General features: G+C 36.1%; 1 protein-coding gene across 3 annotated transcripts; it reads left to right on the top strand.

Annotated features, from left to right (window-relative positions):
* Window positions 1-95,080: 95,080 nt before the first annotated feature.
* RPS6KA6 (ribosomal protein S6 kinase A6) lies at window positions 95,081-269,557 on the top strand. Of its 3 annotated transcripts, none has more exons than XM_047765584.1 (22): window positions 95,081-95,477; window positions 129,808-129,867; window positions 153,196-153,312; window positions 167,491-167,572; window positions 168,244-168,324; window positions 171,821-171,900; window positions 209,090-209,196; window positions 209,643-209,680; window positions 229,850-229,992; window positions 232,518-232,588; window positions 232,809-232,897; window positions 233,874-233,932; window positions 236,414-236,516; window positions 237,534-237,664; window positions 238,107-238,229; window positions 238,766-238,855; window positions 240,055-240,213; window positions 245,898-246,059; window positions 251,289-251,365; window positions 253,192-253,309; window positions 267,171-267,311; window positions 269,135-269,557. In XM_047765584.1, the coding sequence occupies exons 1-22, from the start codon at window positions 95,400-95,402 to the stop codon at window positions 269,258-269,260; spliced, it is 2,235 nt and encodes a 744-aa protein (XP_047621540.1). In that variant the 5' UTR covers window positions 95,081-95,399; the 3' UTR covers window positions 269,261-269,557. The 3 variants fall into 3 exon arrangements, with proteins under 3 accessions (XP_047621540.1, XP_047621541.1, XP_047621542.1); XM_047765585.1 differs by having other exon boundaries at window positions 269,187-269,243; XM_047765586.1 differs by lacking the exon at window positions 95,081-95,477 and adding an exon at window positions 97,026-97,172.
* Window positions 269,558-288,358: the final 18,801 nt, after the last annotated feature.

Here is a 288,358-nt window from a genome sequence, read left to right as displayed (position 1 = left end):
ACTTGTGATATGGTAGACACAGAATTTATCCAGGTTTTGTGGAGCCTTAAATGTGTAGGGAATGCCCTATTTAAGAGAAATAATACAAGTAGTTTACTTGCAAATTTTACACAAGCATGTGAACATGTGAACACATTTCTAAGGTGCCCCCCTGAAAGTTCAGCTTTATTAGATTCACAGTAAATCTGCCTCGTGTGGATCCTTAGTATGGACTACAAGAACCACATGATATGAAGTTCTAATAACTTCTCTAGCCACTACAAGTTTGATTGCCATAGTTGTAACTCGATCTAGGATGCTGAAAAGAGACTGTATTGTTTCTGTTGGGATGATAGGGCCACTTGATAGTTTTTGTAAATGCTGACTACCCTCTGAAAGCCACTGCCCCAAAGCAAAGATTTGGTATGCTGCCTGCGGCAAAGGAGTGGTGGAGGAAAAAAGACTGATAAGTCAGTGATGTGGGTGGATCATATTTAAAAATGCACTCATAGGAGTTCCCTGGGGGGTCAGGGGTTTAAGGATCCAGTGTTGTAACTGCTGTGGCTCTGGTTACTGTTGTGGCTTGGGTTAGATCCCTGGCCCCTGAACTTCTGCATGCTATGGATATGGCCTAAATTATATAAATACATACATACATACATACATACATACATACATAAAAGCAATTTTCTTTTTTTAAAAAGTTCACTAACAAACATAATTCTTTGTGGTTTATGAGTTTATGGTATTAGCTTATAGGAAGATTAAACAAAAAAGGATTGCATCTCACAACTTCTGAAACTTAACCCTGCCTAAATCATCTCTCTCTTCATAATCCTGAGGTTTTGTGTTCCTCTGATATACCTGCTATTGCGAATTCATTATAACTTTCAGAGAAAATACTAAAAGTTAGGGTATAAACTCCTTTATTCATTTTAATTACTAGCATTTCACAGTTACTCCACAGCCCTTATAAAATAACAGGAGACAAGATAATTTTATTTTACTTTATTTCAAGGCTGCAAAAAGCTTTGGGAAAAAGAAATGACTAGACCTTCAATAACTTTCTGAGAGAGAATAGGTATTTCTTGTAGAATCAGATTCTCCTTGGCTGGTGGGTACAGGCTGATAAACCATATATTTTCATACATTTAAGTAATTAAGGGTACAGTGTTCCACAATGGGAAGCCTGGCATGTGATATGTCACCAGACTATGTCCAAATACATTCAAGCTACCAAGAAACATGTAGTTTATAGCAGTGGTTCTCAAACTGAGGAATCACTTGCAACGCTTGTGTAAACTACTGATTTATAGGCACCATTGCTGACATTCTGGCATGGGAGGTCTGGAGTGTGGCCCAGGAATTTTTATTTATTTACAAACATGTTGGGCAATTCTCATACAAATGCTCCTCAGACAATAGTATGAGAAACACTAGCTTAAGCTATTGACAGCACTAGAATTGGTCTGTGGAAAGTTTATTTGCTGTTCATATCCTCCTTTCTATAGCTGCTGAACTTCCTTTTCTCACCTTGCTTTATTGTAGTGAGGCAATGTAAAATTGTAGTTGAGTGCTGATACTAGAATCAAAAGGACATGTGTGACCATTTCTGCTGTGTGATCTTGAGCATATTAACTCTCAGAGGCTTACATTCCTCATATGCAAACTGAAAAGAGAATATTGTAATCATACATTACTGGGTACTATTGTGAATATTAAATGAACGTTGAGCAATTAGAATAGTGCCTTGCACAGGAAATCATATGTGTTTATTAGTTGTTATTGTTATAATAATTTAGCTTCAATCTTGCTGGTAGGCTGATAACCAATTAAATGAGTGGGAGATCAAGGAAACTCCTCATATTGTTTCCCAGTGAACCCAGAAAAGGATTTAATAGTTATCTCACAGCATGAAAAGGAGAGAATAGAGTCCACAACACATGGGACATTTGTCTATGTGATTCATGCAGTCAAGATGGAGTCTTTTCACAATCTTATTTCCCTATACTAATCTTTTGGTAAAGTAAACCATTCCTTTCCTTATATTATCAATTGGAGTTTGAAAATAACCTATACCATAAAATTAAAAGTCCAGAAATAGACTGAAACTATGTATATATATAGGACTGCAGATAATGAGGGCCAGGCTTCTCACTTTCAGAAAAAGAAGTTACAAATAGGAAAAGGGGGAGGGCTAAAATGAACCTTGCTGGATTGGAGATGAAATTGGGAGACATCAATATGAATTTATGTTTTGTTTAATATATATACAGATGGATAGATACAGAAATAATTATAGATCTGTGTGCCAAGTAGAGTCTAGAAGCAGTGGACTCCAGCAGCAATGAGCATACGGTGTTTCCAGATCTTGGTTTCTTTCTTTCTTTCTTTTTTCTTTTTTCTTTTTTTTTTTTTTGCTTTCTAGGGTTGCACTTTCTGGGAATTCCCACAGCATATGGGAATTCCCAGGCTAGGGTTGAATCAAAGCTGTAGCTGCCAGCCTATGCCACAGCACAGCAATGTCAGATCCGAGCCATGTCTGTGACCTATACCACATCTCACAGCAATGCCAGATCTTTAACCTACTGAGTGAGGCCAGGAATTGAACCTGCATCCTCGTGGATGTTAGTCAGATTCATTTCCACTGAGCCATGGCAGGAACTCCCAGATCTTGGTTTCTAATTACTGTTCTCTAGTAAAAGGAACCAAGACTCCATGGATAAAATACTGACTTTAGGGCTGGGGCAGGGAATATAAAAGATGAACCTGGAGCATCTTGTTGTCCCAGAAAGTAATGAAGTGCTCAGTAAAGGAAGAGAGCATGTTCAAGGTACAGCCTGAAGGAGATCCCAATGGACAAAACCAGAAAAAATTGAGGAACCAAATAAATGATGATACTATTAGATTATAACCCATAGAATAGAATAAATATCACTATGTCACTATTTATGTGAATAAATAATTGAATAAATAAATGATTGAATAAGTAAATAAATGAGAAAGAATGTTACTCTTTTTAGAATAATTTCAATCAATAATGTAAAAAGAATGAAGAAAATTTAAAAAATCACCTTTAATGTCATTTGTAACATGGATGGACCTAGAAATTATCACAGTAAGTGAAGTCAGACAAAGACATATATCATATGCTATCACTAATATGTAGAATCTAATAAAAATGATAAAATAGCACTTACAAAACAGTTACACACTCAAAGATTTTAAAACCAAATTTATGTCACTAAAGGGGAAATGTGGGGAGGAAAAATTATGGGGTTGGGGTTGATATCTACACACAACTATATATAAAATAGGCAGGTAACAAGGACCTACTGAATAGCAGAGGAAAACCTACTCAATACCATGTAATAACCTATATGGGAAAATAATATGAAAAAGAATGGATATATGTATATGTATAACTGATTTACTTTGCTTTATGCTTGAAATTAATACAACTTTGTAAGTCAACTATATTCCAATAAAGTTAAAAAAATCACCATTAGGCAAACATAGCAGTAATTATTATTGCAAGCAAGAATCGTATATGGATGTTAAAATCAATGGGCAAAAATATAATAAACAGAATAGCTGCATAATTTCAAAGTATCTCTTCCACAAGATATATATATATATATATATATATATATATATATATATATATATATATGTATTAGTTACAGGAGGGGGATAGTAACTATGCAGTGTAGAAATCTGTTAGACATCACCTTACTCAAATGATCAATGTTAACATGACAGTTGTAAGACATATATATGATGAAATAAGAAGGATATGTCACCTCCATGGTGTTCATACAAAAATATATAATCTCAATCTAGTCAAGACCAGGTCAGAAAAGACAAAGAAAGACAGGAGTTGTCACAGACCAGAGAAGACATCCAAGACATGACAACTAAGTGAAATGTGGTATCCTGGAAAAGAAAAAGTATATTCCCATAAAAACTGGTAGAATTCATAATAGGTCCATATATTAATATGTACATATTATACAATAAATAGTATTGTATCAATATTAATTCTTAGTTTTTCTAAACAAGTATCTTCCATTCAGTAAAAATAATAAACTTTTCTTGATTTCTTATGTGAGTATTTTCCATTCAAATTCAGTAAACAAATTTCTCCCCTCATAGGGCATAACAATTTTCCAAAATAGATTAATTCAAAAGGGAATTATTCTGAAGGAATGTTAGTTTAAAACTCTCAAGTGAGAAAAACTTGATCTAATAAATTGATCTGGACCCAATAGTATTTTTATTGGATAGTATATGAGAAATTGACAAGTTTCACTTCACTAAACATTATCACATAAAATACACCTACTATATATCACAGGGAACTATATCCAGTCTCTTGGGATAGACCATGATGGAAGACAATATCAGAAAAAGAATATATATATATATATGACTAGGTCATTGGCACAACATTGTAAATCAACTATAATTTTTAAAAATCCCATAACTAGGATTTTAATCTTATGCTAAATAGCAATAGTATATTACACATAATTTTTTAAATTTTTTTAAATTGTGGTATTTATGGTATAAAGTCTACTAAAGTAGGAATTGCTTAAGATTCAGGGGAAGAAATCTGTTGTCTTCCTAAGTAGAGGGTAGATTTAGAAAGCAAATTTCTTTTTTAAATTTATGTTGGTTTTTTATTACTCAATGAATTTTATTACATTTATAGTTGTACAATGATCATCACAACCCAATTTTATAGCATTTCCATCCCAACCCCCCAGCCCATTCCCCCACCCCTACCCCAAACCGTCTCCTTTGGAAACCATATAGAAAGCAAATTTCTAATCTTCAAATGTCAGCCATCTCAGACTGTGAGATTTCTACTTCAGGGTAGGCCTTATTTACTGATGTGGCCCAGAAATATTATTGGTATCATTGCCTATTGGCCTCAGGAATCACATAAAAAATGCTGGTAAAACCAAAGTTGGTCCCCGTGGGAAACTGTCAATGCCAACAATGTATAATTGGTGATCTCTGAATATACTGGAAGGTAGTTCACACACACACACACAAATACCCTACAATAATGTGTACTCAGGAATCAGAGACAAAACAAACAAACAAACAAAAAACACCTGGAGGGGGAATTCCATGGTGGCAGAGTGGAAATGAATCTGACTAGTATCCATGAGGACATGGGTTTGATTCCTGGACTCACTCAGTGGGTTAGGGACCAGGCATTGCTGTGACCTGTGGTGCAGGTAGCAGATGCAGCTCGGATCCTGTGTTGCTGTGGCTGTGGCATAGGCCGGAAGCTGTAGCTCCAGTTCAACCCCTAGCCTTGGAACCTTCATATTCTGTATATGCTGTGTGTGTGCCCCCCTCCAAAAAAAAAAATTGGAGAAAAACCTTAATAAGCTATACCGAAATATTTACTTGCTCTCTCATGTTCAAAACAAGAGTGCTGATTCAGTCATATGCTAACGACCTGGATGAATATTTCATTATTGAATTATATCTCATTTACCTGAAATTAGTTAAATTAATCATTGCCTACTCAACAGTAATTACAAAACCCCTAAAAAGTAGAGAAAGAAGATTCCAAATCCCCGATCCCACAAGCCTTTTCTCCAAGTCCATGATTTTCTTTTCTGGGGAGATGTTCATTTGTGCTGGATATTACATTCCAGTTATAAGTGATATCATATGGTATTTGTCTTTGTCTTTCTGGCTCATTTCACTCAGTATGAGGTTCTCTAGTTCCATCCACGTTGCTGCAAATGGCATGATGTTGTTCTTTTTTATGGCTGAGTAGTATTCCATTGTGTATATATACCACCTCTTCCGAATCCAATCCTCTGTCGATGGACATTTGGGTTGTTTCCATGTCCTGGCTATTGTGAATAGTGCTGCAATGAACATGCGGGTGCACGTGTCTCTTTTAAGTAGAGTTTTGTCCGGATAGATGCCCAAGAGTGGGATTGCAGGGTCATATGGAAGTTCTATGTATAGATTTCTAAGGTATCTCCAAACTGTTCTCCATAGTGGCTGTACCAGTTTACATTCCCACCAACAGTGCAGGAGGGTTCCCTTTTCTCCACAGCCCCTCCAGCCCTTGTTATTTGTGGATTTATTGATGATGGCCATTCTGACTGGTGTGAGGTGGTGTCTCATAGTAGTTTTGACTAGCATTTCTCTTATAATCAGCGATGTTGAACATTTTTTCATGTGTTTGTTGGCCACCTGTATATCTTCTTTGGAGAAATGTCTATTCAGGTCTTTTGCCCATTTTTCCATTGCTTGATTGGATTTTTTGCTGTTGGGTTGTATAAGTTGTTTATATATTCTAGAGATTAAGCCCTTGTCGGTTGCATCATTTGAAACTGTTTTCTCCCATTCTGTAAGTTGACTTTTTGTTTTCTTTTGGGTTTCCTTTGCTGTGCAAAAGCTTTTCAGTTTGATGAGGTCCCATGGGTTTATTTTTGCTCTAATTTCTATTGCCTTGGGAGACTGACCTGAGAAAATATTCATGATGTTGATGTCAGAGAGTGTTTTGCCTATGTTCTCTTCTAGGAGTTTGATGGTGTCCTGTCGTATATTTAAGTCTTTCAGCCATTTGGAGTTTATTTTTATGCATGGTGTGAGGGTGTGTTCTAGTTTCATTGCTTTGCATGCAGCTGTCCAGGTTTCCCAGCAATGCTTGCTGAATAGACTTTCTTTTTCCCATTTGATGTTCTTGCCTCCCTTATCAAAGATTAATGGACCATAGGTGTCAGGGTTTATGTCCGGGTTCTCTATTCTGTTCCATTGGTCTGCCTGTCTGTTTTGATACCAGTACCTCACTGCTTTGATGATTGTGGCTTTGTAGTATTTCTTGAAGTCTGGGAGAGTTATGCCTCCTGCTTGGTTTTTGTTTCTCAGGATTGCTTTGGCGATTCTGGGTCTTTTGTGGTTCCATATAAATGTTTGGATTGTTTGTTCTAGTTCCGTGAAAAATGTCCTGGGTCATTTGCTAGGGATTGCATTGAATCTGTAGATTGCTTTGGGTAGTATGGCCATTTTTCCAATATTCATTTTTCCAATCCAGGAACATGGAATATCTTTCCATTTCTTTACATCTTCTTTGATTTATTAGACACAACTTAGAATAGTTTTACAAGGAGATCCTCCTGAGTAGCATTGAGAACTTTGTCTAGATACTCATGTTGCAACAGATCAAAGGGTGGGAAAAAAAAGGTAACTGTAATGTATACATGTAAGGATAACTTGGTCCCCTTGCTGTACAGTGGGAAAATAAAAAAATAAAAAATAAAAGAAAATTCCAAAACCCTAAAAAGTAAAGAAAGAAAACCTAAATGTAAAATTTTAATTTTTTTAGGATAATTATCTCCCAAACTAAGAGTACTATTTGATTAAGATCTAACAGCACAAGAGTTCCTGTCATGGCTCAGTGGTTAACGAATCCAACTAAGAACCATAGGGTTGCAGGTTCAATCCCTGGCCCCACTCAGTGGGTTAAGGATCTGACACTGCCTTGAGCTGTGGTGTAGGTTGCAGACTTGGCTGGGATTCATCACTGCTGTGACTCTGGCATAGGCTGGCAGCTGCAGCTCTGATTAGACCCTTAGCCTGGGAACCTCCATATGCCACAGGTGTGGCCCTAGAAAAGACAAAATGAAAAAAAATATAAATAATCTAACAGCACAATTGAACTAGGTAATTAAAGCTGTGAATGAGACATAGTAACACATTGCTATATGGACCACAATTGAAAAATCAGGAAAATCTATCCATCTCTCCTTTCTGAACTTTTTCTTCCCTTGATGATATCCCCTTTTCATTCCCTCTGCTATTACCTACAGGTCAGCTTCCAAATCTTCCAAGTGCTTTTTTACATCTACCTTTCCCCATCTGAAGATTTCCCTGGACTTGAGAATGTGTCTGTACATAGTAGACACTACAAGTGTTTTACTGAATGAATAAACAACAGATATTGGAGCATTAGCAGTGTAATAGAGGAAGATGTTTTTGGGAAATAGTGTTTTTTCACTCTATCCTGAAATCACACCATGAAGGATCCTCCTTCTTCTCACTTATTAGTACAATTCCTTAAATCAGAAGAAACCTAAGTGAATTTAAAGTCCCTTACTTATATTTTGACTTTTCAGTTGTTAGATTCCTCTCACATCACAACCTAGATCAGAGATTGATTTGTGGAAAGAAGAAGTACATTGCTGATTTTGGTTCTTTGGTCTATTGACTGGAAAAAAAAAAGTACAACCTAAAAGTTGAGAATCATGTTTTATTTAGGGCATTACTGAGAACTATGGTCTGGGATACCTGCATTCACTCAGATAGCTCTGAGAAAGTGTTTTAAAGAGGTAATGGAGGACTCAGGATATACAGGAGTTTTTGCTGGAAAAAATATGTAATCGAATATCAAAAGTTTATTGTTAGTCACAAAATAATCTACATAGATTTATTAAGATAGGATGCTTGTGAGTGATATAAGACGGCAGGAAAAGAGGCTCTGTTCCCAGGATCCATTGGGCTACAGTTTTATCAACTAAGGGGAGTGGGGGTCAGAAAAGATCTGCCTCTTCCTCTAGCTCCTCCTTAGTATCAGGTAAGGTGTGTATTCAAATCAGCAGAAGGGTGGTCCTCAAATTCCTGCCCTTGGTCTGGATCTGAATGCAGGTGTCATCCCATCCCCCACCCAACAACTTGAGGCAGTTCTCACACCTCCACTAGTCAAGCAAGCCTGCCTTGTTCTGATGGCTTTCTTGAGCAATTCTTAACTTACAGTGATCTCCCAAAGTCCCTTAGGCTTCCCTCTCTATCTATGGTCCCTTATTGGGACTCCTACAATTACCTGTGCCTACTCCATCCCTATCACTTCCACTTCCACATGCAACCTACTAAATCCCTGGGTAAAGCATATCAATAGGCAGATGCCTGAGTGATATTATATGCAGTTCTAAAGTCTATGCTCTTACCATGATGGCACACTGCCTCTATAGGCATTCAGGACTTGCTTTGCATCTAGGTTTTGCCTCTAAATCACTTTGGTAACATTGCCAAGTCATCTTGTCATCTTTAAAATGAGAGGGTTGGGCTGAATGATCTCTTATAACCTTCCAACTATGGAAGCCTATGAGACAAATCAGCTCATGTCTGTACACAATATATCTTTGCCCTCTGTGTTGAAACAGAGGATAGGTGGTTACTAAACTTCTGTTTACTTCTCATGAACTCAGTGAAGGACATTCTGTTTAGGTATCAGTAAATGTTGAAAACACATCCTTTTTCTGCTAAGTTAACTATAAGGGCTAAGAGGGTTTTACTGACATTACATATTGTCAATGTGTGTGTGTGCGTGTCTGTGTGTGTTTGTGTATTCTATATAAAAAACTATATATATATAGTTTTTTGCGAATGAGGTTACTTATCCTATGATACTACTTTCACATAATGACCAAGACTGAAAATTTGTGAACATTTTCTTTTCTTGACTATCTGCCCAGGGAGAGACATCACTTCTCATCAATCCCACTCTCTGAAAGAAAGTTGAAACTGCAAAAACTCTTTATACTTTCTTTCTAGCTATTAACCCCTGTATGTAGGCATTTGATCTTGTGAGAATGTAGTTTCTTCAATAATACAAAGCCAGTGTGTGATTCATTGGACTTTTACCAGCAGACAGACCATCCAGCAAGATATTATTTTTTTCACTTGTCTCACACTCTCAATCGGAGTGCTTGTTAACAGTAAATACACTGAGAACTTAACTTTACCAGGAACTGAACACTCTAGGTCACTAACCTAGAAATCCCAGAATGTTAGTTCCTGAAATTGTTCTGATATTATGTAGTTCATCCCCCTTACATTAACAAATAAGAAAACTGAGTTCAGAGAAGTCTTACCAAGAGTTTGGTTTTCAGAGATTTTTCCCCTCCATTCAACCTTCCCATCCCAAAATATACCTTTTCCCAAAACATTTCCTCCACCCTAGAATCCAGTCCATGAATACTGGCTTCCCAGGAACTCATCTCATACCTCCTCCTCCAATTTCTCCTGGCCTTCACTACCCCTTCCCAGGTCACCCTAAAATGGAATATCAGAAAAATCCTGTTCTCTGGATTTTACTCAATAACATCCTGCACTCCTGACCACATTCCCACCCCAAAATATCTAAAATTCTGGGGATTTATCTCATCTCCTTAGGCCTTTGCTGCAAGCAGACCTACTAGAGTTAATCTGAGAAAACAAATAAATGTTAATGGTATGACGTGGTTAATGTGTTACCTCTTCTGGGAATGATATTTGTATTAACAGGCTATTGAGACAAAGCTAATGAACTAGAATAACACTTTCCTGGGAATTTCAGGTCAGGCTAGTGAAGAATAAGGTTCTGAGTGGGAACACTTTAACCTTGTATCACAAGATACAGCCTTTCACTGTACCTCAGGCTAACATTGTTACTCATCTCTAAGGATTTGCCTGTTTGGCAAATTAATATGTAACCAACCATGTGCAAAGTGATTTGAATATTTCTCTTAAAAAAAACAGTTCATAAAGATGTTTAAAGGCAGGAAAAACCTTGAAACCAGCTTTTAATTTCAAGGAGAAAGTCATTTGTATGGGGCACAAAGACTTTCACTGGCCCCCATTACAGGTTAGATACGGAATCAAACTATTTTTCCTTTCATGTGACAAATTATAGTTATCCTCAGAAAACCATTTACCTAGTTTTCTTTCTCCTTCCCATCTTTGTTCAATCCCAGTCTCTATTTCTTTCTTATTTTTTATTTCCTTGCTGCAGCTTATAGACCTTGTTCTTTATAAATTGCCACATGAACATGCAATGCAGCAAATGCATACCTAGAGTCTGTGTAAATGTTGACCTTCTTTCCTTTTGTCAGTTTTAGAGCTTGGATTAAGGCCCATAACTCTGCTTGTTGTGCTGACCATCCTGCTGGTAATGCCCCAGAAGAAATTACCTAACTTTCAGTTGTAACAGCAAACCCCAACTTTCTTTGTCCTTCGGTCACAAAGCTGGCCACATCCATGTAATATGTTACCTCTGCATCAGTCAGTTCTTAGTCCTGGAGATCGGGCCGACTGGCATAAATTTCCTCCAAAATTTCTTCACAATCATGGTCAGGTGGGCCTGACCCCACTAGGAGGAAAGTGGCTGGGCTAACAGCCTGGCTAGGTTCCAGCTGAACACGGGGATTTTCACACAATAGTCCCTGGTAGTGGAGGACTCGAGATGTAGACAGCCACTTGGCTCCCGGCCCTGTGAGTAAGGCCAGGACAGAATGTGGGACCTTAACATGAATCGTCTGTCCCAACGTTAGTGTATCAGCTTCTTTTACCATTAATGCCACAGCAGCTATGGCCACATACTGGAGGATCTGGCAATCAGTCTCCTCTGTCAGAAGGGCTTTCAAATCTGCAACTAGTGCTTGTCCAAATAAGGTGGGGGAATTTTTAAATCCATGTGGGAGCCAAGTCCAAGTCAATTGGACTTTTCTCCCTGTGTCTGAAACCTCCCACTCAAAAGCAAACAAGTTCTGGCTCTGAGGTGCTACTCGTAAAGAAAAGAAGACATCCTTTAAATCTAGGCAGGAGAACCAAGCTGCCTTAGCAGGCATTAAACTGAGCAAAGTATACGGCTTAGGGATGGTGGAATGAAGAGTCACAACAGCCTCATTAACAGCCTGCATATCCTGCACCGATTGGTAATATTTCCCTCCCTCCTTGACAGGGAGGATGGGAGGGTTCCATGGAGACTGACATTTGACCAGTGTACCTGCTTCTCTTTTGTCCTCTCTGATACCACGTCCTTGGGATCACAGGAGAGTGAGTGCAGACATGCACTAACAGCAAATATGCCAGCCATCCCAAAGGTATTGCTTAGGGGGCAACTCCCAACTTAGATCAAAAGGAGGAGTGTCACAGCAGAGAGGACACACAAGAGAGTCCCAGAAAACCTTAGTGCATAGTTTCTGAACTGGCAAATTCAAAACTTCCTAGCTTAACTTCCCAAAGAGTGCCCCTCCCAATTTCCACATGCACAACTTTTTCTCATTCTTACATCCCTTTTCCTAAGCGACGCACTTGGAGGTCCAGAAACAGGATCAGATTAGGTGTCTCCAAGCTAAGTACCACCCCATGTGGCCTCCCTGTGTTGGTGTCGCAGATGAAACAAGAGAGGGTGCCCCCTTTTCAGAAGGTGGCCATTCAGATATCCACCTGACTGCCCCCTCTTGGGAGTTTAGGGGCCCATTGGCATATGGCTAGTCCGTATAAACCCCAGACCCAGACTGGACTCACGGGGAGGAAGGAGTCCCTCAGAGCCCGACACAACCTTGAAGCCTTATGAGGTCACCACAGAACTGCAGGTTAGGACCCACTCAGGACTCCATAGCCACTACAGCCTGAAGCACAAGCGAATCAGGTCGCACATTCATCTTCACACACACACTAAGTGGTTATCACAGTCCCTCCCGTTCTCCTGAGAGTTCCAAGCTACTGTTACAGTCAGGCCCAACTTCCAACTGAGAGCAAGTAGTGCTCCGATCAGGCACAGTGTCTGATCAGGAGCCCAGCAGGACTACTACTCTGGTCAGGCACAATTTCCAACAGGGAGAGCCCATCCCTGACTCATGCACCTTTCCCTCGGCACACTCCTCCCTCAAGGGGCTGATCATGCCCCTTCTTCTCCCCTATGGGCAGGACCTGTCCCAGGTTCCTTACCTGACTGATCCAAATTTCTTACTGGGTCTGTCTTGTCAGTCCACCTGGCCCAAGGCTGCAAAGCCCGCCAGTCCCTAGTTCCCTGAAATCAGGGAGGTGTGCCTATACTCAGCAGTGGCTGGCCCCACCACCACAAGCCACTGGCCAATGATGACGGTGGCTCAATGAGCCAGTCTCTCTGAGGGGATTTCACTGGGGCCTTCAGAATATGTTGTAGAATTCCCAGAAATCACCTTAGGGGACACTCGAGGAAGATGGAGAACAGCTTTATTATGCCAGCAGGTCCACAGGGAATCACTTCCCAATCATGGACCCCAAACAGAAAGGAGTAGGTACATTTATAGTGCTTGCTTATGTGTCTAACATGCTACATTAACCTTTAGTTACATGCAGGATACAGAAAGATGTATAACTGTACAGAATGTCCTATATTGTTATTTTAATGATTAACCTCAAGTACAATCTAGCTATTTTTTGAATATCTCAAGAACAATTGGAGCCCAGAGTTTCTCAAGTCCTAATGACTTTGTTTTTCTCAGAGCCCTCATATGGGTCACCTTAAGTTCACCAAGATGGACGGTGGCAGCAAGATGGCTTTGCTCTTTCCAAGATCCCTATGTCTATTTCCACACACCTACACCAGGACCTAAGCCTTACAAAATTGATTATGAAGTGAAGATCAGGAGAATACATTCTTACATTTAAATACTTTAAAACTTGCCCTTCTAATTTAAACAAAGTCTTGGAATGATCAAAGAGCCTCATAAAAAAATATATCCAGATAAGGCAAAATCAATAATTAGTGATATAAAGCATTTAGAGGAAATAATTAACTACTTTCTTATATTACAACTAAATACAAAAAAATGCATCAATAAACAAATCATATAGATCACTTTTTAAACTTAAATAGTGTAGAGCAGTGCTCTAAACCTGAATTTAGTTAGGAAGTGGTGATAGTCTACAGCAAATTTGAACTTCAGCTGCCTAGCCATAAATCTTGCAGAGGCTACAGCAAAAGTAAGGGTAAATAATTGTTCTCTCTCAGGCTTTCATATACCTTCTGGAATCTAAGTTAGATTGATCATGGACTACTTCTCTTAAAGAAGGGCTTTTTGTGTCTTTGTTGTTGTTATTAGAGAATTTTAGCTCCATATAACTCTTGTGAAAATATATTAAATTATAGCAATTCATTTCAATTCAGTCTTAATAAGTGCATATGAGAAAATGCCAATCTCTGCCTATTACTTTAGGGAAAAAGGAAAACTATAAAAGATATCCTTCCTTATACTAGTCTGGCATTTTATCATTTACAATATTCTGTAACATCTACCAATCTACCATCTCATCTGACCCTTTCATCCTCTCACTTCAAATATATAAGCAAGGCAAAACATACATTATTCCCATCTTACAGATGTGAAAAGGGAGATTGTAAGAAGTGATAAAATTAGAGCTAAATAATGTGCATTGTTTGTTACCCAGTAGTAATTGAGTTTTCTTAGGAGTCACAAGGTACTTTAAAGTAAATGCATTTCCAGAGCCTACAGAATGAAGCTCCCGTGTAATGATTTCCAGCTATCAGAAAAGAAAACTTTCTAAGCTGGAGCTGTCTTTGAATCATGATTCTTGGACCCAGAACCTAGTCTGGCACTCCAACTTTCAGTGCCCTTAGGTCTTCAAACTCTAGGCCCAGTGGTAGTCTCCTGCTGCCTTCTATCTGTTCAGGGCTCCCTTGCAATATGTATCCAAGTACCACTTGTTCCTGAACATTGTTTACTCCTTTTTTCTTCCTAATCAATATTGCCCTGTTTTGTTCTTGTAACACAGTCCCTCAAGGCACTTTGCTCCTTGATAATAAATCTCTATCTAAGGTGTTAATAAGTGCTGAAGAACTAATGCATTACCCTCCCAGGGAACATAATTTGCATTTTAATGGAGGATTTTTAGAGAACTGTGCTTCATTCTGTACATATCACTCCTTGGACAAAATCTTCAAAGGCTCCCCCCTGTCAAATTAATTTCTAAGAACTCAACCTGAAGTATAAAGTCCCCAACAATCTGATCCCAATCTAACCATTCTTTCCCAGAAATCTACCTTGTGTGTCCAGCAAAATGGACTTTTGCTTTTGCCCCAAATAATCACATTTCAAAAGTTAAACTCTCTTCTCCAAAAATGCTTCCCTAATCCCTTCCCACTCCACCAACTTCAGCTTTTAAACCATTACTAGCTAGGTTTTATTTTTTAATTTTTAAATTTTTATTTATTTTTTTAAGTTTCTCAATGAATTTTATTACATTTATAGTTGTACAATGGTCATCACAACCTGATTTATAGCATTTTCATCCCAAACCCCCATCCTATCCCCCACCCCCCAACCTGTCTCATTTGGAAACCATAACTTTTTCAAAGTCTGTGAGTCAATATCTATTCTGCAAAGAAGTTCACTGTGTCCTTATTATTAGATTCCACATGTAAGTGATAGCATTTGATGTTGGTGTCTCATTGTCTGACTGACTTCACTTAGCATGATAATTTCTATGTCCATCCACGTTTCTGCAAATGCCCTTATTTCTTTACTTTTAATGCCTTATTAATATTCCATTGTGTATATGTACCACATCTTCCTTATCTATTCTTAGGTTGTTTCCATGTCTTGACTACTGTACATAGTGCTGCAATGAACATTGGAGTACATGTATCTTTTTGAGTCATGGTTTTCTCTGGATAGATGCCCAGGGGTAGGATTGCTGGATCAAATGGTAATTCTATGTTTAGTTTCCTGAGGCTTCTCCATACTGTTTCCCACAGTGTTTGCACCAATTCACAATCCCACCAACAGTGTAGGAGCCCTCCTTTTTCTTCATACCCTCTCCAGCATTTAGTGTTTGTAGACTTTTTGATGATGGCCATTCTGGCTGGTATAATGTGGTACCTCATAGTGGTTTTGATTTTCATTTCTCTAATAATAAGTGATGTTGAACAACTTTTCACGTGTGTGTTGGTCATCTCTATGTCTTCTTTAGAGAATTGTCTGTTCAGATCTTCTGCCCATTTTTTGACGGGGTTGTTTGATTTTTTTGGTATTGAGCTACAGGAGGTGTTTATATATTTTGGAGATTAAGCCCTTGTCAGTCGCTTCATTTGCAGATAGTTTCTCCCATTCTGTGTGTTGTCTTTTTGTATTGTTCAGGGTTTCCTTTGCTGTGCAGAAACTTTTGAGTTTATTAAGTCCTATTTGTTTATTTTTGTATTTATTGTCATTAGAAGGTGGAGGTGAAAAAATATTGTTGTGGTTTGTGTCAGAGAGCATTCAGCCTATGTTTTCCTATAAGAGTTTTATAGTATCTGTTCTTATAATCAGGTCTTTTATCCATTTGGAGTTTATTTTTGTATATGGTGTTCTAATTTCATTCTTTTTCATGTGGCTGTCCACTTTTCCCAGCACCACTTATTGAATGGGCTGTCTTTTTTCCATTGTACATTCTTGCCTCCTTTGTCATAGATTAGTTGGCTGTAGGTGTATGGGTTTAATTCTGGGATTTCTATCCTATTCTGCTGATCTATATTTCTGTCTTTGTGCCAGTACCATGAGGTTTTGATGACTGTTGCTTTGTAGTATCATCTGAAGTCAGGGAACCTGATTCCTCCAGCTCCATTTTTCTTTTTCAGGATGTCTTTGGCTATTCTGGGTCTTTTGTGCCTCCAAACAAACTTTAAAATATTTTGTTTGAGTCCTGTGAAAAATGTCCTTGGTAATTTGATAGGGATTGCATTTAATCTGTAGATTGCCTTGGGTAGTATAGTCATTTTGATAAAACTGATTCTTCCAATTCAAGAGCATGGTATATCGTTCCATGTGTTTGTGTCATCTTTGATTTCATTCATCAATTTCTTATAATGTTCAGAATACCGAATTTTTGTCTCTTTAGGTAGGTTTATATAAGTGTTTTATTCTTTTGATGCAATGGTCAATGGGATTGTTTCCCTAATTTCTCTTTCTGCTCTTTCATTGTTAGCATATGTAAATGCAGTCAATTTCTGTGTGTTAATTTTGTATCCTGTGACTTTGCCAAATTCATTGATGAGCTCTAACAGTTTTCTGGTAGCATCTCTAGGATTTTCTATATATAGTATCATGTCATCTGCAAATAGTGATAGTTTTACTTCTTCCTTTCTAAATTGGATTCATTTTATTTCTTTGCCTTCTCTGATTGCCATGGCTAGGACTTCCAGAACTATGTTGAAGAGTAGTGGCGAGAGCAGACATCCTTGTCTTGTTCCTGATCTCAGTAGGAATTCTTTCAGCTTTTCACCATTGAGAATGATGTTAGCTCTGGGTTTGTTATATATGACCTTTATTATGTTGAGCTAGGTTCCCTCTAAGCCCACTTTCTGAATGTTTTTTTTGTATTTTTATCAGAAATGGGTGTTGGATATTGTCACAGGCTTTTTCTGCATCTATTGAGTGGATAATATGGTTTTTATTCTTCAGTTTTTTAATGTAGTGTATCACACTGATGGATTTGCGGATATTGAAAAATCCTTGCATCCCTGGGATAAATCCCACTTGATCATCAGGTACAAACTTTTTACTGTATTGTCAGATGTTGGATTTGGTTTGGTTCATTTTTTTTTTGAGGATTTTTGCATCTATGTTCATCAGTGAAATTGGCCTTAAGTTTCCTTTTTTTGTAGTATCTTTGTCTGGTTTTGGTATCAGGGTGATGGTGACCTCATAGAATGTGTTTCAGAGTGTTCCTTCCTCTGCAATTTTTTGGAATAGTTTCAGAAGGATAGGGGTTAGCTCTTCTCTAAATGTTTGATAGAATTTTCCTGTGAATCCGTCTGGTCCTGGACTTTTGTTTGTTGGATATTTGTTAATCATAGTTTCAATTACAGGACTTGTGATTGGTCCATTCATCTTTTCTATTTTGTCTTGGTTTAGGCTTAGAAGATTGTGATTTTTTAAGAATTTGTCCATTTCTTCTAGGTTTTCTGTTTTATTGGCATATAGTTGCATATTGTGGTCTCTTATGATCCTTTGTATTTCTCTGATGTCCGTTGTAACTTCTCCCTTTTCATTTCTAATATTATTGATTTGAGTCCTCTCTCTTTTTTCTTGATCAGTCTGGCTAAGGGTTTATCAATTTTGTTGATCTTCTCAAAGAACCAGCTTTTTGTTTCATTGATCTTTTCTATGGCTTTCTTTGTTTCTATTTCATTGATTTCTGCTCTGATCTTTATGATTTCTTTCCTTCTACTAACTTTAGGTCTTGTCTGTTCTCTCTCTAGCTGCTTTAGATGTAAAGTAAGCTTGTTTATTTGAGCTTTTTCTTGTTTCCTGAGGTGGGCTTGTATTGCTATAAACGTTCCTCTTAGAATGGCTTTTGCTGCATCCCATAGGTTTTGGAGTGTCATATCTTCCTTGTCATTTGCTGCTAGGTATTTTTTAATTTCCTCTTTGATTTCTTCAGTGATCCATTGGTTGTTTAGTAGCATGTTGTTGAGTCTCCACGTGTTTGTGTTTTTCGCAGTTTTTTTCCTGTTGTTGATTTTCAGTCATATAACATTGTGGTTGGAAAAGATGCTTGGTATGATTTCAATTTTTTTAAAGTTAGTGAGGTTTGATTTAAAGCCCAGGATGCAATCAATCTAAGAGAATGTTCCATGTGCACTTGAGAAGAATGTGTATTCTGATGCTTTTGGGTGGAATGTCCTATAAAGATCTATTAATTCCACCTGGTCTAATGCATCATTCAGGGCCTGTGTTTCCTTATTGATTTTCTGTCTGGATGATCCATCAATTGCTGTTAGTGGGGTGTTAAATTCCTCCACTATTATTGTGTTATTGTTAATTTCTCCTTTTAAGGTTGGTAGCAGTTTCCTTATATGTGTGGTGATCCTATTGTGGGTGCATATATTTTAAAATTGTTATGTCTTCTTCTTGGATTGATCCTTTGATCATTATGTAATGTCCTTCTTTGTCTCTTAAAATATTCTTGTTTTTTAGGTCTATTTCATCTGATATGAGTATTGCTACTCCAGCTTTCTTTTATTTCTGTTTGCATGGAATATTTTCTTCCATCCTCTCACTTTCAATTTGTATGTGTCCCTAGAAGTGAAGTGGGTCTCTTGAAGACAGCATATTTATGGATCTTGTTTTTGTATTCATTCAGCCAGCCTATGTCTTTTCTTTGGTACATTTAGTCCATTTATATTTGAGGTAATTATTTATATGTATGTTCTTACCGCCATTTTATTAATTGCTTTGGATTTGGTTTTGTTGCTTTTTTTCTTCCCTTCTTCTCTTGTTCTCTCCTCTTGTGTTTTGATGACTATCTTTAGTGTTGTATTTGAGCTTATTTTTCTCATTTTTTTGTGTATCAATTGTAGATTTTTGGTTTGCAGTTGCCCTGAAGTTTTGATATGGGAGCCTATATAAATAGGAGATTCTTTTAAGTCATTGTTCTCTTAATTGCTAGTGCATTTCCAGCCTCCTGCATTTGTATCCTCTCTTCTCATGCTTTCTGATTTTGCATAGTTGTGTGTAGATGATTTCGTATCTTTACTGTGTATATGCCTTTAATTGTGAGCCTTGTCGTTTCTGGTATTTTTGCTTCTAGTTGTGGCCTTTTCTTTTCTGCCTAGAGAAGTTTCTTTAGTATTTGTTGTACAGCTGGTTTAGTGTTGCTGATTTCTCTTAGCTTTTACTTCTCTGTAAACCTTTTCATTTCTTCTTCAAATTTGAATTTCAGCCTTGCTGGGAAAAGTAATCTTGGTTGGAGGTTTTTTTCCTTTCATCATTTTAAGTATATCCTGACACTCCCTTCTAGCCTGAAGATTTTCTGCTAAAAAATCTGCCTATATCCTTATCGGGGTTCCCTTGTAGGTTATTTATTTATTTTCCCTAGCTGCTTTCAGTATTTTCTTCACTTTGTCTTTCGTTTTGTTTAGTTTGATCAATATGTGTCTCAGGGTGTTCCTCCTTGGGTTTATTTTATATGGTGCTCATTGTGCTTCCTGGATTTGAGTAAATGGTTCCTTTCCCATGTTAGGGAAGCTTTAGGATATTATCTTTTTGAATATTTTTTCTGTAACTTTCTCTCTTCTTCCTCAGGCACCCCTATAATACAGATGTTGGTACATTTAATGTTGTCCCAGAGTTCTCTGAGATGCTCTTCATTTTTTTCAATCTTTTTTCTCTTTTCTGTTCTACATCAGTGATTTCCACTAGTCTGTCCTCAAACTCACTTCTTTGTTCTTCTTTCTCCTGTATTCTGCAGTTGGTTGCTTCTAATGAATTTTTATTTCAGTTATTGTATTGTGCATCTCTGCTTGCTTAAGTTTTATATCTTGTATTTCTGTGCTCAATGTTTGCTATAAGTTATCAATATTTGTCTCCAGTTTATTTCCAATGTTTTGTATCATCTTCAGCATCAACAGTCTAAAGTATTTTTCCTGGAGACTGATAACCTCCAAATCACATAGCTGTTTTTCTGGGTTTTTTTCTTTCTCCCTTATCTGAGTTATAGTTGTCTGCCTTTTCATTTTTATAAGTTTTTGGTGTGGTGACCTTTTGGCAGACAGTAGAGTTGTAGCCTCTCTTACTTCTGATGTCTGCCCCTCTTGTGGCTGAAGTTGGTATGGAGGCTTGCTGTAGGCTTCCTGATGGAAGGGACTTGAGCCAGCCCACTGGAAGGTGGGGCTGAATCCTATCCCTCTGGTGAATGGGGCTTTTTCTCTTGTTGAGATTAGAGGTGGTGGTGTGCCTAGTGTGTCTTTAGGCAGCTTGTTTACTGAGGGGCAAGGCTGTGATCCCAACTGGATTATTGTTTGGCCTGGGGCTTCTCAGTGCTGATGGGTGGGGCCAGATTTTCCCAAAATGGCCACCTCCAGAGAAACACATGCTGATGAATATTCCCAAGACCTTTGCCTCCAATGTCCTTCCCATGCAATGAGCCCCAGTCACCACCTGTGTTCCTGGGAGGTTCTCCAAGAACTGCAATCAGGTCTGACCCAGAATCTTATGGAACCTCTGCTTTGCCCTGGGACCTAGTGCACATCAAAGTCTGTGTGCACCCTTGAAGAATGGGGTCTCTGTTTCCCCTAGTTCCATGGAGCTCCTGCACACAAGCCCTACTGACCTTCACTGCCAGATGCTCTGGGGGCCTTTTCTACCAATGCCAGATCCCCAGGCATGAGGACTTGATGTGGGGCTCAGAACTCTCACTCCTGTAGGTCAGTCTCTGTGAATCAGTTACTTTCCAGTCTGTGGACTTCCCACCTGGGGGATATGAGTTTGCTTATATAATAATTTCCTCTCCCACCTCTTGATGTGGCCTATTCTTTGTCTTCTGGAGTAGGATATCATTTTGAAAGTTTCCGGTCCCTTGGGTTGAAGGTTGTCCAAAATTTGGTTGTAATTTTGTTGTTTTTATGAGAGAAGTTGAGTTCTAATCCTTCTATTCTGCAATGTTAATCCCCCAAGACAGACTTCTTTCATTACCAGCTAACCTTTAAATAACTTTAGATTAGCAGTTGGAAAAAGTGGGGGAGGATTTGAACCGAAAAAATTAGAAATGCCCACAGAATTAGAAAGATGGAAGGGTTCCAGAAATAAGCTTTGCCAACTTTATACTTTTGCCATGTATTGTGCCTGGAAATGGATTTCTAGTAGTTACCAATTTGAGAGCTTTGTCCTAGATTCAGTCTAGCTGAAAAAGTGGGCACATGAGTATTAAAAACTCACAAATATCAAGAATATTCCCAGCGACAGAAAAATTGAGGCCTTCAGAGAGGAAGTGACATATACTAGGTCATATAGCTAATTAAGCAACAAACTGGGACTTGTCTCTTACTGCACTGCTCTTGAAACTCCCCGTGGGAAGAAATTTGACCTGAAAAGGAAATCATCAATAACAAAAAAAGGCAGCCAACTGAATGGGATATGTTTGCAAATTATATATCCCATAAATGATTGATAGGTTAATATCTAAAATATATAAAGAAGGCAAATGAACCTTTCCACAGAAAAGAAATAGACTTGTGGATGCCAAGGGGGGGGGGGAGTGGGAGTGGGATGGAACATGATAATGTGAAAAAAAAGAATGTATCCATGTATGTGTAACTGGGTCACCATGTTGTACAGTAGAAAAAAAATGTATTGGAGAAATAAAAAATAAAATATATAAAGAACACAATGCAATTCAATACAAAAAAAAATCCAATAAAAATGGGCAGAGGATCTAATAGACATTTTTCCAAAGAAGAAATACAGATAGCCAATAGGCACATGAAAAGATGCTCAACATCATTAATCAACAGGGAAATGAAAGTCAAAACCACATAAGACATTACCTCACATCAGTCAGAATGACTGTCATCAAAAAGTCTACAAACAATAAATGCTGGAGAGGGTGTGGATAAAAGGGAACCCTCCTTCACTGTTGGAAAGAATGTAAATTGGTACAACCATTATGGAAAACAGTATGGAAGTACCTCAAAAAATTAAAAATGAAACTACTACATGATTCAGTAATTCCACTTCTGAGTATTTATATGAAGAAAACAGACACTAATTCATAAAGATATATGCATCTCTATGTTCACTGCAGCATTACTAACAATAGCCAAGATATGGAAGTAAACTAAGTGTCTATCAGTAAATGAATGGATATATATTTAATAGAATATTAAACATTGATTCAAAAATAATGAAATTTTGCCAACATGGATGGATCTAAAGGGTGTTACACTAAGTGAAATAAATCAGACATAGAAAGACAAATGCTGTATGACTTCAATTCTACGTACAATCTAAAAAACAAACAAAAAAATTAAAAAAACAAATCAGGAGTTCCCATCGTGGCTCAGTGGTTAACGAATCTGACTAGGAATCATGAGGTTGCAGGTTCCATCTCTGGCCTTGCTTAGTGGGTTAAGGGTCTGGTGTTTCCGTGAGCTGTGGTGTAGGTTGCAGACGCAGCTCAGATCCTGCATTGCTGTGGCTGTGGTGTAGGCCTGTGGCTACAGCTCCAATTGGACCCCTAGCCTGGGTGTCTCCATATGCCACAGGAGCAGCCCTAGAAAAGGCAAAAAGACAAAAAAAATCAAATGAACAATATAATAAAACAAAAAAAGACTCATAGATACAGAGAACAAACTGGTAGTTGCCAGAGAGGTGAGTAATAGGGGGATGAGTTAAATAGGTGAATGATGTTAAGAAGTACAAGCTTCCAGTTATAAAATAAATAAGTCACAGAGATGTAATGTACAGCATAGGGAATAGTCAATTAATATTGTAATAACTTTGTATAAATGACAGATAGTAACTAGACATCATATAATCATTTTGTAATGTATAAAGATATTGAATCCCTATGTTGTATATCTGAAACTAATATAATATTGACGCCAATGAAATGTCAGTTAAAAAAAAGAGATATGCTTTATTTGTGTTTCTAGAGCTTTTGCTCATGTTACAACTAACCTCAACCAGTTTTTGCCTCTGCCCCAAGTTTACCCTAAAATCCTATATAAAATGTTCTTTGATCATTCTAAAAGTGGCATGATCTTTCCTCTCTTGCATGCAGTTAGATGTTCTCAGATTACCTCCCTGATTAGGAGGCAGTGCAACTTTTTTTTTTATTTCCCCAATACATTTTTTTCTACTTTTAAAAGACTTTCATTTGTTGCGTTAATGCATCTAAGCCTCTAGTAAGTCAAATTTTTCATTTGTGTTGTTGCTTTCCAGGACCTAGTGAAGCTGTCAATTTCTAGAGAATATCACAGTGATGGTGATGACTAGTCAATAGGTAACCTTGAATTGGAATAACACATATCTTACCTTCATCTTCCAATTCAACTTCTTCCTTTGCTTTTTGGATTGGGGATTGATGACTCTCATAATCATATAACCATCCATTGTAGAAATGGGACTATGCATGAAATGTTTGATGACCAGCCAATATAAGAGAACATATAGAATTAAAAACAGTAAAATTCTGGAGTCATTGATTGTCAAGATTTATGCTTTAAACAAAAATTATTGATTCTGGAGTTCCTGATGTGGTACAGCAGAAACGAATCCAACTAGAAACCATGAGATTGTGGATTTGATCCCTAGCCTCACTTGGTGGGTTAAGGACCCAGCATTGCCATGAGCTGTGGTGTAGGTCGCAGATGTGGCTCAGATCTGGCATTGCTGTGGCTCTGGCGTAGGCTGGTGGCAACAGCTCCAATTAGACCCCTAGCCTGGGAACCTCCATATGCCTCGGGTGCGGCCCTAAAAAGACAAAAGACAAAAAAAAAAATTATTGATTCCTTGCTTTGACAATTGAGGAAAATACGATTCATATTTCCTATACTGTTCTTCACTGCTTCCTGATTTTTTGTGATATATACACATATATGTAATTTATATAAGTATATTATATGCATATATGTATTTAATAATCAGGATATATGACAATTACAACATAATCAGACTGTGATTTTACATTCTATTCTGTAACAATAAACCCTCAGTTTATTCTTAGGTCTATGATTAAAGGGAATAAATATTCACTACTACTCCTTTTTCTACAGCTTCTCCAGTTGGCCAGCCATACATCATTCAGTAGGGTTTTCTTTAACAAAATTATTCATCATTCAGTAGTTCTTCCCTTCTAAAAAATTCTCATTCTAGTTATATATTTGGAGTTCTCTCATGCTTCAGAATGTATGCCTGTTAAATTTATGTTTGATCTAAAAACTTTGCTGGTATTCTGGGATCACACTTTTAGAACATTTTTTTTCCCATTGTCTTTTGGCATTAGCTATATCTCTGAAGAAGTACCATATGAACAAGGTTTTTTTTTCTCATGGTGTACATGAGTTTCATTCTGTGCCTAGTTGCATACATTATCCTTGAACTTTAATAATGTAATCAATATATGACTTCGTTCCAATCAATATCTATCATATTCACCTCTCACACAGAGTATAGCCTTTAGATTTACAAATTTAGTTCTTCCATTATTTCAAGTAATTTTTCTGCTGTTATATCTTCTAATACTATCTCTATTTTATTGTAGAAAAAAGTTATATTTTAGCATTATTCTTAAATAGTTATCTTTGATCTCATCATTCTTATTTTGTAACTAATTAATTTAATTTGTCTTTATCCTTTTATTCACTGTGATTACCCCAGAATTTTCCTGCATTTTATTAATTTGATTTTTAGAAATTCTACTGAGTCCCTTGCTCTTTACATTACTTCTCAAATGATGTTTTGGGGTCTCAATTTTTTTCCTTAACTTTGTACAGATACCTGCTTAACTTTCTGTTTTCAATTCTTTTGGATTTTTTAAGAGGTAATTTTTTTAAATTCTAAAATAAACTTGTTAGAAAACAATAAGGAATCAAACAAACAAATAAAATAATTTGTTAGAAATTTCAACAAAATACAAAATAATTAATGGGTGAGAAAGGAAAGCACTCTGAACAGGTAATATATTTTTTAAAATTAAAATATACATATATGAGTGTAAAATAGACAGATGCCACACATACACATGTACCATAACAAATGTATATAATCCTAGGAGTGGAATTGCTTGGTTATATGTCAACCAAGAATTTTATGCTCAGGAAAACTATCCTTCAAAAATAAAACAGAAATTGACATTATTTGATAAACAAAAACTAAAGGAATTTATTGCTAGCAGACTTCCCTTACAAGAAATGCTAAAGGGAGTTCTTCAGGCTAAAATGTAAGGAAACCATATGGAAACTCAAAGTCATATGAAGAAATAAAGATCTCCAGTAAAGGTAGTTACATAGGCAAAATAAAAGCTAGCATCATTATATTTTTGGTCTGTAAGTACTCTTTTTGTTTCTTATATGATTTGTAAAAACAAATGCATAAAATATAAAATCTATGATAATAAGCCCACAAACAAATTTAATTTGTGGTAATAATAATAAAAAGGGAAGGATGGAGTTGGATGGGGCAGAGTTAATGTACAGTTCTTAAAGCTAATTTGGTTCAATTCAAATTAGATTGTTATAAATTTAAGATGTTAACTTTAGTTTAGTTACCAAGAACGTATCTAAAACATGCAGAAAAGAAACTGAAGAGGCGATCAAAATGGTACACTAAAAAAAAATTAACCAATGTCAAAAAAAAGCAATATTGGAAGAATAGAGGAACAAACAGGATAAGATAAATGAAAATAGCAAAATGGCAGAATTAAGTCCTTCATTATCAGTAATCACTAAGTATGAATTGATTAGATTAGAAGACAGAGACTGGCAGAATGGATTAAAAACCAAGATCCCACTATACGCTGCTTATGCCTTACTCACTTTAGACCCAAAGACACAAGTAGGTTGAATGTGAAAGGCTAGTAAAAGTTATTCCATGAAAATAGGAACCAAAAGATGGCTAAGGTAGTTGTAATGACATAAGAAAAAATGACTTTAAATCTGCAAAGTTACGAGACAAAGAATGCCATTATATATTAATAAAAGATTTGCTTCAGTAGAACTAGAAGATATAACAAGTATAAGTGTAATATAATAAGTATGAAACTAATAAAAGATTCAAAATATATGAAGTAAAATTTGACAAATTGGAAGAGAGAAACAGACAGTTCTATAAGAATAGCTGAAGAATTCTAACACACTTTCTGTAATGGATAGAATATTTAAACAGAAGATCAATAAGGAAATAGAGGACTTGAAAAACTCTATAACCCAACTAAAACCTGTAGATATGCAGAACTGTTCATCCCAAAACAAAAGACTATGTATTCTTCTCAAGTGTAGATTGAGGAGTTCCCGTCATGGCTCAGGGGTTAACAAATCCGACTAGGAACCATGAGGTTGTGGGTTTGATCCCTGGCCTTGCTCAGTGGGTTAAGGATCCAGCATTGCCGTGAGCTGTGGTGTAGTTTGCAGATGCGGCTCAGATCCCGCATTGCTGTGGCTGTGGTGTAGGCCAGTGGCTACAAGTCTGATTCGACCCCTAGCCTGGGAACCTCCATATGCTGCGGTAGCAGCCCAAGAAATGGCAAAAAGACAAAAAAAAAGTGTATATTGAATTTTTTCCCTAGGCCATAGGGTAGGCCACAAAAGAAGTCTTAATAAATTTAAAAATACTGAAATCTTATAAAGTATCTTCTTCAATGGTGAGCTGAAGCTAGAAACAAATAATAAAAGGAAAACTGGAAGATTCACAAATACGTGGAGATTAACAATACATTCTTAAACAATTGCTGGGTAAAAGAAGAAATCCTAGGGAAATTAGAAAATACTTTGAGTTTAATTAAGGGGAAAATACAACACACAAAATGTATGGAATGCAGCAAAAGCTGTGCTCGGAGGGATGTTTGTAACTATAAATGCCTACATAAAGATACCAAATTGGAGTTCCCGTTGTGGCTCAGTGGTTATCAAATCCGATTAGGAACCATGAGGTTGCGGGTTCGATCCCTGACCTTGCTGAGTGGGTTAAGGATCCAGCTTTCCTGTGAACTGTGGTGTAGGCCGGATCCCACGTTGCTGTGGCTCTGGCGTAGGCTGGTGACTACAGCTCTGATTCGACCCCTAGCCTGGGAACCTCCATATGCCATGGGAGCGGCCCTCAAAAGGCAAAAAGAAAAAAAAAGATATCAAATTGACTGCCTAACTTTACACTTTAAGTAACCTGAGGAAGATGAAAATTGTAGGGGTGAAAGGGAATATATTTTTGCAAGGTTACTCTATTATCAGTACTATACATAAAATAATCTCACTTACTCCAGAAAACAACTCCATGACATAGGTAATGTCATCACCATTTCACAGAAGAAGGAACTGAGACTCAAGGAAATTAAATAATTTGCCCAAGATCTCACAGTAAGTTGTCGAGCTAAATTCAGATCTAGGAATGTCTGATTCAGAAGATTAGGCCTGTGCCAATGAGGATATTAAGGAGGGGATATATTGAAAAAAATACCAGAGAAAATTAAAAGATGTTATGAGAAATTACATGTAGGTGCCAAGGGAGGAAAAAATTCAAAGAAAACTCACCCCCTGATTTATGAATTGAGTAAATAGATTATGGTGTCAATAATTGATATTGGGAAGTCAGGGTAATGTGGTTTAGGGAAGGAAGTTCATTCAGTTAAGAATGTTGAGTTTGAGGTGCCAGAGGGACATGTAAGTGGAGAGTGTCTAGTACTTTAAAGTACACCTAACACTGTTTAATCACCACTGTATTCCAGGTGCTTTACTTATTTCTATTCATTTACGTAAGGTGAGAGATAAAGATTTAGAATTTGTCAGTCTAGAAGTGATGATGTCGAAAATGAAAAGGAAGGAACAGCTAAAAATGATGTCACAAGGGAAGAATCTACTAGATTTAGTAAGTGCCAGGATTTGGAAAAGTACTCCAAAATCCCATATGTAAGTGCCGGGGAAAACGATGTTGTACTTTACATTAACTAATGAAAATAATAACACTTTATGTTTGTCTTGTTCTTATAGATGTCAAAGCATTTTCCCCACTTTATTGGAAACTGGCTTGGAACAGAAGATAATAAATCTAACGTTCGATGGGTTTGAAGTGGCATCTAAATGTTGCTGTGGACATTTAGACGCTTAAATGTCCAGGAGGCAGCTGCGATACAGATTTGGAGTTAGCGTGATAGGATAGGACTGCAGATATAGATTTGGGAGTCATCTACATAGATATGGTAGTTGAAGCCATGTTAGTGGGCAAGATCTTAAAGGAAGAGAATGTAGAGGGAGAATAACTCCCAGAATAACTCTTGGACACAACAGTGCTCCACGTCTTTTTTGGTATGTCAACCAAAGGCATGAATTTATCTTCTGGAATATTTCTCTGGTTTTAACTTGTTATTTATGACACTGAAATTAATATACTAAGGCTTTCCACCCTTGAAACCCAGGCCTCTGACTGAATTTTCAGTAGTAGATTCAGAGGCTATTTGCTACACTGTTACTGGTTATCAATTTGTGCAGGGCTTGTTTCCTCCACTCTTGGAAGAGAATATTTATTTCCCTTGCAAATTTACTACATCTGAACTGAAAAGCCACCTTCTCCCAGTTTTTAGATTTCCTGATGGAAAGGCTAGTCTGTTTTCTTACTTGACCTATAACTAACTCAAAACATTGTTGATATGAAACATTCCTCCTTCTTCCCAACATCACTAATTAAGCATTGTCATGCCATGGTCCTTTCATGTGATGTGAGGGAAACAACTGATGTGGGGCTTGGGGGTTTTTATCTGCTATTTTAGCTGACACTGGAGATCTCAATATTCCTTTGATATAAGACTCAACTTCTTAGAGTTAAAAGGGACTTTAGAAATCAATACAGCCCGCTTATTTTTATGAATGTGGAAACTTAGTCTCAATAAATGCTGTAAATTAGTAACATTTCCTACTGATTAAAACTGTGAGTTTAGGAGTCAAATGTACCTGAGTTTGAATTCTGGTTGTGATACTAGATGCTTGAGCTTTAGTTTTGAAGCCCTGCATAGGCTTAGGCTATATGAAACTGGGCAATTTTCTCAACTTCTTTGAGCTTCAGTTTCCTAATTAGCAAAGTGATGGCTGTAAGGGTGTTGTAAAGATTAAACAGAATAGGGCATCTAAAGTGTCTCTTTCATTGCTTGGCAGGTAATAAATATATAATACACATTAACTATTATTATTGTTGCTGTTGTTATACCGGTGATGGAGAGTAACTTGCCCAAAGTTACATGGGAATTAAATCATGCATTCGGGACTAGAATGGAGATCTCAACTCCTAGCTAGTGCTCTTTATACTAGGCTGCTTCTTTATCAAGAGTTTCTTTAAGGAATCTCCAAGTCCTCCCCAATACAACTGAATTATACTATTCAATGTTGTTATTACTTAGAACATTCTTAGTGTTAGACATTTTTATTATATAGTAGATAAAATACAGAAGAAGAAATGCCCTTCAAATCTCTGTAATTCACAATTAGAATAAGAACCGCCACCATTAAGAAACTAGAAAAATACTAAATGAGAAAGTGGAAAAATTTTCTCAACATTTGGATTTGAATTTGATTCTGTCCTGTCTCTCCTGTCAACTTGATATTTATGAGTTTAGAAATAAACTATGGTCCAAGGGCATCCTGAAAGATCCAGGTTTAAAATGACTTTAAAGAAAGTGATTGGTGATAGCTCTGTGAGGCCAGCATGTTCCAGGGAGTCAAGGAAATGGCAAGAAATGAAAGAAAGGACAGAAAGGAGAGAAACAGTAAAACAGTCAGTGGAAGAGGAACTGAAGGACAGAAAAGGCAGAAAAATTGCAGAAATAAAAAGATTGAGCTCAACAAAGAGACAGGCCCCACAGGTTGACACTAAGATGCAGGATAAGACCTTGAAGTGACTACTCTTCTCCCTTCCAGAGAAGGGACCAGGTAAAAAGAGATAGGAGTGTTTCACTATCTTACTCACTGGTTTTCTGGTAAGGGCAGAATTCACCTACAGACTTCTTAATTTCTTCTGGCTAGTATCTACACCTGTACAACCACATTTAGCAAATAAGTTAAAATCAAGTGCAAAAAATATATGCTGCTTTCAGATTAAAGCTAACTGACTTCACACAGCTTTTATCCTCTCGAAAACTTTCAGACCTCTAAGTCTCTGGACTCTGTTTTCCTCCAGAATCAGCCTATGCCTTAACTTAGGCCTGCATATTTGCCCAACATCTTTTACCTTATGTGGCAGGGCATATTAAAGACATAGAATATTTTTGGTTGGGAAATGAGCTTAAATTGAATAAAATCAAGGGAGTTTAGAGAAGTAATTGTTCACTAAAAATCCATGAATATATCCTCCCTCTTTTTTTCTTAGTCATTGCTTTTTTTTCGAGAATAAGCTTGTATAGTCACATTAACAAGGTGAGGGATAGTTCTCTTCTAATCTAAGATGATGGGATTCCTTCCTACCTTTTATTGTTGACCTTCTTCTTTCCTCCATTGCCCACTAATCTAAGTGGGTCTTAGATAGTTTTCCCCATTACTCCTAATGAAATAGTTGTACATAACTGGGGACTTTAAAAAAGTGAGAGGAAAAAAATAAAACTTCTGCTATGTAAAATAAATTTTAAAAGTAGTTTATTGAATATATGAGGACCTGGGAACTTCCATATGCTGCAGGTGCAGCCCTGAAAAGTAATATATATATGCACACACACACACATAACTTAACTACAACTTTACAACCTTTAAACAGCTGAAATTAAAGAACTAGGAAAGTTTTGCTTGGCTGTTTTAGTGTGTAATTTATAATTCTATTCTATCAAAATCATTTATTGGGTGCCTACTATGTGCCAGGCTCTGTGCTAAGTAGGCTCTATGCCAGTTGCTACAAAGAAAACTTCATATGGGTGTTATTTTAAATGAAGCCACTTGAGAACAGATTTATGTTTTTTTTTCCTGTGATTCTCTTTACACAATCTGTTCCAACATCTGGTCACCATTTCACACCTTCAGTCCTTGGCATGGTATTTTGCTACCACCTGGGCCCTACTTCGCCAAATGCTTTCCATTAGTTGTCATTTTCATGGAGAACAGGGATTTGTATAGTTGCTTTTATGAATGAGAAGCATGGTCTACATCAGATATAGTCCTGAGACACTGCTGGAAGGACCAGCTTTACCATGGCAAGTTCTGCCAAGAATTAATAGTATTTCCCCTCCTGTTCTTGTCCTCTATGGCCATTGGCATGTGGTAAGGAATAGACTTACTATAGCATACCTCTTTCCTGACATACTGTCCCAAATCTTGAGTTGCACTCTGTGACAAATTAGCCTGAAATTAGAATATGTATGAAGGTAAATGAGCAAGAATCAGTAGATAGCATCAAGGGAGAGAAAGAGAAGTTTTTTGCCTACAAGCCATTCAGAACTGAATATATGGAGTTCCCATCTTGGCCCAGCAGAAACGAATCCAACTAGGAACCATGAGGTTGCGGGTTTGATCCCTGGCCTCACTCAGTGGGTTAAGGATCTGGCATTGCCGTGTGCTGTGGTGTAGGTTGCAGATGCGTTTCGGACCTGGTGTTGCTGTGGCTCCAGCGTAGGCCAGCAGCAACAGCTCCGATTCGACCCCTAGCCTGGGAACCCCCATATGCCGCAGGTATGGTCCTATAAAGACAAAAGACAAAAAAAAATATGAGTTGGGATACCCTAATCTTCAAAGATGAACTTTATATTATATCTAGGTGGGGCATCTGCCCCAAGATTTAATTAGACCCAGTATAATACCCCAGCACCCTGTGCCCTGCTTGAACTTCAATTCTGAATCCTTACATATTATAGCCCTACTTCCTTCTCTAGGATCCTTGCTTTTCCCTACCAGGTGAGGTACTGAAAATTGGTACTCCCAGCCTAAGAATTTCAGACATATATGGCTTCTGTACTGTGGCGACCTATTTGAGTGTATCAGAGCTTAGGGCACTATTCTTAGGCTCAGTTTGTACCCTATTTTCCCCCGTCTTATCTTTAGACTCCACTTCTGTTCATGCCAGTTAGAATGTTGAGTTACCAAATTCTGCTTGAATGTTAGGACCCTGCTTTGGTATGCGCTTTTGTGCCAAGCCTGTATCTGTAAGCATTAAACCCACTGCCTATTTTAACTTTGTCCATATCCTGTTCCCTCTGTTTTAATATGAGTCCCCCTGATCTCTGACCTTAGTTTTTTCCTTTGGATCCATTATACACTTGAGCCCCTTGTTCTCTAGGACTTAAGTTCTCTCTTATTCTCCTCATGTTGCTTATAAGTAAGACTTGTTCTCAAAAGGAATTGTATTTAGGAATTGGAGAACCCAGGTACAGGGTCTGGACAGCAGGCATGAGACAGCAGCTCCTTGATTTTGAGACCAAGTCCTGCCCCCAGTTAGGAAGCTGACAACACTGATGTAACGTCTATATAAACAGGGTTAAATCAGACATGGCCAAAAATTTGGGAATTCTGGCTTATGATTGGTGAGGACAAAGATTCCTGGAGTCCTGCCCCTCCCAGGAGTATATAAATGGGAAGCACTGAATTAGCATCTTAAAGGTGGTAGAGAAAAGCCAGACAGAGAGGCCAGCACAGGCTCAAGAGCAGAGCACAGCAATCAGGTAAGATTTCTGATTGCTATGGTATATGAACTAGCCTGAGGCTTTCATTAAGATGGTGTGTATGTGTTTGTGCGTGTGAGTGTGTGTGTGTGTGTGTGTGTGTGTGTGTGTGTATGCTGAGCACTGAAAGATTCTCAAGCAGATTTCACTCAAATCATAGATTTCTCCCCAGGAGCTGCAGGGTGCTCCAGTCTTCTCTCTCACCTGCTTCACACTTACCACATGGGTAGGTTGTGCCTGAAGAGTTGTTGGTGTTTATAGAAGGTGGAGTATTTTCCTGAAGAAGACTGGGCCAATCGAGGAGAGATCAAAGGCGATGAAGAATAACTATATTCAGCCAACCTCATTAAGGAGGAAGCTGGCAAAAGAAAGGGGTAGGTGTGAAACTCCTGTTCCCAAGCCAGGTAGAACTTAGAGGTAGCAACCAGGGAGTTGGGGATCCTGTGCCAAAGCTGAGGAAGCCTTGAGAGTCGTACCAGAAGGATTGCCATGACATCTATTTGGATAATAACCCCACATAATTGTACAGTGCTCTTTTGCTTTGCAAAGTGCTTCCACCTCTGTGATCTCACTGGGTTCTTCTAGCACCTCTGTGAGGTGGTTAGATCTGGTTTTTAGAGGTATAGGAATTTGTCAAGGTCAGTGACAGAAGAGAAACTAAAAACCTGGGCTCCTGCTTCCTTATCCTGTGCCTGCCCACTGAAGCAGGATGGCTGCCTCTGGATGCCTGTGAAGGGCCAACTTCTCTGTGGTGACAGTTTTTCAAGAGTATTCTAAGAACAGGCATGGAAACCTCAGAGTGAAGGATTAACTTGTCAGTGGTTATTCCTAGGGAATGGGCTCCTTTTCCTCAGCATGCTTGAAGTGCTTTCCAGAATTCAACTTTGCTTCCTTTAGGAGCCATACTCTCCTTTCTTTGCAAAGAGATAGTTGTTAGTTATTGCTTTCTTTTTTCTTCTATTTTCATTTCTGCTATTCAAGCTGATGACCTTGCCAAACATAAATTTTTCTTCCTGCAGAGCACTGGAAATAAATAGGTGAGTCTTCTACACCCCCTTGTGGGGACCACTAGGCTGTCTTTGATTATAGCCTGCCATTTCAGGTGTGGTTGCTGTTTCTAAAGAAGGACATCAGTATTGTCATTCAGAAACAGAGAGACTCAGATTGAGCAGATACTCTGTCTTTGAATCATTATCTTCAAGCATTGTCTGGTTGTTAAGATGAACTGAAAAATGGGCATTTTCTCTCCCTTAGTCAGTGGGCAGAACTGTTCCTAGAATATGACAGGTGGTGCTGATCTCCCCAGGGCTGTAAATTTAATGTATCCCTGTGGACAGATAGAAAGTAAAGGAGGCATTTTATCAACTGGTATTAAGAGACCTGAAGCATATATATGCAAACATATAAACATCCCATTTCCCTTCTACAGCCCCACCCATCTGCCCCTTCAAGGTGAAGTAGCCAGGGATGGGTTTATTTCCTCATTTTCACACAGGCACCCTCAGGCTGACCTCTAAGTGACTACTCTTTCACTATAAGACTCATTCTTATCTCTAGTCAACACAAAGGTTAAGAGAGAGAGAATAATGTGTTATTTCCCTAGGGTTCTCAATATCCTAGGGATGACCCTACCTTTAGGCAAGTTATTGACAACAGGCATACCTGGGCAGACTACATACCCACTCTTCTTCCCATTTCATAATTGTGATATGGCCCTTCTACCCACAACTAGAGGAATAGCTCAACTTCTTACCAGAATCAAGCAACTCCCTTACTATAGAAGTCAATTTGGTAACTGCCCTAGTTTTGAATCCCTCTAGCTCCTGAGATATGTTACTATTTTTTAAAATTAAATGAGGACACACAGGAATAATATCTGAAAGAATAAGAGAAAAATCTCAAAAGTGCATCATATATATAAACAGGCAGTGACTTTTACTCCAGAGGAATCTGATTTACATTATCCCACATGAGTCTCATGTTTCAGTTATTAAAACACCAAGAGAGCTATTGATTGCTGTTTTAGACATTAGTCTTATCAAAATGAGAATAAATCAATCTTTATTTCACAGATTGTTAAAACTTTTGAAAGGTGTTCCTGGGTACACAATCCCTCCCCACCTCCCAACCCTTGAGGATGGTTTCCTGCCTTCATTTAGATACAGTTTATCAACATCCTTCTTCAAATGTGCCCTCCCTCAAATATTTGCATACTGGATATGATATGATCCGTTCAAAGAACAGCTTGATCTGGACACTCTACTCTTTCAAATGACATTAACCTTATTTTAAATTAATGGTGGTGTTTTCTGTTTCTGATTTTGTTTTTCAGCAGCTACTTTTCACTACTGGCTTAATATACTTATGATCAACAAAAAAACCTTCCAGTAACCACTTTATTTATACTGTTGTTAAGCCAGGTCTTCTTGTATAGATAATTTTATAAACTAGTTTAAGATATTTTACATTAATTTCTTCCATTTCATGTGGGTAGATTTCCAATATTTTTAGATTGGCATCAGACTCATGTGCTCTCCCTTCCAGTTTTGTTATCTGCTGATTTAAAAAGCAATGTAAATAAAAGAGGAGAGCCTTATAACTTCCTACTGCTGTCAACTATGAATTAATTAATATATTTGGTAGAGTGATTGATTACTTAGTTATAAATCCTCCTACTATCTCAGTCCATATTTTGTCTGTCCTAACAACAGGAAGATTATGTTTGTTTATTTCAGATATACTAGCTATAGGGAGTTCCCCTCATGGTTCAGCAGAAATGAACCTGATTAGTATCCATGAGAACAAAAGTTCTATCCCTGGCCTCACTCACTGGGTTAAGAGTCTAATGTTGCCGTGAGCTGCGGTGTAGGTCACAGATGCAGCTGCTATTCAGTCTCTAGACTGGGAACTTCCATATACTGCAGGTGCAGCCCTCCCCCCGCAAAAAAAAAAGAAGATGTGCTAGCTATAAGACATCTATCTGATCTTTCAGACTACTTACACTACCGGAGAAGGAAATGAGGTAGTTTGGCCTGACTCGTTTTTTGTGAACCCAAGCTAACTTACTGAAAATGAAATGATCTCTGTCTTGCCAGTTCAAGTTATCAGGATTTAACAAGGATAAATTATGTGCCCTCAGATTTCAGAGCACTTACTCTGTCCTGGCCAACCCCTGAAGTGGAATTCAAATTCCAATTGACAAAGTTCATGTTTCAGAAGCAGCCATTTTTAACATAAAACTTACCCTGAAGTGAGTGTGATAGACAGAATAAAAACTGGAAAATTGAGAAAATATGACCTTTACCTGTTAAGAAAGAAAAGGAGAGAAATACTAGTCTTTCCGTTTTCTGTCCATTTGAAGATCTTGTTTCTTTCTTCTCTGCAGTTTAGATTAGAAACCAGGTGAACATTTAAAGTATGTGTGTTGGTGGGAGGACTGAAACAGCCTTAAAAATCAAAAGGAAGCAAAAGAGGTTAAGGCAGCTCTAGCATAGTAAAAAGAGAGTAACTTGATGTCAAAACTCGGACTCAAATCTGAGGCTTTGGCATATATTAGCTAAATTAGCTAAGTGACATTGGGTAAGTCATGTAATACTTTTGAGCCCTGGTTTCTGGGTTTTTGATTTTTGTCTTTTCAGATGGATGGTACCCAATGGAGTTGTTGTGAAGATTAAAATCCTTTCTTCACAAAACATACAAGCAAATACAAACTGTGTTCAACAGAGACTTACTTTCCTGTTTTTTGTTTGTTTGTTTGTTTGTTATTTTGTTTGTTTGTTTTTAGGGCTTCACCTGCAGCCTATGGAAGTTCCCAGGCTAGGGATCAAGTCAGAGCTACAGCTGCCAGCCTACGCCACAGCAACATGGGATCCAAGCTGCATCTGTGACCTACACCACAGCTTACTGCAATATTAGACCCCCACCCACTTAGCAAGACCAGGAATCAAACCTGCATCCTCTGGATACTAGTCAGATTAGTTTCCACTGTGCTATAAAAGGAACTCCCCTGCTGTTCTATTTTTGGGGGCTATCTTTTTTAGGGAGTCTTAGTTTGCCATTTTGTGAAACTTCATCTGTTCAAGATACACATGTGAAACTGATAAAGTGTATAGGAATCTCTCTGCCTTTTGGCAAAGTTTGAAATTTATAGAGCATTATTAATGATGATCATTTTATTTTTTTACCTTAGAAATTCAAAGTACATGTTTCTTATAACCTGAATTCCTATCACTAACCTCAGCTAGACAAATCAATTTTTTTTCAGTTTTGCAAGTTCGAAAGAAAAGGTATAGCTAAATTGTTTAGATAAGTGATCTCCATCATGGACTTTGCAAGACAAGCTATTGAGATGTGGTAAGAAAAATAGTATAACGATTTATAGTTACTTTTAAAAAATTGTTACGGGAGTATAGTTGACTTACAAAGTTGTGTTAGTTTCAGGTGTAGAGCAAAGTGAATCAGTTATGCATATATCATTGCTTTTCAGATTTTTTTCCCATATAGGTTATTATAGTTACTTTTATCTCATTCTTTTACATTTTCTACTTCTTGTGTAAGTTTTATATATAATTAGATTGAAACATTAACAAAATTACCCTAAAAACTTGAGAGACACATACTCAAAATTTTCTGATAAGGTGAACAAAGTTTAAATATCACTGATTTGGAGTAGGATAAAAATAAGATCAGGGAACTTTTGCCAAAAATTCATCATATCTAAAATCAAATGCCTCTGTTTGCCCTATGATTCTGTTTCTCCTTTTGACCTACCTAGTTCTATCAGTGTTATAATCATACTTCTAGTCATTCAAACTAGGAACCTGAGTCATTATTTGCCTTCTCTAATTCATCACATAAAGTTAGTTACCATGTTTACTATTTCTGAAACATCTTTCATATCTGCCTCTCCCTTTCTATTCTACTGCCACCACACTAATTCATGCTTTGGGTTTTTGTTGTTTGTTTTTAACATGTGTTACTGCAGTGTTATAACAGTTTCCTAACTGCCTCCTTTATCTTGACCCAATTTAACCTGCCCACTTTTTTGTTAGTATGCATGTCTTATCCCTACTATTTAGAATATGAGCAGGCATGGACAATCTCTTTTATTTCTTCCTATTTGGTCTAAATACTTCATAACATGAAATCAGTTGCCCAGTATTCTTAGTGATTTGTTTTTGGGTTATAAATGTCCTGATAACTTGAAAGAGTATCTGTAAATACTACCTTATTCTTACTGTATAGCACAGGGAATTATTTTCAATCTCCTGGGAAGACCATGATGGAAAATAATATAAAATAATATAAAAAAGAATGTGTGTGTGTATATATATATATATATATATATATATATGGCTGTATAGCGGAGGTCGGCTCAACATTGTAAATCAATTATACTTTAATTAAAAAGAATAAAGTTTAAAAATGCCACCTTTTAAACTGTCACTGGGACATGATCTGTAACCAGGATTGATCAACCCTCTCTAGTTACCAAGGTGATGTTTGGAAATTTCTCTCCATTTACCAAATTACATTCTTATTAGTTTTATGTGAGTTTTAAAAAATACACCTAGTGAGGGAAAACTGTGGAAAAACAGAATGAGAGAAACTTGTAATCTAAAGGTCAGGTTTCCTGTTCTGGCTCTGTTGCCATGACCTTGAACAAGCTACTTAGTCTATGGGAAACCAACCTTAAATGATTGGTTATAATGACTAACAGAGATGAGGTTTGTGAAAGACTTTGTAAACTGAAAGTACTATCTAAAGTTTAGATAGTAGGCATAATAGTTATGTCTGAAATTTTCACTATGTTAGAGGGTTTGCTTAATGGCCAAATACACTGTCTCTTAGACAAACTTTATTGGCTTGTAGTTATAGTTCCTTCCCAACGCATCTCATGTTGATTATCGGAAACAGCCAGAGAAGTCTTTTATCAGCTTTATTTGAGAAATAATTACTGGTGAACCAAACGTGGTGAGGTCTTGCCTCTTGTTTTAAATCAACCCTATATTTTTTCACATTTTAGTCTTTCTTAATTAGTGGTGAATCTTGGGACCATTACTTTTATTTTAACCAAATATAATTTAAGAATTGTCACATGTATTTGTAAGGTAAATATGTGCCTCAATCACTTTTCCTTTTTAAAACAAAATGGTATGTTTCAGTTTTTCAAAAGAAAATATAGTATTTTCTATAAGTTTCTGATGAATATGATCTGTGTTATTTTGAGTAACCATCACACTCCTAAAGCATCAAACCTTTCAGTGTCACTAAGCAAGTTATCTGTTTTTAGCTTTAACATAATTATATGTAGATTTACGGTGAAAATATTGGCTAAACCAACATAACACAGAATAGTAAAATTCAGTTTTCAAGACTGATTTTGCTTTTAGTTTGTGGTAGTACAATTAAGGAACAACACACCATCACCCACTCTTCGTTTTAGTGGTGTAGAGCTAATCTTTAGCAAATATTCTTATATAGGTTATAACCATATTTGCTCTAAAAGTTTTATTTCAAATCTAACAGTTTGGGGGCAATATAATGTTTTTTTAATGATTTTTATTTTTTGCATTATAGTTGGTTAACAGTGTTCTGTCAATTTCTACTGTACAGCAATGTGACCCAATCACACATATATACATATATACATATATATACACATTCTTTTCCCCATGATAGCCTCCATCATAAGTGACTATATATAGCTCCCTGTGCTGTACAGCAGGATCTCATTGCTTGTCCATTCCAAAGGCAATAGTGTGCATATATTAACCCCAAGTTCTCAATCCATCCCACTCCCTTCCCTCCCTCTTGGCAACCACAAGTCTGTTCTCCAAGTCCAAGAGTTTTCTGTGGAAAGGTTCATTTGTGCCATATATTAGATTTCAGATATAAGTGATATATGGTATTTGTCTTTTTCTTTCTGACTTACTTCACTCAGGATGAGAGTCTCTACTTCCATCCATGTTGCGGCAAATGGCATTATTTTGTTCTTTCTTATGGCTGAGTACTATTCCATTGTGTATATATACCACTTCTTCCTATCCATTCATCTGTTTATGGACATTTAGTTTGTTTCCATGTCTTGGCTATTGTGAATAGTGCTGCAGTGAACATGTGGGTACATTTATCTTTTTCAAGGAAAATTTTTTGTCTGGGTATATGCCCAAGAGTGGGATTGCTTGGTCATATCTAGTTCTATGTATAGTTTTCTGAGGCACTTCCATACTGTTTTCCATAGTGGTTGTACCAATTTACATTCCCAACAACAGTGCAGGAGGGTTCCCTTTACTCCACACCCTCTTCAGCACTTGTTATTTGTGGACTTATTAATGATGGCCATTCTGACTAGTGTGAGATGGTACCTCATGGTAGTTTTGATTTGCATTTCTCTAATAATCAATGATCTTGAGCATTTTTACATATGCTTGTTGGCCATCTGCACATCTTCTTTGGAGAAATGTCTATTCAGGTCTTTTGCCAATTTTTCAATTGGGTTGTTGGCTTTTTTGCTGTTGAATTGTATAAGCTGTTTGTATATTTCAGAGATTAAGTCCTTGTCCGTTGGATCATTTGAAACTATTTTCTACCATTCCATAGGTTGTCCTTTTTTTATGTTTTCCTCTGATATGCAAAAGCTTGTCAATTTGATCAGGTCCCATTGGTTTATTTTTTATTTTATTTCTGTTGCCTTGGGAGTCTGACCTAAGAAAGCATTTATACAGTTGATGTGAGAGAATGTTTTGCCTATGTTCTCTTCTGGGAGTTTGGTGGTATCTTGTCTTACGTTTAAGTCTTTAAGCCATTTTGAGTTTATTTTTGTGCGTGGTGTGAGGGTGTATTCCAGTTTCATTGATTTACATGCAGCTGTCCAGTTTTGCCAGCACTGCTTGCTGAAAAGATTGTCTTTTTCCCATTTTGTATTTTTGCCTCCTTTGTCGAAGATGAATTGACCATAGATGTCTGCGTTTCGTTCTGGGTTCTCTATTTTGTTCCACTGGTCTGTATGTCTGTTTTGGTATCAGTACCAGACCATCTTGATGACTGTGGCTTTGTAATATTGCCTGAAGTCTGGGAGAGTTATGCCTCCTGCTTGGTTTTTGTTCCTCAGGATTGCTTTGGCAATTCTGGGTCTTTTGTGGTTCCATATAAATGTTTGGATTGTTTGTTCTATTTCTGTGAAAAATGTCCTGGGTAATTTGATAGGGATTGCATTGAATCTGTAGATTTCTTTGGGTAGTATGGCCATTTTTACGGTGTTAATTTTGCCAGCTTAAGGGCATGGAATATCTTTCCATTCCTTTGAATCCTCTTCAGTTTCCTTGGTAATGTATTATAGTTCTCACCATATAAATCTTTCACCTCCTTGGTCAGATTTATTCCCAGGTATTTGATTTTTTTGGGTGCAATTTTAAATGTGGTGTATTTTTATATTCTTTTCCTAATATTTCATTTTTAGTATACAGAAATGCAACTGATTTCTGAATGTTAATCTTATATCCTGCTACTTTGCTGAATTTTTTGATAAGTTCAAGTAATTTTGGGTTGAGGGTTTTATTTATTTTTTTCAATTGTTTTCTGAATTTATATGTTATTGATTTCCACTCTGATCTGATTTCCTTCCTTCTTCTGATGCTAGGTTTTATTTGTTCTTTTTTGAATTCCTTTAGGTTGAGGGTTAAGTTGTCAATTTGAGATTTTTCTTCTTTTATGAGGAATTCCAGCCTGTATTACTATGAGCTTCCCTCTACACTTTGCTTTTGTGGCATACCATAGATTTTGAATGATTGTCTTCACTATCTTTTGTCTCAAGGTATTTTTTAATTTCCCTTTTTATTTCCTCATTGAAGCATTGTTTTGTTTTGTTTTGTTTTGTTTTGTTTGTTTGTTTAGTAGCATATTGTTTAGTCTCCATGTAGTAGGTTTTTTCTCATTTCTTTTCCTGTGGTTGATTTCTAGTTTCATGCCATTGTAGTCAGAGAAGATAATTGACATAATTTCTCTACTCTTAAATTTCTTGAGTTTAGTTTTGTGCCCCAGTATGTGGTCAATCCTTGAGAATGTTCCATGTGCACATGAAAAGAATGTATATTCTGATTTTTTTGGATGTAATATCCTGAAAGTGTCAATGAAGTCTAACTTTTCTATTTTGTTATTTAGGATCTCTGTTGCCTTATTGATTATCTGTCTAGAGGATCTGTCCATGGATGTGAGTGGGGTGGTAAAATCTCCTGCTATGATTGTATTCCCATCAATTTCTCCTTTTCTCTCTGTTTGAATTTGTTGTAGGTCTCTGGGTGCTCCTATATGTGGGCCATAGATATTGGCTTTTGTAAAACCCTATTCTTGAATGTACCCTTTTACCATTAAGTAGTGTCCTTCTTTGTCTTTCTTTATGGCCTTCATTTTAAAGTCTATTTTTTCTGATATGAATATTGCAATTCCTGCTTTCATGTCTTGTCCATCAGCATGAAATATCTTTTCCCTTTCCCCTCACTTTCAATCTATATGTGTCCTTTACCCTATGGTGAGTCCCTTGTAGACAGCATATTGTAGGCTCTTGCTTTTTTTTATCCAATCTGCCGCTCTATGTTTTTTTTTCTTTTCTTTTCTTTTCTTTTCTTTTTTTTTTTTTTGCTTTTTGCTATTTCTTGGGCCACTCCTGAGGCATATGGAGGTTCCCAGGCTAGGGGTTGAATCGGAGCTGCAGCCACCGGCCTACACCAGAGCCACAGCAATGCGGGATCCGAGCCGAGTCTGCAACCTACACCACAGCTCACGGCAATGCCGGATCGTTAACCCACTGAGCAAGGCCAGGGACCGAACCCACAACCTCATGGTTCCTAGTCGGATTCGTTAACCACTGCGCCACGACGGGAACTCCACTCTATGTCTTTTGATTGGAGTACTCAGTCCATTCACATTTAAGGTAGTTATTGATAAATATGTGTTTATTTACATTTTACACCTTGTTTTCCAGTCAATTCTATGTTTCTCCTTTGTTCCTTTCTTTTTTTGTTGTATGATTTCCTTTTATTTTATGCTTGTGTCCTTTTCTTTTTCATTTTTGTGAATGTAATGTTTGGTTTTGGTTTGTGGTTACCGTGTTTTTCAAGTATGTTAACCCCTTCATATATCTGCCTACTTTAGCCTGATAGTCATAGGCTTAAATACATTCTAAAAAAATAGCCTGGATTAATGGAAGTTCCCGAACATGGGGTCAAGCCACAGCCACTGTAGAAGCAATGCTGAGTAGTTATTTTGTGAGCCACACAGGAAGTCCAAACATTCAATACTAAGTATTCTTCTCCTCAGAGCTCCCATCATAGCTTATCAGTAAAATACCTGACTAGTATCTATGAGCATCCAGGTTTGATCATTGGCCTTGCTCACTGCATTAAGGATGTGGCATTGCTATGAGTTGTGATGTAGGTTGCAGAAGCAGCTTAGATCCTGCATTACTGTGGCTGTGGTTTAGGCTGGCAGCTGCAGGTCTGAATCGACCCCTAGCCTGGGAGCTTCCATAAAGCCCCCAAAGACTATAATAAATAAATAAATCCTCTCCTCTGTTTCATGTGAAAAGCTTATGGCTCAATTGTAGCTTTCAGGTGAGGCATGATATTTTGTCATCAATATTTTGACCTGTCTATTTTGTACACTCCTATAAGCCAGTATTTAAGTGTCACCAGGAGAAGTTGAGATTCTTTATAAATCTCTATCCCATTTCCAAATGATTACTATTAAGTCCCAAACTCCAAGTTCACCCTCATCCCATTCCATTTCAGTGGTCCTTACATTGACATTGCCAGGTAGATGATTGTATAAAAGAGCCTTTTTTTCTTCTCTCTACCTCAAATCTTTATTTTCATTCTCTACCATTTCCACATTCTCTTCTATGGAATAAATGTCTCTCCTTTATTTACATTGCTAATCCCTATACCCATGTCCTTAATTATACTCCTATACCACCTTTATAAGACTTTTCTACACTTATTATCAAGGTCTATAGTCAGTACCAACTTTTGGCCCAATAACAATGTAAGTGAAATTTTCCTCCTCTTTACTTTAATATCCTCTGCTGCAGTCTTGCTTTAAGGGCCCTTTCCATCATAGAGAATAGCTCTCTCAACTAATGGTCACATTTGTGAATTTAACTGATAAAGCATTATGGTGTTAATGACTGATAATTATAAAAAGATCAGCACTTGACCTTTTTCTGGCATAATTTGATATTAATTTGGGGATAAAGGACATACTGAAATCTTGGAAACCCTTTTATTAGTGAATCCCTAAGGACAGAATTTCAACTATTAGTTAAAGAAGTAGTTTGGAGCATACAGTGTTCCCAACACCTCTTAAATCACACCAGGTAATCAAGCACCTACTTGGACTACTTTAAAATCAGCCTTGTTCACCATTCATAATATTATTCTTGTCACAGTTTTAGTGGGTATTCTCTAGAATTGTTTAGTAGATTGTACGTGTCCACATGGTGGAATTTAAAACAGTGCCACCTAGGGCTGGTTTTTCCAATACTATTTTGCAGTAGCTCTGGGTGTTGACATGAGCATATTGTATTAAAAATTATGCAATAGTTCAGAACCCAGTACTTTGATATGGTTAATGGGTGTGAATAATAAATTTTTTTCAGATAGTCTATTGGGTAACATTTGAATAATGATCTGTTAAATAATTTCCCAATTTGTTTAAAGCTTGTTGTTTCACTGCTATGATATTTTATTGTTTCCCAAACATTTTCCTAGAAGTCCAAAATCTTTTTTTTTCTTTTCTTTTTCTTTTTTTTTTTTTGTCTTTTTGCTATTTCTTTGGGTCGCTCCCACGGCACATGGAGGTTCCCAGGCTAGGGGTCAAATCGCAGCTGTAGCCACCAGCCTACACCAGAGCCACAGCAACGCGGGATCTGTGCCACATTTGCAACCCACACCACAGCTCACGGCCGGATTGTTAACCCACTGAGCAAGGGCAGGGACTGAACCCACAACCCCATGGTTCCTAGTCGGGTTTGTTAACCTCTGCGCCACGACGGGAACTCCGAGAAGTCCAAAATCTTATAACTGAGTACCCATCCTCCTAATATTCAACTTGGAGCCATTATAATCAATATAGTTTTTATTTTGCTTCATCTAGAAATTCTTATTGGACTTAGCATATGAATACTTTTCTAAGCCGGTAATTTATCTTTCCCTTCTGCCCAGCTCAGTTTCTGCTCTTTGAGGATGGAGCTTATGTAAAATCCTAATTTTCATCAAAAATTTAGTTAAGGTTGTTAATGTGTTGTTAATGTGTTAAGGTGTTCATTAATACTTGCTGTGGACATTGCTGTGATGTCCATAATCTCTACTGTTATGAGAAAGAGCTTTCCACTTGTGGGCCTTAGGCTAGGCTGCTCTTTCCTCTTTATTGATATAACTTTTAAATAAATACTTAACAGGGAATAACTGGAGTTTAAAATAAATTAACTGTGCTTGTTTTGAAACATTTTTTAATACTTGAAAATTTTGATGATATGTATCTTTTGGAGGAGAGCATTGCTGGAATTCTGTCCAATGGAGATATAGAATTTTTAAATAAGTTTATGATAATATTAATATGATTTTCTATTATGTAAAACCATTATAAATTCTTTCATTTACAGGCACTATTTATTTTTTCTTTGTCTTCTTTTGGCATTCCAAGCAATAGCTTCATCTTCTGATTCATCAGGTACAGGGGCCCTTTCATTTGGTATTTGATTAAGTTTCCATTCTCTGCAATGTTTAAAGACATTGGTTTTAGCTATAGTTAGCATGTTTCTTCCACTATGGCTTGCTGCCAATCTACAACATTTTGTTAATTTTCCTACTTTCCTTTTCCGAATGAAGATGCAAGGAAAGGGATAGAGGGGAACTGTGGGGATCCATTGCTGGCCTCTGCTTTCTTTTGTCAGTTTCCAGTAGAAGTGCTTAGCAAGAATAGCATGATTCCATTCCATTTGAGTATTTAATATCAGTCTTTGGGAATGTGACTGGGCAATTGGTTGACTTGTATTTCAACTAATCTCTCAGTATTTACCAACCCCCTCTGAAACGACTGTATTAGAGCTCTTGAAATCGTTGTAGTGCCTAATCATTGGGTGTTAACAACCATTCCACTCTCCACAATTTGAGACTGACTTTTGGTGAAAGCAATCTTTCACGTTTGCTTTGCCTCTTATTTCTATCATAGTAATAAAGACCTCTATGAATGAGCCATACTAATTTTATTTTCTCTATTTTGAGATTGTAAAATCATCTTAAAAGAAATAAAGTGACAGTCATTTATTGATGAGGAGCCACTTGCATTTAACTGAAGTTTTGTGATTGTTGCAAGCATTCAGGGAAAAACGAGCTGCCAAGTTAAAGGAGTAGTCCCCCTCCGAACCAGATTATTGCATGCAACCTCCCTCCATTGGTCTTCTCTGTAAGTTTTAGAGAGGAACATGTGGTTGGGGAAGCTGACCTACGTGTCAGCCTTTCAACCCCTGATCTACATGGCTTGGATACCATCCAGGTAAGGCTTTGAGGTCTACCAGTAGATAATCTAATTGTTGCGGATAGTTGACCTAGGCTTATTGGACTATAAGATGCAATGTTTTGAGAGGAATATTATTAGTAGTAGTATTAATGAATAAGAATCCCACTAAGAAAGAAAAATCAGAAGGAAAAAGTCACAGGGTTGAAAAAAAAAGGGGTATACTGACTCATTCTGTTCTACCCAAGCTGCTGTTCTTCTCTGTTGTGAATTGTAGATTGCGATTGATGATGCAAAGTGCAATGGTATAATAGCCTCCTGTAAATGATGACGATAATAATATCCCCAGAAACTTTTATCATTCTGTTCCTAACCAGCAGTTCAGTCAAAACTTATTATGAAAAAAGTATTAAAAAGTACTTTAAAAGATCATCTTTACTTTCTTTTTTAAATTTAATTTTCATGTCAACCAAACAATTTTATCTAGATTGAGTGTGTCAGCAAAGGAGTCATGAAACTCCTGAGTGGTAAACTATCAAAGCTTGAAATTACAGATAACAAAATGGATTAAAATTATGGGAGGGTTTCGGGAGTTCCCGTCGTGGCGCAGTGGTTAACGAATCCGACTAGGAACCATGAGGTTGCGGGTTCGGTCCCTGCCCTTGCTCAGTGGGTTAACGATCTGGCGTTGCCGTGAGCTGTGGTGTAGGTTGCAGACTCGGCTCGGATCCTGCATTGCTGTGGCTCTGGCGTAGGCCGGTGGCTACAGCTCCGATTCAACCCCTAGCCTGGGAACCTCCATATGCCGCAGGAGCGGCCCAAGAAATAGCAACAACAACAACAATAACAACAACAACAACAAAAATTATGGGAGGGTTTCAAGAGTTAAAAAAAAACTTAAGAGATAGAAAGGATTGCTACGGAAAATGTAAAGATAATAAGCATTACAAGAACAAAGAAGAAAAAATGATGATCAATAGGAAATATATATAAATATATATTGTTTACTGAAAATAGATAGAAGGAAATAAAATATTGATGCTTTTTCCATATCCACTCCTCCTCCTCCCAAATTTTTTTTTTCTGGAAGGATGGTGAAGAAAAAATTATTATTCAAGGATGGGGGAAAAATAGGAAATGAAGCATCTCAAAGCTGTCAGAATTCAAAGATTACAAACCAGATTGCAAAGGGATTTTGCAGCCATTTATTTAAATGAGAATATATTAAATATGAAAATCAAATAGGGGGAGGGAGATATGAAAACTAAAATACAGAAAATAGGATGGGTGGAAAGCAATGGCAGCTGGCATATCATAGGGTAACACCATTAGAAAGGAGATAGAGCAGGGGAAGAAAAATTAACAGCTTCAAAGTTATTGTTAGAGATTATGGATTTTAAGACATCTGAAATCTTTGGGCTCAACTCAAAACTTTATGCTGTTAAAAAGTTGATAAAAAATAAATTCCTCTGAAGTTTTGAGCTTTTAATTTGGGCTCACTAGAGGAATAAACTCTCAATTGGAACATTATTTAACTGTGATCTACCCACCCTCACAGTATTCACTTCACAGAGCAGAGCAAGCACTGAATATGGATTGAATAGCTAAGGTTTTCTAATGATTCAAGCCACTGTTAATGAAAATATGTCCCATTTTATGACTGCCTTAAGTGATGAATAATGAACTGCTTTATCTACCTCTCTCTATACCTTCATATCTGGTTACATTAAACTGTCCTTTAGGCACATTCAGAAGTGAGAGATTCTGGTTTATTGACTACTTTATCCTTAGGTACTTTTGTTATTGCCATTTCACAAGAATTTGCCATTTGATTTCTCCCTGCAGCTCTAGAGGGTAGACTTCATTTGTAATTTGAGAAGACAAAGCTAGAGGGGCAAATTGGCAGTGTGAGGGTTCGGTTTGTAGCTTGTGATTTCCTTTGAAAGGTGATACTTTTGTCAACAAGTATTTATTAAACACATAATGTAGATTAGACTTTTTTAAAAGTGTATAATTAAGATGTGGAACACTTTCTTCTTTTATCAGTTTATAGAATGTGAAGTAGCAGGCACAATGCAGTTAAGTGATTTGCTTCTGCAAGTAGAGGAAATGAGGTAGGGGTCGTTAGTGAACCAGGTGTCCCTATTTTCAATCTAGTATTTCCTCTAGTGCTTCTACATCTCAATTCAGAGTCCAGTCTTTAAGTCAACCCAGGGACAACAGTCATGGAAACAATAAAAATCTAGAAACAAATAAAGCTAATTTACCCTCCCTAAACAACTTCTCCTTCTAAAACCATAGCAATTTGCCAGGACAAATATCCAAAACTTCCAACTAAAAGGAGAGTCAGACTCTCATGCATTACCCAAATAGAGAAAAATCTTAGAATACATGTTTGTGTATGCACTAAACTTACTAGGATAAAAGTTTGAACCAGGCAATTTGTGATTTGTAAAGTATTTGTCAAATCAGAACTTACACCAGATTTCTAATTTTGATTGCAAATCTAAGAGATTTTACCAATCTGTGGTAATATTTCTTCAAAGAAAACAATAACATGCACCTTTATGGCCATAAACTACCCCAGGAATGATGAACAGGGTTATTAATTTTAAAGACTATTCAGATTTAAATCACTGGATGTACAAGTAAATGATTCCACATAGCCTGAGTTAGTATATACCATTCAGAGAAGAAAAACATTACTCATGTATACATTAGCATTTTCATTTTTACTGCAGTGTTACATCATCCTTTTTATGAATGCTAAGAAATTTTGCAGCAAAATGTACTCCAGATCTGAGGTAAAAGCTCATGATTGGCTTTTGAGAAGCTGCTCATTTAAATACAAAAATCAGCTAAAAGCCAAAGATACTTAATTTTTGCTGGTTTGTTCACCCTCTCCCAAGAGAACTGATACTTTCTGCTTCTCCTGTGTGATTATTAATTGCAATTTCTGATTCATTGCTTGGTCAGTAATTAGGCAGATGGGCCAGAGGGTTATAGCACCACTATCTGATCCAATGACTGAGAAAAAACAAGTGGCATTGGTTTTAGCAGCCACAAAGAATGATTATTTAATCCCTGACAATGTGGAATGTAAATAAATGTGTAGGTATGAGAAAGAAAAGAGACCCAGAGACAGAAAGGGAGATGGAGAGCTAGTAGTGATTCATGGCAAATATAAAAACAGAAGTAATTCTAAAAGCAATGGGTGACAGTCTATTTTAAGCCCTTTTAACTCAATACTGAGGAGAAATTGTGCTTAATGCTAACCATTATTTATCCTTAAAAGACCCTTATTGGATGATTTGTATGACTTTTCATTTTAGAATTTCTATGATAGGTATTATATAAACCAGAGCTTAAGCTAGAAAAATCTGAGGTGAGGCAATTAAACAAACAAACAAAAAAAAAAAACTCTCCCCTCCACCGTTTGAGCTAATAACATCAGAGAGAAAATTGATTTTCTTGACTTGAAATAAAAAAAGAGCTCTCAGAATTGTGTTTATGAGAAATAATTAAACATACTTGAACTTTAGTGCTTTCAATTGAGCATATGAGCAATTCTCAAATGAGTTTGGATTTATCCATGGTATTAACATTTTAAAATACCATCTCTGGCATATAAGTAAGTAAGTCACGGAGGGTAGCCTAATGATATTAGAGTAACTGTGAATGAGTCTCTGCAAGGGCTGTGCAGAATCCTGGCTAGGCACATCCCCATTTGGCCTTTCCTTGAAATGCATAAGCACTTATTTGGTATTGCCAGGAATGTAGGATTGAAAGGGGCACTGAACCAAGAGTGTCCATTTGCCTCTAAGTGCAAACATACATGATCTTTTAATGTTTTTTTTTTAAAAAAACAAATTGTAGAAGCCTCTTTTTTTTCTTTTTTTAATAGTTATTTCCCCAGTACAACTTTTTTTTTCCTACTGTATAGCATGGTGACGCAATTACACATACATGTACACATTCTATTTTTGCACATTATCATGATTCATCATAAGTGCCTAGACATAGTTCCCAGTGCTACACAGCAGGATCTCATTGCTAATCCATTCCAAAGGCAATAGTTTGTATCTATTAACCCCAAACTCCCTAAACACCCCACTCTCTCCCCTCTCCCCCTTAGCAAACACAAGTCTATTCTCCAAGTCCATGATTTTCTTTTTTGTGGAAAGTTTCATTTGTGCCTTATGTTTGATTGCAGATATAAGTGATATCATATGGTATTTGTCTTTCTCTTTCTGACTTACTTCACTCAGGATGAGAGTCTCTAGTTCCATCCATGTGGCTGCAAATGGCATAATTTTGTTCTTTCTTTATGGCTGAGTAGTATTCCACTGTGTATATATACCACTTCTTCCTAATCCAATCATCTGTAGATGGACATTTGGGTTGATTCCAGCTCTTGGCTATTGTGAATAGAGCTTCAATGAACATGTGGGTGCATGTGTCTTTTTTAAGGAAAGTTTTCTCCAGATACATGTGCAAGAGTGGGATTGCTAGGTCATATGGTAGTTCTATGTATAGATTTCTAAGGTACCTCCATACTGTTCTCCATAGGGGTTGTATCAGCTTGCATTTCCACCAACAGTACAGGAGAGTTTGCTTTTCTCCACACCCCCTCCAGCATTTGTTATTTGTGGACTTATTCATGATGGCCATTCTGACTGGTGTGAGGTGGTATCTCATAGTAGTTTTGACTTGCATTTCTCTAATAATCAGGGATGTTGAGCATTTTTTCATGTGCTTGTTGGCCATCTGCATATCTTCCTTGGGGAAATGTCTATTCAGGTCTTCTGCCCATTTTTCCATTGAGTTGTTGGCTTTTTTGCTGTTGAGTTGTATAAGTTGCTTGTATATTCTAAAGATTAATCCCTTGTCAGTTGTATCATTTGAAACTATTTTCTCCCATTCTGTAAGTTGTCTTTTTCTTTTCTTTTTAGTTTCCTTTGCTGTGCCAAAGCTTGTCAGTTTGATTACAAAGCCTCTTGATTATATACATAATTAATAACCCAGGCCTCTTTGTCCAGACACTTAACCACTTGCCAATTAGGAAGAAACACAATATTAAGGAGGCAAAGAAAGGAGGAGATGTCCCCAGGCAATACTAGATAAACTATAGAGGTTCTTTATTGTCACCGACTGTACTTGATAGGGAATGAACTTTGATAGGTAAGAACAAAAAGGAGAGAAAAGAAACTAGGGGCTACTATCATTTTGCAAAGAAACTCAAGGGATTCTGGCTGGCCTCTGCAGGATGATTTAAGGGGTACTGCAAAAGTCCACGAATGTCTCAAAAGCCTTCCATCGTTTCTGAAAGTATCACTCTTTGGAGTTAAGAAGATGTGGAAGGCTCTTATCACAGTCCTAACTTGCCATCTCAAAGCAGAAACTCATTAGGTTTTTATCATCTATTAATATCTTGACATGGATTATTTTCTCAGATCAGTTTTAATCGCCTAGTATTTACTAGGGTGAAGAACACAGTAATAGGTAAGGGTGGCAAGTGAGAAACAAGAGGAGAAATATCCAGAGCATGAATGTCTACTCCAGCCAAACCGGTTTGAGTGGGGAAACTTGAACAGTTGAGGGGATAATATAAAGACAATGGAGACCTAGACATTGTACGGGCAGGTGCTGGAAGAGAAGAGGTGGCCAAAAATCCTCTCTCTCTTCTGGCTCAGCTGAGCATACTAACCTAACTTAACACATTGTCCTCTGTCTATGGCACCTATTTTTTTTTCAGAATTTGTTGAGCAGAGGATGACCACAGTAGTGAAAGAAGATATTTAGTAATCACAATTCACCTCCTCACTTTTCTGCTCCTTTCCTTTCCAGATTTATGGAGAGGGAAGAGAGATATAAACCAGCCTGGCTCACAGGAATCTGGGACATTGTCCTTTCTTGTGGACATAGAATATAAAACTGAAGAGAAAAGTCTTGAGAAAGAGTAGAGTACAATACCAATTATTTGGAAAAAATTCTGCCAATTTGGAGGGGTTAGTTAACAGACTTCTTTGTGAAAAACCACATGTAAGGAAATAATTAGCTCGCAGAAATGCCTTCGTATTAATCTTGCCTTCACATGGACTGTGGCTGTAAAGAAGCATGGCATTGATAAAGAGCTACAAGTTGTATACTATGAGTAATTCGTTAGTGTTTTTAACCCCTGAAGACTCTCATTTTCAGATCTGAATTAATAAGGAAAAAAAGACATTGCCATTGTTTGGTGCTAAATAGAGGACTGGAAAAGACAAAAGCTTTCCTGGAGTTTTAGTAAAATGCAGGTTTTCATTCTCTAAGCTGGATATTTCTTTTATTACTATAAAACAAGCCTTTAGTTTACTTGCTTTTTGGAAATAGCATTCTATTTGTTTTACGACTTGGAAAAACTGGATGAACTCTCCTGAAAATGGACCAAATCAACAAGACAGAGAATAGGCTCTAACACAATTAAGGCTACTCTGTCCAAAGAAGAGAATATAGGATAATGTAATTGCCTTCTACAAGAAAATGTGAGGATTTTATGTAGACAAAAGGGAGATGCTGACCACTTGTCTTGTAAAACCTTGAAATAGTTTGCAGTTGGAAAACAACAACAACAAAAACATAGTTAAAGCAGAATAGATCTTAGTTGGCCCAAAAATGTTTTTGAGTATTAAGAAAATTCATGGGGGGAGTTCCTGTCGTGGAGCAGTGGTTAGCGAATCTTACTAGGAACCATGAGGTTGCAGGTTCGACCCCTGGCCTTGCTCAGTGGGTTAACGATCCAGTGTTGCCATGAGCTGTGGTGTAGGTTGCAGACGAGGCTCAGATCCCGTGTTGCTGTGGCTCTGGCATAGGCCAGTGTCTACAGCTATAGCTCCGATTATACCCCTAGCCTGGGAACCTCCATATGCCACAGGAGCAGCCCTAGAAAATGCAAAAAGACAAAAAAAAGAAAATTCATGGGAATTAAAATTATGTGAGAAAGATTGGAGAATCTCAAGAGTTCTTGAGGAATAATAATCATGAACATACAAGAATTCACTTTAATATTTTTATAATTTTTGTAGTAAAATATTTTAAAATAATCAAATATGACCCAAGCACAGCCTCTAACTTCACATTACTTACAGCCTTATGGGGGATACAAAGAAGTGAATTAAATAACAGGGTAACTATCATAGCAGAGCTGTGAATAGGCTGTTATGGAAACTCAAAGGAGTAAAATCTTGGAGGGGTACTTAACCAAATCTGCAAGAGCCAACATGAGTGAGATAAGTAGGAAATGTCCTAGGTAAAATAAAGAAGGGAGAACATTTCAGGCATAAGAGCACTATTTGCAAGAGCACAGAGTTGCGAGAGTGCTGTCTAGAGAACGCTGACTTCAGTGAAGAAGGACTCAAGTTTGACATCTAGGTTTCTGAGTAAGGATAACAAGGTAGTTGGTGAGGACATTTATTGAGAATAGAAACAAAGCAGGAGGAGCTGCTCCAGCATTTGGGGGTTGGAGATGGAGGTTGATTGACTCCATTTTGGATATGTTGAAGTGGGGTAGCCTGAGAGTTCAAGTGGAAATATCTAATAGTTTAGAAGAAAGATCTGGATTGAGGATAAAATTTGTGATGTATCAGCATTTTTAGAAATAAGATCACAGGGAGAAGAGAGCATAAAACAGAAAAGTCAAGGGCTGAATGTAGAACGCTAAAAAAGACCAATATTTAGGGGGACTTTTGAAAGAAATAGGGTTTTCCCCCTAAAAACCTATGAAGCAGTAGCTACATTGATAGGAGGAAAAGCAGGATTGTACCTTAGAGACTAAAAGGCAAAGAGGCATTTAGGTAAGAGGGAGAGGTCAATATAACCATTGTATTTAGCAATAAATTGGTCATCATAGACTGGAAATTCTGATGGATCCGAAGAGTGGAAACAAGATTATAGTACACTGCAGACTAAATAAGATGTGTGTACATTGAACCAGTGAGTGTAGATAACTCTTCAAAGAAATTTGGCTATTATGAAGAAACAGGAACATCACATTAAAGGATCCATGTTTGTTTGTTAAATAGAGACTTAAGCATGTTTCAGTGCTATTGGGAACTAGTAGGGAGGTAAAGGTTAAAAATTCAGAAGATAGTGAATTTGAGACAGGGAACTTGATAGAGTGGCAACCCTGACATCCCAGGAAGCAGTAAGATCAAGAACATGTGTTATGGAGTTCCTTTGTGGTTCAATGGGTTAAGGATCCTGCATTGTCACTGCAGTGGCTCAGGTCACTGTTGTGGTACCAGTTTGATTCCTGGCCCAGGAAGTTCCACCTGTTGTGGGTACAGCAAAAAAAAAAAAAAAAAAAGAAGGAAAATAAGTTATGAGGTGGTATTAGTCTGGCCAGAAGTGTATCTTCTCTTCCATTGTGAAAGGAGGGAAAGAGAAAAGACTGTGTGTTGAGTAGGTATATTTATAGGCAGCATGGCAGAAAATTTGAGGGGTTCTCATATGATGGTTTTCTCCATGTAGCAGGAAGTGAGATTGTCTAAAGAGACTACAGTCTGAAGGGTGGTGGTGGTAAGAGAGAAGAGAAAATTTGAAATAGTTGCTAAAAGACAGGGAGATAAGATGACTACTGGGTGGTATGAAACCAAGTTGAGTTTAGAAACCAATAAGTTGCTTTAGAACAATTTGTAATTTTCTCCAATAATATTGATGTGTTCATTATAGTTGGGCTAGAGATGTTGACATTTGGATTGATATTTCTTTTTTTAAGTTCTTTTGTTTATTTGTTTGGTTTTTGGTTTTGTTTTTCTTATTTTATTTTCCCACTGTACAGCAAGGGGATCAAGTTATCCTTACATGTATACATTACATTTATATATTTTTTCCCCACCATTTGTTCTGTTGCAACATGAGTATCTAGACAAAGTTCTCAATGCTACTCAGTAGGATCTCCTTATAAATCTATTCTAAATTGTATCTGATAACCCCAAGGTCCCAATCCCTCCCACTCCCTCTCTCTCCCATCAGGCAGCCACAAGACTTTTCTCCAAGTCCATGATTTTCCTTTCTAAGGAGATGTTCATTTGTGCTGGATATTAGATTCCAGTTATAAGTGATATCATATGGTATTTGTCTTTGTCTTTCTGGCTCCTTTCACTCAGGATGAGATTCTCTAGCTCCATCCATGTTGCTGCAAATGGCATTATGTCATTCTTTTTTATGGCTGAGTAGTATTGTGTATATATACCATATTGTGTATATATACCATATCTTCTGAATCCAATCATCTGTTGATGGAATTTACTGTGTGGATGGTTATTGAATATGAAAGGTGAGGATACTGGCAAATTGCAGTGACAGATATTAGACCTAGGCTACATAGAACAGGTAAGACATGCATAGTCTCTTGGTTAGTCTACTTTTCCTGTTTCTAAGGGATTTGTAGTCCAAGAAAGAGATAGGCAGTTGAATTACATAGTTTATGGGTTCTTGAACTATGTAAAATCATTAGTACCCATTATTACCTAGCAGGGTATTGCATATGTTGTATAAACTTATCAGAAGAGCAAAGACAGAAATTGAGTCTTAGAAGGGAATAAATGTTAAATCTAAAATACTAAATCTTTGTAACTAAGATTTTAGTGGGATAGGCTTGGCAGAGAGAGGGGAGTTATTAATATGCAATGATCTGGGATAACAAAGTAAGTAGTATAGTACAAGCATGGGATTAGGATTTTGTGTGATTCTAGAGGCACAATGCAAAATGGTGGTGGTAGATTTGTATGTCACTCCAGCTCTGGCTTGGGCAGGTGTGTTCAATCGACTTAAAAGCGTAATAAAAGTGGGAAAGGAAGAATTTGATAGGAGTTGGTAACTAACCTGATAAAATGGGTAAAGTGATGAATCATAGAAAAATGTTAAGAGAGTGGGGTGGGGAGCAGGAAAGGGACATTTATGAGGAAAATATGCTAAGTTCTGCTTTTGACTTTAAGAATCTATAGTGCTGATTATTATCCATGTAAAATTTTTTAATAAGAAGTATGAGATTGGATATTTCCTGAAGATCTAGTTTTAGCTGTCATCAACACAGATGTGATAGAATCCATGAAAATGAATGAAATTTCTAAGATATAGTGTTCAAAAAGATCAGGAGCATTACATTAAAAGTAAGTCCACAGAAATACACAGAAGGAATAATAACCAATGAAGTAAATAAAGAATAAATATGTGGGGAGAAAAAAAAAGGAATCAATATAGATACTGAGGTCAAAGATAGAAAGTTTCAAGATAGAAGTCATGGGTGACAATGTGTTGTAAAAAGAGAGTGTGGATATCTTTTCAAATTTATTGGAGTATAGTTGGCTTACAATATTGTATTACTTTCAGATTTATAGCAAAATGAATCAGTTATACATATACATATATCCATTCTTTTTTCTATATATGTTATTATAGAATATTGAGTAGCTTCCCTGTGCTATACAGTAAGTCCTTGATAGTTATCTATTTTATATTTAGTAGTGTAAATGTGTTAATTCCACCCTCCCAGTTTATCTCTCCCCCCACAGTTTCCGCTTTGGTAACCATAAGATCAATGTAAAAATCTTTGACTTTGTTTCTGTTTTATAAATAAGTTCTTTTGTAACATTTTATTAGATTCCACAAATAAGCGATATAATATGGTATGTGTTTTGTCTGACTTCTTTCACTTAGTATGATAATCTCTAGGTCTATCCATGTTGCTGCAAATGGAATTATTATTATTTTTTTTGTCTTTTTGCCATTTCTTGAGCTGCTCCCACGGCATATGGAGGTTCCCAGGCTAGGGGTCTAATCGGAGCCATAGCTGCCAGCCTACGCCAGAGCCACAGCAAATCAGGATCCGAGCCACGTCTGCGACCTACACCACAGCTCACGGCAACGCTGGATCCTTAACCCACTGAGCAAGGGCAGGGATCGAACCTGCAACCTCATGGTTCCTAGTCATTATTATTAGTTAACCACTGCGCCATGACGGGAACTCCTGCAAATGGAATTATTTCATTATTTTTTATGGCTGAGTATACATGTACCATATCTACATATTATTTATCCATTCCTCTGTCCATAGACATTTGGGTTTCTTCCATATCCCGGCTATTGTAAATAGTGCTGCAATGGGGCATGCATGTACCTTTTTGAATTATGTTTCTCTCCAGATATATGCCCAGGAGTGGGATTGCTGGATCATGTGGTAGTTCTATATTTAGATATTTTAAGGAACCTCCATACTGTTCTCCTTAGTGGTTGAACTAATTTACATTCCCACCAATGGTGTAGGAGGGTTACCTTTCTTCCTTACCCTCTCCAGCATTTATTGTTTGTAGAGAATGTGGATTTTTTTAACAAAGAGGTTGTTGGTGAACTCTGAAAAAGCAGTTGTTCTAGTGAAGTAAAGTAAAAATTGAAGTGCTGTGTATAGGGAGGTTATAGAAAGAGAAAGCTTATTTAGACTATTTAAGAAGTTTGACCATAAAAGAGAAAAAACAGTGGTCGGTAGAAGGAGAAATATTATACCTAATAGTTATTTTCAAGGTTGGGTATACCTATGCTTCCATAAAGATGTTAAATATTAAAATATTTAATTATTACATGGATGTTCTGGATACAAAATCTTCTAGTTATTCACCAGATCCTTCAAGCTGTCAACCAATATTCAGAGCCAATAAAGACCTTAGTTGATTGTGCATTGGTGCTAGAATATTAAAGCTACAGCCATGTCAGCTCACGTTTAATCATGTATAATATACCCTGACAATGTTTTTAATTTGATTTTTGTAATAGAGTCTCAAGAGTTTATGTAGCAGTAAAAATGATGAGATTATAAACACAGTATAAATTTGGGAGCTTGGAATACTAATGGCATTTAATGCTTAGAAATAACAGTTCTAAGGCTTAATCTTTAGAATTCATTTTTGTGCTCCTTATTTCCAAATCCAGGAAAGCAAAAATCTGCATCCATTTTTATAAACATAGTTTATTTAGAAATAGTTCAACTCTGTAAATATATTTTGGAACTGAATAGAGAAGCTATGTGATTTTGTTTTATTGTCTGGTCAGAATAGAAGAATAGTGGGGAAAGGAATTAGTATCATCTCTATTGGAAATTAGCTTCTGTTTTTGTGCCTCATTCTAATTTTTCTCCCTTTACCTGTGTGGTGAAAGATAAAAAAGTCATGGTCTTTCAGATCAGATTTCAATTCCAATGTAAACTATGCCATTAATTACCTGTGGGCATTTAGCTTCTCCAAACTTTAGTTTTTCTTAAGTGCAAAATGGGTCTGGTATTATCTACCTTAGAATTTTGAGAATTTTTGCTGAGAGATAGAGTTAAGGAAACTGACATTTATTAAGTGCTTAATCAAGTGCCAAATTACCTGTTAGTAAATTAGCTCTGCAAAATGTATCAGGGGAAATGTGATATTTCCATCTTAAACATGAGGAAATCAAGTTTGAGGGAGTTTATGACTGGCTAAAGTTTGTACAGAGCTGGACATAGAACAGAATTAATATTTGCAATAAAATATTAAAAAATACATAGATTACAGTGTTTCATGACAATGTTTTATAGCTTGTATTTCATATTTGAATGTACTGAACAAGTTCAAAACACTTTTGACCCAACTGTTTGGATTCTGTCATTTGATCCTGAGGATTTTAAAAAAATTTTAATTAAAAAAATTAATTGAAGGATACTTGATTTACAATGTCATGTTAGTTTCAGGTGTATAGCACAGTGATTCAAAATATATATATTCTTTTTCTGATTATTTTCCTATATATTATTTTTCTGATTCTTTTCCCTTATAGGTTACTATAAAATATTGAGTATAGTTCTCTGTGCTATACAGTAGGCCCTTATTGTTTATCTTTTTTATATTTAGTAGTGTGTATATATTAATCCCAAACTCCTAATTAACCCCTCCCCCTACCTTTCCCACCTTTCCCCCTTGGTAACTATAAGTTTGTTTTCTACGTCTGTGAGTCTATTTCTGTTTTATAAATAATTTCATTTGTATCTTTTTGTTTTAAATTCCAGATGTAAGTGATATCATATGATGTTTGTCTTTTTCTGTCTGGCTTACTACACTTAGTGTGATAATCTCCAAGTCCATACATGTTGCTCTAAATGGCATTACTTCCTTCTTTTATATGGTTGACTAATATTCCAGTGTGTGTGTGTGTGTGTGTGTATCACATATGTATATATATACCATCTTCTTTATCCATTCTTCTGTTGATGGACATTTAAGATGCTTCCATGTCTTGGCTACAATAAACAGTGCTGCAATGAATATTGGGGTGCATTTGTATTTTTGAATTACGGTTTTCTCCAGATGCCCAGAAGTGGGGTTGTAGGATCATATGGTAACTCTATTTTTATTTTTATAAGGAACCTCTATACTGTTCTCCATAGTGGTGTTACCAATTTACATTCCCACCAACAGTGTAGGAGGGTTCCTTTATTGCCATGTTCTCTCCAGCATTCATTATTTGCAGATTTCTCATTTAGTTTTGATTTGCACTTCTCCAGTAATTAGCAATGTTGAGTATTTTATCATGTGCCAATTGACCATCTCTATATCTTATTAGAAATGTCCATTTAGATCTCCTGTTCATTTTTTAAATTGGGCTGTTTCTTTGTTATTGTTGATTTGTATAAGATTTCAGAATATTTTGGAAATTAATCCTTTGTCAGTTGCATCACTTGAAATTATTTTGTCCCATTCTATAGGTCACCTCTTCCTTTTGTTTATGGATTCATTTGCTGTGCAAAAGCTTTTACATTTAATTATATATAATTTGTTTGTTTATATTTTTATTTCCATTACTCAAAAAGACAGATCCAAAAAATATTACTGCAATTTATGTCAAGGAATTTTTCTCTAGGAGTTTTAGAGTATCCAGTCTTACATTTAGGCCTTTTATCCATTTTGAGTTTATTTTTGTATATTGTGTTAGAGAATGTTCTAATTTCATTCTTTTACATATAGCTGTCTAGTTTCCCCAGCACTACTTGTTAAAGAAACTATCCTTTCTCCATTGTATATTCTTGCCTCCTTTGTTGTAGATTAATTTAGTATAAGTGCACAGATTTATTTCTGCACTCTTTTCTGTTCCATTTATCTATATGTCTATTTGTGTGTCAGAACCGTACTGTTTGAATGATGGTAGATTTTTAATATATCCCAAAGTCAGGGAGACTGATTCTTCCAGCTCCATTTTTATTTCTCAGGATTTCTTTGGCTCTTCGGGGTCTCTTGTGTTTCCATACAAATTTTAAAATTATTTGTTCTAGTTCTGTGAAAAAGGGTGATTTCATAAGGGTTGCATTGAATCTGCAGATTATGTGGGTAGCATGGTCATTTAAAAAATATTGGATTTCCCATTGTGGTTCAGCAGGTTAAGAACCCAATGTAGTGTTGGCCTTAGGAAAAAAGAGAAAAAAAAAACCCAAGTTAGTAGAAGGAAAGAAATCTTAAAGATCATAGTGGAAATAAGCAAAATAAAGGTAAAGAAAAAATAGAAAGATAAATGAAACTAAAAGCTGGTTCTTGGAAAAGATAAAAGTGATAAACCTTTAGGCAGACTTATCAAGAAAAAAGCTGGAGGGAGCCCAAATGAACAAAATTAGAAATGAAAAAGTAGAAGTTATAACAGACACCACAGAAATACAAAGGATCATATGACTATAATCAACTATATGCCAATAAAATGTATAACATAAAAGAAATGGTTAAATTCTTTGAAAGGTACAACCTTCTAAGACTGACCATAGAAGAAATAGAAAATATGAACAGGAGTTCTCTTGTGGTGCAGTGGATTAAGAATCCAGTGTTGTCACTACAGTGGTTCAGGTTCAATCCCTGGCCCAGGGAATTTTGTATGCTACAGGCACAGCCAATAAATAAACAAACAAATAAATCAATCAATAAGTAACAGACTAATTACAAATGCAGAAATTGAATCAGTAATTTATAAACTCCCCACAAAGAAAAGTCCAGAACCAGATGGAGTCACAGTCAAATTCTACCAAACATTTAGAAAAGGGTTAACACCTAGAATTATGAAACTATTCCAAAAAATTGCTGAGAAAGGAATATTTCCAAACTCATTCTATGAAGCCATCATTACCCTGATACCAAAACCAGAGAAAGGTACCACAAAAGAAGAAAATTATAGGCCAATATCACTTAGTGAACATATGCAATATTCCTTAATAAAATACTAGCAAATTAAATCCAACAATTCTTTAAAAGGATAATATACTGTGATCAAGTGGAATTTTTTCCCAGGGATACAAGGAGTTTTCAATATCCACAAATCAGTGTGATACACCACATTAACAAGCTGAAGAATAAAAACCATGTGATCATTTCAATAGATGTAGATTTATGATATGAAAATTCTCAATAAAGTGGACATAGAAGGAACATACCTCAAAATAATAAAGGCTATATGTGACAGACACACAGCTAGCATCATACTCAAAGGTGAAAAGTTGAAAGAATTTCCTCTGAGATCAGGAACAAGACAAAAATGTCCACTTTTCTACCACATAGTTTCAGAAGTCCTAGCCACAGCAATCAGAAAAGAAAAAGAAATGAAAGAAATTCAAATTGGAAGAGAAGAATTTTGAGGATTTAATGAGTTAATATATGTAAAGCATCCAGTTCATTGCCTAGCTTAGATATTTTTTTCTTTTCTTCCGGCATTTTCTTCTTCTTCAAACCTAACCACTCTTGTCTATAAAACTGGATATATTTTCATTGTTTTTATTCATATCAGCTACAATGTTTATAGCCAACTATAATTTCAGTCTAGAGTCATTAACTATCATAAATTTGGAGGTCTTGATTGTTGATTTTTAAATAGCTAATATGAAGAAATATTTTCAAAGACTTCCTTTGATGAATGAGAAAAAAACAATATCACGAATCCAACAACATATCAAAAAAATTATACACCATGACCAGGTGGGGTTCATCCCAGGTTCACAAGGATGGTTCAACATACGCAAATCAATCAGCATCATACACCACATTCAAAAATCAAAAGTCAAAAAAGTCAAAAATCATATGGTCATCTCAATAGACGCAGAAAAAGCATTTGACAAAGTCCAACATCCATTCATGATCAAGACCCTCGCCAAAGTGGGTATAGAGGGAACATTCCTGAATATAATCAAAGCCATTTATGATAAACCCACAGCAAATATAATCCTCAATGGGGAAAAACTGAAAGCCTTCTCACTCCAATCTGGAGCAAGACAGGGATGCCCACGCTCACCACTGCTCTTCAACATAGATTTGGAAGTCCTAGCCACAGCAATTAGACAAACAAAAGAAATAAAAGGCATCCATATAGGAAGAGAAGAGATCAAACTGTCACTGTATGCAGATGACATGATACTATACATAGAAAACCCTAAGGACTCAACCCCAAAACTACTTGAACTGATTCATCAATTCAGCAAAGTAGCAGGATATAAGATTAACATTCAGAAGTCAGTCACATTTCTGTATACCAGCAATGAAATATTAGAAAAGGAATACAAAGATATAATACCTTTTAAAATTGCACCTCACAAAATCAAATACCTCGGAATACACCTGACCAAGGAGGTAAAGGACCTATATGCTGTGAACTATAAAACTTTCATCAAAGAAATCAAAGAGGATATAAAGAAATGGAAAGATATTCCATGTTCCTGGATTGGGAAAATCAATATTGTAAAAATGGCCATCCTACCCAAAGCAATCTACAGATTCAATGCAATCCCGAGCAAATGACCCAGGACATTTTTCACAGAACTAGAAGAAACAATCCAAACATTTAGATGGAACCACAAAAGACCCAGAATCGCCAAAGCAATCCTGAGAAACAAAAACCAAGCAGGAGGCATAACTCTCCCAGACTTCAAGAAATACTACAAAGCCACAGTCATCAAAACAGTGTGGTACTGGTATCAAAACAGACAGACAGACCAATGGAACAGAATAGAGAACCCGGACATAAACCCTGGCACCTAGGGTCAATTAATCTTTGACAAGGGAGGCAAGACCATAAAATGGGAAAAAGAAAGTCTATTCAGCAAGCATTGCTGGGAAACCTGGACAGCCGCATGCAAAGCAATGAAACTAGAACACACCCTCACACCATGCACAAAAATAAACTCCAAATGGCTGAAAGACTTAAATATACGACAGGACACCATCAAACTCCTAGAAGAAAACATAGGCAAAACACTCTCTGACATCAACATCATGAATATTTTCTCAGGTCAGTCTCCCAAAGCAATAGAAATTAGAGCAAAAATAAACCCATGGGACCTCATCAAACTGAAAAGCTTTTGCACAGCAAAGGAAACCAAAAAGAAAACAAAAAGACAACTTTCAGAATGGGAGAAAATAGTTTCAAATGATGAAATGGCCACGGGCTTAATCTCTACAATATATAAACAACTTATACAACCCAACAGCAAAAAATCCAATCAAGCAATGGAAAAATGGGCAAAAGACCTGAATAGACATTTCTCCAAAGAAGATATACAGGTGGCCAACAAACACATGAAAAAATGCTCAACATCGCTGATTATAAGAGAAATGCAAATCAAAACAACCATGAGATACCACCTCATACCAGTCAGAATGGCCATCATCAATAAATCCACAAATAACAAGTGCTGGAGGGGCTGTGGAGAAAAGGGAACCCTCCTGCACTGTTGGTGGGAATGTAAACTGGTACAGCCACTATAGAGAACAGTTTGGAGATACCTTAGACATCTATACATAGAACTTCCATATGACCCCACAATCCCACTCTTGGGCATCTATCCGGACAAAACTCTACTTAAAAGAGACACGTGCACCCGCATGTTCATTGCAGCACTATTCACAATAGCCAAGACATGGAAACAACTTAAATGTCCTTCGACAGAGGATTGGATTCGGAAGAGGTGGTATATATACACAATGGAATACTACTCAGCCATAAAAAAGAATGACATAATGCCATTTGCAGCAACATGGATGGAGCTAGAGAACCTCATACTGAGTGAAATGAGCCAGAAAGACAAAGACAAATACCATATGATATCACTTATAACTGAAATCGAATATCCAGCACAAATGAACATCTCCTCAGAAAAGAAAATCATGGGCTTGGAGAAAAGTCTTGTGGCTGCCTGATGGGAGGGGGAGGGAGTGGGAGGGATCAGGAACTTGGGCTTATCAGACACAACTTAGAATAGATTTACAAGGAGATCCCGCTGAATAGCATTGAGAACTTTGTCTAGATACTCATGTTGCAACAGAAGAAAGGCTGGGGGAAAAATGTAATTGTAATGTATACATGTAAGGATAACCTGACCCCCTTGCTGTACAGTGGGAAAAAAATAATAATAAATAATTTTAAAAAAATAAATTAAAAAAAAACAATATCATATAGCAGCCTCTAATGGGAGAACTCTACTTTTTTTTAAATCACATTGCCCTATTGGAAAGAGTTCAAAAGGAAGGAGTTAAGGACACATTAGTTTAATGGAGAAAAATCTTCTGTCACCCATCCATTCCTTAGAATAAAGATATTCCCTTTTCGGCAGTACACTTTACAATCCTCATCATCACTGAATATTCCTATAAAAAGGATAAAAGCATTTTTCAACCTAGTTTTTTTGGGAATATTTAAGTAAAAATAGGAATAGTGCAAATATACAGAATCTTTTAACAAATATTTGAATGAAATACTTCAATAATAATTGATAACATGTCTGCAATTCAGTGTCTGCTGCCTCAAATCCTTTTTTGAAATAGGTATAATATAAATTTTAAATAAATAAAATAAAATTTCAGTGTCAGATTCCAGCTATCCTCTGTCATGCATAAATCCAAGTACTAAAAACTGCAAATTTACCTACATCTATTAGGGAAACTGAAATGTTATAACTTTTCAATTGGTAAATACCGTAATCTCCCCAAAGCCTTAAAAATGTTGTGTGATCTATTTTGTTTCAGCACAAACTTACATTGACATAATAATACACCAGTTTATTATAACAATATATATTGAATGTTAGTGACATAGTAGATGCTGTTTATCAGGTTCACTGTCCAAATTAATTACTCATGTTGATATTTGTAACATCTAAATGTTGTATAATTAGGGATAATATAACATTTAATGTTATAGAAGAGACCTTGCCAGTTGGCTGGTGACCCACAAATTTTGTCCTAGGGATAGGGACAGTTCTGAGATGGAAATGCCAGGAGTTTGAGAAAGAGGAAGTGAAGATCCCAGGAGAAAATACATGAACAGGGAATAATTTATCTTATTTTCTCCTTCCAAGCCTAATGAATATGTAAAGCCTGGGCTTTGAGGGTGAAATCCCATTCAACTTTTCCTCTGCATTCTCTTCCTCTTGTCCAAGAGAAAGAGTTAGCCCAAAGTATTGCATTATTTTATCATTATTATTATTACAGCAACAATAAAATTCTTTCTGCATCCCCAGAGAGTAAGGATTAAGGTAAGATATACTCAGGAAACTACTTTCCCCACTCCATCCTCTCTCCCCTCCCATTTTTTATCTTTTAATTTTGTCTTTTTAGGGCTGTACCTGTTGCATGTGGAGGTTCCCTAGGGGTCCAACTGGAGCCGTAGCCACCAGCCTACACCACAGCCCATTTTTTAAATTGTCATGTTTTACAGATATGCCTTTGTTCCACCTGTTACATGTTTTTTTTTTTCAGGCTGTACTCCCAGAGCAACATACTTATAGACAGTATCCACTTTGAGGCACAATGAGTTCTAGAAGGACACATCATAGGAGCATCTGGCAGTAGGTCTAACTCCAATTTAATCCTGTGCTGTTGCCTTCCATTCTTTGAACATCATTGGAGACCTGAGAACCAGGTAAGAACATCTAAAAACAAGGCTCTGGGTTTGATTAAGCTGTGACTATGGGGCATGAGTTTGGGAAATGCTGAATAAGTCTTAGTGACATGCTGTGCAGATCTACTAAGTAGGTGTGTCATGTTTGAGACTTTCTCTAAGAAACTCATACAGATCCAAAGAATTCTGTCTTTGTTGATATGGGGGACTGAGGAGATGGGATAAGATTCCAAACAATTGTTTGGAATTCCAAAAAATTTTGACATGAAAGTGAATAAATATAAACAAGACAAAGTCTATTAGAGGCAAACTCACTTACCAGATTACAGAAATGAGTACAAGATGGTTCTGGTTTGTTTGTGTAAGTATTGGAAAATAATTGCCTGGGGACTGTGGGAGTCATAGGTCAAAAAAGTCTGTATTAAAATACCATATGATTGAAAATGGTGAACATTATCGCTTATATAGATAGAGATATAGATATAGCAATATATTAATAGCATAAAGGGCTGAAATGTAATATTCTGGTATCCTGCATTAGTTAGGTTTTTATCATTTATTTTATATGGAATAATATATTGTTTAAGTATTTATGGTTTCAATGAGATGTGGCACATTTAGAGAAGGATCAGGGTAAGCTAGTCAAACTGATTCCTTTGAAATATTTAGAAAATTGCCCATATAGTAGAAGCCTAAAAGAACTGAAGAGTTAGCTTAACCACAAATCTCCAAGTAGTTGGAAAGATATTATATGAGTAGTGGAAGGAGTGGATCAGGCAGCTGTTCAACCATGCACTCAAGTCAAACCAGAGGAGATAAGCTCTAGGTATAATGGGGAAAATCAGAAGTTTGTTTGTATGTAATAATACTTTTTACTTTACAATACAGAAAAAGTAGGTGTCTAAAAGTAAAGATTTAAAAATTTCCCTTTTGAGTTTTCTCTGAATAGAGGAAACAACAAGCTTTATGAAATGACTTTATTGCAGATTAGAAGTATGGGAGAGTGGATCTCTTAGTTTTTTAGAAAAAAATTAAGTAATAGAAGTCTGTGAAATAGGGTTCATTTGTCCTGGTATCAACAGTTCAAAGGAGAAAATTAGATTCCTAAACATTCATTTTGTTTCTCATTATAATTTTGATAGCATTTGGCCTCAAGGTTGTTTTTAAACAGTTTCATAGACTTTAAAATTTCCCAGACCTCTTTTGCATTTGTAAATATTTAACATCAATGTTTTATTTTCAGTTCTTAATGTGCCTACATAGTTGTCATTTGTTTATCCTAGGTTGTGTTCTAACAACATAAAAATGATATATGGGAAATATTTCTATTTAATCATCACATTTCTGGTTTATCAGATATTCTAGTTCTCACTTAGTTTTCTATCTCTAGAATTTCCCCATATTCAAAGTAGATATTTCTGCAATTGCTGAAATAAAGTGAGCTCCCAAGCTGCCCCTCAACTCATGTTTTTTGACTGCACCAGTGGCATATGGAAGTTTCCAGGGGAGGCATTAAACCCATGCCACAGCAGCAACTAGGGCTTTTGTAGTGATAATACCAGATCCTTAACTTGCTGTACCACAGGAGGACTCCTTTCAACTCATTTTTTATTCTTTATTGACATAAATTTATTTTAAGAGATAAAAAGAGCAATTGAAGAAAAGAAAGAATTTTTAATATTCTAACTCACTGAGTATATATGATTAAATGCTGTGTTAGTCATGCTAAAGGGATGCTTATTTTTCTTTATTCTAGTTTCACCATGGCTATATCTAAAAGCACTAAGTCTGGATAAGCAAACAACTGGTCATTTCAAGTAATTAGCAACTTGTTTGAGCTTAAAGATACTCAGCACCATTTTTTGGCTATTTTTTCACTGAAATTTTTAGTGAAAGTTTCACTAAATTAGTAGTTTCACTCAAAGTGAAGAATTGGAACAATTATCTACATGATTTAAACAAAAAGATGACCTGTTTGACCTCAATTATAGTGCTTGAATATTTTAAGCAAGATGTGAGTTTTGTTTGAAAACTGGAAAGAATATTGGTGTTAAACATTTGCAAATGTAAAATTTGTTGAGAAACTACCCAAATCCTCAACTTCTTTCTATGTTGGTGTATGTGTCTGAACATTAACTGCAATTATGCTAATTAGTGTACTGAATAGTATACTGATTCCCAATGAGAAAGGCATTGTTTGGAAACAAATAGCAATTCTAAATTATCCTTGTGAAAACAAACTTATTAAAAAAGGAGAAAAAATGAAAGGGATTCTAAGGTGTATCTTATAGTTACTGGTGTGGTATTATACCAAAAACATGTAATAAGGAAAAAAAGAGTCTCTAAAATTAACCTTTAAAATGGCAGCAAGTCAAATAATACAGAGGGTACTAACAAGTGGTTACAAACATTGGTAGCAGAATAATTAGAGAGTCTTTTCTCCCCTACAAACATGCATCATTACTCCAAAATTAGTTAATTGAAACTATGAGCTGAAACAAGGCAACAATAGTAAATTATTGAGGAACAGTCCTTTAAAACAATAGAAAATGCAATATAATTAATGTATAATCATTTCTTAGCAAATCGAGAAAACAAGAAAGCAAATCAACCCAGATAACATGACTGTGGAGTAAGTTATATATTCAGTGAATTTAGAATTTTGAAATTGGGAATGTCTGTATAATCACAAGAAACGGGCTGCACAATTATTTGAACTTTGGCTCAGTGTGATTAATATAAATTAGTGACGAAATGGGCATACATTTGCAATAATTACCCATTAATATGGCACCTTCCATCTTTACCACCCTCTCCCTCCAAATGCTAGTAGGAATTTTCATATATTATTTCTTACAACCCTCAAAAGTAATTTATAAGATATTTTAAATTACATAAATAGAAGAATTGAGGAATTTGAAGTTAAGAGAGCTTAAGGAACTTTTCCAAGGTCACATAACCAACTTGCAGTACAACTCATAATTTAAATCCAGGTCTGTCAGAAGCTACATTACACTGTTACATGTTGATGACAGAAAGGATGTATAAATAGAGAAGTAGACACTAAAACAATTGTTAATGAATACACGCCAGCCTTTACAAAAACATTTATTATGTTATGAAACTTTATTTGGAACCCAATTTGTAATGTTTACTAGCTCTGTAATTTTGGAGAAATCATTTAGTCTGGGCCCAATTCTTCCATTTATAGAAAAAATATGCAATGTATAAAGCCTTTTCTTGGCACTTCCATCTATGTCAGTTATGTCATTTCATCAAAGCCTTTCTCTTCCTTCAAAGTCCAACTTCAATTCTAAAAAGCCTTTTTTGATTTTCTCATTTAGTAAGACTAACCATTTCTTTTTCCATACTGTTATCATAACAGTCTTCTTTCTATCAATATTATGACACATGAGTCTGTCTCTTACATTAGATTGTGAACTTTTGAAAGTTGGGATTGATCTCCTACCATATCTTCAGGGGGAAGTTGTATCTAAGAAGCTAGAGAGATGAAAAGCGAAGTCTCAGAGGCTTTACAAGTTAGACTCCCAGTGTAGCTCCATAAAGCAAAGGAGACTATTTGGGGACTCTTGAAATAGTCCAGATGAAAAATGATGAATGGCGTGCCAGGGAACCAGTAAAAGAAGTGGAGAGGAGAGAACAGATCTAAGAGATTCATTTATATATGCATTATTTTTTTATAAATATTTATTGAACACCTTCTATGTGCTAGGAAATAACTTAGCTGTTGAAGATACAGCATTGAACAAGACAAATATTGCTCCTGTCCCAGTGAAGTTGGATACAGTACGCATGGCGGTTTTGAACACTGGCTTTGAAATTGCTGGGATTTGAACCTAGGTTCTATTAATTAGTTGTGTGACCTAGGGCAAATTACATAACCTTTCAAAGCCTCCTCATCTACTAAATAGAGATACAAATATCACCTGTCCCATAGTAACTTCTCAATAGATATTAGTAAAAATTACTAATAATAAGTGATACAAAAGTAAAACAGTGTGCCTTGAAAGTGTTTGGCAGGAGATTCTAATCCAGTGGGAGGGGTGGAGACAGAAAAAGCTTCACTAAGGAAAGGAAGGAGGTAGTTACATTGGGCACCTATGGACAAGTAGGAAATAGCCAAGCAAAATCTGAGGCATGGGGAAGAAGGTAGGAAGAGGGTCAGTGTGACTAGAATTTCGTAGTAAAATTAGGCTGGAGAGATATGCAGAGTTTGGATTTTATATTAGGTATATTGATGATCTGGTGAATATTTTCAAGAAAGGAAACAGGATGGTCTCATTTGCACAGAACTGACTGAACTTGTAAACTGGATGTGGGAAATGAGTAAGATAGCGTAGTTAAAGATAATTACAATGTTTCTAACATAAATGCTGTGTGTAAGATAATGGGAAGAAATAATGAATTTGGTTGGATACACATTGAATTTGAAGTGACTGAGAGATTTCATGTAAAGATGTTTAGCAGGTGTTCAGAGATTATATTCAGAGCTCGAGAGAGTGGTTTGACTGAAGATACTGATTTAGGAGTTATCAGTATATAATGGAATGGTTGAAACTATATAGGAGTAGATGATTGAATAAGAGAGAGAAAGAGAGTGAGAAATAAGAGTATCTATACTTTAGAGATGCTCAGAGAAAGAGAAGTTATCATAGAAGACTGAGGAAAGTTCACAGAGTTAAGAGGGAAACTAAAAAGTACATTGGGATAGAAGCTAAAATGAAATATAGTAAAGCCCAAGCTTATTTTGTAGTCTTTCAGACAAAATCTGAAATGGATTATCCTATTGAGCATTTGGTGTGAGCACTCTGGCGTAAACATTTCCTTGATGAAATCTATAAGCCACAGTTGTCTAGAACTTTAAAAAGTCAGTCCATCTTTAATCTCACCTTTCATTAGTTCTATTCTGGGAAATGGCCATTCATCTTCTTTTATTTTTTATTTTTATTACTCAATGAATTTATTACATTTATAGTTGTACAATGATCATCACAATACGATTTTATAGGATTTCCATCCCACACTCCCAGTGCATATTCCCAGCCCCCAAACTGTCTCCTTTGGAAACCATAAGTTTTTCAAAGTCCGTGAGTCAGTATCTGTTCTGCAAAGAAGTTCATTGTGTCCTTTTTTCAGATTCCACATGTCATTGATAGCATTTGATGTTGGTGTTTCATTGTCTAACTGACCTCACTTAGCATGATAATTTCTAAGGCATTCATCTCTGAGCAAATAATGTGTCTCATATGAGAACTAAATGTTGCTAATTTCCGGAGTTCCCATTGTGGCGCAGAGGAAACAAACCCTACTAGGAACCATGAGGTTGCCATTTGATCCCTGGTATTATTCAGTGAATCGTGGTGTAGGTCGCAGATGCTGTTCAGATCTGATGTGGCTGCAGCTGTGGCATAGGCCAGCAGTTACAGCTCTGATTAGACCCCTAGCCTGGGAACCTCCATGTGAAGGGGATGCAGCCCTAAAAAGAGAAATAAATAAATGTTGTTAATTTTCATCATTTAATCATTTGGATAACTAAGTGTAGATGAAAGAATATATTATTTCCTATATAAGTGTAGAACAAGTAATCTACCAAAAGAAAATGGTCACATTGGCAAAGTCAAGGGACATGAACAGAAGAGACCACATTGTAAATCCATACTTTCAGAAACATTATTTATCTTACAAGCAAAAGCACACATATACACAAAAACTCACCTTTTGCTCCAACACAAAGGAATTATATTCAATTTCCCCAAAGTAACAGGTTTTCTCATGCCTCAAGACTTTTCCATGTGCCCGTTCCTTTGCATACAATAAATTTATCTTCCTCTTTCCTTGCTTTCTTTCCCTCCATCCATGCTCAGGACACACACAAATTCTCATTTTCTCTCAAAGACTTATCTCTCAGAAAAATCTCCAAACATTTCTTTGTCTCAGCCCATCTACTAATTACCACAACACTGAGTATTGTCACTTTTCCTTTACTTAAATCATGTTATACCTACTGTAAAATTTATCACACAGATATGCTTTCATTTATCCATTCTCCAGTATTATTCTCCTATTAGATGGTTTCACTTTTAAAAACTCTTTATTCTTGGAGTTCCCATCGTGGCACAATGGAAACAAATTTGACTAGGAACCATGAGGTTGCAGGTTTGATCCATGGCCTCGCTCAGTGGGTTAAGGATCCGGCATTGCCATGAGCTGTGGTGTAGTTTGCAGACGTGGCTCGGATCTGGTGTTGCTGTGGCTCTGGTGTAGGCTGGCAGCTACAGCACCGATTGGACCCCAAGCCTGGGGACCTCCAGGGAGTGGCCCAAGAAAAGGCAAAAAGACAAAAAAAAAGAAACTTTTTATTCTAAAACAGTTTTAGATTTACATAAAAGTTGTGAAGACAGTAAGATAGTAGAGTCTCCATAAACTTCACACCAATTCCCTCTATTGTTAACACTTTACATTAATAGGTACATTTGTCTCAACTGATATGGATACATAATTACTAACTGAAGTCCATACTTTACTCAGATTTCATAAGTTTTTATATAATGTTTTGTTGTTGTTGTTCTGGGTTCCCATCCAGGATATGGCATTACATTTTCTAGACTGTTTATTGACATAAACTACTGTGTTTTGTTTGTTCTACTATCACCACTACCTAGTAGAGTGCCTGTAAATGCTTAAGAAGTATTTGTTGGATTGATAGAACAAATGAATACATAACTAGGTGAAAATACTATATAAAATAACACCAGGTATAGAGTGATATTTTCTCTCTACAGAAAGATAGATAGATAAAATTAGAGAAGAAAGTCAAAAGGTAATATACTTCCCAGCAAGGACAACATTTATCTCTCCTGATAGAGATATGATTAGAGAATAGATTTGCAAATTTACACCAAAATAAAAAAAAGTATATACTGCAGATTTCATACTACACTACATGTTGTTAAATCTCAGTTACAAAATCAGATATTGCAAATAACTGTGAAAGTCAACTGGAAAAATGATCCATCAAAACAGAAAATTAAGTAGTTAAATGGTGTACTAATTATTTGTATTTACCTAATACTTTATTCTATTCAGAACTTTTACCCATGTATTATTTTACTTGAGCTTCATAACAACCTTGTGAGATATCTTAGTATTAAACATTTTAAACGCCATTACCAAGAATAGTGATGTGGTGAAATTTACAACTGTCAGATTAGCACGCCACCACCCAGCAGGAGCTAATGCCTATCAATTATGCTGGCAAGGCTCAGGTGAACAGAGCAGAATTGAGGTGAAACTCTTGAGGATTCCTCTACCTATGTTCACTTAGGACATTGTGAAAGGAAGATCTCATAAATTATGTGGGCAAAACAAGGCTGTTGGCAGCTGATTTCTATTTCTACATAGAATAATTGTGGATGAGACAATTTTGCACCCAGGATGAAGTCTAGGATCCTCCCTATGGAGTTGGTCCCAGGCTGGGTCAAGAAAGAGGATAACATAAATGAATAATCAAAATTAGTACGTTAAACAGAGATTAGGTCTGATAGATTAGGTCTGGAGGGAACAAACTGTAAAGGAATCTTCTGTGGCAATATGATTTTATCTGGAGAAACAAAAAGGAAGATTTTATCTGGAGAAATGAAAAGTAAAAGAATGGAGTGTGGCGTTTGGCAGAGATATCTTTGTTCGACTGAAATTTTTAAAGAAAGAGCAGCTGATCCTGTACCAAATGGTACAGTGGGGGGGGGGGATTTCCCAAATGCATTAATTGTGCTAACTGAAGTTTGTAGCCAAATATTTCTGGCAACAGGGTAGTTAAAGTCTTTTCTTGAAACACTTTGCACAGAGTGAGCTAGTCTAGTTTTAAATACTCCCTTTGGGTATAAGAATATATGCATTCTTTAGTCTAGGAGTTCCTACCTCCCCACAAAAAAATCTGTTTTAGAGAAAAAGCATTCTAGACTGGAAAAGAGCTGTAGGACTTGGAAATTGTCACTCTGATTTGTCCTTTGGGGTCATGCCAGCCTCCTTGCAACATTGCATTTGACCATAATACAGACAATTCAGGTTTAATGGGGAAAAGTACTGGCAATGTAAAACAAGTTTATATTAACATATTTTACTTATGATTTTATTTATATAAATATCCTTATTTATTTTATTCATTTAGAATAGACTAAGGGAACAATCATAAATATTTTAGCTATGAACAAGTTCTTCTTCCAATGATTAAAAAAGAAGACCTGCCAGAACATGTGTCAGTGATGACACACAGTTCTTTTCTATAATGGTTATAAGGTCGGTTGATTAAATATTTTCTGGCAGCTGGATTTTTTATCTCTGAAAACAGGATTGGATTATTTATTATAATGAATGAATATTTCTAAGTCAGGATCATTATTCAAATAAATGGGACCCACCATATAAAATTGATCAAACTCTAACTTATCCATTAGGCATGTAAATCAAAATACAGATTATCTTTAGAAGTACAAGCAGAAAAGTAAAAGTAATTTGCTTTTAAAATTGCATATTATCTTCTATGCTAGATAGAGATGATCTGATCTAAGCAGAGCCCTTTGCTTTTGATTAAGATTTTAATGCTGGTTCTAATCAAGCTGAGATCAATTGTGTGTTCTCTTTCTGTAATTCATATGAAACAAATGGATGACATTAATTCAGGCCTGAGTAGATGGATAGTTATATCAGAGTAAGACAAGTATAACTGAGAAGTATCTTTAACTGAAGAGTTAACATTGATGCAAAGACTGGGTAAATAAATTCTACAGACCCTACTCACTTACCTAGTCATTTGTGTGGAGTTTACCAAAGTGGAACTTGCCCGAAATTTCTGTAGTGGGAGAGAGATTCAGTACGCAAGGAAGAAAAATATACCATGTGTGGGTGAAAGGACTGAGCATGTCCTTTGCCAATAGCAGATGGTAGCTATGAGTGCAATTGCGAAGGCCTAATAGACTGATGAACTCTGCATATTTGCTGATGTCAGGCTGAAATTTTTTATTGACTACATGTACTGTACTGACTCTTTCAAGTTACTGGAAGTTACTATTGCAAGACAAGTGATTTAATAGAGATTTTATGATAGCCGCTACATTTTCAGGGATTTGAAGAGAGTGTGGCCCTAAGTTGAACTTTCCTTTAAGATAATTTTTAAGAGCAGTTTTAGGCTTGCAGCAATACTGGGAGGGAGGTATAGATACCCATATATCCTCTGCCCCTACACATGCATAGCATCCCCCATTATCAGTATTATCACCAGAATGGTAATTTTTTTTAACCAAGGATAAACCTGCATTGATACATAATAATTATCCAAAGGTAATTGTTTACTTTAGAGTTCACTCTTAGTGCTGTATATTCTACATATTTGAAAATATGTATAATAGCATGTATCTGTCATTATAATACCATATAGAGTATTTTCCCTGTCTGAAAAACCCTCTGGTCCAAAGTTCTTTCTCTTTTTTTTTTTTTTTTTTGGCCGCCCTCACAGCATGCAGAAGTTCCCCAGCTAGGGATTGAACCTGTTCCACAGCTGTAATCAGAGCCACAGCAGTGATAATGCCAGATCCTTAATCTTTTGAGCCATGAGGCAACTCCTCCTTTTACATAAATTTTTGATGATCTCTATCCTTTCATAGCTTAGCTACCACTTCTCTACCCCCAATGACTAAAGGAGATTTCACAATGCTATCTTATCTAGGCGATGTAAATTATTATCATAGAACATGAGTAGAATTGGAAGATTTCCATATGTAACTTGATGTAACATGAATCTCTTCTTTATTTGGATCAAGCATCTTATTGGGAGATGTAGCACATTTTTTTCAAATTCTTTATATTAAAAACATGCTTGTTGGTCAGCAAGGAAATATTATTTCTACCATCTTAATAAAATTAGCATACAATATTTTCTAAATAATCCATCATCCTTTCTATTAAACATACTCAGATATTCTAGCATCTTCTTGTGTTGTATGGAGAAGAGCAATCAGAACATATGATTAACATTGTTTATGTAAGGATGGGAACTCAGAAGAAAGCATGATAGGCCATATGCCATTTGAGGTGAGTAACTGGAGCCTAATATGCCCAATGGGATGGCCACTTTTTTTTTAGGACCGCATATGCAGCATAGGGAAGTTCCCAGGCTAGGGGTTGAATCAGAGCTACAGTTGCTGGTCTACACCACAGCTGCAGCAACACCAGATCTGAGCAGTATCTGCAACCTGCACCACAGCTTGCAGCAACACTGGATCCTCAACCCACTGAGCCAGGCCAGGAATCAAACCCATATGCTCATGGATCCTAGTCAAGTTCGTTTCCACTGAGCCACAATGGGAAACTCCAGGGATGGCCACTTTGGAATAAGTTTAGTTGCAGATAATAAAAGGACACACTGAGAGGCAGGTGGAAGTGTTTTGAAGGCATAGTGACAGCTAGTAGTTGGTAATCAAAGCAGTAATAGGGAGGTAGTAAATAAGTGTTCCCTAAATAAGATGAGGGCATAAGAAGGGAAAGACTGGCATTCAGGAAATCAAGCAAGACAAGGAATGAGTGAGAAAGTGTCAAAAAGTTAGGGGGCCCTGCCTGGTGAGAAAGGAATGAAGTAGTAAAGAGAGAATGCAAAGAGAAAGGGTGGGTTCTTGAGGGAGGAATAGTGGAATAAGGATGTGGAGAGAGTGCCAAGGGGCTCAGGAAACCTGAACATAGGGAGAAAAGGAAATGGGAAGGCAGAGGCAGGAGGGTGTTGGGAAAGAAGGGAAGGGATATTGAAGGAGATGGGGTGTTGTGGATGCAACCAGCTGGTTATTACAAATTTTATGTATTTCATGGAAAAAGGTGGATGGTACCTGTGAATAATTTAACTTCTGTTGAGACATTTATTTAATTCCTATTTTTTTTATCCAGTGAGTATAAACAATGTTACTCCTCAAATTGGGGGCATAAGCAGGGTAAATAAATTATATATGTAAATAATATATTAATAAATAACTACAAGTCTTTCACTACTGATCTATCTTCCAAAAAAGAAGATTAATTAAGATTAAGCAATGGAATAATTAGTAATGCCATGTAGCCACCTGGTTGGGAGGGATTTCAGTTACTGAGCAGACTGGTGTTAAGGCTATCTTTTCTCTTCAAAGAAGTTTAAAGAGTTGCTTCTTTTTCTGAAATATTTCCATCTTGAATTAATGATAATGTGAAAATGTGCTAATATGATAATCAGAGTTAGTAACCCAGGCCTAAATGGTCATAAGAAACTACAAAAGGCGGTATGTAAGAAATAGCATTAGCTCTCACTTTAACTATTTCCAACATCAGTATTTATGAAATCTATACATACAGCATATTTATTTCTGTGAAATTGATATGAATATTACATTTTGAAGACGTATCTTTCCCAAACATACATTCTTAACCATATATATTTCAAACACTTTCCAAAGGAAATGAATCTAAGAGCATTCAAATAATGATTTTTATTCCTCTTATACTGAATATATTAACTGAATGTGAGTAAAACATATTTTAAAGAGGTAAATAATTTATCTGCCATTTAATAAAACAGTTTAAGCTCTATAGTGATCACATTTTAAAAATACAAATAAAGGTTAAAATACCTAAATTTGAATGTGCTCCTTTCTGAAGGTATCCATAAAAATCTGTTTAGATGGAATAGTTGATCCTAGTGTGTAACATATCAGAGCTATTCCTCCAGGCCTTCTAATTTAGGATGCTATGCACTCTTGTAGGGAATATGTTGCTCTCACTACACAGATACACAGGACAGTCACTCAGTATGTTAGTGGGAGGGAAAAATTAGGTGACAAAACAAGCTATTGCTGAAAAGGATTTGAGGTGTTTTTATGTAATCAGTGCATAAACACCCACATGCATAACCCAGGTAACAAGGCTAGTTTGGTCATAAGATTTCCTGTCCTTTAAATACTCTCCTTGGACCTCAAAATGCCCTTTGCGAAATCCACTCTTTGTACTTCTTTACATATTCCTCAATGTCCTTTACTTTATCCTCTATTTTTCATATTTTGGTGTCTGTGTGTGTTTTTCCTTTTTATTGGCCTGTTTGATGGCCTTTTAAAAAGCCAAGTTTATTTGAAAAATAGTTTTTATACAATAAAATACTATTTTTAGGGTACAGTTCTATGTTTTGATAAACACATATAGTCATATTACCATAAATTCAGAACTTTTCCATCACTTACCAAAACATCTAGCCCTTTGAACAAAACCCTTCCCTTCACTTCCAGTCTCTGGTAACCACTAATTTGTTTTCTTCCCCTACAGTTTGCCTTCCCTAAGTTGTCACAAAAATGGTATAATAGAGTATGAAGCTTGTTAAGATTTTTTTCACTTGAAGTAACATATTTGCAATTCATTCAAGTTGTTGCTGGTACCAGTGGTTCCATCATTTTTATTTCTGTGTAATATTCCTTTTAATGGATGTACCACTGTCTGTTTATCCATTTTTCAGTCGAAGGGCATTTTGGTGATTTCCAGTTTTTGGAGATTATAATTAAAGCTCCTAGAGTTCCGTCGTGGCTCAGCAGGTTAAGGATCTGGTATTGCCACTGCTGTGACCCTGGTTTCAGCTATGGCGCAGGTCCAATTCTTGGCCTGGGAACTTCCCCATGACGTAGGTATGACTGAAAAAAAAAAAGTTACAAAGCTGCTATAAACGTTCACATATGGGGTTCCCATCGTGGCTCAGTGGTTAACGAATCTGACTAGGAACCATGAGCTTGAGGGTTCTATTCCTGGCCTTGCTCAGTGGGTTAAGGATCTGGCATTGTGGTGAGATGTGGTGTAGGTCACAGACATGGCTCGGATCCAGCATTGCTGTGGCTCTGGCATAGGCAGGTGGCTATAGCTCCGATTAGACCCCTAGCCTGGGAACCTCCATATGCTGCAGGTGCAGACCTAGAAAAGACAAAACAAACAAACAAAAATTCACATACAACATTATGTGAACATATATTTTCATTTCCTTGGGTAAATCTGAGAGTAGGGTGCTAGGTTATTTGATAATTGTGTGTTTATAGAAAACAGCTGAAATGTTTTCCAAAGTGTCTGTAAAATTTGCATTCCAATGAGAAACCTAAGAGAGTTCCAGTTGTTGCATGTTCCCTTTAATATTTCATATTAAATTGGGAGTTTTTCCTTGTTTTTTTCAGTCATTCTAATTGGTACTGTCTTTGTCCATTTGGGCTGCTACAATGAAATACCATAGATTGAGAGACTTAAACAACAAAAATTTATTTTTCACTGTTCTCAAGGCTGGGAAGTCCAAAACCAAGGTGCTGGCAGATCTGATGTTTGCTGAGGGCTCACTTCCTGGTTCTTAGATGACCATCTTCTCATTATATCCTCACATGGCAGAAAAATGACGAGAGAATCTTGTGGAATCCCTTTTATAAGGGCACTAATCCCATTCATGATGGGTCTACCCTCATGACCTAATTACCTCTCAAAGTTTCCATCTCCTAACAGCATCACATTGGGTGTTACGGTTTCAAAATTTGAATTTGGGGGGGTAAACAAACATTCAGTCCCTAACAGGTGTTCAGTGGTATCAGGTTTCAGTTTTCATGTGGATTTCTCTAATGACTAAAGGTGTTTAGCATTTTCTTTTTGCATTTTTTTTTTTTGCTTTTTTAGGGCCGCACCTGTGGCATATGGAGGTTTCCAGGCTAGGGGTCCAATTGGTTCTACAGTTGCAGACCTAACCACAGCCACAGCAACATCAGATCCCAGCCATTTCTTCGAGCTACACCACAGCTCACAGCAATGCTGGATCCTTAACCCACTGAGGGAGGCCAAGGATTGAACCTGCAACCTCATGATTCCTATTCAGATTTGTTTCTTCTGCACCATGACAGGAACTCCAGCATTTTCTCGTATGCTTTTTTTTTTCATCAGTATATTTCTCAGATGCTTTTTTTTTTTTCAACTGTATATCTTTTTGGTATATGTTCAAAACATTGGAACTTTTAAAAATTACTTTTCTTTTTATTATTGGGTTTTGAGAGTTATTACTCTGGATACAAATCTTCTGTCAGATATGTAATTTACAAATATTTTCTCCCACCCTTTGCCATATCTCTTCATTCTCTTAATAGTTTACTAAAGAGCAGATATTTTAAATTTTGATGAAGTCCAATTTTTTCCTTTAAGGATCATGATTTTAGTGTCAAATCTAAGAAATACTTGCCTTAAAAAGGTCACAAAATTTTTCTTTTTACATTCTTTCTTCTAGAAATTTTATAGTTTTAAATTTTACACTCATGTTTATGATCTATCTTGAATTACTCTTTGTATATGCTACAAGGAATGGATCAAAGTTCATTTTATTCTACATGGCACCCAATTTTTACCCCACCTGTTGTTGAAGTCTATTCTTTCTCCACCAAATTGTTTTTCCAAATTTGAAAAAAATCACTTGATCATGTATATATGGTTCTATTTCTGAATCTACACTGTGTTCCATTGATCTATCTCTAATAAAACACTCTTGATTAGTATATTGTTATGTCTCGAAATCTGATAACTGCACATCCATTACCTCTATTTTTTTAAGAGTTGTTTTGGCTATTCTAGGTCCTTTGCCTTTCTGTATCCATTGTAGAATCAGCCTGCAAATTTCTACAAAATTGTGCTGGGATTCTTATTTGAATTGCAGTCAATCAATAGATAACATTAGAGACGATTAACATATTAATAATATTGAGTCTTTAACTTTAAATCCAAATGCAGTGCATTTCTGCATTTATATAGGTTTTCTTTGATTTCTTTCACCAGTGCTTTGTAGTTTCATCATACAAAACCTGAAAATATTTTGTTAGGTTTATATCTATGTATTTTACATTATTTTATAAATGATAGTTTATTTAGTATTAATTTCCAATCAGTTGTTGCTATTATATAGACATAAAAACTTTTTTACATATTGATTTCATAGTCTGTGATATTGTTAAATTCACTTACTAGTTCTGGTAGATTTTTAATGTACATATTTGGTTTTTCTATGTAGACACTCATGTTTTCTATGAATAGTTTATTTTTTCCTGTCCAATCTATATGCCTTTTAATTATTTTTCATTTCATAATGCACTGCCTGGAAGTGTCAAATAGCAGTGGTGAGAATAGACATTCCTATCTTTCTTATTCCTAATCTTTTTTAAAAATTGGGTTAACACTGGTTTATAAAACGATATGTTTCATGTGTACAACATTATATTTTTACATATGTATACAAGGCAGTGTGCTCACCACCAAAAATTTAGTTTCCATCCATCGCTGTATGGTTGGCCACCTTTGCCTGTTTCACCTTCCTCCAAAGTCCTTCCCCTCTGGTAACCACCACTCTATATTCAGCATCTTACATGTTCATTTTTGTTTGTTCACTTGTTTTTGTTTTTATTTTTTTTTATATTCCACATACAAGTGAAATCATAGGATATTTCTTTCTCTGTGACTTATTTCATTAAAGTAATACCCTCAAGAGCCATCAATATTGTCACAAATGGCAAGATTTCATCTTATGGCTGAGTAGTATTCCACTGTGTGTGTGTGTGTGTGTGTGTGTGTGTGTGTGTGTGTGTGTGTGTGTATCTCACACCCTTTTTATCTATACATTGGTTGGTGGGCCTTTAGGTTGTTTCCGTGTCTTGGCTATTGTAAATAACACTGATGAACTTGATCCTGATCTTAGAGGGGAAAGCATTTAGTATTTTATGATTGAGTATGATGTTACCTGTATGATTTTCATAGATGTCCTTATTCAGGTTGAAGAAGTTTCTTAATGTTCTTAATTTGCTGGGGTTTTCTTTTTATCATGAATGGATTTCAGATTTTGTCAAATACTTTTTGTGCATCATTGAAACAGTAATATGGTGTTTTTTTTTTCATTTTTAGTCTCTTAATTTGTTGAATTACATTGTTTTTTCCAATGTTGGACTAACCTTTTATTCTCATGAGAAATTTCTCTTGGTCATAATGCATTTTTAAAAATTTATTTATGGACTTATACTTTGGAGAAGATATTTGCATCAATGTTTTTGAAGTATACTGGTCTTTATTTTTATTTTCTTGTAATTTGTCTTTTTTCAGTATCAGGTTAATACTGGAATTAAAAATAACTTGGAAAGTATTTATTTTATTTTATTTTATTTTCTGGAAGAGCTTATACAGAATTGGTATTATTTATTAATTAAATATGTGTTAGAATTCACCAGTCAAGCTATCTGGGCTTAAACTTTCTTTGTTGGAAAGTTTTTAACTATGAATTCAATTAGTATAATAGATACAGGAGTATTCATGGTATCAATTTATTTTTATTGATATATACTTCACATACTATAAAATTCAAGTGTAGAATTTGGTGAATATACAAGATTATGATGCCAACACCGGTGTATAATTCCAGCACATTTTCATCACCTCCATAAGAAACCTAGTATCCATTAGGAGTCACCCACACAACTCCCTGGAAACTACTAATCTACTTTCTATCTTTATGAATTTGCCTATTTTGGATATTTACATAATTGGAATAATATAATATGTGGTACTTTGTGTCTGTTCTTTCACTTAGCCTAATGTTTTCAAGATTCATCAATGTTGTATTATGTATTAGTACTCAATTTATTTGTATTATTGAATTATATTCCATGAGTCTTGAGTGAGTCTATGTTATTTGTTTCTTTCAAGAAACTGGTCACTTTTGGGAGTTCCTATTGTGACTCAACAGGTTAAGAACCCAACATAGTCTCCATGAGGATGAGGGTTCAATCCCTGGCCTTGCTCAGTGAGTTAAAGATCCTTCATTGCCACAAGCTACAGCATAGGTCTCAGATGCAGCTTGGATCTGGTGTTGCCATGGCTGTGGTGTAGGTCCCAGCTACAGCTCCAATTCAGCCCCTAGCCCAAGAACTTCTATGTGCCACAGGAGCATCCATTAAAAAAAGAAAGAAAGAAGCTTGTCACTCTTATCTATTGGATTTATGGATACAAAGTAGTTTTTAATATCCTTTATTGTAATTTTCATATCTGTAGGATTCATAGTGTTAGCGCTTCAGTTTTGATATCTGTAATTTGTGCCTTCTATCTTTTGTTCTGGATTGGTGAAATTATTCATAGTGGCTTGTAAATTTGATTCATCTTTTCGAGAACTATCAGATTTTCATTTTGTTGACTTTATTTCTTGTTTTTTGTCTTCAATTTCATTGATATTTGTCTTACATTTTATTATTTCCTTCCTTCTGCTTTCTTTGAGTTCAATTTTCTCTCCTTTTACTACTTTAATAAGGTAGAACTATAGGTAATTGATTTGAGAAGTTTCCTCTTTTCTAATATAAGCTTTTAATGCTATCAATTTCTTTTGAAGTATTAGTCTAATTTTGAAGGACAAAAACATTCGTACAATGGCAATGTTGGATATCTTATTGTTTTTACAAATAGGCATTTTAAAAGCAATTTTAGGTTCACTTAAAATTGTGAGGAAAATGCAGACATTACCTATATACCCCTGCCTGTGTATATGCACAGCTTTCCTATCAGCATCTCATAACAGCTGCATTTGTTACAATTGATGGACCTATGTTGAAACATCATTATCACTAAAGTACACTGTTTACATTAGGGTTCACTCTTGGTGTTGTACATTCTATGTGTTTTGATAAATATATAATGGCCTGTTATCACACAGAATAATTTAACTGCCCTAAAAATCCTCTGTGCTCCATCTATTTATCCTTTCCTCCTCACTAACTCCAAATAACCATTGCTCTTTTTACTGTTTCCATAGATTTGCCTTTTCCAGAATATCATATAATTGGAATCATATACTATATAACCTTTTCAGATTGACTTCTTTCATTTAGTAATATGCATTCAAGTTTCCTCCATATATTTTAATGGCTTCATAACTGATTTCTTTTAGCACTAAATAATGTATTATAAGAATATATCACATTTGATGTATTTATTCACCTACTGAATGAGTCTTGGTTGCTTCAAAGTTTAGACAATTGTTAATAAAGCTGCGGTAAACATCCATGTGTAGGTTTTTCTGTAGACATAAGTTCTCAATTCTTTTGTGTAAATAGAAAGGAGCACAATTTTTGGATCATATGTTAAGAGTATGTTATGTTTTTAACATACATGGCAAACTGCCTTTCAAAATTGTACCATTTTGCATTTCCAACAACAGTGAATGAGACTTTCTGTTGTTATACATCCTTGCCAACATTTGACATTGTAAGCATTGAGTATCTTTTCATGTGCTTATTGGCACATGTTTCCTATTTGATGGAGTGTATGTTCCAGTAAATTTCCTGTTGTTAAGTTAGATTCTTTGTTTTTTCCTCTTATTGAGTTCACAGAATTTTTTAATATATTTTGGATCAAGGCCTTTGTCAGATATGTAATTTGCATATATTTCCCCAAGTTTGTGGCTTATGTTTTCATACTTTTTTATGGCCACATCTGTAGCATATGGAAGTTCCAGGGCCAGAGATTGAATCCAAGCCACACCTGTGACCTATGCTGCAGTCAGAATCTTAACCCACTGTGCCACAGTGGGAACTCCTGTTTTCATACTCTTAATTTGGTCTTTTGCAGAAAAAGAAAATTTTAATTTTGATGAGGTCCAATTTATCAATTTGTTCTGTAAATAATAGATTTGTGTCAGATTTAAGAACTCTTCATCTAGGACTTGTGACCCTAAGTCACAAATATTTTTCTTATATTTTCTTCTAAGAGATTTATAGTTTTTTTAATGTTATTTCCCAGATACAATTTTTTTTCTACTGTACAGCCTGGTGACCCAGTTACACATATAGGTATACATTCTTTTTTCTCACATTATCATGCTCCATCATAAGTGTCTAAACATATTTCTCAGTGCTACACAGCAGGATCTCATTGCTAATCCATTCCAAAAGCAATAGCTTGCATCCACTAAGCCCAAGCTCCCAATCTATCCCACTCCCTTCCCCTCCCCCTAGACAGCCACAAGTCTATTCTCCAAGTCCATGACTTTCTTTTCTGTAGAAAGGTTTTTTGTGTTGTATATTAGATTGCAGATATAAGTGATATCGTGTGGTATTTGTCTTTCTCTTTCTGACTTACTTCACTCAGTGCACTGTTGGTGGGAACGTAAGCTGGTACAAGCACTATGGAGAACAGTATGGAGGTACCTTAGATAGCTATACATAGAACTACTATAGGACCCAGCAATCCCACTCTTGGGCATATATCCGGACAAACTTTCCATATAAAAGACACATGCACTGCATGTTCATTGCAGCACTATTCACAAAAGCCAAGACATGGAAACAACCCAAATGTCCATTGACAGACAATTGGATTAGGAAGATGTGGTATATATACACAATGGACTACTACTCAGCCATAAAAAACAACAAAATAATGCCATTTACAGCAACATGGATGGAACTAAAGTTTTATAGTTTTAAATTTTATAATAGTTTCCACATTCAATTAATTTGCTGTTTCTTTTTATTTGGTACAGGCAAGCATGGTGGAGGGACAAGGGGATTTCTCTGTTGTCCTGGTGTAGCCTCCATTTTAGACAAGCCTTGTGTCCCTAGCTTACCAGGGTGGCATTTTGTCAGCAATACTGCCTCTCTTCTGCATGGCAGCTAAATTTTGCCTCATATCTTTAGTGGGCCTTTGAAGGGAAATAATTGTCTGCCCTTTCTCATTGGTAGGAAGCCTCTAATTGCCTGGATCTAAGACAGCTTTCTGTCCCTCTCCTAAGGATTAGAGGGATTTTTGTTTATTACCCTTCCTCAGAAGCAGTGGGAGTTCACAAGTTTTCTGAGAAGCAACAGTGTGTGCTGCCTTACCTTCCTCCACCACCCAGTAGCATTTTTGCAGAATTTTTGTCTTTTCTGTAGCAATGGCTTCCCCCCTTCTAGGCTTGCAATGTTCAGAGAGGCTTTATCTGCTGTTCTGCCCTGCTGCCCATCCTTCTCATGAAAGAGCAGTAAGTCTGTGGAGAGTGGATGCCAACTTCCCTGGTCTTTGCAGTTCCAAAAAGTTTTATGATCATACAGCTCCACATTGGGACTTCAGAAAAATCATTACAAAATTTATTCAATTCTTCTTACTGTTGTTATGTATGTCTTCTACCCCAGTGTTTTCTTATAGGTGAACCAGTGCTAGCATTCTTTCTCTCTTTCAAAGTCTTGTCTTTGATTTTTAGGCTACTCTATTGCCCATGATTTCAGATTTCTGATGGGATCAAGAAAAGTTATGATTTTGTTGTTTATTTGCCTATTTTCTTGTTGTTAGTATGGAAATACTAGCAACGCTTTTTCCACATCTTAGGCTAAAGTGAAATTCTGCACAATATCTTTTTAAAATTCAATTTGTTTAAAGAATGTTTAGGAAGAGGTCATATAGGAATTTCCTTTGGTGTCATATCTCCTTGACTATAGGCCTAGTTATCCATTTTAGTTCTAACATGTTAATATTTTGTTATTTCTATTAAGTAAGGCTTTAACTCAAATTCTTTTCTTGAAATAGATTAAAATCCTGAAGATAAGAAATGCCATTGTAGGAGTTCCCTTATGGCACAGCAGAGTGATAATCTGGAGTTATCACTGCAGTGGCTTGGACTGCTGCTGAGGCATGGGTTCAAACCCTGGTCTGGGAACTTCCACATACCATGGGCAAGTCCTAAAAAAGGAAATGCCATTGTAAGAACTCTTAATAATGGTTGATTTTACTAATAATAGAACTTCCATATAAACCAGTAATCCCTCTAAAGGGTATATACCCAAAGGAACTGAAATCAGTACTTTAAAGATATATTTGCCCTTCCACGTTCTAGTAACCTAAATGTCTATTAATTGATGAGTGGTTAAAGTGACAGTTGGAATATTATTCAATCATAAAAAGAAGGGAATCCTTCCATTTGTAACAAGGTGGATGAATCTGAAGGACATTATGCTAAGTGAAATAAGCCAGACACAGAAAGAAAAATACTGCATGCTCTCACTTATATGTGGAATTGAAAAAGCCAAATACATAGAAACTGAGAGGAGAATGGTAGTTACCAAGGGCAAAGCAGTGAAGGGAATTGGGAGATCTTGGTCAAATGGTACGAAGCTGAAATTTTTTAGGATGAATAAATCCAGAGATTATCTACAACATGATGACTCTGGATTGAATACTGGAAATTTGCTAAGAGAATATATTTCAAGTGCTCTCATCACACACCAAAATGGTAACTGTGAGGATATGTTAATTAGTTTTATTGTAGTAGTCCTTTCATTCACCGTGTGTATCAAATCATCATATTGTACACCTACACCTTAAGCATATGCAATTTTTATTTTAAAATAGGTTTTAATCTTACTTTAAATTTACACTTCAATATACTAGATCATGCTCAAAGATGTAGAAAGCAAAAAAGTTAGGCAGAAATTGTGTTGCCTTTAAGAATTTTTCATATTTGTACAGGTTGTATTTTCTAAGAGTATGCTAAGGAATTACAAGATTATTTTGTACAACATTCACTTTGAAAACCTCTTGACACTAGAATTTAGGTCAATTCAATAAATAATTTAGGAGCTAAATGAATTCTGAATCATTAAATGCAGAAAGAAAATAATGAAAACAATCCTCAGCTTTAGGACAGAAAATCAATTCTTGGCTTTAAAAGTCCTGTTTTGTTTAGAAATATCAGGCCCTGACATAGGCTTACTTGGGATTATAGATGTCTCTCATAGGAGTTCTGAATGTTATTTGGAACATTTAAATAATCCTCCACCGCCTAGTATTCAGGGACTCAACTTTACATAAATGTGTGGGCTTCCTGAACATTCAGAATTCTAACAGGGAGTGATACTCTAAATGGGACAAAAAAATTGGCCAGCTTAGTTGAGGCCAGACAAACTCAAGGCAAATTCTCTTCCAGGGAGCTATCCAGGGTACTACACCACATCTACCTGAATTTGTTCTGATGCATTGGACAAGAAACCTCTGCCCATATCAATTTCTACCTATCTTCCTAATTTCAATTTGCTTATTTATGATTTGTTGACCACAAGTAATCTAGATGCCTATGGCCTGCCTCTATTTGTGCGCAGTCTGGATCTGAATAAATATAGATATTCTTTTCTTCCATAGCCACCTCCAAATTTGCCTATTTTCCCATTTGAACTTCAAAAAAAAAAAAAAAAAGACAAGCACTTTTATTACCTTAACTATGTATACTGATAATATGTTGTTATTAGCATGTCAACAGTTTTTATATAATGAGGTCTTAAAGTGCTTCAGTGGGGTTTGTACCTTACATAAGATTTCCTTTGTTGATTCCTTTGCAGTTTAGATTTGCATTTACTTTCCAATTCTCTATTCTTTTTTTTTCTTTCTTTTCTTTTTTTTAGGGCCACACCCATGGCATATGGAAATTCCCAGGCTAGAGGTTGAATCAGAGCTACAGCTGCTGGCCTACACCACAGCCACAGCAACACCAGATCTGAGATGCATCCGCAACCTACATCACAGCTCATGGCAATGCTGGATCCTTAACCCACTGAGCAAGGCCAGGGATTGAACCTGCATCCTCATGGATCCTAGTCAGGTTTGTTATCCACTAAGCAATGAAGGGAACTGCTCCAATTCTCTATTCATTTTTGACATGAGTTTCAAAAATCTGAAATTCAAATGAATCATACTGGCTTGTTAAATAAAATTACTCTCTAAAGTATCTGTCTCTTATTTTGGCTAATTATAACTTAAAAGAGTGGTTCTCAAAGTGTAGTCTCAAGACCAGCAGCATCAGTATTACCTGGGAACTTGGTAGAAATGCAAACACTCATTTTTCAGTACAGATTTAATGGATCAGGGCTTTGTTTTGACAAAGTCCTGCAGTTGATTCTGATGCATACTTACTAGAGACTTAGAGTGCAATGTTAATAAGACCATGCTCATAAGTCTGAAATTATCTGGTTCAGTTTACCCTAATTCCTATTTAGAAAATTTTAATACCAGGGGAACCTAGCAAATAGGTATGGATGGGCCCAGGGAAATTTTTTATCATTATTTCAGTCATGGGAATTCTAATCACAGGTTTTAATGCAGATGACAACAGTTTTGCAAATTATATGCAAAAAAAACCAGTCTGAAACTAGGTAAACTGGTAGATGCACAAATTTACATCTTTACTGCCTTACAGATTTATGAGTTATATTTGAAGTCTGAGTAAGGTAACATGGCTACTCTCATATCCTTAATCAAAGAATGAGCCAAGAATGAAAATGAATTTTATCTGAAGGAACTCTCCTCAATGAAGTTCTAAGATTTGCAAGGGACCCAAATGAAAAACTGTGAATTAGGGGAGAGACGTCAAATAACGAGTCAAATTAGTTGTCTCTACCATTGGTGAACAATGATGTGAAGAATGCGGGCAGCAAGATTACCTTCACATCTGGTGTTACTGCTTTGCTTATAAAACTGTATGTGTTTTGTCAACTACGGCTGGTTATTATTATGGCATCCTTGGAATTCATTTCTTGTTTACTATATACATTATTCTAACATTTTGGAAAACCCACAACAGTTTTTTTCCCCCAGAAAATATCATTATAACCAAACAGTTTGGCCAGATTTAAAGAGATTTAGAAATAAAAAGAAAATTAAAATTTTACTTTTTGATATTTTTCTTATATATATATATATATATATATATATATATATATATATATAATACAGCAGAGCTCCTTTGTAATATGTACCATTGTAAAAATTAAATCAGTTGGAGTTTTAACTAAACTATGACATGTAAGTATATTTCATAAACATCTTAGGTGTTAGACTAATAACAATGGTTACTATTCTTCCTCCTCTAGAGTATTATTAAGGGATTTCATTCTATGTGTACTATAAACTTTAGTTACTATCGAGAAAGGAATAACTACTAAAATATGATTATATTTATCATTTTTTACTGTTTAATCTCGTTCAACAAAAAGACAATAATGAACTTACATTTTGCAACTATGTGTGAATTACTCCTCCTTTTAAAATTGATTTATAGGGAGTTTCTTAGTATTTTCAAAGAACAAAAGTTATATGACACTCCTAAGGAATGATTTAAAGATAATGAGTATTTGTTAAAGCTTAAAATTTCTTGTTTCTGTAATCAGATCCATTTTTATAATTTTAAATCAGAATATCTCCAAAACAAAAATGTTTGAATATTTTTCTAATTGTGCTTTTACGCTCTGTGTTGGGTTATTATTTCCCTACTATTTGGGTTATAAACTTTGGGGAAATAGAGAATACTGAGAGATATATGTTTCTTTGCATAATTAATTATCCCCAATATTCATTACTTTGTATATGTCACAGTTTAGGAATCAGAACCACAGTGTGGAATCTGTGGGTGGTCTTTGATCAGCAGATCAAAGACCATTGGTTCCTATTTCACACCCCCTTAGTGGGCCAAGAGGGTCAGTTAACTTTTTTCAGCTAAATTGCATGACCACCCACTTTCACACCTGACCCTGGTCATCCAATGTGTGCCATTTGTCACCAGGTAAAGAAATCTGTAGAGGTTTAAGTGTACCCTTTCCATAGTCCTGGAAATACTCAGAAAAGATGCACTAATAGTGGTCGGATCCATCTCATCACCTTTCATGATGAACAATATACAAATTAGAAACCATATCCCAGTTCCAGAACCACAAATATGGCCTAATACTGTGTAAACTTTTAATGCTAAAGTAATTGGAAATCCAGAGATACATAGGCATATAGAAATTTTGAGGTTAAAAATGCCTTAAACTGAAGGGAAAGCAAAAATTTCTGTTCTGTATACTTTGTAGAAGATTGAGTTCACGTCTTCCTTAGTGCACGCCTTTGTATTGAAGTAAAGTCATTGTGTTTTCCACCAACAATTCAAGGGTCTTTTGGGCTAGTAGAAATTAGATCTAAAAGGCCCTGATTACTAATAACTTAAGATCAGATAATATGATTTTGTTACAGGGAGTCAACACAGAACAAATAAGCCTTAAACTCCACAGACTTAAGTACTATCAGCTTTAACACAGTGTCTGGCTAAAGTAGAGAAGTCTTATTTGTCCAGACAACATATTTATTGAGCACCAGCCATATACTGTGAATGCAGAGCTTTACTGGTTAATTCACTAACATCAAAAACCTCAAAGTTCACTGGTAAAGAAAGATAAAGAAGTGCTGAAATTAGTATATGGAAAAGACATTATGGAAATACAGAGGAATGAGTGACTAATTTGTCCCATGGATGAATGCAAGGAAGGTATGAATAGGGGAGGTTAAAATCAGAGAGGCTTCACAGAACATGAGACAGACATGGTTTTAATTCTAGAGCTTTCATTTAGTTATCTGTTAGGTCTTGGGGAAATCACTGAACTTTTTCCAGGCTCAGGTTCCTCATTTATAAAATACAGAAAATATAAATTTTTATAAGGTGTTTTGAGAGCTAAATGAACTCATTAAGAGGATACAACTGGAGCATAGTCGGCTTTCAGTACATAGTAGTTAATATTTACTATTAATATTGACTACTAAGAGAAAGTTGTCTAGGAAGACTAAGGTAGGGAAGAGACAAAAACATGTGCATACATTTGACTGGAATATGAAGTGGTAGATGAAGCTAGGAAGATAGAGGCCAAATGGTGAAAACATTTAAACATTTGCACACAGAGCTAAGGAATTTGGATATTTTGCTGGAGATGGTGGAAGAATCATTGAAGAATTTTGATCACTGGGCTGCCAATGAGGAGGATGGATTGGAGAGAGAGTATAAATTTAGTCAGAGAGACCAGTTAAGAGGAATCGTTGCTATCATTACCTCAAGGAAATGTTTCACAAGGTGAACTGAGGCAACTGGAATGGGAATGGAGCAGATATTTAGAAAAATATTTGAGATAGACGAAAAAACAATTGTTAACTGATTGAAAGATTTGATAAATGGGAGTCTATTAAAACCATTGAGTCGAGGAAGGAGTTTTAATTATTTTTTAATGATAGAGATGTGTATAAGCTTATATGCTAAGGGGAATGTTGAATGAATGAACATATATACAGGTTAAATTTTATATAGAAGCAAAGTAATACATTCATTGTGAGGAAGCTTCTTAACATAGGTGGTGTGTATTTATCAAATGTGTAAAACAAGAGAAAAGGACAACTTCATTCATACAAAAAATATTTACTGATACCCATTATGTTCCAGGCATTATGCTAGGTGCTGGAGGGAATACATAAATATATCATATACCACATGCTGATTGGTGTTATTAAGAAAAAGAGGGATGAGGCTAGATAGTTATGGGGATGGTGTTTTAGAAAGGATGGTTTTAGATTCTGAAGTGACATTTGAGCAACAAACTCGGAGGGAGGTGGAGGTTATTCATTATTCTGGAGAAGACTAGGCAAGGAGCAGGTTGGTTAGGGTCAAATCAATAATTCAGTTTGAATGGGTTAAACTTCCCTTCCCTGTTAGGTATCCAAGTAGAATAAACAGTTGCATGTAGCAGTCTTGATTTCAAGAAAGAGTTTATGGTTGGAGATAAAATATGAGAGTCCTCAGCATATTGATGAGATTTAAAGCTGTGTAATGGGATGGGATAAGGGAATAGCTAGAATGTTGGTAAAGGCAGGTTAAGGACTGAATCCTGAAGTTCCAACTTTTAGAGATTAAGAAGATGAAGGATGATCCAGCAAGGGACATTGAGAAGAAATGGTCAATGACATAGAAAAATGTGCATCATTTTGTTCTGAAGTGCAAGTGAAGAAAATATTTAAAGAGAGAGCCACGAACTGCATCAAATGCTAATGAGTGGTTCAGCAAGTTGAAGTCAGTAATAGCATGCTTTTTGCTGATAGGAAAGGTCTGGCAGAAGGAGGAAAATAGATGATGCAAAAGGGACAGGGTGGGGTGGGTTGAGGGTAGAAGATATGAGATCCAGTGCTCAAAAATGTTGGCCTAAGAACCCTATCAGTTCAGCCAAATGGGAGTTTATGTGGCTGTGCGTACACACTCACATATTTAAACTGTTTATAGTCCCATGTTCCCCCTACTCTCAAAGCTTTCAGTTTTACAGAATCATATTTATAAAGCTCACTTTCTCCCTGGGGTATAAGCAGAGTAGTGATCTATTGGTGATTTTTGTTTGCAATTCGTTGACAATCTTTGCGGCCCCCTCTACTTTGCTAGCACTAGATGCTAGATGGTGAAATAAGTGGAGGGCACAGTTCAGTGTTTTCAGTGAGTACAGCACCACAGCTCTAGGTGTAGTAGGTGGAAGAGGGTGCTGTTTTATGTCTACCATTAGAAACCTCTCCAAGGTGCTGAGCCAGCTTAGTCACTGTTGTTTTTTGTTTTGTTTTGTTTTTGTTTTTTTAGAGCCACACCCCTGGCATATGAAAGTTGCCAGGCTAGGGGCCCAATTGGAGCTGTAGCCGCCAGCCTATGCCACAGCCACAGCAATGCCAGATCTAAGCCATGTCTGCAAACTACACCACATCATGGCAACGCTGGATCCTTAACTCACTGAGCGAGGCCAGGAATTGAACCTGCATCCTCATGGTTACTAGTCAGATTCATTTCCGCTGAGCCATACTGGGAAATCCCCAACTTAGTCACTGTTACAGTTGCTCTTTTAAGTTCTTCAAAGTGTCAAATGCGGAAAAAATTTTAAAGTATTTTTAATGTATTTTCTTAAGTGTTTCCATGAAAAGGATCTTTCTTGATTGTTTCCGTGTATGAGACTATACTTTGTTAAATCGCTAGTGCTCGGTGGTAGTGTGTGGCTTAGAGTAGCAAAGCAGTAAAGGTTTCATTTGGAGAAGACAGAAAAATGGTAATTACTGTCACTGCAGGTCCAATAGCCTCAAAGCAGGGTAGAGGTGAAGTTAGCTTTGTACGTTCTGCCTTCGCTGCCACAAGAAGAGTTCAGTAAGTGGCATAGGTTTGTGTATGTGAACATTGGAAACACTGGGTCAACAATGGTATGAAGACAACCGTGAGCGGGACAAATGGGCGTGGAGAGTTAGGGACGGCAGCTGTACTAATTTATTTTAAACGGGATTTTCTTCCATACTCCAGCTTCTAGGCGGCTAATGTGCAATGGAGTAAAATCCCCGTCCTAGTATTTTTCACTAAGTACTAAAAGAGGAGTGGTTCGGTGTTTAGGGCACCCGCTTTTGCGAACCAACAAGAAGATATTCCTGGAGTCCTCTCGTGACACGGACTCCTCCAATGCTCAGGAGGGTCCTCAGTTCCCACATCCTTTTTGGGAATCCTCCCGCCTGAGAGGCTGATCAGTAGACTTGAGAAGGCCTGCTGAGCATGTGTGAACAGTGCTGCGCATGCTCCGTGGAGTGGGCGGGTTTACCAGAGCACTAGCAGAGGGTTTTACTACTCCTCTCCCGCCTCCCCCGCCCAGCACGCCCCCTTCCCTTCCTTCCCAACCCCCCACCACGCTGTCTCCCGCATCCACCCCCGCCTCTCTTTCCCCACTCCCCCTTCATCCCAGGCTGGGGAATCTCCATTGACGTTCCGGTGACGCGGCCGTGCAGCCACCGTGGGGTGGGGGTGGGGGTGGGGGTGGGGGTTTCCAGGCGCCGCACAGGTAACTCCGCCGCAGCCGCCATATTGACCGAGCTGGGATCGGGGAGGGGGCCCGAGGAAGCGGGGTTGGCGGGGGAGGGGCAGTCACCGCCGAGCGACAGTCACGGCGGCGGCAGCGGCAGTGCTGAGCACGAGTCAAGCGGCAGCTCTCAGAGAGGCAGCACAGAGTTGTCTTCTCTATGCGGAGCAGCAGCCTGCGGTGGCGGCGACCCCTCGCTCCCAGTCTCTGAGGGACCCCGCGGCGAGGTCAGCTGTCGCTGAAGGCGAGGCTGGGGATCTCGGCGGTGGCGGCGGCGGCACTGGCAGGAAAGCTCCAAAGACGGGATGTAGGGCCGCGCGGGCGGTTGGCAGCTCCTCTTCGAGTGCTCCTGAAGGGGCAATGCTACCCTTCGCTCCTCTAGACGAGCCCTGGGAGGCAGAAATGGAGGTGTTCCGTGGCAGCGCAAGCAGTGGCGAGGTTAGTGTGGTGGCCAAGAGGGATTGGAACCGTCCACCTCCTTTCTGAACAGTTGCGGGGGTGGGGGAGGCCCGAGAGAGAAGGGGCGTGGGGCTGGGGAGCGCGGTGCCCAGGCCAGCCCCCTTGAGGCTGCCGGGCGTCGGAGCACGCTCTGTCCAAACTGCGCTTTCGCTTGGGTGCTGGCGGGGACCCGGTGGCGGGCTCAGGAGTTAGGAGTGAGTGTAGTCCCGGCTCAGGCTCGGATTTGGGAGAAGCAACTGCTTCTCGGGCCACGCAGGAGTTGTGACTAAGTTTCTTCACTTTGCGACCTGAAGTGGAACAGGGGGATGCACCAGGTGCCATGCCCAGGTCTCCTCTGCTCCCATTTTACTCGTTGGGAACACTTTGGGGGACAGCTGCTCTCTACTGAACCCAGCACAACAGAAACACGGCAAGGTGGCCATCTCTGGGGACATTTGCACATAGGAATGAGTGCTTCTTATTTACTTAGCTTTCTCATTTCTTTGTGGCATGTTGTGGCTCTTTGTAACAACCCAAGAGGAGATTAATTGGAGGCCAGGTTTATCTATATTCAGGTGATTTTCTGTCCCCTGAATTCTACAGCCCTCTTCCTCCCGCCCTTTCTCCCTTGCCCAGCTGCTGTGCCCCGTCCCCCCATTGGTGTGTAAAAGAACCTGCAAAGTTAATTCCGACCCATAAAAGAGGAGTCTTCGGTAAGACAGCGAGGTTCAACCAGAATATTTTGGTTTGACTCTCTTCCCGCTCTTACTTGAAACTTTTCTGGTTGGGCTTTGGTCAGTTGCGCAATGAGAACTTAGATGTGCTCAAATACTTGTTTTTTATTATTGTTGCCTTGTTGTTGTTGTTGTTAATATTAAAAGCAGGCAGCATTTAAATGCAAAAACGAGCCTTTGGGGATAGAAAGTTGGACCCTTTTCTGACAGCCTAGTAGTACAGGAGAGACCATCACTGACTTCCTAAAAATACTGAATACCAAATTCTTTCACACTAGGATGTTTTGAGGTAGTATTGGAAATCCGCCATATCTCTAGGTGCAAATTTGTCTTTAAGTACTTGCTTCATCCTTAAAAATACACTTTGGAATGCTGTCTAACTTGTTCTTTTTTCTTTTCTAATTTCCGAACTAAACTGGGGTTAAATTATGTGTTAGAATAACATTTAACAAGAAATGTAATAGAAATACTGAAAGAATCAAAAGTTGAACCCGCTCTTATAAGAAATACTTTATTGGAAACTAAGGAATTCTGAAATACGTTTTAATATTCTACATCTCTTAAGAACAGGATAAATGAAGAAGAGTTTATTCTTGGAATGTTTTATACTTGCAAGAATTTTCTAGAAGACTATTCAAGGGGAGAGGAATTTGGTTTTATTCATGTGTGTAATCTATTGACTTATAGTTCCAGGCATCTGGTTAATAAAAAAAAGTTAAGTGCTTGGATATAAGGTTGGGATGGGAGGAGGGAGCCGTTCGCATGCCTACTATTTATTATTTTTGTTAACTTTGAATGTAGAAATGTTTTAAATTGTAATTATTGCATATGGTTTTTTTTATTGTTTGCAGTATGTTTTAGGTATTATAGAGATTTAACAATGGGTCTCTCTACCTCAGCAATTTGGAAAAATACTGGAGTGGAAATTGTTAATCCCTATGAAGTAAAACGAAAGGTGAAGGTAATGTGGTAAAGATAGTATTTCTGACTTCTTTGTCTAAAACAGTTTTGATTGGTTGGATTTAACTCTGCAAGTGACTTAATTAAAATATTCTAGGTGAAAACTAAATTCTACATCTGAATCTGCTTAGATCTGATTAGTACTTAGAAGAGGTGTTTTTGTTGTTGTTGTTGATGTTTCTTTATAATGGTATTCTTTTGATAAGAAGGAAACATTTATTTCCCGGAATTTATATTTATTTTAATTACATGTTTGTCGATGTTGGCTTTAGAAATGTTAACCTTTGAACAAGAGCTTTTCAGCCCTCATTCTCGATAGATTTTAGGACTAAGGGTACTTTCACTGTAGAATATATTTTTTGAAAATGTGATGGAATCCTTAAAATGTAAGTAAGAATCTGTTAACTTTAATGTCACAGGAAATATTTTTTGTCTATTTCTGTGTGTGTTAAATCCTGGTAAAATTAAAGAGACTATTTACACTATCATATATTGTGGAGTCTTTTTGAATATCTTTTTACTTGTCTTGTGTCATGGGCAATTGTTAACCTTTGAATTATAATTCGAAAGTGTGATAATTGGTTGTTTAGACTCTTAACATGTTCTTGCAGAGGAAAAAATTATTAAGGATAGTTACCAATGCATGACAACGAGGAATAATGATGAAGAGCCTAGTCACTGTTTGTAGAATTGTCCTATGAGAAGATGTGTCAGTGGTTTCAAACATGAATTAACTTGGTTTTACTGAGAGGTGGAGAATAAGCCTGAAAAAGGGAAATATGGGCTCTATTGGCTCCTGTGAAGAGGGTTTTTGGGAGAGGGAAATAGGATAAGCAAGGAACTTTGGTTGTGAGAGCACTTGCAGGAACCTTCTCAATTAGGTCTACTGGGAATAGGAACTTCAAAGGGTATCACCGCTCAGGCAGCCATAATTTTTAAGAATTGCCTGAATACTGTCATGATCAGGGAAGAAATGTTGTCTGAGGCATGATAAATATTGGTCACTCCTGGACAAGGGTCCTTAAGAATAGCCTATTTTAGTAAAGTGGACAAAAAGTAAAAAATAAAAAGATGAGGTAGTGCCATGTACATTATAGTTTGTGCATTTTGTGTTTTGGTGAGAGAGTGCTTGTTTCCTACTGGGATTTACTATAGAGTTTTCACATTGCATATTATATTATCATATTGTACTAAATTATAATTGGTACTTTTATTTCTTTAGTAATACTGCTTTTGTAATTTAAGGAAATTAGTTTTGAAAGTCGTACAGTTCACTGTTAGAAACAGTTGGGGTTAAAGCCACAGTCTCTAAAAATTTAACCAGGATGGGAAATATAGGGCAGATTGGGAAAAAAATGCTAGTTTTAATTAATTTCATGAGACTCTTTAGAAACAGAGGAAAGTTTAACATCACTGAGCTTCAATTTCTTAATCTGTAAATGGGAGAAAAACTATCTTCAAGAGTTGTTATGTAAAAAACAAATACTGTACTGGGTTTAATTCACTTGGCAAGGTGCTTTGCACATGGTGGGTCTCTGGTTCCTTTTCCCACAATTGTCATCATGCCTGCTTCTTTGTCCCTAAACTGAATTATTGTCAACTATATTAAAACTTTGGATTTAGATAGCCATGGTCATAGCTCCAGCTTTCTCTATTAAGACCAATTTTTCTTAAGGCCTCCTCCCTAGATCTGATCATTTCCTCTAAGTATGGTAATCACATTTGTAATCAGAGGGTGATTAAGGATGAAATATTAAGTCATATTTAGGAACACTCTGGAGGATAAGGTGAGACAAATAATTTGTTATAACTTGCTAATGAGATATCTAATTGACATTTATTTTTTCCTATTTTAACTTTTATCATGGTAGGAATTGGTTCAGTTTATCAAGTGTATAGTTCGTGCAAGAAAGTGCAGTACATAGTACTTTTAGACCAAGGTACTGCATTGGTGAAATGTCTAAATATATACCATCCTGAGTCCTATCCCACCCCCATGGGTTTACATTCAGGTGGGCAAGATAGGCAGAAACTGCTATTATATAAGTCACAAGACCATCAACAATGAGGTGGTTGTGGTGGTGGTTTAGGGATGGATCTAGTAAGTCCTGTGAAAGAAGTGGAATTTGAGCAGAGCATTAGAGAGTTGATAATATTTTCACAGGCAAATGAAAGGAGCATATTTCTGTTGGATGGGGAAAAATCTAAGGTATGGAAGTGTTCTTGGAGGAAGGAGGAATCTGATATTGCTAGCATATGTCTGTGATGTGAGAATGGGAATAGAGTGTGAGATGAGGTACTCATCTAAAGGTAGGGAGAGGCCCAGATTGTATGGGGCTTTAAAAAAGCTAGTTCAGGGGTCTTCAGTGTTGTTCTGTAAATGGAAGATACTGAAGGTTATTAAATTAATGAGTGATATGATCTGTGCTTTGAAAAGTAACTGATGGTAGTATATAAGATGGATTGGAGTTGAGAGACTGAGGTGGGGAATATTAGTCAGTGGAAGTAGTAGTGAGTTTTTTTTTTAACTGGGACAGAAGGGGTAGAAAGGAGAGAACTGATGGGCAAGACCTTGCAGAGTTAAAATAGAATTTGGCAACTGATTAAATGTGAGAGAGTAAGAGAAACTAGGAGTGGTGTGGTAGGACCTAATTCAATATAACAGATATTGAATGCATGACTGTCAATAGAAGTGTCTATGCTAGCCTTTGGACTTAATATAAAGATAAATGGCTATTTGCAGTATAGGGAGATAGAAAGCCAAAATGAACCTCCCCCTCTCTCATGTTGTCTTGAACAAGAGCAAACCACTCTAAAGAGTTCTGGTTATGCTTGGCATGCTTAAAATCTTTACTATCAAAAGTGCACTTATTACTAGCTAAAAAATTTTTGAATGCTTTTAAAATGGTGCTCAGGCCTGTAGTTTTTACTTTATCAATGTTCATCTTAAGTAGCAGCCCTCGGTTTAGAGGGTTGTGCTGAAAACAGTGACTGGTGCTTCTTTCTGGAATATGGAAAAGAGAAAAGGGACATCTGTTTTTATATGATTTCACCAGGATTATTTGGAGTAGAGGGCGTGGCCAACTGGGTACTGACCCCTCCCACCACTGGTGCTTCCCAGTTTCTCTATCTTCCTTTAAACCGGTCTGGTCTAGAAATATTCAAGTCAATTCCTACAGGGCAGGGCCTCTATATTTCCCTACCTTGATTATTCCATCAAGAGGGCTAATCATTCCTCACCATTCCAAAATAATGCCTGACTTGGTACTGTTGCTTTCTTAGGCTACATTGTCGTTTCAGTACCACACCTATCATAGTCTCTCTCATTTGTAATTTTGAGAGGGAAATATAAGATTTTTTTCCCTTCTTGTAATTTCTCTCTTGGTGGGTACTGTCATTATCTTTAGCAGCAGTTCTTAAGATTTGTTAATCACTTGGAATCTTGAAGTTTTATCTTTTAGTACTTTGTCAGAATTTGCTGTATAATGTTTACACATTTATGTTATTTCCGAAGATTATTTACTGTTCTTGATTATAGTAGTTTTTTTCTTTGTCTATATTGTTTTCTTTTGGTTTGATTTTGGGTGGGAAGAGAATTGGATGGGGGAAAGATCTAGAGTTAATTTTAAAGTAGCTTTTATTGATAATAGAGATGATTTCTGAATTGCCCTGGAGGCATTCTATATAACTGATTTTGCTGCTATATTTTAACCTATATCTGTACATTTGAAGTAAGGCCTGTTGTGTGTGTGTTGGGGGGGTATGTTTTACTTATTCCTTGCTTCATTTCACCAAGTATTTGAGGTGGTGTATGGGAAATAAAATCCAGTAATATGTTGATATTCAGGATATGAGAAAACATAAAGTAGAAAGTGTATGGAAAGGATGGAGGATGTCATTGCAGGGTGAATTAGAACACAGGTAAGCGTCTACTATACATTTAAGATATAGTTGAATTACAAATTTGGCCTTGGATTTCCTTGGGTTCTCAATTCTTACTATAGTTCAGATATACCTGGAAATTAATTAAAAAATTTCCATGCTAGTGCCTCACTCACATAAATTCATATTTAACTAATCTGTTGTTTGCCTAGGCATCATTCCCCAAATTCTTATGATGTATAGCCAAGGATAAAGAACTACAGCTCTAGGCCAAAGTAAAAAGAGAAATAGTTATATAGTTCTCATTAGCCAACCAACAAGAAAAAGGCATATCAGTTCCTAAGCTAGCAATTTGCTCTAAAATAAGTTTTCTGGGAGTTGTAATGTTTTTCTGTATTTTTTTTTTTTCGGTTACTGTTTGAAGATATGACTGGGGCAAAGGAAGTTTTTGAGCTCTCTTATATGCTCTTGCTGTGTAGTTTTGAGGAATTTGCTTTTCCATAAGAGAAAAAAAAATAGTGTCCTTGCTGATTTTGATATAGTTTAGCCTTATAATTTTGAAGGTAAGTAATCTGCATACTTTATCACTAGCTGAGTAAGGGGACAGTGACTCTGTTGTAAATAAAGCATCCAGTCACCTCTCCACCAGAAATTTCAAAGGCTACGGATAATTATTATTGCTTTAGACCTATCTGCTTCTCCTGTAAAGTGGTTAGGGACAGACTTTAAAAGGAAATACAGTAATTTTAATACCCAGGGTAAATTTTTTATCCCAAAAGACATTGGAATCCATTCCATCTTAAATGTACTTCCAAACTTAAGGGAGAAAGAAATGACAATTATTGAGCCTGTATAATCTCTTCATTTTTATTCAGCCTTCAAAACAGTTTAATAAGAAAAGGTGTATCTATTTTTTTGGCTGCTTCCGTGATATGTGGAAGTTCCCAGGCTAGGGATCAAATTCGAGCCACAGCAGCCATCCAAGTCACAGTAGTGACACGCAGGATCCTTAACCTTCCACACCACCACGGAAACTCCAAAATGGTGTATCTTTTTGACAGATGAGAAAGAGACATATAAACCAGTAGAGGAACAGCTGCAATTTGAACCTAGATAATTTTAAATTCATGTTTTTCCCTCTATACATCCTATCTCCCTTATAAGGACAATATTGAAGATAAGGAGAAGATATAGACAAATTGACAGCCATATCAGCTCACTGAATCAGATCTGCTGATCCACTAGCTAAGTTTACTCAAAGGTCAAAAAAATCCAACAAGATTTTTTTTTTGCACATAAAAAGGTTTATTGTAAAATTCATATGTAAAAGTACAGGACCTAGGGTATCTTAAGCAATTTTGAAAAAGAAGACTTAAATGCAAGAAATCACTCTATATGGGATGTTAAGGTTATTATAGTAATTAAGGCAATGTGGTATTGGGAGAATAGACACATAGATCAGTGGAACAGAATAGGGAACCCTGAAATCCATACAAATAGGCTTGACTGATTTCTGAGAAAAGTGCAGAAGCAAAATAATGGTCTTTAGTTTCTTCATATATAAAATTAAAATGAATATGTTTATCTCTGATTTTTTGAGAAAATAATTGTTCTTTACATATAATATTTGACAAGAATAATAGAGTTCTTGTTTTTGACAAAATAACTCTATAACATTTAGTTGTCCTAGACAAAGTATTTCTTTTACCCTGATAAATAACTCAATGGACAATTTAAACTTATTTTACATTCCCCAGGGTTGTATTTTAATGAAATTATATGGACTTCTTATCTCTAAGAGATTACTACGGTGAGAAGAATTGCTGCTAAAGAATGCTGTGTATGTACTCATGTCACATATATACGTGCATTCATCTGTACTACAGATAATACATGTATCCTTTGAAAGTAAAATTTCCAAAACATATGTTCTGATTTATATGAGACTGGCCAGATGGCCAGTACCTTGGCATGGGGAACACTTTGGAGCTATTCAGAACCATTAAAGTCATTAGCACTGACTTCAACCAAGCAGAGTAAACAAAATACTACCTGAACAGTAACCAGGGGAGCTGCTTCTCTGGCATTGGACCAAAGTTTTAAAATGTTTCAAAGATGCATTCTAATGTACATATAACACTGCTATACTTAATTCAACACATAGTAACCTATCATTTGCATAACTCCCAGTCTTCTTTAAAGCACGATGATACTTAGATTGGTTTTAATTGGTTCTAAATTATTGTGGACGTATTCATTCAGCAAATGATCATTAAATGCTTATTTAATGTAAGTTGTTGTGTTAGTCACTAGATAAGATTTATTTGATTATTGTTCCAGGTTTCTACCTTGTTAGGAAATCTGATAGGAAACATTCAAGTAAATGTCTGAAAGGACAGTATAAAGACCAACAAATTTAGAGTGATAGAAAGCTTTTTAAAATTTTGATTTTTCTGGGACATTAATGTTTTAGTTCCATATTCCTATGAAATTACACACAGGTTCACTGATAGCTCCATAACAATCTTTTGCTTATTTAAAATTTTAAAATATTGATAGTTTAAAAATATTAATAGATTTCCTCCTATTCATATCAGCTATAAAAAGTAGAGCTTCTAAATGTATGGACTTTTTTTTTTTTTGCTTTACATACTTACTCTTGGCATTATTATTATTTAGTTTTAGGGATTGAAGAGGATTATTATGTTTGGGCATATATCCCCTTTGCTTTTATTTAGTGCTCATCTACAGTCTTTTTTGCTCCATAGGAAAGGAAACTTACTTTTACTAATGAGTTATCTTTGAATTTGGGTACCTTAGTTCTTGATGGTGAAATAATGAAGAGTCTAGAGGCAGAAGATCAAGATGGCAGAGCAGTAAGCACTAACCTTCTCCCACAACACATCAAAAAAAAAAACCCATCTACGTATCATACAGAACATCTACTGAACAATGGCAGAAGAGCTTTAACCTCCAAAAAGGGAAAGAAACCCTCCAAATAACTGGATAGAATAAAAAAGAAAAAAACAGAGAAGAAAAAAGAAGCAGAATGGGACCAGGATTCCTGAGAGGGAACTGCGAAAGAGGAAAGGAACCCTCAGTCTGGGAAGCCACCTGACTGATGGGAAGATCAGCCAAGATGGAGGGACCTCAAATCCTCAGAGAAAAGCACAGCAGCTGGACTGAGGAGGGCAGAGCAGAGAGATGCTGCACAGATCATCAGTACAATGGTCCCAAAACACCATAGCCTGAGATGCTCAGGCAGGGGCTGGGTGCTGAGACTGAGACTCCAGAGGTCAGTTCTAGGGAGAGGACTAGATTTGACTGTGTGGAGACAGCCTGAGGGGCTATGGATTGGTTCGTCATGGGTGGGGAAGCAGAGCACCACATCCAGGGGAACCCAGAAGAAGGCCTGTGCCCGCAGGAGAAGCAAGGTGCCATTGTCGAGGAGGGAAAGAGGAGTAGGGGTGTATTGCCGTAGGAATATCTTTCTCTGTGCATTCATGGGCTCTTGGGCAGCAGGATGCCTCTTGTGCTGGCTTTGGGTGCTAGATGCCTCTTGTGCAGGCTAAGGGTGTCCAGGTACCTCTTGTGTGAGCTAAGGGCAGTGGGGCATCTGCTGTGTGGGACACAGGCAGCAGGGACAAACCACCTCAGCCATCTCAGACTGCAGAAGTGGGTATGGCTTGCCAACACTGGGGATCCATGAACAGGTACCACCTGCAGCCCCAGTCACCTCAGAGTTTGTCACAGAGGAGGGCATTGTAACTGAGCACCACCTTTTGCTATTCTCAGTCCCTGGGAACACACACACCATGCCACTGCTACCAACAAGTGCTCTGGGCACTGCCTACACCTGCCTGAGGATCACTGCCACTTCCCAGGACCCTGCAACCTGGAGCAGCCTGTGCCATCTCCCCATGGGTCCTTGCCAATGTCAAGGGCCCAGCAACCAGGCATTGTCTACTAGCCCTGCCCATTGCCTCCATCTCCCTGGAAGCAAGAACAGGCTATATGCCAGCATGGGGATAACAGCCTACACACACTGAAGAAAGAGAAAGCAAGCATCCAAACCCAAAGCAGCCCTCATGCCAAATAATAATCATAATAATCATAATAGCCATAATAATAATAATAAGCCCTCAAACTACCAAGGGGTGATCTGGAACATAAATAACCCTCCAAGACTACAGTAGTAGTTTCCCTTAAACTTACAAAATAAGAAAAATATAAGCAAGATGAAGAAGCCCAGGAAACATTCCCAGTTAAAAAAGAACAGGATAATTCACCTGAAGGAGCAGTGAAATAAACCTCTGCAGTATAATAGACACTGAGTTCAAAAAGGAGCTAGTGAAAATACTGAAAGAAATGAGTGACTATGAAGAAATTAAGAGCAGATATGAATGGTAGTGCAGATTACTTTATAATGGAACTAGAGAATATAAAGAGGAGCCAAGAAAAATTAGAAAATTCATTTGCAGAGATGCAAGCTAAGCTAAGGACACTGAAGAAGAATGAATAATGCAGAAGAATGAATAAGTTAATTGGAAGATAGAATAGTGGAAATCACACAATCAGGACAGCAGGCAGAAAATCAGATGAAAAAAAACCTGAAAGCAATATAATAGATCTATGGGATGATGTAAAGTGGGCCAATCTATGCATAATAGGAATTCCATCAGAAGTGAAAGAAAAGGGGATTGAAAATAAATTTGAAGAAATTATGGCTGAAAACTTTCCAAATCTAAAGGAAGCAGATATCAAGATACAGGAAGCACAGAGGGCCCCAAACAAGTTGAACCCAAACAGGCCCATACCAAGACATATTATAATAAAAATGGCAAAAGTTAAGGAGAGGTTTCTAAAGGCAGCAGGAGAAAAACAGACTTAATTATAAGGGGAACCCCCATAAGGATTTTAACTGATTTCTTTATAGAAACACTACAGGCCAGAAAAGAGTGACAAGATATATTCAAAGTTCTAAAAGGGAAAAATTTGCAGCCTAGAATGCTCTACCCAGCTAGAACACCATTTAAAATAGAGAAATAAAGAATTTCTCCAACCAACAACAACTAAAAGAATACAGCAATACTAAACCTGTCCTAGAAGAAATACTGGAGTTCCTGTCATGGCTCAGTGGTTAATGAATCTGACGAGGAACCACAAGATTGTGGGTTCAATCCCTGGTCTCACTCGGTTAAGAATCTGGTGTTGCCATGAGCTGTGGTGTAGGTAGCAGACATGGCTCAGATCCTGTGTTGCTGTGACTGTGGTGCAGGCCAGTGGCTACAGCTCCGATTGGACTCCTAGCCTGGAAACTTCCATATGCTGCAGGTGCAGCCCTAGGAAAAGGCAAAAAGACAAAAAAAAAAAATAAATAAAAAAACCTTGAAAAGTCTCTTCTAAATAAAAAAGTAAGGAGAAATAGGATGGATGGAATTTCAGTTGGTAAGTAATCACTTAAATAATCCAGCACACAGATCTAAAAGAAAAAAAAAGCTTATTGTAAAAGCGACGATAAACAGAAGAAAAAGCAAAAGGATAATCATGGAGATGTTAAAAAAGGGCTTCGTAGAATGTGGGGAAGGAAAGCAAGAAAATCTAGACTTTTTTTTTCTTTTAGAATGTGTTTGAGCTTATATGACTATTAGGCTAAAGCAAGCAGATAGACGAAGGAGATAACATACTGGAAAAGCGAGGCAACCGCATATCAAAACCAAACAATACATTCAAAAAACTACAAAGAGGACACAAGCATAAAATCAAAGGAAATCATCCAACCAAGAAAAGATTGGAACAAAGGGGAAACATAGAATCAACTGGAAAACAAGGTTTAAAATGGCAATAGATACATATTTATCAATAATTAACCTCAATGTCAATGGACTGAATGCTCCAATCAAAAGATATAGAGTGGCAGACTGAATAAAAAAAAAAGAGCCTACAACATGCTGCCTACAAGAGGCTCACCTTAGGGCAGAGGACACATGTAAATTGATCGGGAGGGGATGGAAAAAGATATTTCATGCGAATGGAAAAAAAAAAGAAAGCAGGGGTTGAAATACTCGTATCAGACAAAATAGACTATAAAATGAAGGCCATAAAGAAAGACAAAGTAGGACAATACTTAATGATAAAAGGATCCATTCAGGAAGAGGATATTACACTCATTAATATATATGCCACTAATATAGGAGCACCCAGATACATACAACAAACACTAATAGATATAAAAGGAGAAATTGATGGGAATACAGTAATAGTAAGAGACTTTACCACCCCACTCACATCAATGGACAGATCCTCTAGACAGAAAATCAATAAAGCAACAGAGATTCTAAAGGACACAATACAACAAGTAGACTTAATTGATATTTTCAGGACATTGAAACAACCTAAATGTCCATTGATAGATGAATGGATTAGAAGATGTGATACACATACACAATGGAATACTACTCAACCATAAAAAGAACAAAATAATGCCATTTGCAGTAACATGGATGGAACTAGAGACTCTCATAAGAAAGAAAGTGACACATTTCATATGATATCACTTATATCTGGAATCTAATATATGGCACAAATGAACCTATCTGCAAAGAAGAAATAAACTCATGAACATCGAGAGCAGATCTGTGGTTTCCAAGGGTGAGGGAGTGGTATAGACTGGGAGTTTGGGTTTAGTAGATGCACCTATTGCATTTGGAGTGGATAAGCAATGAGATCCTGCTGTAAAGCACACGAAACTATATCTAATCATTGTATTGTAACATGATGGAGGATAGTGTGAGAAAAAGAATGTCTATATTTGTATGACCAGATCAGTTTGTTGTACAGCAGAAGTTGACAGAATATTGTAAACCAACTACAATAAAAAATTAAAAAACAGAAATGTTGAGTTGGTTTTCTGGGTCAGCAAATTACCCTTCAAATTGCTAGTGATGGTTGTGTTCAATTGTGTATATTCCACCTCTGACTTACTGAGGTGTATGCCAAAATATGGCAGAGAACATAAATAGCTATTGTTGCTATAGTGGTAAATTTTAAAATTAAGTTTATCCTCATTATTTCCATGAGATTATTCAGAAGCTGGATAGCAAGATGAATAATAGTTTGTTATAAATTTTAAGAGATACATATAAGAAGTCCTTGGGAAACAAGGCCTTGGATAGATAACAGAGCTGACTTGAGCCATTTTATTTAAACTATAGGGGTCTATGTTACAGAGAGATTATTAAGAGGGCCATGGGATGGCTCTTTTGTCTGTAAATACCAACATCTCTGAAGATGAGTAATCTTGAATTAGGGTACTGTTTTGAACACTCATCCCAATTGAATAAATTTAGTAACTTCAGAGTCATTATCTCTTTTTAATTTGAGAGAAACAAATAGATCATTATTTCAGTATTTACATTTTTAGATTCTATTTATTTATTTATTTTTTTTGGTTTCATCTGTGATATACAGAAGTTCTTGGACCCTGTGTCCATCCTGAGCCATAGCAGTGACAACACTGAATTCTTAACAGCTAGGCCATCAGGGAACTCCTAGATTCTGTGTTTTTAAAAAGCAGTATATTTGGCTTTCTTTCTTGTAAATCCTTGTAATACTTAGTGTGGTACAAGTAAATTATTGAAAAAGATTTGTCTGAATTATGTCAATTCCAAAAAATGAACCAAATATTCTTACCCATTAGTCTCTTACTGGGAATAACAGCTTCTAAAAATCTAACTTAACTCTTTTTTTGCCTTCAGGGAGGTGATTATCATAAGTTCCTGTCAATAAAGTTATTGGTTTCTAAAAGCATGGAAAATAAGAATTCATGCTTCCCCCATTTTGTAATTTACAAGGGTACAGGAGACATTGGAGTAAAAAATTGAAAATATAGGTGGAATGTTACAAAATTATGAATATAATCTGTGTACTGTAGCAGTTATAATCCTATAGAGTAGATAATTTTAGTTTGTTATTTCATTGCTGGGCCAGCTTGGTACTCTTTTGTGCACTTTTAATATTTATGCTTACAATTACTAAAACATTTTTATAACATATACTAAGAGGTGGTAAACTTTTCTGTTAAAAGCCAGATAAATATTATGTAGTTTGTTTGCCTTTTGTAACCTCCACTGTATATTTTTTTAAGAATCCCAAGTTTAGGAAAAAATGGCTTCAATGAGGTTTGCAAAGTTGTTTGTACTAATTTGACAAAATTTAGAGTTTTAACTAATTTAGGGTTTTAAGTAAGTGAAAAATATTTTGAACCTTTGCAGTGTATGAAATATCAAGAATTTATATATACTTTTTTGAAAAAAAATCTTATGAATAACCTAAGCTATATATATATATATATATTTTCTGTTTTATTTATTATTATTTTTTATTTTACTTTTTTCATTACTCAAATGAATTTATCACATCTGTAGTTGTATAATGATCATAACAATCCAATTTCACAGGATTTCGATCCAAACAGCCCAAGTACATCCCCCCACCCCCAAACTGTCTCCTCCAGAACCATAAATTTTTCAATGTCTGTGAGTCAGCATCTGTTCTGCAAAGAAGGTCAGTCTACTTTTTTCAGATTCCACATGTCAGTGAAAGCATTGGATGTTGGTGTCTCATTGTATGGCTGACTTCACTTAGCATGATAGTTTCTAGGTCCATCCATGTTGCTAAGAATGCCAGTATTTTGTTCCTTTTAATGGCTGAGTAATATTCCATTGTGTATATGTACCACCTCTTCTGGATACACTCCTCTGTCAATGGACATTTAGGTCGTTTCCATGTCTTGGCTATTGTAAATAGAGCTGCAGTGAACATCGGAGTACATGTGTCTTTGCGAGTCATGGTTTTCTGTGGGTAGATGCCCAGGAGTGGGATTGCTGGATCAAATGGTAGTCCTATGTTTAGTTTTCTGAGGAATCTCCATACTGCTTTCACAGTGGTTGCACCAATTTACAACCCCACCAACAGTGTACTAGGGTTCCTTTTTCTCCATACCCTTTCTAGCACTTCTTGTTTGTAGACTTTTGGATGATGGCCATTCTGGCTGGTGTAAGGTGGTACCTCATCGTGGTTTTGATTTGCATTTCTCTAATAATGAGTGATGTTGAACATCTTTTCATGTGTTTTTTGGCCATCTGCATGTCTTCTTTGGAGAACTGTCTGTTTAGATCTTCTGCCCATTTTTTTGATGGGGTTGTTTGTTTTTTTGGTTTGGATCTGCAGAAGGTGTTTGTAAATTTTGGAGATGAATCCCTTTTCCGGCGATTCACTTGCAAAGATTTTCTCCCGTTCTGTGGGTTGTCTTTTCATGTTGTTTAGGGTTTCCTTTGCTGTGCAGAAACTTTGAAGTTTGATTAGGTCCAATTTGTTTATTTTTGTTTTTGTTGTCAGTGCTCTGAGAGGTGGATCTGAGAAGATGTTGCTGTCGTTTATGAGTGTGTTTGGCCTATGTTTTCCTCTAAGAGTTTTATAAGTGTCTGGTCTTATATCTAGGACTTTCATCCATTTGGAGTTTATTTTTGTGTATGGTGTTAGGGAGTGTTCTCATTTCACTATTTTCCATGTGGCTGTCCAGTTTTCCCAGCACCACTTCTTGAACAAGCTGTCCTTTCTCCCTTGTATACTCTTGCCTCCTTTGTCATAGATGAGTTGGCAGTAGGTGTGTGAGTTTAATTCTGGGCTTTCTATCCTGTTCCACTGATCTGTATTTCTGTCTTTGTGCCAGTACCATATGGTTTTGAGGATTGTTGCTTTGTGGTGTAGTCTGAGGTCTGGGAACCTGATTCCTCCAGCTCCATTTTTCTTTTTCAGGATGTCTTTGGCTATTCTGGATCTTTTGTGCTTACAAACAAACTTTAAAATATTTTGTTTGAGTTCTGTGAAAAATGTCCTTGGTGATTTGATAGGGATTGCATTGAATCTGTAGATTGCCTCGGGTAGTATAGTCATTTTGATTGTATTAACTCTTCTGATCCACGAGCATGGTATGTCTTTCCATCTATTTGTGTCATCTTTGATTTCTTTCATCAGTGGCTTAGAGTTTTCAGAGTACAGGTCTTTTGTCTCTTTAGGTAGGTTTACTCCTAGGTATTTTATTCTTTTGGATGCAATGATGAACGGGATTGCTTCCCTGATTTCTTTTTCTGCTCTTTCATTGTTAGTGTATAGAAATGCCGTCGATTTCTGTGTATTAATTTTGTATCCTGCGACTTTGCCAAATTTGTGGATGAGCTCTAACAGTTTTCTGGTAGAGTCTTTAGGATTTTCTAGGTATAGGATCATGTCATCTGCAAATAGGGATCGTTTTACTTCTTCCTTTCCAATTTGGATTCTTGTTATTTCTTTTACTTCTCTGATTGCTGTGGCTAGGAAGGACTTCCAGAACTATGTTGAGGAGTAGTGGCAATAGTGGATGTCCTTGTCTTGTTCCTGATCTCAGTGGGAATTCTTTCAGCTTTTCACCATTGAGAATGATGTTCGCTGTGCGTTTGTTGTATATGGCCTTTATCATGTTGAGGTAGATTCCCATTATGCCCACTTTCTGAAGGGTTTTTATCAGAAATGGGTGTTGGATTTTGTCAAAGGCTTTTTTCTGCATCTATTGAGAGGATCAAATGGTTTTTATTCTTCAGTTTGTTAATGCCATGTATCCCACTGATGGATTTGTGGATATTGAAGAACCCTTGCATCCCTGGGATAAATCCCACTTGATCATGATGTCCAATCCTTTTAATGTATTGTTGGATGTGGTTTGCTAGTATTTTGTTGAGGATTTTTCCATCGATGTTCATCATTGAAATTGGACTGTAGTTTTCTTTTTTTGCGGTATCTTTGTCTGGTTTTGGTAACAGGGTGATGGTGGCCTCATAGAATGAGTTTGGTGGCATCCCTTCCTCTGCAATTTTTTGAAATAGTTTCAGGAGGAGAGGTGATAGCTCTTCTCTAAATGTTTGTTAGAATTTGCCTGTGAAGCCATCTGGTCCTGGACTTTTGTGTTTTGGAAGTTTTTTAATCACAGTTTCAATTTCAGTTCTTGTGATTGGTCCATTCGTCTTTTCTATTTCATCTTGGTTTAGTCTTGGAAGATTGTACTTTTCTCAGAATTTGTCCATTTCTTCTAGGTTTTCCATTTTATTGGCATATAGTTGCATATAGTAGTCTCTTATGATCTTTTATATTTCTGTGTATCCATTGTTACTTCTCCTTTTTCATTTCTAATTTTATTGATTTGAGTCCTCTCTTTTTTTTGCTTGACAAGTCTGGCTAGGGGTTTATCAATTTTGTTGATCTTCTCAAAGAACCAGCTTTTCATTTCATTGATCTTTTCTATGGTTTTCTTTATTTCTATTTCATTGCTTTCTGCTCTGATCTTTATGATTTCTTTCCTTCTACTAACTTTAGGTCTTGTCTGTTTTTCTTTCTAGAGCTGCTTTAGGTGTAAAGTTAGCTTATTTATTTGAGCTTTTTCTTGTTTCCTGAGGTGGGCTTGTATTGCTATAAACGTTCCTCTTAGAATGGCTTTTGCTGCATCATTTAGGTTTTGGAGTGTCATATCTTCGTTGTCATTTGCTGCTAGGTATTTTTTAATTTCCTCAATGATCCACTGGTTGTTTAGTAGCATGTTGTTGAGTCTCCACGTGTTTGTGTTTTTTGCAGTTTTTTTCTTGTTGTTAATTTCCAGTCATATAGTGTTCTGGTCGGAAAAGATGCTGGATGTGATTTCAGTTTTCTTAAAGTTACTGTGGATCGATTTGTAGCCCAGGATGTGATCAGTCTTAGAGAACATTCCATGTGCACTTGAGAAGAATGTGTATTCTGTTGCTTTGGATGGAATATCCTATAAATATCTATTAAGTCCATCTGGTCTAATGCTTCATTCAGGGCCTGTGTCTTCTTATTGATTTTCTGTCTGGTTGATCTGTCCATTGCAGTAAGTGGGGTGTTAAAGTCCCCACTATGATTGTGTTATTGTCGATTTGTCCATTTAAGGTGGTTAGCAGTTGCCTTATATATTGTGGTGAACCTGTGTTGGCTGCGTAGATATCTAAAATTGTTATATCATCTTGGATTGATCCTTTGATCATTATGTAGTGGCCTTCCTTGTCCTTCAAATATTCTTCATTTAAAGTCTATTTTGTCTGGTATGAGTATTGCTACTCCAGCTTTCTTTTGATCCCCGTTTGCATGAAAGATTTTCTTCCATCCTCTCATTTTCAATTTGTATGTGCCCCTGGAAGTGAAGTGGGTCTTTTGAAGACAGCATATATATGAATCTTGTTTTCGTATCCATTCAGTGAGTTTGTGTCTTTTGTTTGGGGCGTTTAGTCCATTAACATTTAAGGTAATTATTGATATGTATGTTTTTATTGCAATTTTATTCATTGCTTTGGATTTGTTTTTGCTGCTCTTTTTTCTTTCCTTCTCTTGTTCTTTTCTGCCTAGAGAAGTTCCTTGAGTATTTGTTGTAAGGCTGGTTTAGTGTTGTTGAATTCTCTCAACTTTTATTTATCTGTGAACGTTTTGATTTCTCCTTCAAATCTGAATGAGAACCTTGCTGGGTAGAGTAATCTTGGTTGGAGGTTTTTTCCTTTCATCATGTTAAGTATATCATGCCACTCCATTCTGGCTTGCAGAGTTTCTGTTGAAAAATCTGCCGATAATCTTATAGGGGTTCCCTTGTATGTTATTTGTTTCTTTTCCCTAGCTGCTTTCAAGATGTTCTCTTTGTCTTTAATATTGGTCAGTTTGATTACTATGTGTTTCGGGTTGTTCCTCCTTGGGTTTATTTTATATGGTACTCATTGTGCTTCCTGGATTTGAGTGAGTGGTTCCTTCCCCATGTTAGGGAAGTTTTCAGCTGTTATCTCTTGGAATATTTTTCTGTCCACTCTCTCTCTTCTCCTTCTGGCACCCCTATAATACGGATGTTGGTGCATTTAACGTTGTCCCAGATTTCTCTGAGACTCTCTTCATTTGTTTTCAATCTATTTTCTCTTTTATGTTCTGCATCCGTGATTTCCACTAATCTGTCTTCCACCTCACTTATTCATTCTTCTGCCTCCTGTATTCTGCTGTTAGCTGCTTCTAGTGAATTTTTTATTTCAGTTATTGTATTTTGCATCTCTTCTTGTTTAAGTTTTATATCTTGTATCTCTTTGTTCAGTATTTCCTGTAAGTTATCCATCTTTGCCTCCAGTTTATTTCCAATGTCTTGCATAATCTTCAGCATCAACAGTCTAAAGTCTTTTTTCTGGAGGCTAAGAATCTCCTCTTCGCTTAGCTGATTATCTGGGTTTTTTCCTTTCTCCCTCATCTGAGTTATAGTTCTCTGTCTTTTCATTTTTACAGGTTTTTGGTGTGGTGACCTTTTTACAGATAATAGAGTTGTAGCCTCTTGTACTTCTGATGTCTGCCCCCCTGTGGCTTAAGTTGGTATGGGGTCTTGCTCTAGGATTCCTAATGGGAGGGGCTAATGCCTGCCCACTGTTAGGTGGAGCCAATTCTAATCCCTCTGGTGGGTGGGGCTTAGTCTCTGGATGGGATTAGAGGCAGCTGTTTGCCTGAGGGGTCTTTAGGTAGCCTGTTTACTGAGGGGTGGGGCTGTGATCCCACCTGGGTTGTTTGCCCTGGGGCTTCTCAGCAGCTGACCAATAGGCGGGGCCAGATTTTCCCAAAATGTCCACCTCCAGAGAAAGGTACTTTGGCTGCTGAATATTCCCAAGAGTTTTGCTTCCAATGACCTTCTCTCACAACAAGCCGCATTCACCCATGTTTACCCAGGAGGTCCTCCAAGTTCTGCAGTCAGGTTTGACCCAGATTCCTATGGAGACGTTGCTTTGCCCTGGGACCCAGTGCACGTGAAAGTCTGTGTGCACCTTTTAAGAATGGGGTCTCCATTTCCCCCAGTCCCGTGGAGTTCCTGTGCACAAGCCCAACTGGCTTTCAATGCAGATGCTCCAGGGCTCTTTCTCCCCATGCCAGATCCCAGCATGTGAGGGTTTGATGTGTGGCTCAGAACTCTCACTCCTGTAGGTGAGTCTCTGTGAACCAGTTAGTTTCCAGTCTGTGGAGCTTCCCACCCAGGAGGTATGGGGTTGTTTATATATCGTGAAATTGCCCACCCCCCCACCTGTTGATGTGCCCTCCTCTTTTTCTTTTGGAGTAGGATATCTTTTTTAAGGTTTCCGGTTCATTTGGGTGAAGTGTGCTCAGTCTTTAGTTGTGAATTTTGTTGATTTTAGGAGAGAAGTTGAGCTCCAGTCCTTCTATTCCACCATCTTAAGAGTTCCATTTTACGCAGCAGCATTTCTCAGCTAAACAGAGTAAAGGAAATGTTTTCATTGATCCTCTCTTCTAATTGCTCTTGTGCTAAATGGAGTCCCAGGATAATTGACTTCAAATCTTTATGCAGGGGGAGGCAATATATAGTAATTAAGAGAATGGCTGTGGCATTGGATTGGATTTGAGGCTTCCTTCCAGAGCTTCCTAAGTGTTTGATCTAAGCTATATATTTTTAAAATGATTTTGAAGGTGTTGAATGTTGAATTTCTGTTGGCTGATAGAATTTGAAATTAAGTCAGAAGAGATAAGCAAAATTACTACTGGAAACATTTTATGAAATTAAGTTTCAAATTTTCTTTGAAGTATTTCAACTAACAAAATTAATGAAAACTAAGGAAAACCTAAAGCAGTTACTTATTACTGAAGTTATCTTTGATATTTAATTCATTCAGATGACAGATTCAACCATTATATTCCACAAATATTTTTCCAGGATCAATTATTCTGTAGATAATGTGCTAGATACTGGGGTTACAAAGGTCTAAGACATGATTTTTTTGTCAGAAATTATAGCATAATAGAGGGATGGAACAAATACTTAATAAGTAAGAGTGTTTATGGATAGAAGTATGTGTGTGGTAAGGTGGAGGGAAAAAGGGAAGAGGCAACATTGAGTCTTTTTTGCCTTTTTTTTTAGGGCTGTTCCTGTGGTATATGGAAGTTCTTTTCAGGATAGAGGTTGAACTGGAGCTACAGCTGCAGGCCTACCTCACAGCCACAGCAATGTAGGATCTGAGCCGGGTCTGCAGCCTACACCACAACTCATGGCAACACTGGATCCTTAACCCACTGAGTGAGGCCAGGGAACAAACCCACAAACCCACATCATTATGATTACTTGTCAGATTCATTTCCTCTGCACCACAACAGGAAATCTGACATTGAGTCTTGATAAGGATGAGTTGGTTTCAAAAGCTCAGGTAACCCCAAATGGCAAATACTTCAAATCCATATTTAAACTTGTACTCTGTTTCTATGCTTTGATTTGAACATGGATATTTTATCAGCTAATTTATTTTATAGCAGAACCTCATAATTGTTTTTAAATACCTGACTAATGGAACAGCTTACAGGTGATATACTCTTATCTATCATGAGACTCTCACTGAAAGACACTTCTTTCAGATCAGTTTGAAACAGAATTACTCTTTATTAAATCTTCCTTGAAGCAGTGACAGTGATTAGGTGGGTGTTTATCAAAGGATTAACCTACTGGGATAAAAGCAACAGGAATATTGTATAATTAGAAAAGCAGAAAAATTAAAGCATTCATTTTAAATGAATATTGCCAGTGCTATCAGATTTTTCTATAAGCAGTGTGTGGACTATAGATTTCAATTTAAAAGATTAGAAAGATAAGACTACTGGGGAAATGGACATAACTATAAAAAACTCTTTGAAAATATTTAGTAGTGTAAAACTCGGAAAACAGATTAAACCTTCTATGTGAAAAGCAAAACATAAAAGTTTTGGAAACTTATTTTTGGAAATGTCCAACTAAAAGACTATTAGTGAAATTGATAAACTGTGTTATAGTTAAAATATACAAAGACACTTTTCACTTCTCTCCAATTTGTGATTCTTAAAGCATCTATGCATGAAAATGTATATACTTTATGGGTTGATTTGGAAGATTGTTTTCTTTTTTTAAATTACTCAATGAATTTTACTACATTATAGTTTTACAGTGATCATCACAACCCAATTTTATAGCATTCCACCCCACAACCATCACTAGCAACTTGAAGGGTAACTCGCTGACCCAGAAAACCAACTCAACATTTCTGTTTTTTAATTTTTTATTGTAGTTGGTTTACAATATTCTGTCAACTTCTGCTGTACAACAAACTGATCTGGTCATACAAATATAGACATTCTTTTTCTCACACTATCCTCCATCATGTTACAATACAATGATTAGATATAGTTTCGTGTGCTTTACAGCAGGATCTCATTGCTTATCCACTCCAAATGCAATAGGTGCATCTACTAAACCCAAACTCCCAGTCTGTACCACTCCCTCACCCTTGGAAACCACAGATCTGCTCTCGATGTTCATGAGTTTATTTCTTCTTTGCAGATAGGTTCATTTGTGCCATATATTAGATTCCAGATATAAGTGATATCATATGAAATGTCTTTCTCTTTCTGACTTACTTTATGAGAGTCTCTAGTTCCATACCTCTTCTCCCAGTACAGCATGTTCATTTACTCTAATCCACAGCTCCCTTTCCTTGTTTGGTCAACAGAACTAGATAAAATGCCAAACAATTCCTGGAAACATCAGATCTAGCTTCCAAACAACCACCTTTACCTCACTGTGAAATAACAAAACATATTCTCATGATTACCCCCATGGTGGAGGAATACCAGTAGGATTAGAGATAGCCATCGTAAGGGGATCCGGATATTCACTGAGTGTATAAATTAATATATATGTGATTCAAAACTTATTGCTACATCATCATATGCTACTGATTTAATAGATTTAGTTTCCACATACTCTTAAATAATGATAAAATAATTTTTAGTCAACTGGAAAACAACCATTTGATCCAGCAATCTCACTCCTGGGCGTCTATCCAGAGAAAACCATGACTCAAAAAGATACATGTACTCCAGTGTTCATTGCAGTACTATATACAGTAGCCAAGACGTGGAAACAACTATTAGGGTTGTCTAAAGATGTCTCTTGTAAATCTGGACTTGGACTAGTCAAAAGATCTGTTGTGATTGTGCAATCATGATGGTTGTGTTTGATTGTATATATTCCACCTCTGATTTACTGAGGTGTATGCCAAAATATGGCAGAGAACATAAATAGCTATTGTCACAATAGCAGTAAAATTTTAAAATTAATGTTTCCTCATTATTTTCATGAGATTATTCAGAAGCTGGATAGCAAGATGAATAATAGTTTATGTTATAAATTTTAAGATGTCCATCATCATCATTTCCTAGGTAGGAGTTATCAATAAACTAAGAAGCATTGGTGAGTCAGTATCTGTTCTGCAAAGAAGTTCATTGTGTCCTTTTTTTAGATTCCACATGTTAAGTGATAGCATATGATGTTGGTGTCTCACTGTATGACTAACTTCACTTAGCATGATAATTTCTAGGTCCATCCATGTTGCTGCAAATGCTGTTATTTCTTTCCTTTTAATGGCTGAATAATATTCCATTGTGTGTATATATCACATCTTTATCCACTCCAAATGTCACTGTCTCATTATAAATCAGCTAGTTGTCTAAGTGTTGTGTATGGTCTGAGTTCAAGAGTGAGGGACAAACCCTTGTAAAGAAAGCCCTATAACTATCTCTTCTGTGGCGTGCAGAATGGCAGCAATGGCTGCTATTGCTCAAAGGCAAGGTGAAAGTCTTCGAGTTGCAGGGTCCATGTAACTTCATAGTAGAAATAATTACAGTTTCCAGAAGCAGGGGCTGTGGCCAACTGGGTTTTTGATTCATCCTCATTATTTTAAACAATAGGATTGAGCCTCTTGTCCTTTAAAAGGGAATGAAAGGGTTGTGCATACAAGGATAAATTGGGAACCCAACTCCTTCAATAGTCTTCTAGCCTGAGAAAGCCTCTCAAGTCGCCCTTGGTGGCAGGAAGGAAAAACTGTGGCATGTCTTGGATGTGTGTAGGATCCAGCATTAGCCCTTGGGTGGTAAACAGATAACTCAGGTATCTTACCTGGATTTTGTTAACTTGAAGAAAAACACGCAACATATGTGTTATGAATTAAAGTTTTATTCAAGGACTTTATTGAGTACTTTGTATATGCCTAGGAGAAAACCTCTCAGTATGAGGGAACTGCTCCAGAGTTAGGGGAGAAGCTAGTGCAGATATGATTTTTTAGCTGGAGCATATATGTGCAGGCAAGCATACATCTTCCTAAAAGAGTACTGCTAGTCACAAGAACAGATACCTTAAGTTAATGCTTTTAGTACTTTCCTATGTATGGGAAGATACAAGAATATGTGTTCATTAAAATTCTTCCTGAGATATATATCTTTCTAAGAGGCCTGCTTGTCCAAAGCACAGAGTATCCTGTTACCATCTTAATTTCCTCTCAGATTGCACTGTTGGTTGGCAACTGCAGTGGGTTGTGACCTCATCCTTTATAGAAACGGTGGTGAGCAGAAATACTCCTTGTTCTTCTTTGTTTGTATTTCAAACAAATTGGACTTTATCTCTTGAGACCTTATGTTCTTTGTGTGCTAGCTAGGTGAGGAGGTGTAGGCTCTCCTTGAGGCTTACTTTATCAGTGGGGGAGCATAACAAAAGATAATCACCATAGTGGAGTAAACTAGAAATGTGAGCAAAAATATAAATCAGCCAAGTCTTGTCTCAATATCTGTGAAAAATAGGGCTTTTGGGGTAGCTCGGAGGCATAATGGTCCAAATAAATTGATGTCCTTTCCATGTCAAGGCAAACAGGTGCTGGCTATTGGATGGGCAGGAGTGCCGAAGAAAGCAGTAAGTAAATCTCTGACTGTAAAGAACTGTGTGATTGGGAGTTCCTTTCATGGCTCAGTGGTTAATGAACCCGACTAGGATCCATGAGGATGCAGGCCTTATTCAGTGGGTTAAGGATCCAGCATTGCCATGAGCTGTGGTGTATGTAGGTTGCAGATGCAGCTCAGATCCTGCATTGCTGTGGCTGTGGTGTAGGCCAATTCGACCCCTAGCCTGGGAACTTCCATATACCATGGGTGTGGCCCTAAAAAACAGACAAACAAACAAACAAAAAAACAAAGAAATGTGTGTGTTTGGAGGTTTGGAGGGATTCACTTGAGAATGCTAAGAAGATTGGGCACCACAGGGTGATTATGATATGTTGTTTATAGCTTGAAGATCTTGAACACAATGCCATCCTCAACCATGAGGCTTACATTTGGAAAGAAATGGTGTGTTACAAGGACTGGTACATGGGATTATTAGGCCCTTATGGAGGTGTGCCTTGAAAGTGAGACAAACTCCTTTTAGGGCTTCAAGCCTGAGGAAGTATTGTCTGAGGTGGGGCAAAGGTTTATTATGTCTACCTGGTTCTTATTTGGTGGTGCTGAATAATTACATCCTTTGTTATTTGAAGAGGTGGAACATAGATAAGAGGAATAGTATTTAGCAAATCCTTGTGATTGGGGGTTAGCAAAACAGGAGCAAGGAGGGGAATCCCAATATCAGGACTATAGTTAGAAGTAGACCTTGAGGAGTCAAGGATATATAAGTGGGGGAAAAGGAAATATTTGAGGGAAAAGGAAATATTAGGTTGTAAAATTTCCAGGAGGTCTCGGCCCAAAGGTTGTACATGAACAGAAGGAACAAGAGAGAACTAGTGAGTTCCCTTAAAAGAGTCTATCTTGAAAGACAAGGAGGTCGATTTGCTTACCTTTACAACTGTGTTCAAAACTCCCACCATTTGTACCTTTTCTGTACTCTATGGAAGAATAGCCTTGAGGCTGGTGGGGTTCAAGACAGGCAAAGTTGCTCTTGTGTCCATAAGAGCAAGACAGTCTCTGCTCCTACAAAAAAGATCCAGTTCTTCTAACATGAATACTGGGAAGATTCTGGCTCTTTCTCTGGAACATCCCTATTCATGAGTGTACAAAACAGAGACACTTCTTGAATTTCCCAGAAAGTTCATGAAAAGAGTCAAAGCAAGGAGCCTTGGGCTGCTAATAGGACCCTTTTTTTTTTTTAACTTTTAGGCAGTGGCCAGGCTCCTGGAAGGGTCCCTTATAGAAACTCTTTCTGGTCTTTCCATTGAGGTGGCCACTGAGCAGTAGCAGCCAGTTGCTGTAGTTGCACATGTGTTATTTTAGTGGTCTTGCATTTTTATGTACATTTGATTGTTTTAGATTAGACAAATTGACTAGATCAGGAGTGGCCATTGTTTCCCACTTGATTGTGTCCATTTCATCAGATCTGTATTTCTCTTCTAGTCCCCAACAAAGATTGATTTAAAGAGGGTTGACTATTGTTTATTCCAGCAGGTAGTCTGGAGTGTTCCTAGAACTGTTTTTAGGTGCCTCTACTGTCTTTAGGTGTGGATATTAATCTGAACAGTTTTATCAGTCTTCGTGAAGTAGACCGAATTTTTCCCCAGTCAGGGGGTAGGGAAATGCCTAAAGAATTGCTTCATGAAGATTTTGAGCTACCTGAGGAGCTGATGACACAGTGCTGATGTCCTTTCTGTGAACATCATTTAAAAAGATGAAGCATTTAGCAGTAGTTTGCCAGTGTCTGCTTTGATTTTCTCTAGCTAAGATTCAGGTTAGCTGATAAAAGCCAGAAAATGCTGGATCATAGGTTTATATCACAAGGTTAAATTCTTCTGCAAAGTGGAAGGGGTCCTCGGTGACGTGGGGAATTCCTTGGCTGTGGTCCATAATTCTGCAGGGGACCAAAGCCTATAGTCTACCAGATAGCAAGTGTCATCAGGGTTCAGTTCAGGGTAAGCAGGAGCCAAAGGAGGGGAGGAAGAGGCCTCTTGAGCCTTTTTGGAGTATTTAAATGAGAGAATAGATCTTTATTTGCAGCAATGAGGTTGGAAATAGTATCCTGAAGTGAAGCACTTTTAGATTTACAGACCTTTTGGCTTTTGTGAGCTCATTTGGAGGCTTCACTGTACCAATTGAATAGGATTTCTACTCAATTTAGTTTTAGACCCGTTAGCATATACTTGTGCACATAAAAAGACAAATTTTGAAATTTCAAAAGTTCCTTATTGTGGCCAGATCAATTTTATGTCATCTCTGGTATACTGTTGCCATTATCCTAGGTAAGCACAAGAGGCAGCTCCATATTTTTTGTCCAGGTACCCAGCAGCAGTCCCAAATGAGCAAGAATTCTCCCCCGTTAACAGTCTAGACTATGAATGACCCATTATAGTGCCCTCACCAAAATGGAGTAAGCCCTTAAATGATTGAACAAAAGACAGGGCTTGATCCTCAACTAAAGAGGGAGGTTTGGGACCAAGAGGGCTTACCACTGAGACCCAAGGCCGCTGGGGAGGTGGCAGAGCATACAGAGCTCACTCAGGTTTCTTGGCTTAAATCCATGACAGCTTTGGAGATGGGAGGAAGACCCTTTTGGATCCCATTTCTTAAACCAAAAATGTCAACTGAAAGACCATGAACTGTAAAGAAGCAAAAAGGCAGTTTATTTTAGAGTTTTAGAATAGCAATTCAGGTATCACAGATTCAGAAGGAACACAGAATAATGCTCCATCAGAAGAAAATAACAGGGATTTTATAGGAAAAAGAAGGAAGTTAATGTAGGCTTGCACAAGTTGTTTAGCAAGAATTTGAATTGGAGGGTAAATTGTTCTTTATATACAATTGGATTATAGAACACATCTCATTCAATACTAGGGAGAGGTATATTTTCTTTAGTCTAGAAAAAGTCCAGTTCTCATCATTATTCTTTCCTTTTATCAACATAGAAACTATTTAGCAGTTTTAATTTAGAGTGTTCAGTGAAAGTCAAGCATGGAGAGCAAACATGCAGGTCCTCAGGTCATGTTTCATTCACTCCTGGCGTAGTTCTTTTCACATCTCATACCAACTTTCTCAGAGTAAAAGTTGATCTTGTGTTAACCCTGGCCTCATGGGTGCTTCTGGTGTTTGCCAGTACAGTTGTGGCCATGGCTCATGTGCTCCGTAAGCTTTTGGATCTTCCTTAGTCTGGATGGCTTGTCAGCAGCCAAGACCTGTGATCAGTGATCTTTTACATTACTGCTACAATTCACTGAATGCTCAGATGATAGCGTTTTTCAGCAATCAAGTATTTTTAAATTGAGGTATGCACATTGTTTTTAAAGACATAATGCTATCGCACATTTAATAGACTATGGTATAGTGTAAACGTAACTTTTATGTGTATTGGGAGACTAAAACATTTGTGTGACTTGTTTCATCTCAATAATCCCTTTATGGTGGTGTCTGGAACTAAACTTGTAATGTATCTGAGGTATGCCTATATACAGACATAGACCTTTATTTTAGGCAAATGTGGACCCACTTCTAAATTTAGATACACATTGCTGTAGTTATCTAAATGTAGTGAAAAAAATTAAAGAACTCTTCTTTCTAAATCTGTCAGCAACTGACCTATAGACATGAAGCTTATTTGAGAGAAAATTTCCTCTATATGTGAACTTCTTAAGTATTTTTAATGTTAGGTACTATATAGAGTGCTTTTGTTTATTTGGTGGAATTTGGGGATCCTGGAGACTACTTGAAAGTTTATAATACTATCATTTTTTTTTTTGTGAAGACTGGTGTCCTATGTATGTTTTGTTAATGATTTATATCACCCATACTTCTCTCTTACCTTTTACCTTGTTTTTCCTTGCTTATCTCTATACTTCTTTCTTCAGTATATCTTTCAACACCAAGTCATGAGCCTTGAGTTTAACATTGAGAAACTAATGTATGCTTAATAGTGTCAGCATGGCCAGATTCCAGTCCTTTTACAAAACTCTACACTCTTATATATTCATTTTCCCACACCACCTCCGATTATTTTCTGAGAAGATGAAAATAATTTGAAAGAATTCTTCACTAGGATCTGCTATGAGAAAGTGTTCACTTGGGTTTGAGTATATGGGTAAATTATTACTACCTTTATAATTCTTGGTAAGCTTTTCAGAATCTTCTTTAGGAAATTTTTTCTTCTCTATTTGGCCCTTAACTGAAGAAGACAACATGTGTAATTATCCTTTCACATAATACATTTTATTTTTGAAATAAAGGTTTATTGTTGCAGAGAATTTTGAAAATATTTTTGTTTTCTTAATGGTGAAAATGACTTATATTTTAGTAAGTATCACTGAATACTGAGCTCCTCTATAGGAATGAATATTCTTATATTGAAAACCTGGTACCTTGTTGAAAGTATATGAGGTGGGAGTAATTGAATATTCTCTTTTTAAAGACCATTTCTGTAGACTGCACTGATTTTTAAAATATAGTGATTGCTTTGACTTATTCTGGTTCATGTTATTTCTGGTTACTTCAGATACACAGCTTCATGATAAATTAATTATAAGATGGTATGAATAAGAAGTAATCAGTAATTGGGATAACAGAAGAAAGCAGTATTATGTTTTCTGTGGATAATCCTATGAGTCACTTTGCAGTAAAATTTCAATTACCAGGATTCTGTCTTAATATTGGTTTTTGGACCTTTTGCTGAATGTACCTCTTCCTATATGTTAGTGATGAATTCATTACAGTTTTTTTTTTTCATTCCGCATAGTCTGTATGGACCTTTGAGTTAAGATAATAAATAGTGGTGCTATTTCTTAAAATTGGAAACACTGGGGGAAAGCAAATTTATGTGTGAATATGTGGGGAAGATCGCTAATTATTTCTTTTTGTGTGTGTGTGTGTGTGTCTTTTGTCTTTTTTTTTTGTTGTTGTTGTTGTTGCTATTTCTTGGGCCGCTCCCGTGGCATATGGAGGTTCCCAGGCCAGGGGTTGAATCAGAGCTGTAGCCACCGGCCTACGCCAGAGCCACAGCAACGCGGGATCCAAGCCGTGTCTGCAACCTACACCACAGCTCACGGCAACGCCGGATCGTTAACCCACTGAGCAAGGTCAGGGATCGAACCCGCAACCTCATGGTTCCTAGTCGGATTCGTTAACCACTGCGCCATGACGGGAACTCCTAATTATTTCTTATATTGATTATTTTTGAGAGACATGTGAGTTGAGCAAGCAGAAGTGTCAAGTAGGCAGTTGGTTATATGGATCCAGGAGCTCAGAAGAGTCATGTTTGTGTAAATGTGCGTTATGTCAGCAGATTAACTATCTGGGGAAAGAATGTGGAGTGAGATGAGAAGGTGACCCAGGCCCATTTCCTAAGGATTTATAGTGTTCCAAGGCTACTTTAAAAGGCAAATAGGAGTTCCTGTCATGTCACAGCAGAAACAAATCCAACTATGAACCGTGAGGTTGCAGGTTTGATCCCTGGCCTCACTCAGTGGGTCAAGGATCCAGCGTTGCCGTGAGCTGTGGTGTAGGTCGCCAACGTGGCTCAGATCTGGTGTTGCTGTGGCTGTGGTGTAGGCCAGCGGCTACAGCTCCGATTGGACCCCTAGCCTGGAAACCTCCATGTATCATGGGTGTGGCCCTAAAAGGACAAAAAGACAAAAAAAAAAATTAAAAGCAACCAAATTTTAGTAAAAGAAAATGAAAGTCATTTTTTCCTTTCTTTAATTTTGTGCCTATGTGAGATGATGTTCACTAAACTTGTAGTAATCATTTCATGATGTATGCAAGTAAAATCATTATGTCTATTATATCTCAATAAAACTAGAAGATAAAAGGAAATGAATGTATGGTATCACAAAGACTCAAATAGTAGAGAGTAGTTGGTCCATTGCAACACACTGCAGCAACATCAAATAAGATAAAGACATCATTTGTGACATTATTCAGTTCTTGTTGAGTTTTTTAGAATAAAGATGCTAGTCAAGTAAATAATGCTGGGTAAATTTCTCTTTCATAAGTTTATTTAAAACTTTACAAACTTAGGAAGTTCTTACTGTGGCATAGTGGTTTAAGAATTTGACTGCAGTGGCTCAGATTGCTGTGGAGGTGCGGATTTGATCCCCAGCCTAGCACATTCAGTGTTGCCTCAGCTGTAGCTTAGGTTGCAGCTGCAGCTCAGATTCAGTCTCTGGTCTGGGAACTTCCATATGCTGTGGGTGTGGCCCTTAAAAAAATAATTAAAATTTTAATATTGTAAAATTCACTTTTTTCAAGGTTCTGAGGTTAGACAAATGCATAGATTTGTGTAACCACCATCACAATCAAGGTACAGATTAGTCCCATTGCCCCCCAAAAAAATTCCCATTGCTCCCTACACCTAGGCCTAACGTCTAAAAACTGCTAATCCCTTCTCCATATCATATAGTTTTATCTTTTACAGATTGTCCTGTAAATGGAATCATATAATATATATTCTTTTGAGGTTATTTTTTCCCATTTACTATAAAATCTATTTGAGATTCATCCATATTGTTGAATATATCCATACATCATTCCTTTTTACTGCTAGATAGTATTCACCTTGTTCTATCCCTTTCCCCTGGAAACCAATGATGTGTCCCTGTAGGTTTGCATTTTTCAGTATCATATACATGTAGTCATAAAATATTTAGCCTCTTGGGTTTAGATTCTTTTAGCCAGAAAAATGCATTTAAAAATTTATGCATGTTGTTACAAGTGTCAATAATCTTTTCCTTTTTATTGATGAGTGGTATTCTATTCTTTCTCCACATTGAAGGACAACTGGAATGTTTCCAAAAAACAGTTATGAACAAAGTTGCTATATACATTCTAAATGATTTTTGTGGTAATATGTTTCCATTTATCTCAGGTAAATATTCTTCTGTTGTTTTCTGACCTCCATGATTTCTCATAAGAAATCTGCAATTACTGGAGTTCCTGTCGTGGTGCAGCGGAAACAAATCTGACTAGGAACCATGAGGTTGCGGGTTCAATCCCTGACCTCGCTCAGTGGGTTAAGGATCTGGTGTTGCCATGAGCTGTGGTGTAGGTTGCAGACGCGGCTCGGATCTGGTGTTGCTGTGGCTCTGGTGTAGGCCGGTAGCAACAGCTCCAATTAGACCCCTAGCCTTCAGAACCTCTGTATGCTGTGGGTGTGGCCCTAAAAGGACAAATGATAAAAAAAGAAAGAAATCTGCAATTACTGAATTTTGTCTATGTAATGTGTTTTTCTTTCACTGATTTCAAGATTTCTTCCCCATTTCTTTTTGATTTAAAGTAATTAAGATATGTCTTAAAGTGGCTTTTTTTAATTTTATCCTTTTTGGGTTTCATGGAGCTTCTTGAAAGTGTAAATTATTAACTTTCTCCAAATTTGGGAAATTCTCAGCCATGTTTTAAAAACAGCTTTGCTGAAACATAATTCACATACCACATGATTCACCCATTTTAAGTGTACTACCAAGTGTTTTTTAGTATACAGTATTTACAGATATGTACAACTGTCACCACAGCCAAATTTATAACTTTTTTTGTCACATCAAAAAGAAATTTTTTACTCGTTAGCTATCACCCCAGTTTCCCCATTCCACAACCCTAAGAAACCACTATTTTACTTTGTCTCTACAGACTTTCCTCTTAACACTTTATATGAATGGAATTGTCATTATTCATTTAATTTTTTCTGTACTTCTCTTTTTTCTATGATGTTAATAATATAGATTTTAGATCTTCTGATACTGTCCCACATGTCTCTGAGGCTCTATTCATTTGCTTTTAATCATTTTCATTCTCTTCTTCATATGGTTAATTTCTCTTGATCTCTCAAAGTTTTCTATTTCTTCTGCCATCTCCATTCGTTCACTGAGCCCATCCAATATTTTTTTCATATAGTTTTTAGTTCTAAGGTTATTTACATTTGATTATTTTTATAGTTTCTTTTTCTCTACCATTCAAGTGTATTTATTTTTACCCAAAAGAACATAGCTATAATAGCTGCTTAAAGTCCTTGTCAGATATTTCAATATTGGAGTAATCCTGGACTTGATACTTGTTGATTTTGATTGTTTCAGCAGTCTATGTGGTTAGGTTCAGACTCCCAAGTTTTATCTTACCATCTCTGGATGATAGTTCCAATGTTAATTATGTTTTTAGAGTGTTTTGGTCAGCACCTCAGTGCTTAGTCTGAGATTTGAGCAGTGATTGATATTGCAGTTCAGTTTTCAAAGCCTCTGTTAGACTTCTTTTATTCTTTCCACACACGTGGTGTTTGTTGTTGAGACCAGGACTGGTGTCTGTTCTATATAGAATTAGGGGATCTCCTTTACCCTTTTTGTCTTCTCTATGGTATCTTCTGTGAATTATTCAGTTCCTAGGGTCTTTTATTCTTATACCTCAGACCAGAAATTTGAGTTTCTCTCAGAGTCTTAGCCTTTCATGCTGTTCTGTAGCTTTGCACTAGGGGATGCCTGTTGGGGTGGAGTGAAGGAGAGAGTAAAAAAAGAAACAAAAAACAAAACACAGATATTCCCCCACACTATTCTTATATGGCCTCTTTTTCTGTTTCCTTCCACCAGAGAGAGAGGTTTTCTTTTAAATGGGGGTTGCCTGGGAGTAGGAGTGGCAGTTAAAAAAAAAAAAAGGAAAAAAGTGAGGAAAAAGGAAAAACTGGGCTTCTCTTTATGCTCTTTTTTTTCTGGTCCTCTGTTTGGAAAGTGGGACTTCTTTTGGAAATTTTGTTTGTGTAGGAGCTCCATGACAGTATCTCCCTGAGTCAAAATCAAGGGATAAAGGTGGAAAATATACCCAAGAAACTCACTGCAGTACTAGATATTACTAAAATTTTGTTCTCCTTTCCTAATTTTCTTGTTGTTATTTAATTTTCAGAGTCCTTAGTTGGTTGTTTTTTGTATTTTGTCCAGAGTTTTTAGTTAATATTCAGAGGAAATATTGTTTTATTCAATCTTGGCCATCAACAGAAGCTCTATTTTTTTATTTTACTTTTTTCTTCTCTCTTTCCTTTTAAAAATTAAAAAAAATAAATAGAAGTGGTGAATTTATTTTTTAAGACTACCTTGTAATTTTCAAACATCTAAGGTCAATGGTTGGGAGATTTTTTTTTTCTGTAAAGGACCAAATAGTCTATATTTTGGGCTTTTTTTCCTGCTGTTGAAGTTACAAAGTAGCCATAGATAATATGGAAACAAATGGATGTGTCTGTGTTCCAGTAAATTTTTTATTTACAGAAGCAGTGGGCCAGATTTGGCCTGTGGGCCACGGTTGCAGAACGTGAGATCTAAGTTCTCTACACTTACTCTTTCCTAAAGTATTGCTTGAAGAGTATTATTACCCACTAAGCTTTGTGTGCTGAAGTAATTTTGTTTCCATGGTCACTTACATTTTCCTCACATAGTTTACTATTTCTTCTGTAGAATAACTCAAAATTTGATTGAACTTAATGAGAGGAAAGGAATCATAACAGTGCAGTTATATAAAACTCTTTACATCATAATTTGCTTTGACTATATCCCCAAAATAAATTTCTTCTGTGGCATTTTTCCTGTTTCATAAATATTTGGTTGGGAGTGGTTCTAATGAAAGTATGCAGGTCATATGTTTAGTATACACTCATTAATCATACCATAGCTCTAAACAATATGAAACCCACAGCTTTGAAATTCAAGGATTCTCAAAGACAACCTGAGAACCATATTAATAATGTTCCTTTTCTAAGTACCTTCTATGTGTCCTCTGTCCTTTTGTGTTTCAGTAAGTGTGGATCTTGTTAAATTGTGAAAGGCAGTACCTAGGGTTATATTTTTCTTAGTTATTGCTTTTGTTTTAGTATTCTTGGACTTCAGCTTTTGAACAATATTTTTCAGGTGAATGGTCTTAAAATGGTTGATGAGCCAATGGAAGAGGGAGAAGCAGATTCTTGCCAAGTAAGTTCTCACGTTAACTTATTAACCTACATTTTTGGAATATAAGGAAGGAGAATAATAGGAAAGGAGGAAATCTTCTATCAGCTAAAGAAATGTATACAGGTAAGTTAATAAGCAAAGCCAATTATTAAAAAATGGCAACAGTTCAAACTATGGGACAGATTTTCCTGCCATAAATTCTTATACATATAGTTTTTTACTTAAAAAGAAGAAACCAATTTTATTGTGGTATAATTTGCATGCCATGAAATTAACCCATTTTAAGTGTAATGGATGAAATTTTTATTGTCAGTGTATGAGTAACTGGATCATTTAAATACAGAATCCTCTGAATTAAATAAGATTGCTTTCAACTTTAGAGGAGAAAGAAAATCTAACGAGAAAATATTTAACTAAAAAGAAACCTGAGGTCATTTTAATCTATTTCCTGGCTTTCAAAAAGGATTGCATGTAAATTATTTCAGGAATTTCTAGCTAGTTTTAAAGATTGCTTTGCTATTGTAATCCTAGTCTCTCATTTTATAAAATCTAGTTATACAGAAGAGTGTTTTTGAGATTTTAGGGAGAGTCTGACTGAAGTAGACATCCCTGCTGATGATGTTACTTTGATTGTCATTTCTGTAGATATTTTCATAGAATTATATTTTTTTAAAGATTGAAGGAACTTCAGTGATAGTATTCTGTAATATCCTCATTGTATAGATAAATTGCTGAGACCTGTAGAGGTTATGATTTATATACTAGGCCATAAGACTAACAAGTAGCAGAATCAAGGCTTAATGACCCAATGTGCCTCATCTTAGGGCAGCTGTGTATTGTGTAGACTCAAGAAAGTGGAAAATAAGGAAGGCACTATTCTTGTATTTTTCTTTGGATAAAATCAACTTTCATGTCTTTTTTCCTCCGAAACTGGTTTATAAATGAATTTTTCTCAGATAAGAACCAGCAGAAAGCTTTAAATTGAGTTTGTCTAAGACTCTGCTTTGAAATGCTGCATGTAAAAATCAACTTTCTGTCAGATACTGATGATGTAATAATAATCTGTTTTGATTTAAAAGATGGGAGGTAAAATGTCATTTTACTTTTGTAATTTACTTAATAATTTTTATGTTAATTTTGAGTGTAGTTAAATGTAAACTGTCAAAGTCATCTAGACCTTTATCCATAGATCATATGAACTAAGGCATAGTAAAGAGTGTAAGGAAATACAGGAAGTTCCCATTGTGTCTCAGCAAGTTAAGAATTTGACTTGTATCTATGAGGATGCGGGTTCAATCCTGGCCTCACTCAGTGGGTTAAATAATCTGGCGTTGCCTCAAGCTGTGACATAGGTTGTGGATGTGGCTTGGATCCAGTGTTGCCATGGCAGTGGTGTAGGCTGGCAACTGTAGCTTGGATTCAACCCCTAGCCTGGGAACTTCCATATGCCACAGGTGCAGCCTTGGAAAAAAAAAAAAATGAAAAGAGTGTAAGGAAATACAGAGGCATTGGGGAAGGATGTGTTTTAGTGTTAATAAATTAACCAAGGAAATACCATGCCCTGCACACAGGAGGAAGAGAAAAATGTGTGTGTATATATGTATATATGTGTTCATGTGTAGACAATAAAAATACTTTGACATGTATGCAGAGTTATTGTCAAATATTTTCCTTTCTAATTTTAATGTAAAATATTCAAGAAATCCAGTTTTAATAGAAAGACAGTAAAAATGTACAGTGCTATATGTGATTTACACTAGGCAGTCAACTTCAGTGGCTAGAAAGGAGCATCTAAAATTTTAGAGAATAAAGAACCTAGAAACCATGTCCAAGGATTTGATTTAAGATGTGACCTGGGTTTAAATCATTATGTACTTTTGTTGTGTGATAGTTCAGATATTTGTTTTGTGTCAATTAAATGATATGTGTGATAGGAAACACCGTATAAATTTATTATTAAATTATTAAAATTTTTAATATTTTCATAAATAGAATTATTTTTTTGTTGTGGCTGCCTATTCCAATGTGATGGATGCTGGCAGCTGTGTGTGGATTTTTAAAATTTTTTTGGTTGGCTGCTTTTTAAAAAATAATAGTGGACTGTAGAGACTGCCCATAGAGTGTAGATTCTTTAAACAGTTTTATTTAAATTTGAATTTAGGTATTGCCTATATAGCTTGATGCTGTTCTATGATTGATTTTTTAATTTTTATTTTATATTGGAGTATGGTTGATTTACAATGTTGTGTTTGTTTCAGGTGTACAACAAAGTGATTGAGTTATATATATACATATATATATATATATATATATATATATATATATATATACATTTTTTTCATTCTTTCCCACATAGGTTATTATGGAATATTTAGTAGAGTTCCCTGTGCTATACAGTAGGTCCTCACTGATATCTATTTTATGTATAGTAGTGTGTATATATTAATCTCAAACTCCTAATTTATTCCTTCCACCATTCATTCCCCTTTAGTAACCATAGGTTTATTTTTGAAGTCTGTGAGTCTCTTTTGTAAATAAATTCATTTCTATCATTTTTTAGATTCCACATATATATATATAACTGATATCTTTCTCTGTATGACTTCACTTAGTTTGATAATCTCTAGGTCCATCTATGTTGCTGCAAATGGCATTATATTGTTATTTTTTATGGCTAAGTAATATTTTATTGTATATATGTACCACATCTTCTTCATCTATTCCTCTGTTGATGGACATTTAGGTTGCTTCTGTGTCTTGGCTATTGTAAAAAGTGCTGCAGTGGACATTGGACTGCAAGTATCTTTTCAAACTATGGTTTTCTTTAGATACATGCCCAGGATCGGGATTTCTAGGTCATATGGTAATTCCATTTTTAGTTTTTTTAAATAGGTTTTATTATTTTTTAAATTTATTAAATTTTTTTCTTATTTTTTTTTTGCCATGCCTGCAGCATACAAAAGTTCACAGGCCAGGTATCAAACCCACACCACAGTAGTAACCAGAGCCATAGCAGTGACAGTGTCAGATGCTTAACTTGCTGAGCCACCAGAGAACTCCTATTTGTAATTTTTATTTTTTTTATTTTTTATTTTCCCACTGTACAGCAAGGGGATCAAGTTATCCTTACATGTATACATTACAATTACATTTTTCCCCCAGCCTTTCTTCTGTTGCAACATGAGTATCTAGACAAAGTTCTCAATGCTATTCAGCAGGATCTCCTTGTAAATCTATTCTAAGTTGTGTCTGATAAGCCCAAGTTCCTGATCCCTCCCACTCCCTCCCCCTCCCATCAGGCAGCCACAAGTCTTTTCTCCAAGTCCATGATTTTCTTTTCTGAGGAGATGTTCATTTGTGCTGGATATTCGATTTCAGTTATAAGTGATATCATATGGTATTTGTCTTTGTCTTTCTGGCTCCTTTCACTCAGGTTGAGATTCTCTAGTTCCATCCATGTTGCTGCAAATGGCATGATGTCATTCTTTTTTATGGCTGAGTAGTATTCCATTGTGTATATATACCACCTCTTCCGAATCCAATCATCTGTTGATGGACATTTGGGTTGTTTCCATGTCCAGGCATAACTCTCCCAGACTTCAAGAAATACTACAAAGCCACAGTCATCAAAACAGTGTGGTACTGGTATCAAAACATACAGACAGACCAATGGAACAGAATAGAGAACCCGGAAATAAACCCTGACACCTATGGTCAATTAATCTTTGACAAGGGAGGCAAGAACATAAAATGGGAAAAAGAAAAGTCTATTCAGCAAGCATTGCTGGGAAACCTGGACAGCTGCCTGCAAAGCAATGAAAGTAGAACACACCCTCACACCATGCACCAAAATAAACTCAAAATGGCTGAAAGACTTAAATATACGACAGGACACCATCAAACTCCTATTTGTAGTTTTTTTAAGGAACCTCCATATTCTTCTCCATATTAGTTGTACCAATCTACATTCCCACCAATACTGTAGGTGGGTTCCCATTTCTCCATGCCCTCTCCAGCATTTATTTGCAGACTTTTGGATGATGGACATTTTGACTGGAGTGGTCGATATCTCACTGTAGTTTTGACTTTCATTTCTCTAATAACTATAAATGTTGAACATCTTTTTAGGTGCTCTTTGGCCATCTGTCTGTCTTCTTTGAAGAAGTGTTTATATCCTTTGCCCATTTTTTCATTGGTTTGTATGGATTTTTATATTGAACTGCATGAGCTGTTTGTATATTTTGGAAATTAATCCTTTGTCACTTTGTTTGGAACTATAGTCTCCCCTCTGTAGGTTGTCTTTTCATTTTGTTTATGGTCTCCTTTGTTGTGCAAAAAACTTTTAAGTTTAATTAAGGTCCCATTTGTTGATTTTTGTTTTTATTTTCATTGCTCTAGGAAGTGAGTCCAAAATATTTTTGCTGTGATTTATGTCAAACAGTGTTCTGCATGTTTTCCTCTAAGAGTTTTATAGTATTCAGTCTTACATTTAAGTCTTTAATCCATTTTGAGAGTTTTTTATATGGTGTTAGAGAATATTCTAATTTCATGCTATTAAATATAGCTTTCCATATTCCCCATCACCAGTTATTGAACAGACTGTCTTTTCTGCATTGTATATTCTTGCATCCTTTGTCATAGATTAATTGACCATAGTGCAAAGGTTTATTTCTGGGCTTTCTCTCCTGTTCCATTAATCTTCATTTTTGTTTTTGTGTCAGTTCAATGCTGGTTTTTTGTTTTCATTTTTGTTTTTTGGTGTTTTTGTTTTGTTTTGTTTTTGTTTGTTCGTTTTTTTTGTTTTGTTTGTTTGTTTGTTTTTTGGCTGCCCCACGGCATACAGAGCTCCTGGCCTGGGATCAGATCTGAGCCAAGCTGTGAACTAAGTTGCAGCTGAGGCAGCACCAGATCCTTAACTCACTGTGCCAGGCTGGGGATCAAACCTGTGTCCCAGTGCTCCTAATATGCTGCTAGTCCCATTGCACCACAGCGGGAGCTCCAGTACAATGCTGCTTGGTTTTTTTTATTTGTTTGTTTGTTTTTTAGGGCTGCACCCATGGCCTGTGGTAGATCTCAGGCTAGGGGTCAAATTGGAGCTGTAGCCACCAGCCTATGCCACAGCCACAGCAACCTGTGATCCAAGCTGCATCTGTGACCTACATCATGTCTCAAGGCAGTGGTCAATTGCTGACCCCCTGAACAAGGCCAGAGATCAAATCTGCATCCTTGTGGATACTAGTTGGATTCATTTCCGCTGTGCCACAACAGGAACTCCCGAGTACAATGCTGTTTTGACTATAGCTTTTCAGTATAGTCTGAAGTCAGGGAGCCTGATTCCTCCAGCTCCATTTTTCTTTCTCAGAATTGCTTTGTGTGTTTGGTGTCTTTTGTGTTTCCATACAAATTTTAAAATTGTTCCAGTCTGTGAAAAATGCCATTGGTAATTTGATAGGAATTGCATTGAATCTGTAGATTGCCTTGGGTAGTATAGTCATTTTGACAGTATTGATTCTTCCAATCCAAGAACCAGGTATGTATTTTCATTCGTTTGTGGCATCATTGATGTCTTTCATCAGCATCTTATAGTGTTCAGAATATAGCTGTTTTGCCTCCATAGTTAGGTTTATTCCTAGGTATTTTATTTTATTTTTTTTTGATGTGTTGGTAAATGTGATTATTTCCTTAATTTTACTCTTTGATCTTTTGTTGTTAGTATATAGAAATGCAAGAGATTTCTGTACATTAGTTTTGTATCCTGCAACTTTATTGAATTCATTGATGAGTTGTAATAGTTTTCTTGTAGTGTTTTCAGGATTTTCTATGTATAGTATCATGCTGTCTGCAAACAGTGATAGTTTACTACTTTTCCAATTTGGATTCCTTTTATTTCATTTTCTTCTCTGATTGCTGTGGTGAGGACTTCCAAAACTATGTTGAATAAAAATGACAAGAATGAATTGTATTGTTCCTGATCTTAGAGTAAGTACTTTCATCTTTTCACTATGTTGTATTGTATTGTTCCTGAACTTAGAGTAAATACTTTCAGCTTTTCACTATTGAGAATGATATTAGCTGTGGGTCTGTCATATATTGTCTTTATTGAGGTAGGTTCCCTCTATGTCCACTTTCTGGAGAGTTTTTTTTTTTTTTAAATCATAAATGGGTGTTGAAAATTGTCAGAAGCTTTCTATGAGTCTATTGAGATGATCATATGATTTTTACCCTTTGGTTTATTAATGTAGTGTATCACACTGATTGATTTATGGATATTGAGAAATCCTTGTATCATTATCCCTGGGATAAATCCCACTTGTTCATGGTGTATGCATCTTTTAATGTATTGTTGCATTTGGTTTGCTAGTATTTTATTGAGGAATTTTGTCTTGTTTTCACCATTGACATTGGCTTGTAATTTTCTTCTTTTGTGGTATCTTTGTATGGTTTTGGTATCAAGATGATGATGGCCTCATAGAATAAGTTCAGATTTGGTTATTCCTCTGCAAATTTTTGGAATAGTTTCAGAAAGGTGGTTGTCAGCTCTTCTCTAAATTTTTGGTAAAATTTGCCTGTGAAGCCATCTGGTGCTGGACATTTTAAATGTTTGTTGTTGTTTGGTGGACATTTTAAAATCACAGTTTCGATTTCATTACTTGTGATTAGTCTGTCATATTTTCTATTTCTTCCTGGATCAGTCTTGGAAGATGGTACCTTTCCAAGAATTTGTCCATTTCTTCTAGGTTGTCCATTTTATTGTCATATATACGCTCATTGTAGTCTCTTATGATCCTTTGTATTTTTGTGGATTCAGATGTTTTATCAATTTTGTTTATATTTTTAAAAACCAGCTTCTAGTTTCATTGATTTTCTCTATTATTATCTTCATCTCTGTCTCATTTATTTCTGCTCTGTCTTTATGATTTCTTTCCTTTTGCTAGCTTGGGGCTTTGTTTGTTCTTTTTTCTCTAGTTGCTTTAGGTTTAAGTTTAGGTTGTTTATTTGGGATTTTTCTTGTTTCCTGAGGTGACATTGTATTGCTATAAACTTCCCTCTGAGAATTGCTGTGTCCCATAGGTTGTGGATCATCATATTTTCATTTTCATTTGTCTCTAGGTATTTTTTGATTCCTCTCTCATTTCTTGAGTAATCCATTGGTTGTTTAGTGGCGTATCATTTAGCCTCCACATGTTTGCATTTTTTTACTGTTTTTTTTTTTCTCTTATATTTGATTTCTATCCTCGTAGCATTGTGGTTGGAAAAGATGTTTGGTATAATTTAAATTTGCTAGAATTTACTGAGGATTGCTCTGTAGCCCAGCATGTGCTCTGTTCTGGAGATTGTTCCAGGTGCACCTGAGACAAATATGTATTTTGCTGCTTTTGGATGGAATATTCTATAAATATCAATTAAGTACATCTGGTCTAATGTGTCATTTAAGGCCTGTATTTCTTCATTGATTTTCTTTTGGGATGATCTGTCAGTTGATCTAAGTGGGGATGTTAAAGTCCCCACTATTATTGTGTTGCTGTCAATTTCTTTTTTTATGGCTGTTAGCAATTTCCTTATTTGTTGAGGTGCTCCTATATTGGGTACATATGTATTTAAAATTGCTATAGCTTCTTGTTTGGATTCCTTGATCATTATGTAGTGTCCTTTGTCTCTTGTAACAGACATTATTTTAAAGTCAGTTTTCTCTAATGTAAGTATTGCTACTCCAGCTTTCTTTCAATTTCCATTTTCATGGAATACCTTTTTCTGTATGTGTCTCTAGATCTGAAGTGGGTCTTTTAGCATATATACAGGTCTTGTTTTTTTAATCCATTCAGCCAGTTTGTGTCTTTTGATTGGAGCATTTAATCCATTACATTGATTTTTCAATATATGTTCTTATTGACATTTTGTTAACTGATTAGGATATGTTTTTATAGTTTTTTTTCTTCCTGTCCTCTTTTGTTTTCTTCTCTTGTGATTTGATAATCTTTCATAATGCATTTGAATTACTCTCTCTTTTTTGTGAGTGTCTCTATAGTAGTTTTTTGGTTTGCAGTTCCCATTACATTTTAATATAGCAGTCTATATATATAAACAAGATTGTGTCAGGTAACTGTTCTCTTAATAGCAAATGAACATTCAGTATCCTGCATTTGTATTTTCCTCTCCTAATGATTGCTTATTTTGATAACCATGTTTTTGTATGGATGATTTCATACCTTTACTGAATATTTACATTCACTGGTGAGCTTTCTCATTTGTTTTCTTATTTCTAGTTGTGTTGTTTTTCTTTTCCACATAGAGAAGTTCCATTACCATTTGTTATAAAGCTGGTTTGGTGCTGCTGAGTTCTCTTACCTTTGCTGTCTGTAAAGCTTTGCTTTCTCCATCCAGTCTTAATGAGAGCCTTGATGGATAGAGTGTTATTGGCTGTAGATTTTTACCTTTCATCACTTTAAGTATATCAGGCCACTCCCTTCTGGCCTGCATAATTTCTGCTGAAAAATCACCTGATAACTGTTTTGGGGGTTCCTTTGTATGTTATTTGTTACTTTTCCCTAGTTGCTTTAAATATTTTCTCTTTGTCTTTAATTTTTATCAATTTGATCAATATGTGTCTCATTGTGTTCCTCCTTGGATTTATCCTGTATAGGACTCACTGCACTATCTGGACTTCAGTATTTCCTTTCTCATGTTAGGGAATTGTTCAGCTATTATCTCTTAAAATATTTTTGCATGGAATTCCTGTCAAGGTACAGCAGAAATGAATCCAACTCAGAACCATGAGGTTGTGGGTTCGATCCCTGGCTTTGCTCAGTGGGTTAAGGATCTGGTGTTGCCATGAGTTGTAGTGTAGGTGGCAGATACAGCCTCAGATCTGGCATTGCTGTGGCTGTGGTGTAGGCCGGCGGCTATAGGTCCAATTAGACCCCTAGCCTGGGATCCTCCATATGCCGTGGGTGCGGCCCTAAAAAGACAAAAGACAAAAAAAATTTTTTTCAGGCCACCTCCCTCTCTCTTCTCCTCCTGGGACCCCTAAAGTGTGAATGTTGTTGGTGTGTTTAATGTTGTTCCAGAGGTCTCTAAGACTGTCCTCATTTCTTTTCATTTTTTTAAAAAATTTTGTTCCACAGTACTGATTTCCACTAGTCTGTCTTCCAGCTTACTCATTATTCCCTCTGTCTCATTTATTCTGATATTAATCCCTTCTATTCTTTTTTTAAATTTCAATTATCATATTGTTCATCTCTGTTCTTTAAATCCTCTAATTCTTCATTAAACATTTCTTCTGTCTTTTCGGTCTTGGCCTCCATTATTTTTCTGAGCTGTTTGATTATCTTTACTATCATTACTCCAAATTCTTTTTCAGATAAATTGCCTGTTTCCACCTACTTTGTTGTTCTTCTGAGGTTTTATCTTGTTCCTTTTCTGGAACATATTTCTTTGCTGTCTTATTTTATCTAACTTTCTGTGTCTGTGGTCTCTGTTCTGTAGGCTGCAGGATCATAATTCCTCTTGCTTCAGGTATCTGCCCTCTGTTTGAGGTTGGTTCAGGGGCTTGTGCATGATTCCTGGTGGGAGGATCTGGTGCCTGCCCACTTGTGGGGGGAGCTGGATATTTTTTACTTCTGGTAGGCAGGGCTATGTCAAGTGATATTTTTAGAGGTGGCTAAGTATGGACTGGGTATAACTTTAGGAAGCCTATCTGCTGATGGATGGGGCTGTGTTCTACCCTGTTAGTTTTTTGGCCTTTGGCTTCCCAGCACCAAAATCCTCGAGTTTTTGGATAGGATGAGGTTTCAATGATAACCTACAAGGAGAGCTCATGCCAAAAAATATTCCTTAGGTCTTTGCCCCCACAGTGAGCTACAGCCAACCCTTGCCTCCTCCAAGATTTGCAGATAGGTAGTATGGCCCAGGCTTATGTGGAGTCCCTGCTTTTTTCCTGCATTCTGGTGTGCTTGAGACCTTGTACAGGACTCTGTTTTCCCGAGTCTTGTGGAGCTCCTTCAGTAAAGCCCCAGTGGTCTTCAAAGCCAAATGCTCTGACGGCTCCCCTTTTGTTCCTACTCCCCCAGGTTGGGGAGCCTGATGTCAGGCTCAGATCTCTCACTCCTCTAGGAGAACCTCTGCAATATAATTATTTTCCAGTTTGTGGGTCGCCCACCTAGCAAGTACAGCATTTCATTATATTGCTAAAGTGCCCCTCCTACAATTTTATTGTGGCTTTTTCCTTGTCTTAAGATGTTGAATGTATTTTTTGGTAGTTTCCAGTCTTTTTTATTGATAGTTGTTCAGTAGGTAGTTGTGATTTTGGTGTTTTCCTCAGAGGAGGTGAGCTCAAGTCCTTCTACTTCACTATCTTGTCTCCTCCTCTGTTTTGGACTGATTTAGGTTACTAGTTTAGTCCATCTCAGTTATTGTAGGTTTAGGCTTTCACAGTCATTTGATTGCTTTTCTTAAATTAAAACAAAAAATTAAAATACTCCCCACATTCTATGTATATCTAGCATATGATTTAGAAAAGTTGAATATAATTAATACAATATTAGTATGTCTAGATTTGTTATGAGGAATTGATTCATTTCTCAAGACAGCCTTGACATTTGGTAAGTATTAAGCAACAAGTCACTGATAAAAGATACCTGAAATCATATTTCACTGCCTAGTCCTATGCTTCTCCCAGCATTGTCCAGATGAGAAGAAAATATGTTATGATTCTTCTTTAGTAGATGTCCAGTGTGAGTTAATTTTTTGTGTTGTCAAAATAAGCATAGATGTCTTATATTTGGCAGCTTATGGCCCATTTATATTTATATTTAAAGTTTGTATGGATGATTATTATTCCCTGAAATAATATACATATTTTTAGTGCTACCAGTATTTTAGTAATTTTAAAAAAGATTGACTAATTATTAGATTTTTGTTGATTTCATTAGTATATGTTCAGCCATAAGTTTAGCGTCTAAATTTAAATATGTGTGTGTATGTGTGTGTGTGCATTTTATGGTCACACCCACAGCATATGGAGGCTCCCAGGCCAGAGACTGAATCCAAACTGCAACTGTGACCTCGGCCTCAGCAGAGGCAATGCTTGATCCTTTAACTCACTGCACTGGGCTGGGGATGGTATCCATACCTCCATGCAACCCAAGCCACTGCAGTCAGATTCTTAACCCATGGTATCAGAGTAGGGACTTATGACTTATATTTTTATTACTCAGAAATATAAATGTTACATTTAACTGAAAATGTATGTTCAAAAAACAAAACTGATTTCATAACTTTTTTTAAATTTTTTTTATTATTATTTTTTTATTTTCCCACTGTACAGCAAGGGGGTCAGGTTATCCTTACATGTATACATTACAATTACATTTTTCCCCCACCCTTTCTTCTGTTGCAACATGAGTATCTAGACAAAGTTCTCAATGCTATTCAGCGGGATCTCCTTGTAAATCTATTCTAAGTTGGGTCTGATAAGCCCAAGCTCCCGATCCCTCCCACTCCCCCCTAAATTTCTAATTTTGAAACAATTCTTGACATGTATCTCTCAGAATCCTTTAGAAAATTACTTTCACAAGTATGTTTTACTTAAATTTATGTGTGGACATAAGTAGAAAGTATTTTAATTTGGAAAGCCTGCTTCCTATATGGTGAATGCTTTTCCTTCCTCTCTTTGTCTTTCCAGTTTGATAGATGTTTAGCTTTGCTGTGCTTCAGATATTTTTCTTCCCTTTCAAAGCTGATACTTGCTTTTGCTTTTTATTCACTTACCTCTGGGTAAAAACAGGCCCTTGTACTATTGATACGCAAAACTCTTAGATAAACAATTATCGTTCAACTAAATGTTCATGGACAGTCTCTATAAGGGGAGGTTGTATGCTGCACCATATTGGCTACAAAGACTTACAGTGCAATTAAATTTAATAACTTTAGTTTTTTATAGGTGTTTCATGGTTTTCAAAATTTTCAGTTGACTCTCATAACCTAGAAATGGATTTGGCAGGTTTTATTCCCGTTTTATATATGAGGCAACTAATGTCTAATAAGTATAATAAACTGACCCAAGTGGGAACTAGTTTGTCACTCTTCTTGTTTTTTCAGTCATCAATACAAATTGATGCAGTTTTGAAAACTTAAGTATTATGCAGTTACTTTGCTAGGTATATATCATTTGATGTGTTTAGTTCACCCTAGTGGTGTTTTGATATTTGCAGTGTTATTACTGTTATGTTAGCCTTCTGTCTTTTTTTTTTTGTATTTTTGCCTTTTTGCCTTTACTTGAGCCGCTCATGTGGCATATGGAAATTCCCAGGCTATGGGTTGAATTGGAGCTCTAGCCACTGGCATGCGCCAGAACCACAGCAACGCAGGATCCGAGCCGCATCTGCAACCTACACCACAGCTCACGGCAATGCTGGATCCGTAACCCACTGAGCAAGGCCAGCGATCGAACCTGCAACCTCATGGTTCCCAGTCGGATTTGTTAACCACTGCGCCACGACAGGAACTCCTGTTAGCCTTCTTTCAAAGTGTGCTGATATTTGGCTTGGTTTTCAGTGATTCTGGATTACACTGCATGAGAAGGGTACCTCAAGATGCTTTTCCAGATATCTGCATGTATGTATTAACAAATTTGTAATTTAAGTGCTCCATGGAATTTCAGAGTGATTAAACTCGCCTACATACCCACAAATAAAGTAAATGTTTTGAACAGATGAATTATTACATAAAAAAACAAAAATTTAGCTTTATAAATCCCTCTTCTTTTGTTTCGACATGTTTTCTGGTGGTATCTATGCTCCCTCTGTTCCACAGTCCTGTGAAACTTTTGTAATAGAGTTATATAGCACGTCTTCCTAATAGATTGTTATTAGCTTATTCTCCTTCTGATTAACAGGTGATTTCTTCCTCCTAGTCAATTCACTTGTCAAAAAATGGAGCAGTGGTGTATTTGGTAATTCATCTTGTACTTTATCAGTATGTTTTTCCAGTGTTACACCATTGTTGGCTCCCTAAATTGAAAAGATGATCATAGATTGTTGAGGTCAGAGCATATGAGTTTCATTGTGGTTGAGCCCACGTATTTTTTTTTTTTTGTTTTTTGATAATTAATATGAAGTCTCCCCCCAAGCTAAAATAAAACTAACTCATAATTCTTCTTGCCTCAACTTTGTCATTTGATGTTGGAAAGAATAGTAGTCCCTATTTCAAAGTTATTGAATCTTAATTTTACAGTAGCAACACAGATTGACTATGATTAGGTACTGTGTTTAAGTTTGCTGGGGCTGCCATAACTAACTGCCATATCCTAGGTAACTTAAATAACAGATTTGTTTTCTCACAATTCTAGAGGCTAGAAGTCCAAGGTAAAGGTGTTGGCAGGGTTGGTTTCTTCTGAGGCCTCTCTGCTTGACTTGTAGATGGCTGTCTTTTCCCTGTGCCTTCACATTGTTTTTCCTCTGCATGCGTCTGTGCCTTGATCTCTTCTTCTTATAAAAACACCAGTCATATTAGATTAGGGCCCACCCTATTGACCTAATGTTACCTCAATTACCTCTTTAAAGGTCCTATTTCCAAATACAGTCCCATTCTGAAGTACTATGGGTTAGGACTGCAGCATATGAATTTGAGAGGACACATTTCAGTCCATAATTTATCATATTCCTTCTTACTTTATTAAGGGATGTGGTATTTCTGACAAGGTTTGCTATCCTCAAGTCTACATTTCATCTCTCTATCCCCAGTGTGTAGTATAGTGCCTAATAAATAGCATGTGCTTCATGAATGTTGTTGATTTTTTTTGAATGAGTGGTTAAGTACAGAGAAAAGGGTATATTATGAGAAGATAATGTGATATATCACAATTTTATTATACCAGGATAGGAAAAATTCTTAGAAGATGATTCACTCTTAGGAAAACATTACCACCTTATCGTGAGCTAGATTTCTACTGCTGTCAAGCTTACAGAATCGTGTAGAACCAGAAGAAAGCAAGGTGGAGGAAGCAAAGAGCAGTGCAGATGAGGAAAAAAGGAACACTTTAATAGTAAGCATCAGTAAGTACAGACTTGGAGAAGCTGAGAAATATTAGGCAGTAGATAAGAATGGAGTGGGTGGGGAGCAGATGAAATAAGACCAATATTAGAAGTGATAGCATGGAAGTGTATTGGATAATTGGACACTACAAAATAGTGGCATACAAATAATAAAGCACTTCTGTAATATTTAGCCATTTATGGGTGTGTATGTATGTATTCGTATGCATATCTATGTAAATAAATCTGTATATCTTAGAAACACCTAAACAATGTTTTCCACTTCTTACTATGAATGAGAATCATTTGGGAATGTTTTAAAAAATACATATATGCCTATACCCCATCCTAGTTCTAATGACCATAATCTTGAGGGTGGAACTCAAACATCTATATTAAATGAATATTTATTCATAAGTAATTTTTATTTGGAACTAGGGCATTGTAAACTAATGTATACTTAAAGACAAACTAGCCATAATTTAGTAATATGGTACAATATATTTGTTTGCCTAGGAATATATGTCTATAAAAGGCAGATGGACAACCAGTAGGTTAATATCAGCATTTTTTTAAAACTACAGATTCTGGGGTCATTATGCCCTTCATTTGTGTTGAGTACAACACAGTGTAATAAAAATATCAATCAAATAATCTGGTAACATGTTTATATTCTTCACACTCTAAGGGAAAATGCTTATATTATCAAATTTAGATATATTGTCATCACGAAGTCAGTTCTATTCAAAATTGAGGTAATTCTATTATTTAGAATGAATCTCCCATTTCCATATTTCCGTTTTATGTTTAAATAAATTATGCAATTTTATTTTCTCTTTTTTAAAAAAAGTAATTTTAATTTTGAGGGTTTCTTTGCCTTATTTTCAAAACACCCTTTTATTTAATTATTTATTTATTTTTTATTTATTTATTTTGATTTCCCCTGTACAGCATGCGGACCAAGTTACACAGACATGTATACATATTTTTTCCTCCCATTGTTGTGTTTTGATGTAAGTATCTAGACATAGTTCTCAAGGAAACACAGCAGGATCTCATTGTAAATCCACTCAAGAGCAATAGTTTGCATCCCTTAACCCCAAGCTCCCGATCCCTCCCACTCCCTCCCTCTCCCCTTGGGCAGCCACAAGTCTGTTCTCCCAGTCTATGATTTTCTTTTCTGTGGAAACGTTCATTTGTGCTGTATATTAGATTCCATTTATAAGTGATATCATATAGTCTTTATCTTTTTCTTTCTCACTTATGTCACTCCGGATGAGGGTCTCTTGTTCCATCCATATAGCAACAAATGGCATTATGTCGTTCTTCTTTATGGCTGAGTAGTATTCCATTGTTTATATATACCACATCTTCCTAATCCAATCATCTGTTGATGGACATTTGGGTAGTTTCCAGCTCTTGGCTATTGTGATTAGAGCTGCAATGAACATGTGGGGACATGTGTCTTTTTTAAGGCAAGTTTTGTCCCGATTTATGCCCAAGAGTAGGATTCCTGGGTCATATGGTAGTTCTATGTATACATTTCTAGGGTGCCTCCATACTGTTCTCCATAGGGGTTGTATCAGCTTGCATTCCCACCAACAGTGCAGGAGAGTTTGCTTTTCTCCACACCCCCTCCAGCATTTGTTATTTGTGGACTTATTCATGATGGCCATTCTGACTGGTGTGAGGTGGTATCTCATGGTAGTTTTGATTTGCATTTCTCTAATAATCAGGGATGTTGAGCATTTTCTCATGTGCTTGTTGGCCATCTGTATATCTTCCTTGGGGAAATGTCTATTCAGATCTTTTGCCCATTTTTCTGTTGGGTAGTTGGCTTTTTGCTGTTGAGTTGTATAAGTTGCATGTATATCCTAGAAATTAAGCCCTTGTCATTAGCATCCTTTGAAACTATTTTCTCCCATTCTGTAAGTTGTCTTTTTCTTTTCTTTTTGGATTCCTTTGCTGTGCCAAAGCTTGTCAGTTTGATTAGGTCCCATTGGTTTATTTTTGCTCAAATTTTTGTTACCTTGGGAGAATGACCTGAGAAAATATTCATGAAGTTGATGTCAGAGAATGTTTTGCCAATGTTCTCTTCCAGGAGTTTAATGGTGTCTTGTCTTATATTTAAGTCTTTCAGCCATTTTGAGTTTATTTTGGTGCATGGTGTGAGGGTGTGTTCTAGTTTCATTGCTTTGCATGCAGCTGTCCAGTTTTCCCAGCAATTCCTGCTGAATAGACTTTCTTTTTCCCATTTTATGCTCTTGCCTCATTTGTCAAAGATTAATTGGCCATAGGCATCAGGGTTTATTTTGGCGTTCTCTATTCTGTTCCACTGGTCTGTCTGTCTGTTTTGATACCAGTACCACACTGTCTTGATAACTGTGGCTTTGGAATGTTCCCTGAAATCTGGGAGAGTTATGCCTCCTGCTTGGTTTTTGTTTCTCAGGATTGCTTTGGCGATTCTGGGGCTTTTGTTGTTCCATACAAATTTTTGGATAGTTTGTTCTCATTCTGTGGAAAATTTCATGGGTCATTTGATAGGTATTGCATTGAATCTGTAGATTGCTTTGGGTAGGATGGCCATTTTTACAATATTGATTTTTCCAATCCAGGAACATGGAATATCTTGCCATTTCTTTACATCTTCTTTGATTTCTTTTATTAAAGTTTCATAGTTCTCAGCATATAGGTCCTTTACATCCTTGGCCAGATGTATTCTCAGGTATTTGGTTTTTTGAGGTGCAATATTAGAAGTAATTGTATTTTGTATTACTTTTCTAATATTTCATTGTTAGTATACAGAAACACGATTGGTTTCTGGAGGTTAATCGTATATCTTGCTACTTTGCTGAATTTGTGGAACAGTTCAAGTAGTTTTTGGGTTGAGTCCTTAGGGTTTTCTATATATAGTATCATGTCATCTGCATACAGTGACAGTGTTACCTCTTCTATTACTATGTGGATTCCTTTTTTTTTTAATTTGTTTGTCTAATTGCTAGGACTTCCAAAACTATCTTGAATAACAGTGGTGAGAGTGGACATCCTTTTCTCGTTCCTGATTTTAGTGGAAAGTTTTTCAGCTTTTCCCCATTGAGTATTATATTTGCTGTGGGTTAGTCATAAATGGCTTTGATTATGTTCCCTCTATACCACTTTGGCGAGATTTTTTTCATCACAAATGGATGTTGGACCTTGTCAAATGCTTTTTTTTTTGAAATCTATTGAGATGATCATGGAGTTTTTGACTTTTCTTTTTTGAATGTGGTGTATAATGTTGATGGATTTATGTATGTTGAACCATCCTTGTGAACCTTGGATGAACCCCACCTGGTCGTGGTGTATGATCTTTTTTGATATTTTGTTGGATTCAGATGGCTAAAAGTTTGTTGAGAATTTTTGCGTCTATATTCATCAAAGATATTGGCCTATAGTTTTCTTTCTTGGTGATATCTTCATGTGGTTTTGCAAGTGGGGTGATGGTGGTGTCATAAAATGTCTTTCGGAGTGTTCCTTCTTCCTCAACCTTTTGAAAAAGTTTAAGGAGGATGGGTACCAGATCCTCTTTGTATGTTTGGTAGAATTTTCCTGTGAAGCCATCTGGTCGTGGACTTTTGTTTGTAGGGAGTGTTTTTATGACATATTCCATTTCATTCCTACTGATTGGTCTGTTCAGTTGATCTATTTCTTCTTGATTCAGTTTTCGCAGGCTGTAAGACTCTAGAAAGTTGTCCATTTCTTCCAGCTTGTCAAATTTTTTGGCATATAGTTGTTCATAGTATTATATTATTTTTTTTTGTATTTCTGCAGTATCCATTATGATTTCTCCTTTTTCACTTCTGATTTTGTTTATTTGGTTTCATTCTCTCCTCTTCCTAGTGAGTCTAGCCAGCGGTTTGTCAATTTTGTTTATCTTTTCAAAGAACCAGTTCTTGGTTTTATGAATTTTCTCTCTTTTGTTTTGAATCTATATTTTATTGATTTCCTCATCGATCTTTATGATTTCCTTCCTTCTGTTGACTTTAGGTTTTTTGTGTTCTTTTTCTGATTTGTTTATGTGAAGGGTTATCTTGTCAATTTGAGATGTTTCTTCTTTTTTGAGGAAGGCCTCTATCGCTATGAATTTCCCTGTGTGCACTGCTTTTGCGGCATCCCATAGATTTTGAGCGGTTGTGCCTTCATTTTCATTTGTCTTGAAGTATTTTTTAATTTCCTCCTTGATTTCCTCATTGACCCATTGATTTTTTTAGTAGCATGTTGTTTAGTCTCCATGTAGTAGGTTTTTTCTCATTTCTTTTCCTGTGGTTGATTTCTAGTTTCATGGCATTGTGGATAGAGAAGATACTTGAAATAATTTCTATGCTCCTAAATTTGTTGAGGTTAGCTTTGTGCCCCAATATGTAATCCATTCTTGAGAATGTTCCATGCACACTTGAGAAGAATATGTATTCTGATATTTTGTGACGTAGTGTCCTGAAGATGTCAATTAAGTCTAATTTTTCTATTGTTTCCTTTAGGATTTCTGTTGCTTTATTGGTTTTCTGTCTAGGTGGTCTGTCCATTGATGTGAGTGGGGTGTTAGAGTTTCCTACTATGATTGTTATTTCCATCAATTTCTCCTTTTATGTCTGTTAGTATTTGTTGTATGTATCTGGGTGCTTCTGTATTTGGGGCATATGTTTTGACAATAGTGATATCGTCTTTGTGAATGGATCCCTTAATCATTAAATAGTGTCCTTCTTTGTCTTTCTTTATGCCTTTTGTTTTAAAGTCTGCTTCTTCTGATATGAGTATTGCAACTCTTCCTTTCCTGTCCTGTCCATTGGCAGGAAATATCTTTTCCCACCCTCTCACTTTCAATCTACATGTGTCCTTTGCTCTAAGGTGAGTTTCTTGTAGGCAGCATATTGAAGTTTTTTGCATTTTTATGCAGTCAGCCACTCTGTGTCTTTTGATTGGAGCATTCAGTCCATTGACATGTAAGGTGATGATTGATAGATGTTTATTTATTGCCATTTTACACCTTGTTTTCCCATTGATTCTATGATTCTCCATTCTTTCTTTCTTTTTCTTGGTTGGATGGTCTCTAATTATTTTCTGCTTGAGTGTTTTTCCTTTTTTTGCGAAGGTAATGTTTGATTTCGACTTGTGCTTGCCCTGTTTTTTAAGTATGTTAAACCCTTCCTATAACTGTGTGTTTTAGCCTGATACTCCTGTAGGTTCATACACTTCATTACTAAAATTTAAAAAAAGAAAAGAAAATTAAAATAAGAATCTATTTATTTCCTTACTTTCCTTCCCCACATTTTATGATTTTGATGCCTCTTTTTTTCTTTTTAATTTTATTTTGTTTTAAACGTGCTCATGATTAGATCTGTATGCTGGCTTATTTGAGTGACTGCTGTCTTATTGCGGTTTCCTCCATCCTAGATCTTCCTCTCTCTCTCTCTCTCTCTCTTTTTTTTTTTTTTTTTTTGATTTAGAGAAGCCCTTTCAGCATTTCTTTTAGAATGAGTTTTGTATTGCTGTATTCTTTTAGCTTTTGTTTGTTGGAAAAAATTTTTATTTCCCCTTCTGTTTTAAATGATACTCTTACATTCTAGGTTGCATATTTTTTTCCTTTCAGCGCTTTAAATATCTCTTGCCATTCCCTCCTGGCCTGTAGAGTTTTTGTAGAGAAATCAGCTGATAGCCTTATGGGGGTTCCCTTAAGGGAACATTTTGCCTTTCTCTTGCTGCCTTTAGGATCCTCTCTTTATTATTAACTTTTGCCATTTTTATGATAATGTGTCTTGGTGTGGGTCTATTTGTATTCCTGTATCTTGAACTCAGTATCCTTTAGATTTGGGAAGTTTCCAGCGATAATTTCTTCAAATATATTTTCCATCCCCTTTTCTTTTTCTACTCCTTCTGGAATTCCTATTATGCGTAGATTGACCCACTTTATATTATTCCATAGGTCTCTTATATTGCTTTCCTGTTTTTTGATTTGGTTTTCTGTCTGCTGTCCTGTTTGTGTGATTTCCAGAGGCGGGGCAGGCCAGGGTGGGGAAAGCCCCTGAGGTGGTTGGCTTCCTGTGAGTGGTGAGGCTAGCCCCCTGGGATGGCAGGCGGCCTCAGGTCAGGTGTGCTTGGGGCAGGGGAGGGGGGGATGCACTAGGCAGCACTGCTCTCTGCTAGCTGATGGGCAAGTGTGCTTGCTGGGTGCAGGGAGTATTCTATGGCAGCCCACCCCTTCTCTCCCCTCCCCAACACTGGCACCTTGTCTCTCCTGCAGGTCCAGCTCTTCTCCCTGGTTCCCTCTGTGTGGCTTTCCACCCCTCAGCCCTTACCGTATTGCTCCCTCCACCCACAACACACTGCTTCCTAGTCCCTGAGGCTGTCTCTGCGCTATCAACCCCAACCCGCTCCCCGGGACCAACTTCTGGAGCCAGGGTATCGGTACCCAGCCCCCACCCAAGCATCTCAGATTTTTGTGACTGTGCCAGTAGTTCAGATGATCTGTTCAGTTCTCACTCAGCTTTTCAGATCTCAGACCTACTGCTGCACTCTTCTTGGTGCCTGGATATGCCTCTGACTCAGTTGTTCTTTACATCAATTAGGTGACTTTCCAGGGTGTGGGTTCCCTTTCTCCTTCACAGTTCCCTTTCAGGAGTGCCAGTCCAGTCCTGATTCCCCTTCTCTCACTCTCCTCTTTTCTCTTGTTTTATCCGGTTATGTCACGAGATTCTTGCTGTTATTGGAGGTTTAAGTTCTTATGCCAGAGTTTAGTTGCTGTTCTGTGCAAGTGATTTAACATGTAGATGTGTTTTTATTGTTGTGTTTGTGGGAGAGGGCTAGCACGTCCCCCTAATCTTCTGCCATTTTGCCTTCTCTCTAATTTTGAGGGTTTTTTATTGATGAATTTTACTTTTAAATATATCTTTCTTTTTAAAAATAAATGTTTTGTTCTTTTTTTATGAAATTGGTTTGTTCTTTTTGGCTGTCTGCTTCTGTAAGATGGCACAAGTAGTTTGCTAAGCATTAGGAATGCAGAGACGAATGCGATAGTACCTGAATACATGAAACTCATGTCTAGAGGGAGAGAAAAATGAAGTAATGGCTGCTGGCAAACATTATCTTTTCTAATATAGTAGCATTTTCATGTTCAAAATTTTATAGGTCCATACTGCTGAAAATCAAAAGACATATTGCATATTTAAAGGATGGGCATATGTAATTAGGAGAAGGGGCATTGGGAAGACATTTCCATTTGAAGACTTGCTTAGGTTTGTTGAAATTGAGTAGAATAGAGTATAGTTGTTTCCTAGCTCTAAATTTTTTCAAAAACTGGTATCATTGTGATCCATGTTTATAATGATAATCTTAAACATGACAGAAACTGAAGTGCCTTCTTAAACATAAAAACACTGTGTTGTGTTCAATATAATATAACAGACTTGGAGGGAACATTAAAGAACCATGTAACATGATAGTTTTGTCATGTGAGAACACCGAGGTAGAATGGTTTTAATTTGGCCAAGGCTGCTTACCTTATGCATGGCAGAGCTAGAGTGTATGACTTTCACCACCTTCTCTTTTTTTTGATTACCAAAGCTTCCAATAAGTAAGTTTTTGTAATATTCTGTGATTTGAAGACCATTACTTCATTCAAAATCTGTAGCGTAAAATCAGTTAACCATAATATTAATGAATATACAATTTAATGTCGCTTCTGATATACATATACTATGTTGCAAAGGTGCATGAAGATATGCCATACTTTAATATAATCCCAAAATATCAGCCACAAAGCATATGTATTTGCATTAGAAAAGGTTCTTGACTGAAAAAAAAGACCCCTTGAAAAGGGTAAACTCACTCTCATAGATACTTAAAATTGAGTCTGGTGAAATAATATTTTGACATGTAAGAAACATCCACAGACAGTTTAAGGACTGATTCTTCATTTCTGACTGATGAGTGGTTCCTTAAAGCTAAAATCCCTCTTCTGGATACCCCTCTTGAAGGAGTGAATGTCTGACTGCCTATGTAACGTGGAAGTTATTGTAGCTGCCGTGAAGCCTAGCTTATGTGGGACCATGCTGTTTTCCCACTTTGGCCACAGTCACCATTGATTTTAATCATTTAATTAATGGGTGAATTTATTGAGAACATTCTTGCAATCCAGACCAGAATTAATATGATATAATAGAAAGCTACCAAGACTTCTAGATATTGTGATTAACTAGCTATGCGAACTTAAACTCTGTCTCGGTTTTTTCTCCATACAGTCAGAAGGTTGGATAGTATATCCCAACTCTTGTCATTTTGCGATATGTGATACATCTGAGGTTTTTCTCCCCATCCTAGCTACTGTCCTAGGGACTAGAATTACAGTTCACTTGAGTGTATTCTTGATATAGGCTCCTATATCAAGGAGCAGAAACACCCCTTGGGTAGCTTCCTTTCTGCCTGACTCAGGTCGTAGGAAATCTGGCATATAATAATTTTTATTTTTTAACAATGGCATCAGTAGCATATTTAAGTTCCACGGCTAGGGGTCAAATTGGAGCTGCAGCTGCAGGCCTACACCACAGCCACAACAACCAGATCCAAGCAGCATCTGTGACCTATGCCACAGCTTGTCGCAGCGCTGAATCTTTAACCCACTGCAAAGCTAGGGATTGAACCCACATCCTCACAGAGACAATGTCAGGTCCTTAAGCCACTGAGCCACAACAGAAACTCCCAGCATATAATTTATATATAAAGTTTCAATAAAAGTAGGGTCATGACCTCAAACATATGTTTGGGCTTTGCAGATTTTATTTGTCTTTGCCAGTTTCTTTTTAAATGACATGGCTAGTTGGATATTTAAATATTTAAATATCGTTGACTACTTAAAGTGATATAGTGAAATACTATTTAAAAGAACTCTCGAGGTTCACATGTTTTGTCATGTCCCACAATTTACAAGGTTTAATCTATCTCTTGACTTTCTCCGCATCCACCTAATAAGTTACACTCCAACGAGGCTCTTAAGACTCTTTTAGTTGTTGATATTTTTCTTTTCTCTCTACCTAGTTGGAACAAAAGCTGAAGCATAGATTGTATATGCTTCTCTTTACATGAAATTACATAATAGGGTTGTGGTGGTATATCTCTCTATATATGTTAGAAAACACAGGAAATGGGGATATTAGTAGCCCTTAAAACTCTGTGCTGAATTGAAAGAGTTAGGTACTAAATTACTCCTGATGTGATTTCTGGTTCTAAATGGAGCTGCTTATAAGATGTTGCAACTATATTTGAGTATTGATTGTATTTCTTTTTACAGGATGAAGGAGTTGTTAAAGAAATCCCTATTACTCATCATGTTAAGGAAGGATATGAAAAAGCAGATCCTGCACAATTTGAATTGCTCAAGGTTCTTGGTCAGGGATCCTTTGGAAAGGTAATGGATGCTATTTTCTCCATTTGCTTTTCTTCTAAACATTTAGTGGGGACGTGTACACATAGGCAGAAATCTGATAAATGTGCCATTTCTAAACTTATCAAAAGATATATACAAGGGCAGCTCTAATCTTTCTCCTTTTTAATTTCTGTTCCATTTTAGTTCCATTTCTTTTTTCTTCAACTTATTAAAATTAAAGTATAGTTGATTTATAATGTGCCAATTTCTGCTCTAGAGCAAAGTGACACAGTTTATGTGTGTGTGTGTGTGTGTGTATAAAAACATTCACACATTCCATTTTTTATATTATCCTTCATCATAGTATCACAAGAGACTGGATATAGTTCCCTGTTCTATACAGCAGAACCTCATTGTTTATCCATTCTAAATGTAATAGTTTACATCTACTAACCACAAACTCCCAGTCCATCCCATTCCCTCCCCTTCCCCTTTTGGCAACCACAAGTCTGTTCTCTATGTCTGTGAGTCTGTTTCTGTATTGTAGATAGGTTCATTTGTGCCATATTTTAGATTTTACATATAAGTGATATCATGGTATTTGTCTTTTCTTTCTGACTTACTTCACTTAGTATGATAATTTCTAGTTGCATCCATATTGCTGCACATGGAATTATTTCATTCTTTTTTATGGCTGAGTAATATACCATTGTATATATGTACCACCTCTTCTTAATCCATTCATCTGTTGATGGTTAGTCCCATTTCTTTATATTTCTCTATAATAAAGTTTTCTAATCCTCTGGGATCACTGATTTCTCTAGGACAAAATATAACATGCTATTTATTAGCTGCCTAAATCAAGATAGTTTGAGTTTTGTAAAAAAGGTCTTGTTTCTCTGTTCACATGCTGATATAATCTCAGCTTGCTTTATCAGTGATTTCATCTCTGTTCCTTATCTCTATCATAGAAGTTAGAATGTGTATGTCAATTCATATAGGAATGCATGAATTAATCTATTATCTGTTAAAGCAAGTATGTGTATGAAGTACAGTAATGGTAAGTACTGGGTAGTATATGGATTGTATAAAATTCCTGCCTTCAAAGAGGTTAAATTTCAAGGGAAAAAGCCAAATTGAGGATGATAAACTCTGACGCTCATTATTAGAATTGTTTTATTAAGTGCTTAATGTCATATGATTCTTGGAAAAGAAGTATGTAGGTCCTATTCCTGACTTTTGTACATCTAACATCTAAGACATGAAAAAAATATATACACACATTAATGGCCTTTAGGAAGCAGCAACAGCAGTTTAGGGGAAGAAGATAATGAGAAACTATTCTTTTCAGAGTGAATGAGATTTACTTTCAAGGGGGAAAGTAAAGCAGTTGATATTATTATGCACTGAAATATTTTAAAAGAAAGACATTTATTGAACACCTAGGGTGTGCATAACATGAATATAACATTGGCGAATATAGTAGACATTAATTGCCTCAAAGTAATGTGATATATATGTGGTATAGGATACAACATGTAAAATATAGAGAAACATTTTAGGACACGGAAAGACAAACTAAGGTGGATTATGGTTTGGCAGTGAATTGGTGTATAAAGACAAGGAGGTAGGACTTTAATAGTTGTACTGGGAAGAGTAGAACTAGAGGGAGCTTTTTAACAGATTTTGTGTATGCGTAGGGGGGTTGTATTTATAGAACTGACCTGAACAGTAGGTATGTGCATTCTGAACACCTTTATTTTTTGAAGTTATTAAAAGTACAATATTCTTTTAAATATTTTACATTATATTTTTATGATGTTAATTTTAGAACAGAGGTGAAGTTCTTTTATATCCCTTATATATAAATGCTTAAATATCTGCTTAAATAAAATCTTACTAGGAAAACATTGCAAGCCATTAAAAGTATTTGTTCTGTTACTGTGTGTGTGTGTGTGTGTGTGTGTGTATGTATTCATATGTGTATTTATATCCTCTTTTCTCCAGAAAGGATTTAAGGCTGTCATAGATGAGTACCAAATAAGATTAAATTAGAAATAAGTTGGGGGATGTTCCTGTTCTAGCTCAGCAGATTAAGAACCCAGCTAGTATCCATGAGGGTATGGGCTCAGTCCCTGGCCTCGCTCAGTGGGTTAAGGATCTGGCATTGCTACAAGCTGTGGCATAGGTCACGGATGTGGCTCGGATCTGACAGTGGCTGTGGCTGTGGTGTAGGCTGCAGCCTACAGCTGCAATTCAACCCCTAGCCTTGGAACTTCCATATGCATGTGTGCGGCCCTAAAAAGATAAAAAAATAAAAAAATAATAAGTTGGGAAGATGATATAAGCAGGAAAATTAGAGCAGGAAAGATGAGATGAAGCCAGGAATAAACTCTACTGTTCACAAATGCATGGTATAAGGGCTTAGAAATGGGACACAAGTGAAGACAAATTTTTTTGGCAGCCATTATAAAGAAGCTGAAATTTTTTATTTTTTATGGCTGCACATGCAGCATATGGAAGTTCTCAGGCCAGGGACTGAATCTGAGGCACCTATGCAACCTATGCAACAGCTGCAGCAACTCCAGATAATTAAACCCACTGTGCTGGGTCAGGGATCAAACTCATTCCTCTATGGTGACCTGAGCCACTGCAGTTGGAGTCATAACCCACAGTGCCATAATAAGAACTCCAAGAAGCTGATACATTTAATTGTATGATTATTGACTGTATCTTCTTTAAGAAACAGATCAAACAGACCAGATAAATTTTTCTCTTGGGGCTTCATAAAGGGAATGCAGTATAACATAATGAAATGTCCTTAGTAACATCTGCACAATAAATATAGCAACATGTTAACAAGTTGTCAATGCAGTCCTTAAAAAATTCAGGGAACACTCAGCTTTGTACAGGAACTTTGGTTTGACAAGGGTATCACAGAAGTCTTTTTATTTATAATACTAAAATACAGAATAGTGATCTTTGTGCGATTCATCAACCAAAGAAATATTGAGGAGGTGGCTTATTTTTCTTTTCTCCTAGGATGTGAACATACTTGCTTGTCAGTATTACATCATTTACGTAGGCATTGTGTGGGTGAGACTTGCTATTTACTGAACCTATTCAGGAATTTTGCCAAGGCTATGAATCAGTTTAGTGTAGAAGCAATTCCAGGAAACTTTGGACTACAATCTTATTTATAATTTTTCTGTAAAAGTTCCATTGTTAAAATGTAATAAATGGAATTTTAGCCTATATAAAGCTTTGTCTTTATAGTGTCTTTAATGGGGAAAAACTACAAAAATCACTTGTAAAATTGTACTTTAAAGAAGCATGCATTGTCATCATAAAATATGCATATAAACTTCTGTGCAAAGCACACCAAGTATGGTGCTATTAATGACCGTTAATGTGTCGATTGAAATGTGTATACCAAACAACTTACATTAAATGATTTTAAGCACAATAAAATGCAGCACATGAATACATGTTTGAAATTATCGGACAAGCCTTTCTTATATTTCACATGCCAAGTCATATTTACACAAAGCATACATTTTAAAATTCATAGATCATAATAATTTTGTATTTTGGTAGTAAAGCCTTTAAATATAGAACTTGAAAATGAATTTTGAAAATATCAAACCCTTGTCCTGTTATGTTTAATTATTTAAATATCAAAAATTAGTTTTAAAATATATGTGTATAATTTCAGATTTCTTGGAATTAGTCCATTCTTTTCAATCAGTGTTAAAGCTATGCGATTTTTTGGTTCATTTAATCAAACATTTTATTTCTTCCTGGAAAATATAGAAGTCCATATGACAGAGAAAAAAGTATATTGGAGTAATTAACTCATTTATTTTTCTTCTGAATAAATTCCAAGAAAAGGATTAGGGTGACTGAAAAGAAACATCTCAGACAGGGATAGATAAGTTCTTATTGTTTTATTTATTATTATTATTTTTTAGTAGTTATTTCCCTAATACATTTTTTTTCCTACTCTACAGCATGGAGACCCAGTTACACATACATGTACACATTCTATTTTCACACATTATCATGCTTCATCATAAGTGCCTAGACATAGTTCCCAGTGCTACACAGCAGGATCACGTTGCTAATCCAGTCCAAAGGCAATAGTTTGTATCTATTAACCCAAAGCTCCCCAATCACCCCACGCACTCCCTCTCCCCCTTGGCAACACAAGTCTGTTCTCGTGGTCCATGATTTTCGTTTCTGTGGAAAGATTCACTTGTGTCTTAGATTGCAGATATAAGTGACATCATATGGTGTTTGTCTTTCTCTTTCTGACTTACTTCACTCAGGATGAGAGTCTGTAGTTCCAAACATGTTACTGCACTATGGCATTATTTCATTCTTTTTTATGGCTGAGTAGTATTCCATTGTGTGTGTGTGTGTGTGTGTGTGTGTATCACATCTTCCTAATCCAATCATCGGTCGATGTCTTGGCTATTGTGAATAGAGCTGCAATGAACATGTGGGTGCATGTGTCTTTTTTTAAGGAAAGTTTTTTTTCAAAAGATATGCCCAAGAGTGGGATTGCTGGGTCATATGGTACTTATGATTTCTAAGGTATAGATTTCTAAGGTATCTCCATACTGATTTCCATAGTGGATGTACCAGCTTACATTCCCACCAACAGTGCAGGAGGGTTCCCTTTTCTCCACATGCCATCCAGCATTTGTTATTTCTGGACTTGTTAATGATGGCCATTCTGACTGGTGTGAGGTGATATCTCATGGTAGTTTTGATTTGCATTTCTCTTATCTATTCAGGTCTTTTGCCCATTTTTCAATTGGGTGGTTTGCATTTTTTGCTGTTGAGTTGTATAAGTTGCATGTATATCCTAGAGATTAAGCCCTTATCAGTGGCATCCTTTGAAACTATTTTCTCCCATTCTGTAATGTCTCTTTTTTTTTTCTTTATGGATTCCTTTGCTGCGCAAAAGCTTCTCAGTTTGATGAGGTCCCATTGGTTTATTTTTGCTCTTATTTCTGTTGCTTTGGGAAAGTGACTTGAGAAAATACTCATAAGGTTGATGTCAGAGAATGTTTTGCCAATGTTCTCTTCCAAGAATTTGATGGTATCTTGTCTTAGATTTAAGTCTTTCAGCCATTTTGAGTTTATTTTTGTGCATGGTGTGAGGGTGTGTTCTAGTTTCATTGCTTTGCATGCAGCTGTCCGGGCTTCTCAGCAATTCTTGCTGAAAAGACTGTCATTTTCCCATTCTATGCTCTTGCCTCCTTTGTCAAAGATTAATTGACCATAGGTGTCTGGGTTTATTTCTGTGTTCTCTATTATGTTCCATTGGTCTGTCTGTCTGTTTTGATACCAGTACCACACTGTCTTGATAACTGTGGCTTTGGAATGTTCCCTGAAATCTGGGAGAGTTATGCCTCCTGCTTGGTTTTTGTTTCTCAGGATTGCTTTGGCAATTCTGGGGCTTTTGTTGTTTCATACAAATTTTTGGATAGTTTGTTCTCATTCTGTGGAAAATTTCATGGGTAAATTGATAGGTATTGCATTGAATCTGTAGATTGCTTTGTGTGGTATGGCCATTTTTACAATATTGATTTTTCCAATCCAGGAACATGGAATATCTTGCCATTTCTTTACATCTTCTTTAATTTCCTTGATTAAAGTTTTATAGTTCTCGGCATATAAGTCCTTTACCTCCTTGGCCAGATGTATTCCCAGGTATTTGATTTTTTTGGGGTACAATTTTAAAAGATATTGTATTTTTGTATTCCTTTTCTAATATTTCATTGTTAGTATACAGAAACACGATTGGTTTCTGGATGTTAATCGTATGTCTTGCTACTTTGCTGAATTTGTGGAACAGTTCAAGTAGTTTTTGGGTTGAGTCCTTAGGGTTTTCTATATATAATATCATGTCATCTGCATACAGTGATAGTGTTACCTCTTTTATTTCTATTTGGATGCCTTTTATTTCTTTTTGTGTGATTGCTGTGCCTAGGACTTCCAAAACTATCTTGAATAACAGTGGTGAGAGTGCACATCCTTTTCTTGTTCCTGATTTTAGTTGAAATTCTTTCAGCTTTTCTCTATTGAGTATTATATTTGCTGTGGGTTTGTCATCAATGGCTTTGATTATGTTAAGGTATGTTCCCTCTATACCCACTTTGGTGAGAGTTTTGATCATGAATGGATGTTGGATTTTGTCAAATGCTTTTTTGGAATCTATTGAGATGATCATGGGGTTTTTGACTTTTCTTTCTTGAATGTGGTGTGTGACATTGATTGGTTTGTATGTTGAACCATCCCTTTGTACCTGGGATGAATCCCACCTGGTCGTGGTGTATGATCTTTTTTGATATGTTTTTGGATTCAGATGGCTAAAATTTTGTTGAGAGTGTTTGTGCCTATATTTCTCAAAGATATTGGCCTATAATTTTCTTTTTTTGGTGGTATATTTGTCTGGTTTTGGAAGTAGGGTGATGGTGGCATCATAGAATATCTTTGGCAGTGTTCTTTCTGCTTCAATCTTTTGAGAAACGTTAAGGAGGTTGGGCACCAGTTCCTGTTTGTATGTTTGTTATAATTCTCCTGTGAATCCATCTGGCCCTGCACTTTTATTTGTAAGGAGTGTTTTTATGACATATTCAATTTGACTTCTAGTGAATGGTCTGTTCATTTGATGTGTTTCTTCTTGAATCATTTTTGGCAGGCTGTAAATCTCTAGAAAGTTGACCATTTATTCTAGGTTGTCAAATTTGTTAGCATATAATTGCTCATAGTGTTCTCTTTTGGTTTTCTGTATTTCTGTAGTATCTGTTGTGACTTCTCCTTTTTCATTTCTGATTTTGTTTATTTGGGTTTTTTCTCTCTTCTCCTCTTGGTGAGTCTAGCCAGAGGTTTGTTTACCTTTTCAAAGAACCAGCTCTTGGTTTTATTAATTTTGTCTATTGTTTTTTGAATCTCTATTTTATTGATTTCCTCTTTGATCTTTATGATTTCCTTCCTTCTGCTAATTTTTGGTTTTGTTTGTTCTTCTTTTACTAATTCATTTAGGTAATGGGTTAAGTTGTCGATTTGATATTTTTCTTCTTTTTTTGAGGAAGGCCTGTACTGCTATGAATTTCGCTCTGAGCACTGCTTTTGTGGCATCCCACAGATTTTGAGAGGTTGTGTCTTCATTATCATTTGTCTCCAGGTATTTTTTAATTTGCTTCTTGACTTCCTCATTGACCCATTGGTTTTTTAGTAGCATGTTGTTTAGTCTCCATGTAGTAGGTTTTTTCTCATTTCTTTTCCTGTGTTTGATTTCCAGTTTCATACCATTGTGGTCAGAGAAGATACTTGAAATAATTTCTGCATTCTTAAATTTGTTGAGGTTAGCTTTGTGATCAATTCTTGAGAATGTTCCATGTGCACTTTAGAAGAATGCATTTTCTGATTTTTTTGGATGTAATGTCCTGAAGATGTCAATTCAATCTAACTTTTCCATTGTTCCCTTTAGGATCTCTGTCGCCTTATTGATTTTCTGTCTAGAAGATTTGTCCATTGTTCTGAGTGGGGTGTTAAAGTCTCCTAGTATGATTTTATTCCCATCCATTTTTCCTTTTATGTCAGTTAATATTTGTTGGACGTATCTGGGTGCTCCTATATTAGGGGCACATATATGTTGATGATAGTAATATCCTCTTCTTGAATGGGTCCTTTAACCATTAAACAGTGTCCTTTGTCTTTCTTTGTGGCCTTCGTTTTAAAGACTATTTTTTCTGAGTATTGCAACTCCTGCTTTTGTATCTTGTCCATTGGCGTGAAAGATCTTTTCCCATCCTCTCATGTTCAATCTATATGCATCCTTTGCTCTAAGGTGAGTTTCTTGTCGGCAGCAGATTGAAAGCTTTTGCTTTTTTATCCAATCTGACACTCTGCGTCTTTTGATTGGAGCATTTAGTTCATTGACATTTAAGGTGATTATTGATAGACACGTATTTATTGCCATTTTAAACCGTTTTCCGGTTGATTCTATGTTTCTCTTTTCTTATTTTCTTCTTTGTGTTGGAAGGTTTCCATTTATTTTATGCTTGAGTACTTTTCTTTTCCCTTTTTGTGAATGCAATGTTTGGTTTTGATTTGTGGTTGCCCTGTTTTTTAAGCACGTTAAGCCCTTACTATATCTGCTTGCTTTTTCCTGATAGTCATATAGGCTCAGATGCATCATTAAAATAAAAGAAAGAATCTGTATTTTCTTACTTTCCTTCCCCACATTGTATGATTTAGATGTCTGTTTTTTTTTTTTTAACATCTTCATGTTTAGATCTGCATGCTGGCTTATTTAAGTGACTGCTTTCCAATTGTGGTTTCCTCCATCCTAATTCTTCTTTTACTGTTTTTTTTTCTCTCTCTCTTTTTTTTAATTTAGAGAAGCCCTTTCAGTATTTCTTTTAGAATTGTTTCATATTGCTCTACTCTTTTAGCTTTTGTTTGTTGGAGAAATTCTTCATTTCCCCTTCTAATTTAAATGCTATTCTTGCTGGATAGAGGATTCTAGGTTGCAAATTTTTTCCTTTCTTCACTTTAAATATATCTTGCCACTCCTTGCTGGCCTGTAGTGTTGCTGTAGAGAAAGCAGCTGATAGCCTTATGGGGGTTTCCTTATAATTAATGCTTTGCTTTTCGCTTGCTGCCTTTAGAATCCTCTCTTTATCTAACTTTTGCCATTTTTATTATACTGTGTCTTGGTGTGGGCCTGTTTGGGTTCAGCGTGTTTGGGGCCCTCTGTGCTTCCCGTACCTTGATATCAGTATGCTTTAGATTTGGAAAGTTGTGAGCCATAATTTCTTCAAATATATTTTCAATCTGCCTTTCTTCCTCTTTTCCTTATGGAATTCCTATTTTGCATAGACTGGCCTGCTTTATATTATCCTGTAGGTCTCTCATATTGCTGTCATGTTTTTTCATTTGGTTTTCTGTCTGCTGTCCTGATTGGGTGGTTTCCATTATTCTATCTTCCACATCACTAATTCATTCCTCTGCATTATTCGTTCTGTTCTTTATTGCATTAAGCTAGGTTTGTATCTCGGCAAATGAATTTTCTAGTTTTTCTTGGCTCCTCCTTATATTTTCTAGTTCCTTTCTAAAGGAATCTGCATTACTCTTCATATCCTCTCTTAATTCCTTCAGTATTTTCAATACCTCCCTTTTGAACTCAATGTCTGTCCGACTGCAGAGGTCTGTTTCATTCTTGTCTGCTTTAGGTGAATTCTCCTGTTCCTTTAACTGGGAATGGTTTCTGTGCTTCTTCATCTTGCTTGTGTTTTTCTTTTTTCTGTGTTGTTTGAGGAAGCCAAACCGTAGTCTTGTAGGGCTGCTTCTATGCAAGAATACTCCTTTGTATTTTTTGGGGGGGTACTATTTATTTTTGGTGTGGGAGTTTGAATCTTTGCTGTCTCTTTCTTTGGTGTGAGCAGGCCTTTGTTTCCAGGATGCTCAGTGTGTTTTCAGGGAGAAGGAGGCAATGGGTAGGGCCAGCAGTCAGTCCCTGGTCACTGGGTTCTCAACAGCAGCATGGATCCGCAGGAAGGTGGCACAGGCTACTCCTAGTTGCAGGGCCCTGGGAGATGGTAATGAGCTCCAGGCAGATCTACAAGGTTACCAGAGCATTTGGCAGAAGCAGAAGCAGGGTGTGTGAGTTCCCAGGGGAGTGAGAGCAACAACAGCTAGTGTTCGATTGCAATGCCCTCCTTTGAGGTGTTTGGAACCGAAGGCAGTGACTGCTCAGGGACCCCTAGTGGTAGCAGGCCATGACCACCTCTGGAGTCAGTGATAACTGTGGTGGTTTGCCTCCATCACCTGTAGAACTTGCATGAAGAAATCCACCTCACTTAGCCCACATAGGAGGTGCTGTATAGGTTGCTGCTAGTTTCAGGATGCTGGGAAGTGACAGAGATCAGGTGTGTGGGTACTGCCTGGAACATTTGGCAGTGGCGACAGCAGGGCAGGTGTGTTCCCAGGGGTGCAAGAGCACCAACAGGTGGTGTTTGGTCACAGTGCCCTCCTCTGTGGTACCCTTTAGGTGAATGGGGCTGTAAGTGATTTTTATTCAGATATCTCCAATGGCAGTGGGCCACACCCACTCTTGTATTAGGGATAACTTTCCCCTAACTCCTACAGACCACACAAGAAGCACCCTGTCCCACTTAGCCCACGCAGGAGGTGCTGCACCAGTTGCTCCTAGTTGTAGGGTCTTGGGAATGGACAGTGATGAGGTATCTGGGGGTCACCCAGAGCATTTGGCAGTGGTAGCTGCAGGATGGGTGTGTTCCCAGGGGAGTGAGAGCAACAGTGTATGGTGCTTGGTTGCAATGCCCTCTTTTTTTTTTCTTTTTTGGAAACCCCTGAGGTGACTGGGGTCGCTGGTGGAGCCCACTCTCAGGCCCCCAGTGGTGGCAAGTCGTGCCTCCCTCTGGCCTCTGAGATGACCGCCACAGTCTGCCACTGCCACCTGTAGATCATACAAGAGGCACCACATTGCACATAGCTCCCTTATGCCCTTAGCCCACACAACAGGTGTCTGGCCACTGGTAGCCTGTACAAGGAGTGCCTCATGTCCCTTAAAGGAGCAAGAGGCTTCTTGCAGCCCCGTAGCCTCCACAGCGCTGCCCCACCCTCTAAGCCTGAGGGCATGCACATGCTCCAGGGCAGGGAGTTTCCCATGGTGGCCCACTCCTCCTCCTCTCCCCTCCCCAACAATGGCGCCTTGCCTCGCCTGTGGGTCTGGACCTTCTCCTGGGTTCCCTCTGCCATGGTGTTCCCCTCCTTAGGCTGTTGCACTCTGTTCCTTAGCCCATCATGCCATCCCCTGTTCTCTCCCAGGGACTGACCTCTAGAGTTTGAGCCTCAACTCCCTGTACCCCCCACCCCGCCAAGCATCTCAGGCTGTGGTGTCCCGGCTAGCGGTTCAGATGATCTGTGTGGCTGTCACTCTGCTTTGCTGTTCTCAGTCTAGCTGCTGCATTTTCCTCGGCAACTTTGAGGTCCCACAGCTCTCACTCTGCTTTGCTGTTCTCAGTCCAGCTTCTGTTCTTTTCTTGGCGACTTTGAGGTCCTGCCAACTCAGGCGATCTTTCGTCAGTTCGGTGGCTCTCCAGGATGTGGGTTCCTTTTCTCCTTCACTGCTCTCTCTTGGGAGTGCTAGTCCCATCCTGATTCCTTTTCTCTCTCTCTTTTTTTTTTTTTTGTTCTACCCAGTTATGTCACGAGTTTCTTGCCCTTTTTGGCAGTTTAAGTTCTTTTGCCAGCATTCAGTTGATGTTCTGTGTGAGTAGTTTTACATGTAGATATGTTTTTTGATGTGTTTGTGGGAGAAGCTGTGCATAATCTCTTACTCCTATGGCATCTTGCTCCACCTGGGATAGATATGTTTTTAGATTGCAGCCGTGCAATTTCCTCTGTAGTTGGTTATGAAAAGAGCAGAGGGAGATGATATTTTCTTATGCTAGGAAAGTTTACCCATTAGACCTGAAAAGAACAAATTAGGTGATTAACAATTACCTCTCTAGACTGTGAATAATGGCTTCTATTAGATACCATATTGATCTACTGGTGAGTATTTTAAGAGCTAGGGGGAAAGTGGCTGCATTGTGTGTCTTTCTGAAAGCCTAAACTATCTCTTTCTTCCATAATTGTCTCTTTTTATCTCCATACTCCATTCTTTTCAACCCCACTAGGGCTGTGTCCTAGAACAGTGGTTCTTAAAACATGGTCTCACTACCCCTGGACATCCACATTATGCTTTCAGTGGGTTCTCAAGGTCAGGACTACTAGATACTATTACTAAGATATTATTGGTAAAACCTTTGGACAATCAAGGAAGTGATTTTAAACTATATCAATAATCATTATCTTCTTCAATGCTGCACACTTACAGTTGAGAAAATGCAAGTTTTACTTAAGAATGTCCTTGATGAAGTGTTAACAATGATTAAATGTATCACATGTCACACTTCTTTTTAATATTGTGTGATGAAATGAGGAATACACATAAAACACATAAAGTTTATTAGCTGCATACCAAAAGAGGATGATTGTCTCAAGATAGAGCACTTGTGCAGTTTTTTTGAGTTGTGAGTGAAACTAGCCACTTTTCTTCATGGAACACCATTTTTACTTGAAAGAATGATCGGCAAACTATGGTTACTTAAACTTGGGTATTTGGAAGATTGTTTTCTCAAAAATGAATGGAGTGAACCTATTATTTCATGGAAAACAACTCGCAATGTTTTTGTCAATGATAAGATTTGAGCTTTGAAGCAAAACGTTAGAATTTTGGAAAATTTTTATTTGACACTGTATGCTTGACATCTTCTTGATACTTAAAAAACTTTCCTGATGAAATTGCTGCTTGTCAACATTTGGAATATCTGCATAACTCAGTGGATCAGTGCTTTTGAGATCTACTTTGTGTGTGTATTCTGTCTAACCCAGTTTGAATGATATTCTGTGATAATAAAACCTGATTTAACACTTCATTATTAAGATATCCATTTTATTTTCTAATGAATCTTTGTCATAAGGGAGACTGAAGGTAGACTGTAGTTATGTTAAATTTGACACTGTACTTGATTGAATTCCTACTATTTTCATCAGTGAAAAATCATGGGTTTTTTTGAAATATCCATTCCAAGTTTAAATCCACTAAAAACATCTCCAAGGAATAAAGTTAGTGCAATTTCAGTGGCATGATTTACATTTCATTGGAGTTCTACATTTTTTTTGGGAAATCCTTGTTGGATTTCAAGTAGATCTTAGACAAGAAAGTAAAATAGAGTAACAGTTTTTTGTTAGCTCTTTCAGTATAGAAATGTTTATGGTGATATGCAAAATTTATGATTTGTTTCAATTCCTGAACTTTTCTTTTGTGCAAAGATAGTTTTATGTTGCAAAATCAACCATTTGTTAATATGTGAATTCTCTTGATTACTCCCAAGTGTGGTATGAATTGTTATGGCTCTCTGTAAGACATGTTCAAAAACTGAGAGTAAGCATTTACAAATCTCTGTGGAAATTTGACAAAGTAATTTTATATGTAGAATCCATTAGTATAAGAAGAATTTGTATTTTATATGGCATTTAAATTTAATTTTTCTAGATAATTCATTTTGATAATATTTTATAAAAGTTTGGTCTGCATTGGATTTGGAGGAAAGGAAAAAAAAGACTGGTTGGTCTACACAGAAAGTGTGATAAGCACTACCCTAGATGAGTGTGGAAACTAAACATCAAATGGTTCTTGAGTTTAGGTCTGATTAAAAAGGATAGCAGAAGCAGAAATTTGTTGAAGTATACACTCCACCCCCTACCCGCCCGGTTGGCTGATATGTAATTATCACATAAAATATTTGGAATAAAGGGTTTTGAGCTTAGGAAAGAGGCAAGGCAAAAATTACTCAAAAGTTCTCCCATCTGCAGTTTTTTGTGAATAAGTTAGTTACTTGATCATACTGTAAATTTAAGGAACACTTGAATAGAAGTTGTTTGAGTTAAGGATGGCAGGTTGAAGCAGTGAACACGTTTTACTAAATAATTAAAAAATAAAACAACCCTTTACCAATAAATGACTCATAAAACTGTAATATATTCATATTTATCTTCATTGTTGAAGCATTTTAAAGCTTAGCTTTTAATGAGTGAGAATCTTTGAAAGTATGAGATATTATTACTTCCGCTTACTTGTTACCTTTAAACAGTTTAACTTTCATTTGTTTATTGACATATTTGCCTTCTTGATCCTTTTACCTGGCAGACAGATAAGAAGTTCCTCTAATTTCTTATTATAAAATAAAATCCCTGGTGACTTCTAAAAAGGAATGATAGGGAAATAGAAATGAAGGTATCAAATTAATAGTCATCGTATTTTTTGCTCCTTATTAATAAGGTAACAAAAAGGAGGTTAGGTCTTATAAGGATCTCCCTTAGCTCAAATTGTCTTCTGTTATAATTTTTATCTTTTACATCACAAACTTCTCAAATTTTCTTTTTTGTAATAGTATGCATGGGAGTGTGATTTACTAAATGAATGAAAGTGAGAAAATTTTAACTAAGAGTATAATTTAGGGAAAGGTATATCTTTATAAAATTAGAAAAAATGCAAGGCCATGTATGTGTTGTATAGCAGGAATGACGTGGAATGGAAATTTCACTTTCTAAATTTTAATTCCCTGTTAGGTTTTTCTTGTTAGAAAGAAGACCGGTCCTGATGCTGGGCAGCTCTATGCAATGAAGGTGTTAAAAAAAGCTTCTTTAAAAGGTAGAAAATTTGAAAGCTTATTAAAATAGAATTTGGTGGAGCTTGTTTTAAGAAGTATGGTGTGTATTCCTTGTATGAGTAGATTTAGTTTCCTTTTAATGTTAGTAATTTTTACAGGTTTCTAGAGGCAAGTGATATTTTTAGATTTGATATTGGCATATACCCTAATTTAGTGAGAGTGTATCCTGTTAAAAAATTTAATGGGATAAAAGTGACATGTTTTATTAATTTAAAGTGAACTTATTTTATTCAACTATGTATTTTTATTTCAAGATTCTTATTTTTTTTTGTTCTATTTGTGTTGGTATAGCATATTGAGAAAGCACAGCCACCTTGCATATATTTATATACATACACTTTCTTCTAGGCTGTGATAACAATAACACTAGCTCAATTTTAATAAATAAACTGATTTGAACAGTTGAAAATTAATATATAATAAATGCTTATTTGCCAAATGCCTATTTATCACTTTAACCCATCTCTCTATCTAAGCTGATTTTGTTGGCTTTCTGAGAATGTGGTAATTACTGTATAGGAATATATAGACTGAAAATTTAGGCACTCATAAATTTATTTTTTTATTTTTAAGTTTGATGAATTATTGATGGGATCACTACTGAAATTATATATAAGAGTAATATAATATTCTACTCTTCTATAATTTTTAGTTCGAGACAGAGTTCGGACAAAGATGGAAAGGGATATACTGGTGGAAGTAAATCATCCATTTATTGTCAAATTGCACTATGGTATGTAATATTTTTTAAAGAATTTGTGGAATTAGAGAACTAAGATTTCCTTTCAGATAGTAATATAACAGGAGATAAATACTTTAAACAGAAAATGAATACTGAATGATTTAATATATTTGACTCTGAGAATATATTTATCTGAAATAAATATTAATATCCAGCTTAGTTGCACTTTCTGTATTTGTTGGTTAACTTGTCTATGGTAACAAGGTAGTGTCTTCTAATTACTTGCCTGGTAGTACTTCTGTACTCTACTAGGCTTTACTTCCAGGGATCTTAAGCTATAAACTACTGTGATATTTTATTTAAAACATTCTTATGTTTGGATGGGTTCTTTTTACATTTTCATGATGAGCATATCAACTTTATTTCCTCATTCAATTGAAGAGGACTGTATATTAGTCTATTTGAGTTATTTTTTCTTATATTTGGCAAGAGAGGTTACTATTAAGAAGTGATAGTATAATGGAAAGAACATCAATTTGGAGTCAGTTCTGAGATTGTGTAAAAATTTGAGATACAGTTGATTTATAGTATTATATAAGTTTAAGGTGTGTCACATTGTGATTCACAATTTTTAAAGTTATATTTCATTTATACTTATTATAAAATATTGGCTATATTCCCTGTGTTATACTGCATAGCCTTGTGGCTTATGTATTTTATATGTAACAGTTTGTACCTCTTAATCCCCTACCCATCTCTTGCCCCTCTTCAATTTCCTCTCTCTAGTAACCACTAGTTTGTTCTCTGTATCTGTGAGACTGTTTCTATTTTGTCATAGCCCTATTTGGTTGTAATTTTTAGATTCCATGTATAAGTGATATCATACAATATTTGTCTTTGACTTATTTTGCTAAGCATAATATCCTCCAAGTCCATGCATGCTGTTGCAAATGGAAATATTTCTATTTATAGCTGAGTAATATTCCATTGTGTGTGTGCATGTGTGTGTGTATATATACACACACATATATATGTGTATATATACATGTGTATATATACATATATGTGTATATATGTATGTATGACTTCTTTATCCATCCCTCTGTTGATAGATAGGTTGTTAGGTTGCTCCCATATCTTGGCTATTGTAAATAATGCTGCTGTGAATATTGGGGTGCACCTGTCTTTTTGAGTTAATCTTTTCATTTTCTTTGATTATATACCCAGGAGAAGAATTGCTGGATCATATGAGAATTTTATTTTAAATTTTTTAGGAACCTCCGTACTAGTTTATACAATGGCTGCAGCAATTTACATTTCCTTTGACAATGTGCAAGGGTTCTCTTTTCTTCCCATCCTTGCCAGATTTGTTATTTGTAGGTGTTTTTTTTCTTAGGGCTGCACCCATGGCATATGACAGTCCCCAGGCTAGGGGTCAAATTGGAGCTACAGACACAGCCACAGCAATGCAGGATCTGAGCTGTGTCTGCGACTTACACTGCAGCTCATGACAACGCTAGATCCCCAACCCACTGAGCCCAGCCAGGGATGAAACCTGCATCCTCATGGATACTAGTCAGATTCATTTCCGCCGTGCCACAATAGGAATTCCTATTTGTAGTTTTTTTAATGACAGCCATTTTGACAGGTGTGAGGGGCTACCTTGTTGGAGTTTTGATACACAATTTTTCTGACAATTAGCGATGTTGAGCATATTTTCATGTGCTAGTTGGCCATCTGTATGTCTTCTTTGGAGAAATGTCTATTCAGATCTTCTGCCCATTTTTCCATTTTTTTTTTTCTGATGTGAAGATATATGAACTGTTTATTTATTTTGGATATTAACCCCTTATCAGTTATATCATTTGAAAATGATATAACTCCCATGAAGTAGATTGCCTTTTCATTTTGTTGATAGTTCCTTTGCTGTGCAAAAGCTGTAATAGAGCCCATTTGTCTGCTTTTGCTTTCTTCCTTTGCCTTAGAAGATACATCCCAAAAAATATTGCTCTGATTTATGTCTAAGAGTATTCTGCCTATATTCTCTTTTAGGAGTTTTATGGTTTATGGTGTACATTTAGATCTTTAATCCATTTTGAGTTTATTTTTGTGTATGTTGTCAGAGAATGTTCTAATTTCATTCTTTTTCATGTAGCCATCAAGTTTTCCTAGTACCACTTACTGAAGAGACTGTATTTTCTCCATTGAATGTTCTTGCCTCCTTTGTCATAGACTTATTAACCATAGGTCCATGGGTTTATTTCAGTGCTCTCTATTCCTTTCTATTAATCTGTGTGTCTGTTTTTGTGCCAATGTGATGCTCTTTTGATTACTATAGCTTTTAGCATGGTCTGAGTGTAGTACCTCTAGCTCTGTTCTTCTTTCTCATGATTGTTTTTCCTATTCAGGATCTTTTATATTTCCATACAAATTTTAAAATTATTTGTTCTAGTTCTGTGGAAAATGCTATTGGTATTTTGATATGGATTGTATTCAATCTGTAGATTGCCTTGGGTAATATCGCCATTTTAACAATATTAAGTTTTTCAGTCTCTGCAGTACTGAGTTTTAATCATAACTCCATTGCTGATTTAATGTAAGCTTGAGATTGTGACATTTTACTTCCTTGGGGAATTCAAAAGCATAAACATTAAAGCATCAATGCACTCTACTGTGTCACTCTCAAGTTTTGAGATTTAAAAGGGTAGCAGGTATTGATTTTATTCTTAGGTAATTTTGACAAATAATGCATTATAATATGTACCTAACTCTCTATAAAAAACCTTGTAGAGTTTCCACCAATTATTCTTTCATTTGCCATTACCCTAATGGAATGAAATTAGTAATAGTATCTAAAGTTCTCCTTCCTTGAATCTCCAGGATATCATTAATCACCAAACACCAATATTATGTAAAGCACTATTAAATTCATTGGGCTCTAGAGGTGAAATAATCCCTGATATCAAGAAATTTATAATCTATAGAGAACACAGATCTGTAAGAAAAATTGTGTAAATCAAAATGGGTTAAGTATTATAAGAGGAAAAAAAATACATAAGACATAAATACATAAGTACAATGGGATCTCAAAAGTAGTAGCAAGTAATTCTGATGGGGAAGAAGTTAGGATGCTGTAGGGAAATGTGAAAAGGGGGAAATCTTTAATTGAAGTGGTGGCATTATTATTATTATTATTTTTTTTTTTGAGCTTGACAGAATTGGTAATTTTCAGCAGGTGGGAGTTCAGGCAATTTTAGTAGAACACAGTGCTCCATACATATATCAGGAAAACAATGATGTTGTGTACAAGTTTCTTTGTAAAGTTGATTATGTCCTGGGAAGGGGTTTATAGCTTTTTCAGCATTAGATTTAGTTTTGAGATAATTTAATCTAATAATGGACCATATGAGTAAATGCTTAATTTCTTTATAGTGTTTAGTGATAAAATTCTAAACTTCTATGTTAATTAAAAAGTATACTATGCTTTTTTAAGCCTTAAAAATGTTGTTATAAAAATTGTTGTTACTACATTCTAATTTCTAATTAGCCTTTCAGACTGAAGGAAAGCTATATTTAATATTGGATTTTCTCAGGGGAGGAGATGTCTTCACAAGATTATCCAAAGAGGTGGGTATTTGTAAATTTTGCTGTATTTTATTGAAACAAAAGTAGGAAAAACATGTTTTTTTTTGCTAATTACTTTTTTCCTATGGAAATTTTAAATAATTATTCTGTTTGTTTTGTTGCATAGTATTTAGTGGATGTGCCAGTTAATGACATTTATTGTATACTTGTCATTTAGATCATCTCAGTGTGTTACTCATTATTTTCTTAGGCACACAATCAGTGTAAATAACTGGATGAAGTAGATATGGGCAATTCTAGGACTTTGGAGACTCAAGCTACCAAAATGCCAAAATGCCCCTGGGAGTAGTGTTTAATTTATTCATGTTCATTTATTTATGTCTCCTTTTTTTTTAAGAGCTTCACCCATGGCATATGGAAATTCCAAGGCTAGGGGTCAAATCAGAGCTAAAGCTGCTGGTCTACACCACAGCCACAGCAATGCCAGGTCCGAGCCACGTCTGCAACCTACTCCACAGTTCATGTCAATGCCAGATCCTTAACCCACTAAATGAGGCCAGGGATTGAACCTGCATCCTCATGGATATTAGTCAGATTCGTAACCCACTGAGCCACAATGGGAGTTCCTAATTTATCCATGTTTAAAACAGTTTTCTGGAGGTGCTATTGACACACAATAAACTGCACATAAATTACATGCTCTGATAAATTTTGACATTTGTATAAACTTGTGTAACTGTCAGACCAATCACAATATTTAGCCTATCCATCATCTCCAACAGTTTTCTTGTGCCCTTTTGTAATGCTTCCTTCTTGCCCCATCCCTGCTCAGTCTGCTTTCACTCAGTGATTTGCGTCTAGGACTTTATATAAATGGAATCATATAGTATGTGTTCTTTTTCTGTCTGGCTTTCTTAGCTTAATTATTTTTAGATTCATCCAAATTGTTGAATGTCTCAATAGTTCACTTTTATTGCTGAGTAGTGTTCCACTGTATGGATACACAGAATTTGTTTATTCATTTACCTGTTGATGGATATAAGGGTTGTTTGTAATTTTGGGATATTACTAATAAAGCTGTTGCAGACATTCATGTACAAGTGATTGTGTGGACATATGTTTTTGTTTTTCATGGTTAAATACTTAATGAGTATAATGACTGGGTTATATAGGTCTGTATTTTAACTTATTCTAAAGACACTGTCAAACTCTTTTCCAAAATGGTTATATAATTTTTAAATTTCCACCACCAGTATATGAGAGTTTCAGTTGTTCCACATCCTTACCAGCACCTGGTATGGTCAGTCTTGTTATGATTTTCAATATTGAATAAATATGTAGTGGTACCTTATCATGGTTTGAATTTTTTTATTGCCCTAACAGCTAACTGAATGTTGAGCTCTCTTCATGTGCTTATTTGACATCCTTCTATCTTCTGTGATAAAATGTCTGTTTAAATATTTGAAAATATTTTTTTCTGGTCTATGGTTTGTCTTCATATTCTCTTTAACAGTGTCTTTCAAAATGCAGGCATTCTTAATTTTGATGAAGTCTGATTTATAATTTTTTTTTCCTTTTACGAAATGTGTTTTTTTGATGTCTTGTGTAAGTAATATTTGCCTAATCCCAGCTCACCAAAAGTTTCTCTCCTGTTTCCAGAGGTTTTGTAGCTTTTGGTTTTATATTTGATTTAAGTTTATAGTAACTTTTGAGTTCATTTTCATATATAGTGATAGTGTGCAATGAAGTCCTTTTTTAAAAAATATAGATATCTCATGGTTCTAGCACCTTCATTGGAGAAGACTCTGCTTTCTTCATTGAATTACTTTTTTTTTTTAATTGAAAATCAATTGACCGTGTATGTGAAGATCCGTTTCTATGCAGTCTATTCTGTTCCACTGATCTATTTGTCTATTTAGTTTTTATTTTTTAATTTTTTTTATTAGAGTCGATTTACAATGTTAACCAATTTATGCTGTACATGGTACAGCAAAATGACATAAAATGACAATATACATACACACACACATATATACATATGTATATACACACACATGTACATACACATTCTTTTTTTTATGTTATTTTCCATCATGGTCTAGTTCAAGAGACTGGATATAGTTCCCTGTACTATACAGTAGGACCTTGCTGTTTATCCATCTTAAATGTAATAGTTGCATCTACTAACCGCAGACTCCCAATCCATCCCACTCCCTTGCCCCTCATGTTTGGCAACCACAGATCTGTTCTGTATGTCTATGAGTCTGTTTCTGTTTTGTAGATAGATTCATTTGTGCCATATTTTGGATTCTACATATAAATGATATCATACGGTATTTGTCCTTCTCTGACTTACTTCACTTAGTACGATAATCTCTAGTTTCATCTCTGTTGCTGTGAATGGCATTATTTTGTTATTTTTTTATGACTGAAAAATATTCCATTGTATATATGTACCACATCCTCTTTATCCATTCCTTTGTTCATGGACATTTTGGTGGCTTCCATGTCTTAGCTATTGTGAATAGTGATTCAGTGAACATAGGGGTTCATGTATCTTTATGAATTATAGTTTTGTTAAGATATATGCTGAAGACGGAGTTCCCGTCGTGGCTCAGTGGTTAACGAATCTGACTTAGAACCATGAGGTTGCAGGTTCGATCCCTGGCCTTGCTCAGTGGGTTAAAGATCTGGCGTTGCCGTGAGCTGTGGTGTAGGTCGCAGACGCGGCTTGGATCCCATGCTACTGTGGCTCTGGTGTAGGCCCAGCCGCTACAGCTCCGATTCGACCCCCAGCCTGGGAACCTCCATATGCCAAGAGAGTGGCCCAAGAAATGGCAAAATAGACACACACACACAAAAAGATATATGCTGAAAAGTAAGATTGCTAGATCATATCATAATTCTATTTTTAGATTACTGAGGAACCCCCATATTGTTTTCTATAGTGGTTTTACCAATTTACATTCCCAACAGTATAGGAAGATTTCCTTTTCTCCATTACCTTCTCCAGAATTTGCTATTTGTAGTCTTATTTATGATTGCCATTCTGATGAGTGTGAGGTGGTACCTCATTGTAGTTTTGATTTTCATTTCTCTAATAATTAGCTATGTTGAGCATCTTTTCATGTGATAACTGGCTATCAATATATCTTTGGAGAAATGCCTATTTAGGTCTTCTAACCATTTTTCAATTTGCTTCTTTTTTTGTTGTTGTTGAGTTTTATGAGTTGTTTGTATACTTTGAAGATTAAGCCCTTGTCAGTTGCATTATTGACAACAATTTTTTCCTATTCTATAAGTGATCATTTTAGTTTTTTAATGGTTTGCTTTGCTGTGCAAAAGCTTGTAAGTTTGATTAAGTCCTATTTGTTTTTTTCTGTTTTTATTTCTATTTCCTTGGGAGACTCAGAAAACATGTGTACAGTTTATGTCAGAGAATGTTTTCCCTATGCACTCTTCTAAGAGTTTTATGGAGTCATGTCTTGTGTTTAAGTGTTTAAGCCATTTTGTGTTTATTTTGTGCATGGTGTGAAGGTGTGTTCTAGTTTCATTTATTTACATACAGCTGTCCAGTTTTCCCAGCACCACGCGCTGAAGAAACTGTCTTTTTCCCATTTTATATTCTTGTCTCCTTTGTTGAAGATTAATTGATCATTGGTTTCTAGGTTTATTTCTTGGTTCTCTATTCTGTTCCATTGTTCCGTATATCTGTTTAGGACAAATACCACCGTGTCTTGATTGCTGTAGCTTTTAATATTATCTGAAGTCTGAGAGAGTTATGCCTCCTGCTTTGGTTATTTTCTTCAGGATTGCTTTGGCAGTTCTGTGTCTTTTATGGTTCCATATAAATTTTTGGATTATTTGTTCTCGTTCTTTGGAAAATGTCATGGGTAAATTTATAGGGATCCCGTTACATCTGTAGACTGCTTTGGGTAGTATGGCCATTTATATGATATTAATTCTTCCAACCCAGGATCATGGAATATCTTTCCACTTTGAATCCTCTCTTATTTCCTTAATTAATGTTTTAGAGTTCTCAGTGTGTAAGTGTTTTACCTCCTTCGTCAGATTTATTCCTAGGTATTTTTTTGGTGTAATTTTAAAAGTTATTGTTTGTTAGTATAAAAAAACTGCAAACAATTTCTGAATGTTAATCTTGTACCCTGCTACTGTTCCGAATTCATTTATGAGATTGAATAATTTTTGTGTGGAGTCATTAGGGTTTTCTATGTATAATATCATGTCATTTCCATATAGGGACAGTTTTACCTCTTCTCTCACAATTTGGATACTTTCATTTCTTTTTTTTTCTTTTTTCTTTTCTTTTTTTTGTCTGATTGCTGTGGCTAGGATTTCCAATACCATGTTGAATAAAAGTGGTGTGAGTGTGCATCCTTGTCTTGTTACAGATTTTAGTGGGAAGGCTTTCTGCTTTTCTCCATTCCATATTATGTTGTCTGGGGGTTTGTCATAAATGGCTTTTAGCATGTTGAGATATGTTCCCTCTGAACTCACTTTGGTTAAACTTTTTATCATGAATGCATATTAAATTTTGTCAAATGCTTTTTCTACATCTATTGAGATGATCATTTTTTTTTTACTTCTATTAATGTGGTATATTATATCAATTGTTTTGCGTATGTTGAACATCCTTGTGGTGTTGCTATGAGTCCCACTTGGTCATGGCATATGATCTTTTCTGCGTTGTTGAATTTTGTTTGCTAAAATTTTGTTGAAAAATTTTACATCTATATCATCAATGATATTGGCCTATAATTTTCTTTTTTGGTAGTATCTGTATATAGATTTAGTATTAGTGTGTTGGTGGCTTCATGAAATGTCTTTGGGAGTATTCCTTCTTCTTCAGTGTTTTGAAAGAGTTTAAGAAGAATTGGTGTAAGTTCTATGTATTTTTGGTAGGATTTGGCTGAGAAGCCATCTGGTGCTAGATTTTTATTTGCAGGGAGTTTTTTTTAAATTATATATTAAATTTTACTTCTAGTGATTGACCTGTTCAAATTATCTATTTCTTCTTGATTCAGTTTTAGTGGGCTATGTGTTTCTAGAAAATTATCTGTTTCTTCTAGTTTGTCCAATTTGTTGGCATATAATTGTTCATAGTTCTCTTAAGTTTGTTTTTCTATTTCTGCAGTATCATTTCAGATTTCTCCTTTTTTGTTTCTTATTTTGTTTATCTCTCTTTGTGAGCCTGGCCAGAAAGTTTATCAATTCTGTTTACCTTTTCAAGGAACCAGATCTTGGTTTTATTGATTTTTTTCTATCTTGTTAATCTCCATTTTATTGATTTCCTCTCGGATCGTTATTTTTCCCATCCTCCTGCTGACTTTTGGTTTTGTTTGTTCTTTTTCTCATTCTTTTAGGTTGTAGGTTAGGTTAATTCTTTATTTGAGATAGTCTCTCTCTCTCTCTCTCTCTCTCTCTCTCTTTTTTTTTTGAGGAAGGCCTTTATCACTATGAGCTGCCTCTTAAGATCTGCTTTTGCAGCATCCCATGGATTTTTGTAGGCTATGTTTCATTTGTCATTTGTTTTAAGGTATTCTTCAGTTTCCTTTTTTCATTGATCCATTTTTTGTGTGTGTCTTTTTAGTGCTGAACGTGTGGCATATGGAAGTTCCTATAGGCTTGGGGTCGAATTGGAGCTACAGTGGCCAGCCACAGCCACAGCTGTGTCTGCAACCTATACGACAGCTCACAGCAGTGCTCTCTCCTTAACCCACTGAGCAAGGCCAGGAATCAAACCCACATCCACATAGATACTAGTTGGATTCGTTTCCACTGAGTCACGATAGGAACTCTTATCCATTGGTTTTTTAGTAGCATGTATAATCTCCATGTAGTCAGTTTTTTTTTTTTTTTCTTACTTCTTTTCCTGTGTTTGGTTTCTAGAGGTTTCATGCACTTGTGGTCAGAGAGGATGCTTTTTCTTTTTTTATGGCCACACCCACAGCATATGGAAGTTCCTGGGCCAGGGACTGAATCTGAGCTGTGGCTGCAACCTACACCACAGCTGTAGCAACACAGGATCCTTGAATTCACTGTGCTGGGCCAGGGATTGAATTCACATTTCTGCAGCAACTTGAGCCACTGCAATTGAATTCTTAACCCACTTTGCCACAGCCAGAATTCCAAAAGATGCTTGAAATGATTTCAATACTCTTAAATTTGTTGAGGTTATTTTTGTGCACCAGTATATCTTTCATGCCAGAGAATGTTCTATGTTTACTTAAAAAGAATGTATATTCTGGTATTTTTGAATGTAATATCCTGAAAATAGCAATTATGTCTAACTGTTCTATTGTGTCATCTAGGATCTTTGTTGCCTTATTGATTTTCTGTCTAGAAGATCTGTCCATTGATGTGAGTGCAGTGTTAAAGTCTTCTATTATTATTGTATTCCCATTAATTTTTCCTTTTATGTTTGTTAGTATTTGTTTTATATATTTGAGTGCTTCTACATTAGGCGCATGTATGTTGATGAGTGTAGTATTCTCTTCTGGAATTGATCCTCTTATCATTAAATAGTGTCATTCTTTATCTTTCTTTATGGCCTTTGTTTTAAAGTCTGTTTTGTCTGAAAGGAATATTGTGAGTCCTGCATTCTTGTTTCCATTTGCATGAAATATCTTTTTCTATCCCCTCACATAAAATCTATGTGTGTCCTTTGTCCTCAGGTGGGTCTCTTGTAGGCAGTATGTTGCATGCTCTTGTTTTTTTTTTTTTTTTTTTTTACTCAGTCTGCTATTCTATATCTTTTGATTGGACTATTTATTCCATTGACATTTAAGGTATTTATGTATATATAAGTATCTATTGTCAATTAAACATTGTTTTCAGTTGATTCTGTTTATTTTTTTTGTTCCTTTCTTTTTCATTTTGTGGTTTGATGATTTCCTTTTATTTTATGCTTGTGCCTCTTTTTGTTTTTTGTGAATCTATTGTTTGCTTTTGGTTTGTGGTGACCCTCTTTTTTATGTATGTTAACCACCTCCTATACAGCTGCTTGCTTTATACTCATATAGACTCAAAACCATTCTTTAAAAAAAGGGTCTACACTTTTTTACTCTTCTTCCCCACATTTTATGATATTGATTTTTTTTTTACATCTTCATGTTTATCCTTTTGCTTTGTGCTTATTATTGTTTTCAAAAGTAGTTTTTTTTCATTTTTGATTTGTGTATTGGTTTATTTAAGTGATTACTTTCCAATTATGATGCCCTCCTTCTTACATATTCTAACTTCTTTCATTTTTAGAGGAGAGTTTTCAATATTTCTTTTAGGATGAGTTTAGTATTGCTATATTCTTTTAGTTTTTGCTTGTCTGAGAAAATTTTATTTCTCCTTCTAAGTAAGTCAGAAAGAGAAAGACAAATTCTATATGGTATCACTTATAGCTGGAATCTAATATACAGCACAAATGAACCTTTCTACAGAAATGAAAATCATGTACTGGGAGAATAGACTTGTGGTTTCCAAGGGGAGGGGGGAGGGAGTGGAATGGATGGGGTGCTTGGGGTTAATAGATGCAAACTATTGCCTTTGGAATGGATTAGCAATGAGATCCTGCTGTGTAGCACTGAGAACTATTTCTGGTCACTTATGATGGAGCACGATAATGTGAGAAAAAAGAATGACCTTCCCCAGCATCATTGGTCCCTGGGGTGCTTGGGGTGACAGGCACTGGTACTCCATGCCCACCTCTGGAGTCTGAGATGACTGCAGTGGCTTGCACGCATCCCTGTAACCCACACAAGAGGTACCCTGCCACCTGAGAGCACATGCATATGCAGAGAAAGAATTTCCTATGACAGTACTGCCCCCCACCCCTACCCCTGCCCAACACTCTGCAACAATGGTGCCTTGTTCTCTGGTGGTCCCAGGCCTCCTCTTTGCTGGCTGTCATACACCACTCTCTAGCCCACTTAGACTCTTTCCACACAGCCAGTCCTAGTCCTTTCTCTGAGACTGACCTCCACATTTCAATCCTCAGCACCCGCCCCACCCACGTGTTTTAGTCTGGGGTGCACTGGGTGGTGGTATCAATTGTCTCTGTTGCTCTCTCTCTGCTTTCCCTTCCTCTGACAGCTGTGCTTTTTTCCAAGGCTTTGAGGCTTCCCCTCTCTTTGGACTGATCTCCTTTCTAGTCATAGGGCCTACCAGGGTGCAGATTCCTTTCTTCTTTCACAGCTCCCTCCCAGGAGTGCTAGTCCTGTCCTGATTCCTTTTCTTCTCTCTCTTCTTTTGTCTCACCCAGTTATGTGAAGATATTCTTACCTTTTTCGTTAGTCTGAGTGAGGTCTTCTGCCATCATTCAGTAGATGTTCTATGAGAATCATTCTACATGCAGATTTTTTTGATGTATTTGTGGGAGAAGGTCTGCCATCTTAATCCACTTTATCTGTCTGTTTTTATGCCAACATAACACTTTCTTGATTAATGTACCTTTCTAATATTTCTTAAAGTCAGGGAGTGTAAATTCTTGAGCTTAGCTCTTTTTTTTCAGTCATCTTACCTCTTTTTTTTACATCCTTTGCATTTCCATATCAATTTAAAAATCACCTTTTCACTTTACAAATAAGCCTGCTGGGATTTTGATTGGGGTGGCATTGAATCTTTAGGTCAGTTTGCAGATAATTGACATTTTCACAATACTGAATCTTCCTATCCATGAAGAAGATTTCACCTTCTCCCACAATACATCAAAAAATAAAAAAAATCTGCATGTACCATGAATATGGTATCTCTCCATTTATTTAAGTCTTTAATTTCTCTCAGCAATGTGTTATCCTTTTCAGTAACAAAATATCTTAGACATCTTTTGTCAGATGCATTTCATTTTAAAAAAATGCCATTGTACATGGAGTTACGTTCTTAATTCATTTTCAAATTGGATGGAAATATGATTACTCTTTTCTTATATTAGACTTGTATCCTGTAGTCTAAATAAACTTATTTTATCTAGCAGCTCTTGGTAAAATATAAATAAATTTTCTATTTTTAATCTGCAGAAAAAGTTTTACTTCTTGTTTTCTGTTACAGACATGATTTATTCGTCTTTATTACACTGGCTTTACGTAATTCCAGGGCAGTGTTAAAAAGTATTGGTAGACATTCTTACCTTATTTCTGATCTCAGGGGGAAAAGCATAATTTCACCATAAATTACAAAGTTAAGTATAGGTATTTTTACATGCTCTTCTGTTACTAGTTTATTGAGAGTTTTTAAAATCAGGAATGTATGTTAGATTTTGACAAAGGCCCTTTTTTTTGCAGTTAGTGATATGTTCATTTGCTTTTTTCTTTAATCTTTTAATATGGTGAATTACATTGATTCATTGTCAAATGTTGAAGCATCCTTGCATCTGCGGATAAACCCTGTGGAGTCATAATTTATGATCCTTTATGCATATATTTGGATGATATTTACTAAAAGTTTGTTAAGAACTTTTGTATCTATTTTCATGAGTGATATTGGACTATAGTTTTCTTTATTGTTTATGTCTAGTTTTGGCACCAAGGCAATTCTGGTTTAATAGAACGAGTTGAGTAAAATTTTCTCCTTTTTAGTTTTCTGGAATAGTTCAATGTTAAATTGTTATTAAATGATTGGTAGGATTCACTAGTGAAGCCATCTGAGCCAGAGGTGTTTAGTGAGCCTGAGGTGTTTTTATAATGATACAATGTTTAACTATAAATTCAATATATTTAATATACTTGAGGCTATTTGGTTCATCTTTCTTTTTCAATGAGCTTCAATTTATTGTCTTTTAATAAATTTACCTATTTAATCAGTGTTATAAAATTCATTACATAAAGTTTTCATAATATCCCTTTATTATCATTTTTATAGCTGTAGAATGATTAGTAATGTTGGTATGATCATTCCTGATGTTGGTTTTTATGTGTTCTCCTTTCTTGTCCCACTTACCAATTTTATTGTTCTTCTCAAGAACCAACCAGTTTTGGTCTCACTGATTTTCTCCATTATACTAGTTGTCTATTTCATTGTTTTCCACTTTTCTTTATTCTTTTTTTTTTCTGCTTAATTTATGTTTCATTAGCTGTTCTGATTTTTAAGATGGAAGCAGAAGTTATTGATTTGAGGCCCTTTATCCTTGTCTAGTATGTGTGTAGTGTTCTAAATTTCCCCCTAAACACTGCTTTAGTATCATTTCAGAAATTTTGATATGTGGTGTTTTAATGATTTTTTTTTTAGTTCAACATATTTTCTAATTTCCTTTTATTTCGTTTTTGACTCAAAGGGTATTTAGAAGTATGGTAATCAATGTACAAATAATAGGCATTTACAAGATAACTTTCTATGTTTGATTTCTAATTTAATTTTATTGTGGTCATAAAGTACAATTTGTGTGATCTGAATTCTTTAAAATCACTTAAATTGCTTTATGCCTTAGAATATGGTATATCTTGGTGAAGGTTCCAAGTGTACTTGAGCAGAACATGTGTTCTGCTTTGGGATTGTCAAAGTTTTATACATGTTGATTAGATTAAGTGGGTTGTTAGTGGTATTAAATCCACTATATTCTTCATAATTTTTTGTCTATAATTTTATACATTTTTGAAAGACAGAGATGGAAACCTTTGACTATGATTGAATTTCTGTCAGATTTTGCTTTATATATTTCAAATTTCTGTTATTCAGTACATAAATCTTTAGGTGAATTTGCCCTTTATCATGATGAAATAATTTATTTTATCCCTTATGTAATTTTTTGTTTTGAAATCTACATTGATATTAATATTAATTTGGTCACTCCAGCTTTTTAAAAAATAGTGTTAACTTAGTATATTTTTCCTATTTTTACTTTTCTTTATATTTATTGTGTATTACTTAAGGCAGAATATCATTGTTTCTGTTTTTATACAGCCTGAAAATCTGTGCTTTTTAATTGGAATGGTAGACTTGTTACATTTAATATGATATGGTAGACTTTAAATCTCTCATCTTTCTATTTCTTGGGATGTTTATGTCTCATCTCAGGTAAAACAAGGCCTGTAGTTTATTTTTGTAAATAAAGTTTTATTGGGACATAACCATACCCATTCATTTAAGTATTATCTATAGTTGCTTTTGTGCTTTGATGGCAGCATAATTGCTTGGTCATTTTTTATCAGAATGTAGTCATGAATTTAATTTTCTTGTACTCTTGATACTTTGGATTTCTTATAAGTAGTATTTAGCTTTGTTCTGGGATGTGGTTAACCTTTTGAGTCCTGCTTTTAAGTTTTGTTATGTGGGACCAGAGCAGAAATTAGGATTAATTTTCCCCAGTTGAAATATGACCCTTCTTAGTACTCTAACACCCTGTCAGTTACGAAATTTTCAATCTAACTGTTGGGAACAGGACTTATCCTGGTTCTTTGTGAACTCTGTGGATTCATTTTTAGTCCTATAGGACTGTTCTCTCCTGGGCTCAGGTAGTTTCCTCAGTCCATGATTGGCAGTTTTTCATCGGATAGCCAACATCCTGAAATTTACCTTGTTAAGTGATGAATATTTTTGTATTCCTTATCAATATTATTGAGCTTTATTATGGAACTGTGTGGAACTAGTTTGATTATTTCAGGTTGTTAAAGTGGACCAGAGCAACATTTAATCAGGTGTTGATTTTACTCCACCCTAAAGCAAAACCCTTCTGATTTCTCTACAAGATGCCCTCTAAATTATGAGTTTTTTTTTGCTTGTTTGAAGGTAACAGAACTCTTCCTGGCCCTGTGTGAGTTCCATGGATTAGTCCTTCTAATCCTTCCATTGGTTATTTTTCTGGCTCAGGATGGTTTCCTCACTTACATGTGCTGAGAATTTCTCTGCTGTATATTTGAAGTAGACTATCTATATAGCTCCGTTGTGTGTGTTCTCTAGACTTTATTTTTTCTGCCCATTTTTAAATTTTATACAATGTTCTGTCAATTTCTGCTGTATGGAAAAGTGACCCAGTTAAAAATATATATACATTACTTTTCTCATATTATCCTCCATCATGTTCCATCACAAGTGATTAGATATAGTTCCCCGTGATATACAGCAGGATCCCATTGCCCATCTACTCCAAATGCAAAAGTTTTGATCTAATATCTCCAGGCTCCCAATCCATTCAACTCCCTCCCCCTCCCCCCAACAAAAACAAGTCTGTCTTCCATGTCCATGATCTGTTATTATTTTGTAGACAGATAATTTGTGCCATATTTTAGATTTCACATATAAGTGATGTCATAGGGTATTTGTCTTTCTCATTCCAACTTACTTCATTCAATATGAGAGTCTATAGGTCCATCCATGTTGCTGCAAATGGCATTGTTTTCCTTTTTTATGGCTGAGTAGTATTCTGTTATATATGTGTATCACGTCTTCTTAATCCGTTCATCTGTCAATGGGTATTAAGGTTGTTTGCATGTCTTGGCTATTATGAATAGTGCTAGGATGAACATATGGGTGCATATATCTCTTTCTTGTTTTTGTGCTTTGAGATTAGCCTTTTTTAAAATTTTTGTTATTTATCTGCCTGTTCACTTTTTTCTTTTTTTTTATTATTACCATTTTTTAAAATAGTTATTTCCCCTACACCGGTTTTTTTCTACTGTACAGCATGGTGACCCAGTTATACATACATGTACACATTCTATTTTCACACATTATCATGTTCCATCATAAGTGACTGGACATAGTTCCAAGTGCTACACAACAGGATCTCCTTGGTAATCCATTCCAAAGCCAATAGTTTGTATCTATTAACCCCAAGCACCCTACTCCCTCACCCTCCCCCTTGGCAACCAAAAGCCTTTTTCAGTGAAAGTTTTGTCTGGATATATGCCCAGGAGTGGGATCACTGGGTCATATGGTAGTTCTATATTTAGTTTCCTGATGTATCTCCATACAGTTTTCCACCAACAGTGAAGGAGGTTACCAATTCACATTCCCACCATAACAGAAGGAGGGTACCCTTTTCTCCATACCCTCTCCAGCACTTGTTAATGATGGCCACTGTAACTTGTGTGAGGTGGTTGTTTGTGGATTTGTTAATGATGGCCACTCTAACTTGTGTGAGGTGATACCTCATGGTAGTGGACTTGTTAATGATGGCCACTCTAACATGGTACCTCATGGTAGTTTTGATTTGCATTTCTCTAGTAATTAGTGATGTTGAGCATTTTTTCATGTGCCTCCTCGCCATCTGCATGTCTTTTTTGGAGAAATATTTATTTGGGTCTTCAGCCAAATAAATTTCAGTTGGGTTGTTTGTATTTTTTGTTGTTGAGTTGTATGAGTTGTTTGCATATTTTGGAGGTTAAAATTTGTTGGTTGATTAATTTGCAAGTATTTTCTCCCATTCTATGGGTTGTCTTTTAGTTTTTTTTTTAATGGTTTCCCTTGCTGTGCAAAAGCTTTTGAGTTTAATTAGGTCCTGTTAGTTTATTTGTGTCTTTATTGTCTTTATTCTAGGAGATGGATCAAACCAGATGTTACTATGATTTGTGTCAAAGACCATTTTGCCTGTGTTTTCCTCTAGGGGTTTTATAGTGTTTGGCCTTACATTTAGGTTTTTAATACATTTTAAATTTATTTTTGTATATGGGATTAGAAAGTGTTCTACTTTCATTCTTTTACAAGTAGCTTTCCAGTTTTCCTAGCACCTTTTATTTCCGTTTTATGTATACATTTGCTTATACTATATTTTAGAGTTCATGTTTAAGTTATATACACACTTTGTCTTTCTCTTTCTGACTTATTTCACTAAGGTTAATATTCTGTTCTTGCTAATGGCAAGATATAATAGTTATTAATGGCTGAGTAATATTTAATTGTGTGTGTGTGTGTGTTTGTGCATGTTATCTTTTTTATCCACTCATCTGTTGATAGGCACTTGGGTTGCCTCCATATCCTGGTGACTGTAAATAATGCTGCTATGAATATTGAGGTACACATATCTTTTAAATGTTGGCCATCTGTATGTCTTCTTTGAAGAAATGTCTATTAAGGTCTTCTACCCATTTTAAAATTGGGTTGTTGTTTCTCTTTTTGCTGTTGAGTTGTATGAATTGTTTGCATATTTTGGATATTAAACCCATGTTGATTGCATTGTTTGAAACTATTTTCACCCATCCCTAAAGTTGTCTTTTTTTAATGGTTTTCTTTGCTGTGCAAAAGCTTATTATAAGTTAGACTAGGTCCCATTGGTTTATTTTTATTTTTATTTCTATTGCCTTGGGAGACTGACCTAAGAACAGTTTGTAAGGCTGATGTCAGAGAATGATTTGCCTATGTTGTCTTTCTAGTCCTGCACCTGTGGCATGTGGAAGTTCTCAGGTTAGGGGTTGAATCAGAGCTGCAGCTGCTGGCCTATGCCATAGCCACAGAAGTGCCAGCTCTGTGCTGTATCTGCAACCTGCACCACAGTTTGTGGCAATGCTGGATCCTTAACCCTCTGAGCGAGGCCAGGAATGGACCCCACATCCTTAAGCACCCTGTATTGGCTTCTTAACCCATTGAGCCACAAAGGGAACTCCTATACATTTTTAATATCTCTTTTATTCTCTTATTTCTCTGATCTTTATTATTTCCTTCCTACTGGGAACTTTGGGCTTCATTTGTTCTCCTTTTCTAATTCCTTTAAATGGTAGCTTAAGTTAGGTATTTGAGGGTTTTTTTTGTTTTTTTTTTGTTTTTTTTTGTTTTTTCTCTTTTATCTTGAGGAAGGCTTTTATCACTATGGCCTTCCCTCTTAGAATATCTTTTGCTGTAGCCCATATATTTTGGAATGTTATTTGTCCATGTGTATTTGTCCTGAGGTATTCTGATTTCCTCTGATTTCTTCTTTGAGACATTGTTTTTAAAGTAGCATTTTTGTTAGCATCCACATGTATTTTCACTTCACATTTTTCTTTCTGAAGTTGATTTCTAGTTTAATAACACTAGTTGAAAAAAATACTTGACAAAATTTGATTCCTCTTAAATTTTTCACATCTGGTTTTGTTGCATATTATGTAATCTATTCTGGAAAATGTTCCAAATGTAGTTGGAAATAATGTGTATTATACTGTTTTGAATGCAGTATCCTATAGGTATACTAAGTCCAACTAGTCTAGGTGGTCATTTAATACAATTTTTGCCGTCCTGATTTTCTGATTGGATAATCCGTTCATTGATAGAGTGGGGTGTTAAAGTCCCCTCCTATTTTTATATTATTGTCAATTTCTCCTTTTTTATCTGTTAGTATTTGCTTTATATATTTAGGTACTCATGGATTGGGCACATATATGGTAATAAGTACAAATTTATCTTTTGGTATTGGTCCCTTTAATCAATATATAATATCCTTTATTTTCATTTATTATATCCTTCATTTTAATGTGTATTTTGTCTGACATGATATGAATATTGATATCCCTGCTTTCTTGTCATTTCCATTTATATGAAATGACTGTTTACTTCCCTTCACTTTCAGTTTGTGTATTTATTTAGCCCTGTAGGCAGCATATTAAAGAGTCTTGTTTCTTTTTTTTACTTCAGTTACACACTCTCTGTCTTTTGATCTGAACATTTAGTCCACTGACATTTAAATAATTATTGGCATGTGTGTACTTACTAATCATGCTTTTATTACTTGGTTTCTAGTTGTTTTGTAATTCTTCTCTGTTCATATTTCTTTTGTGTCTACTCTTGATGTTTGATGATTTTCTTTAGTATTATGCTTATGTTCTTTTCTTTTTTGTGTGTGTGTATCGTAAGTTTTTGAATTTCGGATGCCTTTGGGTTCATATGTGTTGAATTATTATTATATTTTCTTGTAAGCTGGTAATCCTTTAAGTACAAATACATTCTAAAAGATTGGCAATTTTCCCTCCCCTCCCTGATATTTTGTGTTTTTGATGTTATAGTTTACACCTTCATGCTTTCCTCTGAATTGTTTATTGTAGTTACACTTGCTTTGACAATATTTTATCTTTTTTTTTTGTCTTTTTGCCTTTTCTAGGGCTGCTCCTGTGGCACATGGAGGTTCCCAGGCTAAGGGTCAAATTGGAGCTGTAGCCGCTGGCCTACCCCAGAGCCACAGCAACTCAGGATCCGAGCTGCGTCTGCGACCTACACCACAGCTCATGGCAATGCCAAGTCCTTAACCCACTGAGCAAGGACAGGGATCGAACCCACAACCTCATGGTTCCTAGTCGAATTCGTTAACCACTGAGCCACGACAGGAACTCCAACAATATTTTATCTTTTAATTTATGAACAAGTTTATTTAAGTGGCTGATCCTCAGCCCTTTCTATATATTTTCCTTTCATAGCAGGATTTATCCTTTCACATAGATTTTTACTTTACTTAAATTTGGAGAATATACTTCAAAAATTTCTTTCAGAGCACATTTAGTATCTTTGAATTCTATTAGTTTTTGCTTATCTGAGATGTTGTTTGTCTCTCTTTCTATTCTAAATGATAATATTTCTGGGTAGAGTACTCTAGGTTGCAGGTTTTTCCCTTTCAGCACCTTGAACATAGCATCCAATCCCTTCTGCCCTGCAAAGTTTCTGCAGAAAAATCAGCTGATAGTTCTATGAGGGTTCCCTTGTATATATATATATATTTTTTATTCTCTTGTTGCCTTTAGAATTCTCTCTTTAATTTTTGCAATTTTAATTATGATATGTCTTCGTGTGGACATGTTTAGATTCATCTTGTTTGGGACCCGCTTAGTTTGCTGTACCTGAATATTTGTATCCTTCCTTGGGGTTGTGAATTCTAAAGCCATAATTACCTCAAATACATTTTTGATTGCCTTCTGTCTCTCTTCTCCTTCTGGGAGCTCTATGATATGAATTTTGGAGTACTTAGTTATTCCATAAATGTTTTAAATTGCTTTTATTTTTTTATTTTTTTGCTTTTAGGGCTGCACCTGCAGCATATGGAAGTTCCCAGGCTAGGGGTTGAATTAGAGTTATAGCCACTGGCCTACACCATAGCCACAGCAATGCTGGATCCAAGCTGTGTCTGTGACCTACACCACAGCTCACACTAATGCTGAATTCCAAACCCACTGAGCGAGGCCAGGGACTGAACCCACATTCTCATGGATCCTAGTCAGGTTCGTCTGCTGAGCCATGATGGGAACTCCCTGATTTTATTTTTAAATTTACTTTTTCTTTCTGTTGTTATGATTGTGTAGTTACTATTACTCTGCTTCCAGATAATTTATGTATTTTTCTGTATCTCCTAGTCTACCATATATACCTTCTTGGGTGTTTTTATTTCAGCTCTGAACTCTTCATTTATTTTTTTTTTCAGCTCCCTGCTTTTTATTTTATTTTATTTTATTATTATTTTTTTTTTGCTACAGTTGATTCACTACATTCTGTCAATTTCTGATATAGAGCAATGTGACCCAGTTTTATAGATATATACACACACACATTCTTTTACTCACATTATCCTCCATCATGTTCCATCACAAGTGATTGGATATAGTTCCCTGTGCTACAGAGCAGGATCTCATTATATGTCCACTCAAAATGCAATAGTATGCATATACTAACCCCAGACCCCCAATCTGTCTCTCTCCTTCCTCCTCCCCTCTGGCAAACACAAGTCTGTCCTCCATGTCCATGATTTGTTTCTGTTGTATAGATAGATCATTTTTAACATATTTTAGACTCCACATATAAGTGATATCATATGGTACCTGCCTTTTTCTCTTTCTTACTTAAGTTTTTATGAGAGTCTCTATTTCCATCCATGTTGCTACAAATGGCGTTATTTTGTCTTTTTTATGGCTGAGTAGTATTCAATTGTATATATGTACCACATCTTCTTAATCCATTCATCTGTCGATGGACATTTAGGTAGTTTCCATGTCTTGGCTATTGTGAATAGTACTGAGGTGAACATACTGGGACATGTATCTTTTTGTGTGAAAGTTTTGACAGATATATGCCCAGGAGTTGGATTGCTGGATCATAAGTTAGTTCTATATTTAGTTTAATGAAGAACCTCCATAGTGGTTGTACCAATTTACATTCTTACCAGCAGAGGAGGGTTCCCTTTTTCCCACATCCTCTCCAGCCTTTGTTGTTTGTTTACTTGTTAATTATGGTCACTCTGACCAGCATGAATTGGTACCTCATTGTTGTTTATATTTGCATGTATCTAATAATTAATGATGAGCATATTTTCATGTGCCTTTGGTCCGTCTGTATGTCTTCTTTGGAGAAATGTCTATTTAGATCTTCTGCCCATTTTTCAATTGGGTTGCTTTTTTTTTGTTGAGCTGCATGTGTTGTTCCTACATTTTGGAGATTAAACCTTTGTCGCTTGAATCATTTGCAAAGATTTTTACCCAGTCCTTAGGCTGTCTCTTCGTTTTCTTGGTGGGATCCTTTGCTGTATAGAGCCTTTTGAGTTTAATTAGGCCCCATTGGTTTATTTGTGTCTTTATTGTCTTTATTCTAGGAGGTGGGTCAAACAAGTGCTGTGATTTAACAGAGTGTTCTTCCTGTGTTTTCCTATAGGAGTTTTATAGTATCTTGCCTTACATTTAGTTCTTTAATCCATTTTGAGTTTATTTTTGTGTGTGGTGTTAGAAAATGTTCAAACTTCATTTTCTTACATGCAGCTGTCCAGTTTTCCCAGCACCATTTATTAAAGACACTATCTATCCTCCACTGTATGTTCTTGCCTCCTTTGTCATAGATTAGTTGACCACAGGTGCTTGGGGTTATATTCTGGGCTTTTATTCTGTTCCATTGATCTATAATTTTGTTTTTGTGCCAATACCATACTGTTTTACTTAGCATAGCTTTGTAGTCATCTGAATTTAGGGAGCCTAATTCCTCCAGTTCTGTTTTTTTTCTTTTCAATGTTGCTTTAGTTCTAATAGTTTTCTGGTAGTGTCCTTAGGATTTTCTAGGTATAGTATGATATCATCTGCTAACAGTGATAGTTTTACTTCTGCTTTTCCAATTGGGATTCCTTTTTTTTTCTTTTTCTTTTCTGATTGCCATGGCTAGGACTTCTAAGACTATGTGGAATGACATTGGTAAACGAGGACATCCTTGTTTTGGTCCTGATCTTAGTGGAAATGCTTTCAGTTTTTCACTGTAGGGAATGATGGTAGCTGTGGGTTTGTCATTAATGGCTTTTATTATATTGAGGTAGCTCCCCCTCTGCCACCCATGAGGAGTGGGTGTTGAATTTTTTCAAAACCTTTTACTGCACTGAATGTGATGTCATATGTTCTTTCTTTTTCAGTTTGTTGATGTGTTGTATCACATTGTTAGATTTGCAGATGTCAAAGCATCTTTGCATCTCTTGGTATAAATCCTACTTGATAATGGTGTATGATCTTTTTTTTATTACTCAATTAATTTAGCACACCTGTAGTTGTACAATGATCATCACAATCCAGTTTCACAGGATTTCCATCCCACAACGCAAGCATATCCCCCCACTCCCCAAACTGTCTCCTTCAGAGACCAAAAGTTTTTCAAAGCCTGTGAGTCAGCATCTGTTCTGCAGAGAAGTTCAGTCTGTCCTTTTTTCAGATTCCGCATGTCAGTGAAAGCATTTGATATTATTGGTGTCTCATTGTATGGCTGACTTTACTTAGCATAAGAATTTCTAGGTCCATCCATGTTGTTAAGAATGCCAGTATGACATTCCTTTTAATGGCTGAGTAATATTCCACTGTGTATATGTACCACATCTTCCAGATCCACTCCTCTGTTGATGGGCATTTAGGTTGTTTCCATGTCTTGGCTATTGCAAATAGTGCTGCAGTGAACATCGGAGTACATATGTCTTTGCAAGTCATGGTTTTCTCTGGGTAGATGCCCAGGAGTGGGATTGCTGGATCAAATGGTAGTTTTATTTTTAGTTTTCTGAGGATTCTCCATACTGCTTTCCACAGCAGTTGCACCAATTTACAATCCCACCAACAGTGTACGAGGGTTCCTTTTTCTCCACACCCTCTCCAGCACTTCTTGTTTGTAGACTTTTGGATGATGGCCATTTTGGCTGGTGGAAGGTGGTACTTCATAGTGGTTTTGATTTGCATTTCTCTAATAATGAGTGATGTTGAACATCTTTTCATGTATTTTTTGGCCATCTGCATGTCTTCTTTGGACAACTGTCTGTTTAGATCTTATACCCATTTTTTGATAGGGTTGCTTGTTTTTTTGGTATGGAGCTGCATAAGGTGTTTATAAATTTTGGAGATTAATCCCTTGTCAGTTGATTCATTTGCAGAGATTTTTTTCCCATTCTGAGGGTTGTCTTTTCATTTTGTTTAGGGTTTCCTTTGCTATGCGGAAACTTTTAAGTTTGATTAGGTCCCATTTGTTTATTTTTGTTTTGACCGTCATGACTCTTAAGAGGTGGATTTGAGAAGATATTGCTGTCGTTTATGTCAGAGAGTGTTTGGCCTATGTTTTCCTCTAAGAGTTTTATAGTGTCTGGTCTTATATCTAGGTCTTTAATGGTATGTGATCTTTTTAATGTATGTTTGTATGTAATTCGCTAATATTTGGTTGAGGATTTTTGCATCTATGCTAATTGGTGATACTTGCCTGTGATTTTCTTTTTTTGTGGTATCCCTGTCTGATTTTAGTATCAGGATAATGGCGGCTTCATAGAATGAACTTGAGAGTGGCCCTTCCTCTGCAGTTTTCTGGAAAAGTTTGAGAAGAAGAGGTATTAAGTCTTCTCTAAATGTTAGGTAGAACTCAGCTGTAAAGCCGTCAGGTCCTGGACTTTTGTTTTTTCTACTTTTTAAAAATCACATTTTCAATTTCAACACTTGTGATTGGTCTAGTCATATTTTCCATTTCTTCCTGTTTCAGTCTTGTTAGGCTGTACCAAGACTGAAGAATCTGTTCATTTCTTCTAGGTTGTCCATTATATTGGCATACATTTGCTCATAGTAGTCTCTCATGATCCTTTGTATTTCTGCAGTGTCAGTTGTAACTTCTCCTTTTTTCATTTCTAATTTTATTGATTTGCACCCTCTTCTTTTTTTTCCTGAAGAGTCTGGCTAAAAGTTTATCAGTTTTGTTGATATTTTCCGAGAACCAATTTTGGTTTCATTGGCCTTCACAATGTTTTTTTTTTTGTCTCTATGTCATTAGTTTCTGCTCTATCTTTATGATTTTTTTCCTTCCTCTAATTTTGGGCTTTGCCTGTTCTTCCTTCTCTAGATATTTAAGATGTAAGGTTAGGCTTTTTTATTTGAGTTTTTTCTTCTTTCCTGTGATAAGATTGTATTGCTATAAACTTTTCCCTCAGAACTGCTTTTGCCCTTTCCCATAGGTTTTGCATTGTTGTATCTTCATTGTCATTTGCCTCTGTGTATCTTTAATTTTCTCTTTGATTTCTTCAATGATCCTTTGGTTTTTTTAGTAGCAAATTGTTTAATTTCAAGGTATTTGTGTTCTTTGCTGTTTTTTTTTTCCTTGTAGTTGATATCATAGCATTGTGATCAGAGAAAATGCTTGAAATAATTTCATTTTTTTGGAAATAATTTCAGTTTTTAAAAAATTTACCAAGGCTTGATCTGTGGCCCAAGATTTGAACTATCATGGAGAATGTTCCATGTGCATTTGAGAAGAAAATATATTCTTCTGCTTTGGGGCAAAAAGTTCTATACATATCAGTTAAGTCTGTTTGGTATAGTGTATCATTTAATGCCTATGTTTCCTTGTTGGTTTTCTGTCTGGATGATCTGTTCATTGCTCTAAGTGGGGTGTTAAATTCTCCCACTATTATTGTGTTACTGTCAATTTATTCTTTTATGGCTGTTAGTAGTTGCCTTATATACTTCGCTGCTCCCATGTTTGGTGCATATATATTCACAATTTTTATTTCTTCTTGTATTGATACTTAAACCATTATGTATTGTCCTTCTTTGTGTCTTTTCACCTTCTTTATTTTAAAATCTATTTTGTCTGATATGAGCATTTATATTCCTGCTTTTCTATAATTTCCACTTGCATGTAATATTTTCCTTCATACCCTCGCTTGAAGTCTGTATGTGTCCTTAGATATAAAGTGGGTCTCCTGTAGATGGCATATAAATGGGTCTTGTTTTTGAGCCCATTAAGCCATTCTTTGTCTTTTAGTTGGAGTGTTTAATCCCTTTACATTCAATATAATTATGAATAAGTATGTGCTTATTGTCCTTTACTTAATTTTTTTGGATTGTTATTTTGGGTCTTTTTTCCTTCCCTTCCTCTTTTCATTGTCTTCTCTTGTGGTTTGCTGACCATCTTTAGTGTTACATTTGGCTTGTTTTTTCTTCTTTATGTTTGTGACCATTATAGTTATTTGATGTGTGGTTCCCATTATATATTGTTATATCCATCTATATGTGTGCAGAATTGTTTCTGCTGGTTGGTCTCTTAATTTCAAATGCACTTTCAGTGTTATGCATTTGTCCTCTCCTCCTCTCATTCTTGCTAGTTTAGATATCCTATTTGTCAATGGGTGATTTCCTACTTTTATATTATCTTTGCCTTTACCAATGAGCTTTTCATTTGTAATATTCTTTTTTCTATATGTGGCTTTTCCTTTTTTGCTTTAGTATTTCCTTTAGTAGTTGATGTAGAGCTGGTTTGGAGGTGCTTAATTCTCTTAGCTTTTGCTTGTCTGTAAAGCTTTTGATCTCTCCATCAAATCTGAATGAGAGCTTTGCTGGGTAGAGTATTCTTGGTTCTAGGTTCCTTCTCTTTGTCACCTCAAATATATTTTGACACTCCCTTCTGGCTCATAGAATTTCTGCTGAAAGATTAGCTGTTATCCTCATGTGGTTTCCCTTATAAGTGATTTGTTGCTTTTCCCTTTTGGCTCTTAATATTTTTTCTTTGAACTTAATTTTTGTCAGTTTGATTCATATGTATCTTGCTGTATTTCTTCTTGGGTTTATTTTGAATGGAATTCTCTGTGCTTTTTCCCCTTGAGTGAGTGTCTCCTTTCCCTTATTTGGGAAATTTTTGGTTATGATCACTTCAAATATTTTCTCTGACACTTTTTCTCTCTCTTCTCCTTCTGGAACCCCCAACGATGCGAATGTTTGTACATTTAATGTTGTCCCAGAGATCTCTGATTCTCCTCAGTTTTTTTTTTGTTGTTCTTTTTTCTTTATTCTTTTCTGTAGCAGTGCTTTCCACCACTCTGTCTTCCACCTCACTTATTTGTTATTCTGCCTCCATTAATCTGTCATTGGTTCCTTCCAGATTATTTTCCATTTCAGCTATTGTGCTCTTCATCTTGCTGTTCAAATCCTCTAGCTCTCTGTTAAACATTTCATTCAATTCTCCATCTGTGTCTCCATTATTTTTCCAAGATCTTGGATCATTACAATCATCATTCTGAATTCTTTTTCAGGTAAATTGCCTATCTCCTCATAATTTAGTGGGTTTTGTGTGCTTTTGTCTTGTTTCTTTGTCTGAAAGCTGCTTCTTTATCATCTCATAGTGTCTGTCTTTCTGTTTATTGTCCCTTCGACAGTGGGTATGTAGATGTTGAAACAGTTGCCCAGTCCTGGAGTCCTCATGGGTAATAGTGGTTCGCATGTACACAGAGCATGTGTTGGAAGCAGCGGTCTTACACTTTTTCTCCTTTAGCAGGGTGGCTGCTAGAGGTAGGGTCTGTGAGTCAGGTTGCATTGTTTCATTGTTCAAAGGATTGCTTTTGTAGCTTGCAGGGGTAGCAGTGTCTCCTACAGCCCGTCCTATTAGTAGGTAGCTTTGAAGGCTATTTTTCATAGCTTGAAATATCAGCAGGTTCTCCTGCCATGCGACCCCACCCCTGCCTTTGCTGGGAAGGCTCTAGGGACTGCTCTCTGTAGGTATAGGAGCAGGTACCACTGTTTTGCCAGCACTCCCCTTGCTTGCCCACTCTAGGGATCTCTCTCTAAAGCCCCAGGGGTAGGGGGCTTCTCCCTAATTGTCACTAAAAGGCTCTCTCTGTAGCTGCAGTATTTGTGCTTCTGGTGATACCTCCCCCTGCATTGCTGTTGGTCTGAGTACTCTCTGTAGCTCTGCAGATGGCAATGTGGGTGAATGGGACTCCCCCAATCCCTTGGTATGGAATGAGTGCCACTGACATGGGCTTTTTCAGGGCCACTGACAGGTGCCCTGTATTTTGTGCTTTTCTCTACTTTGGAAGCCCACAGCTCCCTCAGGGAGTGGGCACTGGCAGCCCTCTCTTGGGTACAGGTGCTGCTATCCACAGATCTTCTGGTGCTGCCCCACTGGTGTGATCCTCTGCAGATTCTCTAGGTGGAGCTGAGATGCCTGTGTTTTCCCTGCTCCAGCACATTACCGCTCTCGCAGGGAATGGCTGCTGCTTCTAGCAGCTCTTCTGGCACTAATCGGCCACTGCTGATGTGAGCCTCTGCAGATTCTCTGGGCAGAGCCGAGATGCCTGTGTTTTCCCTGATTGACAGGGAGCAGGCCCTGGCCGCCCTTTTGCAGGAATAGGTGCTGCCACACACAGCTCTTCTGATGCTGATTGGGCACTGCTGGCATGAGCCTCTCCAAATTCTCTCAGTGGAGCCAGGGCACCTCTGTTTTCCCTGATTTCAAGGGGGATGGATACCACCACAGGCAGCTCTTCTGGTGCAGGTTTGGCTCCACTAGTGGGGGGGGGTCACAGGCAGGAACTGGGAACTTGTGTTATTCCCCCAGGTTACCCCACCTGCTCCAAGATGTCTGTAGCCCTACAGGTGGGGCTTCTTCCCAGCCATTGCTAGGCAGCTGCTACTGTCCAATGGTTCCCTGAGCTGAAACAGGCAGTGTCCTGCAGCTTGAGGTAGCAGTGGCAGGGAATAAGGTTATGTTTGTGGATTACACCCGCACCCCCAAACAATGGCACCTAATTTCTAAGCCCAACTGGGTTGCCTCCACTTAGATGCTCTCCATTGTAGTCTCCCTATACTCTAGTCCCTCCAGGCTGTTTCCAACCCCGTTTTTTCCCCCCCATGTAGCCAGCCCCAGCTCCCTTTTTGGGTCTGATCTCTAAGGCCAAAGTTCTAGTTTCCAACACCTGCTGGCACCCACCTACAGTTGCCCGTTGCCCAAAGCACTGAGCATTTTGGAGGACTATCTCCTTTCTAACTGCTTCACACCATTTGTCTGGAGTTCCTCCTCCATTTTTGGCTGATATCCTCACTGGTGGGGGACTTCCCAGGGTGCAGGAGCTATTCCTCTTTTCAGCTCCCTCCTGGGAGAGTAGGTCCGGTCCTGGTCTTGTTTCCTTTCAATTCGTTTTCTCTTGTTCTTTCTTCTTTCTATGTCCTATCTGGTTTTGTAATGTTTTTTCCTGTTCTATCAACATCTTGATGTCTTTTTTCAGTTTTTTACTGTCTTTCTGTGCAAATATTTCCGCATGTAATTGTATTTTCAATGTATTTGTGGGAATAAGTGAGCCTTGCATCCTGCTACTCTGCCATCTTAGATCCTGATTCTTATATAAATTCTTATGGTTCACTTTCTGTGTACTTCTCCCTTCTGTGCTCTGTCTTATGAATTCGATCCTTCTTATCTCCATTCTTTCAGCTCCTCATCACTTTAGGAGTCTTCCAGGCTCTGCTTGACTTAGCTCTCCCTGCATTGTTCCTTAGGGACTCTTTCTAGGTAGTAAGCTAGGACAGTTGAAGGGATGTTTAAGTCTTTCAGTGTTCACTGTCATTTGTTGCCTGATGTCAAATGTCTTGAAAAATAGCATTTCATACATTTTGTCCCATGTCTTAGTTTTTCAGTTGGGAGATTAAATCCTGTCTTCATCGACCCCGTTTTATCTTGAAGTAGTGATCTGGGAGCAGCATTTTCATTGGGTGATAGTGGTTCAACATCTCACTTCCAGAATTAAAACGTTGAGTGTGGGAGAGCTACTGTTGATTCCCAGATCTCTGGAACTTGCTGTGAGAAAGGAATGGTGTTCTTCTGGGATGCTAGTTAGTGCTTCAGTTGCTAAGGTCTCTGGCTTATATCTGTTTACTTCCAGTGCAGAACATTCCATGCATGAACATAGACTGTTACCTTGGCATATTGTTTAATATCAAACATAATTCAGTATGTGATAGAGTCCGTCTAGGACCCCCTTCCAAAGAGGGTCTTTAAAGGACCTTATTAAAAGATGATTCCAAGACACAGAGGGACAATATTATAACAATTATTTATGATTTCTTGTGCTAGATTATATAAGTATCAAAAATATGTTTGAGAAAGTGTTACTTGTAGTCATTTCCAGTTTTCTTTTAAACTCTTCAGACCTCCATTCTTAGGTGGGGCTATCTAAACCCATACTGGCACAGAGGTGCAGTCAGTAAGTTTTGATTCCTAAGTCTGGAATATTAGGTAAGAATAAGCACTTTATTTTATTTTTGATGTAGACTCTTATTTTATTTATTTTTAAAATATTTTTAAATTTATTATTTAATTGTTATTTCCCCCAAAACACATTTTTTTTCCAATGTACAGCACTGGGACCCAATCACACATACATGTATACATAATTTTTTCTTGCATTGCCATGCTGCGTTGTAAGTATCTAGACATACTTCTCAGTGCTACACAGCAGGATCTCATTGTAAATCCATTCCATGAGAAATAGTTTGCATCCGTTGACCACAAGCTCCCAATCTCTCCCACTGCTGCTCCCTCCCCCTGGGTAACCACAAGTCTGTTCTGCAAGCCCATGATTTTCTTTTCTGTGGAAAGGTTCATTTGTGCTGGATATTAGATACCAGATATGAGTGATATCATATGGTATTTGTCTTTCTTTCTCTGACTTACCTCACTCAGTGTGAGAGTCTTCTAGTTCCATCCATGTTGCTGCAAATGGCATTATGTCGTTCTGTTTACAGCTAAGTAGTATTCCATTGTGTATATATACCACATCTTCCTATTCCAATTGTCTGTCAATGGACATTGGGTTGTTTCCAGCTATTGGCTATTGTGAATAGAGCTGAAATGAACATGTGAGTTCATGTGTATTTTTAAAGGAAAGTTTTGTCTGGATATATGCTCAAGAGTGGGATTGCTGGGTCATATGGTAGTTCTGTGTATAGCTATCTAAGGTACATGGTTGTACCAACTTACATTCCCACCAACAGTACAGGAGGGTTTGCTTTTCTCCACACCCCCTCCAGCACTTGTTATTTGTGGACTTCTTAATGATGGCCATTCTGACTGGTGGGAGGTGGTAACTCATGGTAGTGTTGATTTGCATTTCTCTAATAACCAAGGATGGTGAGCATTGTTTCAAGTGTTTGTTGGCCATATGTATATCTTCCTTGGAGAAATGTCTATTCAGGCCTATGCCCATTTTTCCATTGGGTGGTTGACTTTTTTGCTGTTGAGTTGTATAAGTTGCTTGTATATTCTAGAGATTAAGCCCTTGTCCATCTCGTCATTCAAACCTATTTTCTCCCATTCTGTAAGTTGTCTTTTTGTTTCCTTTTTAGTTTCCTTTGCTGTGCAGAAGCTTGTCAGTTTGATGAGATCCCATTGGTTTATTTTTGCTCTTATTTCTGTTACTTTGGGAGACTGACCTGAGAAAATATTCATAAGGTTCACATCAGAGAAAGCTTTGCCTGTGTTCTTTTCCAGGAGTTTGATGGTGTCTTGTCTTATATTAAGTCTGTCAGCCATTTTGAGTTTATTTTGGTGCATGGTGTGAGGGTGTGTTCTAGTTTCATTGCTTTGCATGCAGCTGTCCAGGTTTCCCAGCAATACTTGCTTAAAAGACTTTCTTTTTCCCATTCTATGCTCTTGCCTCCTTTGTCAATGATTAATTGACCGTAGGTGTCTGGGTTCTCTATTCTGTTCCATTGGTCTCTTTGTCTGTTTGGGTACCAGTACCACATTGTCATGATGACAGGGGTATTATAATATTGCTTGAAATCTGGGAGAGATATGCCCCCTGCTTGGTTTTTGTTCCTCAGAATTGCTTTGGCAATTCTGGCTTTTTTGTGGTTCCATATAAATTTTCGGATTGTTTGTTCTAATTCTGTGAATAATGTCATGGGTGATTTGATAGGGATTGCACTGAATCTGTAGATTGCTTTGGGTAGTATGGCCATTTTTACAATATTAATTTTTCCAATCCAGGAACATGGAATATCTTTACATTTATTTACATCTTCCTTAATTTCCTTGATTAAGGTTTTATAGTTCTTGGCATATAAGTCCTTTACCTCCTTGATCAGATGTATTCCCAGTTATTTGATTTTCTGGGGTGCAATTTTAAAGGGTATTGTATTTAGTATTCCTTTTCTAATATTTCATTGATAGTATACAAGAATGCGACTGATATTGGAATATTACTCGTATATCCTGCTACTCTGCTGAATTTTGTGATCAGTTCAGGTAGTGTTGGGGTTGAGTCCTTAGGATTTTCTATGTATAGTATCATGTCATCTGCATACAGTGACAGTTTTATCTCTTCTCTTCCTATTTGGATGCCTTTAATTTCTTTTGTTTGTAGGATTGCTGTTGCTAGGACTTCCAATACTGTGATGAATAAGTGGTGAGAGTGCGCATCCCTGTCTTATTCCAGATTTTAGTGGGATGTCTTTTATCTTTTCTCCACTGTGTATTATATTTGCTGTGGGTTTGTCATAAATGCCTTTATTTTCAGGAATGTTCCCTCTATACCCACTTTGGCAAGGGTCTTGATCATGAATGGATGTTGGGCTTTGTCAAACACTTTTTCTTCATCTATTGAGATGATCAGATGGTTTTTGACTTTTCTTTTGTGAATGTGGCGTATAATTTTGATTGATTTGTGTATGTTGAACCATCCTTGTGCACCTTGGATGAACCCTACCTGGTCATGGTGTATGATCTTTTTTATATGTTGTTGGATTTGGTTGGCTAAAAATTTTTTGAGAATATTTGCATCTGTATCCATCAAAGATATTGGTCAATAGTTTTCTTTTTTGGTGGTATCTTTGTCTGGTTTTGGAATTAGGGTGATGGTGGTGTCATAGAATGTCTTTGGAAGTGTTCCTTCTTCTTTAAACTTTGGAAAAAGTTTAAGGAGGATGGGTATAAGCTCCTCTTTGTATGTTTTGTAGAATTCACCTCTGAAGCCATCTGGTCCTGGACTTTTATTTGTAGGGAGTGTTTTTATGACGTATTCAATTTCATTTCTAGTGACCAGTCTGTTCAGTTGATCTGTTTCTTCTTTATTCAGTATTGGCATGCTGTAAGACTCTAGAAAATTGTCCATTTCTTCCATATTGTCAAATTTGTTGGCATATAATTGTTTATGGTATTCTCTTATGGTTTTTTGTATTTCTGCAGTATCCATTGTGATTTCTCCTTTTTCATTTCTAATTTTGTTTATTTGGGTTCTTTCTCTCCTTTTCTTGGTGAGCCTAGCCAGAGTTTGTCAATTTTGTTTACCTTTTCAAAGAACCAGCTCTTGGTTTTACTGATTTTTTTCTATTGTTTTTTGAATCTTTGTTTTATTGATTTCCTCATTGATCTTTATGATTTCTTTCCTTCTGCTGACTTTAGGGTTTTTTTGTTCTTCATTTTCTAATTCATTTTGGTGGTGAGTTAAGTTGTTGATGTGAGATTTTTCTTCTTTTTTAAGGAAGGCCTCTATTGCTATGAATTTCCCTCTGAGCACTACTTTTTGTGGTGTCCCATAGATTTTGAGAGGTTGTCTCTTCATTATCACTTGTCTTGAGTTATTTTTAATTTCCTTCTTGATTTCCTCATTGACCCATTTTTTTTTGTAGCATGTTGATTAGTCTCAATGTAGTGTGATTTTTCTCATTTTTTTCCTGTGTTTGGTTTCTAGTTTCATGCCATTGTGATCAGAGAAGATACTTGATATAATTTCTATACTCTTAAATTTGTTGAGGTCAGCTTTGTGCTCCAGTATGTGGTCTGTTCTTGAGAATATTCCATGTGCACCTGAGAAGAATGTATATTCTGATTTTTTTGGATGTAATGTCTTAAAAATATTGATTAAGTCTAACTTTTCTATTGTTTCCTTTAGGATCTCTGTGGCCTTATTGGTTTTCTGTTTAGAGGATCTGTCCTTGGATGAGTGGGGTGTTAATGTCTCCTTTTCTGATTGTATTCCCATCAATTTCTCCCTTTATGTCTGTTAGTATTTGTTGTAGGTATCTGGGTGCTCCTATATTTGGGGCATATATGTTGATGATAGTAATATCCTCTTCTAGAATGGATCCTTTAACCATTAAATAGTGTCCTTCTTTGTCTTTCTTTATGGCCATCGTTTTAAAGTCTATTTTGTCTGATATAAGTATTGCTACTCCTGCTTTCCTGTCCATAGGCATGAAATATCTTTTCCCACCCTCTCACTTTCAATCTACATGTGACCTTTGCCTTAAGGTGAGTTTCTTGTAGGAGCAGATTTAAGGTTTTTGCTTTTTTTATCCAATCTGCCACTCTGTGTCTTTTGATTGGAGCATTCAATCCATTGATATTTAAGGTGATAATTCATAGATGATTATTTATTGCCATTTTAAACCTCATTTTCCAATTGATTCTATGATTCTCCATTCTTCATTTCCTTTTTTGGTTGAATGATCTCCAGTTATTTTCTTCTGAAGTTCTTTTCTTTTCATTGTTTGTGAATGTAATGTTCGGTTTGATTTGTTCTTGCCCTTTTTAAAAGTATGTTAATCCCTTCCTATTATTGTGTGTTTTAGCTTGCTAGTCCTGTAGGTTCAAACACATCATTACCATAATAAAATTTAAAAAAAGAAAAAAGAAAAAAAAGAATCTATTCATTTCCTTACTTCCCTTGCCCTCATTTTATGATTTTGATGTCTTTTTTAAAATATTATTTTAATTTAAACATCTTCATGATTAGACCTGTATGCTGGCTTATTTAAGTGACTGCTCTCTGATTGTGATTTCCTCCATCCTAGTTCTTCCTCTCTCTCTCTCTCTTTTTTTTTTTTTTTTAGAGAATCCCTTTCAGCTTTTCTTTTGGAATGGATGTTGTATTGCTGTATTCTTTTAGCTTTTATTTGTTGGAAAAAAATTTATTTCCCCTATGTTTTAAATGATACTCTTGCTGGATAGGGTATACTAGTTTCCATATTTTTTCCTTTCAGTGCTTTAAATATCTCTTGCCGTTCCCTCCTGGCCTGTAGGGTTTCTGTATAGAAATCAGTGGATAGTCTTATGGGGGTTCCCTTATAAGTGACACTTTGCTTTTCTCTTGCTGCCTTTAGGATCCTCTCTTTATTGGTAACTTCTGCCATTTTTATCATAATATGTCCTGGTGTGGGTGTATTTGGGTTCAAGTTTTTTGGGGCCCTCTGTGCTTGCTGTATCTGAAATCAGTATCCTTTAGATTTAGAAAGTTTCCAGCGATAATTTCTTCAAATATATTTTCAATCGCCTCATTTTTTTCTTCTCCTCCTGGAATTCATATTATGCATAGATTGACCTGCTTTATATTATAGGTCTCTTACATTGCTTTCTTTTTTTTCATTTGGTTTTCTGTCTGCTGTCCTGTTTGGGTGATTTCCATTATTCTATTTTTCACGTCACTAATTCGTTCCTCTGCATTATTCATTCTGTTTTTTACTGACTTTAGCTCAGTTTGTATCTCGGCAAATGAATTTTCTAGTTTTTCTTGGCTTCTTCTTATATTTTATAGTTCCATTCTGAGGGAGTCTGCATTACTGTTTATATCTTCTCTTAATTCCTTCAGTATTTTCACTGTTTCCCTTTTGAACTTCAAGTCTTTCAGACTGCAGAGGTCTGTTTTATTGTTGACTGCTTTAGGTGAGTTCTCCTGTTGGTTTAACTGGGAATGGTTTCTGAGCTTCTTCATCTTGCTTGTGTTTTCCTTTTTTGTCTTGGAGGTGCACTCCCTGTGGCTGGGCAGGGCTTGCCCTGGTGCTCATGGGCTGCAGAGCTCTTCCTGAGCACGGACAGTGCTGGGAGGCTTTCTTGGCAGAAGGGCAGCGCTTCCCGATGGCGGGTTTGCACTCAGAAGTGCGCACCGTGGTGTAGGTGCACTTCCCGTGGCTGGGCAGAGCTTGCCCTAGAGCTCCTGGGCCGCAGAGCTCTTCCCCCGGGTGGACGGTTCTCGGAGGCTTGCTCCATGGGAGTGCAGTGCTCCCTGAGGATGTATGGGGCTATATCTGGCTCTGAGGCAAAGGAGCCCTTCCTAAGGGCGGGCAGGACTGGCAGGTGCGCACTGTGATATAGGCACAATTTCCATTGCTGGGCAGGGATTGCCCTGGTGCTCCTGGGACACAGAGCTCTTCTCAAAGTTGGATGGTTCTGGGAGTCTTGCTCTGCAGGAGTGCAGAACTTCCTGAAGGCAGGTGGGGCTAACCAGCTGTCTCCGAGTCAAAGGACTGCTTCCCAAGGGTAGGTGCCATTGGCAGGTGTGCACCACGGTGTAGGCGTACTTCCCGTGGCCGGGCAGGGCTTGCTCTGGCACTCCTAGGCTGTGGAGCTCTTCCCAAGAGTGGACGGTGCTGAGAAGCTTGCTCCACACAGGAGTGCAGCAGTTCCTGAGTTGGGTGGGGCTAACCAGCTGTCTCCAAGGCAAAGGAGCACTTTCCCAGGGCGGGCGGGATTGGCAGGTGCACACCACAATGTAGGAGCACTTTCTGTGGCCTGGCAGGGCTTGCCCTGGTGCTTCTGGGCCATGGACCTCTTCCCGAGGGTAAGCGGTGCTGGGTGGCTTCCTCCGCAGGAGTGAGGCACTTGCTGTGTGCAGGCAGGGTGGGCCCGGGAAGGCCACAGTGGTGGATGGCTTCCTGAGGGTGGTGAGGCCAGTCTGCAGGGATGGCAGCTGGGCCAGGCGTGCATGGGATGGGGGAGGAGGGATGCACTAGGAAGCTCTGCTCTCTGCTAGCTTGTGGGCAAGCGTGAACGCTGGGGCACAAGGAGTATACTATGGTGGCCTGCCCCTCTTCCTCTCCCCTCCCCAATACTGGCACCTTGTCTCTCCTGTGGGTCTAGACCTTCTCCCGGGTTCCCTCTGTTGTGGCTTTCCACTTCCCAGCCCTTAGTGTATTGCTCCCTCCTTCCATGTCGTACTGCTTCCTAATCCCTCAGGCTGTCTCCACACTGCCAACCCAGCCCACTCCCAGGGACTAACCTCCAGGGCCTAGGTCTTGGTGCCCAGCCCCCACCAGAGCATCTTGGTTTTTGGTGTCTGTGCCAGTGGTTCAGATGATCTGTGTGGCTCTCACTCTCCTTTTTAGATCTCAGACCTGCTGCTGCGCTTCTCTTGGTGTCTGGAGATCCCTCCAACTTTGTTGATCTTTACGTAGGTTAGGTGACTTTCCAGGCTGTGGATTCCCTTTCTCCTTCACAATTCCCTCTCGTGAGTGCCAGTCCGGTCCTGAGTCCCCTTCTCTCTGTCTCCTCTTTTTTCTGGTTTTACACAGTTATGTCAGCAGATTCTTGCTGTTTTTGGAGGTTTATATTCTTCTGCCAGCATTCAGTTGTTGTTCTCTGTGAGTCGTTTTACGTGTAGACGTGTTTTGTTGTTGTGTTTGTGGGCAAGGGTGAGCACATCCCCCTACTCTTCCGCCGTCTTGCCTCATTCCCCAGAACAAGCATTTTAAATGCCTTTTCCAAAGGACAATAAATTAGTATATTCATTGAACAAACTTATAAGAAATGATTTAATGGTTACTTCTATAGACAGCTTATTAATAAGACATTTTTTTCTTGGTTATACCTCATATGTATGTACAAAAACTTCTATATAATTCAAAAGGAGAACATATACTTTATGTCTAAGGAAAATACTTTTAAAATAAATTTTTGTACTTGTAAAAAAATGTATCATGTATGTCATATATATTTTAAAAATAAATTTCTCTCTTGCAAATACACACTCTCAGAGAGACAGACACACACACACACACACACACAAAACACTTAAGCTGTGCCATATTTTGCCAATCTCAAGAAAATATAATGGGATGAATGACTGATAATCATAAAATTACCAGTTCTTCCAGAATTAATTTATATATTTAACAAAATTGGAAACAAAATTCTGATAAGAATTCTTATTTGAAATTGACAGATGATTTTATCAACATACCTGGAAAAGTAAACAAATGAAAAGAACTATGGCTTTTTGAAAATAGAGAATACTCTTTCTTTGCCCTACCTCTTTTCAGAACTTTATAAAGCTACTGCTATAAGCAAAACATAGTATCAACACAAGATTAGACACATACCATTTAGTCAAGAAATATTCTGGTGTAAATGACTTACCATATATTAGTATAATAGAGAAAGAATCCCAAGTTAATGGCAAAGAAATTGATTTTTCTGTAAGTAGTATGTGAAAAAATTGATTAGATTTTTCAAAAAAATTTAAATTGCCATCACTATTACATACAAAGATAAATCTTACATTACAGAGCTAAATCTGGGGGAAAAAACTATCCTTAAAGAAAATGCAGCTGAATATGTAGTTGACTATTGAATGGAGGGCTCCTTAGTCATTAAAGTAATGAAGGAAAATCATACAGAAATTATATATAAATTTGACTACATTAAATTAAGAATAATTGAACACAAAAGCCAAGCAGAAAGTGGGGAAAATATGTACCAGTAGTAATATGATGGAGAACTGACATTTTTTAATATTTAAAGGGCTTGTACCAATTGAAAACACAGTAAGTAAGTACTGGAAAATGGACAAAAATATTACTAATAATTCAGTAAAAAATAGACTACTAGACATGGAGAAATGTATAGCCTAAGAATCAAAATTTAAATAAAACAATTGATGCCATCTTTGTATATCAAATTAGAAGAGGTTTTTTAAAGTGTAATATTCAGTGCTATTGTGGATGTGGTTAAGACAAATGCTTTCATAAGCTGCTGATGAGAGTGGAAATCATTGTAACCCTCTTGGCAAATAGTTTTATTTTGTGTGTCAAGAATCTTGGACTATTTATTCTCCTTTATTGCTTAGTATTTGCTTTTTTATTTCTCAGAAATCTATTTTGGGAAATAATCATAAATACCAAAAATATATGCATATTACAGAGTTATTTATAAGAGTGAAAAACTGGAAATAGCCTAGTGAACATTTAGGTAAATTATAGTAAATTAGTATGTTGATATTGCAGAGCTATTGAAAATTCTTTATAAAAAAGTTTTAAAGATGTAGAAGAATGCCGATGATGTTGTATTAAGTGGGGGGGAGGGGAGAAGCCATTAAATAGTACATATAGTGTGATCTCAAATATGTTGAAACACATAAACTCATACATGCGTATAGACATGCATGAATGATTTGACAAGTAGACAACAAGAGACCAGTAATGTTCACTTCAGGGTGCTGAGGTTTTAGATGATTTTTATTTTCTGGGAGATTCAGGATGATTAGTGAATGGGAAAGCATTAATGGTACTAAGCCAAAACTTAAGAAAAAAAGTTGTAACATAGCATATGGCAGAAATTGTCGCTAAGAACTACCTCTTCTCCTGGTTCTTAAGGACAGTTATTTCTGAGTTCAAATCCTAGGCCTGCCTCTTACTAGATAATACCTACCTCATTGTTTGAAACATTGTAATAACATAATGAATGAGAAGTGACTGGGCACATAATAGTTACTTAATAAGTTTCATATTTGTTTTCAACATGAGGCTTTCCACAGAGACAGTTTCACTACAAGATAATAAATGTGCTTGCCATAAAGTATAAACTAGGCTGTTTCTTCTTTAGAGTTTATAAGATTTTTATTTAGGGTTTTCTTATGAGTTAGATTTCAGTAAACATTTTGATTAGCCTTCCTCAGAAGTGAAATAGCTAACAAGTATTTTTCTTCTTAAAATATGTGAAAATGATGTTCTTGTAAAAATGTTACCATTATAGTATTAAAATGAATTCTCCCGAAATGTAATGAACAAGCTTTGTTTTTCTATAGGTCATTTTTAAAAAGCAGGTAGAGTATCAAACTGCTCATTCTCAGCAATTTTACTAGTAATCTGATTCTGCATAATGTAATTCACTGGACTTATTTCTAAGTGGGCAAACTTGTTATAAGATTTTATGATAATTTCATTCAAATTTTGGGCTTTCCTATTAATAATACATATTTCTTTCATGAAAATAACCAATTTCAAAACATTTGTTTTACCATTTGAAAACCTTTCATAAATCTTATCAATTACTTCTAATGGTTGAATAGTGCCAAAGTTTGTGTGTAAGTTATTCACTTATGAATGGATGTAGACATAAAGCTATAATAATAATTATACCTAATGGTTGCACACAAAGAATTTTACAATTTACAAAGCTTTTGTTTTCCCATATAAACTTAGTTAACTCTTAAAACAACCTTGTTAAGTAGATGTAGCAGATACTGTTATCCTTACTTTACAGGTTTAGAAACTGAAGCCCAGAGGGCTAAGTAACATGTTAAATGTTACACTGCTAATCTAACTCCAAGTCCAATACTCTTTTCATTTCATCATAGCAGCTCTATTCCCAAGCACAAAAAGATGGAGGAATTCAGTGCCATTAAACCTATGTATTCTAGTAGCAGAAGAGTCCTGGAGCTACCCCTTAGATTAGAGATTGGTTTTAGAACTGTTTTATGTAAGAGTTACTAACTTAACTTGTGTTGGTATAGTAGAAGCTTTGGGTTAGTAGATCTGCTAAAAACAAAATTCTTGAGAAGTGATAGTAGACACTGAAAGAGGAAATAGGAGAAATAGTGAAATTACCAATGCTAAAACAAAATATCCTATAAACCGTGAAGTTCTTGAGAGCATCCATATATAATAGTGTACTAAAATTAGTAATTGAATAATAGTAAAAATATAAAATTAAAATGTTTTATCATAAAATTATCCATTTAAATTTTTCTATTACAAGTGTATACTTTATAATACGCATAGTATTTTATAACTGTAGTACATACGTATATAATCAGTAAAATATTAGAATAAAATTGACTTATGACACTTTCATTTCAAAAAAGGTAAATCCTGTGCAGTAATTCAGTGTAATATATGCAGACTACATTATATGCTTTAGGAAGATTTATATTAAAATATTTAATATTGAAGGAAAGGATTCTTAAAGGGCTTAATTTCATCTATTTTCTTGTTTGCCTAGATTTGTCTGTTTACTGATTTTTAAAGAAGAAAATTTAAATAAATTTAACATTGAAGAAAATATCAAATGGCAAATTATTATTTTATTCTAGGTTCTGTTTACAGAGGAAGACGTTAAATTCTACCTTGCAGAACTGGCCCTTGCTTTGGATCATCTGCACCGATTAGGAATTGTATATAGAGATCTGAAGCCAGAAAAGTAAAGCTATATTCTCCTTATGTATCCCAGTTACCAGTATTTCTATAACTTTTTCTCTCCATTAGGTCTTTTATTTTAAAGATCATATAAAATACACATGAATTATACAGTTATATGAAACTTACTTTAGAAAGTAATTTAAAAATTTTTATTAAAGTAGTGTTGATTTACAGTGTTGTGCCAATTTCTGATGTACTGTAGTGACCCAGTCATACACATAAATGCATTCCTTTTCTTATATTATCTTCTGTCATGGTCTATCCTGAGATTGGATATAGTTTTCTGCGTTATACAATAGGACCTCATTGCTTATCCATTGATTTTTAAATTAGTCATTTCAAAATTTGCCAGTATACAAGATAGATATTAATCTATTTTATTTTATATAAATGTTGTATATAGAAATATTTTATCCCATGTTCTTGAATGTGAATTTTGATTTACAGCATTTTGCTTGATGAAATAGGACATATCAAGTTAACAGGTATGCAAATTTTCTCATTCTACCCTAAGCCTGTTTTATATGTTTTTGTTATTTTAAAATGTGTATATATATTTGTGTAAGCCTGTTTGCCCTCTTTCTTGATTTACTTTGTATTTTATTTGTACCTTTAGTGGACTAAAGTTCATTTAAAGGGTGGATAAGCTCTCTCTTAATATGTTCTAATTATAATACCAAAACTTATACAATAGACTTGCTATCTTCATTAAGAAATGACATTTGGTTTTCTAGGTAAAAAATCTTTGTTTCAGTCTAGACTGAAAGAAAAAGTAGAACTATACAGTAGTCACACACATGGACATTTATCCTAGAGAAATAATAACTTACATGCACACAAAAAACCTATACATGAATTTTCATAGCAGCTCTATTTGTGCTAGCCTGAGAATGGAAATGTTCCAGATGTCCTTCAAAGAGTGAATAGATAAACAAACTGTGATATATCTGTACAATGGAATACTATGCAGCAATAAAAAGGAAAGACCACTTGATTTATATAACAACTTGGATGGACTGAAGGACATTATGTTGAGTGAGCCAATCTCAAAAGGTTACTTATGTTTTAAATAGATAGTAAATTCTGTATTTAATTATCAGAATGTTAAAACAGAGATAAAATGAAAATGTGGTGTTTACAGAGAATTTTAGATCAGTACAGTTTAAAGGTAAATTGCTTTGAATTCCTCCAAGTATAATGCTCCAATGTAAAAATAAAGAATGAAAAATAAATAAAAATAAAAATAAAAATAAATATAAATAAAGAAAGAATGAAGTCAACTTGAAAGCTCAAGCAAATGTGACAAAGTTCAATAAATCTTACTGATTCATAGCCGGATTCTATTTCACATATATGAAAGAAGCAAAACATTTAAAAGGACTAAAAGAGGACAAGGAAGAAAATACGAGTAAACGAGTGGAGTTTTGAAATTTTATATAATATAAATTTTTATTTTATAGCAATCAATCTTTAGTTGCAGTGCCAATGAGAATTTATTTTCATTTTTAAATAAATTATGCCTATTTTTCCATGAGTGAGGAAGGAGGATGAGAAAAGAGTATAATAGATTCTACCCATATCTCCCTTTTACATTAGGGTTAATTGGGTGAATAGTCATGTCAACTTGCTTTATATATAGTTTTTATAATGTCAGTTTTGCTTTTTACACCTTTTGGATTTAAACAGGCTTACAAAGTGAAGAGTAGTTTTAGAATTAATGTAATTTGTAAGCAAGGGACACAAGATTTGTAACAGGAAGAAACTGTGATATATATATATATTTTTTTTTTTTTTGCTTTAGGGATGAACATGTAGCATTTGGAGGTTCCCAGGCTAGGGGTCGAGTCGGAACTATAGCCACTGGCCTATGCCACAGCCACAGCAACACAGCATCCAAGCCGTGTCTGCAACGTACACCAAGCTCATGGCAACGCTGGATCCTTAACCCGCTGAGTGAGGCCAGGGATCAAACCTGAAACCTCATGGTTACTAATTGGATTCATTTCTGTTGTGCCACAAAGGGAACTCCTATATATATATATATATATTAAACAACCCATTTTCCTTAAAGTGGCACCAAGTTTTCTTTAAAGAAAGTACACAGTGATAAATATTAGGTAATTTACACTGTTTTATGATTATAATCTAATTCAGAGTTTTTAAATGAATAATAAGTTTATGAATTTAACCTCACAACATTCCAGTAAGGTTAGTTGAAAAGCACCATTTTAAAACTTTTCATTATTTCCTTTAATTTCCTTTTCTTTTTATTTTTCCTTTCTTTCTCTTTCTTTTTTCTTCTTTCTTGCTTTCTTATGTTCTATGTGTCTTTCTTCCTTCCTTACCTTCCTTTTTCTCCTCCTTGTCTTCCTTTCTTTTTTTCTTCTATTTCAAAATACTATAGTCAAAAGTATCATTTGCTATTTGTCATTGATAGCAGTAAGCCTATAGTGATTTAGGAATGTCTTATCTCGACAGGGCCTTCCCCAGCATTCTAAGTTTCCCCAGAATAATATTAGAAGAGGGATAGTACCTTTCTTTTTATCCTCCACTTTAAAAATCCTTCAGATATAAAGAATAAACTTAATATTTAACACATTACTCTGATGTAACAATGGAGTTTAGCAAAGTTACTTGATATGGCTGTGCTTTGAGCCTGACTAACCTCATATTGAGATTATGATTGTATAGCACAAAATCAGTAGATCAAGAATGGATATCCCCAAAAGATCTGTGTACTTGCTAATATATTATTTCTATTGTTTTTATATCTTAGGTTTTCTTTTTCTGGAACACGCCCACTAGTCTGTATAAAAACAAACTATGTAATATGACTTGCTTGATTTAGAAAAAAATATACTTATAATATCCCATTAAAATTTATGAATTGAACACAATTAATTTGAATTGTCTGTAGTTGCTATAATGTGTTTTCTTAGAGACATAATTTAGAAATAATTTCTACAAAGAGAAAAGAAAAATATAGTGTCAAATTAAATCATACTATTTGAGCTGAATATTTAAGAAAAAATATATACATTAAGAACATAATTTTAAGTAATTTTTATGGCTATCTGAAAATTAGTCACCGAGATTACTTTTACACATAGTACATAAAATTATTGTTGTGGGCAGGCTTTTAAAATTTAAAGTCTTATAAAAGAGTCACTTAAGGATATAAAGATACATTGCCCTACCCTACCCCCAACACTTGCCAAGAAAAGCCCTTTATATATCTGATATCTACATTTTCTTTTCAAATTAGTAGTTTGGAAAAAACACTGGTTAACATGCATCATATTTAATTAGTAGCTAACTCTTATTATTGTAAAAATTTTTGACAGTTGATTGCCAAGCAAATTCTAGTGTTAAATGTCAATTTGGTCAGAAATAGTATAGCAGAACTTTATGGACTGGTATAAATTTCTGAAAAGTAAGAGAGGATAAGAAAATTCTCTTCCCTTTTTCTTTTCTCTGGAATGGCCAAAGAAACCAATGTTCTTCTCTAAAAGGTATGTTGTTAACATTCAGCTGAACTGACCTCAAAGACTAGGTGTTATTACAATTACTTTTGAAATGGAATTGCAGAATTTAAAAACCTTAAAATTCAGAGAAAGAACATAGTGGTACATTGAAAAGATTTTAAAAATTATGATGAAAATCATAGTGCATTCAGGTATTATACAAGGATAAGTGATATTTAAATGAAAATATTAAGCATGTTTAGAATAAATCAGTTTCAAGGGAATGAAAATTAAGAATTAGTGTATTTTTTAAGAGATATATAAGGCTTATAACTTTTTTCATTTGTAGAATTAAGGTATAATTTACATAAAGTAAGTCTCGTTTAAATTCTTTATTTTTTATTCTTTATTTTTTCAATTATTTCCCCAATACAATTTTTTTTCCTACTGTAAAGCATGGTGACCCAGTTACACATACATGTACACATTCTATTTTTGTACATTATCATGCTCCATCATAAGTGCCTAGACATAGTTCCCAGTGCTACACAGCAGGCCTCATTGCAATAGTCTTCATCTATTAACTCCAGATTGCTAGTCCAACCCACTCCCTCCCCCTCCCTGTTGGCAACCACAAGTCTATTCTCCAAGTCCATGATTTTCTTTTCTGTGGAAAGGTTCATTTGTGCTGGATATTATATTCCAGTTATAAGTGATATCATATGGTATTTGTCTTTGTCTTTCTGGCTCATTTCACTCAGGTTGAGGTTCTCTAGTTCCATCCATGTTGCTGCAAATGGCATTATGTCATTTTTCTTTATGGCTGAGTAGTACTCCATTGTGTATATATACCACATCTTCCTAATCCAATCATCTGTCGTTGGACATTTGGGTTGTTTCCATGGCTTGGCTCTTGTGAATAGTGCTGCAATGAACATGTGGGTGCATGTGTCTCTTTTAAGTAGAGTTTTGTCCAGATGTATGCCCAAGAGTGGGATTGTGGGGTCATATGGAAGTTCTATGTATAGATTTCTAAGGTATCTCCAAACTGTTCTCCATAGTGGCTGTACCAGTTTACATTCCCACCAACAGTACAGGAGGGTTCCCTTTTCTCCACACCCCCTCTAGCACTTGTTATTTGTGGACTTGATAATGATGGCCATTCTGACTGGTGTGAGGTGGTATCTCATGGTAGTTTTGACTTGCATGTCTCTTATAATCAGCGATGTTGAACATTTTTTCATGTGCTTGTTGGCCATCTGTATGACTTCCTTGGAGAATGGTCTATTCAGGTCTTTTGCCCATTTTTCCATTGGTTGATTGGCTTTTTTGCTATTGAGTTATATAAGTTGCTTATATCCTAGAGATTAATCTCTTGTCCATTGCATCATTTGAAACTATTTTTACCCATTCTGTCAGTTGTCTTTTTCCATTCATTTTGGTTTCCTTTGCTGTGCAAAAGCTTTTCAGTTTCATTAGGTCCAATTCGGTTATTTTTGCTCTTATTTCTGTTGCTTTGGGAGAATGACCTGAGAAAATGTTCATGAGGTTGATGTCAGAGAGTGTTTTGCCTATGTTCTCTTCCAGGAGTTTGATGGTGTCCTGTCATATATTTAAATCTTTCAGCCATTTGGAGTTTATTTTTGTGCATGGTGTGAGGGTGTGTTCTAGTTTCATTGTTTTGCATGCAGCTGTCCAGGTTTCCCAGCAATGCTTGCTGAATAGACTTTTCTTTTTCCCATTTTATGTTCTTGCCTCCCTTGTCAAAGATTAATTGACCCTAGGGGTCAGGGTTTATTTCCGGGTTCTCTATTCTGTTCCATTGGTCTGTCTGTCTGTTTTGATACCAGTACCTCACTGCTTTGATGATTGTGGCTTTGTAGTATTTCTTGAAGTCTGGGAGAGTTATGCCTCCTGCTTGATTTTTGTTTCTCAGGGTTGCTTTGGCAATTCTGGGTCTTTAGTGGTTCCATCTAAATGTTTGGATTGTTTGTTCTAGTTCTGTGAAAAATGTCCTGGGGAATTGGATAGGGATTGCATTGAATCTGTAGATTGCTTTGGGTAGGATGGCCATTTTTACAATATTGATTTTCCCAATCCAGGAACATGGAATATCTTTCCATTTCTTTACATCTTCTTTGATTTCTTTGATTAAAGTTTTATAGTTCACAACATATAGGTCCTTTCCCTCCTTGGTCAGGTGTATTCTGAGGTATTTGATTTTGTGAAGTGCAATTTTAAAGGTATTGTCTTTCTGTATTCCTTTTCTAATATTTCATTGCTGGTATACAGAAATGCAACTGTCTTCTGGATGTTAATTGTATATCCTGCTACTTTGCTGAATTGATTAATCAGTTGAAGTACTTTTGGGGTTGAGTCCTTAGGGTTTTCTATGTATAGTATCATGTCATCTGCATACAGTGATAGTTTTATCTCTTTTCCTATATGGATGCCTTTTATTTCTTTTGTTTGTCTAATTGCTGTGGCTAGGACTTCCAAAACGATGTTGAAGAGCAGTGGTGAGAGTGGGCATCCCTGTCTTGTTCCATATTGGAGTGAGAAGGCTTTAAGTTTTTCCCCATGGAGTATTATATTTGCTGTGGGTTTATCATAAATGGCTTGGATTATGTTCAGGAATGTTCCCTCTATACCCACTTTGGCGAGGGTCTTGGTCATGAATGGATGTTGGACTTTGTCAAATGCTTTTTCTGCGTCTATTGAGATGATCATATGATTTTTGACTTTTCTTTTGTTAATGTGGTGTATGACGTTGATTGATTTGCGTATGTTGAACCATCCTTGTGAACTTGGGATGAACCCTACCTGGTCGTGGTGTATGATCTTTTTGATATGTTGTTGGATTCGGTTGGCTAAGATTTTGTTGAGAATTTTTGCATCTATATCCATCAAAGATATTGGGCGATAGTTTTATTTTTTGGTGGTATCTCTGTCTGGTTTTGGAATGAGGGTGATGGTGGCATCATATAATGTCTTTGGGAATATTCCTTCTTTTTCAACCTTTTGAAAGAGGTTAAGGAGGATGGGCACCAATTCCTCTTTATATGTTTGATAGAATTCGCCTGTGAGGCCATCTGGTCCTGGACTTTTATTTGTAGGGAGTGATTTTATGACCTCTTCAATTTCATTTCTAGTGATCGGTCTGTTCAGTTGGTGAGTTTCTTCTTGATTCAGTTTTGGAAGGCTGTAAAATTCTAGAAAATTGTCCATTTCTTCCAGATTGTCAAATTTGTTGCCATATAGTTGTTCGTAATATTCTCTAATTTTTTTTTTTTTGTATTTCTGCTGTATCCGTTGTGATTTCTCCTTTTTCCTTTCTAATTTTGTTTATTTGGGTTCTTTCTCTCCTCTTCTTAGTGAGTCTAACCAGGGGTTTGTCAATTTGGTTTACCTTTTCAAAGAACCAACTCTTGGTTTTATTGATTTTCTCTATTGTTTTTTGAATCTTTGTTTTATTGATTTCCTCATTGATCTTTATTAATTTCCTTCCTTCTGCTAACTTTAGGTCTTTTTTGATCTTCTTTTTCTAATTTGTTTATGTGAAGGGTTAAGTTGTCAATTTGAGATGTTTCTTCTTTTTTGAGGAAGGCCTCTATCGCTATGAATTTCCCACTGAGCACTGCTTTTGCTGTGTCCTATAGATTTTGAGAGGTTGTGTCTTCAGTATCATTTGTCTCCAGGTATTTTTTAATTTCCTTCTTGATTTCCTCATTGACCCATTGGTTTTTTTAGTAGCATCTTGCTTAGTCTCCATGTATTAGATTTTTTTCTCATTTTTTTTTTCTTATGGTTGATTTCTAGTTTCACACCATTGTGGTCAGAAAAGATACTTGAAATAACTTCTATGCTCCTAAATTTGTTGAGGTTAGCTTTGTGTCCCAATATGTAGTCGATTCTTGAGAATGTTCCATGTGCACTTATGAAGAATATGTATTCTGATGTTTTGGATGTAGTGTCCGAAGATATCAATTAAGTCTAACTTTTCTATTGTTTCCTTTAGGCTCTCTGTTGATTTATTGGTTTTCTGTCTAGAGGATCTGTCCATTGATGTGAGTGGTGTATTAAAGTCTCCTTCTTTGATTGTATTCCCATCAATTTCTCCGTTTATGTCTGTTAGTATTTGTTGTATGTATTTGGGTGCTCCTGTATTTGGGGCATATATGTTGATAATAGTGATATCCACTTCTTGTATGGATCCTTTAATCATTAAATAGTGTCCTTCTTTGTCTTTCTTTATGTCTTTTGTGTTAAAGTCAATTTTGTCTGAGTATTGTAGCTCCTGCTTTCCTGTCATGTCTATTGGTGTGAAGTATTTTTTCCCAGCCTTTCACTTTCCATCTATATGTGTCCTTTGTCCTAAGGTGAGTTTCTTGTAGGCAGCAGATTGAATGTTTTTGCCTTTTTATCCACTCAGCCACTCTGTGTCTTTTGATTGGAGCATCAGTCCCTTGACATTTAAGGTGATAATTGATAGATGATTATTTATTGCCATTTTAAACCTCATGTTCCAGTTGAATCTATGATTCTCCATTCTTGCTTTCTTTGTTGTTGGATAATTTCCAATTATTTTCTGCTTGAGTGTTTTTCCTTTCATTTTTTGCAAATGCCACTTTTGGTTTTGGCTTGTGGTTGCCCTGTTTTTAAAGTATGCTATCCCCTACCTATAATTGTGTGTTTTGGCCTCATGGTCCTGTAGGTGCAAACACTTCATTACTATACTAAAATTAAGGCAAAAAACAGACAAAAAGAGATAAATATTTAAAAAAGAGATTTTATTTCCTCACATTCCTTACCCACATTTTATGATTTTGATGACTCTTTCTTTTTTTTTTAATTTCATTTTGTTCATGATTAAATCTGTTTGCTGGCTTATCTGAGTGAGTGCTCCCTGATTGTGGTTTCCTCAATCATCCTTTCTTTCTGGTTTAGAGAAGTCCTTTCAATATTTCTTTCAGCCTTGGTTTTGTTTTGCTGTATTCTTTTAGCTTTTGTTGGTTGGAAAAAAATTTTATTTCCCCTTCTATTTTAAATGATATTATTGCTGGATAGAATATTCTAGGTTGCATATTTTTTCCTTTTAGCACTTTAAATATCTCTTGCCATTCCCTCCTGGCCTGTAGAGTTTCAGTAATCAGCTGATACCCTTATGGGGGTTCCCTTATAGTTAACATTTTGCTTTTCTCTTGCTACCTTTAGAATCCTCTCTTTATCATTATTTTTTGCCATTTTTATTACAATGTGTCTTGGTGTGGGTCTATTTGGGTTCAACTTGTTTGGGGCCCTCTGTGCTTACTGTATCTTGAACTCAGCATCCTTTAGATTTGGGAAGTTTCCATGGATAATTTCTTCAAATATATTTTCCTTCCCCTTATATTTTTCTGCTCCTTCTGGAATTCCTTTTATGTGTAGATTGGCCCACTTTATATTATCCCATAGGTCTCTTATATTGCTTTCATGTTTTTTCATTTGGTTTTCTGTCTGCTGTCCTGGGTGATTTCCATTATTCTATCTTCCACATCACTAATTCATTCTGCATTATTCATTCTGGTTTTTACTGCCCTTAGCTCAGTTTGTATCTCTGCAGATGAATTTTCTAGTTTTTCTTAGCTCCTCCTTATATTTTCTAGCTCTTTCTGAGGCCATCTGCATCACTGTTCATATCCTCTCTTAATTCCTTCAGTATTTTCACTATTTCCCTTTTGAACTCCAAGTCTTTCAGACTGCAGAGGTCTGTTTCATTGTTGACTCTTTTAGGTGAGTTCTCCTGTTGGTTTAACTGGGGGTGGTTTCTCAGCTTCTTCATCTTGCTTGTTGTTTTCTTTTTCTTGGTGGAGTTGTACTCCCCATGGCTGGGCAGGGTTTGCCTTGGCACTGCTGTGGAATGTTTCCAAGGGGCTGGCTTTGTTGGTCATTGTCTTTAAGGCAGCATGGTTTTATTGGGGGTGGGCAGGGCTGACAGGTCTCTCTGAAGCTAAGAGGACTTCCTGAGGGCAGACAAGCCTGGGAGGTCTGCTCTGCGATGGAAGCAGATTTCACGCAGCTGGGCAGAGCTTGCTCTGGTGTTGCTGGGCTTCAGACTCTTCTAGGGGGCTGGTGGTGCTGGTCAGCTGTTCCACAGGAGTGCAGCACTCCCTAAGGGTGGGAGCAGCCAGCTGGGCTGCTGAGAACCCAAAGGGCTCTTCCCAGGGCAGCAGGGATTGGCAGGAATAGAGGCAGATTTGCATGGCCAGGCCGAGCTTGTACTAGCTTTTCTGGGCTGCAGGCCTTTTCCCAGGGGCTGACGCTGCTGGGTGCTGCTCTGAGGGGTTGTAGCCCCTCCAGAAGGCAGGCATGCCAGGGCAGAGAAAGCCGCTGCAGTGGTCAGCTTACTGCAAATGGTGAGGCCAGCCCTCTGGGATTGCAGGCAGCCTCAGGTCTGGGCTCACGCCCACAGCGTGCGGGGGTGGGGGGGATGCACTGGGAAGCACAGCTTTGTGATAGCTGGCAGGCAAGTGAGCTCACTGTGGTGTGGGGAGTATTCTACGGTGGCCCACCTCTCCTCCTCTCCCCTGCCCAACACTGGCATCTTGTCTCCTGCAGATCCAGCTCTTCTCCCGGGTTCCCTCTGATGTGGCTTTCTACCCTCCAGCCCTTAGTGTATTGCTCCCTGCACCACAACACTCAGCTTCCTAGTCTCCCAGGCAGTCTCTGCCCCAAGAACTAGACAGACCAGTTCCTGGTCCCCCAAGCAGTCTCAGCACCACCCACCCCAGCCCGTTCCCAGGGACTAACCTCTGGAGCCGAGGTCTCGGTGCCGAGTCCCCACCCAAGCGTCTCGGGTTTTGGTGACTGTGCCAGTAGTTCAGATGATCTGTCAGTTCTCACTCTGCTCTTCAGAACTCAGACTTACTGCTGCACTCTTCTCTGCATCTGGAGATCCCTCCGATTCGGTTGATCTTTCCGTCGGGTAGGTGACTTTCCAGGGTGTGGGATCCCTTTCTCCTCCACAGTTCCCTTTTGGGAGATCCTGTCCAGCCCCAATTCCCCTTCTCTCACTCTCCTCTTTTCTCTTGTTTTACCCAGTTATGTCACGAGATTCTTGCCGTTATTGGAGTTTAGGTCCTTCTGCCAGCGATTAATTGCTGTTCTGTGCGAGTCGTTTAACCTTTGGATGGTTTTTTCTTGCTGTGTTTGTGAGAGAGGGCGGGCGTGTCCCCCTAATCCTCTGCCATCTTGCCTTTTCTATGTATAGATTTCTATGATACTTCCATACTGATTTCCATAGTGGTTGTACCAGCTTACATTCCCACAGCATTGCAGGACGGTTCCCTTTTCTCCACACCCCCTCTAGCATTTGTCATTTGTGGACTTATTAATGATGGTCATTCTGACTGGTGTGACTTAGTATCTCGTGGTAGTTTTGACTTGCATTTCTCTAATAATTAGAGATGTTGAGCATTTTTTCATGTGCTTGTTGGCCATCTGTATATCTTCTTTGGAGAAATGTCTATTCAGGTCTTTTGCCCATTTTTCAATTAGGTTTTTGGCTTTTTTGCTGTTGAGTTTAAATTCTTATGATAATGGAACTATTTTGTATTTTGACTGCATTATCATTATTATGATAGTCATATTGTAATATAGTTTTATAATATTTCCATGGAGGGAAATGGAAGGAGGGTAGCAAGATGGCAAAATAATAGGCATGGAGTTCACCTCTTCCCACTAATGTATCAGAAATACATTAGCAAGTGGAGAAATCCTCACAGGACATCTTTTGAATACTGTCAGAATAATTCAAACACCTGAAAGGACAATAGGGACCCCCACATTCCTGGGTAGGGCTTAAGAGAAAAGAAAAAAAAAATGGCAGCAAGTTGGGACCTGTGCCTCCGGGAGGAAACTGAAGGAAATGAGGGGTTGCAGCAACTGGGAGAGTCCCCTCACAATTAGGGACACTAGATGAGACAGGAAAGGAGCTTTAGCTGCTCTGAGGGAAGCACAATAGAAGTTCTGTGGCACACAGGACAGAATGATACATACAACCCTGCAACCACCCTGTGCCCCTAGGCCTAAGACATGAGTTCGAAGGTACAGGCAGGAGCTAAGCACTGGAGCATGAGGTTTAGAAAACAATCCTGGGGATAGGACAGCTGCTGGCTGTGTGAGAAAGCCTGGAGAAGTGGGAGGGTGGAGTGCCACAACCAGGAATATTCAGAGAGTTGGCCTTGGGCCACCATGGTATCTAAAAGCCCTTGTTTGATGGCATGCAAAGGGTGGGACCACGATTATAGCCTCCTTCCACAGGCACTTGCCCCTGCAAGCTCTGGGGAAGGCTCCACCTGAGCTGGGCTGCCCCCACCCCCATTGCAGCCCAAACCCCTCTTGCCTGGAGCAGGCCATTGTGTGACCCAACCTCAATCCTGCCTGTCTCCCCATACACATCAGTCACGACTCTGCACCCATACACTTGCTGTGTCTGAAGTAATTTCCAGTGGCCTGGGCCCCAGCACACCTCCTGTGTCCAAAACAGTGACTAGCTGCCTGGCCCTCTGTTCACCTGCTGCCTCTAAAGCCATTTTCATCTGCCTCAGTACCCTGCATACCTGCTGCCTTGAGAGCATTCACTGGTGGTTTGCTCACAAATAGAGGTAGAGCTGAAACCGCAGATGAGCCCCCGAGTCCCTCCTACTAAGGAGGAAGAGCTGAAACCTCTCTTCCCAGCTATACAAACCACAGATTTACACCTCCTCGGGTAACTGTATAAAGTTAGCACTGGGGGAACCTCCAAATGTACAAGTGGTCCTGCATCAGAAAGGGGTCTGGCTTTAGTAATTATGGGCTTTGTGGGTGCCTACACACAAGGGTTAAACCAGGCCAGAGTCTGAGCTGACTCTATAGCTGCAACAGTGGGCCCAGGCGCATAAAACTACAGCCCTGACTCCTGACCTCAGTGGATTAGCACTAGTGGCCAGGTGAAAATGCCTGAAGATATGAGGGCCAAAAACTGATACACCCATGGTTAAAGTGGGGTCAAGACCAGTACTAACAAATTTACATTGTGAGCCTGCACAACGAGTGAAAGGTAACACAACAGAGCACACTCAAAGGTGAACATCCCCAGCAGAAGAATACTCAGTGGCTCTCTCCCAGTGGGATTTCTCAGTCCCTCTTACCTCACACTGCAGATCAGAAACACAGCTCAGAAACAGATCTGGAGGCTTCTAGAACAGCTAGGGAGCAGAGCCTACTCCTTACAGGGCTGTGACAACCACAGAGCAAACAGGAGGCCCTGCCCAATATCCAGTGCAGGCTCTAGTCACCACATTAGTCACATCTCCTATCAAAGTGATAATAGCCAGTGTACACTGAGGAAAGTGATGGTAGGCATCCAAACTAAAACAACCCTCACACCAAATAAATAAATAAATAAATAAACCCAAAAAGCTGCCTAAGTCATACCAAGCCAACAGCCACCTCCAAACACACACCTTGACAAGGCCCTGATCACCAGAGGGACAAGACCCAGCTCCCTCCACCAGCAGGAAGACTGCAGTCCTTCCAACCAGTGGTGAAACATGCATAAGCCCCTGAACCAACATTACCCACCAGAGGGCAGATAACAAAAGCAAAAGGAAGTAAAACTTTCCAGCCTGCAGAAAGGGGATCACAACTATAGAAAGATAGACAAAATGAGATGACAGAGAAATATGTTTTGGACAAAGGAACAAAGTACCCATAAAAACAACTAAATGAAGAGGAGATTGGGCCAGCTACCTATAAAAGAATTCAGAGTAATGGCAGTAAGGATGAACCAAGATCTCAGAAAATGAATGGATGCACAGATTGAAAACTATAAGAAATGTTCAATAAAGAGCTGAAAGAATTAACAAGCAAACAAAGATGAACAACACAATATCCAAAAGGGAAAATACACTTGAAGGAATCAATAGCAGAATAACTGAGGCAGATCCAGTAAGTGAGGTGGAGGGCAGAGTAGTGGAAATCACTACCATGGAAAAGAATAAAGAAAAAAGAATGAAAAGAAACAAGAATGGTCTCAGAGACCTCTGGGACAACATCAAACATACCAACATTCATATCACAGGGTTCCCAGAAACAGAAGAGAGAGAAAAAGGGCCTGAGAAAATATTTGAAGAGATGATAGCTGAAAACTTCCCTAATAGGGAAAGGAAACAATCAAGTAGAAGATTCACAGAGAGTACCATACAGGATAAACCCAAGGAGAAACAGATAAAGACACATATTAATCAATCTGACAAATGTAAAATCGAAGAAAAAATATTAAATGTCACATGGGAAATGCAGTCCCCATAGGTTTATCAGCTGATTTTTCAGCAGAGACTCTAAAGACCAGAAGGGAGTGGCAAGATATATTTAAAGTAATAAAAGAGAAAAACCTTCAACCAAGCATACTCTACCCAGCAAGGCTCTCATTCAGATTTGATGGAAAATTCAAAAGCTTTATAGACAGCAAAAGCTAAAAGAATTCAACAGCACCAAGCCAACTCTTCAACAAATGCTAAAGGGATTTTTCTAGTTTGGAAAAGAAGGAAAAAGGCCACTACTAGAAACAAGAAAACTACAAATGAGAAAGCTTACCAGTAAAGGCAAACAAGAAATAAAAGTAGGAAATCATCCACAGACAACTATGATATCAACATCAGTAATTGTGAGGAATGGACGAGGGAATAATACTGAAAATACACTTGACGTTAAGAGGCAAACAACTTAAAACAACACTATGTGTAGAATTCTATATCCAAAGGGAAATGACAGAACATTGTAAATCAACTGTACTTCAATATGAAATTTTTAAAAATTGAAAAAACCTCGTGAGAACCACAAACCAAAAAACGACACTCATAAAAATGAAAAAGCAATACTAATGATAGTCATCAAATCACAAGAGTACAAAAAACGAAAAGTCCAACAATAATAAATCTATAACATTGAAGAAAATGGCAATAAGTATATAAATGTTGATAATTACCTTGAATGTAAATGGATTAATGCTCCAACCAAAAGATGTAGACTGGCTGAATGGATACAAAAATAAGACCTATCTGTCTATCTATCTATATATGTGTGTGTGTGTGTATGTATATATATATATATCCTATCTACAGGAGACCCACTTCAGATCTAGGGACACATACAGACTGAGATGGAAGAAGATAACCCATGCAAATGGAAGTCAAAAGAAAGCTGAAGTAGCAATACTCATATCAGATAAAAGATGATATTAAAATAAAGAATGTTACAAGGGTAAAGAATGACCAAAGGGTAAACCCAAAAAGAAACTATGTAACATGTAAATATACATGCACCCAACACAGGAACAACACAATATATAAGGTAACTGCAAATAGCTATAAAAGGGAAAATTGACAGTAACAAGTTAATAGTGGGGCTTTAACAAGCCATTTATATCAATAGACAGGTTATCCAAACCAAAAATCAGTAAGGAAACACAGGCCTTAAACCATACATTAAATCCAATAGACAATTGATATCTCTAGAATATTCCATCTGAAAGCAGTAGAATATATATAATTTTCAAGTGCACATGGAACATTGTACAGGATAGATCCTATCTTGGGCCACAAAAAAATCATTAAATTTAAGGAAATTAAAATATTCTTAGAATTTTTTTTTCTAACCACAATGCTATGAGGCTAGAAATCAACTACAAGAAAAAAATGCAAAAACCAGAACATATAGAGGCTAAACAATACTCTACTAAGCAACCAATGGATCACTAAAGAAATAAAAGAGGACATGCAAAAATTCCTAGAGGTACATGACAATGAAAACACAGGAATCCAAAACCTATGGGACACTGCAAAACCGATTGTAAGAGGGAAGTTTATAGCAATACAATCTCACTTCAGAAAACAGGAAACATCCCAATTAAACAACTTAATATTTTAACTAAATCAACTAGAGAAAGAGAACAAACAAAACCCAAAGTTAGTAGAAGGAAAGAAATAATAAGGATCAGAGCAGAAATGAATGAGATAGAGAAAAAGGAAACAATATAGAAGATTATTGAAATTAAAAGCTTGTTCTTTAAAAAACATCAACAAAATATATAACCCTTTAGCCAGGCTCTTCAAAAAAAAAAAAAAAAAAGAATGTTCACATCAACAAAATTAGAAATGAAAAAGGAGAAATTACAACTGACAGCACAGAAATATAAAATATCAAAAGACATTACTATAAGCAATAATATGCCAATAAAATGGACAATGTAGAAGAAATGGATAAATTTTTAGAAAAGTACGACTGCCTAAGACTCAACCAGGAAGAAATAGAAACTATGAACAGACCAATCACAAGTAATTAAACTGTTATTGTAAAATGTCTAAACAAAAGTCCAGGTCCAGATGGCTTCACAGGTGAATTCTATCGAATATTTAGAGAAGAGATGACATCTATACTCCTGAAACTCTTCAAAAAATTGCAGAGGAAAAAACACTCCCAAGCTCATTCTATGAGGCCATCATCACCCTAACACCAAAACCAGACAAAGTTACCTCAAAAAAAAATTACAGGCCAGTATCATTGATGAATATAGGTGCAAATGTCCTCAACAAACTATGTGCAAACCTAATCCAACAATATATAAAAAGGCTCACACACCATGATCAAGTGGGATTTACCCCAGGGATGCAAGGATTCTTTAGTATTTAAGATTAATCAATGTAGCACACCACATTAGCAAACTGAAGAAAGAAAGAAAAACATATCATCATCTCATTAGATGTACAAAAAGCTTTTGACAAAATGAAATCACCCATTTATGATAAAAACTCTCCAGAAACTGGGCATAGAGGGAACATACTTCAACATAATAAAGTCCATGTATGACAAACCCACAGCTAACCTCATTCTCAGTGGTGAAAAGCAGAAAACATTTCCGCTAAGATCGGAAATAAGATGAGGATGTCCACTCTTGTCACTTTTATTCAAAATAATTTTGGAAGTCCTAGCTACAGCAATCAGAGAAGAAAAAGAAATAAGAGGAATCCAAATTGAAAAATGAGTAAAACTGTCACTGTTTGCAGATGACACGACACTGTATATAGAAAATCCTAAAGATACAACCAGAAAACTACTAGAGCTCATCAATGAATTTGGTAAAACTGCAGGATACAAAATTAATACACAAAACCTCTTTCATTTATATACACCAACAATGAAAATCAGGAAGAGGAATTAAGAAACAGTTCCAGGAGTTCCCATTGTGATTCAGCAGAAACGCATCTGACTAGCATCCATGAGGATGCAGGTTCGATCCCTGGCCTCGCTCAGTGGGTTAAGGATCCGGTGTTGCCATGAGCTGTGGTGTAGGTCACAGACACAGCTGGCATCTGATATTGCTGTGGCTGTGGTGTAGGCCAGTGGCTACGGCTCCAAATTGTCCCCTAGCCTGGGAACCTCCATATGCTGCAAGTGAGGCCCTAAAAAGAAAAAAAAAAAAGAGAAAAATGATTCCATTTACCATTGCTTCAAAGAGAATAAAATACTTAAAGATAAACCTACCTAAAAAGGCAAAAGAACTCTTCTCTGAAAACTATAAGAACAGATGAAGGAAATCAAAGATGACACAAACAGATGGAAAGATATACCATGCTCTTATATTGGAAGAATCAATATTGTCAAAATGACTCTACTGCTTAAGCCAATATATGGTTTCAGTGCAATCCCCATCAAATTGCCAATGGCATTTTTCGCAAAACTAGAGCAAACTTTTTTTAAAGTTGTATGGAAACAAAAAATACCCCCAATAGCCAAAGTAGTCTTGCAAAAGAAAAACAGAGCTAGAAGAATCAGGCTTCCTGTCTTCAGGCTATCGTACAAAGCTAGAGTCATCAAGACAGTATGGTACCAGCAGAAAAACATAAATGTAGATCAGTGGAATAGGATAGAATGTCCAGAAATAAACCCATACACGTATGGTCAATTAATATATGATAAGGATGTAAGAATATAAAATGGAGAAAAGACAGCCTCTTCAATAAGTGATGCTGGGAAAACTAGATAGCTACATGTAAAAGGATAAACTTAGAATGTTCTCTTTTACTATAGACAAAAATAAACTCAAAATGTATTAAAAACCTGAATGTGGGGCTAGACACCATAAAATTATTTCATGAAAATATAGGCAGATCTTTCGACATATATCACAGCAATATTTTTGGGGGATCCATCTCATAAGTTAATGAAAAGAAAAACAAAAGTAAACAAATGAGACCCAATAAACTTAAAAGCTTTGCACAGCAAAGGAAACCATAAAACGAAAAGACAATGCACAGAATAGGAAAAAATGTTTGCAAATTAAGCAATTGACAGAATTAGTCCCCCAAATATACAAACATCTCATACAACTTTATATATATATATAAAACCAATAAACAATGGTCATGAGATCTAAATAGTCATTTCTCTAAAGAAGCCAAAAAGTTGGCCAAAAAGCACATGAAAAGATCTCAACATCACTAATTATTAGAGAAAGTCAAATGAAAGCTGTAATGAGGTATCACCTCACAGTAGTCAGAATGGCTATCATCAAAAAGTCTACAAACAATAAAATCTGAAGAGAGTGCAGAGAAAAGGGAATGAACCCTGCTACATCATTGGTGGGAATGCAAATTGATACATCCACTATGGAGAACCATATGGAGTTGCCTCAAAAAACTAAAAATAGAACTACCATATGATCCAGCAATCCCACTCCTGGGCATCTATCTGGATACCATAATTCAGAAAGATACATGCACCCCAGTGTTCATTGGAGCACTGTTTACAATAGTGAAGACATGGAAGCAACCTAAGTGTCCATCAACAAAGGAATGGGTAAAGATGTGGTATATATATACAATGGAATATTATTGTCATAAAAAGTATTGAGATAATTCCATTCTTAGCAACATGGATGGACCTAGAAATTATCATCCTAAGTGAAGTAGGCCAGAGAAAGAAAACTATATCAGGTCATTAATTTTTGGTATCTACCAAAGAATTATACAGGGGAACATTTTACCTAAGCAGAATTAGACTGAAAGATCTCAGAACCAAACTTAGGGATACCAAAGGGAAAATGTTGGGGGGAGCAATAAAATAGGAGGTTGGGATTAACGTATATACACTACTGTATATAAATAACAAAGACTTAATGTATAGCACAGCCAAATCTACTCAGTACCTTGTAGTGACCTATATGGGAAAAGGATCTGAATAGGAATGGATATATGTATATGTATAACTGATTCACATTGCTGTATACCTGAAATTAACACAACATTGTAAATCAACTACACCCCAATAAAACTTAATTTAAAAAAGATATTACCCTGAAGAAAACTGACTAAATGGTAAATAGGATCTCTGTAGTATTTCATATAAATTCATGTGAATCTGCAGTTGTCTCAAAATACAAAGTTTATTTTTTAAAAAATTACTTTTTTGTGTATAGTTTTGCAAGCTTAGACAAATGCATACATTTTTATAACCACCACCACCAAGTTCCATCACCCCCCCCCAATAATTTCCCCTTTATAAGTCAGTGCTGTCTTTATACCGTGACAGATTCCAATTTGTTTTCTGGCCCTATAGTTTTACCTTTTCCACAAAATAATATAGAGGAAAACAATATATAGTCTTTTGAATTGGGCTTTATTTACTTAGTATAGTACATTTGTGATTCATCCATGATGTTGTAGATATCAATAATTTGGTTTATTTGGTTGCTGAGTAGTGTTCCAGTTTATCCTTGCACCATGGTTTGTTTATCCAGTCCCAATTCAGGGGTATTTGGATTGTTTCCTGTTTTTGGTAGTGACAACTAAAGCCATTATAAATATTTCTGTACAGGTTTTATGTGAACCTAAAACTTTATTTCACTTCAGTAAATACCAAAGTAATGGTATTGTTTGGTCATATGGTAAGTACGTGTTTAACTTAATAGGAAACCTCCAAGCTGTTTTCCAAAGTAGTTATCCCATTTTGCATGCCCATATATATATTTAGCTTTTTTCTAATACCACGCTCTCATGATTACTGGAGCTTTATAGTAAGTATTGAAGTCAGGTAGTGACTTAGTAGTCCTTGAAATTTTGTTTTCAAAATTGTTGAGTTCCAGTCGTGGCGCAGTGCTTAACGAATCCGACTAGGAACCATGAGGTTGCAGGTTCGATCCCTGCCCTTGCTCAGTGGGTTAACGATCCAGCATTGCCGAGAGCTGTGGTGTAGGTCGCAGACGCAGCTCGGATCCTGCGTTGCTGTGGCTCTGTCTTAGGCTGGCAGCTACAGCTCTGATTAGACCCCTAGCCTGGGAACCTCCATATGCCACAGGAGCGGCCCAAGAAATGGCAAAAAGACAAAGAAAAAAAATTGTTTTGGCTATTGTCTTTCCTTTATCTTTTTATATAAATTTTAAATTCAGCTTGTTGATTTTTACAAAATAAATCTTGCTGAGGTTCTTATTAATGTTTCATTGATCCTGTAGGTCAGTTTTGAGAGAACTGACATCCTTAACAACCTTGAATCTTCCAAACCATGATCAGTACCTCTCTTTATTTATTTAGATCTACTCTGATTCCTTTCATTGGTGTTTCTAGTTTTCAGCATCCAGGTCTTGCAAATATATACTTTTTATATTTATACCTGTAGATTTCATGAATTTTTTTTGGTGTAATAAATGGTAGTTTTAAAAATTCAGCTTTCAGTTTTTCATTGTTAGTATATAGAAATATGATTGACTTTTATATATAGATATTTTAGCTCTTTGAAGACCTTAAACAAAAAGTTCCCCAAAGCCCAAAGCAAAATTTGCTTTTCTAATATTTTAGAAAGTGCAAGTTACTATCTCTATTTTGTCTGTCTATTTTTATTGATTTAATTTTTGTCGTTTCAAATTTGTTGAATGATATTTTGGTGTAGAAATGAAAATATGTGTTTTGAGGATGAGATTTAACTGAGCAATTTTAAATGTTCTAAAAGGTATTACTATAAAATACAGGCTACTTTCCATTACTGGTCTCACAGGAGCTTTCTTAATGTAATTGTAGGCTATCCATGAATAGATTTAATTCATAGCATTGTTTCTTTTGGTATTTTCTATTTTCTGAAGATCTTCAGATAGATTTTTGTGTAATATTGTCATTATAGATTTTGGACTCAGCAAGGAAGCAGTAGATCAAGAAAAGAAGGCCTACTCATTTTGTGGTACAGTGGAATATATGGCTCCTGAAGTAGTGAATAGGAGAGGTCATTCCCAAAGTGCGGATTGGTGGTCATATGGTGTTCTTATGGTAAGTAGTGTTTTTTTTTTTTAATTTATGCCAATATAAAATTAATATTTTTTAGAATTTTAATCTGAGTTTTAGGATGTGTTATGTGAGAGTAGATTTCTGAAAGTTCTTAACTATCGGTTAAAAAAAAACTTGTGATTGGCTTGCTGTTATACAATAGCAATTAGGGCTTTGGTGTTCTGATTTATCTTAAAAATGCTAGAGTGAAAAGTAAATGTCAGCATTCTTTTATAAATTATTCAAATATAAAACTTAGAAAAAGGCCTGCCAGATTTTAGATTTCAGAATACCGTGTTTAACAGTTACGTGGTAATTTAATTAAGTATCACAGAATTTAGGGCCTTACCATATACTATCTTATTGTCACATTGTTTCAAGCATGTCCATAGAAAGACGGTAAACTTCTTAAGGAGAGCAGTCCTGTCTTCTACTACATTTAATCTCCTACAGTATCTGGTATAGTGAGCGTATGGACTAATTTGGTATAAAATTAAGCATAGAATTTGTAGTATTAACTAGGGTGATAAATGAATAACTGTTGAGTCAGATACAATTTGCTTTTAAGACCTTATAATCCATTCTTGCCTATTTATCACTTAGTAGCTATATGATATATTGACATATTAAGTAGCTATTATAAATCTGGCATTTGGGGAGGGCAGTGGGATGGGAATCGACTAGAAGTATGATATTTGGCATTTTCCATAACTTAAGAAGTCATATTATATGGTTTGGGAAAAAATGAAATAGTTAAATAAAGTCTTTGAAAGTACCTTAGGAATTCAGGCAAGAAATAAGTTGATATTGGAAAAGCAGATGAAGTAGAACTCAAATTAAGCCCTGAAGAATAGATAAAATTAAAATAGCTATATCAAGAAGGATAGTATTGCAATATTAGGAAAGACCTAGAGAACCAGTTTGACTAGAATAGTAATGGAGAATGAGGGTGAAGGTGGAGGAAAGGAGGATATAAACCTATAAGCATTTGCATGCAATTCTCTGAGTGGTAGGAAACTTTTGTAGATTCTTAGGATGGCAATTAGAGAAAAAAAAATGTATTTTAGGATGGTTATATATGTAATTTGGTAGCATTATATAAATGAATTGCAAATGAAGGAAACTAGAAGTAGGGAGACCAAAAAGTTCTTACAAAATACTTGCAAGATTATAGGAAAAAAAGACGAAACCTTAAAGGCATTTCAAAGGAAAAAGTGGCTGACCTAGTAGCAGGTTAAATATCACATGAAGCAGAGGGGAATGGTCAAAGATATCAGATACCTGTAAAATTTATGAACTTCAGTGAATTGAAAGGATAGTAGTTCAGTAGAAAAGAGATAGCTGAGAAGGACTTCTTGTTTTGGAAGTGGGGAAAGAATTTATTTTTAACATGTTGCGTAGGTTACTGTAGGTTAGGGTTTAACCCCTTGGTAGTAACGAATTAGGAAAGGGCAGTGGGGAGAGCATCAGAATCATCTGGGGACCTTAAAAAACAAACAAATAACAAACAAAAAACAACAAAAACTATTCTTCCAAAAAGCATATGGTTTATTTGAAAGGAAGCTGTGAGTCCAGTATACGATCCTCCCTTCCTTTTTGTTATTGCCTTTTTCACCCCTTACTCCTCCAGTCAGGAGAGAACTGTTAGTTTAGGTTCAGTGGCAGGGGAGTGGAACTTGAGAGAAATGATCCCCATACACCATACTTCTATCTTCTTCAATCCCTTTCTATGACTCCTACCCCTATTCAGTCGCCAGTTGAAAACCATTACTGTAGATTTGGAAAAGAAAACTGGGGATTGAGAGATATTGAAGCTGGAACTGATTTGAGAGTCATCAGTCATTAAGAGAGAGTTGAATGGATAAGCTAACTAGGGTTGTGAGTTCATTTAAATGAACAGAGGATGAAGCCAAAGCCATTATTGAATCTAATATTAAGATTTAAATATTAGGGATATAAAAATTTTCTCTTTAATGAACTATAATGGTCTTCATTTTCAGGCCTGCTTTTTAAAATATCATTATTTAATGTCCTAGTTATCTGCATTACAATTAAATCTCTTAGGGAAAATGTTTTCATTATACTTATGTACAACTGTCTCAAATTCATCAAAAGTATATTGGTGTGTGTTGTATGTATGTAAGCGTAGCTTCTTGTTTAGTTCCTTTTTTTAAGGGAGTGAAGGAAATTAGAATGATTATCTTTCTTGAGCATGTTCGAATTTGAAACGGCCTGGTGTTTATTTTTACTTTTCTTTCATTATTAAATGCTTGCTTTAAAAGCACATCTTTGTTTTAAAAGAATGACTTGTGACTATTTGCAAATTGCATTAATTTGGGGAACTTAGCCAAATTAGGACTGAAAAAAATTGGTTTCATTTGCTACAAGTCACCTCTCATTTGGGCTAGGTATAGTGGGGTACCTGCATGATTTGATGATCATGTATTACAAATGTCAATTTTTTTCTAAAGAATTTCATTTTATATTCTACATTATGCTAAGTTGACATGTGCTATTTTTTGTTTTAGTTTGAAATGCTTACTGGTACTCTGCCATTTCAAGGTAAAGACAGAAATGAGACCATGAATATGATATTAAAGTAAGTGTAAAGACTGATTTTTTTCTTTTGGCAAAAACTCCTTGTTGTCCATTTTGAGAAACTTGTTACCGTTTTCAGTTGACACAAAAGAACATTTTTCACACTGTCTCATTTCCTCCTACCATATAGGAAAAACATTCTTTAAAATTCTTTTTTTGGATTTGTCATTTTAGAAATGTAGCTACATTTAAATGAAATTTTCTGAAATCCTTTTTTCCAGAGCAAAACTTGGAATGCCTCAGTTTCTTAGCGCTGAAGCCCAAAGTCTTCTAAGGATGTTATTCAAAAGGAATCCAGCAAATAGATTGGGTATTATATATTTTCTCAGCTTTTATAACAGTATTTTACATGCTTTTAACTTATTTCTGGCTTACATTCATTTACTGCTGCTATATATTTATACCTAAAATTTTGCATTTTATGTATGCAAATATTCCATCAGACCCTCTTATGTCCATGATTTTAAAATGTAGTGGTCTAGTTATTCGGAACTTCTGTTTAGTATATATTATATAAATATCTCTTTTGACATAATTCACAGAATTCTAATGCTTTTAGATTTTGAGGATAATTATTTTGTCCCTCCCAGTATTCATCAAGGTAGACATTATGTTTCCATAACTGCTCATTTACTTTCAATGTTACTTTATTTATTGCATTTTAAAATTTGGCCTATAAATATGGGGTCATAAATTGAATTATGAAGAAAAAAGTACTTACATTTTAATGTTATATTAGATATGATTTTTATATGATTCAGAAGGCATTTCAGTATTTCATGATACCCTATGTGGTTCAATATGAACATCAGCTATTTTTTTAATCATATTAAATTCAAAGGACCAATTAATAAAACAACAGATAAGAAATCATAAACTTCGTAGTTCCCATTGTGACACAGCAGAAACAAATCCAACTAGTATCCATGAGGATGTGGGTTCAATCCTTGGCCTCGCTCAGTGGGACAGGGTCCAGCATTGCCTTGAATTGTGATCTAGGTCCTAGAAGCAGCTCGGATCCTACATTGCTGTGGTATAGGCCGGCAGCTGTAGCTCCAATTCGACCCCTAGCCTGGTAACCTCCATATGCTGTGGGCAAGGCCCTAAAAAGCAAAAAAAAAAAAAAAAAAAGAAAGAAAAGAAAAGAAATCATAAAGTCATAAAGTTTTCACTGCAGTTAATCTCTGAAATGTTTGTACTCCTGTTTACAGATAATAGCCTAGAAACCAGGTAGACAGACTTTTAAAAAAAATCATGCCAGTAAAAAATTCTTTCCATTTTTGTAGGTTCAGAAGGAGTTGATGAAATCAAAAGACATCTTTTTTTTGCAAATATTGACTGGAATGTAAGTTCAGTAGAACATTTGTTACCAAATGCTTTTAATAAGAGCAGAAACTGGATGGTAGATGGTAATATGTGGACTTTACTGATAAAGTCTGGATTTGTTTTATATTTAGTATGAGATTTTTATTTACAGGTGTAGCATATCACAGCAATTACCTTGAACTAGAAGCTATGTGGATGATATTTAGTAAATATTGTTTTTCATTTATCTTACCTGTTAAGTATGGTTAATATTCTCCCTTATTCTAGGTTGGGAATGGAGGGGGAGGAAGCGAAAAGAGACAGGGATGAGTGATAGGGCAGATTCTTATAGAAAAAAATTAATTCTGTGGAATCTAAGATGTTATTTTACTTCAAATGGTTCTTTGTCATGTGTTAAAACAAATTAAATTCGTTAAGAAGTGAATATCTTTGTATAGGTATTTCACTAAATTTTGAGAGGAAATGACAACAAAAACACTGTGAAATTCTGCTGTCATATATTGAATTGCAACTCCCAGACTAAAGAGCTTTTCTTAGAAAAGCTCACTTAAAAAAACACAGCTTTATGTATTTTATGTACTATTAATCATCATAGGTAAGCATTTTTGATTATTTAGTTCCGTATTGGTATTGAAAATGTTTCTAAAAGAAAAATTGTCTCTTTTGATGTCTAAGGAAGGGGTAAAGAGCCATTATCCATTGACCTAATTATTATTTCATCTGGCTTGTAGAACAAGTTTCAGATCTTGATTTATTTTTTATAGTTGTAAAACTGCAACATAACATAAACCATTAGTATTAATAACCTAAAAGGGCACGCAATAGACATACTGCATAGGAGTCTGTCCTTTGTCATATCTATGTGCATCCCTCTTTTGGTATCCTTTCTTTCCCTTGTCTTTTTTTTTTTTTTCTAATGCATCTCTTCCTCTTCCCTAAACTGAAACAACTGGAAATTATTTTTTCCATCATTTTTATATCTAAGCAGTTTATATTTATTGCTCTTTTTTAATGTATAATGATTTTTTTTCCATCATGGCTAGTTTAGAGTGTTCTGTCAATACAGCATGATGACCCAGTTACACATACATGTACACATTCTATTTTCATAAATTATCATGCTCCATCATAAGTGACTAGACATAGTTCCCAGTGCTACACAGCAGGATCTCATTGCTAATCCATTCCAAAGGCAGTATCTGTATCTATTAACCCCAAGCTCCCTAAACACTCCACTCCCTCCCCCTCCCCCTCCTCCTTGGCAACCACAAGTCTATTCTCCAAGTCCATGATTTTCTTTTCCGTGGAAAGGTTCACTTTTGCCATATATTAGATTCCAGATATAAGTGCTATCATATGGTATTTGTCTTTCTCTTTCTGACTACTTCACTCAGGATGAGAGTCTCTAATTCCATCCATGTTGCTGCAAATGTCATTATTTTGTTCTTATGGATGAGTAGTATTGCATTGTGTATATATACCACATCTTCTTAATCCAATCACCTGTTGATGGACATTTGGGTTGTTTCCATGTCTTTGGCTATTGTGAATGGAGCTTCAATGAACATGCGGGGACATGTGTCTTTTTTAAGGCAAGTTTTGTCCAGATTTATGCCCAAGAGTGGGATTGCTGGGTCATATGGTAGTTCTATGTGTAGTTTTGTAAGGTACCTCTATACTGATCTTCATAGTGATTGTACCAGCTGACATTCCCACTAGCAGTGCAGGATGCTTCCCTTTTCTCCACACCTCCTCCAGCATTTGTTATTTGTGCACTTATTAATGATGGCCATTCTGACTGGTGTGAGGTGGTATCTTAATTTAAATATCAAAAGTGGAATATTTACATATTTAAATAAATTAAAATTAGAGTAATCCTTTATTCATTTTCCTCCACTGTCGGACTGTGAGCTTTTTAAAAAAGTTGATTTCCCCCAAAAAGAAGATTTTTGTAAGATAGTTTATGTCTTTCAAAAAGATAAATTTTTGGAAGTTAGATTTTTTTAAGACAAATTTAAATTTTTGAATTCTATAAAAAGAATTTATAGAAAATGCATGTTTTTATGTGAAAAAACATAGGTATATAATACATACTTCTTGGAGATAGACTATTAATTTTGAAATTCTTTAATGTTATTAGCTATTTATGCATGGTAACATTGTGGTATAATCTGTATAGTTATTTTACCACTGAGAATTCAAGTCAGTTTTTGATATCTGAAACTGAACAGTATTATTACTTGTGAATGCAGCTTGTGGCATTGATGCTGTGTTTCTTGTTCTCATTTGATTCTGTTTATTATCCCTCAAATTTAGAGAGATACTGGGTTAGAATTTAAGAATTTGGTTAACAGATTCCTGATGCCTGTTGAAATTTCACTTAATGAAATTATGAGTATTCTGTTAAGGACTGTGAATATCATGTTCTGCTTTCACTTACAAAGTATAATAATTTTAAAAGTATTAATATGTTTTTGCATTATTCTGTTATTTCTTCCAGAAATTATATAAAAGAGAAGTTCATCCTCCTTTCAAACCTGCTTCTGGAAAACCAGATGATACTTTTTGTTTTGATCCTGAATTTACTGCAAAAACACCTAAAGGTAATTCACGTTTATGTGTAGCATTGGGGCTTTTATTCAGTTAGATGATTAAAAAAATTAACTTCTTAGGTAAAAACTGAAAGAATTATAATTTTGCAGAAGGTGGTTTGCCTTATATGGAAGTTTGGATTGTATATGCAGCATTGCTTGGACAACTTTCAAGTAAAGGCTCTACATGGGAAATATTTATTAGGGAACCAAGGGCTAGAGCAAAGGGTGCATTTTCTTTTTTTCTTATTTTAAAAGTTTTTTTTGACATGTTAGAGAATGAAAGTAGGTAAGATATGAGATATATCAATTTGACTCTTATAGTTTAGTATTTAATGAGGTTTACTTTTATTGGTATCTGTTTGATGCATTTGTTCAACAAATATTGAATACCTACTATGTACTAAGCAGTGAGGATGCGGCAGTGAACAGACAAAAAATTACAGAATTAGGAAGATGTGGTATATGTACACAATGGAATACTACTCAGCCATAACAAAGAATGACATAATGTCTTTTGCAGCAACATGGATGGAACTAGAGTATCTCATACTGAGTGAAATGAGTCAGAAAGACAAAGACAAATACCATATGATATCACTTATAACTGGAATCTAATATCTAGCACAAATGAACATCTCCACAGAAAAGAAAATCATGGACTTGGAAAATAGACTTGTGGCCACCTGGAGGGGTGGGAGGGATCGGGAGCTTGGGCTTATCAGACACAACTTAGAATAGATTTGCAAGGAGATACTGCTGAGTAGCATTGAGAACTATGTCTAGATACTCATATTGCAACAGAACAAGGGTGGGGGGAAAAATGTATACATGTAAGGATAACTTGATCCCCTTGCTGTACAGTGGGAAAAAAAATAAATTCAAAAAAATTAAAGTCCATGTGGAGCTTGCATACTAGTATATCTGATGGTAACATTTATTGTTTTCCTTTATATTCAAAGAGATGCTGACATTTCATATCATAGAATTCTATATAGGTCTAATTAAATGTAACTATTTGGACATTAGATTCTCCTGGTTTGCCAGCCAGTGCTAATGCTCATCAGCTCTTCAAAGGATTCAGCTTTGTTGCAACTTCTATTGCAGAAGAATATAAAATCACTCCTATCACAAGTACAAATGTATTACCAATTGTTCAGGTAAATCCCACTTAATCAGATTATTCAGATTAGGGATAATTATTTCCTTCAGTTATTGCTAATGGATTTATAGAGATTTTAAAGTGATTTTTAATTTCATTTATCTCTGTGTATAATAATGAATTAAAGGTGTTTCTATATGTTTTGGGGAAAAGGGACAGTAGTAACCTTTAATTATATTTATGTATTTATGTAATCTCTTTTTGCAAGAAAATGTAATGGGTGATATATTAGCTAGCTGATTTATTGTATTGGCTTCTGGAGATCTAGAAAGACTACAGTTTAGGATTAGCTCAAAATCTGTGTAAGCCATTTATAAATGCTGTGAAAACTTGTCTAGAATTATTCTTCATTTTTAAAAGAAGAATGTATACTTAGGAGAGCAAATAAAAATGTGAAAATATGTCATTCTCTTTCGTATTTTACTTTTTAACAAAAACAGATAAATGGAAATGCTGCACAATTTGGTGAAATGTATGAATTGAAAGAGGATATTGGTGTTGGCTCATATTCTGTTTGCAAGCGATGCATACATAGTGCTACCAGCATGGAATTTGCAGTGAAGGTATTGTCTCTGAGCCTGACTTTTTGTTAGTTTGTTTTATATATGTAAGTTAAATTGCAGGTTAACTGACAGACATTTTTCAATGGAAAAGTGGAGAAAGCAAAGATAAAATGATGAAGAAAATCTCTTCAGACAATATTTTCATCTTGAATTTCTTCCCATGAGTTTATTTTGTTCCATAAAAAAGACTTTATTTTGGAGGAACAGTGTGTTTCATGAATGCCTTACTTTTGAATAATTTTATGTTAATGCAGTATGTTAAGTTTGAATAATGCAATTGCGCCAGTTACTATCTCATTTGGATCATAGTATCAGTATGGTTTCAGGTAAATGGAATATAATGTTAAAGAAAGTGTTCTGTGTTTTTTATTTAGTTTCACTTATAAGAAATTTTTAAGTGTTTAAATAACATGGGACAAGCATCACTCTTGAGTTTTATCATTTGCTTGAAAATATAACCAAGTTGAAAATATGTCATTACTATTTAGATAAAGAAAATAATTTTCCTCTGAGATTTTTCTTATCTTATTTCTTAGATCATTGACAAAAGTAAGAGAGACCCCTCAGAAGAAATTGAAATTTTGATGCACTATGGACAACACCCCAACATTATCACTTTAAAGGATGTAGGTATTTAAAAATCTATGTATCAGCTAAGTTAATTAAGTTATTAATTGGCACATTATTTCCTTATTGAAACTTTTCATGTCCATAGAATATTTACTTTCATGCCGCAAAATCTTAAGACTCTTAAATTTGCCACTTCAATTCTTTTTTTCCCCTGTGATACTATACTCCTGCCTTTGTTATAAAACATCAAAAAGGAACTATGATGTTTGGTAAATGAGAGTGTTCTGATTACTTGAATATATTCTAATGGTTAATTAGTTAACATTACCACCAGCACTGTTTATTATTCTCTAGTACTGTAAATATGTAAGATATAAGAGACTGGGAATCTGCCAAATTCTGGGAGATTTTACTTTCTTGATTGTGTAGCACTTGGCTGTAGAATTATGAATTGTAGCTTGGGTTAAATAGTATTAGTCTGTAGTTTTGTAAAATGAGCATATAACTCAAATTAATAAATGTTACTGAATGCTGACTTTTCATATTAAGAAAATAATGCTCTTTTCTTTTTAGAGATGGCAGACAAATCAACCATCACCTTGATCAGTTTGTTTTAGATAGTATGATATGCATTTTGAGTAATCCTTAAACAATAGTTTATATATTATGTAAATATGTGTATATATATATGATATACATATACATAGATATATGTATACACATATATGTTTATATGTGTAGATATAGGTATCATTTGCCCTGAAAAAAGTGTATATATTTTTAATTTATTCTCCTTGATATAGTATTTTAATTCAACAAATTTAAGACACTATGTCAAATAATGGACCACAGGAAGAATATTAAAAAAACAAATATGTATTTACTGCTAGAAGGAAGCTTACTATTATTTATTAAGGAAGGAAAGTGGCTATAATACAGTAAAAAATGATATAGACGCCATTTGAGAGACAGAGTTCTCTTTTTCCATTTATATTCTTTAATGAAGTATAATAGAAAACTTCTAAAGTTAATAAAATTATGTTTTTAACATGGTCTCACAGGATGGTGTAGGAGTCTGTTTAGCCAGTTTAATCTTTAGCAGGGCCTGTACTATATTAAGGAATATAGTCTTTTTAAAAGGAATAATGTCTTTTTTAACACTCAAGTTTCATTAGAAAAGCAAAGTAAATATAATTTAAACATTTCAGAATTGTAATGATAAACAATAACATTTTAAAAATATGTTCTTTTTTAGGTTTATGATGATGGTAGATATGTTTACCTTGTTACGGATTTGATGAAAGGAGGGGAACTACTTGACCGTATTCTCAAACAAAAGTGTTTCTCAGAACGAGAAGCTAGTGATGTACTGTTTATAATAACTAAGACAGTTGACTATCTTCATTGTCAAGGAGTAAGTTGTAATTATATTCTTCCTTTAAATTATGAGATATATATCTTCATAAATTTATATATAGGGCTTTTTATATCATATTTTTATATAGTATATCCTAATAAAAATCTGATATGGTGTAGGTTAAAGGTTTTAGGAAATTGAGTAATACCTTAATAATTATATTTACTCTGCCTATTTGCCCTAATTTAATAGCATATTAGTTTTAAAGGTGGTTTGAATTATACAAATGTATCTAACCTTGACTTTGAAATTATTAAACCTAATAAAACTTAAAGGTGAAATGTAAAAGAATTATTTAGGGACATGTTCTGAATGTTATTCAAGTTACATTATACATAACAAATGAAGTTCTGGTGGTAAGAGGACTGTATATCTTGACTCCTTCCAACACCTCTCCCAAATATAGTGTACAATATGGATTCTAAACATTTGAAGTATTAATATATTAAAATTTCCAGTGGGGGAACAGTCCTGTTATTTTGCTTCCTGTCTCTTCATAAGGAAAGCAAATGAATTGAGTTACCAAAAAAAGATCATTTTTATTATATATTAATAAAATGTATAGTTAAAAAAGGAAACCAGTCACGAATAATTTTAAAATTTAAGTTTGAATCAGTTGTAATAGTGGATATGTATCCACTTAAGTATAAACAATAAAAAAATTGACAACCCAGATTTGGGATGGTGAAAATTTACATGAGCCCATTTTATAATTAAGAAAAGTAGGCCAGGACTCACGTTTGAGTGTGGCTTAAGAGAGTACAATTTCACCATTTTGAAATATAAACTGTATAATGCTAAAGGAGTAGTTTTATAATAATCTAATCCCTTGATTGTCTTTATCAGTACTCTAAAATAAAGGACAACCAGAATTTTTGAGATGAAAATGATAAAGATCTTTTCTTTATTTATAAGTAAAATAATACATCAATTAAGTAAATTAAAAATAGACATGTAATGAGCATTTCTACATACCAGACATTTTAAAATGTGTTGTATATTCAACTATGAATTTAAACTTGATCCATGTCTTTAAAGAGCTTTCAATGTAGGAAGATGCTGATTAAAGATAGAATTAGATTAAATGAAGTGGTTATTATCAGTAGGAAAATCATTACATACAGAATTTTAGAATATTTTCCATTTCTGGCATTTAACTTGGTTCTTATTTATTGTTTCTGTTTTTCTGCCAAGAGTTTCATGCATTGAATGTATGTTTTGTTTTACCTCATTGACAACGGTTGTAATAGCCACTTCATTTTTAAAATTTTTTTCAGTAAAATTTATTTACTTATTTCTTTATTTAATTTTATGTTTTTAATTGTTATTTCTCCAATACAATTTTTCTTTCTACTATACAGCATGGTGACCCAGTTACACACACATGTACACATTCTATTTCTCACATTACCATGCTCCAGCAAAAGTGACTAGACATTGCTACACAGCAGGATCTCATCGCTAATCCATTCCTAAGGCAATAGTCTGCATCTATTAACCCCAAGCTCCCAATCCACCACACTCCCACCCCATCCCCCTTGGCAACCACAAGTCTGTTCTCCATGTCCATGATTTTCTTTTCTGTGGAAAGACTCACTTGTGCCATGTATTAGATTCCAGATATAAGCGATATCATATGGTATTTGTCTCTTTCTGACTTACTTCACTCAGGATGAGAATCTCTAGTTCCATCCATGTGGCTGCAAATGGCATTATTTCATTCTTTCTATGGATGAATAGTATTCCATTGTGTATATATACCACATCTTCCTAATCCAGTCATCTGTTAATGGACATTTGGGTTGTTTCCATGTCTTGGTTATTGTGAATAGTGCTGCAATGAACATGCAGGTGCATGTGTTTTTTTTAAGGAAAGTTTTGTCCCGATTTATGCCCAAGAGTGGGATTTCTGGGTCATATGGTATTTCTATGCATAGTTTTCTAAGGTAGCTCCATACTGATCTCTGTAATGGTTGTACCAGCTTACATTCCCACTAAGAGTGCAGGAGGGTTCCCTTTTCTCCACACCCCCTCCAGCATTTGTTAATTGTGGACTTGATAATGATGGCCATTCTGACTGGCGTGAGGTGGTATCTTGTGGTAGTTTTGATTTGCATGTCTCTAATAATCAGTGATGTTGAGCGTTTTTTCAGGTGTTTTCTGGCCATCTGTATATCTTCCTTGGAGAAATGTCTATTCAGGTCTTTTGCCCATTTTTCCATTGGGTGATTGGTTTTTTTGCTGTTGAGTTGTATAAGTTGCTTGTATATTTTAGAGATTAAGCCCTTGTGAGTTGTATCTTTTGAAATTATTTTCTCCCATACTATAAGTTGTCTTTTTGTTTTCCTTTGCTGTGCAAAACTTGTCAGTTTGATGAGGTCCCATTGGTTTATTTTTGCTTTTATTTCTGTTATTTTTGGAGACTGACCTGAGAAAACATTTGTAAGGTTGATGTCAGAGAATATTTTTGCCTATATTCTCTTCCAGGGGTTTGATGGTGTCTTGTCTTATATTTAAGTCTTTCAGCCATTTTGAGTTTATTTTGGTGCATGGCATGAAGATGTGTTCTAGTTTCATTGATTTGCATGCAGTTGTCCAGGTTTTCCAGCAATGCTTGCTGAAAAGATTGTCTTTTCCTCATTTTATGTTCTCGCCTCCTTTGTCAAAGATTAATTGACCATGGTTGTCTGGGTTTATTTCTGGGTTCTCTACTCTGTTCCACTTGTCTGTATGTCTGTTTTGGTACCAGTACCACATTGTCTTGATGACTGTGGCTTTGGAATATTGCCTGAATTCTGGGAGAGTTATGCCTTCTGCTTGGTTTTTGTTCCTCAGAAGTGCTTTGGCAATTTTGGGTCTTTTGTGGTTCCATATAAGTTTTTGGATAGTTTGTTCTAATTCTGTGAAAAATGCAATTGGTAATTTGATAGGTATTGCATTGAATCTGTATATTGCTTTGGGTGGTATGGTGATTTTTACAATATTAATTTTTCCAACCCAGGAGCATGGTATATCTTTCCACTTCTTTACATCTTCTTTAATTTCCTTGATTAAAGTTTTATAGTTCTCGGCATATAAGTCCTTTGCCTCCTTTTTCAGGTGTATTCCCAGGTATTTGATTTTTGGGGGTGTAATTTTAAAAGGTATTGTATTTTTGTATTCCTTTTCTAAGATTTCATTGTTTAGTCTTATTACTTTAGAACAATACATTTTTGTTGAGATATAATTGACATATAACATTGTGTATGTTAAAGTTATACAATGTGTTGGCTCAAGACTTTTATATACACAATATGATTATTACCTTAACATTAGTTAGCATATCTATCATGTTACATATAATAATAGCCATTTTTAAATCTTTGGCGTTAGGTCCAATATGGTTTTCTTGGAGTTGGAATTAATTTTCTTTTTTCTTAAAACTGTTATCCATTTTTTTTCTTTTTATGACTGTGCTTCCAACATATGAAAGTTACCAGGTCATGGGTTGATTTGGAGCTGCAACTGCAGGTTACGCCACAGCCATGTCTGCACCAGATCCAAGCCACATCTGTGGCCTATGCCTCAGCTTGTGGCAACCCAGTATTCTTAATCCACTGATCCAAGCCAGGAATCAAACCAACATCTTCACAGAGACAACATTGGGTCCTTAACCCTCTGAGCCACAAAGAAAACACCTGTGTTCCATTTTTATTTTGGTTCTTTGTATATCAGATAATTTTGGATTGTGTACTGCACCTTTGAATATAAACTTGTGGGGATTTGTTTTATTCTGTTATTTTTCTCCAATGACTATTTTTGTTCTGTTTTAGTGTGTAATTTCCTTTGCAGGGTTTGTACTGAAAACTGCTTTTGGGGCAACAGTTACAGTGTCTATTTATATCTTTTGGCTTTATGAACTGCTTTGAGCCTTCTCTACACATTTTTTTAAAATAAATGTTATTGGAGTATGGTTGACTGCAATGTTGTGTTAGTTTCAGCTGCACAGCAAAGTGAATCAGTTATACATACACACACACACATGCACATATACATATCCATCCATGTATATGTATACATATGTGTGTCCATTCTTTTTCAGATTCTTTCCCTGTGTAGTCTATCAGAGTATAGAATAGAATTCCCTGTGCTAAACAGTAGTTCCTTGTTACCGCTTTTGACTATAGTAGTGTGTATATGTTAATCCTAACCTCCAACAGTGTTTCCCCTTTGTAACCATAAGTTTGTTTTAAAAATCTTTGAATCTCTTTATATTTTGTGAATAAGTTCCTTTGCATCTTTTTTATTGGATTCCACATGTTAGTAATCTCGTATGTCTTTCTCTGACTTACTTCACTTAGTCTAAGGTTGCTTCAAATGGCATTACTTTGTTCTTTTTTATTGCTGAATAATATTCCATTGTATATATGTACCACTTCCTTTTTATCCATTCTTCTGTCAATGGACATTTAGGTTGCTTCCATGTTTTGGCTATTGTAATAGTGCTGCAGTGGGATACATGTGTCTTTTCAAATTAAGATTTTCTCCAGGTCTATGCCCAGGAGTGGGATTGCTGGATCATGTGGTAGTTCTATATTTAGTCTTTTCAAGGAAGCTCCATACTGTTTTCCATAGTGGTTGCACCAACTTACATTCCCACCAATGGTATAGAAGTGTTCCCTTTTCTCCACATTTATTTTTTGTAGACTTTTTTGAGGCTGTGCCCATGGCATGTAGAAGTTCCTGGGACAGGGATTGAACCTGAGACACAACAATGACAATGCTAGATCCTTAACCCTCTAAGCCACCAGGGAAGTCCTGTTCATAGACATTTGTATGATGGCCATTCTGACTGGTATGAGGTGATATCTCATTGCAGTTTTGATTTGCATTTCTCTAATAATTAGTGATGTTGAGCATCTTTTCATGTGTTTTTTGGCTATCTGTATGTCTTCTTTAGATAAATTTCTATTCAGATCTTCTGGCCATTTATTGATTGGGTTTATTTTTTGATATAAAGCTGTATGAGATGTTTGCATACTTTGTAGATTAATCCCTTTTTGATTCATAGATCAGTTCTGGCTCTTTCTCTTACAGTATTCCTACTCTCAGCATTCATGATTTCCCAGAATTTCATTTCTAGTCCTCCATACTAGTTAGACAGAGGGCTTTTCATGGAAAAGCCTGTCCTCACCACTGCTGTGTGCCATAGGGACTGCACTTAGTTCAAGGCTAAAACCCACAGGTAGGGGAACCTATTCATATATAGCTCCCTCCTTCAGCCAAGTATGTACTCCCCACCAGGGTCTTGTTTCCTTTTGTTCATTCTGCAGTACTTTCAAGGTAGTTGATTTTTATACTCAGGTTTTAGAACTGTTTACCATAGGGAAGGGGTTGTTGGGTAGAGTCTTAGCATATTATATCTACAAATTAAACTGGAAATTGAGATTTTATACTTTGAGATTGGGAATGGTTAACAAAAGTGGTGGCTTGAATAAAAACTAGCATATCTATCTGATAGAGGTAATTGCCTCTGTAAACTTCAGGTTTTCAAGGCTATCAAGGTTGAAGAAACTATCATTTTCAAAATTTTATGATTGATACATTTCCTTTTCCTGGAAACATATTAATTTGTCATGTATTTAACAGATATTTAGTTAGGTATAGAAATGTAATGCTTTTTTTTCCCTTTTATGTTCAAGGTTGTTCATCGTGATCTTAAACCTAGTAATATTTTATACATGGATGAATCAGCCAATGCAGACTCCATTAAGATCTGTGATTTTGGGTTTGCAAAACAACTTCGAGGAGAAAATGGACTTCTCCTAACTCCATGCTACACTGCAAACTTTGTAGCACCTGAGGTATTCTTTAAAACTTCAGTATTTGCCTTTCATTATTTTCCTTTATTTGAATATATGTCATGTCATTTATATGTTGCAGGAGGCAGATAAAGCTCTTTAAATTGTTTTTGAATTCTGATAACTCCCGATATAAATATTCAGACTAGTAACTAGCATCTGAAACCAACCTGCATGTAATAATCAGACTATTCTATTCTTTGGGGTTATATACTCGTTTCCGAATCATACCTTTTTTCCTTTTTCTTTTTTTTTTTTTCTTTTTAGGGGTGCACCCACTATATATGGAAGTTCCCAGGCTAGGGGTCAAATCAGAGCTGCAGCTGCTAGCCTAATCACAGCTTATGGTAACACTGGATCCTTTAACCCACTGAGCAAGGCTGGGGATTGAACCCACATTCTCATGGATACTAGTCAGATTTTAGTCTGCTGAGCCACAATGGGAACTCCAGAATCATACCTTTTTAGAACTGGGAAGAGAGTAGAGATAACCCCACCTTCAACATATTAAATATTCCAAATGAGGAAACTGAGATTTAAAGTACTTAAATAAACTTTTTAATACCCAGCATTCACTGAATGTAGGTTTTCAGATATTTTCACTTGTGCTGAACATCAGGTGATTTATATATTATTTGGCATTATACGTAACATGGGTAATGCCATTCCCAATTGTCTTTAAGATCTATTTCCTGGAGAATAGTTTCACAGGGGTTTTTATAATCAAGTGGGGTTTTTCTTGGCAAATAACTGTCATATGTAGATCTTAGAGAAAAGTCAGGAAAGATGAGGCTGAGGAAGTCAAGGGACGCACATTTCACACTTGGCCAGCTCTAGCAATCTGTCAGTTCTGATAATGGGGATGGGAGCTTTGACATTAGCAACTCCCACAGCAGTGAAAGTGTGGTTGGTAAAAAAAAATAAATCAGGAATGACATTTGACCATATAGATTCTTTATAAGTTTTGTTTTTAAGTCAAGAACTGTTCTTACATCTTATAACACTAACTCATATGTTATATGTTTGACAGAAGTGAAAATACTCAAAATTCTCAGGTTTGAAAAATTGAATTGGCCAAGTCAGAAGAATAAAATAATTTGAGGATGAATTCCTATCTCAAGTGCATGATTTTTATAATTTTTTATATTAAATACTAGCCCTTTCTGGATAATATTGCATATCAGATATAAGATACAACATATTTCCTATATTTAAATATAAATAAATATGTATTGTAATGTAGCCGTTAGAAAATAATTTCTAATTATGAAACTAGACACATAAGAAATAGGAAAATAACATTCTAATAATGAGAAATTCCAGTGTTAAAAGTTATTAAATCTTCCCTTAAGATGTTAATATTGAGGAAGAAGCATAACACCTCCTTTACAAGGTTTTTGTGATAAAATTTGCTCTATGAGAAATGATATACATATCCAGAGAATGTACTTAAGCTATATTGTAATTATATTCATAGAACAGTGAATGTACAATTTTTTATCACATTAAAATATGTAGAAACTGTATTTCCCAAAACAGAATTTGGGATGCATGCATGATCCAAGAAGAGGTAATTATACTGCCCCCAGGTGTAAAATAACTTAGACATTAAAAAATTAACTTTCTTAGGTCATTTCAATGGTTTTATAGGATAAGAAGATAGAATATTTGAGATTAAGGCTCTTCCATTAAATGTAGGATACATAGTCATAAATATTCTAATATATTTATGCAATAGACATAACAGAAGAGTATAGAATAACTATTTTAATGGCTGATATCTTAATATTGACTCAATCTTGTGGACCTGGACCCCTTGGTATGATGAAAACTTCTCACTGGAAAAGGTTAAGAGTGAATGTGTCTCAGATGAACATCTTAAAAACAGGTATTAAGATGAAAAATATAGACTATGTCTGTGTTTAGGTTAGGTAAACACTTTTAGATTAATGTCTATGTCAGCATTTTCAAATGAGTGTAAATCTGCAGCATAGAATACAGCCCACTGATACTTTTTATCTTAACAGACTTCCATTGTAGTAAGACACTCTCACCATTGTAATAGCGAAGGTTTTCAGGTGGGCATGGGGAGACCACTTCTTCGTAACAAATGCCTCTAGTGTCTGAACTACCTTTGGCTAGGCTAGTATTTATATTCTCAAAATACTTTGAAAAGTTTTATTATCAAGTTCTAAAACCTCTGTTAGCAATCAGTGAATATTTGTAAATTGTTATGAATGAAATACAGTGGTGTTTGGGTTAAGTTTTGTTTCAACCATCTTAGACCCTTTCAAAAATTATTAATGAAGTGTGTGAAATGCATTATCTTTTAAACTAGAATCAGAAAGGTTCAAGAATCCATCAGATATTTGAATAAATAATAGCATTTATGAGGGTATAAATTCATTATTTCATCACAGTGCATAAAGAACCCTTATTTGCCAATAGAGAAACTAATTAGCAATGCAACTTTAGCTGAAGAGTAAGTAAGGAATATTCATTCGTTTTTTTGGTATGCATCAATTTGGTCACCTTCTTAAGGCTTGTTTACTTAATAGATGTGTTTTCCTACTATACCTATGTCACAAAATTAATATATCTCCAAAAATATTTTGTTCTTTTATAAAAGAAAATCTGTCATATTATTCAACTGACATTTAATGCCTGCTAAGGTCCAAGAATGATCTTGAATTAAGGGAATTTACAATATATTGGATGGATGCTGTGCCTGCAACTCCTTGAAAAAGTAAATGTAAAATAACCTTGCTTTGCTCTGGCTTGGGCTGTCATAGATTTTGCTCCAAATAGGGTATGAGAATCTCCATCTATGTTACATTTTGATGATTTGGAAAGCCAAATGAGACAGAAGATAATGTCATTAACTACTTTAATTCTGACTTCTGTCTTCTTTGTATTTAACTTGGTACAAGTAAGAAGGTATGAAACACACCTTCTACACTGTACTCTTTCATTCGTCCTGCCACCATGCTGTTTCTTTTATGGCTATATATAGGATATTGAGACCCGCACTAGAACAAAAGTAGACTGCCTCTTCTTAACTCATACAAAATGGGTGTGAGTGTGTGGTAGATCTAAAACAAGTTGTTCATGGTTGGCCCTAAGTAGATTAAGCAATATGATACTTCCAGTGCCTTTCTTCTCATTAACTCTGAAGAATACAGAAATATGAAATACCCATAGCTGACTCACTGATTAACCCTTCCCTGTCCAACTGGTTCCTAGGTAGTCCCTTAACCTTGGCTGTGTATTGGATCATCTGGGAAGCTTTAAAAATACTGTCCTAAAAGAACCCGGGAAAACATGCCGATGCCTAGAACTGTAAAGAAGTGATGAGAAAAGAAAAGAGATGGGGTAAAAAATCAGGAGAGGTTTATGTTTTACTAGAGGATGCCAAGTTAGGTTTACTGTGATGTGAATTGTTTAGTTCTATGTCTTTACTTATTAGGGCCTTTGTAGTCTCCACTTGCATTAATTACATAAGCCAGTTATATAAGTATAATACAGCCTCTTCACCTTCTCAAGTTTACAGATAAATGTGTGTTCTTATAAATATACTTACCTATGAAAAATATATATATCTTGAATTTTAAGTTAGATACTTATTTTTGTGTCTGGTCATTGTCAAAGCCAAACATTAATACTTTCAGCCTTTTATAGATGAAATGTCCACGCTGATATTTATGCAATCAACAGTATTAATTCATTAATAATGTTTCTGTATTGTTCCTATCTAAAGGCTTTAGCAGTGGGCTTGTTTTTTGAAGTAAAAAAAGGCCTTATTTCATCTCTTTATTTTTCTAACAAACTATTAACTTCACAGAGAAAGCTCATATGAATATATAATAAATATATTATTTGATTTTTATTAATACTATCCCCAAGAGAAAAAAAACTACAGAAGTTATTGTATGAAAATTAATGAGACCATTCAGAATTTATCAAATGTGTTCGTGATCCAAACATATACTAGTCTTTTAAATACATGAGCCTCATATGTAAAATATAAATTCATCTTGCTTTCATAGGATTGTATACTATCTTACCATCTTGTGTAATAGGGAGGCAACTATCATAGATATTAAAAGTGTGAATGCCTGCTTCACCACTCTCTAGTTTTGTGTTATTGGGCAAATTATTTAACATTTGCCTCAGTTGCCTCATCTTCAAGATGGAAATAATATCTCATAGAGTCAGTGTCAGGGTTAAAAGACAATACTGTTGTAAAATATATTAAGTACTCTGTACATATTATTTTAATATTTTATTTTTATTTTTATGGCTGCACCTGCAGCATATGTAAATTCTCAGGCTAGGGTTCCAATCAGAGCTGCAGTTATGCCACAGCCTGTACTGTTGTGGAAACCGCAAAACTGTGGCAGCGGAAGGAGACAAACGGCACTTAGAGATATGGAAAAGCAGGGTTTATTCAGCACTGGTACGAGCTCAGAGGAGTCACCTCCAGAGTCTGAGCATCAGGTCTTTGTTCTCAGCAACTTTTTCATACGTTACAAGGTCTTGATTTTCCCATGTAAGCATCCCTGATCTCCCCCCTTCCCCAAGCAGACAGTGTTCCTCCCTAAGAAATTGAGCAAGCAAGGCTACAGAAACGGAATTGATAAGCAATGCTGGGAACACGATTAGCAGGGCTGCTGGCTTGGGCATAGGGTGTAGTTGCTACATTATTACAAGAAGGGTGGTATGAGGTTTAGCCAAGGCAGGGTTGTTCCTTAGTTAAAACTCTTATTTCAGTAAAACACTGGATCCAAGCCATCTGCAACCCACACTGCAGCTTGTGGCAACACCCCTTAACCCACTGAGTAGGGACAGGGATGGAACCTACATCCTCATGGAGAATACATCGGGTTCTTAACCCACTGAGCCTCAACAGAAACTCTTTCTTTTAAATTTTGATGTCTGTGTCTGATTTTCCTAAGAGCAGTGAAAGCTCATTGAGGTCAGGGATCATATCTTAAGATTGTTTCCTGTATCACCTATGTTGCTTAATCACATTATTATTATTTGCCACTTACTGAATGTTTGTTTGTTGCAGAAGACTTTGCCTTTGATATTAAGTGAATCTGTTTTTTAAAGATTAAAATTAATTTTTAAAATTCTGAATATTTGTGAGATTACTAGAATAACGACTTTCTTTTAGATAAGAAAACATAGTTTATACTGAGTAGTACCAGATAATGAGTATTTCTTTCTCAGGTTCTTATGCAGCAAGGCTATGATGCTGCTTGTGATATTTGGAGTCTTGGAGTCCTTTTTTATACAATGTTGGCTGGGTAAGAAATTTATGCACTGCAATTAATTCACATCATTATTTGAATTTCATCTGTATATTTTCATCTAGAAAGAGGACAAATAAAAATAACCTTAAGGAAAATGTTAGCAACATTTCAAAATATTATATATTGTTTACTTATACAATTATAAAAACATATAGTAGGTGTTTAATGAGGCATTATTCAGATATATAATTTAAAGATTGTTCAACTGGAACTAAAACTTTTTCAAATAAAGCATATATTTTTATTTTGATATTTTACATTTGAGTTCATTACTTTTTGAAAATGTTTACTTGAGCGTAAAATAATTTCATGGTTCAACAGGTGCTTACCCACTGAGTTTGCTAATGATGTTATTTTTTTTAAGTACTTGAATTTTGGTTCTCTTGGCAATAGAGATTTAATACGCTTGAGCTTTATAACTAATCTAAATAAAATAGTTACAGAATACTAAACTACAGGAGTGTATTGCCTTCTCTTAAAAGGATAAGAAATACTAAAAACAGTAATCATTGGGTTATGTTAATATTGTTAATTTATAAATAATACAAGTGCTATTGTACTCCTGATGGTGGATGGTACTTTTATTTGGGAGTCAAAATTTATGGTTGTGGAAAAAGGCTTGGTTTAGCAAAATCTAATATATAGAATGGAATTTGAAGAATTGTAATGTACTTAGTTGTGACTTGGAAGAAGGCATTTGGTATAATTAAATATGCTTGACATAGCAGGAGCTTTATAAATATGTTATGAAAATGGTGACCCTAAATTATTTGTTTGGTTGGTAATAATCACATATGGTCACATATTTCACGTACTTTTAGATTTATGCAAAATATTTAGTTATGGACCACAGCAAGTGCTGAAGAATAGCTAAAGTTTGCATATGAACAGCAATAAGAAGTACTAGTTTTAATGAGATACTATTTCTAGATTGCTGCTTTCAAATATTTATTTCATGATGAAACAAGACATTGTGTGTGTGTATGTATATTAAATGTTATCTCAACTTAATTGTTATATGAGAGAATTAACATCATATTATCATATTAAGATCTCTTCCTTATAAGTCTTTTTTTTTTTTTTTGGTCTTTTGCCTTTTGAGGGCCACACCCATGGCATATGGATGTTCCCAGGCTAGGGGTCTAATCGGAGCTGTAGCTGCCGGCCTACACCACAGCCACAGCAACACTAGATCTGAGCCGCGTCTGCAGTCTACATCACAGCTCACGGCAACGCTGGATCCTTAACCCACTGAGCAAGGCCAGGGATTGAATGTGCAACCTCGTGGTTCCTAGTCAGATTCATTTCCACTGTGCCACAATGGGAACTCCAGTACTGATATAAATATTTAACCAATTTTTCATAGACATTAAAATATTAACTTATTTTCATTGATAATATTGATAAGGTGTCAATGCAGTAAATATATTATGAATATGTAAAATTAACACTTTCTTTATACTATACATATTTGGTTTGCTAACTTATGCTTGTGAGAGTACAAAATTTGCATGTTTTATTCTGGTCTGATTTTCAGACTTAGCTTTATATAAAAATCTAACCTTATTTTATTTTCCATTGATTAACTGATTAAAGGCCAAAAAAGCTATTGATGTAGGCAAGATTCTCTATTTAGTTTAATGATTCATTGGAATTAAGTTTATTGAGAAGTGAAATTTGATATGAAGAGTAAAGGAAAATTTTAGGCAATATTCTAAATTTGCTATAGTAAATATATGCATGTAATTCTATATGCACCACTTTCATTTAGATTTAATAGATATGTTATGCCTTCCTATTAAAATATTTTTTATTAATAGTTACACTCCATTTGCTAATGGCCCTAATGATACTCCTGAAGAGATACTGCTGCGTATAGGCAATGGAAAGTTTTCTTTGAGTGGTGGAAACTGGGACAGTATTTCAGATGGAGCAAAGGTATAAATTATAAATTTGTTTTGTTATATTTGTACTAATTGAGGAAATATTTAAGTTATAGCCTAGTCTGCATTTGCAGAGTATCTGATGGTGTTTTATGTCAGTATTCATTTTCAAATCACAGTGTTTGTTCTTAAGTCAACTCACGTGTATGCATGGATTGAAGAAGACAAAGGTGTTTTTTTCCTGCCATGCTTCTGGGAAACATTCCTCTCTCATCAGTTCATATGTGATCAGGGAATATAAACTAGTTTCAATATTAACCAAAACTAAAAATGTAAACATACTGAGGAAAAATACACAAAGCCAACTGAAGTTGATTACTGCATTTAGTGTGTTCTTACACATCATTTCTTCTTTAGCACAGACGTTAACTAGTGATTAAGTAGGCAATTTTTATAATGTTAACGTATTTTTTTTCTTTTTTTGTCTTTTTAGGGTTGCACCTGTGGCATGTGGAAGTTCCCAGGCTAGGTGTCGAATCAGAGTTGTAGCTGCCGCCCTACAACAGAGAAACAGCAACACGGGATCCTAGCCACGTCTATGACATACACCACAGCTCACGGCAATGCAGGATCCTTAACCTACTGAGCAAGGCCAGAGTTCAAACCCATGTCCTTATGGCTTCTTCCCTTGCCTCCTTTAAAAAGATCAGCTTGTACTTTTCCTCAACTGTGTTCCTATTACTGCATTGTATATACTTTCTTAGAGTATGAGTATTTAATCATGTTATCCCTGGTTATATATTCCTTTGTATACTTTTTTTTTTTTTTTTTTGCCTTTTAGGGCTGCACCTGAGGCATATGGAAGTTCCCAGGCTAAGGGTCGAATCACAGCTGCAGCTGCCAGACTACACCACAGCCACAATAATGCAGGATCTGACTGCATCTGTGACCTACACCACAGCTCATGGCAACGCCAGATCCTTAACCCACTGAGCGAGGCCAGAGATCAAACCTGCATCCTCATGGATCCTAGTTGGGTTCGTAACTTCTGAGCCATGAAGGGAACTCCTATGTTCATTTGTATACATTTTTATTTTGCCCACTCAGAAAGCTTTAAATGTCATATTCATTTTTGCATTTCTTATCACACCTACCATAATAAATACTTATTTTATTATTAATATCTTTTCACAAGCTGTTTACTCTTCTCTTCAAATATACCTTGCATTGTTAATTTATCATAAGCTCTTTTTGTCCAATATATAAAAGTAAATCTTTTCCTATTATTAATGGCTATAAATTTAAAATAAGTGATTAGGTTTTATGTAAATAGTTCTTTTCCATTTTAGCTTAAAGTTGCTTTTAAATGAAGTCTTTTGCTCATGTATTTACAAGTCATATATTTCTAGAGCTAGATGGGCTCTGGTCCATCATTTTGCAGATAGATAAACCAAGGTGTGTAAAATTTATATTGTCCATGGTCACTAACTGAGTGACATCGCTGGAATTGATTTTCAGTCCAGTACTCTTTTCAGTCTACCACATATTAGAGAAGACTTTCCAGAGGAGGAAAGGCTTTATTAGCTTGGCTTATGTGGATGGAATGGAGAATAAAGAGATCTATAACCCTTTAATAATAGAAGGATGAAAGAAAATGTGTTCTTGTTCAACCACTTCTTTTCTACAATATGGAATTTAGATAAACTGAAGCTTCTTACCCATTACATAATCTATATCACAAAGCAGCTTTACAGTTAAAATACTATATTGGAATCCTTCTAGAAGTTCTAGTACTATAAATTTCATATGTCTTGTGTCAAATTATACTAGAGAAAGACTACAATGTATAAACAAAGCTAGAAAGGTTCCCCAGCAAATTTAGCAATTAGAATTATACTCTTAGTTTTATTGTGGGGGATGATTATTTGTTGTTACCTGTAATGAATGCAGAAAGTGTTACTTAAGTATGTATGGAACTCAGTCTTTTATACTGAGGAAGTAAGAATTCTAACACATTTGACCAAATTAAACTGCTTGCAGTATAGTTAGTAATAACTGCAATGAAAAACATGATTTTCTCAGTCACATGATTAAAATTGAAATAGAAGTGATGAATTATCAATCAATAGTTTTTAAACTTAATGAATTTGCCACCTGAGTACTGTGAGAATAGGGAAGTTGCTTTTCTCCTTTATTAGTGTTTGTTCAAAGAATTTGGAGTTTTACTGAGTTTTACTGGAAATGTGTATAAAAAATAAGAAATCTTTGAGTCTAGGTTATAAGTTAATCATTTAATTTGTAATGGCTCTCTACCAATTAGATTATATAAATATCCAGCTGATTATATATAAGGGGTCATTCTTTTTTAAAAAACTGGCCAGCACTACTATGTCTACTTTGAAATAAATGGAAAATTATTCATATGGAAGCGACAGATTTCTGGGAACCGTGGGTGAACTCATTTTCCTCTTAGCTATCAAGAAAGTTCAGTGAATGTTACCTAAGATAATAACACTTTTGCTCTTTCATTTGTCACCCATTTTCTTGTCATTCTGTCAAAGATACCTTGCTGCTTATTTTTGAAGGAGGTTAAAAAGAAATAAAATAAATTAAGTCCTATTAAAACTACTTCAAGTTCCTTAAAAGAAAGTAGCAAAATGTTGATACTTCTTCTATGAAGCCATTTGATATCATAAACTAATCAACATTCTTTTCACGTCTTTGCAAAAACAATAATTATACTGTTTTATAAGCATTTAGGATATAGTCACATTTACTGCATTTTCATTTTCGTTTAAGGAGAATACACTTTGCTTTTGAAAATCAATCTTTGTCTCCAAATATGAATTGACAACCTCAATCTTATATAACTTAGCTGAATTTTACCACAGAAATTATTATATCCTTTTTGCTTTTTAACAAGGTTGACCATACATCACAGTTTTCTTGGCACAACCCTGGTTTATGCCTTTGTCTCTCAGGTGTCCCAGTTTGGATAACAAATTACATGGCCATCATAACTTTAACTGCCTTTAATTTCAGTTAAATTTTTTCAATAAATATATAATAAAATTTAATACTCTTATACAGATGTCATATGTTATCACTTTTATGTGGAATCTAATAAAAATGATATAAAGGAACTCATTTACAAAACAGAAACAGACTCACATTGGAGAACAGACTTGTGGTTGCCAAGGGGGGGGGAGGGAGTGGAATGGACCAGAAGTTTGGGGTTAATAGATGCAAACTATTACATTGGGGGTCGATAAGCAATGAGATCCTACTGTATAGCACAGGGAACTTTATCTGGTCACTTGGAACATGATGGAGGATAATGTGACAAAAAGAATGTGTATGTGTATATATATATATATGACTGGGTCACTTTGCTGTACAGCAGAAATTGTCAGAATATTGTAAATCAACTATAGTAGAAAAAAATAAATATTGTTTTTGAAAAACAACCAACAAACGATGAATTCAGAATGCAAAAAAAAATCCAAAAAACAAACAAATGAAAAAATCAAACTTATGGTTACCAAAGGGGAAATGTGGAGGAGAGGGATAAATTAGCAGGTTGGGATTAACATATACACACTACTATATATGAAATAGATAACTAATAAGGACCTACTATATAGCACAGGGAAATATACTCAATATTCTTTAATAACCTAGATGGGAAAAAAATCTGGAAAAGAATGGATATATGTATATGTATAACTGATTCACTTTGCTGTACACCTGCAACTAACACATTTAAATCAACTATACTCCAATAAAATTTTTAAAAATACTGTTATACTTTGTTATGAAAAACTGGTATTTACTGATACAGGGATTTTGATATTTTCCATGAAAGCTTTTAGTACTGTGAACATTGAGCAATTATTGTGTATAAACAATAGTTACTATTTTAAAAATAAAGCAGCAAGTAATTATATAAGGTTCATAATTAATATTGAGTTTAATAGGGAAGATCGAGAAGCATTATTGCTTAGTACTTATGAGCCAGATTCTGAGTTATTGCCTGGATGTATATCCTTACTTACTAGTTAATGCATTACATACTAGTTTACTAGCTATGTGACTTTGGAAATGGTACTTAATCTCTTTGTGTCTCAGTTTCCACATCTGTAAAGTGAAGATAGTAATAATACTTACCTCACGTTGTTATGAAGATTAACCCAGTTAATATATGTCACACATAGTTTTTTTTCTTTTTTTTTCTATTTTTTCTTTTTTCTTTTTTTATTATTCAATGAATTTATTACATTTATAGTTGTACAGTGATCATCACAATCCAATTATATAAGACTTCCATCCCACTACCCCAGTGCATCCCTCCAAACCCCAAACTGTCTCCTCCAGAGACCAAAAGTTTTTCAAAGCCTGTGAGTCAGCATCTGTTCTGCAAAGAAGTTCAGTCTGTCCCTTTTTCAGATTCTACATGTCAGTGAAAGCATTTGATGTTGGTGTCTCGTTATATGACTGACTTCACTTAGCATGATAATTTCTAAGTCCATCCATGTTGCTTAGAATGCCAGTATTTTCGTTCCTTTTAATGGCTGAGTAATACTCCATTGTGTATATGTACCACATCTTCTTGATCCATTTCTCTGTTGATGGACATTTAGGTTGTTTCCATGTCTTGGCTATTGCAAATAGTGCTGCAGTGAATATTAGAGTACATATGTTTTTTGCGAGTCATGGTTTTCTCTGGATAGATGCTGGATTTCTCTGAATAAAATGGTCATTTTATTTTTAGTTTTCTGAAGAATCTCCGTACTGTTTTCCATAGTGGTTGCACCAAATTACATTCCCACCAACAATGTAATAGGGTTCCTTTTTCTTCACACCCTCTCCAGCACTTATTGTTTGTAGACTTCTTGATGATGGCCATTCATAGTGGTTTTGATTTGCATTTCTCTAATAATGAGTGATGTTGAACATCTTTTCATGTGTTTTTTTGGCCATTTTGCATGTCTTCTTTGGAGAACTGTCTGTTTAGATCTTCTGCCCATTTTTTGAGGGGGTTGTTTGTTTTTGTGGTATGGAGCTGTAGAAGGTGTTTATAAATTTTGGAGATTAATCCCTTGTCAGTTGATTCATTTGCAAAGATTTTCTCCCATACTGTGGATTGTCTTTTCATTTCTTTCTAGGGTTTCCTTTGCTGTGCAGAAACTTTTAAGTTTGATTAGGTCCCATTTGTTTATTTTTGATTTTACTGTCATGACTCTAAGAGGAGGATCTGAGAAGATGTTGCTGTCATTTATGTCAGAGAGTGTTTGGCCTATATTTTCCTCTAAGAGTTTTATAGTGTCCGGTCTTATATCTAGGTCTTTAATCCTTTTTGAGGTTATTTTTGTGTATGGTGTTAGGGAGTGTTCTAATTTCATTCTTTACATGTGGCTGTTCCAGTTATATAGCATTGTGGTCAGAAAAGATGCTTTATATGATTTCAGTTTTCTTAAAGTTACTGAGGTTGGATTTGTAGCCCAGGATATGATCAATCTTAGAGAATGTTCCTTGTGCACATGAAAAGAATATGTATTCTGTCGCTTTTGGATGGAATGTCCTATCAATATCTCTTAAGTCCATCTGGTTTAATGCTTCATTCAGGGCCTGTGTTTCCTTATTGATTTTCTGTCTGGATGATCTGTCCATTGCTGTGAGTGGGGTGTTAAAGTCCCCCACTATTATTGTGTTATTGTCAATTTGTCCTTTTAAGGTTGTTAGCAGTTGCCCTATATATTGTGGTGAACCTATGTTGGGTGCATAGATATTTAAAATTGTGACATCTTCTTCTTGGATTGATCCTTTGATCATTATGTAGTGGCCTTCCTTGTCCCTTAAAATATTCTTTATTTTAAAGTCTATTCTGTCTGTTATGAGTATTGCTATTCCAGCTTTCTTTTGATCCCCGTTTGCATGGAATATTTTCTTCCATCCTCTCACTTTCAATTTGTATGTGTCTGTGGAAGTGAAGTGGGTCTCTTGAAGACAGCATATATATGGATCTTGTTTTTGTACCCATTCAGCCTGTTTACAGCTTTTGGTTGGGGCATTTAGTACATTAACATTTAAAGTAATTATTATTATTATTTTTTGTCTTTTTGCCTTTTCTAGGGCTGCTCCCATGGCATATGGAGGTTCCCAGGCTAGGGGTCGAATCAGAGCTGTAGCCACCGGCCTACGCCAGAGCCACAGCAATGCAGGATCCAAGTCATGCCTGCGACCTACACCACAGCTCATGGCAATGCCAGATCCTTAACCCACTGACCAAGGGCAGGGATCGAACCTGCAACCTCATGGTTCCTAGTTGGATTCGTTAACCACTGCACCACAACGGGAAATCCTTTAAAGTAATTATTGATATGTATGTTCTTATTGCCATTTTATTAATTGCTTTACATTTGTTTTTGTTGCTCTTTCTTCTTCCTTTCTTCTCTTGTACTCTCCTCTTCTGGTTTGATGACTATCTTTAGTGTTCTAATTGAGTTGATTTTTCTTATTTGTTTGTGTATAAATTGTAGATTTTTGGTTTGCAGTTATTCTGATGTTTTGATATGAGTCTATATATATAATGAGATTGTTTTAAGTTGTTGGTCTCTTAATTATAATTTCATCTCCAGTGTCCTGCATTTGTACCCACCTCTTCTCATGATTTCTGATTTTGGTGGCATAATTGTGCATGGATGATTTTGTGTCTTTACTGTATATATACCTTTACTATATATGGTGAGCCTTGTCATGTGTGGTGTTTTTGTTTCCTGTTGCTGCCTTTTCTTTTCTGCCTAGAGAAGTTCTTGTAGTATTAGTTGTAAAGCTGGTTTAGTGTTGATGAATTCTCTTAGCTTTTGCTTATCTGTGAAGGTTTTGATTTCTCCTTCAAATCTGAATTTCAGCCTGGCTGGGTAAAGTAATCTTGTTTGGGTTTTTTTTTTTCTTTCATCACGTTAAACATATCATGCCACTTCCTTCTGGCCTGCAGAGTTTCTGCTGAAAAATCTGCCGATAACCTTATCAGGGTTCCCTTGTATGTTACTTGTTTCTTTTCCCTAGCTGCTTTCAAGATTTTCTCTTTGTCTTTCATTTTGGTCAGTTTAATTAATATGTGTCTCAGGGTGTTCCTCCTTGGGTTTATTTTATATGGTTCTCATTGTGCTTCCTGGATTTGAGTGAGTGGTTCCTTTCCCATGTTAGGGTAGTTTTCAGCTGTTATCTCTTGGAATATTTTTTCTGTCCCCTTCTCTCTCTCTTCTCCTTCTGGCACCCCTATAATGTGGATGTTGGTGTATTTATGTTGTCCCAGAGTTTTCTGAGACTCTCTTCATTTGTTTTCAATCTTTTTCTCTTTTCTATTCTGCATCCGTAATTTCCACTAATCTGTCCTCCACCTCACTCATTCGTTCTTCTGCCTCCTGTATTCCGCTGTTGGCTACTTCTAGTGAATTTTTTATTTCAGTTATTGTATTTTGCATCTCTTCTTGTTTCAGTTTTATATCTTGTATCCCTTTGGTCAGTGTTTCCTGTAAGTTATCCATCTTTGCCTCCAGTTTATTTCCAATGTCTTGCCTCATCTTCAGCATCAACAATCTAAAGTCTTTTTCCTGGAGGTTGAGAATCTCCTGATAATTTAGCTGATTTTCTGGGTTTTTTTTCCTTTTTCCCTCATTTGAGTTATACTTCTCTGTCTCTTCACTTTTATAGGTTTTTGGTGTGGTGACCTTTTTACAGATACTAGAGTAGTAGTCTCTCTTACTTCTGGTGTCTGCCCCCCTTGTGGCTGATGTCCATACGGGGGCTTTCTGTAGGTTTCCCAATGGGAGGGACTGATGCCTGCTCCCTGGTAGGTGGAGCTGATTCCTATCCTTCTGGTGGGTAGGGCTTAGTCTCTGGATGGGATTAGAGGTGGCTGTGTGCCTGGGGTGTCTTTAGGGAGCCTGTTTACTGAGGGGTGAGTCTGTGATTCCACCTGGATTGTTGTTTGCCCTGGGGCTTCTCCCAAAATGGCCACCTCCAGAGAAATGCATGCTGCTGAATATCCCTGAGAGCTTTGCTTCCAATGTCCTTCCCTCACAGCAAGCCACATTCACCCATGTTTACCCAGGAGGTCCTCCAAGTTCTGCAGTCAAGTTTGACCCAGATTCCTACGGAGACGTTGCTTTGCCCTGCGACCCAGTGCACGTGAAAGTCTGTGTGCACCCTTTAAGAATGGGGTCTCTGTTTTCCCCAGTCCCGTGGAGCTCCTGCACAAAAGCCCCACTGGCCTTCAATGCCAGATGCTCCAGGGGCTCTTTCTCCCAGTGCCAGATCCCAGCACATGAGGGTTTGATATGTGGCTCAAAACTCTCACTGCTGTAGGTGAGTCTCTGTGAACCAGTTAGTTTTCAGTCTATGGAGCTTCCCACTCGGGAGGTTTGGGGTTGTTAATATTGTGAAATTGCCCCTCCTACCTCTTGATGTGGCCTCCTCTTTTTCTTCTGGAATAGGGTATCTTTTTGAAGGTTTTCAGTCCATTTGGTTGAAGACTGCTCAGCCTTTAGTTGTGAATTTTGTTGTTTTTAGGAGAGAAGTTGAGCTCCAGTCCTTCTATTCCACCATTTTCAGAGTAGCATGTCTTTTATCTGCTTCCCTATAGATAACTATATTTCATTTAAAGTCACTTCTGTTCACTCTGCTCAACACAGGAAAACTACACATTCTTTTTTTTTTTTTAATGTCTTTTTGCATTTTTCTAGGGCTGCTCCCATGGCACATGGAGGTTCCCAGGATAGGGGTGTAATTGGAGCTGTAGCTGCCAGCATATGCCATGGCCACTGCAACATGGGATCTGAGCTGTGTCTGAAACCTACACCACAGCTCATGGCAATGCCAGATCCTTAGCCCACTGAGCAAGGCCAGGGATTGAACCCACAAGCTCATGGTTTCTAGTCATATTCGTTAACCACTGAGCCATGAGAGGAACTCCAACATTCTATTTTCTTACATTATCATACTCCATCATAAGTGACCAGACATAGTTCCCAGTGCTACAAAGCAGGATCTCATTGTGAATCCATTCCAAAGGCAGTAGTTTGCATCCATTAACCCTAAGCTCTCAAGCCACCCCACTCTCTACCCATCCCCCTTGGCAACCACAAGTCTGTTGTCCATGTCCATGATTTTCTTTTCTGTGGAAAGGTTCATTTGTGCCATATATTAGATTCCAGATATAAGTGATATATGGTATTTGTCTTTCTCTTTCTGACTTTCTTCATTCAGGATGAGAGTCTCTAGTTCCATCCATGTTGCTGCAAATGGCATTATGTCGTTCTTTTTTATGGCTGACTAGTATTCCATTCTGTATATATATCACATCTTCCTAATCCAATCATCTGTCAATGGACATTTGGGTTGTTTCCATGTATTGGCTATTGTGAATAGCGCTGCAGTGAACATGCTGGTGCATGTGTCTTTTTCAAGGAATGTTTTGTCTGGATTTATGCCCAAGAGTGGGATTGCTGGGTCATATGGTATTTCTATGTATAGATTTCTAAGGTATCTTCGTACTGTTTCCATAGTGGCTGTACCAGCTTACATTCCCACTAAGAGTGCAGGAGGGTTCCCTTTTCTCCACACTCCCTCCAGCACTTGTTTTTTGTGGACTTGTTAATGATAGCCATCTTGACTGGTGGCTATCTTGTGGTAGTTTTGGTTTGCATTTCTCTAATAATCAGGGATGTTGAGCATTTTTTCATGTGTTTGTTGGCCATCTGTATATCTTCCTTGGAGAAATGTCTATTCAAACTGCCAAGCTTTTGCACAGCAAAGGAAACCAAAAAGAAAATAAAAAGTCAACTTATAGAATGGGAGAAAATAGTTTCAAATGATGCAACTGACAAGGCCTTAATCTCTACACACTTAATTTCATTTCTACTGATTAGTCTGATCAAATAATCTATTTCTTCTTGACTCAATTTTGGTGAGATTGGTGTTTCTAGAATATTGTCATTTCTTCTAGGTTGTCCAATTTTTTGACATATGATTGTTCATAGTATTCTCTCTCTTTTTTGTATGTGTATTCCGTTTTTTGGGGGGATATAATGTACTGAAAATGTCAATTAATTCTAACCGTTCTATTGGCCCTCTCCTTTTATGTCTGTTAGTATTTGTTTTATATATTTGGGTGGTCCTATATTAGGAACATATATATTGACAAATGTAATAGCCACTTCTTGAATTGATCCTTTTATCATTAAATAGTATCGTGCTTTTTCTTTATGGCCTTTGTTTTAACATCTGTTTTGTCTGATATGAGCATTGAAACTTTTGCTTTCTCATTGTTCCCATCTGCATGAAATATCTTTTTATGTCCTCTCACATTCAATTTTTGTGTCCTTTGCCCTAATGTGAGTCTCTTATAGGCAGAATATTGTAGTCTCTTTTTTTAATCCAGTCTGCCACCTAGGTCTTTTTATTGGAGCTTTCATTCCATTGAATTATTAACAGGTATGTATTTATTACATATCTTTTAAACTTTTAAGATGATTCTATATTTCTCCTTTGTTCATTTTTCCCTTTGTGGTTTGATAATTTCCTTTTCTTTTTTGTTTGTGTCCTTTTCTCTTTTTTTATGAATCTTTTGTTGTTTTTGGTTCAGGGTTGCCATGTTTTTCTAGTATGTTAACACCTTCCTATAGCTGCTTTTTTTAGACTGATAGTCATATAGCCTCAAACAGATTCTAAGAAAGAGCCAACACTGTAGTCTCCTTCCCCAAATTTTATGACTTTAGTGCTTTTTATTGTGTCTTCATGTTTACGCTTTTTTATTCCTTGTGTTTCATCGGTAGGCTTTTTGGTTTTTTTGTTTGTTTTGTTTCTTTTTGATATGTATACTGGCTTATTTTTGTGTTTGCTTCCCAATTTTGACTTCCTCCATCCTATATCTTCTTATTTCTTTCCTATTTAGATGAGAACTTTCAAAATTTCTTTTAGGATAGGCTTAGTATTGCTGTATTCTTTTTGTTTTTGCTTGTCTCGGAAAGTCTTTATTTGTCCTTCTATTTTAGATGATAATTTGCTGGGTAGCATATTCTAGTTTGTAAATTTTTCCCTTTTAGAACTTTAAATATCTCTTGTCACTCTTCTGGCTTGTGGCATTCCTGGAGGGAAATCAGCTAAAAGCCTTATGGGGGTGCCCTTGTAATACTTTGTTTTTCTCTTCCTGTCTTTAGAACTTTCTCCTTCTGTTTAAGTTTTGCCATTTCTATTTTAATATGTCTTGGTGCAGTTCTGTTTGGGTTCATATTTGTGGGGACCCTCTGTTCCACCTGCTTCTTGATATCTGTTTCTTTTTTTTTTTATTTGGGATTTTTCAGCCATAATTTCTTCCTATACATTTTCAATCCCCTTTTCTCTTTCTTTTCCTGGGATCCCTATAATGTATAGATTGGCCAGCTTTATATTATCCTATAGATGTCTTATATTGCTTTTATTTTATTTTATTTTTTCATTTGGCTGTCTGCTGCTCTGATTGGGTGATTTCCCTTATTCTATCTTTCAAGTCACTTATTCTTCTGCATTATTTATTTTGTTGTTCAATGCCTTTAGCTTACTTTTTTTTTTTCTTGGCAAATGTATTTTCTAATTTTTCATTGCTCCTCCATATAGTTTGTAGTTCCTTTGTAAAGTAATCTGCATTGCTGTTGATAGTCCTTAATTCCTTCAGTATTTTCATTACCGTCTTTTTGAACTCAGTGTCTGTTACACTGCAGAGGTCTGTTTCCTTGTTTACTCCTGCAGGAGAGTTCTCCTGTTCAACTGGGAATGATTCCTTAGCTTCTTCCTTTTACTTACATTTTTCTCATGATGTGTGTTTAAGGGTCACAGTTATCTACTGTAGTCTACAAAGGCTATTTATATGTGGGAGCATCCCTGTTAGCTTGTATGGGTTTAATATTTTTTGGTGCGAGGATGGCTTGCTGTCTCTTTCCTCAGTGTGTGCAAGGTGTTATCCTCTTGATGGGGGTGTAAATGTATATAGCCTGTGAGTGCTTCCAGGGAGATGTGGACAATGTGTGGCCCCTACAGGTGGTGTTTGGTCGCCAGGCCCTTGGCAATGGTGGTGACCGCCCCCCCAGGGAGGTGGCATGGACCCTGGCCCCATGGCAGCAGCAAGGGCTGGTCATGTGCACTCCCAGAGAGCTGGGGGCAATGGGCAGCACTGGGTTTCAGAGCCCTCCAAGGCAGCGAACCCTGGGGTGACTCTGGCAGTAGGTGCTGCCTGGTCACAGGCTCTAAGTGGTGGTGGGCCTTCTGGAGTCTGAGTTGGCTGTAGTAGTTTGCACACGCCCCTGTAGCCCAATCAAGAGGCTCCCTGCCACTTAAGAGCCCACGCATGCACAGAGAAAGAAGTCCTTATGGCAGTCCTGCCCCACTCTTCTATCACTCCCCAACAATGATGCCTTGCTGTTCTGGGAGGTACAGGCCTTCTTTTGTACTCCTTTGGCTGTGGTGCACCACTCCAGAGCCTCCTCTGGTTTTTTCCAAACAGCCAACCCTACTTTTCTCTCTGGAACTGACCTCCAAAGCCCAAGCCTCAGAGCCTAGCCCCAGCCCAAGTGTATCAGGCAATGGTTCTCTGGGTGTTGGTACCATTGTCTATGCAGCTGTCTCTCTGCTTTGCTGTCCTCAGATTGGCTACTGTACTTTTCTCCAAGACATTGAGTCACTCCCTCTGTCCAGGCTAATATCCCCATCAGTTAGGTGGCCTCCCAGAGTGCAGATTCCTTTACTCTTTCACCACTCCATCTCAAGAATGCTGCTCCCATCCTGATTCCTTTTTTTCTTTTTTTTTTTCCTTTTTTGCTTTTTAAGGCCACAGTCGTGGCATATGGAAGTTCCCAGACTAGGGATCAAATGGGAGCTGCAGCTGCCAGCATATGCCTCAGCCACAGTGACATGGGATCTGAGCTGCATCTGCAGCTCATGGCAACTCCGGATCCTCACCCCACTGGGGTGAGGTCAGGGATTGAACTCACATCCTTATGGATACCATTCCGATTCATTTCTGCTGTGCCAAAATGGTAACTCCCCTGATTCCTTTTTTCTCTTCTCCCTTTTTTTCTCTCTCTCTTTCCCTTTTGTTCTGCCCAGTTAGGTGGAGATTTTCTTGCCTTTTTTGGAAGTCTGAGGTCTTCTGCCAGTGTTCAGTAGATCTCCTGTGTGAATTGTTCTACACATAGATTTTTTTTTTTTTTGGCTGTGTTTTGGGAAGAAAGTGAGTTCCATGTCCCACTCCTCTGCCATTTTTTTTTATCCCAGATCATATTTACAAAGTTTTATTACAACAGAGAAGCATATTCATATTTACTCTGATGAAAAACTTAGGGTATTCTGACCACTGCTATGCTAGCACTTTGCTGCTAATCTTGGTTTTGTGTTTTGCTTCCTTTAATATTTTATACACTAAACCACCAGTTACTGAGTATATTAACAACATAGCATCCTCGTTTCTGTGTCGTATCTGTATATAGACACCCTTATACTTTGGGGCCCAGATTACCAGCAAAGATCAATTGTTTCTTCCTCTTCTTGACCATTAAGCACATTCCATTGTACTCCTGTACTTTCTATTTTCTTTTTTGCTCACTAACCACATTCCAGTTCCAGAGATTTGGTATCCTCTCATTTTAGAATGACACATAAGGATATACTGTATATTGAAAAATATGTTTCAAGATTCTCTTTTAACTGTTAACTTTTCATTCTGTAGGTTTTGTTTTCCATAATGATAGATCAAATAAAACAGACCACAAAGCTGTTGATTCTTTCATATTTTGAGACAATATGAAATTATATATTTTACTAATATCTTTGATGATACGTAGTTTTATGTATGTATATATATTTTTTTCAATTTAATTTAGGATTTGCTTTCCCATATGCTACATATGGACCCACAGCAGCGGTACACAACAGAGCAAGTATTAAAACATTCATGGATGATCCACAGAGATCAGTTGCCAAATGATCAGCCAAGTAGAAATGATACATCACAAGCTGTTAAGGTAAAACAAACATACTTTTGTGCACCTTCTAAATGCTTGATACCTAATAATGCTATTGCATGCCATTCACTGATGACACATATAATTACCATAAAGTATCTTTATTTTTAAAGGTATATTTATAGTTTTTTTTTCCTTTTTACATCTAAACCTATGGCATATGGATATTCAGGCAAGGAGTCGAATTGCAGCTGCAGCAGAGGCCTGTGCCACAGCCATGGCGGCACCAGAGGTGAGCTGTATCTGTCACCTGTACCATAGCATGCAGCAACATCAGATCCTCAACCCACAGAGTGAGGCCAGGGATTTAACTCTCATCCTCACAGAGACAAGCTCAGGTTTTTAACCCACTGAATCACAAGGGGAACTCCCTATAGGTTTCTTTTTTTTTTTTTTTTTTGGTTTGCCTTTTAAAATAACAACCATGGATTCTTCTTAACCTTCTTTATCTACTGCCTTACTAATGATAAATAAAAACTTCTTGGAGTTCCCATTGTGGCTTAGTGGTAACAAACCTGACTGGTATCCATGAGGACACAGGTTCAATCCCTGGCCTCACTCAGTGGGTTAAAGGGTCCAGGGATGCTGTGAGCTATGGTTTGGGTCATAGACATAGCTTAGATCCAGTGTTGCTGTGGCTTTGGGGTAGGCCTGCATCTGCAGCTCCACTTTGACCCCTGGCCTGGGAACTTCTATATGTTGTGGGTGTGGCCCTTAAAATCAAAAAAAGTAAAAAAAATTCTTGATTGTATTTGACTTGTTTTTAGGACACACTGGGGCAAGGAGCAGACTGAATGTAAGTTTCATATGGAAACAAAATATTGCATTTGTTACTAAATAATCATTAGTGAAAGTTTCCATATTTATAGACAATTAAATTCTGTATTTTACATTTAAGTCTTTTAACCATTCATCTGTCGATAAGTACTAAGATATTTCCATATCTTGGCTATTTTGAATATGGGGCACTGAACATGGGATTGTAAATATCTCTGTGGATGAAGAAATTCTGTGTGTGTGTGTATGTGTGTACATGTATATACAAACGCACACACACATATATATGTTTACATATAGAATATATATAATGGAATATTATGCAGCTTTAAAGAAGATCCTGCCATTTGCAATAACATAGATAAACCTATAAGACATCATGCTAAGTGAACTTACCTAAACACAGAAAGAAAAAAATGACATGTGATCTTCCTTATATGTGGAATATAAAAAAGTCAAATATGTAGAAACAGAGTAGATCAGTGGTTACCAAGGACAGAGAGGAGGGGGAAGTGGGGAGATATTGCTGAAGGCATACAGTTATGTAGGATGAATAAGTCTACAAATCTAATGTGAAGCCCAATGACTAAAGTTAGTAATACTATATTGAATACTAGAAATTTGCTAAAAGTAGATTTCTGGTGCTCTTATTGCACAAAAAAAGTAATAACTATGTGAGTAGAAAATATGTTAATCAGTTTGAAATAATCATTTTAATATGTATATCAAAATAACATATGCAATATATACAATTCCTATTAAAAATAAAAATTAAAAGACATTTTAAAGCAATTTAGATGAGTTATGATATACTGATTAAAATAATACTTTTTAGTATTCTAAAAATTGGTAAGAAACATAGTTATTAAAATTATATAACTAATCTGGTGTTAATCAAGGGATCATTACTGCACAGATTAAAGATTCTCAATTATTTTCCAGGGGGAAAAAACTTGTATTCTAGTTAAATCTTTCATGATATAATGTGGAAGTTTTTAAACTTCCAGAGATAGTTATTTAGTTTGTAATATTTCTCATTATTTTAGGGAGCCATGGTTGCCACATATTCTGCACTGACTCATAATACCTTTCAACCAGTCCTAGAGCCTGTTGCTGCTTCAAGCTTAGCTCAGCGACGGAGCATGAAAAAGCGAACATCAACTGGCCTGTAAGATTTTTAGTGTTCCTCACCCAAAATGGATGAAGAAAAAATTAAAAGTATGGCTTTTTGTCCAATCTTATATCAAAGGCATTGTTTTCTACTACATTACTTGAATATTCTGTTTAAGCTTACTTTTTTAGGGAGTGTGAGGTAAAAGACATATACACATCCACAATATTCATATTATATTGTTTTTCAGTATTTTTGAGGTATTTATTTAAGTATATAATGGGTGTCTGAAGGTCCTACCAGCTTTTCTGCACACTAGCTTCTAAAGTTCCTTTCAAATAAAGTTACTTCAACAGTTTTTTTTTGTGATTTTGTACAATAATGGTTTAGGGAATCATTACAATAATCAGAGGCAAATATAATAGTATAATGCCAAGCAATGTCAGTATTTTTTAACATTAGATCTTGAAAGGATAGGTTTCTTTTAAGAAGAACAAACATGTATTGTAGAAGCTTGTTATTGTGTACAATCAAAGGACGCTATTCATTTGACTCACTGTAATTACTAAAATGTAAACATACTATTTTGGTGCCAGAGCAAAAATCATTTGTGCTAGTATGTGAACTCCTGATGTGGTTGGTGCCAAAGTTTTTACAGAATTAAATTGAGGATGTTTGCAGACAGACCTGTATATTATCCATATGTGGCCTCATCTAGAAGTAAAGGTTTCCATAGGCTTCTGTAAATTTTACATCTAATGAAATTATAGTACAAGTGAAGAAATTTTTAGCCTAAGGCTTTATATTGCTGTTGTAATCTAAATAGTTCATAGTTAAGCCTTTGAAAATGAAGTACATGGTATTGGTACTACCTTAGTGTTAGGTAAGCTGACTTTTGATTTAATTAACATCTTTCCCCTTTATTATGAATGACACTTGTTCTTTTGGACTTCCATGTGCTTTGAATTACAGTGTATCATATTAATCTACCTGGAATTTTATGGTCATATAGTGAAATTTTACTATAGTGGATTTGTGGGCTTAGCATACATGATATAGTTGTAACTCATTTGAGTAAACTCTAGACAATGCTACATAATAGTTATACTTCAAGAAGATTAACTGTCTTTTTAAATAAGTAGTATTAATGATCTACATAAAATTTGAACCCATTTGAAAATCATATTTATTTTAAAAAGTCTGGCCAAATTGGTCCTATTATTAAACTTTATGATTCAGAACCACTGTGTAGTATGCCTTGTTTTCTTTAAATGATGGAATTTTAAAGAATCTTTTTTGTATTGAAGAGAATACCATTACTACTCCTACCACTACTACTATTGCTTCTGCTACTGCTGCTGCTGCTTCTACTGACAGGAAAAACTCATGAATGTAAACTGGAGGATATTACACTTTTGTTTAGTGAATATAAGTAATCTACTCATGGATGCTCGGTATACTGATTGCAGTGTATTTTATTTTGCTTAGTTCAGAGACAGATTATTACCAAGCACTGAAGTATACATTTTAGCCTGGGAGATTTGTGACCTCAGTATTTAATAAATGAAATTATACATAATTCTCTTTATAATGTAAGTGATATATATTTCATACACAAAGATCTGTTTCTTGTGTGTGATGTATAGAAGTATGTATCCTTATTTTGAGATGTCTAATGCAATAATTGAAATGTAGTAAAGAACATCTAATATACATGTAAAACAATACTTAAAAATGTACTGGGATACTTTATTATGGATTTTTACATACCAGTTTGGCTTTTTCTTTCCTCATTTTGCTTTATTACTAGAAGTACTTGCATGTGACAATGTATGTCCTCATATTCTGATTTATTTTCCTCTTGTCACTATCTTCTTTGTGTTGTTATGCCCTCTTATCAAAATTGATATTATAAACTCAGAGATATGATTTTGGTGTTCACCTTTTCAGAACAGGGATACTTTTTCCATTTATGCTTTTTTAGTAATAGAATTAGGATAAGTAAAATTGGAAAATTAAAAATGATCACAAAATAACTTGCAGTCTTTCCATAATCAATGGGCTTTGAAAGTAGATTATCTTAATTTTTTTTTTGCTTTTTTTTAGGGCTGCACCCATGGCATATTGCAATTTCCAGGCTACGGGTCTAATCAGAGCTATAGCTGCCAGCCTACACCACAGCCACAGCAACATGAGATTCAAACTGCATCTTTGACTTATACCACAGCTCAAAGCAACTCCAGAACCCTGACCCACTGAGCGAGGCCAGGGATTGAATCCACATCCTCATGGATACTGACTGGATTCATTTCTACTGTGCCACAATGGGAACTCCCTAGATCATCTTAATTTTTCAATGAGTTTTCTCAGAAATGTGATATCATATACTCCTTTTTTTAATTGAAAAACATTTTTAATTACTCAGTGAATTTATTACATTTATAGTTGTACAATGATCATCACAATCCAATTTTATAGGATTTCCATCCCACAACCCCAGTGCATCCCCCCACCCCCCGAATTGTCTCCTTTGGAAACCATAAGTTTTTCAAAGTCTGTGAGTCAGTATCTGTTCTGCAAAGCAGTTCATTGTGTCAAGGACACGATATAGTCCTTTCATGAAAGGAACATCATCAGCATTAAGCAACGAACAGCCTGATTCCATATCATTTAGGGTTGTTAATGTATAAAAGACACAGTTACACTAGTGGACATTCCCAATAATTATGAGAGTATTCCTCTGGAAAATTCAAACATGGCAGCTTAGCAGCATGGTAGTTTAACCTTATATAAGGTTATATAAGGGAAAGCTTCAAATTATACCCTCATTCTGTAATAGAAACGCAGGTAGGGATGCCTCCTCATGTCATTTTGGATAGATCTCTAGAGCAGCAAAAGCGGATGTGAATGGGACATTTTTTGATGGGGCTTCTATAAATGCTTAACCAGTAAAAACAAATCCTTTCTATGAGACTTTAAGATATTTTAGTTTCTATGGATTCATAAACAATTATTTTGCATTGCTATTCTTTCTATTTTATGGTTCTTGGTAGTATTTAATGATAGCAGAGTTTGGGGGTTTTATTGTTGTTCTGAAAAAAAGAGGATGTTTTATTTTTTTAAAAGGGAAAACACCAGGTTTGCCCAGATAGACCAGACAATCTATTGTCCTAAAGCATATATTATCATGAATAAACTTGGGTAACCATTTGTAAGAATATTAAAATGTAGTGCTTGTGTTGGTGATTTTGTAGAAAAAAACAATTGTATTGGTTCTTTCATGAAAATCAAAATGTAGCCAGTTTTCTTATATCCATGAATGCCTAAATATTGATTTTTATAATTTATTGCCACTTGTAATTAAATATAGTAAAACATTTCGATGGCATCTCTGGTTAGCCCAACAGGACTTCCCATGTATAGGCAACTCAAATCTTAAAGAACAGATATTTGGTGTTTATAATGTCTCCTCTTTGAAACATCATGTTAAAATAATACTTCCCACAAAAACATATTCATACTGATTGAATATTATTTTCCTGATGGTGAGGCCTTTCGTATATGAAGGAAAAGAACCATTTAACTTGTCCTTAAGATCAACTAGAAAACTTAGGCTTTAAACTAGACAAAGTATGTTTTTGACATCCTCTTCATTCTCTTTCTCCTGGCTTTCCAGCTCACTCATGCTATCCTACCTGAGTACCTCACAGAAGACTCCATGACTAAGGCTTTCTCCAAAAGGATTCTCTGCTTTAAAATCTGCTCCCACCCTTCCCCTTCCCTGAATCAGAACTTCTCTTCTCACAGAGCAGCTATTTTCTGCTTAAAAAGTTGGAAGGAAGGCTGTCTCATTGAATTAATTCACATTTTTCTGTCAGTGGCCAGTAGATAATTGGCATTTTTCAAGGGAGATGTCCATTAATCAAATGAATTGCTAGTTGCTAGATTTTCAGGCACTCTAATCAGATGAGACTAATTTTAAAATCAGTTATTATCAAGAAAGATATTTTGGGGGCAAGGAACTTATATAGTGTGCCCTAGTATCAGATTATCCATAAAAAGTGATTTTTTTTTTGTTTTTTTTTTTTTGCCCAACGCCTTCCTTACTACTTCTCTTCCTGTATTTTCTCTTTAAAAAATTTATAAGCTTATTAATTATAATGAACTTCACACTGAACTTCTATGATAGAATGGTGTGGAGGCAGGCATTGTTTGCTAAGCCCATATTTATCTGCATTCTTGCTTCTCGTAGTACACAGTTCATATAGCATAAGGAGTTGCCTCCTGGTCCAAGCCCCTATTTCTATTTTATTGATAAAGAAACACGAGGACAGAAAGATTGAATGCAAACCATCAGTACAATCAGTCTCCAGATCCTTTGTCTAGATTTCAGGACAGAGAGAACCTATTTATCACAATGTTATTCCTCAGCAAGAATGCAAGCCATATTAAGTATAGAATGGTCAACTGTAATTAAACTCCTTTAGAACAATTTCTTATATTTCGAAGCTTATTCTGTATTTTTAACATGTATCTCAAAATGAATGATTTCTGAAATTAAAAGAACAATTCAGTAGTGTGCTATCTGCCTTCCTATGTAAGAATGTAGTGTCATTGATAGTGATTATTTGCAAATACATCATACTCATGCATCTACTGTTCCTCATTTTAGTCATAAAATATAGTGAAGTCTATCATATAATTTCAATTAAATGTTAATGCTTGAACATATAAAATTCAATTTGGTTGGTAATACTTGGAAATATATATAGTAAGCCCTAAGTTATAAGCATAAGTTTCTTTGAAATGTGATGAAAAATACAAAGGAAAGGGAGTTCTCTGATGTCCTAGAGTGTTGAGGCTCCCATGTTTCTCACCACTGTGGCTCTGGTGCCTGCTGTGCAGTGTAGGTTCAATCCCTGCCCCAGGAATTCCCAAATACTGCCTGTGTGGCAAAAAAATAAAATAAAAAAAAAACAAAAACAAAAACGAGATAACCTGAAATAAACGTTGCAACTCTCATAAAAAAATACAAAGGAAAAAAATATATATATATATTTTGGCTGCACATGTGGCATGCAGAAGTTGCCAGGCCAGAGACTGAATCCAAGTGACAGCAGTGACCCCAGCCACAGCAGTGACAATGGCAGATCCTTAACCACTAGGCGACCAGGGAACTTAGGAAAATAATTTTTAGAATGCAGAAATGCAAGATTGCTAACCTATATAATATTCCAAAAATCATGTACCTTTTAGTTTATAGACCAGCAAGAAAGATTAATTAAATGCTTAGAAATACTCAAACACATACACACACACACACTTATATGATTGCCATATTAAGATAGGCTTTATATTCACATTTATAAACTTTGTACAAAAGAGCCTCTTTGGTTGACTTTTTGAAATTTTTTTATTGTTATTTCCCCAATACAATTTTTTTTTATACTATGCAGCATGGTGACCCAGTTACACATATGTATACATTCTTTTTTATCCTATTATCATACTCCATCATAAGTGACTAGACATAGTTCTCAGTGCTACACAGCAGGATCTCATTGCTAAGCCATTCCAAAGGCAATAGTCTGCATCTATTAACCCCAAGCTCCCAATCCACCCCACTCCCTCCCCATCCCCCTTGGCAACCATAAGTCTATTCTCCAAGTCTATGATTTTCTTCTCTGTGGAAAGGTTCATTTGTGCCATATATTAGATTTCAGATATAAGTGATATCATATGGTATTTGTCTTTCTGACTTTCTTCACTCAGGATGAGAGTCTCTAGTTCCATCCATGTTGCTGCAAATGGCATTATTTTGTTCTTTTTTATGGCTGAGTAGTATTCCATTGTGTATATATACAACATCTTTCTAATCCAATCATCTGTCAATGGACATTTGGGTAGTTTCCATGTCTTGGCTATTGTGAATAGTGCTGCAGTGAACATGCAGGTGCATGTGTCTTTTTTAAGGAAAGTTTTTTTCCAGATATATGCCCAAGAGTGGGATTGCTGGGGTCTTATGAACAATTGTATGCTAGCAAATTTGACAACCTAGAAGAAATGGACAACTTTGTAGAGACTTACAGCCTTCTAAAACTGAATCAAGAAGAAATAGATCAACTGAATAGGTCAATCACTAGAAATGAAATTGAATACGTCATAAAATCACTCCCTACAAATAAAAGTCCAGGACCAGATGGCTTCACAGGTGAATTCTACCAAACATACAAAGAGGACCTTAAACTTTTTCAAAAGTTTGAAGAAGAAGGAACACTCCCAAAGACATTCTATGACACCACCATCACCCTAATTCCAAAACCAGACAAAGATACCACCAAAAAAGAAAACTATCGGCCAATGTATTTGATGAATATAGATGCAATATTCTCAACCAAATTTTAGCCAACCGAATCCAACAACATATAAAAAAGATCATACACCACAACCAGGTGGGATTCATCTCAGGTTCACAAGGATGGTTCAACAATGTAAATCAATCAACATAATACACCATGTTCACAAAAGAAAAGTCAGAAACCACATGATCATCTCAATAGATGCAGAAAAAGCATTTGACAAGGTCCAACATCCATTCATTATAAAAACTCTTGCCAAAGTGGATATAGAGGGAACATACCTTAAAAAAAAGCCATTTATGACAAACCCACCTCAAATATAATACTCAATGGAGAAAACCTGAAAGCCTTCCCATTAAAATCTGGAACAAGATAAGAATGTCCACTCTCACCACTGTTATTCAAGATAGTTTTGGAAGTCCTAGCCACAGCAATCAGACAAACAAATAAAAGGCATCCAAATAGGAAGAGAAGAGGAACACTGTCACTGTATTCAGATAACATACCATATATAGAAAACTTTGGTTGACTTTTGTTTTTGTTCTATTGTCTAATTACATGAATTAATTTATTCTTCAGAAGATACCTATTAAGCATCTAATTTTATGTCAGTCAGTTCTGCAAAATGCACCAAGGGCATTAGTTCCTTAATAAAGTGTCATAATATGACCAATTAAATTTGTTTGCTTTTTCTCTTTCCTATCCAGTAATATTGCTCAGGTCACGATTGAGTTGTCTTTTCAGATTCACTCTCTCTGAAGTTGACAGAACTTAACAGCAAAACATTGTTTGTTTTTTAGTATGGTAAAGATATTTTTAATATCACCAAAGCATTCTAGCAAGAAACAACCATTTTAAAAGTTATACCAGAAAATTTAATTAAATATTCAAATGTGAGCATGGTTTTCGAATGAAAATTTATTTCACAGGAAATTCCACAGTACGCAAAAAGAAGAATGTGTTTTTTCTGTGTTTGATTTTTTATAAAACAGTAAGTAGTGTTGGTAGTTGTGAGTTACATAGGGTTTACATAGTGAGAGAATAGTTAGCTATAGTCACAGTAAAAAAAAACAAAACAAAAGCAAGTTTTTCTTGCCAACATATCCCAAGCACTTTGGGATTCCTAAATTTATTTTCTGATTTAGAAAATATGGCATTTACTGACATCTTTTTTACAGTTCTCAAGACAGAAATGGTGTTAGATAGAAGTTGTGTGTATATTTGCTTCACATGTATTTAAAAACTAAAAAGCGTCAATTGAAAGAAAAATTCCCTAATAGATTTTTAGTATTATCTTTTTCTGATTATATTATACCATCATTTACATTATAAATGTTTTCTTTAAAGCACGGTTCCTTTCAACAGTAAACTTTTCATTGTAATACACTTTTTAATTTAAAAATATATGTATGAAGAATCCATTTAAGGAGTTCCATTGTGGCTCAGCAGCTAACGAACCTGACTAGCATCCATGAGGATGCAGGTTCCATCCCTGGCCTTGCTCAGTGAGTTAAGGATCTGGCATTGTCCTGAGCTGCAGTGTAGGTCACAGACGTGGCTCAAATCCTGCATTGCTGTGGCTCTGGCGTAGGTGGGCGGCTACAGCTTTGAATGGACTCCTGGCCTGGGAACCTCTATAAGTGGCGGGTGCAGCCCTAAAAAACAAAAAGACAAAAAAAAGAATCCATTTAAGAACATCCATTTTATTTTGCTAAGTAACAGACTTGTTAATAGAATTTTTAATTTTTCCCAGCTATATTGAGCTATAATTGACATAAAACATTGTATAAGTTTAAGGTGTATAATGTAATGATTTGATATAAATATATATTGTAAAATTTATGCCTCAATATGACTAGTTAACACAAGCATCATCTCACATACTTAAAAATTTTAGAAATAAAATTTTAAAGAATGGAAAAATTAAAAGAATACAACAGTCCAAACTTACATGAAAATAACATTTCAGTAGTTTATACTTGATGAAATTAAAACTTTAACTTAAATCATTTAATGTGTGTAATATAATTTTAGAAAGAAGCAACTTTTTCAGTATGTTTATATAAAATTAAAAATGTGCATATTAACAGTAAAATTTTAAAATTTAATTTTATTGAAGTATTGTTGATTTACAGTGTTGTATTAGTTTCAGGTATACAGCAAAGTGAATCAGTCGTACATGTAAGTACGTCCATTATTTTTTACAAGCTATTGAATAGATTTTCCTGTGCTATGTAGTAGGTTCTCGTTAATCATCTATTTTATACAGTGGTGTGTATGTGCTAGTCCTGTCCTCCCAATTATTCCCTCCCCCAAATAGTTTTATGTATGGTAACCATAAGATTGATTTTGAAATCTGTTTCTTTTTTTAAAATGAGTTCCATTATATCATTTTTTATTAGAATTCACATGTGATATCACATGATATTTTTATTTCTCTGACTTATTTCATGTCATATGATAATCTCTAGGTCCATCCATGTTGCTAAAAAGGCATTATTTTGTTCTTTTTTAATGCTAAGAAATATTCCATTTTGTGTATTGTACCACATCTTCTTTATCCATTCCTCTGTAGATGGACATTTAAGTTCCTTCCATGTCTTGGCTATTGTAAATACTGCCTCAATGGATATTGTGGTGCATGTGTCTTTTCCAATTGTGGTTTTCTCTGGATGGATGCCCAGGAGTGGGATTGCTGGATCATGAGTAGTTCTATATTTAGTTTTCTAAGGAATATCCATATTGTCCCCCATAGTGGTTGCATGAATTGACATTTCCAACAACAGTGTAGATGGGCTCCATTTTCTCCACAACCTCTCCAGCATTTGTCATTTGAAGATTTTTGATGCTGGCCATTCTGACTTGTGTGAGATGGTAACTCTTTGTAGTATTAACTTGCATTTCTCTAATAATTCGTGATTTTCTGCATTTTTTAGTACTTCTTGGCCAGCTATATGTCTTCTTTAGAGAAATATCTGTTCAGACCTTCTACCCATTTTTTTTATTTGTTTGTTCATTTTTTTATATATAAAGCTCCATGAGATGTTTTTATATTTTTGGAGATTAATCCTGCAATTCTGTGGGTTCTTTTTTATTTGTTTTTGTTTCCTTTGCTGTGCAAAAGCTTTTAAGTTTCAATAAATCTCATTGGTTTGTTTTTGTTTTTACTATCATTATTCCAGGAGGTGGATCAAACAAGATGTCACTGTGATTTCTGTCAGAGTGTTCTGCCTATGTTTTTCTCAAGGAGTTTTATTGTATCTGATCTTACACCTAGGTCTTTAATCCATTTTGAGTTTATTTTTGTGGATGCTATTAGAAAATGTTCTAATTTCATTCTTTTGCATACAGCTGTCCAGTTTTCCCAGTACCACTTATTGAAGAGACCGTCTCCTCATTGTATGTTCTTGCCTCCTTTGTCATAGATTAGTTAACTAAGGGATTGTGGCTTTATCTCTGGGATTTCTGTCCTGTTCCATTGATCTATATTTCTGTTTTTGTGCCAGGACCATACTGTTTTGATTCCTGTTGCTTTGTAGTATAGTCTTAATCCAGGAAGCCTGATTCCTTCAGTTCTTTTATTCTTTTTCAATATTGCTTTATTTGGGGTCTTTTTTGTTTCCATATAAATTTTAACATATTTAGTTCTAGTTCTCTGAAGAATGTCATTAGTGCTTTGATAGGGATTGCATTGAATCTTTACATTGCCTTGGGTAGTATATTCACTTGTGATATTGATTCTTCCAATCCAAGAGCATGGTATATCTTTCTGTTTGTGCCATCTGTCTTTTTTTCTTCATCAGGGTCTTATAGCTTTCAGGTCTTTTGTCTCTTTAGGTAGGTGTATTCCTAGGTATTTTATTTTTTTTGCTGTGATGGTCGTGGGATTGTTTGCCTAATTTCTATTTCTAATATTTCATTGATAGTATATAGAAATGCAGTAGGGGAGTTCCCGTTGTGGCGCAGTGGTTAACGAATCTGACTAGGAACCATGAGGTTGTGGGTTCGGTCCCTGCCCTTGCTCAGTGGGTTAACGATCCGGCGTTGCCGTGAGCTGTGGTGTAGGTTGCAGACGCGGCTCGGATCCCGCGTTGCTGTGGCTCTGGCGTAGGCCGGTGGCTACAGTTCCGATTCGACCCCTAGCCTGGGAACCTCCATATGCCGAGGGAGCAGCCCAAGAAATAGCAACAACAACAGCAACAAAAGACAAAAGACAAAAAAAAAAAGAAATGCAATAGGTTTTTGTGTATTAATTATATATCCTGAAACTTCACCAAATTCATTGATGAGCTCTAAACAGTTTTTTTATGGTGTCTTTAGGATTTTCTACTTATATCATGTCATCTGAATACTGTGGCAGTTTTACTTCTTTTCCAATTTGAATTACTTCTGTTTCTTTTTCTTCTCTGATTGCTATAGCTAGGACTTCAAAAAATGATTAATAACAGTGGTGAAAGTAGACATCCTTGTCTTGTTCCTGATCTTAGCAGAAATGCTTTCAGTTTTTCCTCATTGAGAATGATGTTAGCTGTGGGTTTATCATATATGTATTTTATTATGTTGAGTTAGGTTCCCTCTATGCCCACTTTCTGGAGAAGTTTTATCAGAAATTGGTGTTGAATTTCATCAAAAGCTTTTTCTGCATCTATTGAGATGATCAAATGCTTTTTATTTTTCAGTTTTTAATGTGGGGTATCACACTGATTTGCAGATATTGAAGAATCCTTTCATTCCTGGGATAAATACCACTTGTTTATGGTTTATGCATCTTTTAATATATAGTTGGATTTGGTTTACCAGTGTTTTGTTGGGGACTTTTGTTCATTAGTGTTACTGGCCTGTAATTTTCTCTTTTTGTGTATCTTTGGTTTTAGTATCAGCGTGAAGGTGGCCTCATAGAATGAGCTCAGGAGTGTTCCTTCCTATGCAACTTTAGGCATCAGCTCCTCTCTGAATTTTTGATAGAATTCACCTGTGAAGCCATCTGGTCTTAAACTTTTGATTTTTGGAAGTTTTTAAGTCACAGTTTTAATTTCAATACATGTAGTAGGTTTATTCATATTTTCTATTTCTTCCTAGTTCAGTCTTAAGTTTGAACCTTTGTAAGAATCTATTTCTTCTAGTTGGTTCATTTATTGGCATATAGTTGTTTGTGGTAGTTGCTTATGATCCTTTGTATTTCTGTGGTGTCAGTTGTAACTTCTCCTTTTTCATTAGTAATCTTATTTGAGCCATCTCCCATTTTTTTGTAGATGAGTCTGGCTAAAGATTTATCAATTTTGTTTATCTTTTCAATGAACCAACTTTTGATTTCATTGACCTCTCTTTTTTTCTTTATCTCTATTTCATTTATTTTTGCTCTGATATTAATTATTTCTTTTCTTCTACTAACTTTGGGCTTCATTTATTATTCCTATTCTAGTTGCTTTAGGTGTAAGTTCAGATTGTTTATTTGAAATTTTTCTTATTTCCTGAGATAAGATTGCATTGTTATTAACATCTTTCTCAGAAGTGCTTTTACTATGTCTCATAGGTTTTGGATTATCATACCTTTCTTGTTGTTTGTCTCTAAGTATCTTTTGATTTACTCTTTTATTTCTTCAGTGATCCATTATTAGTTGTTTAGTAGCATATTCTTTAGCTTTCAGGAGTTTGTGTTTTCTGCTGTTTTTATCTTCTGTTTGATTTCTATTCTCATAATATTCTGGTCAGAGAAAATGCTTGACATAGTTTCATTTTTTAAAAATTTACCAAGGCTTGATTTGTGGCCCAAGATTTGATCTATCTGTAGAATGTTCCATGTGTACCTGAGAAAATGTATCATCTCCTGCTTTGGGGTGGAATATTCAATAAATGTAAGTTAAGTCTCTCTAGTTTAGTGTCATTTAAGGCCTATGTTTCCTTGCTCATTTTCTCTCTGGTTTATCCAGAGAGAAAATCCACTTAGAGCCATTGATGGAAGTAGGGTGTTAAAGTCCCACACTATTATTGTATTACTGTTGATTTCTCATTTTATGGCTCTTAGCAGTTCCCTTATATGCTCTATGTTGGATATATATATATATATATATATATATATATATACACAATTGTTATATTTTCTTCTTGGATTGATCCTTTGATCATTATACAGTGACCTAATTGTCTCTTGTGACATTTATTTTAAATTCTACTTTGTCTGATATGATTATTTTTGAATTCCATTTGCATATAATACCTTCTTCTTCCCTCTCACTTTCCATTTGTATGTGTCCTTAGGACTGAAGTGGTTCTCTGTAAACTTTATGATTATGGGTCTTATTTTTGTGTCCATTCATGCAGTCTTTGTCTTTTGGTTGGAGCATTTGATCCATTTACATTCAGTGTAATTGTGGATATGTATGTCCTGATAGCCATTTTCTTAATTGTTTTGGATTTGTTTATTTTAGGGTTTTTTTCTTCCCTTCCTCTTGTTCTTTTGTAATTTGGTGACTACCTTTAGTGCTGTATTTGGTTTGCTTTTTCTTTTTCATCTGTGTGTTTATTGTAGGTTTTTGGTTTAAGTTTCCCATTAGATTTTTTTCTTTATTTTTTTTCCACTGTACAGCATGGGGACCAAGTTACACATACATGTATACATACTGTTTCCTCCCATTGTTGTGTTGCGATGTAAGTATCTAGACATAGTTCTCAATGCTACACAGCAGGATCTTGTTGTAAATCCACTCCAAGAGCAATAGGTTGCATCTGTTAACCCCAAACTCCCAATACCTCCCACTCCCTCCCTCTCCCCCTGGGGCAGCCAAAAGTCTATTCTCCAAGTCTATGATTTTCTCCCATTAGATTTTGACATAGCTATCTATATATGTACAAAATTGGTTTTTGTTGCTTAATTCTGAATTTCAAATGCATTTTCAGCATTCTGTATTTTCCTCCCCTCATCCTTGCTAGGTTTTTGTTGTTGTTGTTCCTTTTTGTTTTTTTACTTTTTAGGGCCACACCTGTGGCCTATGGAGGTTCCCAGGCAAGAGGTCTAATTGGAGTTGCTGCTGGCCTACTCCACAGTCACAGAAATGGCAGATCTGAGCCACGTCTGCAACCTGCACCACAGCTCATGGCAATACTGGTGGATCTTAAACCCACTGAGAGAGGCCAGGAATTGAACCTGCATCTTCATGGATACTAGTTGGGTTTGCTATTGCTAAGACACAATGGGAACTCCCTCATCCTTGCTAGTTTTGATAGCATATTTGTCAGTGGGTGATTTCCCACTTTTATTTTATCTTTGCCTTTACCAGTACACTTTACCATGTGATTTTTTTTTCTAATTGTGCCTTTTCCTTTTCCGCCCAAAGAAGTTCTTTTAATAGTTGTAGAGATGGTTTGGAGGTCCTGAATTCTTTTAGCTTTTGCTTGTCTGGAAAGTTTTTGATGTCTCCATCAAAACTGAATGAAAGCCTTGCTGAGTAAAGTATTCTCAGTTCTATATTCCTCCCGTTCATCACCTTAAATATATATTGTGTCTCCATTCTAGCTTGCAAAGTTTCTGCTGAAAAATCAGCTGTTATACTTATGGGGGATCCCTTGTATGTTATTTGATGCTTTGCCCTTGTGGCTTTCTTTGTATTTAATTTTTGTCAGTTTGGTTAGTATGTGTCACCCTATGTTTCTGCTTGAGTTTATCCTGTATGGAATTCTCTTTGCTTCCTCAACTTCAGTGTTTCATTTCCCATATTAGGGAAGCTTTTGGCTATAATCTCTTCAAATATTTTCTCAGTCCTTTTTTCTCTCTTCTCTTTCTGGATCCCCTATGATGTGAAAGTTAGTGTCTTTAATGTCGCAGAAATCTGAAATTCTCTTCAATTCTTTTCATTCATTTTTCTTTATTCTTTTCCATGGCAGTGATTTCCACCACTCTGTCTTCCCCTTCACTTATTCATTCTTCTGCCTCCATTTTCCTGCTATTGATTTTTTTCTAGTGTGTTTTTCCTTTCATATTTTGTGCTATTCATCAAAGTTTGCTTTTTCTTTAAATTTTCTAGCTCTTTGTTAAACATTTCTTGTTACTTCTCGATCTGTGCCTCCATTCTTTTTCTGAGATCTTACCTATCATCACTCTAAATTTTTTTTCAGTTATATTTCCTATCTCTTCTTCATTTAGGTTTTGTGTGTGTGTGTGTGTGTTTTCATCTTAGTCCTTTGAAATCTATTTCTTTGTCCTCTCATTTTGTCTAACTTTCTATGTTCGTGGTCCCCATGACAGCAGGTATGTAGTCTCAGCAGCAGGTGCCCAGTCCTTGAGTTTCCCTGGGTGACAGTGGCTCACATGTACCCAGAACATGTGATGGGAGTAGTGGTATCACACTATCTCTCCTGGAACCTGGTGGCTGCTTAATATGGGGTCCATGAGGGAAGTGGCAGTGGATCAGGTTAGAGTACTGCTCTTGTATTGGAAGGGTGGCAGTGGCTCCTGTTACACCTCCCATTACCAGGCAGCTCTCAGGACATTTTCCTGTATGTGGAAATATCAGGAGCTGCTCCTTCAGCCCCTCCTTTTGCTAGGTAGGCTCTTGTACCATTCAGTGCCCATGGGGGAGGGTGCCTTTACCATGATCCCTCCCTTTTCTGGGTGGCTCAGGGGAATGTCCTCTGTAGCCCAAAGGATGGGTGCTGCTCCCTAGTTATTGCTAGGCTGTGCTCTCTGTAGTGTGCGTGGGGGTGGGTCCCTTTGCTAGGTAGCTAGTGGTAGTGCTCTGTGTAGCTGCAGCAGTGAGTGCTATTCCCATGGTCACTCCCTTTGCTGGGTAGTGCATGGATCACTTTCTCTAGCCCCAAGGGCTGGGACTTCTCCCTAGCCATTGCTAGGCAGCTGCTTGCACAATGTTTCCTAGAGTTGGTGTAGGTGGTGTGCTGCTGCCTGAGAGCACACGCAGGGAACAAGGCTGTAGTGGTGGATCCTGTCCCTTCCCTCCAGTATCCCCAAACAATGGTGTCTAGCCTCCAAGCCTGTCTGAGTTTCCTCACCTTAAAACATCAAATGTGATCATCTGAGACTTTTGTCCCTCCAGGATGTCTGCACAATCAACCCAAGGTTTTTCCCCTTTAGCCATCCCAGCCCTAGTTATCTCTGAGTCTGATTTCCAAAGCCCATGTTTTAGTTCCCAATCCCTGCCCATACCAGAAGATGGTTGGGAAGTGCAAGGCGGTAGCACTGACAGTTTGTGGAGGACTTTTTCCATTTTAATTGCTTCAAACCAATTGCTGGGTTTTCCTCCAAGTCTCTAAAGTCCTCTTCTTTCCCAGCTGAACTTCTCACTGGTAAAGGGTCTTCCCAGGGTGCAGTAGCTTTTCCTCTTTCCAGCTCATTCCTAGGGGTTCAGGTCTCATCCTGCTTCTTTTCACACTTTTTCTTTTTTTCTTCTTTCTTTTGTCCTCCCTAGTTTCATGAAGACTTTCTTGTTCTGTCAGAATCCTAAGGTCTTTTGCCAGGGGTCAGCAAATTTTATGTGTGAATTATCCCACATGTAGATGTATTTCTTATGTATTTTTGGGAATGGTGATCTTCATGTTGTTCTACTCTGCTATCTTCCACAACCTACCTATAGTACACTTTTCAATGTAAGATCAAATCCAGGAGTGCATCTTACCATGTTTTTTTTTTTTAATTTCCTCAAAGTGCTGCTAAAGAAATGGCTATCATTTCTAATTTACTATTTTCCAAAGATGACATAGTAATTTTATTTACTTTTGTTCTTGTTAAAACTCTGTGAGCAACATTTATGAAGCTATATTAAGTTACCGGATTTCCCTGAGTACAACTTTTGTAACATTTTACATTTGAATTTGCATGATAATTTATGTATATAAGACTGTGTCTGCTTTTTTTAATAAAAATTTTTATTGACCTATAGTTTGATTTTGAATGTGTTAGTTTTAGGTGTATAGCCAAGTTTTTATGTTATATTTTTTCAGATTCTTTTCATTATACATTATTATAAGATACTGAATATAGTTCCATGTGCTATGTAGTAGGTCTGTCTTGGTTATCTGTTTCATATATAGTGGTGTGTATATATTAATCTGAAGCTCCTAATTTAACCCAACCCCCCTTTCCCCTTTGATAACCATAAGTGTGTTTTCTGTGTTAGTCTTATTTCTGGTTTGTAAATAAGTTCATTTGTATCTTTTTATTAAGATTCCACATATCATATGATATTTGTCTTTCTGTGTCTGGCTTACTTCATTTAGTATGATAATCTCTATGTCTGTCCATGTTGCTGCAAATGGCATTATTTCATTCTTTTTTATGGTGTCATATTCCATTGTGTGTGTGTGTGTGTGTGTGTGTGTGTGTGTGTATAATCTTACATCTTCTTTATCCATCCCCCTGCTGATGGACATTTAGGTGGTTTCCATGTCTTGGTTATTGTAAATACAGAGTGCTGCAATAAACATTGGTGTGCATGTATCTTTTCATATTAATTTTCTCTGGATACATGCCCAGGATTGTGATTTCAGGATCACACGGTAACCATATTTTTAGTTTTTCAAGGAACCTCCATACTGTTCCCCATAGTAGCTACACCAGTCTACATTCCAACTAATATTGTAGGAGAATTTCTTTTTCTCCAGACCCTCTCCAGCATTTATTATTTGCAGACTTTTTAAACAATGGCCATTTTGAATGATGTGAGATGATACTTCATTGTAGATTTGATTTGCATATCTCTAATGATTAGCAATACTGGCATCTTTTCATGTACCTATATGTTTTCTTTGTAGAAATGTCTAAGTCTTCTGCCCATTTTTGATTGGGTTTCTAGGGGTTTTTTTTTAATAAGCCGTATGACCTGTTTGTATATTTTGTATATAAATCCCTTGTTGATCTCATAGTTTGCAAATTTTTCTCCCATTCTATAGATTGTGTTTTTTATGGTTTCCTTTGCTTTGCAAAACTTTCAAGTTTAATTAAGTTATTTTTGCCTTTATTTCCATTACTTAGGATATGGATCCAAAAAAAATACTGCTGTGACTCTATGTCAAAGAGTGTTCTACCTACATTTTCCTCTAGAAGTTATAGAGTGTTCAATATTACATTTAGATGCTTTATCTGTTTTTAGCTTACTTTTGTGTACAGTGTTAGAGAGTGTTCTAATTTCATTCTTTTTTCCTTTTTTTTTTTTAATTTTTTCCCTGGACTATGGCACATGGAAATTCCTGGGCCAGGGATCAAATACCAGCTGCAGCTGCAACATGCACCACATCTGCAGCAATTCTAGGTCCTTAACCCACTGTACTTGGCTGTGGATTGAACCTGCACCACCACAGAGATAATGCCAGATGTTTAACCCAGTGGGAACTCCTATAATTTCATTCTTCTACATGTAGCTGTCCAGTTTTCCCAGCACCACTTTTTGAAGAGATTGTCTCTTCTCCATTATATATTCTTTCCCCCTTTGTCATAGATTAATTGATCAAATATACATGGGTTTATTTCTGGGCTTCCTAGCATGTTCCATTGTCTATATGTTTTTGTACCAGTACCATACTGTTTGAAGACTGTAGCTTTGTAGTATAGTCTGAAGTCATGGAATATGATTCCACCAGTTCCTTTCCTCTTTATGAAGATTATTTTGTATATTCAGGGCCTTTTATGTTTTGGTTCAGTTTAATTTTTTTTCCAATTTTGTTAAAAATGCCATTGGAAATTTGATACAGATTGCATTGACTGTGTAGATTACCTTGGGGAATAAGGTCATTTTGACAGTATTCATTCTTCCAATCCAGGAACATGGTGTATCTTTCCATTTGTTTATTTTGTCTTCAATTTCTTTCATCAGCATCTTACGGTTTTACAATACAGTTCTTTTGTATCCTTATGTAGGGTCATTCCCAGATATTTTATTCTTTGATGCAGTGGTAAATGGCATTGTTCCCTTAATTTCTTTGATATTTCATTGTTAATGTATAGAAATGTAGCAGATTATGTATATTAACTTTGTGTTGTACAACTTTATTGAATTCATTGATGAGCTCTAGTAGTTTTCTGGTAAATTCTTTCTATGTATAGTATCATGTCATCTGAAACCAGTGACAGTTTAGCTTCTTTTCCAATTTTTATTCCTTTCATTTCTTTTTCTCCTCTAATGGCTATGGTTTAGACTTCCTAAACTATATTGAATAAAAGATGTGAGACGAGAGTGGGCATCATTATCTTGTTCCTAATCCTAGAAAGATGCTTTCAGCTTTTCACCACTGAGTATTTTATCTCTGGGTATGTTATATATGACCCATATTATGTTGTGATATGTTCCCTCTATGTGCAGTTTCTGGAGAGGTTTTATTTTATGTTATAAATGGATGTTGAATTTTATCAAAAGCTTGTTCTGCACCTATTGAGATGATTGTGTGGTTTTTATTCTTCAGTGTATTAATGTGATGTATCACATTGATTGATTTGCAGATGCTGAAAAATCCTTGCATCTCTAGGATAAATCCCACTTTAAAGTGTATATGACCCTTTTAATGAATTGTTGGATTTGGTTTGCTGGTGTTTTTTTTTTTTGAGGAATTTTGCATTTATGTTCATGTGTGATAGTTACCTGTAATTTTCTTTTTTTGTGATATCTTTGGTTTTGATATCAGGATGATGTTGGCCTCATAGAATGAGTTTAGAAGTGTTCCTCTGCAATTCTTTCAAAGAGTTTCAGAAAGATAGGTTTTAGCTCTTCAGAAATGAGCAGTAGAATTCAATTGTGAGGCCATCTTGTCCTGGACTTGTCTTTGTTGTAAGTTTTAAAATTGCTGATTCAATTTCAGTA

Source organism: Phacochoerus africanus, chromosome X (genome assembly GCF_016906955.1).
Source record: "Phacochoerus africanus isolate WHEZ1 chromosome X, ROS_Pafr_v1, whole genome shotgun sequence".
NCBI classification, from domain to species: Eukaryota; Metazoa; Chordata; class Mammalia; order Artiodactyla; family Suidae; genus Phacochoerus; species Phacochoerus africanus.
The sequence above is the reverse complement of the archived record's forward strand: the minus strand, read 5'-3'. Positions and strand labels throughout refer to the sequence as shown.

Bases quoted from the DNA above. Each gene is read 5' to 3' on its own strand.
- RPS6KA6 (XM_047765586.1), top strand. From the start codon at position 97,092: ATGGGTCTCTCTACCTCAGCAATTTGGAAAAATACTGGAGTGGAAATT. The intron at 209,681-229,849 runs GTATGCAAATTT...TTGTCATTATAG, and splicing joins AGGACATATCAAGTTAACAG to ATTTTGGACTCAGCAAGGAA. The intron at 267,312-269,134 runs GTAAAACAAACA...TCATTATTTTAG, and splicing joins ATACATCACAAGCTGTTAAG to GGAGCCATGGTTGCCACATA.